At 40.9% G+C, this 232,561-nt stretch overlaps 1 protein-coding gene and 1 long non-coding RNA gene across 5 annotated transcripts; one reads left to right on the top strand and one right to left on the bottom strand.

The window, feature by feature from the left end:
• Nucleotides 1–27,595: 27,595 nt before the first annotated feature.
• LOC137219225 (uncharacterized) lies at nucleotides 27,596–35,867 on the bottom strand. Of its 2 annotated transcripts, none has more exons than XR_010941030.1 (3): nucleotides 35,250–35,867; nucleotides 34,442–34,528; nucleotides 27,596–27,763 (listed from the first exon to the last, which is right to left on the bottom strand). It is a non-coding gene; the product is annotated as an uncharacterized lncRNA (long non-coding RNA). The 2 variants fall into 2 exon arrangements; XR_010941029.1 differs by having other exon boundaries at nucleotides 35,540–35,867.
• Nucleotides 35,868–36,075: 208 nt separating this feature from the next.
• Nucleotides 36,076–214,227, top strand: NOTCH2 (notch receptor 2). Of its 3 annotated transcripts, XM_067727445.1 has the most exons (34): nucleotides 36,076–36,288; nucleotides 90,265–90,346; nucleotides 119,165–119,424; nucleotides 122,901–123,236; nucleotides 133,558–133,680; nucleotides 152,343–152,576; nucleotides 153,892–154,047; nucleotides 154,587–154,775; nucleotides 155,717–155,830; nucleotides 156,638–156,751; nucleotides 158,438–158,671; nucleotides 162,593–162,703; nucleotides 169,458–169,650; nucleotides 171,006–171,151; nucleotides 172,722–172,835; nucleotides 182,350–182,469; nucleotides 182,867–183,019; nucleotides 185,709–185,937; nucleotides 187,191–187,392; nucleotides 189,122–189,275; nucleotides 189,658–189,842; nucleotides 191,462–191,594; nucleotides 195,824–196,060; nucleotides 198,914–199,026; nucleotides 199,981–200,486; nucleotides 201,813–202,160; nucleotides 203,008–203,150; nucleotides 203,353–203,563; nucleotides 204,010–204,106; nucleotides 205,582–205,750; nucleotides 206,346–206,647; nucleotides 207,456–207,603; nucleotides 208,606–208,703; nucleotides 209,636–214,227. In XM_067727445.1, the coding sequence occupies exons 1-34, from the start codon at nucleotides 36,216–36,218 to the stop codon at nucleotides 211,022–211,024; spliced, it is 7,416 nt and encodes a 2,471-aa protein (XP_067583546.1). In that variant the 5' UTR covers nucleotides 36,076–36,215; the 3' UTR covers nucleotides 211,025–214,227. The 3 variants fall into 3 exon arrangements, with proteins under 3 accessions (XP_067583546.1, XP_067583549.1, XP_067583548.1); XM_067727448.1 differs by lacking the exons at nucleotides 36,076–36,288; nucleotides 90,265–90,346 and adding an exon at nucleotides 92,526–92,547; XM_067727447.1 differs by lacking the exons at nucleotides 36,076–36,288; nucleotides 90,265–90,346 and adding an exon at nucleotides 107,800–108,111.
• The last annotated feature ends 18,334 nt before the right edge of the window (nucleotides 214,228–232,561 follow it).

The following is a 232,561-nucleotide window of genomic DNA, read 5'->3' as shown; positions in this document are numbered from 1 at the left end:
TTGGAGTTCGAATCCCGATTCCCCTTCTTGCCAGCCAAGTAATTTAGGAGCTGTGTGATTGTGGATTTGATTTTCTTGAATATTCGCTTCCACGTGTATAAAATGGAGATGATGTTGCTTAAGTTGTGGAGGTTTCTGTAAAGAGTAACACTAAACATCTACTGACTATTTTCCATACCCTCAGCTCAGTTCTAAGCACCTCATGTGCACTGACTCACTGAATTCTCATTAACAACCCTAGGTTAGTTCATATGTGCTATGTTATTTCACTTTATAGATGAGGAAACAATGGCAGAGGTAAAGAGACTTACCTCAGGTCATACAGCAAACAAATAGCAGAGCCAGGATTCTCACTCAGGCTGTCTGACACCAAAGCCAAGTGCTTAATCTCCATGTTATACTGACTATGCAAATTCTGATTACTGCCTACAATAAGGTACTCAATCAATAGCTGTTACTAGGTATGGGGGCAGGTGTAGCTTGATTTATAAGCAAAGTGAAGAGCTAACTGCCTGAACCGATTAGATGAACCAAAGGCCTGTCCACTAGGAAGTATCTTCAGTTTAGTATGCCATGGTTTCTCATTTGCCACCACCAACGTCGTTTCTTCAGAACAAGAAGACACTTCGGGAACATTTGGCAATGTCTAGAGACATTTTTGGTTGTTACAGATGTGGGAGTGCTACTGGCATCTAATGGGTAAGGCCAGGGATGCTGCTAAACATACTATAATGCACACACAACTGTCCCTGCATCAAAGAATTATCTGGCCCCAGTGTCAATATGCTGAGGTTTAGAAACTGCTTTAATATTGAGTATTTATTGTTGACTAAATACTAAATATTGAGTATTTAGTAAGACTACTTTAGTCTTGAAGGGCCCTGTTAATACGCAAATTTGTCACATATAACAACAAAGTCATGTTCTCTTTAACATCTCTTGATATGCTGACACAGTTCAATCTATGCAATATTTGTTACTACTATTGCTGTTGTTACTGTTGTTGTTGCCAAGCAAAGATGTGTGCCCTAGAAATGATCAGGCCGATTTGGGGTTTGTGGTAGAGTTAGAAAACTGAAGCTCTTTTTCTGTCAAATTATGTTACCATCCTCCAAATTGCTGACATTTCTTCCAATATGTTGAAATAGGTCATAAATAAACTCACAGCAATGCCATTTCCTTTTAACATGCACTTCTGTGAATCCCTGTTATCTCTCAGTTCAGTCAGCTCTTCTTTTGTCTCCCTTCCCATTATGCATACACCAAACTGAGTTGTTTTTGTTTTTTGTTTTTTGTTTTGTTTTGTTTTTTTGCGGTATGCGGGCCTCTCACTGTTGTTGCCTCTCCCATTGCGGAGCACAGGCTCCAGACGCGCAGGCTCAGCGGCCATGGCTCACGGGCCCAGCCGCTCCACGGCATGTGGGATCTTCCCGGACCAGGGCATGAACCGTGTCCCCCTGCATCGGCAGGCAGACTCTCAACCACTGCGTCACCAGGGAAGCCCAGAGTTTTTTCTTTAAGTCTGATTTTGTTGGCCTCTTTTGGAAAGTCCTATAGCTACTAACATCTTCAAAATGGTAAAAATTTACTTTGCCAAACAGAACTTTGACCAGAAGAAGAATCTTCATATGTGAAGTATCTGTGATGTTTGGCAGACATCCAGTTTTCTTACTTTGTTGGAGAACACTATGCCTCACATCACTGTGACTCACTGATTTCCATATCATTGTGCAGTAGCTTAAAATACTCAGTAAATAATCCTGAAGGAGTTGTATCAGTCAGTTTAGGCTAGGTTATGATGCAATAACAAATGATCCCAATATCCTAACCACAAAAAAAGATTTATTTCTTGTTCATAATTTGTGTTCATCATGTATTGGTTGCAGCCCTGTTTCATCTGTTCATTCATTGTTTAGACCAAAGGAGCAGGCCCTATTTGGGACGTGATGGTATCATAGCAGGAGGAAAGAATGATGGTGGAACAACATGATAACTCTTATAGCTTCTGCTCAGAATTGCTCAGAAGTGGCACATGTTCCATATGCCAATTTGTTTCTTGCATTGACGTTCCATTGGCCAACGCAAGTCAATAGCCAAGCCAGGTGTCAATGGGGCAGAGACGTATTTTCTTCCTACAGGCCCCACAGGCAGGGGTAGTGAATATTCTGAACAGTAATATAATCTACCACAGGACTCTGTCTTTGTCATCAAAGTCATGAACTTCCTCAGAGCCAGGGCCTTGGCCTTGAATCACTACATTTTCAAGAAGTTTTTAGCAAGAAATGGGGGAAGAACATAAAGTGAAAGAGTTGAAGAGGCAAAATTGTCAGATTCTAGTGATTGATTTGTTGAGGAGCAGAGGTGGATGGCAAATGTCAAGGAAAAGACAAGAGTCAAAGATGACTTCTAGGACTCCAGGACTGATGAGTGATAATGCCAACAACTGAGATAGAGAATAGAGAAGGAGAGGAGGTTTAGAAGGGGAAAGGGCAAGTTTGTTTTTGTTTTAGATTGAGAAGACAACTTTATTGCTCCTTACAGTTGTCCCCTGAAAACCCACTTTATTTTTTCTTTCACCCTCTCCTCCTTTTTTGGGGGGTCAAGTTTTATTTTTGACCCAATGAACATGAGGTGTCTTTGGAACATCCATGTAGAAATATTCAGTAGACAGATGACTATACGAGTGTGACTCCCAAGAGAGTACTGAGCTGGAGGAAAAGATCTGAGATTCAATCACATATAAGTAGTCATAAGTGATAGCTATTATGATTATATTTATTGAGCACTTACTATGTCAGGCACTGTGAGAAGCAATTTACATACATTTTCTTACTTAATTCTCATCATATCCCTGGTCCGTGTTGTTTATCCTTACTGTGTAGATAAGGGTATGAAATCTAAAGAAGCTTTAAAAAGCAAAACAAAACTTCCCCTGTCTCACAGGTAGGAATTTGCAAAAAAGGACTCAAGTGCTTTGCCTCCACAACCCACATTTCAATGAAGTATGCTCTTAGTTGGAACCATGACAGCAAATGAGAACATCCAGGCACTACAGAAAGAGAGAGAAGATAAGAACAGTGGGTCAAGGGTAGGACACTGAGGAATATGAATATTCAAGGATCAGGAAGAAGATCCCTTAAAGACGACAGAGAAGGAACAAGTAGGAGGAAACCAGAAGAGTGCAAAGTCTCAGAAGCCAAGTGTGTAGAGAGTGACAATGAAAACAGAGTGTCTAACAGAGGCAGCGACTGCAGAGTACTTGAAGAGCAGGGCTGGGAAAGGTCCATGGGTGTTGGCAGCTAGGTCTAGTCCCTGAAAATACCTATATCCTTACAGAAGCATCCATAACCAGCTATATTCCCCACCCAGAACCCCAGGAGTAAAATATCAACTGTAGGTGGCTGGTCACATGCTGGCATTGTAAACACCAACCTGTTGCTGGCTCATTCTCTTTGAACTCTGCCTCCAGAGACTGCCTTGACTTTTTGACCTGTTTGAGTAGGTCTATGTTTCTGGGTCTTGGTGACCCGGCTCTTGGACTCTGTACCTGTGTGTACATGTCTGAGGTTCCGGCCTTTTTTCTCTGCTTAGGAAACCCAGCCTTACACCACATGCCTACTCTTGGTTACTACCTACGCCCACCTTGAGGGAGTAAGGTCGGACACTGTCCCTCAATCCACAGGGCTCTGTCTCCTGCTAATTCTCTGCAACTCAGCTTCCAGAATTGAAATGAGGAGTGTGGTTTCAGATGGTGGCTGCTGTATGATGTGGCAAATTACTGACAGTAGGGCTGCTGGCTTTGAGATCACAGGTTGCTGGTCAGACCTTGCCAAGCCTTACAATGCCTTTTGTCAGAGCAGCCTCTCAGTCTTCAGGTGAGCCCTCCCAGCTGCCATGCTTTTTAATCCAGCTCCAGCAGTTTATGGAGCTATGAGAGTTATATTTGGGACAAGAGGACACTAATGTAAATGGGACTTTTCATGTCTGCTGGGAAAGCAGGATGCTGAAGAGCTGTTCAACTACAGCTGGGAAGGCTACACTGTGGGCACCACTGGGACTTTTTCATAGCCCTGACTGACTGGTAAGAGCCCTTTGTCCATGGAGTGCCCAATTTCACAGTTAGAGTGGATGAGTATCCAGATCTCCTCTACTCGCAGCAGCTTGAACTGAATGAAACAGTATTATGGGTTCCCTCTGAGGTAAGGGCTCTAGGATCCTCCAGCATCTCTGCTTTTTGTGTTCAGTTGGATGCTGCACACATCCATTACCTTTCTATGACCACAACCCCCCAGCAAGGGTTACCAGATTTACTGAATAAAAATACAGGACACCCAGTTAACCTTGAACTTCAGATAAACAACAAATACTTTTTTAGTATGTGCTATACAACATTTGGGATATACTTGTATTAAGAAATTATTCATTATTTATCTGAAATTCAAATTCAAGTAGGTGTCCTGTATTTTACTGGACAATCCTATGGGCACCACAACCCCCATGACCTGAGACTCAGTAGGGATTCATAGGCCTTGGGATCCATTGGTCTCCACTTCTCCCAGGAAGGCACTGGGGTACTTTGTGAAGAATGAAAGCGGAGAACTGGGCCTCTGCTATGATCACTGGGGTCTTGATCCTGTCTGGTCCCCTAGGCTCCTAGGGCAGTTCCAGGGGATCCATGAAATTACACCTCCTGAGTGCCTAGAACCTTGTTTGCCTTCCATCAGCTGCGTTTGGAAGACAAAGAGGGAAAGATGGCTTCTTTCCCTAAAGAAGTGTCTAGACAGTTTGTAGAGATCATGATATCCTTGATCTGTGGCAGCACCAAATGATCAGTATCCTGCATGACTGTCCAGGGGATGGTTTTTGCATTTCCTGGACAATGTCTTAACATACCCTTGAACACCTCCACACATACCCTGTCCAACTATGCCTCATATAATTCTCCAGTCCGGCAATCCTGGATTACCTGAAGCATCAGCACCTCCAAAACCATCTCCAGACAACTCCAGTTTGGTGTAGCTAGGTGTCTATGATTCTAGAGTGAGAGGCCCCTGGTCAGTCGACACAGACGTTCCAAATTCGGCTTGATAGCATTTTGTTCTTTTCTGTGCAACTGCCCTAATAATGACCTCCTGAAAAGAGAGGGAAGTTGGCCCAATGTGCTGAGCTGGACAATGTTTTTCATGCAAATCAAGACTCCCTTCACCTTTGCCCCATTATAGCACTAGCTGGCACTTACTATGTGCCAGAAACTCTTCTACGTTGAATTTATTAATACAGGACTTTACCTGTATTAATAAATTCAATGCTTATAATAACCCTATGAGGTATATGCTGTTACCACTGCTGTTTTACAGATGAGGAAACTTAGACAGAGAGATTAAGTAATTCCTCTAAGGTCACACAGATTAAAAAGTTGCTAAGAAATAAAAACTGGGATTCAACTGTGGGCAGTCTAGCTCCAGAGTCTGTCCTCTTAACCTTTGTGTCATCTTTAGGTAGCCTGGACCCAGCTTGGTTCAACCTAACACTGTTGGGACTGGTGCTGCTGACACTGGTGCTCCTGACCAAGGAGGGCCCTGTTCTGTCCTCCATTATCCCCATTTGGGAAGGAGAATGGCTTGCTGTGAAGATGTCTTCAAGGCCTAGAGGGTCTACTGCACGATAGTGAGCTCAGTCTGCAGTAGCCTGAAGCATCCACTACAAACCTGGAAGCTTAGCTCATGCTATGCAAGGTGGCTCGCCTTATTTCATGAGCCTTGGGTGCTCCATCAGCTCCACAGCCAGCAACAGAACCACAGGGCAGATGGTCTAGGTTGTAAGCCTGAATACAATGGGCAGCAGAGGCCATCAACCTTGGAAGAGTCTGACTTGAATATTTCACAGTCCTTCAGCCCAAATTATCTTTCAGTCATCTACATGTGTTCCTAATCCAGATCCATAGCCTTTTGGGTGCAACTCAGAGAGGTAGGAAATACTAGGAAGACGTCTATAAGAGTAGGGTGGTGCACATCCTGCCAGGAAGACCTGAATGTAGCCTCAGCTCAGCCACCCATCTGCTCCTCTACCAAAATACAATCTGTGGCCCTCTTCAACATGATGCGCTCTGGTGCCCTACCACGACACCTGGACCTCAAGCAGATATTACCTGGGTTTCCTAAAGAGTAGCTGTGACCCCTTCGGATCTTCACACACCTCCAGGACTCCACCTATGGGACTCCCATCTCTGGTCTGCCTCTCTTGCCTAATCATTACTCTGTCCTGGCAGTGACAGCTTTATAAAGAAGGCATGCTTCCCTCCCTGCATTGCTCCTTTATCCACTCCAGCCCCTTATGCCCTGATGGGTAAAAGAGAGTTTCTACTTCCATGGTCTGTCAAAGCACTGCTTTCCAACCAGAGCCCTTGGGCCTATCAGGTCCACATCCACCTGCCTCCTACCCCTAAATGGGTGACAAGAGTAGTGCTTAAGGAATACCTGCATTCTTCTACTGCACACACACAATTGACTGATCTGTCTAGTGGCACTCCCACAGAATTTGTTTTCAGAATTTATTGTTTCCCTCTTTTCAGAACTGCTTTTCTGTGCCACAATATTTTGCATCCTTATCATTTTCTTGCACCCCCTCTTCCTTGCACTGTTGATACTCCTGCAGCTAGAGAGTACCTGGGAAGGTATGCACCAACTTGAAGGAATGTTGTTGAGTATACCGAGTTTTTGCTGGCAGCAGCCTTCAGAGAGGAAGATTGAGTATGGGATGCCATCTCATTCTCCCCTAGCACATTCATTCTACCTATCTAATATGAAAGCTAAGGATTGATGATAATAATAACACCACCAGCAAAGAGATTTATCATTTCTTGAGCACTCACTATGGGTCAGGTAGTGTGCTACATGCTTGGCATATATTTTCTCACTTAATCCTCACAACAATGCCGTAAAGAGGAGACTATTTCACCTCTAATTTACAGCTGAGAAAACTGACTTGCCAAAGATCACATAATGAGTAAGTGGTAGAGCCAAATTTCAAACCCCAGTTAATTTAAAGCCTGGGCATTCAGCCACCTTGCTGTAATTGTCATATATCAGCTAACTTCCTCCATGTCCAACCTCCCAGCTCCTTCTATGCTTCTCTCTACTCCTAAATCTCCAGCCACAGCCCCAACGAGGAGGGGGAATAAACATGAACTGTATTCCCAAGAGGAAGTAGACTCATTATGACACTGTGACTGACCTCACCAACTGGACCACGGGAAAGAGTGAGGGCATGAGGAATTGTTTTAATTTGGCCCTTTGAAACAGAGACCCTACTCAAAGTAATGAAGGGTTTCTTATAACTACTACTTCCCTGTTTCATTCACGAATGGATCCCAAACACCTAGAACCATGCCTAGCTAGTAGTAGGAGACTAACAAATATTAGCACAGAATACAGGAATTTGGGGTTGGCCCAATGAAGAACACAGGAACCCTAGTAAATCTGGGTGGCAGGAAAGTGGCTTTTAGTAGAGTAGTAAAGTAGTGGCTTTAGTATGACCCTCCATGGCCACCACTCCATTGTATGGCATCCTTTCAACTCCAGTTTCCATGGCTAACTGCCCCATTATCTCCATGTTTCCCAGTTCAAATCCCAGAAGGAGAGAATCTGATTGACCAAACTCACCTTTTCCATTCAAGCCCTGGTTTTTGGAGGGGCAGCTCTAATGTCAGGGCCCAATTCCTGGTCCAATCAGGAGCCATCCCTGGGTAAAGAACAATCTAACTCTGCTTCTCAGAGCAGGGGGCTGTGTGGGTGGGGCAGTTTCATCTTGAAGAGGAAGTTGGGTGTGGCAGGCACTTTGTTGACATATCCAGTATAGGAGTGCTCCTGGGAGCCCATCTCTCATCTCTGAAAAATGACTTTGTAGGTTAGAACTTTTCACCAGGCATTCCCAGGAATGACCAGGTAAATGCAGCTGGTGACTTGCTGAGTTTGGAATTCCTCTTGGCCTACCATCTCTGCACTCTTTCTTCTGGAACTACCTTGGTTTGTCAGCTTCTTACCTGTTTGCAGTTGGCTCTTCCTGGACTCTCTTCTACTTAGGTGAGTTGGCTTCTAACTAGACTGCTTGACTCTTGGACAAGGTAAGTGTTTGGATTCAGCTTTGGTTCTGGATCATGCTTTCAACTTGGATGAAATGGCCTCACATCTTGCGCCCTTGCCCCCTCCTTTCTACTCAGATTCACCGTGCTTCAAGTTATCATTTGCCTGAGGGTGCCTTCCCTTCCCAGCCCACCAACATATTCCTGAGGGCATGACATTAAGAAATAGTTGGTGGCTTCAGTGAGAGCAATTTTAGAGGAATGATTGGGGTAGAAACCAGATAGAAGCAGGTTGAGGAAGTGGAAATAGTGAGTATAGACTACTCTTCTGAGAAGTTTAGATGAAAAGGAGGGGAAGGAAACATCTACATGTCAAGATTTGTGGGTTTTTTTAACTTTAAGAGTTTGCTCTGATTGTATAATACATAATTTTGTCCAACATTTTGAAAAAATAAAAATTATAAGCAATAAATGTATAATTCCCCATAATTCAACTACCTACATAATTATGATAGTTACTCATTTTTGAGCACCTACTAAACAGAAGAATTGTTCTAGTCACTTTATAAATAGTGTTTCTATTTACTGTGTGATATAAAGTCCCAGCTGGGCCAGAATTAAGACAGATATGTCTGTGACATTGAGTAAGACAATATCCCCTCCCCTCGAGCAATAGTTAGCACCCACTGATTTACAAGGGGGCTAAGAATTTGTTGGGGGAAAACTCAAATTCTGGCTTTAGGAGGGTTTTGCTCGTGCATAGCCATGTCTGGGGGTAGTTCCAGAGGTAGACATGGCTGGCAGGTAGAGTGGGGCTCCCAGGGAAAGCACAGCCTGTTGAGGAAGGAGTCTGCAATGGTAATGCTGGGCTTTAGTCCTGCAAGGCCATGGCCAGTCTGGCTGTTATGTGGCAGGGCCTAACTCAGCTTCCTCATGTGTGTCTTTCCAGAAGAAAACAAAGAATGGCCTCTGTGTAACAGAAAGAGCCATTTTGTGAAACTCTGAAATGCCCTAGGGCCTATCACCCGGTGGGTAACTGAGTGTAGCATCTGGGAAAAGAGCCTTTCCTTTCTCACTTTGAGAGAGGCATCACAGGGGCTATCCAGCCCTAAATTTCCCACAAAACTAGCACCACGGGGCCAGCTGTGGGGTAGCAGACTTCAGTTAGTTCGGTAATATTTTACCTTGAGCATTAATGCTGAAAAAAATGGACTCTCTTACTTCCTGTTTTTCAGAAGCATCGTTGACTAGGGGAACAATGCAAGATTGCAAATGAGGCATGGGTGTGGGCCTCTAGCTCACCGTGGTGCTGTCCGAGCCAACGTCATGGCGTTAGGTGAAGCTAATTGTGACAACAAATGATGGCATACCTGATTCAAGAACACAGGTAAGAGCTGCTCACTAATGATTCAACAGTGTCTTTCCCACCTTTTGTGCTGCACAAACAACACCTTCACACCCTGTATAAAACCAAACACCCTCGCCGCCCCACCTCCCTAGTACCACCCACCCCAACTTTTTCTCCGCAGCATTTATCACCATTTCACGTACCATAGCTTTTCTTATTTCTTCTTCTTTTTTAAAAATTGTCTCTTTCCGACTCTAGAATGTAAACCCATGAAAGTAGCATCCAGGTCTATGTGTTTATTGCTGCGTCCCCAGAGTCTCGCTCAGTGACCGGCACAGAGTATTCAATAAATAGTCACTGAGTTCATCCATTTTGTAAGTTTCCCCCAAATTTGGGTAAGGATGAGAACCATTAAGATTTTAATTAGCATCTGGATTTACAGCCTAGAGGAACCTAGAATATGTGTTTTCATTTATCATAACCCTATAAGGTACATGCTATAATATGCCTATTTTACAGATGAGGAAATTGGGGATTAGAGCAAAAGCAACTTGCCCCAGGCCCCACAGATAATAAGGGCCAAGGTCAGAATAAACTAGTATAGTAAGTATGAAGATCACGTAGGAGGTATTGCTGAAGCTGAGGCAAGAGCTACCAAAAGTCTTAACTGATACGGTAGAAATGGGAACGGAAAAAAAAGAGATGGAAAGGAAAGAAACTGTGAAGGTTGATTAGAAACATGGGAGACAGAATTCAATGAACTGCTAGAAGTAGCCCATCAAAATCAAATGAGGAAAGGGGGATTTCCTCTAAGAGGGAGGTAACTTCAATTTATTTCAGGAAGAAAAAAAGAAAGAAACAGATCAAGTAAATGTAAGTCCTTGCAGCTTTGAGCATATTTATAGTAAAGTTAGTGTGGATTTCATAATTGGATTTTAACTGCAAAACAGATGAGAGTAAAAGACCTTATGGCAAAAAGAGTCAAAGTTGTGTCCTAACATGGAGAAGATTCTGACAAGAGTGTCCAAGGAATGAGTCAGGAAGCAGTGCAAAGCCTTGGGGAGAGGGGAGTCTTAACAGTATGACAAGGGGTTGTTAATCATGAGGTTCCTGGGCAACATAAGAGGCCCTTGAAACAGGCCTTAGTTTAGGGAAAAGGAACTGTAGGACCCAGGTAACAAGGTCAGGCCACTTCACCTTCCCCCTCACCCCTGGTCCATCAGCTGGTGTTGCAGAATACGTTGTGATCCTTCCAGGCGTTTTGGAAGGGGAACCAGGGGCAGATGACTGGATCAGAAGGGCCAGCAAGGATGGTCAGTCACACATGGTGAGAGGCAGGTAGGGAAACTGAGGAATAATATGTACAAGAAGCATCAAAAGGCAAAATCCATCCCAAGTCACACTGGATAGTGGCTCTGGGGGTTGGCAGTGTATTTGTTCAATCAGTCAATATTTACTGAGTGCATTTTATATGCCAGGCGCTGTGCCAGGCCCTGGGCTAGGTGCTGGGAATGAAGCTCCTAATAAACTATTTCCTGATTTCTCCCCTCTCTTCTGGAGAAAGGATTGGAATGACGTCTGGCTCTCACTGGCACAAGGACTGGGCAGGGCTGCATCTGCAAGAGGTAGACAGTGGCTTGGGCAGAGAGATCAGGTTGGGGACCGCACGGTCTGGCTGATATAATCCTTATATTGTCCTGGGAATTTGATATTATTTGATATTATTTATTTAATTTATTTGATAAGCAAGTTAACTACTTTATGCTTTCTTTAAGTAATTTCTAGATATACAGTTATGACATTTTTTGTGGGGGGCAGGGGAGGGACTTTTGATTTTCAGTCCTACATGCAGCAGTGCGCCTAAATTACTGGGCTTAATAATCACTTAAAACAAGTATAATTCAGATCACTCAATAGAAGCAGTAGCAAACAGGGGAAAGGGCATGATTCATCACCCCTTTATTATATGGCCAAACCATAAATCACAGGGGAAAGCCACAGTAGAGTGTAGGGATTTTAAATCACCGCAAGGGTAGAGGTCAGTGCGCAGATAATCTGGAGTGATGATCCCCCCCAAACCCTTTACGTACTACATTTGGTAACCACTTAACTCATAAGGGCAACCTGGCTATGAACTTCCCAAGTTAGGGTGTTTGCCCCCTTTCACTCAGCCTGCAAGTGGGCCAACGAGATTACTCCTATCTTCCATGGTAAGAGTACTCCTCTTAGTTACCAGAAGGGAATTGAAGAAACAGAGCTGGTGTAACCAACAACCCTAGTTTCTTGACTTATTAAATAGAATGGAGATGAATACTCAAACAATTTTTTGTCTTTGTGGAATGTGTTTTCCCTAGTAACAGTGTTGTACATACTTGTAAGATTTCTGTAATAGTCCATTTAAAACTCTCTCTCTGTCTCTCCTATACAGACTGCAGACTCCTACACAGCCTGTAGCCCACTGTCTTTTCTATAACTGGAACTCAGATTATATTAATTGAAAAAAAATTTTATACCAGTAGAAAAAGGGGAAAAGAATAGTAGAAGAAACAAGAGGAGCCAAAATGAAAGTTCCCTTTAAAACCATATTTAATTATGGATATATGATTATAGGTATGATTATAGGTATGGGTTCTAACTGAAAAGATTTTAATGTCTGCTTTTGTAAACAATGAGGATTCCAGGAGACAGATTTTAGGAGCTTCTTCTAAAAGTTTCTAGATCTGTGGTCTGTGTTATTTTAGTCTTAGACCTATACCCCCTTAAAAATTTAGGCCATTCATTCCTGCAAAGAATTTTAAAGCAGAATCAATCAGTGTAATTCAATCTTAACATTTATTAAGGGCCTAATCTATGCCGGGCACTTTTCTAATCATTTTCCATGTATTAACTCATTCGAATCTCATTAAACTCAGTTTTTACCTGGGAGGAAATTGAGGCACAGAGAGTAAGTAACTTGTCCAAGATCTCACAGCTAATGAGTGACAGTCAGGATTCCCGCCCAGTCTGATTCCTGAGGCCACACTGGCAGCCACCATACTACCTTAGCTCTGCAGGTTTAGTTTTCCCAGTACACGTCTCCAAGTAAATGGTTTATTAAAACAGCTCTTAGATGTTTCAATGTTTGGCACCCATTTGTTGGATGATTACCTATTACCCTTTGAAATTTGTTAACTTTGTTTCTAAAAGCAACATGCTTAGTTTTTTTTTTTAATAGAGCTTTATTGGCGTATAACTGCTTCACAATACTGTGTTAGTTTCTGTTGTACAACAAAGAAAATCAGCCATATGCATACACATGTCCCCTTATCCCCTCCCTCTTGAGCCTCCCTCCCACCCTCCCTATCCCACCCCTCTAGGTGGTCACAAAGCACCCAGCTGATCTCCCTGTGCTATGCGGCTGCTTCCCACCAGCCAACTATTTTACATTCGGTAGTGTATACACATCAATGCTACTCTCACTTCGTTCCAACACGCTTAGCTTTTTAAACCATCTTTTGCTGCTTTCTTTTCCACAAGAGGTAGTTGTTTGGATAGTAAACTTTTTTTTTTTGCGGTACGCGGGCCTCTCACTGCTGTGGCCTCTCCCGTTACGGAGCACAGGCTCCAGGCACGCAGGCTCAGCGGCCATGGCTCACAGGCCCAGCCGTTCCGCAGCATGTGGGATCTTCCCAGACCGGGGCACGAACCAGTGTCCCCTGCATCGGCAGGCGGACTCTCAATCACTGCGCCACCAGGGAAGCCCTGGATAGTAAACTTTTAAGAAACAAAATGAGTGTAGAGTTACTTTTGTGAGGACAAATGGTAGAAGGCCATTCTTTCATGAGTTGGGCCAGCATCCCAGAACTTTGTTTTTGTTTTTATTGAAGTATAGTTGATTTACAATATTATATTAGTTTCAGGTGTACAACACAGTGATTCATATTTTTATAGATTAAAAGTTATTATAAAATATTGGCTATATTCCCTGTGCTATAAAATATACCCTTGTAGCTTATTGTATTGTATTGTATTGTATTTTATACATAGTAGTTTGTAGCTCGTAATCCCTTACCCCTATCATGCCCTGTCCCTGCTTCCCTCTCCCCACTGGTAACCACTAGTTTGTTCTCCATAACCAGAACCTTGCTTTGTACAGGTTTCAGTTGCCAGTATGTGAAGGCAATCTACATATTAATGAAAAAGATGATAAATCTGCTTATTTATATGCATTAAAATCTTTCTTTATAACAAAAAGTACCTTTCATTTTTCTTATCTGCTATTTTTCTTGTCAGTACAGAATTCCCTCTCATTTCTCCCAGGTTTGATATAAGACTAGCCTTTTCACATCTGATACCTTTAAGGAAAAACCAGGAAAAAGAAGTGGACGGGGAAGAGTTCAGACTTATTATTTGTTAATTTATGATTTTTAGCATTTTAGTAACTCTTATCATGCTATTTTCTCCAGCTTCTGCTAGGACTGTGATGGGGAGGAGAAACTCATCTGGAGCGACAACACTTCTCCTTCCCATTATTAGTCCTTGCATAGGATATTTTAAAAACTATTTAAAAATCTCATTCTGGTGATAAGGAAAGGAAAAGCAAGTACAGCCTGTATACTGGGGATTTTCCTAGAGAACATTATTTTGAACTTCTTCATGAGATAAAAGAGAAGCTAAAGTTATACTCTAAACTCTTTAAGTTTCAGGCAGTGTGTTTTGGTTCAAAATATGCCGTGAATTTTAGAACTTTCATCGTGGCTTGGTGACCTGGCCAGGAGACGTTTGTGGTTCCTCGAGATTATTAATCCTGTACCCCCAAGTATATTTCATATGTAGTTCAACAAGTGAAAATTAGATGCTCTTCCTGGGTTTAGGGGTAAATGAGCCAATGAAAATAAGCCCTTTCTGAAACGACAGCCTCAGGGAGATGGACCAGTCAGGCACAGTCCTGCTTCTTCCCATGTACAGGAGGGCTGAGGGGGTCAAGAAAGGAGTACTGTAAGAGGGCGAGCCCCTCTCTGGAGATGGAACTGCTGCACCACACATCTTGTTTGTTTGGGTGATATTCTGAGTCCCAAATCCGCTCCGTTGGCTTATTCTCTAAGAACGAGCCAAGCAACTGAAAACATGGTCCACACTCAGCTAAGTCAAAGCCTAAGGGATTACTAGCATCACAGGCCACACTCGCCCACCTGACATGAGAATATCTGTGAGAGAATAGGGAAGGGTGGTGTCACCACTATCTTTCTCTTTGTGTCCACCAGTCTAATAAACAAACCTCCTTTCCTGGTCTAAATGTTTGCTATAAAGGAGGCACAACTCAGTTGAAGCATCTTCAAATTACTGTGGCTGGTTTACAAGCCACACTGTAAAATTATGCCCTGGAACAAATTTATCAGCTGCTTTACAGTAAAAAGAAATCCAGGCACATTGTTTATTATGAGAATGTGGTCAAAGTGAGAATTTTGTTTAATGAATGGATAGTATATTAAGAAATTAGATAATTTATATATTTGAGCTCAGTACTAGAGAGTAAATTATTTCTTAGGAAAAGGCTCATGAGACATTACATTTTAAAATTTAAAAACAATATCTCCAATAAATTAAATTTAAATAATTACATTCCAGTATCAATGGAGGAAGACCACAGTAGAGAAGTACACTGAGGAAGCTTGTTTCAAACTAAGAAAAACCTCTAGGTAAAAGATAGTAAAATCGTATCACCAGCCAAAAAAGAAAGTTGAAGAGAGTTGAAGGTTACAGGCTTGTGAAGATAAAGATCAAATAGTATGAAGGCTAAGAAAAGCCTTTGCTGGTGCAGTCAGTACATATTAGCTTTGTTGCTAGAGATTCTGAAATTTAAATTCTGGTAATCAGGTCAGTATTACACTGATGAAGCAGCAATCTCAGAGGATATTCTACAAAGTTAAAGATGTATTAGAATTATGAAAGGACCATGGAGAACCTGATAGAACTCTGTGTATTCTGCTGAGCTGATAAGTAGAGAACTAACTAATTCAAGATGGATAAAACTGATGGGTCTCTCAAGCTTCTAACATTTTCGAAATGTATTTGTCTTATCACTTAAAGGCTTATAGTAACGGTAACCTAAGTTCTGTGTATCTTCCTTAAAAAAGGAATAAACATTTGAAGAGAAAATTCTATACCCCTTCAGCAGGAAGAACCCATCCTTTTACAGTGTGAATAGTTTAACCAGAATCAGAGCTCCCTATTCAGAGAATGGTTTATATAACCTTTGGGTCAACTTGTGCTTCATGGTGCACTAAGTTCTTGACACTCACCTCTATAAGCTGGAGACAGATTTGTTTTTTGTATTACCAAATATTGACTGCAAACTTTGAAAAAAGGAAACTCCCCTATAGAATTACAGAATGTTAGAGCAAAAGAGAACTGAAAGATGATCTTGAATAAACCACCATTTTATAGATGAAGAAACTGAAGCAGAGAGTGACTTGTTGATGGCTCACGGGGGCTGGGGCAAAGCCTGGTCCAAAGCTCAGTTCCCCTGACTCTTAGACCCACACTCCAGCACAAACATCATGAAGCCTCTCTCTTACTGCTTGATGAATGAGTGTGTTCGGCACCAGGAAGATAAAAATCTAAGCGATATAGTACTTGACATCAAGGAGCTCAAGATCTAATAGGGAAAATAGATATTTTGACAGATTTCCCTCCCCCTGCCAAAAAAGCTTCATGTTATATTCTGCACACTCTTGCTAGAATGATTTTTCTAAAAATACAAATTGGAACATCCTATCTGTTTCTGCTTAAAATCCTGCAGTGGCTCCTCATTGCCCATAAGGTAAATCTTTCTCTTTGTTCTCTGACCTCCTGTCTTACTGCATCTATGCTGATGCCTCAGTTGAGCCATAGAGAACCAGTTGCTTTTCCTGAAACATGACCTGCCGCTTCATCCTGCCAGGCCTTTGCATATGCTCTCCTCTGCCCGGAATGCCCTCTTTTCATCATCTGCTAGGAGGGTTATCTTTTTTTATAACATATTTCATTAGGTTTCTCTCCTCCAATCTCCAGTCTCACAGGTAGAAGTGAACACCCCCTCCTTTGTTTATTGTCCACCGTGTCCTGCCTATACTTCTCCTACAGCACCTGTAGTACTTTGTAATGTTGATTTCTTAAAAATAAATAAACATATTTGCTATTTACACTCATGTCTTTCTCTGTTAATTGAAGGTACGCTCCTTGATGGCAGTACCATCTTCTTTGTACCTTTAGAGTATAACTCAGCAACTTGCTCATAAAACTCCATTGAATGAACTGCCCACAGAGGCCCTTACAAAGTGCTATGGTAACACAATGGAAGGAGCAGTGGTCAGTGCTTGGAGGAGTGCCCCAGAAGATAAAGCATATGCACTAAGTTTTAGACGATTAGTAACCCATCTAGGTAGACGGCAGGCATTGGCTCATACTTGGTGGCAAGAATAGAATGCAGAGGTCTGAGAAATGGTGGCAAGTTTGATAAATGCTGGGTTTTTGTTGTCGTTAAACTAGAAGAGTCTATAAAAGTCAGTCAAGGCCTATGTGTGAAAGTCCTGGTAATCCATTAAAAGAAAAAAAATTTGATTGTATTATAAGAAGTTAAAGAAAGAAGAGTTGTGAAAGTCAGTATTCAAGAGTATGAATGATTGGATTTTCCTGTCAAAAGAAAGGGCAATGCAGCAACTGAGCAGAGGCTGCTCTAGAGATGGACGGGACTGGGAGCTCTGAGTCCTGGGAAGACCCACCCTCCAGCACTGAGGGTTGTGGAGAACTGAGAGTTCAGAGAACTGAGAATGGTCTTAGTGAGAAGTGATGAGAGCATGACGTCAGGCAGTGGAGGTGGAGAAAAAGAGAATGATTGAAGAAACACAGCAGTGGTGGCATGATGAGTGGTGACTGACTGAAGATGAGGAATGAGGAGAAGGGAGGAGTCGTGAATGATTCCAACATTGATCTTGAATGTTTAAGTGGATAGCAGTGTCCTGATATGAAATGCAGGAAGGAGAGATTTTTGAGAAGTAACATTAAGTTGAGCTCGTGATGCTTGTGAGATACTTAGATGAAGATGTTGAGAATGGTTGGAATTATGTGTATCATGCTCAGGAAAGAGTTTAGGTCATGAGAATATCTGGATGATAACTGAGTCCACAGGAGAGGCTGAGAGCATCTGGAGAGTGAGAGCATCATGTGAGAGTGAGGGAAGAAGGTCTAGGATAAGGCCCTTGGCAAAGGAGGAGAGAAAGGAAGATGAGATCACAGAGACTAAATTGGATGAAACAAAAAAGTAGGAACAAATCCAATGTGGAGTCATGGAAGCCATCGAATAAGAGAGTTTATTCACCGAAAAGAAAGAGTTAATGGTGTCAAAAGCAAAGAAAGGACAAGGATGATGAGGATTGAAAAAAAGTTCTAGAAGAACTGTAATATAAGGCTGCAAACATACTCATTGGGGGCTGGAGGAAGTCCTGGATAAGCCAGCCCCAGCGTTGAGCCAATGAATCAGAGACAGAAGGCTCCTTTTATTTCCTAGACCCATCCAGTCCATAAGCCTGAGGTTGACTTAAACTATGGTCTATGCTAAATAGCTTCATCTATTTAGGGCTAGTGAAACTGAGGTTGTTGGATTATCGCTGGCAAGAACTTGATAAAGAATTGAGGGACTCTCACATTAATTTTCTTCTTCATCTGTGTGTATTGGGATTGGGTTAAGGAGGTAGCTGACTAAAGAAGTTTAAAAAACATGAAATAGAGGGGGAAATAGAAGGGTTTACACTTTAAAAATGTGATCTGAGGGCTTCCCTGGTGGCGCAGTGGTTGAGAGTCTGCCTTTATTTTTCTGCCTCCACATAGTGTAGGGTCTATTTATAGAAAAACTCCACATAGTGTAGGGTCTATTTATAGAAAAACTATAAGCTAGCATGGCCGATATAGGCTTCAGTGGGCCAGAAAAAATGAAATCACCATATAATTTGTTTCAAATTCCTCAAAACTGTTTTACTAAGGGACTTGGTAAATGTGGGGATTCAACACGTGTTCTGTGGACAGTGTTGAACTTGAGAGGAAGCACTTAGAAACTTCCAGAGCAAATCAAGAATTCTGTGACATACAAACAGGTCATCAGTGGACTTGTGTCACAGAGCAGGGTATGGATGAGTTTTGGTGTTGTGGAATTCACACAGTGAGTCACATGGGGCATGACCTGTGCACTAGTCTTGTGTAGGAGGACCAGGTAGCAGACAACAGTAGTTTGGAAATTTTTGAAAAACTAAAAAAAACAACAACAAACCACCCATACGACTACCCCACCACCCCGCTCCCAGATAGTTTGAGAAGCACAGATTCAGATCACAACCCATTTGTAAGTTAAGATTTCTAATAGTTTGAGACAAGTTAGTTGACAGAGAGCTTCAGCACATCCCAAAAATGTAGCTATAAAGTGAGAGGAAATTGGAATTCAGTGTAGAAGATGTGAACTGGTGATGGAAATGTCCAAAATTACCTTCTAAGAAGACCTTCTAGATTAAATGTAAACTAGCTTATTTTTTAAGTTATTTTGTTCATTACAATATGCCCAGGGTCTATAACAGTATCGGGCACATGGTAGGCACTAAGTAAGAATCTGTTAAATATGGAGTTAATTGTTCTAATTACAGCATAGAGAATAGATTGAGGAGAGGAAAGGCTAGCAGGAGAATTTAAAGACGGTTTAAATATAGGTTGATGGGACTAATCAGCCTAGTGGACACAGGAATAAAGAAAATATGAATCTAAGAATTATTGGGAGTAACTTCCAGCTTTTCCCTTCTCACCTGGCAGCATGGCCATCCCCTAAGGTCCAGTAGTCTCCCTGCCCCAGGCGCTTTCCCATTCAGCCTTCCTTGCAAATTGAAAATATGGTACTTAGACTTTTTTGTTGAAAACCGTTAAACCCCCTTGATTGACTTTCTAAGCTTAAACTATACCTAAGCTCCTTGGTAGGAGCTTACAAGGCCTTCTGTCATCTGGCACTTGCCTCACACTCCAGCCTTTTCTTCTGCTCCTTACCTGGTGATCCTTGAGCCTCAGCAACACTAAACTACTTGTAAGCCCCGCCCCAGGGTGTGCCATGTGGTTTGTGCCTCTGTGCCTTTGCTGATGCCACTCCTTTTGTCTGGAAGTCTCTCCATCCCACAGCCTGCCTACTGCTCCATATGTATCAGTGTTCTTTCGCTACTGTAACAATTACCACAAACTTAGTGGCTTAAAAATGACACAAATTTATTACCTTGCTTCTTTGCAAATCATAAGTCTGAAGTGAGTCTTGTGGGGCTAAAATCAAAGTGTCAGCAGAGTGGCATACCTTCTGGAGGTTCTAGGAGAGAATCTATTCTTTGTCTTTTCCATCCTCTAGAGACTGCCCATGCTTTTTTGGCTGATGGCCACATCATTCCAACCACTGCTTCCATGGCCACATCTCCTCCTCTGGCTTTGACACTCCCGTCCCCTTTTATATAAGGGCCCTCATGATCACAATGGGCCCATCTGGATAATCTATAATCTTTCTATCATCCCTGGATTTAGTCACATCTTCAAAGTCCCCATTGCTATGATACTTAACATATTCACGGGTTTAGGACATGGACGTCTTCGGGGAGCCATTATTCTGCCTACCACACCATCCAATTCCAGTTGATCCCTTAAAGCTCAGCTCACATATCACTTTTTCTCTGAAGCATCCTCTGCTAATCCTTCCACTCAAAGTCAGCCCCTCTGTATTTTGTGTCATGTACAAGCTACCATCACTGCATGGATTAACTTGTATTGCATATATTAATTTTTTAGACGTGTCTATCTCTCTACTAGGAGCTCCCAAGGGGGCAGCTTATTTATCTTTGTACCACCAGCACCTAGCACAGTACACAGCGTATAGTAAACATGAGCTAAATTTATTTATTTTTTTAACTATGCTGGGCAATGTGATGATCCATTTCATGTTACCTAGAAACGTAAATTTAAATGGTGATTGAAGTGTGTCCCGGACCCTCCAGCCTCATCTCCTATCACTCCTCCCCCAACCCTGCCCACTTTCACACCTACCTCCCCTCAAGTCACAAGGGCTTTCTAACCCTTCTTGATCATGCCAGTGCCTTTCCCATCCTCATCTCTCTATCTGTAATGCCCTTCATCCACCTTTTCTATTTTATGAATCTCTATTCGTTCTTCAAGGCACAAGTCAAAAATTTTCCCTCTGGGAAAATTCATGCCTGTTACAGTCTCTTCAATACATAATTCATCACTTCCTCATTGGGGTGCTAAGATATTTTGTACATATCTGTATTACATACCTCACATTGTGTTTTGCTTGGTTATGTACATATCTGTTACCCCCATAAGAGTGTGCAAGGACCATGTCTTGTTTACACCCATGCTAGGCATATAGCAAGTGCTCAACCATGTTTATTAAATTAAATTGAACATATGAACAGATCAGCATGGTGGAGATGAGCATGGAGGGCAACGGGAAGGAACCAAAGGTAAAGGATGCCCTTGAGGAAGGTAAGGAGGAATAAGGAGACTGAGAAGGTGAGTGTTCAGGGGACCAAGGAAGTAGAGTGTGATGAAGACCCTAGGTAGAGTGCCTGACCATTAACTAAGGAGGAGAGTGTGAGCTGCAGTACCAAATGTCACTGAGACACTGACCTGGGAAATCAGCGAGAATGGCTGATGGAGTTGACCTTTAAGAGATTCTAATGGCTTTAGGAAGCACAGCTTTGGGTGTGCTCAGTCAGGGCCCTGGGTCCACTCCTGTTTTTAGGTCAGGAGAGGAAGGTTCTCCAGAAGGTAGATGACTTGAGGAAGAGGAAAGCCAGACTTCTTATCTGACCAACCTGTTTGGATGCCTGAGGACATGAACGCCACAGCAAAGCTCCAAGTCAGGTTAGAAGGCTTGGTTCTTTCATCTGATACAGAAGGTTCAAAGTACTGGGAGATGTTGGTTCTCGGGGAATGCGGGGACCAACTTGACGTGTTCCCCTATAATAACCAGAGATTTCCATCCATGGGGCATAGTCAGCCTGGTAGTCAAGGGGCTCTTTAGGATCAAAGGCAAATGTCTAATCTGGCTTCAGAGCTGGGAGCAATTTCTATTCCATGGAGTTTTTCTGGATATTGGGATTTCTCTATATGAGGCATTGTCTGACCCAACGGACCCGTATTCTCCACGCCTCTGCCTGCCTTAAACCTTGCTCTCCTGTCTTCCACCAAAGCTGCGTTCTCCAACCTACATCCTGCTTGGCTAACCATTATGGTCAGCTGTCTGTCTTGACCCATTTCAAGCCTAATTTAGACAAACTCTTATGCCTGCCACCTGCCTGGATTTTCCCCCAAATCGATTTCATCCAACGTTTAGTTCTGTGATCTGTTTCTGTTATGTCCTAGATCAGTCTGCTCTGGCTTGGTAGGTCATGCATTCTCAACAGGAGTGTGAGAATAGTTCTTGGGGGATGAAAAATAATTTTTTACTGTATAGTACAGATATAAATACAGAACTTAAACTGATATAACAATATATCTGTGGTATTAAAATATTGTGGGGAGGGCTTCCGTGGTGGCGCAGTGGTTGAGAGTCTGCCTGCTGATGCAGGGGACACGGGTTCGTGCCCCGGTCTGAGAGGATCCCACATGCCGCAGAGCGGCTGGGCCCGTGAGCCATGGCCGCTGAGCCTGCGCGTCCGGAGCCTGTGCTCCGCAATGGGAGAGACCACAACAGTGAGGCCCGCGTACCGCAAAAAAAAAAAAAAAAAAATTGTGGGGGGAGCAATTAAAAATGTCTAAAATGGCTCCTTAGGAGGGCAATCATGGAGAAATGTTGAGGAACAAATTCAAGCGCCAAGAGGAGTACAAGAAGAGTGGATGGTGAGGAAATGGAGGTGACCCTGGTTGGTTACTTGACTGAGAAGTAGATCATGGAGAAGATTCCAATCTAGCAAACACATTTTGAGCATTTAGTATTATGAGCCATGAGCTGTGTGAAACACTTTCACATTTGTTAGCAAAAAGCTTCTCTTTATTTTAGTCTCAATGGACATGTCCCTTGTGGGAACAATAGCAGTGTTTTCCACTGCGACAGTAGCCCACCTCTCTCTTCTCTGCTTGGGTAGCTTTTATGCTAATTACACACTTGGAGGTAACTCCTCGTTCACATTTTGCAACATAATAAAATGAAAAACACAGCCCAGCTTGTGTTTGTAGAAGCTCCTTTCATGGCAGCCTTTCAATGGGTTGGGCAATTTAAAAGATGCAATTGTAATCAAGACTAACTGATTAAGATGCTTGAGGGAAACCTGAACATCCTTAACCTACTTTTGAAAAGAGAGGCAAAGAAAATACAGGAGTGGGAATAATCCAAGGCAAACAATTTCAAGTCTTGGAACAATGGACACAGACTCTGGAACCTCCTTGGCTGGGCTAGAGGAGGCTAGGACAAGAAAACGGAAGGGTGCTTAAAGGAAGCCTAGTAATCGCTGGTGTCTGCTTTGCTCTTCTCGAGCGTGACCTTTATTTGTTTGCTTTGACTTTTAACGTGCCCTTCTTTGTTCTCTTACGGCGTGCGTTAAGAATCTACCACTGAGTCTTCGCCTTTTATCCTAGTCAGGTCATCTCTGCTATGTATTCATCTCATGTACTTGACTCCTGAGCTTTCCTTCTCTCCTGCTTGTTCTGAGTGCTGAAGCAGGGATGATGGTGGTGGTGGAAGGCTGAAGGGGGAGATGAATGAGTCACAGTGTCCGCTGAGAACCCACGGCCAACTCCTGGCAGCTTATCGGGGGTAAATCTTGCCTTCGGCTTCTTGTTGACTTTATCACCCACTCTGTGTGCTTAACTCTGATGGATGTTATCATCAGTTCTGTTTATTCACAATGCCAAGAGCACCAGTTGAACAGGGAAATCTTCAGGAAAACCTACTCGTTAAGTGTCAAGTTGACCAGAAAAGAAGAAACATCATTGTTTTATTGAATTTGGCATTGTTGTAGAAATAAACAATCGTTTATATTTTGTCAAGCTACTTGTGCGTGCAGTCACAGTTTTATTCCTTCTTCCTGGTCAGACTTCGTACTTCAGAGGATGGAAAACAGGAGAAGGGAGATTTTTAAAACACTGCTTTGGGGAGGGGGGCGTTGAGCCACAGAAAAGGGTATCACTTTAGGGGATAGGGAAGCATCTCTGCACGGGTGCACCCAACTGAGAGGGGCCATTGACCGCAGGAGAATAGAGACAAGGGACGCTGGTAAGTAATTAGACAGCTTTTCCCATTCTGGGTCATTTTCACATTGCAGCCTCAATACATTTTTTAAGTTTTGTAAATTCTTGGAACATCATATTTACCCATTCAAACAGTTCTTTCAATAGAGTGGTATTTGTAGGCTGACCTAGAAATCAGGACACCTTGAATTTAATCCCTGCTGTGACGTTGGCTGACTGTAACTTTCAGCCTTTTTGGTTCTCCAAGATATATGACTAAAGGAAAACACACAGGTGTTGGAATTATTACAACATGTGTTCAAATCTTACCCTTACCACTTATTAGCTTGTTGGGTTTGGACAAGTTATTTAAACTCTTTGAGCCTCAGTGTCTTTATCTGTTAAATGCAGATAAAGATATCTGCCTTGCAGGAATGTTGTGAGGATCTGATGAGATCATGTATGTAAAACACCTAGTATATAGGAGTCACTAAATACATGGCTGCTCTCGTAGGAATATCTGTGCCGAGATGAGAAGAGGCTAGGTGACAAAAAGCATGGGTGTTCTGAGCTCATTAGCTGCTCAATGGTTTCCTAACCTTATGGTATCATTAGAGAATGAGGAGAATGCAGCCTGGCCCCTTGGAAATACAGGCCTGTTTTATTTCTGCAGGATCTGGTCACCCCACAATCAGAATGCGCAGGAGTAAGGGAGGGGGTGAGGAAGAGAGAGAGAGACAGAGAGAGAAAACGGGGAATCTGTGCTTTGCAAAGGTAAAGAATCTCTAGCATTCCGTCAGCAGTGGGACAGGAAAGAAAAGAAATGGCTGCCTGCTGGTGCTGTGCTCACCAAGCCAAACAACCAAAGTGTTTCCTGCCCAGTCTCCACAGATGTTGTTCCTTAGTCTGGATAAGTCCCCTGGAGAGCGTTTGGCTGAAAGCAAGAAAGGCAGCTGCATAACCGCCTGGCCCATGGAGCTGACAAACCAGTGTGTCATCAAAGAAAGAGAGAGTCATGGGAAACAAAAGCCTGTGGTTCAACCTCCCGGTCGGGGAGTCAGGTGGCTGTGAAGTGGCACATCTGACTCTTGCTCATTCACAGAGTTTCTCTGTATGTCCTCGTACTCCTCCTATTTGTCTGCCTGCCTACTGCTGGGTTCCACCGGGCAGGCAGTGGGTGTCTACCCCAGTCACTATTTATTCAGTGAGTACTATGTAACCAGCATTCACTCACACAACACAACACATCTACATCGAACACCTTCTATGGGAATGACAAAATAGTAAGATAGCCTCAGACTGTGCACTCAAGTAGGTCCCGATGTAGTAGTCATATAGTCAACTAACTGGTAAGTGGTATGTATAATATACACAAAGCAACTGCAGAGGGGCTTGGGGAAAGGTGCACCAAAGCTGAAGAACGCTTCACAGAGGAGATGACATTTGAGCTAGTCCTTGAGCTAGGATTCCACAGTCAAGGGGAAGATGGGGTGGACGAGGGGAGGGAGGAAGGGCATGTCAGGCAAACGAAAGTGCAGGAGCAGATGTGAGGAGTACATGGGCCCACAGCATGTCTGGGAACTGGCTGGTAGGTTGATGTACCTGGAATATGGGCTGTACCATATGGGCTAACAGCAGGAGAGGAGGTAAGTATAGCCAGACCGCCAGGGTTTTCTGTTCCAGCCTGTGGAGTTTGGGCTCTAACCACAATGAATGGGGAGCCACTGGTGGGTTTTAAGTACAGAGTGATAAGATTTTTTTTTCGGTACACGGGCCTCTCACTGTTGTGGCCTCTCCCGCTGCGGAGCACAGGCTCCGGACGCGCAGGCTCAGAGGCCATGGCTCACGGGCCCAGGCGCTCCACGGCATGTGGGATCTTCCCGGACCTGGGCACGAACCTGTGTCCCCTGCATCGGCAGGCGGACTCTCAACCACTGCGCCACCAGGGAAGCCCCAGAGTGATAAGATTTTACTTGTAGTTTGGATAGTCCTGTGGGCATCAGTGTGGTGAATGGACGGAAAGAAGGTGAGACTGGAAGCTGGGAGACCAATTAAGAAATCAATTGTGTCAAGTGCTGCAGAATGGTCAAGGAGAATGAGACTGAGGAGTTCACTGGATTTGGCAGTTGAAGGTCTCTGGTGACCTCTAAAAGTAATTGCACTGGAACAATTCAAGCAGAAGCCAGGTTACTAAGCCAGGGGTTTTCAAAGTGTGGTCTCCAGACCAACACGTCAACATCACCTTGGAACTTGCTGGACATGCAAATTGCCCAGCCCCACCCAGCCCCCACCCTAAAACTCTGGAGCTGGAGTCCAGAAATTTGTTTTCAAAGGCCCTCTGGGTGATTCTGAACATGCGAAAGCTTGAGAACCAGTGGCCTAAACAAATCTTTCTCCGTCTCTTCTCTAAGCATTCCTTACTAGGAACCCTATCCTTCCAATAACTGAGCTGTCTGCTATTCCCTAAAGAATTGTTAATCTTATGGTTTCTCCGCCCTCTGCATAAGTTGTTTCTTCTGTCAGTTGTGTGCTCTCCCCAATGCAATATATGTACATATATAGTGTCTACCTGGTGATATGGAATTCATTCTGCAAGGCTTAACTCAAGTGTCGCCTCCCTCAGAAGTCTTTCCAATATTCCCCAGGCAGCCTTTCTACAGATACTTTTTTGCACATATTACTATTATGCGACTTGTTTTATTGTATTGTGTTGTTTGCTTTACTATCTGTCTTCCCCACTAGCTGGAAGCCCCTCAGGAGTAGGGACTGCCTTGTTCATCTCTATTTCCCCATTGTTTTCACATAGTAGATGCTCAACAAATGTAGGGAGAGGAAGTTGTCGTGGGTTGAAGAAGTAAGAACAAAAGGGACAAACTACTCTTTGAAGAGGTTGGAAAGTGCAAGGAAAGAGACATGTGCCTGAGCCTACCACAGAAAGTACTTGTGCAAGTGTGAGCTAAGGCTGAAGAAAATTGTTGGTTGAGAGGATTAAGCCAGCAGAGAGGGAGAGATGAATGAGAATGACAGTGGAGGCAGATGGATAACGAATGGCAACATGGTTTTGGAAAAAGCAGAAGGGGATGAAATCAATGGCTAGTGCAGAAAGATATTAGCATTGGAATGGAGGAAAGGACTTTCTCTGAGATACAAGAAAAGGAAGTAAAGGTGGGTGCACAAGAGATAAGCTGTGAGGTTGAAGGGAGAGAGGTTGGGGAGTTTTTAGATGGCCTGCCAGTATAGAAGTGGGGAGGACTAGGGAAGGTTACAGGGGAGGTGATGTTTGAGCTAGGAGATGTCTTTAAGTGAAGTGGGAAGTAAGGCCTTTTGCTGGGAAGGAAACAGGGAACAGAAAGAGGCTAGAGGACAGTGGGAAAGGTTTGTAAAAGCTATGGAGGTGTGGTAAGGGGCTAGGGGGGAAGGACTGAGGTTAGAGAGCAGCAGCAGGGGATTCTTTGGGGCTGATTCATTTCAGCTGCTGAAGGGCCCACCCATTCACCCCACTGGCTTTGGCAATGGAAGCAGTATAGGTGGGTTGTCTGCAGAGGCTGTTTCTGCAATAGGGTGGACAACTCTGGCTACAGATCCCGACACCTGCGTAGAAAGCATTCTAGCTCTCTATGTCATCAATGCTGTCATATACTGCAGACAATAACCATGTTACTTTACATGTGATAACTATGTAGCTTATGTAGCAACACAGGACAAGCTTTATGCTATGTGAATTAGCTGAGAAAGCAGGATTGATTATAACTATTTGAAATGTGCATATGAAGGAACAACTGAATAAAATATACCAAAATGCTATCAGTGGTGGTATTATAGGTGATTTTCCTTTAATTTTTAAATAAATATATATTAAAAAAATATAATATATATACATATATATTGTTTATAATTTAAACAATGATATGGCAATAAATAGAATTGGTTCTTTCTCTACTGGCGTTTTCTTTCATTAGGTACACATAGAAGGCAGTATTTCAGAAGAAAACATTGTAGTGTAGAACCAACCGGCAGAATTGTCTGACCTTCTCTTATCTCGGGGGCAGAAGCAGGGAAATGAAGTCCTCGAGATGTCCCAGGGTTGGAGGCTGACAAGCCTGATTTTGGGCGTCATGCTGTAGGGGAGCACGAAGGAAGTATGTGATCAAGCCCTGTCTCACAAAAAGTTTGGGAGACCAGGCTTAAAACAAATGACAAGAGAACAGCTTATACGGTGCTCAAGTGGATGGTCTGAACAATGGATGGGATTGGATCTCTCAGGCAGAGGCCCGTGGGCAGGCATATATACCACGCAGAGGTCAACTGTGTGCCACTGGAGGTGGTCAGCTACCTGGGCTGTGCCACTGCTTAGCAGGTGTGTGATCCTGGGCAACTTCTCAGGCTTCACTTTCTCTGCAACGGTGGGAATACTAATAGCTACTCATAAACTGGCTGGAGCATTATAAACAATGAAGTGGGTAAAGTGCTTAATACAGTGCCTGACACACAGTAAGCTGTCCATAAAAGTTCTGCCATTATCATTATTAATGATTGTGGTTATTATTACCCATAAATATTTATGATGGAGGGAACTGATTTAGAGTAGGGGCACTCTGAGTTATTTGGAGGGAATTCAGGGAGGTGTCCTGAGTGAGGTTCTCTTTTACCTCTACAATAGTGCTGTGGGTTCACCCCAAGCCTTCAGGAGGGAAGAAGGAGCTGTGCAAGGAGGAACTCCACATTGGTTCTTCTTTTGCTAGTGTTCATGCTACTTCCCCACTTCTAAACAGGTGCATATTACTCCAGAGCACCCTTTCACCTTCCTCTCCCACTCTTCTGTTTTTCTTGTCTTCAACTCTTCTTACTTCCCTTTTCTTCTCAAAACCCCAAGTGGTGGATGAGCAAGGAACTATACTATATTTTGCATGTTCCAAGTTGGCCTTTTCAAAACTTGAAGTTTGTCTACTGATCTCAGCACTTGGAGTTTACAGAAATCAGTCTGTGTTCACCCTATCCACTCCTTCACTTACCTACAAATATATCTATACCCCTAACCATTGTCTTGAGTAAATACTCTTAAATGACAGTCATCAGTAGACAGGCAGGTATTCCAGACCATAAGAGTTCAATTAAGGAAGGCTCTTTTGAGGTAACTGTTATCTTGCAAAAGAAACCAATGGAGATGTGAACTGTCCACAGGGCTCTTCTCAGCGATGAGGTGTACTTTTCTGGACTCAGATGTAGATCGTAACGGGGGGAACATTCTCTGTCTTGCTAGCATCTGTTCTTCTTTTCTCGCTTAGACTTTCAGGAAGTGTGATACGAGGGAGGGAGTCAACGGTTTGAAAGAAAAACGACCAGGTCTTTGGTCTGAGCAAGAGAACAAGTATTCATCTTATACTGTTCTCAACAGAAATCAGAATAATTAAAAACAAAAACAAGTTGGTATCCAGCAGATTCACCTGCTAAACTCCAAGTTCACATTCCTGTCCACATTGGCAAATAATAATGATATACTCTCAGCTTTGTTGGAAACTCTATTGGTATATTTACAAGGTCATTATCTTCAGCAACAGATACCTGCTCTGAGCCCAGCAATTACCACCTCTGTCTCTGTACACATTAGCATGCATACACACCACTGATTTGTACTTTCCTACAAAATTACTCTTTCCCTTTTTAATTAGAATGTCTTCAGAGCAAACCCCATTGTTAAGGCCATGTACACTTCCATTGTAAATACCTGTTGCCACCCATTAATTATCTCCTGATGAATTACTTTAGAAGTTTTATTTTTATTCTTACTTTTAAAAGTGGGATTTCTTTTGCTTACTCTCGATGCCCCCGTCCTCACACTTAGCTAACTATTTTGAATTCCACATAAGTGGACTTAGATGTGATCTGCACTCAGTTTAAACATTTTGCCAAACTTTAAGGTGGAAACTTTCTGTATGCCTGGACCTCACTGCTCAAGAATTTCTTGGCTAATTGTGAGGGAAGAAAATAAGAATGTTGGGTGGAAACAACTGAATACTTTCTGAGAACAAAAACCTTAACACTTGACAAATATCTGGAGTTACATAACCATTTTAGTGACTGAAATGCTGCAACTCATCCAATAATATCGTGGTTCGATAATTACACAGTTGTGGATTTATGCTGCTCTTGAGTTGGGGTGACATCCTGGTACATACAGGTCAATTCTCTTTTACATCATTATGTATAAAAAGTATACACCCACTTAGGAATTGAAGCATAAAATACTTAAAAGAAAATTTTAAGTCAGGTAGTACTAAAGTGAGCATTCCTATACTAACCTTCCTGCTTATCTCATGGATAGCAGAGAATTTTGGATTCCTAGTTAAGTTTCATAGGTGACATTGCCATATAGTACACAGAGCGCATGCATATGACGAAGATTTAATTATAAAAGGACAATCTTAAATTTCCCTCTCCTTGACATCAATTAAATTGAGATAATCACATTCCTAAAGGGGCAAACATATGCCAAGAAGCTCACATGAAGATTTCTTATATTACTCATCTGGGTCTATGTTTGGTTGAAGGGTCTGACTGGCTCCTAATTCTCAGAGCTAGTTTGAATCTTGAGATCAACTCCTGCCTTCTGGAACTTGTCCTCTGTTTGGCTGAACTTGCAGACCTCTCAGAATGTGTCTTTATTGGACACTTATTCCATGCAAGACATAGAACTAACTACTGTGGGATTATAAATATGAATAAGAAATAGTTCTTGTGTTTATACTGCTTACACTCCAGTTGTATAGGCCACCTCAGGTCATTTATATATTGCTGGCTGGAGACAGGGCGAAATGAAAGTGGCCTTAAAATTAATCACAGTGCTCTCTACTTTCCCATAGTCCTGTGCTTTATCACTGTTGTAGTTATGCTGTTTGTATGTTGGCCTCCCACACTGCACTGTGATCTCTGGAGAACAGGGGCTGGGTCTGATTCCTGTCTGTACTGCCACAGAGTCAAGGACATGCTTTGCAAAAGGTAGGCTCTCAAAAAATGCTTTTAAATAAAAGAATCCATTCGCTTGCTTAGGTTTCCTAGTTACAAGTGGGTCAGCTTGTCCTGTACCAAAATGGAAGTGATGAGAATCTGTGCCCAGACCTCTGCCCAGAGGTCCCTGCACTAAATATCGTCTTGGATATGCTTCACAGTTGTGCAGGAAGGGACAGTGGAATGTGACTGAATAAGAAATCGGAAATATTGGGGTTTTGTCTCAGCTCTATCACCAATTACTTATTTAACCTTAGGCAAGACACATGCTCTATCTCAGTTTCTTCATCTGTGAAATGGGGATAATAATGACTGGCTTGGCTATTCCCCACAACTGCTTTGAGGATCAAATGAGATAATACACTTTAAAGTGTTTTGGAAAGCCTAAAGTACTGCACAAATGCAAGGCATTATTTTGCAAAGAAATCTTTTTTTTTTTTTTTTTTGCTGTACGCGGGCCTCTCACTGTTGTGGCCTTGCAGAGCACAGGCTCCGGACGCACAGGCTCAGCGGCCATGGCTTACGGGCCCAGCCGCTCCGCGGCATGTGGGATCCTCCTGGACCGGGGCACGAACCTGTGTCCCCTTGCATCGGCAGGTGGACTCTCAACCACTGCGCCAAGAAATCTTCCTTTTAATTCCTGTTCCACAAACATTTCATTACGCATCCCTGGGTTATATGGTGAGATGTATGGAGTAGCTTTATATGTCAAGCTATGAAGTGCCTTGATACATCAACCTATGCTTGATAAGAACTCCAGAATCTCTTCTTCAACATATATAGTGTTTAGCTGATTTAGCACTGGATTTTCCAAAACACCGAAACTTTCTGTTAATATTGCACCTCTCGCCAATTCATATAGATATATATGCTCCTCATTCCACATTTATTTAAAACATGTATTGTTGAGTATGTTTGTGCACTAACTACTGTGCTACAACTGGGGCAAAATAGACAACACAGGATCTCTGCTACTGAGGGTTTTTTCAGCTTATTGGGTTTGAGAGAATAGACATGAGAACAAGTAGGTGCCTAATTCTGATTTGTCTTGGGAGGCAATTTTATGTGTGAGTTATAATTAGTAAAGACATATATGTATATTTTTAGTTTTGACAAAACCAAAACTAGTGGTGGCTTTTTTTTTTTTTTTTAGATGTTTGGGGTAGGAGTTTATTAATTAATTAATTTATTTTTGCTGTGTTGGGTCTTCGTTTCTGTGCGAGGGCTTTCTCTAGTTGTGGCAAGCGGGGGCCACTCTTCATCGCGGTGCGCGGGCCTCTCACTATCGCGGACTCTCGTGTTGCGGAGCACAGGCTCCAGACGCGCAGGCTCAGTAGTTGTGGCTCACGGGCCTAGTTGCTCCGCGGTATGTGGGATCCTCCCAGACCAGGGCTGGAACCCGTGTCCCCTGCATATAGCAATAGCTCTGCTTAGTTATAGGATCACCTGAATGTTTTCCTGCCAATTTCTCCTATACACTAGAATTTGCTTTGACTAGAAGTACTGTTCTTGGGGAAGGTCATCCCCCAATCTAGTTGAGTAATTAACCTGCTGAGTACATTTTGGGTTGACATCGCCAGGTACATCCTGGCATCTTATGTCCTCAGATGCTACTCATGTTTTGAGACACCACCACTAGACCCCCGGCTTCTGATAGGAATCAGGGAAACAGTCATCTAAATGCACGCAGTGGAATTTGGGTTTAGCTAAATTTCTACTTTCTACTATGGGAGAGACCCATAGTAGAAGGCATATTTCAGTGCAATTCCATCCTGCTAATCAGTCAGGCTCCGCCCAGCTCTCCTTAAAGCAGTCAACAGCCCAAGTTGCTACTGCTAAACACAGTTTTTCCACTTCAGCTACACTGCTCCTTTGCCTGCTTATCTATTCCACCAAACCTCCTTTTCCTTCTGTATTTCCTGTATACAGGAATAGCTCATAATACCTCAAGATACTGAGGTCATTGCTGACTCCTTGGTCTACCTTTCCTCTCTCACCTAAGCAATTACGAGTCTTAGGAGCCAATGCCTATCTTTTCTGCACGCCCACAGCCCCTGCCTAACTTCTTATCTTCCCACTGTAGGGAACAATCTCTCATCTCTATTGTTAACCTACCTCTACACTCATTCCCTGTGCTTGAGACACCTTAGAACTCTAACCATGTGAAATCACCTCTTCTTTACCTCATTAATCTTCTGGTCCTCCAATTCTTAGTCCAGCTGTTGAGGTCTTCCAGGAAGCCTTCCCTGACCACCCCTGGGCTGGGACATGACACACAGTCCCTCAGCTGTGAATGTTCAGCTGTGAACATTCTACTTGTCGCACTGGATATTAATTGTCTGTTACTTCTCTCTCTCTTTCTTTATCCCTCAACTCCTCACACAGGATCTGGACCATGGTAAATATTCACCAGAATGCCAGTTGATGGGTTGGACTTACTTGCTCTCATCTCTCAGTCTTTGCTGATTCCAATTTCTTCCCTTGATTTTCAGCTCCCTTTTTGTTTCATTTTTACCAATTTATATGCATAACTTCCTTCAAAACACGTCCCTTCAAATAGCTCTTCCGTCATAGCCTTCCCTGACTTCCATTCATGACATTTATTCTTTATTACTTTTGTCCTTATGGGGATGTACGCCATAAATTTAACTTAATAACAAATCCAACAAAACTTACATGTGAACAAAGTAATTGCTTTCCTTGAGACAGTCACCTTGAGAAATCACATACATATTTTAATAATGTTGTCGTAGCTACAGTCATTTCTGGAGCTGCTCTTTGGGGGTGATTACTTTTACATTCTTCTGGATCTATTAATAACGACAAATCAAATCTTTGCAGGTGATTTCAAAAATCTGTATACAGCCAGGTCATTATGAACTCTATTTAGTGAGTAAGGTGAATGATCAAGCTGGTAACCCCACGGGTCAACACCTAAAAAGTAATTTAATCATCTTTTTACTGAACATATTTGTACAAGGGAAATTCCAAAACTATTTTGACTAATTATGTTATTTTTGAAAAGAGTTTTTAGCATCCCAAGCTGACTACTTTCAATAATAGTACTTGCTTCTCTATTATAAAGTGCTTATTAAAATCCAGTTTGGAAAATCATAGGCCTATGATCATACTGACTTGCACTTGTTTGGTGTTGTTTTACATTCTAGTTCTTATGTGATAGATACTGGGAATGAATAAGGCCATGGTCCTTGCCCATACGGCCCTCTTAATCTGGTTGAGAAGATAGAAATACAAACGGTCCTGTGTGAAAAAATAGATAACAGTGTAAGATAAAGAAGCAGTACAGTGGAGGGACTGTCCGTGAGGGATGGAAATTCGTTACAGTCTCCGTAGAGCCTTCTCAGGACTGAAGGGTGAGTGATTAGAAGTTCACCAAGAGGAAGAGGGAAGGGGACTACAAGAGTCATTCCAAATCAGGGGACAGAAGGTGCAGAGACTGAAGCAAGACGATATGTTCAGGGGAGTCTCAAGTCATTCAATACTGTTATTGTGTAAAGTTCACAGTGCGGGCAGAGAGGACAAGATCTGGAGCCCAGTGAAGTAAAGGCCTTATGTTTACCATTTGTAGAAGTTTGGATTTTATCCTGCAGGAGCCAGGGAGAGGCTCTGTGGGTAGGATTCCCCTTCCCAATAGGATCATAAACTCCCACATTCAACTAGTCACATAGGTTTGCCTCCCCTCCCACCTCCCACCTCCCACCTCCCACCCCCCTTTTTTTTTCTCCAAGATTGCCTCAGATCCATTCCCTCCTTTCCATTCTGGAATTTACCTCATTACTGCAGGCCTTCATCGCCCCATGCCTGGATTGTCTCACAAGCTCCTGACTGGTCCTTGGACTCCGGTTCACCTTTTGCTCCTGACAATCAATTTTGCAGAGGATTATCAGAGCAACTTTCCTTTCCATCAAGTCTCACTCCTGTTCAAAAACCTTCAATGGTTTTCTATGACCTGAGAGATAACTGTACCCCCCATCCCCTGCTTGTCATTCAAGGTCCTGCATAATCTTCTGCCAACCTCCTTTCCCGCCTTGACTCTGGTGGGTCGTTGCTAATAGTGCCGGAACTCATCTACTGACTTCCTTATCTTATTTGCTTTTAATGATGGCTTTCCCCTGGAATGTTATGCTCACACAAACTTTTTGATTATTTCAGCTCTTTTCTTACAAATAGCAAGCCCATTTGTACCCATACCTGATCACATTCCCCACTCTCCTGCTGAGGAAGTAACCATTATTCTGGTTATAGTCTTCTACCATATACTGTGTATTATGTATTCATAAATAATATATAGTATTGTTTGGAAAACATTTAAATATACAGAAATGGTATACTTTATAGTTCCTTCTGAAATTAGTTTTTTTTACTATCTTTTTATTTTTAAGACTTATCTCTATTGACATATATGAATACAGTCTTTTCAATTGCTGTATTGTGTTTCATTTTACAAATATACCATACATTATTCATCCATTCCTCTATGGGTGGGCATTTAGGTTGTTTCTGATTTTTAGCTATTATCAACATCTTACAATGGGATATCCTTAGCTGATCTCCTTGTCCTATACCAATTTTACTAACCTTTCAAGATCCTGCTCTCATTCCAGCTCCTTCACGAAAGCCTTCCCTGAATCCTGCAGCCCGCAGCAGCAATGTCTCAGCCCTCAAAGCTAGCTTGTGCATCATGCGTCTTTAGTAACAGTCCATTGTGCCGGGCACACCGCTACGCAAAATAAGACGCCTAAGAAATATTTGCTAAACGACTGACTGACTGACTGACTGACTGCATGAATGAATGAATGAATGAAGGGTGCAACCCCAGTTTATGGCTCTGTTCATTTTAAATGGACTTTGGCGTCTTGGCCCGTTACCTTCTTTGACAGCACTGGTCCCTCTCTACCGCATTCCTCCTGCTGGCCCGGGAGTGTGTGGATGGATGTGTGGGGTGTGTGGGCGAAACCTATCTCACTGGATGATGTCTGTCGCTCCGGCAAGTTCAGGATCTCGACAACCCTAGTGATTCAAGTTCAGGGTCCTAACACCCACCCCGTCGGCTGAGGTCGGGCCCCGAGAGACGCTCCAGCGCCGATCGAGTTAAGGCGCGTCGGCAGCCGACGCGGGTTGGCGAGGCTGGAAGGGGTGTCTAAGACTCATAGTAGATCCCTCCGCGCGCAGCCCGGGCCGGCGCTTCTTCCTGCGGGAAACCCCTGGGTGCTGAAGGCGGCGGGGCCTGGCCGCGGCGACAGCGGGGCGGGGTTTGCGGTGGGAGGAGGAGGCCGAGGCGGAAGGACACACGAGGTTGCTTCGCTGCACACCCAAGAAAGTTTCAGCCAAACTTCGGGCGGCGGCTGAGGCGGCGGCCCAGGAGCGGCGGACTTGGGGTGCAGGGAGTGGAGGCACGGAAGCCCGAGCTTCGGGGCGCAGCGCTAGGCCGTGAGCGGCAGAAGCAGGAGGAGAGGAGGAAAAAGTGGGGGCTCCTCTGTCGGGACCCCCTCCCCATGTGGATCTGCCCAGGCGGCGGCGGCGGAGGAGGAGGCGACCGAGAAGATGCCCGCCCTGCGCCCCGCTCCGCTGTGGGCGCTGCTGGCACTGTGGCTGTGCCGCGCGACCCCCGCGCTTGGTGAGTATCGGGGCGTGGGGTGCTGTCCCCTGCGCCCCGTTCCATGCCCCTCCGGCCCGGCCCGGCCGGCCACCTGGGGCGACCCTTCCCACCCTTCAGTCCTCCACTCTGCGAGAAGGCCGGGCTCGCCGTCGGCGTGGAGTGAGGCCACTTAGTTCCTAAAGTTTGGACATCATCGCCCCCCCTCCCTGGGCGCGCCCCCTCCCCCGCGCTCCTCGCCGCCTCCTGCTCCCCTCTGCCGGTGGCCGCACGCACGCCTCCTCGGCCGGAGGCGGGCAGCAAGTCTCAGAAACTCCCTTTCTGGAGCACTTGAGTTCGGGGAGTTGGGCAGTTTTGCCCACTTTGCTCCGCGTTTCCTGGGGTCGAGGGAGAGCCAAGGGCGGGCTGCCCGGGACAGCCATCGCCGGCCGCGGAGCGCAGATGGGCTGAGCGGAGGAATGCCAGATCCTGGCGTGGAGGGAGCGGGGGCAGGGCCTCCAAGGCCAACGGCTTACACCTTCACAGCCAGACTTAGCTTTGCTAAGAGGAGGCCCACAGTCTGAGTGGGTGGGTTTGGTTTGGATGGGGACAGGGTTCTGCGGCGCGCCTGAGTTCTGACACTCTGAATCCACGGTCCCCATGAATCCGGTGTAAAGTTTTGCTCGAGTCTTTGAAAGGTGGAGGCAGGAGCAGTAGGAAAACTGGTGTGGCTGCTTGCTGAGCCACATGATTTAAAAATCTCCACTGCTGTTATTCTTACCGAGGCGCAGAGCTCGGGCGCTGTTTCAGAGTCTGTGTCCAGCCCCAGGAATGTGGTGTGACGATCACCAACTCCTCCAACCTGGCAGCAGCTTTTGCTGTTCTTTTGGCATGGTTGGAGGTGGGGCGGGGGCGGGTGAGGACCAGTGGATACGTTAATTCAAAGTGGTGCCTTCGAAAGCTTCTTTATGGTTGGATATTTGCAACAGTCTTTCTGAACACGGTTGGATCAAGGAAAGGAAATCGAATCATATCTTACCCATCTCACCCACACTCTTAGATTGCAGATTTCTTCAGACTGTTTAGTGGAAAGAGCTTGGGCTTTGGAGCTCTGCTCTTTAATCCTGGGTTCAAATCCAGCTCTGTTGTATGAACTCACCAATAAAATGGGAATGAAATTACCCAGCTAATAGGATTAATTAAGAGAATGTATATTAAACCCATGACAGTCAAAAGGTATTCAGAAAGTCCTTTCAGGGCAGGGCTGTGTTTTTTTTTTTTTTGAACTCTCTGATTCCAGTGGGATGGTGGCTTGTGCATGTTTGTTGAACCGAAAGGGGCCCCTTCTTTTCCTAGCCTAATCTGAAGGAAGATTTTTTACCCTTACCAAGAAGACTAGTACATGATCTATGTCTCTTTGCAAAGAGAAAGTTATGAAGATGAGCTTCAGAAAACTTTGCTTTTTGTTCATTGTTAACAGACAGTCGACATGCCAATCACAGATGTTTAAAAGACATCAAGGTTATTTATCACAGTGCTGGGTTGTTCAACACCAACCAGATCCTTCTTGGAAAGTTCAAATTCCATACACTTCTGGGTCCCTCAGAATTTCAGAAGTGGGCTAGGATGCTGTGTGATGATGAACCAAAGCTTTTGTTTCAGAAGCGTTTAACAAAACACATATGATAGTATTTTTGCCTTTCCTTTTTCTTTGAGTGAAAGTTCTAGTATAAGTGTAAATTTAGGATAGAGAGGAGTATAAACAATGGGCTAGTCCGGGGTTATAATCCTTGGTCTACCATTAGCTTGTTTTAGTAAATAATTTAATCTTCATGGTCTGTTGTCTCATCTATGGAAGAGAACCAAAGAGATCACTTACTTTAGAGAGTTGGAGGGAATAATATGTTTGCAAAGCGATTTGCTAAATTAAGTGTTTAATGATGAGACTGATGTCAGAAATAGGATTACTCTGACACACAAGGTTTCTCTCATTCTAGGACCTATACTTCTGCACTGATGAGGTATTGCTCTTACTAGCCAGCTTTTAGGTGGACAAGTCGAGTGTTAGTGTTAGCTCAAAGGATAGGATTTAGGTATTTTGATTTTTAGGTGTTCTTCAGATGCTAAACTACACAAAAATAGAAGAGATTAAAAAACCTGTTTATTGGTACAAATCTTGAATCTTTTCAGAGTCTAGCAGTGAAAGCTGCTTGAATCTTCTCAATTTATTATCATTGTGTTTTGCCAAGGTACCAATTATAACACACCCTTCCAAACTTTTGAGTGTTCCTGTATTTGGCTAGTGGCCAATTGTTAATTTAAACATCGCTGAGTTCCTAAGGCAAGGAGCTGTCAACCCATCTGTCTGATTGTCTAAACAGCTATCAAGACCACCCCTTGCTCCTTGTTTTCTTTTGCTTTGCAATGGGAAGTGACTCCCTGGTTTTGCTGCCTGCTAGATGATTTCTCAGTTGAATTCTTCGCTTGCTTTTAAAAAAATCACCGATTGTTTTTTCCTTCAGATGGAGATAAAACTTACCCTAAAACTGTTTTCCTTTTTCTTCTTGTTCTCTCTGTATTGTTATTATTTCTTGTTGGGGAAGAGGGATGAAGGAGAGTGATTTTTTTTTTTTTTTTAGTCTCTCTTTTCTTTTTCCTGATTTTTTGATTCTAAAAAATATTTGCCACATCTTTTTGGCATCTCCCTGTGCCATTCCCACTCTATTGCCTCTCCTGTGGGCTTCTTATAGCATAGAGGAGTAACTTTTGGTTCACCTGAACTATAGTTGCTGACTTCAGGAGCCTTAGAAAATGTTTAAGTTCAGTGGGATATGCTTGGATGCTTCAGACCAGCCTTACAATACATTTTAAAAATATCACACCCGCAGAAATTCTATTTTGCCCACAAAATTTGCATTGATCTAGTTCCCACTCTCCGATGCCATTCCTAGTGGTCTTCCTCCTTACCCTGTCCACGGCAGTAGAGCAAAGCTCCACATCCTGGCTGCTTCAAAATCAGCTGGGGTGCTTTTGGTGCAGTAGATCTGAGATTCTGTATTTTTCAAGGTTTACAGGTGATTCTAATACAGTAACTTGGTTGGAACTCAATGATATTTCATTATTCTGCCTTCAGGTGAGTATATGGGGTCTTTCCTTTTTAATTTTAATAATTTCCAGAATGGGCTGAACCTTAATCAGCCGTTACAGTATTTAACCCTTCTGACTCCCAAAGGTTTTGAAAATTGCCAGCATAAAAGCTATAGAGTATAATACTATTTCTTCTTGTTCATCTGGGCACAATGGGTCCACATTGTCTCTTTAGAAGGGCTTCATATATTTGCAGGATATTATTATAAATGGCCTCCTCCCTTTCTTCTCTCTTTTTCTTCAAGCTTCATTCATATGTATCATTTTTGGACAGTTTGTCTGTTGGTCCTTAACGGTTTTAGAGCGAAAAATTCTAAGCAATGGTTTGCATGAGAATATACTCCGAGGTTTTACATTATACTGTGTGTACGGTGCTTATTTAAGTGCTTCTTTTCTTGACATCTCTGGATGCCGCAACTTGAACCTTTTATTTTACTTCCACCCTTTCCTTATTCTCCTTCTCTCTTCTTTCCTTTCTCTGCAAATGACTTGAAACCAAAGGATTTTCTTTTCCTCTACTTTTCTTTCTTATCGGGCTACCATATGCATTGTATTTTGGGCAGATCACTGGACTAGAAGCCAGAAGACCAGAATTCTCCTCCAGGTCAGTTATTAATTAGTCTTGTGCTGTTGCTGGAGGGGCACTGCTTTGGTCCTCCGTTTGCTCGGGCACTTTGTTCATAATCACTGAGCCAAGACTAGAGTCGAGACTAGAATTTCTCTCTTCTGGTCCTCAGTCTAGTGCCTCGTCCATTCTCCACACCACTTCCATCTCTTGTACAAATGAGCTCATGTACACAAAAGTACTTAGCACTTCCTCAAGTGCTTATTGTTAATGTGTGCCTCTTGAGGAAAAGAACTGTGTCTTTTCAGTTGTGTTTATTCTGATGCCCCCCCTTGTACCTAGTATGGTGCCTTGGCATCTAATTGGCACTCAATAAATATTTGTTTAATTGACAATTACTTTTAGTCATTTTCTTATTCTGGACTACTGTGGTACTCAAGTCAGTTTTTTAAAAGACAGTATTTGCAAGAGTTATTGTTTACCTTACATTTGGGGGAAGAACCAAATTTTTCCCTTCCCCAGATGTTTTATTTAAACTTGCCATTTTGAATTTCCCTCTCTCTGTGTGTGTGTGTGTGTGTGTGTGTGTGTGTGTAGTTTCTTCTCTCTTTCTTTTTTTTTTTCTGATCACTTCTGACCTTCATAAAGGTCACTTTTACTTTGGAATTTAACCTCAGAGGTGCTGGCACCCACCCCCAGCCACTCACTTGAGTTGCTCCTACTGCTTCCCGTATTTACTATATTACTGTGGCAACAATTTTTATTATTTTGTCCAGAGTTGCCACACCTGACTGTAATTTGGACATTTTGGGGACTCTCGGAATATAGTGTTTTTAAAGTTAGAATTAAGAAAAATTTTTTTATTTTACATTGGAGTGTAGTTGATTAACAATGATGTGTTAGTTGCAGGTGTACAGCGAAGTGATTCAGTTATACCCATCCAAGTATCCTTTCTTTTTCAGATTCTTTTCCCATTTAGGTTATTACAGAATATTGAGCTGAGTTCCCTGTGCTCTACAGTAGGCCCTTGTGGGTTATCTGTTTTAAATATAGCAGTGTGTACATGTCAATCCCAAACTTAGAATTAACTAAGTTTGTTTAGATGATTCTTTTGAGTTTTTTTTCATCCTGAGCTGGATATTGCAAACTTGTACTAGACTGAGAGGATATTTACATTAAGTGTATTTGTTTTTTCCCACCAAGAGGGTTCCCTTGAAAACCACCACCACTGACAAGCAACTCTAACAGTGAGACATGATAAATAAATTTTTGAGAGAATCATAGAGTGTGAGCTATCTCCAAAATGAAATTTGTTCCTTGAGGGCAGGGACCATGTCACACACATCCCTTCTCCGACCTGTGCCCAGCATGCAGAGTCAGCTGGGCAGCAGGTCCTGGTTAGAGCACCTGTGACTCCTGCTCTGTCCTCCCCAGCTTTGAGACATTCTGAAAGAGCAATGGTGAGTCAGGGGTGTGTCCTTATACTCCTTTCTCCTTTGAAGAGGAAAGATCAGTTGAAGGCTGACCCCACCTACAGACTTGTATGCTGTCTCTTTTTATTAATTAACGGGTAGCTGAAATTTTCCTCTTTATTGGCTTATGTATTGGGAGGAACTTTAAAAAGTTCACCTAGTCCTATCTTTCCCGTGCTGATTCTGATCCTCTCACAACATCCTGGTTAAGATGTAGCCTGCCTTTTTTCTCCTTGAACACCTTTTGTGATAGACAGCTCCCTGCCTTTGGAGGCAGATGAGTCTAGATTTGGACAGCTGTAATTCTTAGAAAGATCTTTTCATATTCAGCTGTAATCTGCCTCCTTATGACTTGCCCCCATTGGCATTCTTCTCAGGCATTTGTCTCAAAGAGTCCTGAGCCCTTTGTGGGTGACAGGGATCCAAAGGTACCCTTTACTGAACTGACACCCACCGCTCCGTAGAAGGAGTTAAACTCAGTGAGGAGCATGAAGATGATCCTGTCTGGGGTGATTGTTTGGGTTAATCACCTTAGCCCTATGTGTTTTATACTTCCCTGCCCAGAGGGGCACTTGTGGGAGAGAAGCATTTGTTGAGCAGTGTTTCCCTAACCTCTCTTATGATAGGAATACCTGGGGTCTTCTCCTGGAGATTCTGATCCAGTGAGTATGGAATAGTGTCTGGGAATTTGTATATTTAAGAAATAGCCAGGTAATTCTTACACTAGGGAAGTTTTGGAATCACTGCAGAGTGAATCTAGGGAAGCCAAGGGCTTTTTGTTTTGTTTTTGTTTGTTTGTTTATTCTTTGATAGTGCTAGAGGTGGGTTGCTTTGACTGCGTTCTGTGGTCATTTTCTTCCCCTGCTTCTTACGGAATGCCTAGCTCACCAGGGAGAAGGAAGCTGCTCTGGTGTCCCCATAAGGCTAGTAAAGTTGTTTTGTTGTTAAAAAAAAAAAAAAAAAAAAAAGTTTTTTTTGTCATCTGTCCAAAGTCTTAGGACTGCCATGTGTGTGTCATGTATGACTTTGGTGGAAGCCTCCTTATCCCTCCATCAGAATGTTACCTGAGATACCAGAATACTTAAAAGTTCCACAGACTTTTTGGTGTCCATTAAGGAATTCTGTCCTCAGCCCTTGTGAATGATGCTGTCTTTGAGGATGTCTGCTTTGTTAACCTATGAACACATGTCTGGTGCAGGGATTTCCCTCAGATATGTTAGTGCCAAAAAATATAAAGGTCACTCATTTCAGGCAGTCCTGCTTTGGTGTGGTGTCTGGGCTGCTGCAGCGAATGGAAGAAGGAAGGGAGAATAAAGGAGGAATGGAGGACCTCTTGAGCAGAACTGAGCAGTCTGCAAGAACGGGCCCAGGAGTGCTCCACTGACAAAGACACTTGGTCTTGCTGTTCTTCTTTTTTTTTTTTTTCTTTTTTTGCGGTACGCGGGCCTCTCACTGTTGTGGCCTCTCCCATTGTGGAGCAACAGGCTCCGGACGCGCAGGCTCAGCGGCCATGGCTCACGGGCCCAGCCGCTCTGCGGCATGTGGGATCTTCCCGGACCGGGGCACGAACCCGTGTCCCCTGCATCGGCAGGTGGACTCTCAACCACTGCGCCACCAGGGAAGCCCTGGTCTTGCTGTTCTTGATAAGAAGAAGGAAGTGGCTTCAGATCTGAAAGGATATGCTCATGACCTCTGGATGGGACAAACAGCAGTGTTCGTTGGCAGTGGTAGGAAGTTGGCTGTAGGTCTGTTCTTTCTTTTCTCCGCTCCCTTTTGAAGGGAGGACCAGCTTTGTGGCAGAAAATACATTGTGACTTTAAAAAGAATAGTAAAGCCAAGAAGGTGGGATGAAAAGCCATAGCTAGGAATGAGCAAAGCAAAGCAATTATTGTATTAATTTACTTATATATGTAAATATATGTTTCTATATAATACTCTAGTAGGAGCCCTAGCTATATTGGCTCTAAGATTTATTGCCTGTGTAGCTCTTCTCTCTTAGTGGTGTGTTAGGGAGGACTGTGGTGTGTTGTCATCCTTAATTTGTGTGTTTTCCTTAGTATCATGTGGTAGGGAGTACAGGGTATTTTACTTTTCTAGCTGTGTGGGAATCACTGACCAAATGGAAGATAGAGTCCTGCCCCCAAGGAGCTGACATCATCAGGGAGACAAGACAGATGAGCACACAAAATTAGGAACATGAAGTACAGTTATTTAGTAACTTATCTACACTCTCTGAGAGCAGTTTCCTGTAGTCAGGGTGACTAAGAGCTGTAGGGTCTGAGGGAGGAAACTCTAGGACCACCAGGGAACGGCGACCCCCAGCTCACCCCTGCTGGGCTTGTCTGCTGTTCTCCTCTTTCTCTGTTGGAATTCAGAAGTATCAAAACTTGACTTGACTGGGAAAAGACAAAGACCCCTTGTTTGGTGGGGGTGTAAATATAAATTTGGCACCTGCTGTGGTGTCTTAGTGGGTTTGTGGCAAGAGAGAGGGCTGTGTTCTCAGTCCTGGATGCTGACTGAGCCTGATCTAGGACAAGTTAAGGTGGAAGGGGCTCCTTTGGAAGATCGAGTTCTCAGTGGCAGTAGCTGAAGGAACTTCTCATCACAGTCAGGCAATGACTGAGGTGTAGCGTGGACACACCCCGAGTTGCTGCCTCAGGTGGCATTGATTAATCATGCTGACGTCTCCCTCACCCTCTTGTGCTTGTCTTGGCAAAACCCTGTCCTACTAGCCCCTCAAAGTTTGGGGTTTACTAGATGATTGGACAAACTCCTGGGAGGTCATTTTACTGTCCCTTGCCACTCTTGAACTGCAGGCGGGTTACCATGTTCCAGTTCCGGTGCCCTTGCTCTCCTAGTCATGCGGTGAGGGGCCTGTGTCTCTCTTCCCAGTGGACTGGAGCACCTTCCCCAGAGGCCTCTAGGGCAGTTTCTGGTCTTCAAGTCATTTCCTTCTGCAGGATATTGGCAGTGACTCTGGTTCTTTGAATGCCTCAGCCAAATATCGTGCCAAGGTGGACTCATCATCTCGCAAAGACAGGTTGGATCTGTGGGTGTTGCAGAACCTGTTTCTGGGTTAAGGGTAGTGCTCCCACCCTCATATATTTATTCATATGAAGAAAGCGTGTGTGTATTTTGTGAGGTAAGGAAAACATGATGATAATATTTTGACTGGAGTCAGATATTGTCTCCCTAATAGTCTGTTGTCTTTTAACAAATAGTATCCCTTTAAAATACAGTTTTGCTTGCTGACTAAAGTGTTGTACAAGAAGCTGTGGTTACGTTCTAAAGTATACTACCTTGTTCAGAGGCAGGTGCCTTTTTAAATTGTTTGCTTCTTTTTCATCTCTTTTTACTCTCTCTCTTTTGTGAGGAGATTCTGGGAGGCTTTTAAACCTCAAAGATTAAATAGCCTATTTTAACTAGTACCTAACAGGGAGAGGTTGCTGTGTTGGCATACTTATCCAACATTCAAATAAGAAAAATTGAGAACTATTTATACACTAATATGTTCTGTTGAGTTTATGAATATGAATAATAAGAAAACTAGATAGTGCTAATTTGTTAACTTCTCTGAATGGTTAATGTGGTATGCTGCAAAGAAACTTTTGTTTAATTCTCTGCTTTCACATGCTTTTGTTTGTCTCTAAAGTGTGGAGAGTCATTGAAGTTTGAGGACATCTATGTTTTGATTATTACTTTTTACTATGTTTTCTTTGCATAGAATATGCCTTTACTTATTTGCTGTATCTTTTTAAATTGGAAACATGAAGGGTATTTACTTTATTACAACATCTAAAGCACTTTCTAATCTTTATGAGGATTATTAGAGAAAAAAACATATTTGTAAATCATGCAAGTTTTGGATGTTACTACATAAAGTAAGTAACAATATGTCATGGCTCCTGTGACATAAACTTTCTAAGACATTTAAGGAAAATGGTTGTAACTGAAAACAAACATTGTTACATTTTAAGGTAGGGTTGCATCGCAACAGAATTATTCCTTATGTTTACATGTAATTAACTCATATTTACACTTTGTTGATTTTCTATGGCACCTTTATAAGATTTTTTGGGGGGAGGGGGTTTTAAAGTAATTACATTTAAAGATAGTTAAGGACCTTTGAAAAGTCTAGAAAAGTGTAAGAAAAATCCACAGTCTTAACCACTGTTAATATTTTGGTGTACATCATTTGGTCTTTTTATCTACTCTTAGTTTTAAAAATTGTATATTTATAATGTATATACAGTTTTCTGTTCTGCCTTTCTTTGGTGATTTCTCCTTTGCTTTGGTTGCATATTTGGCTCCATCTTTTTTTTTTCTCTATATAAATGGCACTGATCTTCTTTATACAAAAATTTCCCTCTTTAGGATTTTTCCATTAAGCTAGATTTCCAGAAGAGAAATTACTATCTCAAAGAGAGTGATTTTTAAAAATTGGGAAATAGAATTTTTTAAACAGAAAAACGTAAGAGAAAATTAAAATCTCCAATAATCCTATCACCTCCAATCAAAACCCACACTTGCTATTTTGTTACATTTCATACAGTTTTGTTTCTGTGTCTCTTACTATAATTAGGACTTTAACATATTACAGTTTTACCAAATACTTCTGCACCACTTAAAATATTGTGAACATTTTCCCATATATAAATATTTCTTTCTTTCTTTTATTTTTTTCTTTCTTCCTTTTCATTGAGTATAGTTGATTTACAATATTGTGTTAGTTTCTGGTGTATAGCAAAGTGATTCAAAAAGAATATATATATATATATATATATATATATATAAAATCTTTTTTCAGATTCTTTTCCATGATAGTTTATTACAAGATATTGAATATACTTCTTGTGTATAAATATTTTTTAAGAACATGGTTTTAAAGGCTGCCTATTGTTCTATCTGAAGATTCTATTATATTTTATTTAAACTGAAATCTATTCTTAGTTCCCAATTTTCATAATTTGTAAATAATGCTGTGATGAACATTCTTACATATAAATCTTGATAGGAATATTTATTTTCTTAACATAAATTCCAAGAAGTCAAACTATTGTATTAAAGAGTGTGGATCTTTGTGTGGCTTTTGATATACACTGCCAAATTTCCTTCCATATAGTTTGACCAAGTTATACTTCTATCAGCAGAATATGAGACTCTCAGTGTTTCCAGCCATTGTCAACACTAGTTTTTATTTTTACAACTCTTTACCAATTGCGTAAGTGGTAAATGCTACCTCATCTTAATCGGTCTCTCTGCTTACAGTGATGTTGAATGTTTTTCATATGGTCAGTAGCCATTTGTATTGCCTTTTCTTTTTATTTCTTTATTTTGGTATATTGTGTCTTTTATTCATCAAGGTATTTAGTTTTTGGTTACTGATTTAAAATATTTCTTTAAATATTAAAGGTATTATCTCTTTGTCTATCTTAAATGTGTCAAAACATGTATGGACACGTTAAACTACATAATATCAAATTGCTACCAATGTTGATATCAAAAATTTGATAGTTTTTTAAAAAATCCTTTGATTTCTAATGTGCTTGGTCAATTTTCTATGTATTTGTTAACTGGTATTTTCTGTAATTACTTTAAAATTCTAATCTGACTGTATCATAAATCAACAAGCTGTCAGTTTTATGTGCCCAGAAAATGCACATTTACTTTAATACCTTATAAAAAGATGCTGGAAAAAAAACAGTGTATTCTGGAGCCTGATAAGTGATTTTGGTGGGTAGAGGTTAATCTGCTTCTGTGTTGTCTTCTGAGATATCCAAGATCTTGGAAGTGTGTAACATCCCATTAGGCAGGGCTAATATGCACTATTAAATCTGATATTTTGGCCTAATTGATAATTGTGCAATGGTCTAGCCAGTCAGTTTGGTCGGCCAACAGGATGACTAAGATTCCTTCCCCTCTCCGTTCACTAAATTGATTAGTTGTGGGACAGAACTGACTGAATCAACCTGTTGTTTTGGCACCCCACGAACACCACCTGTTTCTTAGCTTTCTCCCTCCAGCCTCCCACTGCCCTAGTGCAGTGCTGTGTGCACAGTGGGTAGGAGATCAGTGTTGTTGCTGAAGAATGTTGCAATAAAGAAGAGTAGATTTGCTTTTTTTTTCAAGCTTGTATGTTCTTAAGGCATCCTGCTGCTTTTGGCATAAGAGTTCCAGCTGAACTGCTCTATGTGGCAGCCCTGTAGGTCTTAAGTATTTGATTCAGAGTAATTTCAGGCAATATTAATGCTTTCTTAAGTATCATTGGAATTTACTGGGCTGTTTGTTTGCCAGCTATTACCGTATTTAGCATGAGGAGACCTGGGGAACAACGACATTTCTGACCAACCAAAGAAGGAGACCTCTCTGTAAGATTGCAACTTTTTTTTTTTTTTAAGGTGTGGTTAAGAGAAAGCCAGTTAGATTCCAGTTTGTGTCCCCTGGTCTTTGCCCCAGCCACAAAATTAACTTACGGATGGGAAAAGAGGCTTGATAGTGAAGCTCTTTCTCATCCTGAAGTCTAATGCTGTTTCTGGGAGGAAATTAGAGAATTCTTACGCCTGGACTGTGCACGGAGAGGCTTAATCAGCAGGTGAAGTTGCTGATTAAAAACATACGTTAATGGACGTTTATTCTCATCTTTCCTCTTGAAGGCTTATTACTTTTCTGCTTTGTCACGATCTGAATTTATTTTGGCCCAATCCTTTTCTCCATCCTACTTTTGGGATTAGCAGCCTTCCCTCTATGGCTTAAAATTTCTCTGCCTCAGTTTTTCCATTTTAAAGATGAAGATAGTATTTGAAAGGACCACTCGATACAATTAACATAAAACGTGAAACAACCCTAACATTTACATAGCAATGCAGAGTTTACAGAACACTCTTACACAATTGCCTCCTTTAATCTTTACAAAATCTCGGTTGAAACTGAGCCTGTGAGGGGTTAGTTGGCTTGTATACCATTGTTTAGCCCTAGATAATAAGTAACAGAGCTGGGACTTAAATTTGTGGTTTGACTTTTAAAACCTCAGCTTTTTAAAAAAAATTGCTTACTTCTTACTATGTGTCCGTCCTTCTCCTAGGGGCTTTACATATATCTCCTCATTTAATTCGCGTGGCTATCCTTTGGGGTAGACAGTAATTAGCTATATTACAGGTAAGGAAATCGGAGCTTAGATTCGTAGCTTTGGGTGTTGGGGCCAATCATGTTGTTAGTGAGGGATGGAGCGAGGATTCAGACCTCTGGCTCTAGGGCCTCTGCAGTCAGCCATGGCACTTTCTGTACATTCACACGATTACCCTGCACAACAACCCTTTGAGATGGGGAGTAGGGGAAACTGAGACCTGTAACATGCTCAGGATAATGCAGTTAGTAAGTGGCAGGTTTGGAATTGACTGATTGATTGACTGATTGTTTTGGTCTATTTGTCTCCCTAACCTTTACTCATTCTAGTACACTGAAAATGCATGTTTTTCATCATAGGTTCTCTGAATGTAAGAGCCAGCTGTTAGGAATCATTTGTACCTTCTGAATAAATGGGTTGATTTTAGTTGACTAATGGCCCTGGGCTTCTCTCAGTTGATTTCTATCATCAGGACAAGCAGACTGAATTTGGGTTGAGAAGAGGGGAGTTTCCATTAAGGATGTCTTTAAGCCAGAATGGGCCACAGCTATGAGCTCCTCAGAAACCTGCTCTCAAGAGCAATGGCCCAACTCCTAAGGGCTCTGCTTGGGGACATTTCTCTTTGTGTTTTGAGAGACTTCTCTTTGAGAAGGAGTTGTCAGCTTAGAGGGAGAAAGGGCGGGGATACACAGGGCTCTTAACTGACTAGCCCTGTGTCCCTGTTTCTTAAGCACTCTATGCTTAAATTTCATTATTTATAAAATGAAGGTAATAGCAGCGTGTAATTGCTAGGGTTGTTATGAGGATTAAATAAGTTAATCAGTGTTATATTTGTAGTATGGTGCCTGGCACATAGTAAGAGTGCAGTGAATAGTAGTTATTGTTGGTGGTGTATTTTATGTTGCAGTTTAGACTGGCTTTTTGTTGCTTTCACTTTTCTTTAATCAAAAGTGGATGAGTTATTCAGATCCTTGGTGAGAAATAGGAGCTTCATGTTTGCAGCATATAGACTGTTCACTGGTTTCCCATGAACCTGTAAATATTTAAGGGTATTATATTTGAGTCTGTTCCCTTAATGGGGTGTATCTTCAATTTGGAGAATTTGTCTACTATACAAATTGTATTGATACGTATTCAATCATTTCCCCCTTATTTATTCACCAGACATTTGTGGTTGGATTATGTTTAGTACAGAAACTATGATTTTTCTGAGGTGTAGCTTTGAGGACAATATCAGGTCCAACACTCTTGTTCCCCCCTTCCCTATGATATGATAAACATCGTCATGTGCCATCTGGTGTCACCATGCATTTGATGTTTTAATTAGCCTTATAGCACTTAATGGAATCTCTTTGGAATAATAGAAATACCTCATGATCTGTTATTACACCTTTAGGGGCTCCTGGAGATTTTGGGCTCTCGGGCTGGGAACCACCCATCTAGTCCCTTGTTGTTTTACAGATGAGGAAAGCAAAGCCCAAGTGACTGGCCAGAGGGCCCAGAGCCAGGTCAAGGTTGGGGCCAGAATCCAGGCTCTCGTTTTCTAGTCAAGTGATCTCTCCTCTATACTCCTTAGTTGAATGATGTATCAGTATGTTGACCCTCTGATTTTTGAAACCTGAAAAGGGAACAGTGAAGGAGTGAGAAGGGTGGGGGAGGAGAGAAGTGTGACTATATTGTAAATGTCAGTGACAGCAGAGAAAATATTTGCCTGTGAGACCCTGCCTGTCCCTTTGGACTTCTTTGTAGTTAAGACAACCCAGCAGGACTGGAGTCATTAGTGATTCAGAATTGGATTAGCCAGGACTGGTGGAGTAACTTTCTCAGAAAAGGGTTTCATATTTTAACATTTGTTTCCCATGACAGTTTACTTATTCTCAAGTTTTGGCAGCCTTGAACAAATGGTTGTCAGGTTTTTTGTTTTGTTTTGTTTTAAGACAAAACTCCAAATTTTATTTTGCCAATTTAGTAAACTGTATTCTACCTACCACTCCCTTCTGCTCCCTCTGTAATTATTTCTAAGACTTTGTTTTTCAGTTGTGGGAGTATTATGAAAGGTTTTCTTTTATGGTCTGAGATATTTATAATTATGTATAATAAGCACACTGAAAATGTAAGTGGTGCATATGTTAACTCAGATACCCTTAAAACACTTAAAATATTTCCCAGTAATTTAAATCATCCTGCAAAGGCAGCTGCAGCCACTTACAGTAAAAGAGAGGAGGTATATACTAAGGGTAGCAGCATTTGAATGTAATTAATGTAGATAAATGTGAATGTCACTTTGGAGGAACTGTATTTGCATGAAAGCTGACCGGGGCATGCTTCTTTATTAATAGAGTGAACGAAACAGACAAAAAACTCTATCCTCGTGGAGCTTATAAGAAGTAACAATAGCTTCCATATACTGAGGGTTTATTACGTGACAGATGCCTGGGGAAAAAGTGCTTTATGTGTTTGCTTTAGTCCTCACAGTCGGTGTTATAATTCTTACTTACTGAAAGATTAAGGCATGGTCATCCAGGTCACCCAGTTAGTGATAAAGACCAGGAGCTGGTATAGACCAGGAGCTGGAACCCCCCTTGCCCGACTCCAGAGCTCACACATTTACCCACTATTAAGTGATGCCTTTGTCATTTGGTAGAGTCCTGTAGCCCTACAGATAGTGTAACTTTGGATTTAGTAATATTTTCTGTATTAAATTGACTTAAGTTTTACTCTTCTTAACATCTTACTTCTGAATGAACATTTACATAATGTGAAAATTATTTAAATGTCAAAATTCCATTTTGACGAGTTGCAGTTCTTTCTAAATCGCTTTGAAAATGGGAGGGATGGATTTATATTTGTTGTAATCCAAGGAAAGTTGTCTAGCATTTCTCTATTACTTCTTGATCTTAAAAGAAATTCTTTAGTAGATTAAGACTAGGAATGAATGTGTAGCTTTTTTAAAAGAATAAAAAACATTTTGAAAGTCTGAAAATGGCAATCCAGAGTCCTATTTGTGCCAGCGTTTTAAATTGCAGATAGCTTTTCTTGACTGTGTGCTTGTATTCTTATTGTATCTTTCTGAAAGGGATATAAAAGACCATGTAAAATGATTGGAATGCATATGAAAGTGGACATGGCCAATACTAAAACTGCCCAGTACTAACCTATCTAGGCCTGGGAACTTTGAAATTAACTGTGTGTAGCATTTCTACACATAGTGTTACAGAAAAAGCATGAGGATAACCTTGTCTTTTCTTCTTTTCTGTGAACATTTTCCTTATTATCTCCTTTGTCACTGAAAATTGATGGTCATCAATACTAATAGATGAGAGAAGTATGTTTGACATCAACAGAATCCCAGATAATCCCTTCTGTTTTAAAATACAGTCTAAACATGCATGATCAGACATGTGGGTCCTTTCAGACATACTGGACTTTCTCCTTCAGGTTTAGTTGTGTTCAGCTGCCAGTTGAATGGTGAAGGAGAGAATGCCCAGGGATATGAAGCATAATGAGAGGTAAATGACGGTAAAGGCTGATTATTTATGACTTTTAGATACCCTTCCAAATACATTTTGATGTTTACTTTAGCGTAGCTGGTGAGTTTTGGAACCAGCTAGGCCTGGCTCCGATTCTTGGCTAAGGGTATTGGGCAAGCCACTTAGCTTCTCTAAGTCTCAATTCCCTGATTTATATAATTGTAATAATAGTAATACCTAACTTGCAGGATTGTTTGTAAATATTGGAAACTGCATACTTAACTGCATGGTTCTGGGCACAGAATAGGTGCTCAAGTGCAGGGGGCCCCAAAGTTTAAACTTCATTAGTCTCATGGCAATTCCTCCTTTGGAAGATGTAGTCTGGGAATACTTGTCTCTGGACTTCTTGTTTTAATATCTTTTAATGATTCCCTTTAGGCTCTGCTCCATTGCCAAGGCAGGATTATGGATCACCTAAAGAACAGACTAAAGCACTGTCATTTTAGTAATTTAAAGTTTGCAGGATTAATTGTGTGTAAGTCAAAAGCCTTTCTGACACTTTTGTCTGCTCAGTTTGCAGCAACTTGCACCTATCACCTCAGAAGCAATTAGGTGCATAGAAAAAAATTATTTAGTATTTCAACTCAAAGCTGGAGAACTCTTTCAATAAGGAGGATCTACTTGGTTGGCTTATTTGTTTCCATCTTTCACCCCTGAGTCTTCATGGAAATCAGGTTTGAAATGTTAGAAGCAGTTGGCTTTCAGCATTGGGAAAGCTTATCTAATCAGGCATGTGAAGTGGCCTATGTCAGATTTCTGTGCCAGAGAAGGCGAGGGGAGGGTGAGGAGATTATCGCTCTTGCTTGTAATTCCTGAGCATTTTTGAGACACTAGGAGAGCAGTGGGGAAATATTTTAAAAAATGGTTGAAGTTGGTTACACCAGCCTAACACACATAATACCTCCCATCCCCATTTAGGCTGGTCTCATCATATAGATGTATGTGATCTAATTTGAGTCATGTAATAGTTTATCATTTGGGGGCTAGATGGTGAAGTTTTTCTGTTTCACAGAATTTTGGATTGGGAATTTTACATACAATAATATTTTACATTAAATAGTGCGTCCTGGTTTATAATCACTTTTATCAACATGATCTTACTTGAGCCACAAATGAAATCTGCTAAGGAAGGAGGGCTGGTGATATTTTAGTTTTACAGGTGAGAACAGTAAGTCTCAAATAGCTTAAGGGAATTCCTCTAGATTGCATGATGAGTATATGGCAAAGCCATGATTAGAATCCAGGTCTAATTTCTGGGGCAGTTCTTGTTTCATTATATCACATTGCTTGCTCCATAATGTCCCTAAATCTGAGTTCTGTTCCTCATGATTTGAAAGGATTCTCTTTCCTTTTGTTTGATTAGTTGTGTCAGTTAGAGCATGACAGTAATGAAGCAGAGGTTGAGGAGTCTTTCTCTAGATGGGTAAGTTAGCTTTTCTTAAAGCTGTTCTGTGCCTGCAGTAACCAGTTGTCCCTGCTGCTGTTGATCCAAAGTGAAATAGGCTGGAGAGTGTGGCTGACTCACCTTAACCCATCACAGCTTCCACATGTTCTGCCAGTGGGTCCATAATGTTGTGTTCATTTACAAGCATTTTATGTGTTCTGGTGTCTGTTTCTTAGTATTTTTCCCCAGCTGTTTTTTACTGTCTCAAGCCTTAGTTCTTCCGGAGTGGCCTGAAGTGACTTTGCTATTCCTTAAAGTTTCTCTTAAGTCTCTCAAGAGCATGCAGCATGGGCTACCCCTTAATGTAATTTTATTTCATAGCTCTTGGCATGTCTCTCCTTAATCATCATAACCTCAAATTTAAACAGAATATAAATTGTTTATACAGATAGGCATGTCAGTTTTGCACTGTCACTTATGTAAGTGCACTTTAGCATTTCTTCTTTCCTTTTGATCAAAATGAGGAAATAGAAAATATTTTGTTATGGTAGTTTACGCATACACCCACAAGGAAATGCATAGCTAGCTTCTGTGGGAACTGTAACTGATACATTTTAGGGAAGAAAATGCATGATAGCTAAAATTTTAACTCTGCCAAATGGTCATGGGGAAAGAAAGAAAAATGATGAAATTCACATATTGCACTTCAGTTTAGCTTACTAATTCTGAGGCTAAAAACATATGAGCTTGTGGCTTGTTACATCTATTTGTACATGGAAGTATGCTGGCCTTTCCACAGAGTGCATTTCAAAAGTTGTGCTTCTCATTCAACGGAGCCATCTCAACAAGTGTTCTTTCAGGTGTACAGTGTAGGAAAGCTTACTGCAAAGGGTGGCCAATTAGTTAGTTGAAGGTTTGACACCTCAGTATCAACAGACTGCCAAATGGACCATTTTGTCTCCTCTAGCAGTCCAGTTGGACATTTGGCCATGCCCTGTGGTCAGCTGAGAGCTTCCTTGATAAAGGTCACTGTCCTCTAGGCGCATCGGGGGTGGGGCTGCACCTCTCTCACTAGGAAGAATTCGGTGATTCTATGTCATGAGAGCTGGGATTCCCCGTGTTCCATCAACCTGAGGGGAGCTTTGATAGCAGGATTGTTATTGTTCCTGAGGCACATAGATTATCCAAAATGCATATCATTTGTCGATAGAAGATTGGGAATTGATTATATATTTTTTATTCATGCCAGGTGGAAATTAATAGACTTGTTATAGTCACTCTAGTAAAGAAGTATTTATGGTATTTAAATTTCAAATTTGATAATTTGGATTTTTGAATTAAACAAACATCCCAACTTTAAGAGTGTGCGTGTGTGCATGCGCGTGTTTGTGTCTTGGGAGGAGGACGGATAAACCTTGAAACTGTTTTAAAAAAAAATTTTATGATAGTGCCTATTCTCAGTTGGCACCAGAGAATAACTATCCAGAGTGTTGTTCACTTCTAGTGAAAAGATTTAGGGAAGTTGTAACTGGTTTAATAACCATCTGTGGAGTGACATAGATCGACACACCCAATTACACAAGACCTGAGTCTGAGAACAGTTGATGTGCAATCATCCCATCAGCATCTGCTCATCATTATCAACAACAATAATGGCTCAGCTATTTCTTTGGGGCCACATGAAAAGACAGTGCACCCATAGCTGAGGGCAAGTCAGACCTAACAAAAACATAGCCCTCCCTGACCCCTTGCTCTCAAACTACGGTTTTCTGAGGTTTTGAAATAGTTCACTTTATTTCTTGTTTGTCATTAGTTTTACTTTTTAGATACCGTGTCTTTCCAGCTCAAATTTTTGCCGGAACCAGGAAGGGCAATGTACTATGGGTCATTTTTCTAACCCATTTCTTTGTCATAACTGTTCATGTCCATGGCTTCATGCTGCTGTATGTGTATGAAAGTGTTCAGTATCATTTTTAGCTTACACCTTTGTTACACCTGCTGTCAAACCACTTATGAGCACTTTCTAAAATAAATCATTTTGGTCACTGTGAGTTGGAGGGAAGGAATCAGTTCACAGGAATAAATTGACATGTTGAGAAGATAATATTTAATAGATGGCAAAGCACTTTCATGTGCATTATATCTTTTATAAGATCATGTGTTCATTTGTGGAGACTGAGGCAGACACCCTGTGAGACCAAATCCAAAGTCACCCTGTAGGTACCAGGGATAGTTGGAGAACTGAAGCCAGGTCTTCTGTCTGTTCCTTGGTGTATAACTGGATCATCATTTTATTGACAGAAACTTGGGATCTTTCTGTTTGTAAAAGGTACCCTTTTGCCTTTGGAAGCTACGTTAGCAGTTCTTTCCAGAGTGGAAAGACAGCAGTTATATTTTTCTGCTTTTGGATATTTTTCTGCTTTTGATAAAAATCATTGTTTTTTCTCTAAATTTTTTTGTTTCTAACTAGAATCTTGTAGCACTGCAGGGCTTCTGACTAAGGTGCCTTTTGGAAAAGTAAGGTTTTACAGAAATTTAAAAAATTTTTATGTATTTATTTATTTATTTTCTTATTAGTCATCAATTTTATACACATCAGTGTATACATGTCAATCCCAATCTCCCAATTCATCACACCACCACCCCTAGCCCCCGCCGCTTTCCCCCGCTTGGTGTCCATATGTTTGTTCTCTACTTCTGTGTCTCAATTTATGCTCTGCAAACCGGTTCATCTGTACCATTTTCTAGGTTCCACATATATGTGTTAATATACGATACTTGTTTTTCTCTTTCTGGCTTACTTCACTCTGTATGACAGTCTCTAGATGCATCCACGTCTCTACAAATGACCCAATTTCGTTCCTTTTTATGGCTGAGTAATATTCCATTGTATATATGTACCACATCTTCTTTAACCATTTGTCTGTCGATGGGCATTTAGGCTGCTTCCATGGCCTGGCTATTGTAAATAGTGTTGCAGTGAACACTGGGGTGCATGTATCTTTTTGAATTATGGTTTTTTCTGGGTATATGCCCAGTAGTGGGATTGCTGGGTCATATGGTAATTCTATTTTTAGTTCTTTAATGAACCTCCATACTGTTCTCCATAGTGGCTGTATCAATTTACATTCCCACCAACAGTGCAAGAGGGTTCCCTTTTGTCCAAACCCTCTCTAATATTTGTTGTTTGTAGATTTTCTGACAATGCCCATTCTAACTGGTGTGAGGTGATACCTCATTGTAGTTTTGATTTGCATTTCTCTAATAATTAGTAATGTTGAGCAGCTTTTCATGTGCTTCTTGGCCATCTGTATGTCTTCTTTGGAGAAATGTCTATTTAGGTCTTCTGCCCATTTTTGGATTGGGTTGTTTGTTTTTTTTAATATTGAGCTGCATGAGCTGCTTGTAAATTTTGGAGATTAATCCTTTGTCAGTTGCTTCATTTGCAAATATTTTTTCCCGTTCTGAGGGTTGTCTTTTGGTCTTATGGCTTCCTTTGCTGTGCAAAAGCTTTTAAGTTTCATTAGGTCCCATTTGTTCATTTTTGTTTTTATTTCCATTACTCTAGGAGGTGGATCAAAAAAGATCTTGCTGTGATTTATGTCAAAGAGTGTTCTTCCTATGTTTTCCTCTAAGACTTTTATAGTGCCCGGTCTTACATTTAAGTCTCTAATCCATTTTGAGTTTATTTTTGTGTATGGTGTTAGGGAGTGTTCTAATTTCTTTTACATGTAGCTGTCCAGTTTTCCCAGCACCACTTATTGAAAAGACTGTCTTTTCTCCATTATATATCCTTGCCTCCTTTGTCATAGATTTGTTGACCATAGTTGTGTGGGTTTATCTCTGGGCTTTCTATTCTGTTCCATTGATCTATATTTCTGTTTTTGTGCCAGTACCATATTGTCTTGATTACTGTAGCTTTGTAGTATAGTCTGAAGTCAGGGAATCGGATTCCTCCAGCTCCGTTTTTTTCCCTCAAGACTGCTTTGGCTATTTGGGGTCTTTTGTATCTCCATACAAATTTTAAGATTTTTTGTTCTAGTTCTGTAAAAAATGCCATTGGTAATTTGATAGGGATTGCATTGAATCTGTAGATTGCCTTGGGTAGTATAGTCATTTTCACAATATTGACTCTTCCAGTCCAAGGACATGGTATATCTCTCCATCTGTTTGTATCATCTTTAATTTCTTTCATCAGTGTCTTATAGTTTTCTGCATGCAGGTCTTTTGTCTCCCTAGGTAGGTTTATTCCTAGGTTTTTTATTCTTTTTGTTACAATGGTAAATGGGAGTGTTTCCTTACTTTCTCTTTTTCATCATTAGTGTATAGGAATGCAAGAGATTTCTGTTCATTAAATTTGTGTCCTGCAACTTTACCAGATTCACTGATGAGCTCTAGTAGTTTTCTGGTGGCATCTTTAGGATTCTCTATGTATAGTATCATGTCATCTGCAAAGAGTGAAAGTTTTACTTCTTCTTTAACAATTTGTATTCCTTTTATTTCTTTTTCTTCTCTGATTGCTGTGGCTAGGACTTCCAAAACTATGTTGAATAATAGTGACGAGAGTGGACATCCTTGTCTTGTTCCTGATCTTAGAGGAAATGCTTTCAGTTTTTCACCATTGAGAATGGTGTTTGCTGTGGGTTTGTGGTATATGGTCTTTATTTTGTTGAAGTAGGTTCCCTCTATGCCCACTTTCTGGAGAGTTTTTATCATAAATAGGTGTTGAATTTTCTCAAAATATTTTTCTGCATCTATTGAGATGATCATATGGTTTTTCTTTTTAATTTATTTTATTTATTTATTTTTGGCTATGTTGGATCTTTGTTGCTCTGAGTGGGCTTTCTCTAGTTGCGGCAAGTGGGGGCTACTCTTCGTTGTGGTGCGCGGGTTTCTCATTGCAGTGGCTTCTCTTTTTGTGGAGCATGGGCTCTAGGTGCGTGGGCTTCAGTAGTTGTGGCTCGTGGGCATCAGTAGTTGTGGCTCATGGGCTCTAGAGCGCAGGCTCAGTAGTTGTGGTGCACAGGCTTAGTTGCTCCGCGGCATGTGGGATCTTCCTGGACCAGGGCTCGAACCCGTGTCCCCTGCATTGGCAGGCGGATTCTTAACCACTGTGCCACCAGGGAAGTCCGATCACATGGTTTTTCTTATTCAGTTTGTTAATATGGTGTATCACATTGATTGATTTGCGTATATTGAAGAATCCTTGCATCTCTGGGATAAATCCCACTTGATCATGGTGTATGATCCGTTTAATGTGTTGTTGGATTCTATTTGCTAGTATTTTGTTGAGGACGTTTTCATCTATATTCATCAGTTATGTTGGTCTGTAATTTTCTTTTTTGGTGATATCTTTGTCTGGTTTTGGTATCAGGGTGATGATGGCCTCATAGAATGAGTGTGGGTGTTTTCCTTTCTCTGCAACGTTTTGGAAGAGTTTGAGAAGGCTGGGTGTTAGCTCTTCTCTAAATGTGTGATAGAATTCACCTGTGAAGCCATCTGGTCCTGGACTTTTGTTTGTTGGAAGATTTTTAATCACGGTTTCAATTTCATTACTTGTGATTAGTCTGTTCATATTTTCTATTTCTTCCTGGTCCAGTCTTGGGAGGTCATACCTTTCTAAGAATTTGTCCATTTCTTCCAGGTTGTCCATTTTATTGGCATAGAGTTGCTTGTAGTAGTCTCTTAGGATGCTTTGTATTTCTGCGGTGTCTGTTGTAACTTCTCCTTTTTCATTTCTAATTTTATTGATTTGAGTCCTCTCCCTCTTCTTCTTGATGAGTCTGGCTAATGGTTTATCAATTTTGTTTATCTTCTCAAAGAACCAGCCTTTAGTTTCTTGATCTTTGCTATTATTTTCTTTGTTTCTATTTCATTTTTTTCTGCTCTGATCTTTATGATTTCTTTCCTTCTGCTAACTTTGGGTTTTGCTTGTTCTTCTTTCTCTAGTTCCTTTAGGTTTAACAGTAGATTGTTTATTTGAGATTTTTCTTGTTTCTTGAGGTAAGCTTGTATAGCTATAAACTTCTCTCTTAGAACTGCTTTTGCTGCATCCCATAGGTTTCGGATCATCGTGTTTTCATTTTCATTTGTCTCTAGGTAATTTTTGATTTCCTCTTTGATTTCTATAGTGATCTCTTGGTTATTTAGTAACGTATTGTTTAGCCTCCATGTGTTTGTGTTTTTTACATTTTTTCCCCTGTAATTGATTTCTAATCTCATAGCATTGTGGTCAGAAAAGATGCTTGATATGATTTCAGTTTTTTAAAATTTACTGAGGCTTGATATGTGACCCAAGATGTGATCTATCCTGGAGAATGTTCTGTGCGCACTTGAAAAGAAAGTGTAATCTGCTGTTTTGGGATGGAATGTCCTATAAATATCAATTAAACCTATCTGGTCTATTGTGTCATTTAAAACTTGTGTTTCCTTATTACTTTTCTGTTTGGATGATCTGTCCATTGGTGTAAGTGAGGTGTTAAAGTCCCCCACTATTATTGTGTTACTGTTGATTTCCTCTTTTATAGCTGTTAGCGGTTGCCTTATGTATTGAGGTGCTCCTATGTTGGGTGCATATATATTTATAATTGTTTTATCTTCTTCTTGGATTGATCCCTTTATCATTACATAGTGTCCTTCCTTGTCTCTTGTAACATTCTTTATTTTAACATCTATTTTATCTGTGTATTGCTACTCCAGCTTTCTTTTGATTTCCATTTGCATGGAATATCTTTTTCCATCCCCTCACTTTCAGTCTTTATGTGTCCCTAGGTCTGAAGTGGGTCTCTTGTAGACAGCATATATATGGGTCTTGTTTTTGTATCCATTCAGCAAGCCTGTGCTTTTTGGTTGGTGCATTTAATCCATTCACATTTAAGGTAATTATTGATATGTATGTTCCCTTACCATTTTCTTAATTTTTGGGGGTTTGTGTTTCTAGGTCTTTTTCTTCTCTTGTGTTTCCCACTTAGAGAAGTTGCTTTAGCATTTGTTATGGAGCTGGTTTGGTGGTGCTGAATTCTCTTAGGTTTTGCTTGTCTGTAAAGCTTTTGATTTCTCCATCAAATCTGAATGAGATCCTTGCTGGGTAGAGTAATCTTGGTTGTAGGTTCTTCCCTTTCATCACTTTAAGTATATCATGCCACTCCCTTCTGGCTTGTAGAGTTTCTGCTGAGAAATCAGCTGTTAACCTTATGGGGGTTCCCTTGTATGTTATTTGTCGTTTTTCCCTTGCTGCTTTCAATAACTTTTCTTTGTCTTTAATTTTTGCCAATTTGATTACTATGTCTCGGCGTGTTTCTCCTTGGGTTTATCCTGTATGGGACTCTCTGCACTTCCTGGACTTGGGTGGCTATTTCCTTTCCCATGTTAGGGAAGTTTTCAACTATAATCTCTTCAAATATTTTCTTGGGTCCTTTCTCCATCTCTCCTCCTTCTGGGACCCCTATAATGCAAATGTTGTTGAGTTTAATGTTGTCCCAGAGGTCTCTTAGGCTGTCTTCATTTCTTTTCATTCTTTTTTCTGTATTTTTTCCACAGCAGTGAATTCCACCATTCTTTCTTCCAGGTCACTTATCCGTTCTTTTGCCTCAGTTATTCTTCTATTTATTCCTTCTCGTGTATTTTTCATTTCAGTTATTGTATTGTTCATCTCTATTTGTTTGTCCTCTAATTCTTCTAGATTTTTGTTAAATATTTTTGCATCTTATTGATCTTTGCCTCCATTCTTTTTCCAAGGTCCTGGATCATCTTCACTATCATTATTCTGAATTCTTTTTCTGGAAGGTTGCCTATCTCCATTTCATTTAGCTGTTTTTCTGGGGTTTTATCTTGTGCCTTCATCTGGTACATAGCCCTCTGCCTTTTCATCTTGTCTGTCTTTCTGTGAATGTGGTTTTTGTTCCACAGGATGCAGGATTGTAGTTCTTCTTGCTTCTGCTGTCTGCCCTCTCTAGGTTTTATAGAAATTAACGAACTTTTCCATGACTTTCTAAAGGAGTAGACTAAATCTAGTGATACAAATGTATTCTTTGATTTAGGAACAGATTACAGACTTTGATTTTGGAGTTTTAATATTTGATTACCTTCTTTTTGGAGCATATATATACCTGTAAACACAATGGATGCTTAATAAGTTCTCATTAATTTGGCAAGCAGTAAAATGCAAGGTGAGTATGGGTAGAGCAGTGCTGTGTAACTTCAGTGCCAGGGTTGCTGTGTGCTTACTGGTTGTGAGACCCAGCTCGTTATTTGAGAGCTGATGCAGAGTTTCAGGAAGCACTCTGAGCTGTGGTACCGAAGTCCTGGTGTGGGACAGTTTGAGCCCAGGGAATGTGCTTAGGTAAGAGACCATTAAGAAATAAGCTTTGCATTCCTTCTAAGAATGAGGCCTTGTGCTTCTTTGTCTAGTTTAGGCTTCTATTGGTGTGCTAAGGAGAAGAAGAAGAGGAGAAGCAATTCTTGAGAACTTCCTTAGAGGTTATACCTGGCTCTAAAGAGTCTTGGTTGAGCTAGCCGAGTAACTAGTCCTAGGACAAGCAAACTTTGCAGGAGTCCCTTTGCTTGTATGTATAGCTCCCTGGGATTGCTATAGGGTTCCAAGTCATCACTGTTTGGAATAGTAGTATTCCAGCTTGAATGTGCATCAAGTTTTGGAGGGTTTGTTAGAACACAGATTGCTGAGCCCACCCCCAGAGTTTCTGATTCTGTAGGCCTGGCATGGGACCAGATCATTCACGTTTCTGACAAGTTCTCAGGTGATGCTGCTAATGTTTGGGGAACAACACTTTAAGAACCATTGGCTTAGAGCATCCTCAGGTGTTTAAGTTTGGGGAGCTACGTAAGCTTAGTTGGTGTCTTCTTATAGTTCCTGCAGTGTGTAGAGGTGAGTTTCCAGGTGTATTAATTCATTCAGCAAACACATGAGTGTTTCAGTTGTTAGGGGATACTGTGAAGAAAGCATGCAAAAATGCCTCCATTTGTGAAACTTCCATGGGCATAGGCCAGGATTAACCTGATTATCAGTCCTTCTTTTTTTAAAAAATTTATTTATTTGTTTTTATATTTGGCTGCGTTGGGTCTTCGTTGCTGCACGTGAGCTTTCTCTAGTTGCGGTGATCGGGGCTATTCCTCACTGTGGTGTGCAGGCCTCTCACTGCGGTGGCTTCTCCTGTTGCGGAGCACAGGCTCTAGGCACGCAGGCTTCAGTAGTTGTGGCTCGCGGGCTCCAGAGCGCAGGCTCAGCAGTTGTGGCACATGGGCCTACTTGCTCCGTGGCATGTGGGATCCTCCCGGACCAGGGCTCGAACCCGTGTCCCCCGCATTGGCAGGCGGACTCTTAACCACTGCGCCACCAGGGAGGCCCCCAGTCCTTCTGGTTATCAGTGCTTGCAAAGGTGAGCCTGTTTGTTTTCCTAGCTTCCTTCTACTTATTTTTACTTTCTTTTGGAATCTTTGGATTTAGTAATAATGACATTGATATTATTAATCATCACCATAACTTTTTATTGAGTGTTTGTTCTGTGTCACATACTGTGCAGTTAAGTGCTTTACAATCATTATCGCATTTAATCTTTAGAACAACCCTGGTGTTTTCATCTCCATTTAAAAGATGAACTTAAAAAGGTTGGTAACTTACCCAGGATGATGCAGCTAGTTGACAGTGGTGCTAGGTCTGTTTGACTGCAAGACCACACTCTTTACTACCATGCTTTTTAAACTGCGGATTGTGACCACTAGTGGGTCATGAAACCAATTTGGTAGGTCTCAAACTGCACTTTTTGGGGAAAAAATCGAATCGAATAGAAAAGTCACAAGGTAGGGGTAAGCATTGTTTCTTGAAATGTTTGTTTTGGCTGTGTACATATATATGTGACTATTTGTTACCGTAGATCACAGTAAAAATGTTTGTAAGCTACTGCCTTCTTGATTATGGGACTTTAGGTCACCTAATCATTTTAAAAGACAGATTAGAAAATTTAGGCCTTAGGAAAGTAAGTAATTTTTCAAGAGCACAAAAATTAGTGGCAGTACAAAGACAAGATGTCTGACTTTTCAGCCCCTGGCCCACTGCTTTATCCCTCACACCATGCTGCTTCCTTAAAAGTGCACTGTATTGCCTGGGAATTGAGTCTTATCTTTTCATGTGATAGGAGATATGCCATGGAACCTTTACAGATGTTGACAAAACCTGAAAAGGGAAGTTGAATCAGCCTGCTCTGGGTAGGTGAAAATTCTGCCATGGAGCCCCCAAAGTCTACAGATAAAGCTGTAACATTTCTTCTGCTAATGCTGGTGTACTCGATGGAATGAGGGTAATATTAACTAACAGTGCCAGGCTGTAAGCATGTTTCATATACTAACTCATTTAAGTACCAATTATTTTGACAGGGTGGCCATGGCTGGGTCGTGAACGGCTGTTTTGAGTGAGAGGGGGCGTCCTACCAGCATGCGCTCACACTCCTCTGTGCTGTCTCCAGTTCCTCATTTTGTTCCTGCTGAGTTCAGAGCTATTTTTTCTCATAGCCTGGCTTACCTGAACATGGTCTCAGCTTTATTTTCTTGTTTCAGAACATCCACCTTTGTTAGGTGGGTAATTTAGGTTCCTGTTACCTTTCCCCTTAAATAAGTACATTGCTGATCTGCGTCAGGGCCAGGGCTGTAGATCGCCAGCATGAATAGGTGATGGTGTACGTTGGTTCCCTCATGCAGAATGCTGCCCCAACCCTATACACGAAGGAGCTTACTACAGTCTGTCCAAGAGTACTGGGGGGACACTTGGAAATAACTTGAGAGTACTTACAAACCCTTCCAGCAAGTGTCCTTTAGCATTATGCGAATAATGCACGGAAGCTGAGGGAATGAAAAGTCAAGGCCTCCCCTTGTGGGGAGGGGAGGCTTGCACGTTCCAGTTAGAAGAATACGTAGAAGCAGGTAAGGATGGGGAGAAAACTTTCAATTGTGAATCATAAAATTTGAATTAGAAGGAGCCTAAAAGGCCTGAAAGAGTGAAGTGATTGGCCTTGGGTCAGGTGGCGGCTAGGTGCTAGAGAGCCAGGCATGGAACCTAGGTCATCATTCTGTGGCCCCTTTCATCCTAAGACATGTTTACTGGAGTTGTCTTCCAAAGCACCTGATTACAGAAAAGAGTGACTCTCCCTTACCCTAGCATGAATGAAACAGAGGCACCAGGAACATGTACCAGGTTTATTCAATTTCTTTGCATTTTCCCCCAAATGCTGTGACCCGCCCCCCGCCCCCCGGCTCCCCAGGGCTATGTGTGTCCTAGTTTGTGAAATGCTGGGGTAAAGGAACCTGCAAACTTTAAACAAATGTATGCCCCAAGAAAAACTTTTTTTTGAGCATGGACCCTCTCCTCCAAGTAAGTAAATAAATATTTATAAATTATGTACCTGTACAACTATTATACCATATGTGCATATGTTAACTCTTAGTAAAGTTCAATTATATGTTTTTTAGACTGTAAATATGTAGACATTCTAAAAGTTCTTCTGGCTCCCCAGTGGATGGCATTGCACCCCTCCACCTCTGGAATACACACATCTGATTTTGCAGACCACTGGTCCAGACTGAAAATTGAACAGTTTAATGTCAAAGCTATTGCTTCTTTCATTAGATAGATTACTTTTTAATCCCAGTAATTTGAATGTCCCTCTGCAAAGTAGTTTTTGAGGTTTTGAATTAAAAAGCTGTCTTTCCAGAGTGGAAGAGATAAGGATGGAGGATGTATATGAATTAGGTTGAATTTCTTCTAAAGAAAGAATGCTGTTTTTTTTTTTTTTTTTTTTTTTTTTTTGAGGTACGCGGGCCTCTCACTGTTGTGGCCTCTCCCGTTGCGGAGCACAGGCTCCAGACGCGCAGGCTCAGCGGCCATGGCTCACGGGCCCAGCCGCTCTGCCGCGTGTGGGATCTTCCCGGACCGGGGCACGAATCCCCGTCCCCTGCATTGGTAGGAGGACTCTCAACCACTGCGCCACCAGGGAAGCCCTGTTTTTGATGTAAGGAGAATGAACAACTTTCCCTTTTATGGTCTGTGTTGGTGCAAAACCCTTGTTTGATATCATTAAGTTTTCCCTACCCCCTGCTATAGTGATTAACCTGCTTCATAATCCATATTAGGGCTTGGTAAATGTTCGCTGATTTTTAAAAAAATACTTTCAGCCTTAACTAGAGAGCAAATTAGAGATGACAGAAGCAGGATGGAGAATATACCATGCTTTCCTATGGAATGCTGTTGAATGCTGCTGGTAGTTTGAAAGGGTTGTTAATTTGTTTTAGGCCTTCTGCAATATTACCCAAAGTTGGGCAAGACTTGTAATCAGAAGTAATGAAAATAAATTCGTTCGTTTCATCTCAGGGTTTGGAAGCTCAGGACTTTGAGGATTAGCTAAGACAAAGATACACTGAGTAAATGCAATGAAAATTAATTTTGGTAATAATAAATTCCATTTTTGTAGTAAAATAAAAAGGAATAACACGGCCGTCATTTGTGGAGAGACTCTGGAGGGCAAATTAAAGAGAGGGATAAAAGTCACTGGCTATGCAGCAGAGCCAGAGAAACTCAGGGACATGTATTATGTATATACATGTTTATTATATATGTGTGAAATAGAGTATATAAATATACTCTATTTTAGTATATTTATAGAGTATATTATATATGTTATATATGTAGTGTATATCATAGAGTATATAAATATACTCTATGATATATATACATAATACATATATATTATGTATTATGAAATATATGAAATATACATAATAGAAATGTATATTATATATATACACATATTACGTATATGTATTTCCCAATACTTTTGTCATTTGTGAGGATGCAAATCATTTCAATATTAGAGCAGCTCAGTTCACTACTGTTACTGGAAAAACGAGTTAAACCAAGCACATATCCTACTGAGGGTGAGTCAACAGTGTCATTTTAACGTAAGGAGGGACAGTATATTAAGTGACTTATTCCAAGTCCTGTGGTTTTCCTCCAGCTGAGCAAAGAGCTGTTGTTTCAGAAGTGGGGCTTAGATGCCAAAAAAAAAAAACAAGCTTGCCCATATCTTTTCTCAATTATAGCCATTTAGTTTTCTTTTTGTCTGAGCCTTTTCAAAAACCCATTTTCTTCTTACATTTCTGTCATCAGATTTCCTGAATTTTGATGGAATACTTATTTATAGAGAATATATTATGTGTTATAAACCAATTATAATTTGAAACTTTATTTTGAATTTCTCCACCAATTTATGGACCCAGGTTGGTATATGGTGTCAGAGATCCTTTAAAAAATGTTGTAAGGGAAACAGAACAGTAATCTATTTTAACAAGTCATTATTTTCTACAGTTCTTTAGTGGTGTGGACATGAAGTAAGGTAGTATTTTATGGAACAATGTACCAAAATGTAGTAATGAAATTTATCCTTTTGACTTTGGAAGAGACGAGTCTTGTATTCTCAGCCTGTGGAAAAACAGTGTTCTGAGCTGTCTGAGGTTTTCTTGAGTGGCATCCAGTATCATTATGGGTATGTGTCTGGAGAGTTTATTTCTAGGTTTGGGAAGGTGAGTTTTTGTCTTTTTTCCCTCTCGGTGGATTCCTTCAATTGGAGAGAAGCAGACCAGATGAGGAAAATATTCTTTTATGGATTCTCGGTTTACCACATTAGTTATTACCCACCTTCTCTGAGTAGCAGACCACACTTTTCCTGTTTTCCTGTTCAGTGGTTCAGTTTTCATTAACTTAACTGCAGATGTGTTCTTTGAAGGGATTTATTTCTAATGAATTGAATTGTGGGTAGCTTAATCAAATGATGATAGATTGCCTGCTTTTAATAGGGTCATCATTTGTAAGAGTAAAATCTTGTCAAGATAAGGTGTAATCATTCTTGTGATCTGGTTCCATAATTTCCTTTTGCTTCTGTGATGCTACTCTATTGTTGAGAAGAAATGGTATCTAGTTACAATTTCACAAAGGAAAAACTCTATACAATTTCACCTGGTCTTTTATCTCATAGAGCAGTTTGTTTTTGTCTTTTCCCTAAGAAATATTGATAATACATAGTAGTGTATTGAATCCTAGGGTTGGCAAGTTTTCAAAAGTGGGGTTCTTTTGATGTAGAGGTAGGAGTGATATTAATGAATGGATGTCAGTCCTTGTTAGGGCATGTGCATGAAGAGTGGTTCTTATCCTGGGAACTCAGTATTACCTTTGTTTTTGAGAAGAGTGTGGTCATTAGCTGATCTTTGGCATAGGTGTTTTTTTTTGTGTGTGTACACAGCTGGTATGTGGGTGCTTAGCTACATGAAAATGTTAAGAGTCACAAATGTATATTAAAGAGGTTTGCAGGTTTTGGTGGATATCAGATTGTTCTGACTGCATCGCAGCAGGTGTAGTGAGTGAAAGGACGCTGGACTAGTAGGTCAAAGAATTGTGTTTTAAGACTTCCCTGGTGGCGTAGTGGTTGGGAGTCCGCCTGCTGATGCAGGGGACGCGGGTTCGTGCCCCGATCCGGGAGGATCCCACATGCCGCGGAGCGGCTGGGCCCGTGAGCCATGGCCACTGAGCCTGCGCGTCCGTAGCCTGTGCTCCGCAACGGGAGAGGCCACAGCAGTGAGAGGCCCGCGTACCACAAAAAAAAAAAAAAAAAAAGAATTGTGTTTTAGTCCTAGTTTGGCCATCTTGACTTGAATAACTTTGGACAAGTCCCTTATTTCTTTGAATTGCAGTTTCCTCTTCTGTAAAATGGTGCTAATACCAATTTGCATGCTTACAAGATTGTTGTGGGGATCAAATGAGATCGTTTGTATGAAAATGTTTTGTAAAGTACGGAGGTACTTTTATCATAGTGTTATGTTTGGCCAGTTGACCTGGGTATTTCAGCCTTTTCAGGGCTGAGAAATTGAGGGTGTGAACGGACTTTTCTGATTTGCTTGGCCACAGTGTTCACATTGGCCTTAGAATGCTTATAGGTTTGGGTGGGGGAACATAGGTAGAAATAAGCTGAAACTTCCTGCCCTTTAGAAGCTGGGATGTTAATCCTGGGTACATGTTGCCGAGTCAGTACCAACTCCATCTGTAGGTGCTTATTACTCTCATTTTACTGGGACGACACTGACCAGACAACTAACTTAGGATATGACTGGCCAATTTCTGAAATTCTCATCTTTAGAGTTACCCCTTGAGGGGTAAGGTACTGTGTCTTTGGAAGGTTGATGCTTTGGGGTTATTTTCTGTGGAGATGGAAGCTCACTGTGCTTAAATTTATAAACATGTTCTACTTAGCTATTCTAAAGCCAGATTACATTGAGGGAGAGAATACTTGATTCACTTGATGTTTTTAATATAAAACTTAGAGTATTTGAGACTTTCTATGGTAACTTATATTCAGGCTTAGTGCCAAAGTGATGACAATGCCTTGGTTTTAATGTTTTTGATGAGGTGATGTGTGCTTTGGTGGGGAGGAGGAGAGATGTTATTTAATCACCAGCAAACACTAATACACTAATAACCACATTCACTGAATCCTTTGTCCCTTTGCTTGAACTGAGGGTTACTTGCTTTAATACCAATTTTCCAGAGGGCTTAATCCTGTTAATGTGATGAAGTGATGGTGAGAAGGACATTCCCACTGGGCCTGGAGTGGTATAACTGGTAAAACTCCCTTTGTAAATCCCTCTTGTTCAACATGAGTGTCACTCCCATTTCCCCAAAGTGCAATGAATTTTTATTGAGGAGAGTATTTTAAGAGTGATAAACAAAAGAGATTAAAATATCTCCTCTGTCAGGTCACTGTGACCTTAGAAAGCTAGAATAAACTATCATTTTGCAGATTTTATTTTTGTCTTCTTTTGTGGGAAATTAAGGACTTGTTTATGTTCTCTTCAAAAGAGATAGAAAACGACTGGCCTGCTCCTTCAACAGTTTGGCTTGGCAAACATTTTCCAAGCATTTCCCCTGTGTCTGGCCTCTTAGCTGGGTTGAAGCTAGGTAGAGCAGACATGGTGTAGGTGTTGCCCAGTCCAGAGTCTCTCTTTTGCTGGAACTCCCTTGGGCTGTCAGGCAGGAGGAGTGGCAGCAAAGCAGATGAAATGAGTGGTAGGCCAGGGCATCTGCTTAAAAAATTTTTTTCTAGGAATTTATGACTCATTTATGAGAGTAGGGGAAGCACTGAGCTCCAGAAAGTCAACACCTCTTACTGGATTTACCCCCCAAATTTTATTCTAATATATTGGAGTTTAGATCATTGCTTTTGCTCTTTCTGAGAACTTTGGACTGAAACTGGGACAAGGGAAGTCTTTTGGCCTCTCTAGAACCAAAAAAACCTTTGTGAAAGGCAATGTAACTTTTGCCAGATCAGGTGTTGCTGCAAATAGAGAAACCTAGATTTCCTTCCCTTGTTTGAAGACACAAACATGGAAGAGAAATTTCAATATGGTCACTTATTATTATTATTTTTAACATCTTTATTGGAGTATAATTGCTTTACAATGGTGTGCTAGTTTCTGCTTTACAACAAAGTAAATCAGTTATACATATACATATGTTCCCGATATGGTCACTTATTGACGTATAGGTGTACCTTGGAGATATTGTGGGTTCAGTACCAGACCACTGCAATAAAGTGAATGTCACAATAAAGCAAGTTACATGAATTTTTTTGGTTTCTCAGTGCATATAAAAGTTATGTTTACACTGTATTGTAGTCTATTACATGTATAATAGCATTATATGTAAAAAAACAATGTACATATCTTAATTAAAAATACTTTGTTGCTAAAAATGCTGACCATCATTTGAGCCTTCATCAAATGGTAATGTTTTTGCTGGTGGAGGGTCTTGCCTCGTTATTGGTGGCTGCTGACTGATCAGGTGGTGGTTGCTGAAGATTGGGGGGGCTGTGGCACTTTCTTAAAATAAGACAACAGTGAAGTTTTCTGCATCGATTGACTCTTACTTTTGTGAATGATTTCTCTGTAGTGTGCAATGCTGTTTGATAGCATTTTACCTACAGTAGAACTTTTTTCAAAATTGGAGTCAGTCTTCTCAGCCTCTGCTGCTGCTTTGTCAACTAAGTTTAATAAAATATTCGAAATCCTATGTTGTCATTTCAGCAGTCTTCACTAGGAGTAGATTCCATCTCAAGAAACCACTTTCTTTGCTCATCCATAAGAAGTGTATCCTTATCCATTAAAGTTTTATCATGAGATTGAGCAATTCAGTGCCATCTTCAGGGTCTGCTTCTAATTAAAGTTCTCTTGCTATTTCCACCACATCTGCAGTTATTTTGTCCACTAAGAGGTCTTTTTTTAAAAATTGAAATATAGTAGATGTACAATATTATGTTAGATTCAGGTGTACCACATAGAGATTTGACATTTGCATACATTATGAAATGTTCACCATGATAAGTCTAGTAACCATCTGCCCCATACAAAGTTATTACAGTATTATTGACCGTATTCCTTATATTACATTCCTGTGCCTTATTTATTCTATAACTGGATGTTCGTACGTCTTAATCCCCTTCACCTATTTTGCCTCACCCCACCCTCTCCCCTCTGGCAACCACCCATTTGTTCTCTGTATCTGTGAGTCTGTTTTCATTTTGGCTTTTTTTGTTTTGTGTTTTAGATTCCACATATAAAGTGAGATCATATGGTATTTGTCTCTCTCTGTCTGACTTATTTCACTTAGCATAATGCTCTCTGGATTCATCCATGTTGTTGCAAATGGAAAGATTTTTGTTTTTATGGCTGAGTAATATTCTGTTATATGTTTATATATACCACATCTTCTTTATCCATTCTTCTATTGATGGATACTTAGGTTGCTTCCATATCTTGGCTATTGTTAATAATGCTATGAACATTGGGGTGCATGTATCTTTTCAAATTAGTGTTTTTGTTTTCTTTGGGTAGATACCCAGAAATTACTGAATCATGTGGCAATTCTATTTTTAGTCTTTTTGAGGAGCCACCATATTATTTTCCATAGTGGCTGCACCAATTTATATTCCCATCAACATTTTAAGAGGGTTCCCTTTTCTAAACATGCTCACCAGCACTTGTTATTTGTTGTCTTTTTGATGATAGCCATTCTGACAGGTGTGAGGAGACATCTCGTTGTTTAGATTTGCATTTCCCTAATGATTAGTGATGTTGGGCATCTTTTCATGTGTCTATTGGCCATATGTATGTCTTCTTCAGAAAAATGTCTATTCAGATTCTCGGCCCAATTTTTTTTTTTTTTTTTTTTTGTGGTACGCGGGGCTCTCACCGTTGTGGCCTCTCCCGTTGCAGAGCACAGGCTCCAGACACGCAGGCTCAGCGGCCATGGCTCACGGGCCTAGCTGCTCCGCGGCATGTGGGATCTTCCCGGACCGGGGCACGAACCTGTGTCCCCTGCATCGGCAGGCGGACTCTCAACCACTGCTCCACCAGGGAAGCCCTCGACCCAGTTTTTGATAGGGTTGTTTGTTTTTTTGATGTTGATTTATATGAGTTCTTTGTACATTTTGGATATTTACTCCTTATCAGATATATCATTTGCAAATATCTTCTCCCATTCAGTAGGCTGCCTTTTTGTTTTGTTGATAGTTTCCTTTGCTGTGCAAAAGCTTTTTAGTTTGATGTAGTCCCATTTGTTTATTTTTGCTTTTGTTTCCCTTGCCTGAAGAGATAGATCCAAAAAAAAAATTGCTAAGATCAGTATCAAAGATCGTACTGCCTATGTTTTCTTCCAGGAGTTTCATGGTTTCAGGTCTTGCATTTAAGTCTTTAATCCATTTTGAATTTATTTTTGTATATGGTGTGAGAAAGTGGCCCAGGTTGATTCTTTTGCCTGCAGCTGTCTAGTTTTTCCCAGCACCATTTATTGAAGAGGCTGTCTTTCCCCCATTGTATATTCTTGCCTCCTTTGTTGTAGATTAATTGGCCACATAAACCTGGGTTTACTTCTGGGCTCTCTATTCTGTTCCGTTGATCAATGTCTCTGTTTTTGTGCCATGTCATACTGTTTTGATTACTATAGCTTTGTAGTATAGTTTCAGTTTGGGAGCATGATACCTCCCGCTTTGTTCTTTCTCAAGATTGCTTTGGCTGTTGAGGGTCTTTTGAGGTTTCATACAAATTTTAGGATTATTTGTTCTCGTTCTGTGAAAAATACCACTGATATTTTGATAGGGATTGTCTTGAATCTTAGACTGCTTTGTGTAGTTAGGACATTTAAACAGTATTGCTGCTTCTAATCCATGAGCATGGTATATCTGTTCATTTGTTTGTGTCATCTTTAGTTCCTTTCATTAATGTCATATAGTTTTCCCAGAAGAGGTCTTTTACCTTTTAGATTTATTCCTTGGTATTTTATTCTTTTTGATACAATTGTAAATGAGATAGTTTTCTTAATTTCTCTTTCTGATTATTATTAGTGTATAGAAATGCAACAGTTTTCTGTATTTTGCATCCTGCAACTTTACTGAATTTATTTATTCTAATAGTTTTTTTTAATAGCATCTTTAGATTTTCTACAGATAGTATCATGTCATCTGCAAACAGTGACAGTTTTACTTCTTCCTTTCCAATTTGAATTCCTTTTATTTCTTTTTCTTGTCCGATTGCTGTGGCTAGAACTGCTGCTACTATGTTGAATAAAAGTGGCAAGAGTGGGCATCCTTGTCTTGTTCCTAGTCTTGGAGTAAATACTTTCAGCTTTTCACCATTAAGCTGAGGGTTTGTCATATATGGCCTTTATTATGTTGAGGTGTGTTCCTTCTGTACTCACTTATTGAGAGTTTTTATCATAAATGGATGTTGAATTTTGTCTAAAGCTTTTTCTGCATCTATTGAGATGATCATATGATTTCTATTCTTCAATTTTGTTTGTTGGGAGTTTTAAAATTACTGATTCAGTTTCAATTCTGATAATGAGTCTGTTCATATTTTCTACTTCTTTCTGATTCAATCTTGGGAAATTGTCCATTTCTAAGGATTTATCCATTTTTTTTCTAGGTTGTCCATTTTACTGACATAACTGTTTGTAGTAATCTCTTATGATTCTTTGTATTTCTGTGGTGTTTGTTGTAAGTTCTCTTTCTTTTCTGATTTTATTGATTTCAGTACTCTCTCTTTTTTTCTTGATAACTCTGGCTAAAGATTTATCCATTTTGTTTATCTTTTCAAAGAACCAGCTCTTAGTTTCATTGATCTTTTCTATTGTTTTTAGTCTCTGTTTCATTTATTTCCACTCTGATCTTTTTTATTTCTTTCCTTCAGCTAACTTTGTGTTTTGTTTATTCTTCTTTTTCTAGTTCCTTTCAGTGTAAGGTTAGATTGTTTATTTGAGATTTTTCTTGTTTTCTGAGGTAGACTTGTATTGCTATAAACTTCCCTTTTAGAACTGCTTTTGCTGTATCCCATAGATTTTGGTCGTTGTGTTTCCATTTTCATTTGTCTCTAGGTTTTTTTTTTTTTTTTTTTTTGCGGTACGTGGGCCTCTCACTGCTGTGGCCTCTCCCATTGCGGAGCACAGGCTCCGCGTGCGCAGGCTCAGCGGCCATGGCTCACGGGCCTAGCCGCTCCGCGGCATGTGGGATCTTCCCAGACCGGGACACAAACCTGTGTCCCCTGCATCGGCAGGCGGAGTCTCAACCACTGTGCCACCAGGGAAGCCCTCTAGGTATTTTTTGTTTTTTTCAATTGATTATTTAGTAGCTCGTTGTTTAGACTCCATGTGTGTATGGGGATTTTTTTGCAGTTTTTTTCTTGTAATTGATCTCTAGTCTCATACTGTTGTGGTCGGAAAAGATGCTTGATATGATTTCAGTCTTCTTAAATTTACTGAGACTTGTTTTGTGGCCTAGCATGTGATCTATCTTGGAGAATGTTCCATGGGCACTTGAAAAGAATGAGTAGTCTCCTGTTTTTTGGATGAAGTGTTCTGTATATATCTATTAAATCCATTTGATCTAATGTGTCATTTAAGGCCAGTGTTTCCTAATTGATTTTCTCTCTCAGTGATCTGTGCATTGATGTAAGTGGGATGTTCAAAGTCCCCTATTATTGTGTTACTGTCAATTTCTCCCTTTACGTTTGTTACTGTTTGCTTTATGTATTTAGGTGCTCCTATGCTGGGTGCATATAAATTTACAATTGTTATACCTTCTTCTTAGATCAATCCTTTTGTCATCATGTAATGTCCTTCTTAGACTTTAAAACAAAGACTGTAATGAGACAATTTTGTCTGATATAAGTATTGCTACCCTAGCTTTCTTTTCATTTATATTTGTATGGAATACCTTTTTCCATTCTCTCACCTTCAGTCTCTGTATGTCTTTAGATCTGAAGTGAATCTCTTGTAGGCAGCATATATATGGGTCTTGTTTTTGGTCCATTCAGCCACTCTCTGCCTTTTGATTAGAATATTTAGTCTATTTACATTTAAAGTAATTATTGATAGATATGTACTTATTGCCATTTTGTTAATTGTTTTCTGTTTTTTTTTATTTCTTTGTTGTTTTTTTTTCTTCTTTTGCTCTCTTCGCTTGTGATTTGATGGCTATCTCTTGTGTTGTATTTGGATTCCTTTCTCTTTTGTTTGTGTATCACAGATTTTTGGTTTGTGGTTACCCTGAGTCTCATATATAACAACATAAACATCTATATATTTCACTACTTTTGTCTTTTAAACTTCCTATTAGCTTTATAAGTGGTTGATCTACTACCTTCACTGTATTTTTACCTTTACCAGTGAGATTTTTTCTTACATAATTTTCATATATTTCTAGTTGTGGCCTTTTTTCTGCTTAAAGAAGTCCCTTTAACATTTCTTGTAAAGCCTGTTTAGTGGTGCTGAACTCTTTCAGCTTTTGCTTGTCTGTAAAACTCTTTTTATCTCTCCTTCAACTCTGAGTGATAAACTTTTTGGATAGACTGTTCTTTGTTGTAGGTTTTCCCCTTTTATCACTTTGAATATATTGTGCCACTCTCTTCTGGCCTGTAAAGTTTCTGATGAAAAGTCAGCTGATAGTATTATGGGAGTTTCCTTGTACTTGTTGCTTTTTTCTTCCTGCTTTTAAGATTCTGTCTTTATTTTTAATTTTTGCCATTTTAATTATAGTGTCCCTTGGTGTGGACCTCTTTGGGTTCATTTTGTTTGGGACTCTCTTTGCTTCCTGGACTTGGATGTCTGTTTCCACCCCCAGTTTAGGGAAGTTTTCAGCTATTAATCTTCAAATAAGTTCTCTGCTCCTTTCTCTCCCTCTGTTTCTTCTGGGACCCCTGTCATGCAAAATCAGTATTCTTGATATTGTCCCAGAGGTCTCTTAAATGGTCCTCATTTTTAAAAGTTGTTTTCCTTTTTTTCTGTTTAGCTTCAGTGATTTCCACTACTCTGTCTTTCAGATTGTTGATCTGTTCTTCCGTATCATCTAATCCACTGTTGATTCCTTCTATTGTATTTTTTAATTTCAGTTACTGTATTCTTCAGTTCTGTTTGGTTCTTCTTTATATTTTGTAACTCTTTGGTAAAATTCTCGCTGTGTTCATCCATTCTTCTCCTGAGCTTGTTGAGCATCTTTATGGTCATTACCTTGAACTCTTTATTGGGCAGATTGCTTATCTCCACTTTGTTTAGTTCTTTTACTGAGATTTTGTCTTGTTCCATCCTTTGGAACATATCCTTCATCTCCTCATTTTGCCCAATTCTCCGTGTTTATTTCTATGTGGTAGGTAAGTCAGTTATGTTTCCTGTTATTGGAGAAGTGGCCTTATGTAGGGGATGTGTGATAAGGCCCAGCAACATGCTTCACTCTGATTACCAGAGCTATATGTTCTGGGGGTATCTCCTATGTGGGCTCTGTGCACCCTACTGTTGTGGCAGGGATAACTCCTGTGTGCATGCTGATAAGTGGGGCTGGTCCTTGGCCTGGTTGACTGCAAGGCCATGTCTCATGCAGTAGCTGTGGGCCAGCTGGAGGGAAGGGTAGGCTTCCCATGCAATTGACTGTTTGGCTTGAGGGGGCCTTGGGGCTGGTGCTAGCCTCCTGGAGTGCAGGACTTCCACTGAAGTCTTGAACCCCTCAAAGTCATCCAAGAGGGTTTGAATCAACTTCTTCCAAGCTCCTTTTAATGCTGATACTTTGACCTCTTACCACGAATCACAAATGAGCTCAATAATATTTAGAATGGTGAATCCTTTCTAGGAGGTTTTCAATTTCCTTGCCCAGATCCATCAGAGAAATCTCTATCTATGGCAGCTATAGCCTTACAAAATGTATTTTTTAAATAATAAGACTTGAAAGTCAAAATTACTTATTGATCCATGGGCTGCAGAAAGGATGTTGTGTTAGTAGCAATGAAAACAACATTAATCTCATAGCACATGTCCATCAGAGCTCTTGGGTAACTAGGTGCACTGTTATTGAGCAGTAATATTTTGAAAGGACTCTATTTTTCTGAGTAGTAGGTCTCAACGGTGGGCTTAGAACATTCAGTAAGCCATGCTGTAAATGGGTGTACTCTTACCTAGGCTGTGTCGGTCCATTTATGGAACACAGGCAGAGTAGATTTAGCATAATTCTTAAGGGCTCTAGGATTTTTGGAGTAGTATTCAGTAAATAAGCATTGGTTTCAACTTAAAGTTACCAGCTATATTAACCCCTAACAAAAGAGCCTGTTTTTTGAAGCTCTGAAGCCAGGCGTTGACTTCTCTCTAGCTATGAAAGTCCTAGATGGCATCTTCTTCCAATACAGGGATGTTTCATCTATACTGAAAACCTGTTGTTTAGTGTAGCACCTTCATTAATTATCTTAGCTAAGTCTTCTGGATAAGTTGCTGCAACTTCTGCTCAGCACTTGCTGTTTCACCTTCTGCTTTTATGTTAAGGAGATGACTTCTTTCCTTAAACCTTTCCTTAAACCAGCCTCTGCTAGCTTCAAACTTTTCTTCTGCAGCTTCATCACTTCTCTCAGCCTTCATAGAAATGCAGAGAGTTGGAGCCTTGCTCTGGATTAGGTTTGACTTAAGGGAATATTGTGGCTGGTTTGTTCTTCTATCCAGACCACTAAAACTTTCTCCATATCAGCAATAAGGCTGTTACACTTTCTTATTATTTGTGTGTTCACTGGAGAAGCACTTTTAATTTCCTTCAAGAACTTTTCTTTTGCATTCACAACTTGGCTAAGTGTTTGGTGCAGGAGGCCCAGCTTTCAGCCTATCTTGGCTTTCAACATGCCTTCCTCACTAAGCTTAATCATTTTTAGCTTTTGATATAAAGTGAGAGACGTGTGACTCTTCCTTTCACTTGAACACTTAGAGGTCATTGCAGAGTTATTAACTGACCTAATTTCACTTTTGTTGTGTCTCAGGGACTATAGAAGCCTGAGGAGAGGGAGGAAGATAGAGTAGCTGGTTGGGGAAGTGGTCAGAACACACACATTTATTAAGTTCACTGTCTTACACGGACACAGTTCATGGCACCCCAAAACAATTAAAGTAGAAACATCAACAATCACTGATCACAGCTTATCATAACAAATACAATGATAATGAAAAAATTTGAAATTTTGTGAAAATTACCAAAATGTGACACAGAGACATGAAGTGAGGAATAGCCATTAGAAAAATGGCATGACAGATTGGTTCCATGCATGGTTACCACAAACCTTTAATTTGTAAAAATGCAATAAAGCAAAATGCCGTAAAATGAGATAAGCCTGTATACAAGATTTTCTGTTTGCTGTCTTTCTTGGCTCATCCAGCAACAGTTAGATGAGCAAGAATGGACATGAGCATTTGCAGGCCAAATTGTGACCGTTAGTGTGCTGGGCTGTTGTCATTCAAATGACTGGTGTTAACTCCACAGAAGTCTAAGTAGTCTTAGAGATAAATTCTTGCTTACATGCACAGTAAAGAAAGAATGTGAGTAGTTGAAAGTTTTATGGAGTTAGAGGACTAGGGTTTTTCAGAGGGATTGATTGAACATTGAAATCATCAGCTCTTCATCAAATATTTTTAAACGTGCATTATTATTATTCTTTTCTGTTGACCATGGGGCCAAAGTTTTGTTTGCATGAGTTGGCATAGATTTGTGTTTGAAGAAACAAAAGAAGGGAGGGATTGAAAACAAAACTACATAAAAATGGAAGTTTGGGGCTGTATTTCATGTTTTCTTTTACCCTTGATATTTAATAAAGATTATTTTCCTTCTGTTACCTTCTCCTGTTCCAAGGTTGTTGCCCCAGGCATGTTCTCTGGAAATGGGAACGATATGCATTTACCATCTCCAGATTTAGGTATTTTCCTCACAGTGCTGGTTTCTCTGCTTATCTGGGATATTCTGGGTATGAGCCTACAGTTTAGAACCTTTTGAGCTCTTGGGTTTAGACAGTTCTCAGTGATGTGTGAAGGAAGTTTGAATTGAATATTGTCCACAGGTGAATAGGGTTTACTTTTGGCTGAAGATATAGAACCTCAGTGACCCAGATAATAATATAGAAATGACCCAAATGTTAGGAACTTAGCCTGTGCAAGCCCTGACTTCAGAACATTTAGTGCGACTTTGTATAAATATTCAGAACGGGCTTCCCTGGTGGCGCAGTGGTTGCGGGTCTGCCTGCTGATGCAGGGGACACGGGTTCGTGCCCCGGTCCGGGAAGATCCCACATGCCTCGGAGTGGCTGGGCCCGTGAGCCATGGCCGCTGAGCCTGCGCGTCCAGAGCCTGTGCTCTGCAGCGGGAGAGGCCACAACAGTGAGAGGCCAGCGTACTGCAAAAAAAAAAAAAAAAAAAAAAAAAAGATTCAGACCTTCTATCATCCATTAGCGTAATACACTGATTATGGTGTTCCAGTGACTTGATTCTTGGGAGTAACATTTACTGTTACCAGCCAACGATTTTAAAAAATCCTTCCTGTAGGGAAGGATGCCTATGGGGAAATCTGAAGTTGTTCCCTGGGTTTTCCCCATTTGGTTTTGGGAAGTTTCCATGATTTTATATAACATATAACAATTTAGATTTTTCCATTTTCACTTTCGACATAATTTTGTCCCTTATTCTTTCTTTTTAGGGTCTACCTCTAAATTAACAAACCGTAGAAATTGTCTACTCCATTTAAAAAGCATTCTGAACAATTTAAGCTAAAAGAACACTTTGTTTCTTTTGGGTGGGTGTCAAGAAAATTATATATATTTATAAAATTCTTTCCCAGCAAGGGTACTGAAAAGCATGTATTTGAAATTAAGGGTTTTTTGAAAAATGGAGCTGTGCTTAACAATATAGTCTTTTAAAAATTTTACAAAGGGAGTGTTTACTAAAAGCACAGGAAATTGGTGACAGGCAGAGTTTGTCTCTGATAATAGAACAGATAGAGACCATAGAACAGAACAGATAATAGAAGATATAAGACAATGGAATAATACTTCAGACTGGCCTTTTATGACCACTAAGTAGTACAGAAATATATAGTCCTTTGTGTGGAGAATAATTTAACTCCAAATATGATATAACTTCTTACCCTCTGTTGGGTTTTATTACACTAAGATCCTGACCCTTTTGGACATGAAAACCTTGTAACTATTTTGGTCAGTGTCATTTTACAAAGGGTTAGATACTTACAGTGAAGAAATACATTGGAGCTATTTTGGACCATATTGGTGCTTATTGTTTTGTGGATGTGTGTCAGTGTATCTACCCATGGGGAAAATGGTACTGTAGAATAAAAGCATACTATTCACTCTAAGACACTGATGAAAGAAATTAAAGATGATACAAACAGATGGAGAGATATATCATGTTCTTGGATTGGAAGAATCAACATTGTGAAAATGACTATACTATCCAAAGCAATCTACAGATTCAGTGCAATCCCTATCAAACTACCAATGGCATTTTTCCCAGAACTAGAACCAAAGAATTTCACAATTTGTATGGAAACAAAGACCCTGAATAGCCAAAGCAATCTTGAGAAAGAAAAACAGAGCTGGAGGAATCAGGCTCACTGACTTCAGACTATACTACAAAGCTACAGTAATCAAGACAGTATGGTACTGGCACAAAAAACAGAAATATAGATCAATGGAACAGGATAGAAAGCCCAGAGATAAACCCATGCACATATGGTCACCTTATTTTTGATGAAAGAGGCAAGAATATACAATGGAGAAAAGACAGCCTCTTAAATAAGTGGTGCTGGGAAAACTGGACAGCTACATGTAAAAGAATGAAATGAGAACACTCCCTAACACCATACACAAAAATAAACTCAAAATGGATTAAAGACCTAAATGTTAGGCCAGTCACTATCAAACTCTTAGAAGAAAACATAAGCAGAACACTCTATGACATAAATCACAGCAAGATCCTTTTTGACCCACCTCCTAGAGAAATGGAAATAAAAACAAAAATGAACAAATGGGACTAATGAAACTTCAAAGCTTTTGCACAGCAAAGGAAACCATAAACAAGACAAAAAGACAACCCTCAGAATGGGAGAAAATTTTGCAAATGAAGCGATTGACAAAAGATTAATCTCCAAAATTTACAAGCAACTCATGCAGCTCAATATCAATAAAACAAATAACCCAATCTAAAAATGGGCAGAAGACCTAAATAGACATTTCTCCAAAGAAGATATACAGATTGCCAACAAACACAAAGAATGCTCAACATCATTAATCATTAGAGAAACACAAATCAAAACTTCAATGAAGTATCACCTCACACCAGTCAGAATAACCATCATCAAAAAATCTACAAACAATAAATGCTGGAGAGGATGTGGAGAAAAGGGAACCCTGTTGCACTGTTGATGGGAATGTAAATTGTTACAGCCACTATGGAGAACAGTATGGAGGTTCCTTAAAAAACTACAAATAGAACTACCATATGACCCAGCAATCCCACTACTGAGCATATACCCAGAGAAAACCATAATTGGAAAAGAGTCATGTACCACAATGTTCATTGAGGCTCTATTTACAATAGCCAGGACATGGAACCAACCTAAGTGTCCATCAACAGATGAATGGATAAAGAAGATGTGGCACGTATATATAATGGAATATTACTCAGCCATAAAAAGAAACAAAATTGCGTTATGTGTAGTGAGGTGGTTGGACCTAGAGTCTGTCATACAGAGTGAAGTAAAGTCAGAAAGAGAAAAACAAATACTGTATGCTAACACATATATATGGAATCTAAAAAAAATAAGAAAAAAAAGGTCATGAAGAACCTAGGGGCAGGATGGGAATAAAGATGCAGGCGTAGAGAATGGACTTGAGGACACGGGGAGGGGGAAGGGTAAGCTGGGACAAAGTGAGAGAGTGGCATGGACATATATACACTACCAAACGTAAAATAGATAGCTAGTGGGAAGCAGCCGCATAGCACAAGGAGATCAGCTCTGTGCTTTGTGACCACCTAGAGGGGTGGGATAGGGAGGGTGGGAGGGAGGGAGACGCAAGAGGGAAAAGATATGGGGGATATATGTATGTGTATAGCTGATTCACTTTGTTATAAAGCAGAAACTAACACACCGTTGTAAAGCAATTATACTCCAATAAAGATGTTTTAAAAAAAAAAAGCATACTATCTTAGCTTAGCATTCACTTGGAATTTTTATGCCTGGTTTCTGCATTTGCCATTTAGAAGTAAATTATTTGGCTTCCGTTCAAACCATTTAAATCAATTCTTACCATAATACACATGGCTTAAGATTCACGGGGGAGGGTGTTTCTTTATTCATGCAAATTTTAAGATAGGAACTTCCAAAGATGTTTTAGGTTTGTGAAGATTAAAAAGTATGGTTCCACTTTCTCAACTTTTCATCCCTGTTAAAGGCCAGGAAATTTGCACCATTTTTTCCTCCATATTTTACTTTTCTACTCCTTACACAGTATGAAATCAGAATTATTAGGCACAGTCACATTTGGGTATCCCCATGCTTATTAAAATTGGAGCCTTGGAATATTTTAAACACATAAACCGATTGTTGAGTTTGTTAAAGAGTTTTGTCAAAATTAGAGATAGTTAGTTCATTGAATATTTTATGAATATTGAGTATACCTGCTGCGTTCCAGGCACTGTTCTAGGTCCTGGTTATACAAAGATGAGCCAATCATGGTCACTGCCTTTAGGGAATTTGCTCAGAGGTAGAGAGAAATTGGTGAGCCTGTATTTATAATGCATCTGCCCAAGATGTAAGGGGAGTACAAGGAGGGACATGTAAATCAGACTGGAGGGTCTCTGAGGGCTTCTTAAGGAAGGTAATGCTTTATTCGTGAATTGAAATATAAGTAGGAGTTAGCAAGATGGAGAAGGAAGAAAGGGAGGGGAAGTATTTTCCAGGTGGAAGAATGTGTGTGTAGAGATGATTATTAACAAATTGGTCACGTGATTTATAAGTATATGTGTATTTTTCATATCTTGCATTTCATATGGAAGAGGAAGTCCATTTTCATCCCCAAACTAAGAAATTAAAATTTAACTCATAAGTAAATTTTTTCTGCAGTCTTTAAAAATACAGCAAAATAAAAGAAAAAGAAAAAAACACAGTGCATAATATATGTTAACATAGTACAGCAAATGTGCCAAATTTTGTTTTTTGCAATAAATCCAACATTATAAAATAGGACAAAAATTGGAATTTTTAAAATGAAAGATTACTATGGATTCACCAACTCACTGGGATGAATATCTTTATAAAACTAAAAATGCTATTAATAATTAAAAAAATACCCTTATGTTATTTGTAAATTCAGTTTTTTGTTGGTTATATTTTCTTAAATCAAGGCATTCCTGCTTTTGAAAAGTAGTAATATTTTGCTATGAATCTTATAGCTTAAGCCTTAATTTCTGTGGATCTGGTATTATCATCTCTTAAGTAGAAAACAAATGTTCTATTAGATGATACCTTTAAGGGGCATAGAAATCCTCGGAACGCTATCAGGAAAATAAAATTAATATCTCCCTTGTTTCATTTATGTGCCTTTTAATCAAGGCAGATTTCAAGGAGGAAGACAGATGTTTCTCCATTTTGTTTTTCTTTAAATGTACTACTTGGGATTTGAAGCTTCTGCACTTCTTCTGTTTGTTTGGATTTTTTTTTTTTTCCATGGCTTAATCCCAAAAAATGGAATAAAAAATTTAGCGAGAGCTTTGTTGTTTGAAATTGCAGGGTGCTGCGAGACTTATTGCAAATCCCTGATGTCTCCCTGTCTGCCCTCAATTCTCCTATTTTTGGTAATAATGCAAGCAGTCATTTTAGAAAACTTTGCTTTGTTCATTTTACTGAGCCTCTTCCAGCACCATGTGCCTGAAGCAATAGCAGCGGGCCACAGCCAAGGTCCTAGGGCATAAACTCAGACTTCATCTTTCTCAAATGCTGCTACTTGAAATTTGCATAAACGTTGAAAAGAAGATTAAAGGGGCCCTCTATGCCTCCTCTTCACATATTTTAGGAACCCCAGCCATTCAAGGCATTAAAATGTCTTTTGAGTCATCAGGGGACGTAAAAGCGCAAACAGATGCCATCCTGCAGACAGAGGGAGCAGGATATGAAAAAAATCATGTGAGATAGACAACAGAGGCTTATTTGAAGAGGCTGCAAAGCGACAAGTAATGCCAATTTAAAACGATTACATGTTAATGCAACAAGTGAAACACGTTTGAAGGCTGCTCAGATTACACCGGCTGGGGTGCAGACTTAATTACTCATGTTAGAGATTCCTAAAACAAAGGGAGTCTTTTAAACCAGTGATATGTAGCTGGCATGATACTGAAAAGCCCTGGAAAACCTAGGTAAATGCGTAGAGGAAGTTTTAAGGACAATTCCATTAAGTCTGGAGATCTTGGGCCTGTCCCTAAATGGGCAAATTCCTTAGGCACTGGAACTGGTAAAAATCAATGACGGTTTATTCTGTTGTCTGCAGTATTTATATACAAATGAGGCTGATAAACTTTACTAGAACCTTGTCTGGACTGAGTTATACTCACTGCTCAACAACAAAGGTTTGTGTTGTATTTCTTAAAGGTTTTTTCTGGAGTGATTCTGAAATTGATATTGAGAGGGTCTGCTAAAGGTATACAGTAAAAACAATTTTTATTTTACTCCTATTTATCTTAGAGTCATTTGGGTTGGTCATTTTCTGTCTGTCCCTGTTCCTAACATCCCTAGATTGTGTGCACCATGAGAATAGGAATCGTTTGTTTTGTCCCTGTTTGCTTTTCATGCAGTGCTAGGTAGAGGGCCATACTCAGAGTAGTCGTTCCACAAGTAGCAAAAGCACCATGTTAACACTGAATGACATTTTTGCTCATATATAGTGTTACTTTACCTTTCATGAATCACTTCTCCCTATGCTTGCAGTGCTATACCTTTTTTTTTTTTTTTGAGCACTGAGTGACTTTTTTTGTAGTAGTTCAGGATATCTTTTACTAGACCTTTATTGGTGGCAACTGGGAAGAATTTATTCCATTTATTGATATGTCCTAAATTGCTTAGGGCTCTTCTATTTTTCCAGATTTCTCAGTTTGTTAAACTGGGGTTTGATTGATATAACAAGTTCCTCTAAAGCCACCATTTATCATGGAATCAATTACAAAGAATTTAAGTACCTACTATGTGAGCAGTCCTTTTTTGAGCTCTTACTATGTGTCAGGCATTGTTCTAGGCTCTTTAAATGTATTAATTTGGTTCATTCTTGCCAGGGCTCTGAGAGAGATTATTTTGTACATGAAGAAATGAAAGTACAAAGAGGATACAGAGATAGACAGTAAACGGTGGGGCTGGAATTCCAACTGAGATCCTGATTTCAGCATTTATGCTTTCAATCACTAAACTATATTGCCTCAAATATACAGAAGAGAAAAAATGGTTTCTATCATCTAGGAACTTAAAAGTGTAAAAGCAGAGAGAGTTAGGAGACAGCACAGAATTAAATGCTAAATTGTGAGTTATGAGTGTTACAAGGGTAGGGGTTGGCCTGTGAGGACAGAACCATCCAGGGGAAGCTTTGTGGGCCAGGCAGAAGGTGAGCTGGGCCTGGGAGGAAGGAGCAGAATTTAGATAGTAAAGGGGAAGTGGCAATCAGAGGAAGCTGAGATACTAGTGGAGGCAAGGAACTGAGTTCACAATGGTCTGTTCAAGCAAGAGGCTGCATTCAAAGCGGTTCGAGGTGAAGTGCTGGGTGCATAATGTAGGCTGCGATCTTGAAGGCCAGGGTGAGGGCTTCGACTGGAAGAAGGAAGGAATGACTCGTCCCTGGAAGAAAAAGTGCCAAGCTTGGCTCTGTACCTACCGAAGGTACTGCATCCACCTCTCAACTGATTCTTCTGAAGCCAAGCTGAGAATAAGTTCTGAAAACTGAGTAAGAACTGAAAGCCACTGCAGATTAGCGAGTGGTGGACTGACCCTTGTAACATTGTCATTCTGGGAGGTTAGATGGGATTAGAATAAAGTCCTTACCATTTGCGGGGGAGCTGAGAAAATGAGTGGCTTTGGCCTAGTCTAAAATGGGGTGACTTTCATAAGCTTATATAAGAAAGGAAGAAAAGCCTCCACACACTGGAACATTTAACAGTCTTGACTTTTTTCAAACACAGATCTGGTTGTGTTGCCTTCCTTGCTTAGAGCAGCCCAGTAGTTCATGCTCACCTTTAGAGTAGAAGCCGTAATCTGACCCCTGCCTGCCTTCCTTGCTGTTTCCTATTACCCTGCCTGTTGTTTAATAATTTCTAGCCATACAGACATGGAATACCAGTCTCATTCCCTCTCCAGGCCTTTACGCTTGCTGTTTCCTCTGCTTGGGATCACTGTTTCCCTATATCTTCATGATTCTTGTTCGTTTAAGTCTTAGCTCAAAGGAAACCACCTGAGAGAGGCCTTTCCTAGTCACTTTATCTAAAGTAGGTCCCTACACCTCCAGCCTTCCTGATTACGTTGTATCCCATAACTGGGTTTTGTTTCCAATAGAATCTATCACTTACCGCTGTGAGATAATAAATAAATTTACTTATTCATTATCTGTCTTTCCCTAGTAGAAATAAGGTTCATGAGGACAGGGACTTTATTATGTTAACCATGGTTTCCCTGACATCAGGGCCTGCACCTCACATAGTAGATGCTCTGTAAGTACTTTTTTTTTTAATGAATTTGGCTGCTCCCTGAGGCTTGTGGAATCTTAGTTCCCCGACCAGGGATTGAACCCGTGCCCTCGGCAGTGAAAGTGTGGAGTGCTAACCCCTGAACCTCTGGGGAATTCCATCTGTAAGTATATTTCTGAGTATTGGAAGACTAGTCCCCAAATATGCAGTAGAGAAAATGTGTGAAAATTGGAAATATTCTAGATATTGTGTCACATTGCCAAGTGATGGAGTGATGAAATTGGAATCCACTGCTTCTTTTTGTTTTTGCCCTTTTTGGGGGCAGGGGGCACGTACATATATGAGACTGATATTCGTCAGCCAGCATTTATTGAGTAACCTCTGTAGCTTAGATGAAAATTTGGGAAAAAGTCACTCCTTTTGTGAGTGACCGGTTTCTCTGAGTCTATTAAAACATCAGTTTAATGTCTAACTGATATGATGGAACTTTTTTTACTTTACAAATATAAAGCTGCTTTTAATTTTATTGTTAAATTGAAGTGTTTTACGTTGGGAAAAAAGTAAATTGAATTTTGAAATGAGATCTTTCCCAGCCTCACTGTCATGGTTTTTAGTTATCAAAGTTTTAACTTCTATATTTATGACAAATAATTACAGTATTCATTTAGAAATAGCCTCTGAGCAAAATTGTGAGTCTCAAATTTTACTTGGTTGTCGTTGCTGTTATCCATCCAGGCAATACATTGTCGTCTCCATCATCCAGGACTTCTGGTGGATTATGTAGTCTCAGGGGATTCCTTAAAGTGGACCACCATGCCTTAGTACAGGAGTTGTGTCCAAGTGTGGCTCCTCAGAGTCACAGCGTCAGCATCACCTGGGAACTTGTTAGGCATGCACATTCCCAGGCCCCCTTTAGACTGACTCACTCAGAAACCGGGGTGGTGGGGGGTGGAGTCCAGCAATCTGTGTTTTAACAAGCCCTCCAGATGATTCTGATACACACTAAAGTTTGAGAACCGTGGCTTAGTAAATGTTAAAGGTTCAAGGTAGCATGATCCTACGGATTAGCCAAATGGCATTAATTATTAGCCTTGCGAGCCTACCTCCTTTTTGGTCCCTGAATTTGATTGGTTCACGAAGGCTAGGCTGTGAAGTTATTTTCTAGATTGATTGCCACATATTGACTTTAGGTTGTTTGTATTTCTCTGCACCTGTCACTGTAATGATTTTCCGAGATGCTTAATAGGAACAGACTGTGATTTTTTTTTTTTTTTTTTTGCACCCATGGCTTTCTGAGTCATGGGTGGCTGGCTTCTTTTGTCTTTCTGGATAGATTTCTCTAGGTACCAGGCATGCCATTCATCTACTTTTAATGAGGGAGTTGTCACTGTTGGATCACAGGGGATCCTTCAGCAGCATTTAGTTTACCCCAGTTTGGTTTACAGGTTGGGAAATTGAGCCCCCATGAGGTTGTGCTTTTCTTGCAGTAGTGCAGCTAGTTTGTGGTAAATCCAGGGTTTCAGGACTCCTGACTCCCTCCACTGCCCCAGGATTCCTGCAGGGGGAGGCCAGAGCTGTGGCTTGCTCTGGGCCTGCGGGACATTCCTTTCCTATTTAAAGAAAAAAGCAAATAGAAAAAAAGTCAGGAAGTTCTCATTGAAACTAATAAAAGTGTCTAAAGAGAATAAAAAAATCAGTTTGAGAACTTTGGTATGGAGGAAATAACCTGACATTAACTGTTTTAATTATAGTTGTTGCATTGGGCTTATCAGTGTGGGAAGAGGGAGCATTTGAGCCCTACAGGGAAGTGGGATATGGACAACAAGATGACCCTCTTCCTGAATATGCCTGCGCAGGCTGCAGCCTAGTGACTGCTTGTGTGATACCAATAGCTGTCATGGAGACGGGGCTGGACTCAGTAAGGCCCAGCAGTGTCACAGCTAGTGCTATGGAGGAATGCCCCATGAGGAGGCCTCTTAACCTCCTTGGCCTTCGCTTTCTAATATGTGGGTATAATAATACCTATTTTGCCCCTCTTGAGAAGAAAAATGTCAGATGGTGGGAAGTAGTGTATTACTGTAGTTAAGAGCACAGACTCTCTCGTGAGATCCAGACTCCCTAGGTTCAAATTCTGGTTCTTTCACTCACTGTTGTGACCATAGGCGGGTCACTTATCCTTTCTGTAGGATGGGTTTAATGAAATTAACTACTTCATAGGGTTGTTGGGAAGACTGAATTAGTCTGTGTAAAGGGCTTAGAACAATACCTGGTATTTAGTAAGTGCTATGTGTTAGCTGCTATTGTTATCACTAGTTTTTAAAAATATTATTATCTTAAGAGCTGAGATTTTTGTAAACATTCTCAAAGGGTTTCATCACTTGATAACAGTACTGGGCAAATAGAAGGCTCTTATGCAGTAATTGTTAATGGAGGAGCTGTTCTAACATCCAGCTTGTGCCTGGGCCCTGCTGTGAGAAGAAGCTGGTTTTAATGCCCCGGAAGGGCAGACCTAGAGCCTCTGATATTGCAGTTTATTCATAGAGTGGTACTCACAGAGGAAACTCAGAAGTGGAGACTTCTCGGTTTTGCTTTCAGGTATTTATACACGAACCATCCTAGGAGATGAAGATCTTAATAATCTTCCAGAAAAAGTTCATGGACTTCAATTTTGATTTTTATTGTTTGACAAGTTTTCTTTCTGTCTTGCCCTTCCACTTGTTATTAGTATTCTTGATAAGCATTTTGGTGATGAAAATGCCAACTCTAAAAGCTAAACAATCAAGGTACTGTAATTATCCAGCAAACGAGGCTTTGGGTGGCCCTCCTCCTCTTCTGGCTGAAATCAGTGAAAGTTTCTACTATTGCTGTTTATTTCTGGGTAGTCTGCTTTTGGGAGGGATTAAGATGATGAAGTACCTTTTTATTAAAGGGACTAGGGTTCAAGAATTTGAGAATTATTGTTTTATTTATAGATATAAAATTAACTTCTCATTTTTTTGCTTTAATCCCCCCTCCTCTACAATCTCTATTTATAGTCTACTCCCCATCTTTGTGTGAGCCCCTTAAAGTTAGAGATTATGTTTTATTCATTTCTCTATGAATTCCATTTCCCCTTTTTCCTCTGGATCCTAATGTAGTGTCTGGTACACACTAGACTCTCAAATACAGTTTGTTGAATGAATATTATTGATGTTTCTGATTATTTCTTGAAGTGGCCTGTTTTGAAACTTCACCTGAGACTTAAGTAATTCATTAATATCATGGTGACCTAGTATCTACCCAGGTCTTCCTAAATATTCGTTGATGAATCCTTACATTGCTCATCTGAAGTATCCAAATCCCAAGATGCTCATGGCATATCATGGATAGTATAGCTTTAATTTTCTTAGTATCATTGGGAAATAGGGATGTAACAGCCAGAGAGATAGAGGCACAGAGAATTAAGAGTATCATTCCGGACCACAGAACAGTTATCATGGGAAGAGACTCTTGGGATGAGCTTCTGTACTTCTATGACTGCAGGAGCCAAAAGATAAAAAGATGATTAAAACTCTAAAGGGAAACCTAAATCAAGTTGGATATGGGAATGAATGTTGACCCAGATTGGATGCTGTTTCTCTGATGTCTGAGGGTTATGACTAGTGACTTATTTCTAACGTGTATTTGTTTTTGTTTTTAGCATTGCAATGTCGGGACGGCTATGAGCCCTGTGTAAATGAAGGAATATGTGTTACCTACCACAATGGTACAGGATACTGCAAGTAAGTTTTTCTCTGTTTTTTCCTTCTTTATGTATTTTATTTTTCCTCAATAGGAAATTGGACAAGATTTGGTAATACTGCTCTGTTTTTAATACTTCTGTGAAATGTTACTGGTTCTCTAACTTTTCTGATGTAGTTTTTGTGGGGGATGAGGATGTGGATGTCAGATAAATGGTTAATAAGAACTTACTGTCTTATCTTTTTCATCATGAAAAAGACTTTCAGTGAGTAGCTAGTTAAATATAGTGAGTAGATTCGTTTACATTTTCAGTTTAAGGCAAAGCCTCAGAATCGCTTCTCAACGTGTTAGCTGTGATCTTGTTTTAAAGTCAAACCAAATAGATGTTAACTTTAATTCTGCCTACTGTAAGTAAATACTATGTGAAATACTAAGTAAAGCCATGTGAAACTTTTATCTAATATAAAAAATCAATTCTGAGAGAGAGACTGTGAGAGAAGATGCACACATGCTTGTAGGGATGGGGTGGGGAGGAGGGGCTGTGGCTGAACGTCATTATATAGGTTTAAAAGAATAAGGATGAGGAGTAGATAGGACTGGGGGTTTAGACTAGTCCTCAGGAGCATTTCTTTTCTTTCTCTCTGATCATCCTCTAGTGTAGCCATACTTTTTGTTTGAGGAAACCTGTGAGGTAATCTCATAAATTGCTTCTCTAGGTTGCCTATGGATAATTTTTTTCCCTCTTCAACCTCAATTGAAAATTTTTGATAGGAACATGTTTCCATTCTATTTCTTTAATGGAAAATAAGATTTGGCAATATAACATTTATCTTCTTTAACACTTTTATGGGATATATTTGTTCTTTGCTTTGGTAGAAGTATTTGCTTGCTAAGCATTTTTTAAAAAATTAATTAATTAATTTATTTATTTTGGGCTGCATTGGGTCTTTGTTGCTGTGCACAGGCTTTCTCTAGTTGCGGCGAGCGGGCGCTACTCTTCGTTGCGGTGTGGGGGCTTCTCTTGTGGAGCACAGGCTCTAGGCACGTGGGCTTCAGTAGTTGTAGCACGTGGGCTTCAGTAGTTGTAGCATGTAGGCTCAGTAGTTGTGACTCGCGGGCTCTAGAGCGCAGGCTCAGTAGTTGTGGCGCACGGGCTTAGGTGCTCCGCGGAATGTGTGATCTTCCTGGACACAGGGCTCAAACCTGTGTCCCCTGCATTGGCAGGCAGATTCTTAACCACTGTGCCACCAGGGAAGCCCTTGATAAGCATTTGAAGTGAGTTTATCCAACATGGGTTTGTTTCTTTTCTGGATATTTAACTGAAAAACATAACTATGATAATGACATTTTTCCAATCAAGTCTATTCTGACAACAGGATCTAAGTTCTTTAATGTTATGAACAAGAATTTTCCAAGTCAGAAAAAATTTTCTTCACCAAAGTGAAAATATTTTAAGCTGTGATGACAGTAAAGCTTAACAATAGGTTGTTTGGATTGGAATAAATATAACACTGGAAGTGAAATTTTTTATGTAACTGATTATGGGCTGTTCACTTAGTTTTTCTAGCTGGGAAAAAAAATCCAACCAAAAACATGTGATGTAGTCTCCTCTAAGAATGGAAACACAACTGGAGATAATAAGGAAAGGAACTTGGTACCTTAGAATTGGCCACTGAAATCTTGTTAATCTCTTTGGCATCTGGTGTCTTAGTTGCCTGCTTTATTCTATTATTTATCTCTCTCGTGGTAGTTAACCCATTATACTATGATCATTTGTTGATGTGTTGGTTTCTCCCACTAGAGTGTGAAGTCCTGGTCTTGTGTGCTTTTGCACAGTTAATGCCTAGTACAGTGCCTGGTATGTAGCTAGCGCTCAACGATATGTTTCTTGAACCAAAAGTGCTCAGTAGATATCACTCACATGTCTTTAAATCTGTTTGTCTTAAATAAGTAGAAACTGTCCTTTCCTCTGAGAATTTTGTTGGCTTCATGTAGCATTCAGGATGGTAGTACTACACAGAGAGGCAATTTAGTTCTATTTAGAGATAATTCAACTTGGTGACTTATGCAGGGAGAATTTCAAATACGTTCTAAGTGTTGGCCTACATATTTGTGGTCTGACATGGGGAACGAGGGCTGTAGAGGAGACCAATCTCTGAGCACTTACCAGGAATGGACACTAAGGGACATTTCGGGGAGAAAACAGATTTGTGAGCTGTTAGTCTCAGACTCTGCAACCAAGGTGAGAGAGACAAAGTTGACCCTAGTTTTTGGAAGAAGCATTGCTAGGAAACAGGGAACTCACTTTGTGATTGACAAAAATGGAGCTGCCTGAATTCTGTCCCTGGATACTTGTTAATTATTGATGGGGTGGGTTGCTTATGGATATAGTTCTGGATTTAGTCCTGGACATCCCTCAGATGTCTTCCAACCCTGTTGTGAGGGAAACAAGCTTCTAGAGAAAAGGAGAGTAAGGGAATAAAATGGGCAAGGCCATCTTTTCGGGAGACCGATGTGAACAACAAACCTTGTAAAAAGAGAACGTTTCTCTACTTCAATAAAAGTAATGTTAGCATCTTCAGGAGTATCAGTGTCTACATAAGTGGACACAGGAAAAGCAAGAACAATATCAGGGAAGCCAAATCAGTCGTCCTACAGTGCCATGCCAGCTAACCTCCACAGAACGTTAAGAAAAATTTAAGTAAAAGTACCATTTATTTAGCAGACCTTTCAGTATATCTTCACCAGCTTTGCTTTTTTTCCCTGGGGAAAGAAGTTACTCCAGCTTGCTCAGTAAATACTGTTTTCACAAAATGGTAATAAATATTAGAACACTTAGAAGGTTTATAAAAATTACATCAGATATGCAGGACATATGATTGTCTTTTTATCCGTGAGATTGCTTAGTGGATTAGGAAAAGAAAGCTGAGGCCAAATTTTTTTTACTGGGGTGGGTGGGTAGGAGTTAATGGAAAATGTTTTAAAGTAGAAGGTATCTGACTGTCTCTTTAAAGAGCATAATGTTATTGATTCAGCTAAATTATAATGGTTGTTTATGGAAGTTATAGAAATCCTTGATAAGATCACATTGACAGATGAGGATAAGTACTTTTAAAGGTTAGTTTTGTACACAGCTCAACTGTTTTTTCTAACTGTTAAGAGTCTAAGTACTCTATCAGTCTGTGATTAGATTGGGAGCCAGACAAGGAGAAACGGTGTAATCTTGCATAAAACTCAATTATTGCTCCTAAATAGTTGTTGTCATATCTTAATAAAGCCCTCTCACTACAGAGAGGTAAAGCATTTCATTCTCTCGCTTGTCCTACTGGGAGGTGTAAATATATAATTAAATTTGGCTGTCATTAATCACTTTCAAGTTGTTTTCTCAGGCTTCCAAATATAAACCATTCCAAATCCCACTTTGATTAAAAATCGTGGGCAACTCAAGTTCACTAGAATGTTGGGGGTGGGTGAGGTTATGATTTGTAAAATTCACAAAATGTGTATTTTTAAGGACGCATTTATCATAGTTATTTAAAATCCTTGTTTGCCAGTTCTTTAACATCTGGGTTGTCTTTGGACATGTTTCCATAAACAGCTCTTTAACTCGACTGTGGGTACAGTTTCCCTTTACTTCATGTTTATGGTAGTTTTTATTGTTTTCTGGACATTGTGAGTGATGCATTTTAAACTTTATCTTCTACTAAAGAATGTTACTGGAAGATCACCTTGATGCTATTTGGGCTGTGCTATGGGAGGTCTGTTTTGCTCTTAGTCTGGTGGTGCGTCTTGGTCTAGACTTGGGCTTTAGATATAATCCTTACTCCCAAGGTATGACCCCTCAGTGGGTTCAGTGAAAAGCGTGAGGTTTTTACCATATTCTGGGGTGTATCCCAAGCCCCTCTAATTTGGTAGGATTTAAAGTAAAACCTCTGACTCCCCGGAACCATGCTCAGCTTTTCAGCCTTCCAGCTCTTGCTTTCCATTGTGTTCCTAAATATCATCTTGTTGTGGAGTTATATTACATATTTTCGGGCTACCTCCTCTGTGGTTCTGTTTTTTCCAGGATTTCTCCTCCTCAAATTTCAGCTACTTTGACAATTCTAGACACCTTTGACTCTTTAGCTCAGTAAGACTTGCATTCTCTGCTTGCTTTCTGTTTCTCTTGTGCTTCACGAACTGGGGAATACTCTTCAGGGAAAAAGGTGTATAAATGCATGTTTCATATACGTAGTTTGTTTTTTCCTTCGAGGCTCATATCCCTTGTAATTTCTGCCCGCTTTGATTGCTCTCTGGTACCTTTAATATTTTGTCTGGAGTTTATAATTATTATGAACGGGTGAGTTGATCTAAGTTACTCTGCCATTACTTTTAATGGTAAGAATTATAATCTTAAAGGAGTCTTTCAAAGTTTTCTACATACCACTTAGGAGGTAACTAGCACAATATTTGTTAAACAATGGCAAGTCATCGTGAGCTATATAGGCTCCTGTGCATAGGTGATTGCATTTGAGAATCTGTACTTTTTGCCAAAGTATCTAACTAGAAACTACATTTTTTTTTTTTTTTTTTTTTTTTGCGGTACGCGGGCCTCTCACTGTTGTGGCCTCTCTCTCCCACTGCGGAGCACAGGCTCCGGACGCACAGGCCCAACGGCCATGGCTCACTGGCCCAGCCGCTCCGCGGCATGTGGGATCCTCCCGGACAGGGGCATGAACCCGTGTCCCCTGCATCGGCAGGCGGACTCTCAACCAGTGTGCCACCAGGGAGGCCCTTAAAGTAAATTATTATAAATAGAAAATGTTATAAAATATAACTGTGTCACATTTTACCTAAAATTTATCTATTAGGTATAAGAAACGTTAAACTTTAACAACTAACAATTTTCCTTGCCAGGATTAGAGAGTAGTGTTGGTGGTCCAGGCCTCCAAAAGCCATCCAAGAAAACTGGAGCCATCGCCTTCTTTGTCCTCTTGATAAGTTTCTGTATAGTTGCGAGAGAACAGAGATACTCAGAATCTTCCAGAGCCTTGCTTATAGTAGAGGATGCGGTATCAATGTTTGTGTTGTGGCCATACTGCCCTAGAAAGGCATTTTCAAAAGTCATGACTGACTCAGCATTTTCCCCTTTCACTCACCTTGTTGGTGAGTGCTGTTCAGGGGCAGTATCAGATCAAAGAAATGCACTGGGAAGAATATCAACTGTTAAACCACTTTCTCTTTTTCTGCTGAAACTGGTTCTGCCAGCAAGGTTCCTTCAGTTGAGGTGAATAATACTTTAAGGCAATAGTTCAAAAATCAAAATGAATGCAAAAATTATGATTAAAAATATCCAAATTTTTAAAAAAGATAAAATCAGTACTGCTGATTTTTTTTTTTTTTTTTGTGCCACACTCCTGTATGGTTCAGTCTGGCACTGGTGAGTGGATTAAAGCATCTGGAAGAGCCCTGCTTGGTGACATGGAGAGGACAGGTTTCTATGCCAGATAGACTTGAATTTGAGCCCTAAATCCTGTCAGTAATTGGATCTTTGGCAAGCTGAAGAATATTATGCTAGCTAATATTTATTAATCACTTATTACATACTAGGCTGTGTGCTCAGTTAAGCTCTTTACAGGTATTATTTTAGTCCTCATGTAAGGTAGAGAGTCTTGATATCCCTGTTTTACCAATGAGTGTATGGAAACTCAGAGAGGTTAAATAATTTGCCCAAGATCACGTAACTCTTAAGTATCTGACCTGAGATGTGCTCTTTGAAAATCTGCTTTTGCTCTGAGTCTCAGTTTGCTTATTAGTAAAATGGGACAAAATTACCTATTTTAAAGTGGTATTTCAAACAGGACCTTCTGAAAAGGAAGTGTGGAACATTAAAAAGTGTATAAAAGGTAGATTTTCAGATCAGGATTATGATTAAAACTCTATATATAGTTCCTGATTTTAAAGTAGAGACATAGGTAGGCCTGGGCAGCTCATAATACTACATAATACTAGTTCAATACTATTGAACTTGCTTGTAGCTACATGAGTGTACGTGGGCCAGGCTTGGCTAATGCTGCAATTCTGAGAAGTGGCCTTGCACTTGAAAGTTCAGTGCAATTAATGCAGATGAAATATAAGAAGAGAGCAGTGAAGGTGGGGGTAGAGGATATTGTGTACTAAAATGCTTTTTAGTAGAGAAAACTAAACTTAAAAACTTGAAACATCTCCCTTCTTTTTCCTAATGGAAGATGAGCAAGTCCAGGCAGATTTTATGCACCTGTGAAACTGAGACAGACAGGTTAAATTCTACAACTTCTGATAAACGGTGCTGCCAGCACAGAAGCCACAGGTTGTTAAACATAGTGCCTTATACTTGCATTGCGAGTTATAGATGTATAGATACATGTATGTCCTGTGAGGCTTTCCTTGTTTAGGACTTGGGGTCTGGACCCTTTAACAGTACTAAGCTATTCTTCTTATTAACACTTATATCCTTGAAAGCTCCTTTAACAAATATGTTGTGTCCCTGAGGAATTTTTCATAAAAGAAGTCTTGATGAATAGCTCCTTATCAATATATAACAACAGAATTCTCATGTTCTTTTCAGCTGATTTTTATTCTTAGGTTGGAAGCTTTATAAACTTCAGTGTTAGGTAGAGAAGTAGGAGGAGGTGGTTCTTAGGCTCTGCCTGTATCCTTTTGCCTGTCTTGGGTCACTGCCAGTAAGTTAAAGCAACTAATTTTGGCCCGCAAACCTGGCATGAATAGATAGGAGTTTAGCGAGGCTTCTTTCAACACCATCCCCAGGTTAACCATAATCCTAAGTGAAGTTTCTTTCTCATTGTTCCATTGTGGCATGTCAGCACCATTAATTTCGTATAGTAATTCCTTTATCCCCTTTTTTCTTGTGACTAAGCAGGATGAGAAACATTTCTCTTTCTCGATTTGGAGTAATTAATTAAATCCTTCATTTAAAATTTGGCTATCTGTCTTTCATCAGGGCTAGCAAGATTGAATACAAAGGGGTTGAAGAAGTCAGAATGTGATAAAAATGTAATTATCTAAAAATTTCCAAGTGCTTTTTTCTCTGTTAAGCTAGCATAAATGTGTGGGCATGATGGGGGTTTTCATTAAGTCCTCTTCTCAGCATCCTGTTGCTAGGAATTTTGTAGGTAGAAATGAAGTTTAGTGTTTCTTTCACCCCATCATGTGAGAGAGTGTGTGTGTGTGTGTGTGTGTGTGTGTGTGTTTGTGTGTGTTTGTGTTATGTGAGTGTTTTGTTTTCATATTTGTCTTAGTTGTGTTTTATTTTACATCTCGATGTAAGGTAATTTACAATTTGTCTGGGGCTTCCCAAAGTTTTCTATGTCCTATTTATCCATCATCAATAATCTTCACTAGCACTTCATCCTCTGTGTCCAAAAATATATTACTGACTCTTATACTGGTGCCTTCAGCCTTCCCTTATTAATGCAGTTATCTTCTGTTTAAAATGTTCTTCTCCTAAACAGTCTCCTACTTGGACGTTTATGAAAAGGTCTTTATGAAAAGAAAGTGAAAGCAAAGACTAATAAAGGCATTATTTAAGTAACAGGTGGTATTACTCAGGAAACACATCCAAATGGAACATTATATCCATTTCTTTTCTTCATATAAGTATGAGGAGAAGGTAGGGGTTAATAAGAAAAGAGGCTGATTAGACCTTATGTAGAATAGTAGCATTTAGGGCACTTGAGTCTGTATAGATTCAGTAAATTTCCTGCAGTTACTATATGTATAGTCCTTTATCCTGAACTCTGAAAGTAAGACTCTGAGGCACTTTAGGATCCTCACTCTTTGTCTCAGTCTGCACAGACCAGGTGGCTTAACCAACAGACATTTATTTTCACAGTTCTGGAGGTTGGGAAGTCCAAGATCAAGGAGCTGGCTTACTTGGTTCCCTGTGAGGACTTGCTTTCTGCTTTGTAGATGGCCACCTTCTCACTATATCCTCACATGGTAGGGAAAGAAAGCTCTGGTCCCTTGTCTCCTTTTAAGGGCACTAATCCCATCATGAGGACCCCACCCTCATGATTTCATCTACCTAATTATTTCCCAAAGGCCTCAGCTCCAAATGTCATCACATTGGGGATGTTGGTTTCAACGTAAGAATTTTGAGAGGGCACACTCAGTCCATAGCACTCTTCAAAGGAAAGTTTAATATTCATCAAACTGCTGTTTATTGAGCTGGCTACTATGATTGAGCACTGTGCTGGGTGTCGTGAACAGACATAAAGGCCAAGAGGAGGCCTGTGCTGTCTGACTTTCTTATTCACAAGTACCTGTACTGGGAGTGTCTGCTAATGAATGTTGTGTTTTTCCTGCGTAAGACATGGTGGCAGTCCTCTGATGTCTTGCCATCTTGTTGGGGAGATGAGGCATATATATGTGTGGGTGTGTATGTATATGTGTGTGTATATATATATATATATATATATATATATATATATATATATACACACACACACATATATATACATATATACACACACACATAGTCTATAACTGCCCAATGGAGCAGCACAGGTGATAAGAACTATGGAGATTCAGACAAGGGGATGACTATGGGACAGAAGACTACAGTCAGGGGATTTTTTTGTGTTTCACTTAGAATCTGAGAATATTGACTGTGTCTTAGGAGATGGATAGGTGGAAGGCCGGAAGTAGAGAGACTGAGGGGACTAGAGAGATATTATTAACTGGAATAATTGTTACCAATATCTTCATCATTTTTTTCCTTAATGACACAGTTTTAAAACTTTTCTACATCTTGGGTGTTCCCTTCTGTCTATACTTCAGTTTGTGTGAGGTTTTACTAAACTGGTATGTGGATTAATCTGTTTCACAGTGATAGCTCATTAAAAAAAATCATTCCTTTAGCACATGCTGGCTTGAATGCTTGAAGATAGACTGTCTAGAGTTAGGGGTGAGTGGGGAGACCGGGGACAAGAAGAGAGGGCAGCTGGGAGCAGTCATCTGTCCTCCCCTCCCTTTTTTGGCCTTGACTGTTGAGTCTTGTGCTGCTTCCAGAGCAGAGTGACCAGGTAGGCTTGTGGACACCATTTGCAGGGAAACTCAGAATTCAAGAATCTCTGAGGCAGCAGAAACAATGGGTTGGGATAGGAGGAGTGATGGAAAAACAGAGACACCAGGAACAGGATTGGTCTTCATGTAAGGCATAGCGCATTCTCGTAGCTGAGAATTTAGGTGTTCCCACCTCAGATATCTTCTGTCCAGCATATCATTGGCCTGATCCAGTTCAGTTCAGGCATCCAGAGTAAGCAAGCATCTGTTCGCCACATCTCTGGTTACCCCAAATTAGCTCATGTCCTTTACTGCTTGTTTCCTCTGATTATATAGTACATATCCAAACCCTCAATTATCCAGAATAAACCAGGGATGCCTATTCTATGTGGAAAACATTTGACAGTGGTTATGATTTTTTACCTTGACCATGGTAGTGCCTTGGCCATTTAACCACCTGTCCCTTTAAAGTTTTGAAATGCTGGGGTTCTTATTGTGTAAGCCAGAGACATCTCCTTGCGTAGTTATTTTACTGGGTAACTTGCCCCTTCTGAAACCTCACTCAGCCTGAAAAGTACCTCAGGAGCCTCTTTGACTTTAATTTTTCTGTCTTAGTCCCATTTGTATATAATATTTGTGGTGTCTGATTTTCTGTCTCATGTTAAAATTCATGGTCTTGAATTTCTGGGTCACTCTTAAAAAAGTGGACAGAGCTTGATTACTAATGAAAAGTTGACTCATTTCCTTCCAGGCAAAGGTTGACACTGACAGTCAGAGTTTATAATTAGTCTTCAGAGAAGCATACTCTCTAATTATGACATATTACCCATTCTTTCCTAAATTTTATAAGAATTAATGAGAGCATCTTGAGCTGGGGAAATGAGTAAGACAGGTACTTACGCTGTGCTGAGAGGATATATAAAAATTGTATCTGGAAAAAGGTCCTACATGAATTTAATTAAGTGATTGATTCCCTGCAAGTTTAAATTTGGTGCATCTCTTCCCAGACACACACATCAGTCATTTTTAGTCTTGTGAAATTTTTCAGTAGATCAGATTCCATAAAGGGACTGCAATGTCTACCACCATTCTGTGCTGAAGAAAACAGGCTCTCATGTTGGCCAGATGTCTTGGGGAAGATGGTAAGGACTTTCCCTTTTAGGCTCAGGGTTCCTTGTTATTCTCCATATCTTGTTTAAATACATCACTCTTTCTCTTTTGCTTATTCTTTGCTTCCTTATGCTTCCTGTGAGGGATTAGCTGAAAGTGTGAGTTGTACAACAGTTCATTTACACAAGTATGTATTGAACTGTCTGTGTACTTAGAAGGTTGATAGTTGGGCAGTGTGAAGGATATAAAAGAAGAAACACAGGCACAATTCTTTCCCCAGGGAGCCCCTGCTTGGAGTGGGTTGATGGTTGAGACATACTCAACCACTGACCTCAAGCATTACCGTCAGCAAGCATCATTACATTCTCGGGCAGTATTGCTGAGGGAATTCAACAGCCAAAATTGTAGAGTCATCATACTTAGGAGGTGGAAGGGATTTTGTCGAGCACCTTTCCCACTGATCTTGTTTTATATGTGAGGAACCCAAGGCTTAATATAGCCAAGTGACTTATCCTGTATTACATAAGTGATTAGAATGTAGAGTGGGACTAAAAGCTGTTTCTCAGTCCCCATTAGGTGACCTAAAGATTCAGTGCTATTTCTTTTCATTTTTGGTACCAACCCTCAAGGAACAGGGTGAATATATAGGGAGAAGGGGAGGAGAGAAGGAGAGAGAAAAGCAGAATTAAAAACAAACAGTTCAGGGCTTTTATGAGGCAGTTTGAAAGACCAAGAATTTTAACTCTAGCTGTACATTTTATTTTTTAACATTCCATGAAACAAAAACAATGTGGAAATTCTTTTGCATTCCTTCTAAAGGAGGTCTTTAATCCTCCTAAAGGATATTAGTATCCAAGGGGGCTGTAGAACATACCTAATGGAATCGTACAATTTTAGAGTTGAAGGGAATATTAGAGATTATTTGGCCTAGCATCTTGTTTTAATACATGAGGAGGCTGAGGCTCAGAGAAGTAAGGTGGCCAATTCAAGGTTCACATCTGGTGGAAGAGCCAGGGCTGATCTAGAGGAAAGGTCTGTGGGGAACCACTCAATCAAAACCTCTGAGAACATGCTAAAGTCTTGGGTGAGAGTTTTTGTAAAACAATATACTAGTTATATTTTTATTCTTTTTTTAAAAATAAATTTATTTACTTATTTATTTATTTATGGCTGTGTTGGGTCTTTGTTGTTGCACGTGGGCTTCTCATGGCAGTGGCTTCTCTTGTTGCGGAGCACGGGCTTCAGGCGCGCAGGCTTGGCTCCGTAGTTGTGGCTCGCGGGCTCTAGAGTGCAGGCTCAGTAGTTGTGGCACATGGGCTTAGTTATTCCGTGGCACGTGGGATCTTCCCAGACCAGGGCTCAAACCTGTGTCCCCTGCATTGGCAGGCGGATTCCCAACCACTGTACCACCAGAGAAGCCCAATATATTTTTCTTCTTATTCAGATAAAAAGCAAACTCATAACTACATATCTATCTATCTATCTATCTATCCATCCATCCATCCATCCTTAGGTATGCCGTAAGTACATCTCACTTACCAGTAGACATGGGTTTTTTAAGCAGAATGGTGCAGGAGAATGTAGCTACATCAGGCATGGCTTTGCCTTGACTCAGTTTAGTAAGTGAAGTGCCTCTCAGGATGAATTTATCTTCACTTTGTATGAACTTGAGTGCATACTTTCAGGATTCTTGCTTGATATTCAGTTTCTTTGGTTTGGAAGGCCACAAATCATTGTAATATCTTAGATTTTTTGGGGCCATGGTCCCATCTTTTAAAGGAAGTAGCGGCCCATCTTTTAAAGGAAGTAGTGGTTTTTGTCTTGAGTCACCACATGAAGGTTATACACCATAATTTTTTTCCTTGATGTTCGTTATTTTTATTATCTTTGGTTCAAATTATGCAGAGGTACGACAATTGACAATGATGATTCTTTGACCATTGGATTGCCTTTCTGAAATTAAACGCAGTTCATAACAAGTGCTCCTAAAGTGCCCTGACTTCTAGTAAACAAAAAAAGTTACCTAAATTGTAAGCACATGTTTTGAAGGTGTTTTTAGCCTATGTGTACTTTAATGCTGTCCTGGCCTTAGAGCAGGGATCAGCAGACTTTTTTCTTAAAGTGCCAGATGGTAAAGGTTTTAAGCTTTGCTGGCTAAGAAGCAAATTGAGGATATAATGTAGGCACTTATATACCTCTTTAAAGCATGACCATTAAAAAAATGTAAAAGCCAGCTTTAGCTCCTGGACTGGAGGTATAAAAACAGGTGGCCCATGGATTTTGCCCAGGGCAATATTTGTTGACCTTTACCTTAGAGCATAATAACCACTTGAAATGCTTCATGTCCTTGGAGGGCATGCGGTATAGACTGGAAGAGCCATTTTTGGGCTAAGCTTTTTTTTTTTTAATATACAAAAGAAATTCTTAAAGCAGATGTTGCTGAAATTAGAACCAAGAATTATATCTGAATCTTCCTGTATCAGTTTTTGGTTGATGCCACTTTTCTAGTTGAGATGACCCATGCTGGAGATATGCACTAAAGCCGAGATCCTGTTAAATTAATGAGTGTTTTCAATAAAATGAATAAAAACATTACATTTTTTTCTTTGATGGTAACTGTTCCCTTATTGTCATAAAAGTAATGAATGTTGTGAGATGTCATTAACTTCATCAAAGTTATCCTTTGTGTGGAAAAGTTTTTTGGGTGATTATTGTGATGGTGATGATTTTAATAATTATGTTTGTTCTCAAAAGCTTATAATCTAGAGGGAAACAGATAAACAAAACAAATCCAGTCCCAGCCGTGTAGTTGATGATAGAGCATGCTTCCAAGTATAGATACCAGTAGGCTAAGACTTTCAAGTGCACTGCAAGCATTGTCCATGCAGTGAGGGTTTGAAGGTTTTGCTGTTTTTGTTATAAGAATGCAAGAGTACATAAAATAATGATAGCATTGTATTTTTAAAAGAAATAATCTGTATGGTATCTGCATGTATGTTAGATAAATTTTCTCGTTAGACCACTGTTTAGCTTTGCAAGATCTTCACTTTGACCCTACGGAGGCATAGAATTTGATTTCATACAGCAGATCAGGCATAGGTAAAGGAATTTCCAAAGCTGAGGAACACTTTTTTGAAGACATGTGAGTTTGAATATATACGAATATAGGCAACATTTGTAGGAAACTTTTCTGTTTAATTCAGCTAACATTTATGAGTGTTATGAGTGCCAGATACTAAGCTAAAAATTACCTTATTTGGATATGCAATATCATTGTTTCTCAACCTTTTTATCATTATCACCCCTTGCCCCAAAGGAGCCTTTTTAGAGTTTTTTCCTAATCTCGCCACCCCTGCCCCATGCAACTTTAATACCATAGATATATTGTATATCAGTTTATCTACTGTGGCCCTTTGGAAGTTCACAAACCATTGTAATATCTAAGATCTTTTTTTACCCTCAAGAACCATTTTTTTAACCCTTTGGGCCATTGTCCTATCTTTTATGGGAAGTAGTGGTTTTTGTCTTGAAATAGGGTTCAAGGCACTGTTATTTATTTTTCCCATGATGCCCACTATTTTTATTATCTCTGGTTCTAATTAAGGCCATTTAAATGGGATTTTGTAGTGTTTCAGGGCATTTTGAAATTGTATTTTCCAATTATTCATTGAATGTTTTTGCATACCTATATGTGTGATTATTACTTTTTCAAGAATGATGTATTCAGAATCTACAAAGAAATATTTTTTACCCTCTTAAAGTTTGGAGAAATGCAGGTTTTTCTCCAAGCCTACTCTCACATTCAGGTTTGGTTTGATATGATTTGAGTACAATTATTTTTGAACTAGGAATCCTTTCAGACCAAACCATAAGCTTTTGGAACTTTCTGTTTTCATATATTTTTTAGACTTCAGAATTTTACAGGTGGTCACCTACTCATGTTGGCGAACAGAAAGCAAGCACCCACACTCAATTTTTTTCTCTGAAATTTTGTTTAATTTTTACTGCTAAGTTTCTAAAAAGAGTGTAGCAGTTTATGTTACTGAGGCCACTTTGCAGGATGTTCTGTCACTCAGGATCCTGGTGCTTCATGTAGTCAGTGTTTTATCAAAGATTAATGAAAGTATAAAAGAAAATGCAGACTCTGTGTGTGTGTGTGTGTGTGTGTGTGTGTGTGTTCATATTTTGGGGGAATATGTGATTTAAAAAATCTACTCCATATAGATTTGGCTTGCCCACTTTAAATGATTTAGGGGTAAGTGAAGGGTAAGAAGTCCTCTATATATGAGGAATCTTAATTAGTATTGATAATCCTTTGGGTAAATAGCTCAACCTAGTGGTTCCCAAACTTTGAGTATAATTAAAGTTTTTTGAAGGTGTAAAGACTCCATGGACCCTTGCATTTTGCCTTTTGGCTTCTGTTAAGAATGTAAGCACTAAAAAAAAAAAAAAAAAGAAAAAAAAAAGAATATAAGCACTGAATAGTTGAATGCCTTCTATATACCAGTTACTGTATTATGCACTGGGAGTATGGTGATGAATAATTCTTAGTCTGTTGGGCAGACAAATAATCATAATACAAGGTAATGAGTGATATATGTTAGGGTTATGGGAATATACAGCAGGGGGCATCAAGCCTGTTTCTCAAAAGAAATAAAATTTGAGCTGAAGCTTAAAGGAATTTTAGGGCTTAAGAAGAGGGAGGGGAAAAGTGTTTTGGGCTGAGTGAACAGCATGTACAGAGGTCTGGAGGCACACTGTAACATGTTCTAGGAGCTAAAGAAGCTGAGCCTTGCGAGAGTGTGAGGCATAAAGGAGAGATGATCTTGGGTTGAAGCCACTTCATGGTCTCTTGTTTGAATACAATGCATAATGTCAAAATCTACTCAGAATTCAGTAACCCTTCATAATACCTCAAAATTTTAATAATTGTAACAGCATTTACAGTCCATTTAATATGGATAGGACATTATCTGGTAGTCTAGAGAGTGTTTTATAAGCGTTTACAGACTCCTTGCAGCAACTGTACAGTGCATAGCTTGGGAACAACTGGCTTAACTCATTCATTTTTGCCTATTACTGTGAAGGGTGCTTTTTGTAAACTTATGTGTTTAGAGTATGTTTGCCGTGTTTTAATCACAAATAGATATTTTCTCAGGGTCCAGTGCAGTGAAATATGGTAAGGTACTGATCGTGTGCTAGAAGACAGAGGAAAGACCATCTTCTGTTATAGCAGCAACAGAGCTCTTTCAGTGCTGTTTGTATGCCCTTGCCCAATCTTTCAAGTGATGATTGAAGAGGCTAGGCACTCAGTTCAGCTTTTGAGTTCTGATAAATGAGCCCAGACTATAAACTGGAAGATAAGGGTGTTTGCAAATTCTTACGTAAATAAAACATGGTTTCCCATTGCAGTGGTTAACCATGATTTCATAGTCTCTGATGAAGATGAACAATGCTATGAACTAAGTTTTAAAGCATATACCACGGCAGCTTCTGGTTGATTTGGATTTATTAAAATCAGTGTGTGTTTATTGCTTTATTCAGATGGGTGGGGGGTGGTTGAAAAAGCTGAACACGTGGAAACCCAGCGAGGTGGAGTTTCAGAAGACAATTCCCAGCCTCACAACTCCCCATGAAATCCTTTTCCTGTGGGAAACTTTTAATTTGGAAGCGTTCAGCCTAATGTGGGAACCAAGATTAACATTTTCTGAACTACTTCTACAAGAAAAGCAGAAATGTTCTGTTCAGGAAGCTGAATTTACATAGTAGAAAAATGGGCTGTCCTGCAGTATTTGGTAGTCTTTGTTTATTAGTTGTGGTAAAAGAAAAAGGTGTGTGTGTGTTTGTGTGTGTGTGTGTGTGTGTGTGAGAGAGAGAGAGAGAGAGAGAGAGAGAGAGAGAGAGAGAGAAATTGATTGTATGTTTGTCTTTGTTTCCTTTACATCAAACCAGCAAAGCCCTAGAAAATGTGTTTTACCACAAACAGCCCAGCACTGGGCCCTAACTCTATACATGAATACTTTTTTAAAAAAATTTTTTGAATTTTATTTTATTTTTTATACAGCAGGTTCTTATTAGTTATCTATTTTATACATATCAGTGTATACATGTCAATCCCAATCTCCCAATTCATCCCACCCCCACCCCCCTGCCGCTTTCCCCCTTGGTGTCCATACGTTTGTTCTGTACATCTGTGTCTCTATTTCTGCCCTGCAAACTGGTTCATCTGTACCATTTCATGATTGCTTTTTTTAGTTCTTTTTCTTTTTCCTTCTTGCTAAGTAAGCTATAGTATTTCCTTTTTTTTTTTTCCTTTCTTTTTTGTGGGGAGGGGAGGTGACAGTGGGAGTGGGAATGGCAAGAAGAAGTTAGCCTCACAGAGTTCTTCCCTTTTCCCCTCTTTACCAGGAAGTTAACAAGAAGTCTTCATGTACTATTTTGTTTTGTTTTGTTCTTTTGTTGTTGTTTTTTTTAAAACAAAGTCAGTAATTAGCATAACCCAGTTGGTTACCTTTATGCAGAGTTATAGAATTAAAAAGTTGACAGTCTGATGAGATGTCAAACTGGTGGTACTGAGAGGAGGGGAACGGTGAGGTTGGATTAGTAGGTTGGGCCTCTTGAATGCCAACCAAGAGTTTAGACTTGACTCTGTAGACTCTGGGGCATCTAGGAGTTTGTAAGCCAGAGCCTTGGGAATTAAGTGTTATATAGGAACTTTAACTGGTTACAGTTAGCCTTGGCTGTTAGCAATTATTTTTTATCTACTTTAACGGGGGCCTGGGGGAGGGGGCAGGAAACTAAGCTGGCATTATGGTCACAGGAAAGAACAGACTGATTTGGGGCCTTTTCAAACTGCAGACCTTTGTTACTGACCAATGCTTAATTTGGTTTCTTATTTTTTCCCTCTGCCCTTACCTCATTTCCCTTAACGACAGCTCCCCCTCTAGAGCTCAGCTAGGGCAGGCTGCCACTGTGGGTTGGGGGGCCGAGAGGCCCAGAGCAAGAAGAAAGTGGGTTGAAAGCGGAGTTCTGTTTAAAGAATTTTCTGCTGGAAACCAGCCCAGAGGGAGTAAAGAGGAGCTTTAATGAGGAGCAGCTGCAGGGCCGACACAACCCACATGAGACATTTTTTCCCCCCTCCATTCCACATTCTGTATAGTTTTTTAAAAATCATGATTTTGAAATAGCTGTTTTGTAAAGCACGCCTCTTTTTTCCTCCTTCTTGTATGTGGTGGGGTTTTGCGTTGTTGTTTTATTTTTTTAATGACCAAATCCTCGCTAAAAAAAGCTAAAGGCAGAGCTGCAGCGAAGCCGTGCATGCCATTTGGGCTCACCCTGCTGATACAGAACATTCGGTGGAGAAAACAAGGAGAGAGAACACTGGCTTTTATTTGGAAAAGGGGCTTATTTCCTGCTCAAACTACAGTCATCTTGGAGCTGACACAAGCTGCTGCAGTGTTTTAAGCTTTTCTCTAGACGAGTGGCTATTCACTTAGGAAACTTGAAAGAACAAATTTTTCTGTCCTGTATTACTAGGGAGACTGATCCTGAACTGCAGCCATTGCCAGATAGATTGGAATTGCTATTCAAATACCAGCTTCGTTGAAGTCTGTAAAGTGGCTACATGTAAACCAATCCAGGCTGCTGGTGACATGTGAGAGTTGGGGTCTGGTTTTCATCTGTTTTATTGAGGGGGGACTGTATGGGCATCCATTCAGTTGGAATGTTTTCTAGTTCCATTTGGAGGAATCCCTTGTTTTCCTCTCTCTTTTCTTTCCTCCATCCCTCCCCTTCACCTCATTCGCCATGTGTGTGTGTTTGAACAGTAACAATGAAAGAGTGGACCTCTTTGTGTCAGAAATGGCAGACTTTTTCCGAAAAAGGCATGAATATATCTGTATGGAGCTGATAAGTATTCAGATTAGTTTGTGAAATTATTTTACAGGGAAAAAGCCCCCCAAAACTTTCCCTGTACTCACAGCCTCCTCTGTGAACTATATTCTTTCAGAGAATATAGTTCCAGAGAGAGGAAGAGATTAGGAGGAAGTCACTGAGAATACTACTTAAATAAGTGATAAATTCCCTGCTGAGAGGCGGGCATTCATATTGTTTTGGGAACAAAAGGCAGCTGTTAGAGTTTTTTGGTTATCTTTTAGAAATTTTTTATATACACCTTTAGTTCAAGATTTAGGCTATTTTCCAAAAATTGTACTTAATAGAACTTAATAGAAGTTCTAATAAACTAATAGAACTAAAGATTTATAAGGGAACTTGGATAATAAACTCAACTTGAGCCATCTCAAGAAAAGGGCTATTTAAGCTCCTGTTTTCAGTGGAGAGCCTTAATTCCCACTCAGACTAACAGGGTATATGGTGTACTTGTATTACAGTTGAACAGGGATTTGCAAAGTTGAAAGGTCTCCTGCTTTAGGAAACAGGGGCCCTTTATTTCTGGCTGTCTCACCCGTTTCTCCCCTTTCTTCCCATGTTCATAATTCTGCTTAGCCTCCTGGGGTGTGAGAGATAATCTTATACCTCAGGATGATTCTTAAGGTGGCCTTGGCCTGTGTTCTACCAGGCAGAGCATAGTGTGAGGTTGGGAGGGGTTTTTGCAACACAGGTGTTCATGGTATTCAAGGCACCTGTGCCAAGGTCTGAAGATATGCCCTTTCTCACAAAAAAATATCAAATAGGAGTTTGAGAGAGGCACAGGAAAGACCTAATTATGGCATAAATGAAGAAGAGCCACACTGTTAGAAATTATGTAGCATGTAACATAGAATGCAACTACTGTTAGATCAGAGATGATCTGATCAGTGAGATGGTGAGATGGTGTGGAGAAAGCTTAATAATTGGACATAGGTTTTGAGCAGGTCTCTGAAGCAAGGATCGACGAAAGGAAAATTAATTAGAGACATTATCAGATGGGAAAATGTGATGATGAAAATGGAGATTAGAAAGAAGATATTTATATAGGGAAGAGTAGACACGAATGTGGAAATAATCTGGAGTGCTTAAGTTATGGATCTCTGAGGAGTAAGACGGGTGGTAGGAGTGGGGCAGACAAGTAGGCCATAGATTCTAAGGATTTGAGGGGCTGGGCCCTAAAGCTAGTTTCTGAGCAGAAGAGTGACATGATCAAAATTATACTTGAGAAGGATCATTCTTTCAGTGAGCAATTTTCTGGCTACCCTTAATGGAGAGGTGTGGACAGGATGCTGGGGTAATTGAGATGATAGAGCTGACTGAATGGCTACCGGTCTTGGGGCAAGACTTCGTAGAATACTTTCAGTTAAGTGATAGTCTATGTTTTGATAAAGGATCTAGGTAAAGATAGAAATACAGTTGTAGATGATGCAAAACTCGGGGAAATTTCTATATTTGCAGACAAACTTGGGGCAGGTCAGTTAGCTTTGGTGTCCTTATCAGTGCAATAGGGGTTCAGACCAGTTGACTTCTGAGGTTTGGTGCAGTGCTGAAATTCTGTAATTATATGAATAAAGTGTAAAAGTTATCTCAATCAAGGAAACTTGGGGTAAAGATTCAACATGGTGAATTTAAAAGAAAGAAATTACAGGTCCAATTATTGGATTCAAAAAACAAGTTGTACTAACATAGGATGGGAGGAATATGGCATAAAAATAGTTCATGTGAAAAAAAATATGGACTTTTTAACTGACTGGATTTTGTGACCTCTAAAAAAGTGAACACCACTTTAGGCTGCAATATTAGAAACAACGGTGTCCAGATCACAGGAGGTGATGGTCCAGCTCTGTGCCATAGTGGTAAGAACATATGTATCAGGTGTTTTTTTTCCATTTGGGGCCCTACCTTTTAAAGAGGTTTTTGATGAACTAGAATCATCTAGTTGGGGCTAGGCAGGATAGCCCAGTTTTGAAGTAGGTGGGCTCTGGAGTCATACCTGGATTTGAATCCTGCTTCTGATATATTGTAGCTCTGAAATCTTAATCTTTCTAAGCTTCAAGGTCCTCATATACAGAATGGAGATCATAATATAACATAACTGTTATAGGGAGTAATAAAAATAAAATGCTTAGCAAATACATAATACATAGTAAGTGCTTCAAAAATGTTGGTCACTGTTATTATTATTACTATTGTTATCTTAAGCATCAGAAAGCTACTAAAATGGTGAGGAAGTCTGGAATAGTCCAAAGCATTGAATCCTGGAAAAAAGAAAATGAAGAGTCGACATAGCTATCTTTAAATTCTTTTTTTTTTTTAATATATAAAAATTTATTTATTTTTGGCTGCATTGGGTCTTTGTTGCTGTGCACGGGCTTTCTCTAGTTGCGGCGAGCGGGGGCTACTCTTCGTTGTGGTGCGTGGGCTTCTCATTGTGGTGGCTTCTCTTGTTGCGGAGCACGGGCTCTAGGTGCGCGGGATTCAGTAGTTGTGGCACGTGGCCTCAGTAGTTGTGGCTCACGGCCTCTAGAGCACAGTCTCAGTAGTTGTGGCTCACGGGCTTAGTTGCCCCGTAGCATGTGGGATCTTCCCAGACCAGGGCTCGAACCCGTGTCCCCTGCATTGGCAGGCGGATTCTTAACCACTGCGCCACCAGGGAAGTCCAATCTTTAAATTCTTGAAGGGCCACGTGTAATAGAAGCGGAAGGCTTGTTCCGTTTTGTTCTAGAAGACAGGCATAGCCAGCAGGTGGAAATTATAGGGAGGCAGAATTATTTTTTTTAAATAAGATATAACTCACATACTATTTAAAAATTTTTTAATTAAAAAATTTTTATTGAAGTATAGTTGACTTGCAATGTTGTGTTAGTTTCTGGTGTACAGCAAAGTGATTCAGTTTTTTATACACACACACACACACACACACACATATATATATACTTTTACATTATGGTTTATTACAGGATATTGAATATAGTTCCCTGTGCTACACAGTAGGACCTTACTGTTTATCTATTTTATATACAGTAGTTTGTATCTGTTAATCCTATACTCCTAATTTGTCCTTTGCCCATTCTCTTTCCCCTTTGATAACCATAAGTTTGTTTTCTATGTCTGTGAGTCTGTTTCTGTTTTGTAAATAAGTTCATTTGTGTCATATTTTAGATTCCACATATAAGTGATATCATATGGTATTTGTCTTTCTCTTTCTGACTTACTTCACTTAGTAGGATAATCTCTAGGTCCTTCCATGTTGCTGCAAAATGGCATTATTTCATTCTTTTTTATGGCTGAGTAATATTCCAGTGTGTGTGTGTGTGTGTGTGTGTGTGTGTGTGTGTGTGTGTGTGTGTGTATGGGTATATACATATATATCACATCTTCTTTATCCATTCATCTGTTGATGGGCATGGACAGGTTGCTTCCATGTCTTGGCTGTTGTAAACAGTGCTGCTGTGAACATTGGGGTGTATGTATCTTTTCAAATTAAAGAGTTTTGTCTAGATATTGATATATGCCCAGGAGTGGGATTGCTGTATCATATGGTAACTCTATTTTTAGTTTTTTTAGGGAACTTCCATACTGTTTTCCATAGTGGCTGCACCCATTTACATTCCCACCAACAGTAATTCACATACTATTAAATTCACCCTTTTGAAGTGTACAATTCAGTGGTTTTTAGTATATTCACAGTTAAGTGTAACCATCAGCATTATCTAATTTTCAAACATTTTCATTACCTTCCAAAGGAACTCTCTACTCCTTAGTAGTCCCTCTTCAGTTCCCCCTCCTCCCAGCCCCTGGCAACACTAATCTACTTTCTATCTGTATAGATTTGCCTATTCTTGACATTTCACAAAAATGAAATCACACAATACGTGGCCTTTTGTGTCTAGCCTCTTTCACTTAGCATGGTATTTTCAAGGTTCATCTGTGTCACAGCATGTATCAAATCTTCATTCCTTTTTATGGCAAATGATATTTCATTGTATGGATATACCACATGTTATTTATCCATTCATCAGCTATGGACATTTGGGTTGTTTCTACTTTTCGTTATTATGAATAATACTGCTCTGAACATTCTTTACAGATTTTTGGTGGACTTATGTTTTATCCCTCTTGGTATATACATACCTAGGAAGGAAGGTAGAATTTGAAGACATCAGAAAGAAAGAGCTTCCTGACATGGGTATCCACCCACACTGAAGAGAGTTCTATTGTTAAAGCAGTGAGCCAGTAATTTTATTTTACTTAACAAATACATGGCATTTACTATGTGCTACCTACTGTTCTAAGTGCTTTACAATTATTTAAAACGCTACAAGGTAGGCACTGTTATGAAATTTATTTTACAACAAGGAGGCTTAGTAGCTTGCTCAGGATCACTCATAGAGTACATGGGATTGAAATCCAGGTGATCTGGTTCTAGTATCTGTGCTTTTAATAATAGGAACAAAATAACTTCAAGTATTTATTAAATTCTATTACTCAGACACCATGCTTAACTACTTTTATTCAAGTAGAGGCTGTGGTCATCTTTTAGGGTTATTTTAGAAAGAATTATCTCTTTGGGTAGAAATTACCTTAGGGTATCTTTAATCCCAAGGTTCTGTTATTACAAGGATGGATGGAAGTGGGGAAAAAGACAGCAACAAGATGTCTGGCCTGAGGCTTTTAAGATGATCAGAATTTTTTATCAGAAAGGGAACAGTGCGTGGGAATGATGAGTACTGTAGGAATTCAGTTAACAAGACATGAGAACATGTTCATAAGTTGTATATAATGTAAAAGGATTAACCGAAAATGACTTTTGAGATTGTAAATGGAAGCCTTAGGAAAATGGAGGCATTAAAGTTTCATGGAAATATAATCCTACTTTTGAAATGTTTAGTGTCAAGTATTGGCAGGATATATTAGGGTAAGTAGATGACTTTTAGTAAACTGAACATATGGAACTGGAGCTGTATACATGAAGATAGTTGCTTAAAACAAAATGAACAATAACAAAAATAACAAATGCCTAAGAGAGAAAAGAGTAGTCCAGCCCAGACTTAAGCCTCAAGTGGCCGTAAATTGATGGGGAAGAAGGAGAAGAGGATTCAGCAAATCTAGACTAAGAATTTACCAAGCTTTGAGATACAGAGGGAGTCGTAAAAGCCAAATGTAAAACCAGTGGGGTGATGGAGGCATGGTCAGCAGTACCTCCTATAAGAGGGAGAATTTCCTTATGAAGAAATCTCAGATGAGACCATTGAACTTGACAAGGGGAAAGTCATTGCTCTTAGGACAGAGTTTCTGGGCAATAAGTAGAATGAAAGTTTTACTGCAAAGGAACAAATAAAAAAGTGGAAAAGAAAGGGAAAATAGCTGTAAAATTAGGCTACAGTTATAGAAGTTTATTTGTGAAGGAAGAATTTGGAAAGGGAGATGAGGCTTAGTGAAAAATGTAGGTTGAAAGAGACTTGTAGGGCTTCCCTGGTGGCGCAGTGGTTGAGAGTCCGCCTGCCGATGCAGGGGATACGGGTTCATGCCTCGGTCCGGGAAGATCCCACATGCCGCAGAGTGGCTGGGCCCGTGAGCCATGGCTGCTGAGCCTGTGCATCCGGAGCCTGTGCTCCGCAACGGGAGAGGCCACAACAGTGAGAGGCCCGCGTACCGCAAAAAAAAAAAAAAAAAAAAAAGAGACTTGTACATGTTTTAAGGTAAAGGAATAGGTTGATGTCTAGCCCTCTAGAACATTTTAAATAAGAAGGTCTTTATTATTATACCAACAATGGGTCTAGTTTCCCATAAAAATAAGACGTGTTTTCTGTACATGGACTTCAGAAGAATAAATCAGTTGTACATCATATCTAAGTATTATCTCATTTAGAGTAAAACCCTAAATCCTTCTTTGCAGTGGCCTGACGACCCCTCATGATCTGCCTCCCAGTTATAGCTGTAATCTATTTTCTGCTACTTTTTTTTCTTAATCCCTTTGGTGGAGCCACAGAGGTCTCCTGGCTATTCCTCAAACATGCCAGGACTGTTTCCTATTTAAGGGCCTTTGCGTTTGCTGTTCTCTCTGCCTTGAACATGCTTTCCCTAGATACCTGCATGGCTAGTCCCTCACCTCATTCACGTTCTGACTCAAATGTGCCTTTCAGTGAGGCCTTTTCTGCTTTTCCTATTTGTAACTGAAATACCTCACTTATCCACCTCCATTATCCCCAGTTCATTCCCTTCCTGTGCCCCTTTCTTGTTTTACATAGCACTTAATGTCACATAACAAATTATGTATTTTACTTATTAATTTTGCTTTTTGTCTTCTCCTACTAGAATTTAAACTCCACGAGTTCAAGGATTTTCCTAGCATTAGAACAATGCCTGGCACTTAGTAAATGCTTGTTGCATGAATGAATGAGTGTAACATTCTTTGTGGAAACTGATATGAGAATGTTCTTCTTCATCATCAACATCATTATTAATAAGCATGTTGGATGCTATACATAGAATTAGGCTTCAGATATTCTGTCAGTCAGGAGTTGGCAAACTTTTTCTGTAAAGCACCGGATAGTAAACACTTTTTCGAGCCATATCGTTTCATCACAACTACTCAACCCTGTTATTGTAGTGCGAACGTAGCCATAGACAATCCCTCCATGCACGAGTATGGTTGCGTTCCAATAAGACTTTATGTATGGACCCTGAAATTTGAATTTTACATAATTTTCAAATGTCGTAAAATATTATTTTTTTAAAAAAATTTTTTTCCCTCAACCATTTAAAAATGTAAGAACCGTTCTTAGCTTTCCTGCCATAAAAAGTAAGCAGTGGGTCAGAGTAGACCGACAAGCTGTAGTCACCACCTCTATTTTTACTGGTTTCTTAAACATACCTTAGTTGAAACTTATTTTTTCATACTGGTAGGAAGCAACAATGTAGATTAAACCTTAGTAATAGATAATTCAGGAATACGTTTGTTTGGCTTCAGAATCTTGCATATTGTTTTCATCTTTGTTTTCCTGGGAACCTTACGTTTTCATTACATGTTTATGAAGCTCATTTTTGAATGAGTTTGCATTCTCCGAGCAGACGCCATATGATAGTGTTGGGGAGGTGGTGGAAGCAAAGCTGGGCAAAGCCCACCCAGGTTTAAAAGTTTGCCATTATTTACAAGGCAAAGAATTCCTGTGTGGGAGAATCGAGAGGTGTTAGCCAGGCTTAATGCCCAGAGGACTGTCACTGTGAATGAGAATTGTGTCGCAGTTTCTAACGTCATCCATAACAGATACCTTGAATAAGTTGCAAATGCTTTTAATAATATAGCTCAGGGTTAATTTTACCTATGCTACGTTGGCAATTTTTGCTCCTTTACTTAAAAAATAATCAGCAAATAACCTATTCTGTTATAAAATCAAGCTGTGATTTGAATAAAGCATTATATTTTTCCTCAATAAGTACAAAGAGAGAAAAAATGTTTTTCATCTGCAAAACTTTTACATATTTATAAAGTTTTTCACATACTTGATTTTGTTCAGTTCTTAAAACAGCTTCATGATGCAGGTAGCTTTATTAACTATTTAAAATGTGAGAGAGCTGATAGTGCAGTTAAGTATTGGATTGGTCAGAAAGTTCCTTCGGTTTTTTAAGTAAAAATAAAAGACACATTTTTTATTTTCACCAAGAACTTTATTGAACAGCATATTCACCCTTTTGTTCCACTACCTTCTGTCATTTTTCAGGCAACTTCATAATTCCATCTTCCCAAAACTTTTTATCTTTTTGAGCAAAGAACTGTGCCAGGTGCCTTTTACAGTCTTCCAGGGAATTGAAATTTTTTCAATTAAGAGAATTTTGTAAAGACGGAAATAATTGGAAATCCAAAGGTGCAAAGTCTGGTGAACACAGCGGATGAATCAGAACTTCCCAGCCAAGCTGTAACAGTTTTTGCCTGGTCATCAAAGAAGCAGGCAGTGTTGTGTTATCCTGATGGAAGATTATGCATTTTCTGTTGACTAATTCGGGATGCTTTTTTTTTCTTTTTTTTTCCCCCCCGGTACGCGGGCCTCTCACTGTTGTGGCCTCTCTCGTTGCGGAGCCCAGGCTCCGGACGCGCAGGCTCAGCGGCCATGGCTCACGGGCCCAGCCGCACCGCGGCATGTGAGATCTTCCCGGACCGGGGCACGAACCCGTGTCCCCTGCATCGGCAGGCGGAGTCTCAACCACTGTGCCACCAGGGAAGCCCCTCGGGATGCTTTTTGTTGAGTGCTGCTTTCAGTTGGTCTGATTGAGAGCAGTACTTGGAATTAATCATTTGGTTTTCTGGAAGGAGCTCATAATAGAGGACTTCCTTCCAATCCCACCATATACACAACATCACCTTCTTTGGATGAAGACCGGCCTTTGGTGTGGTTGGTGGTGGTTCCTTTCACTTGCCCCGTGATCTCTCCCATCCCACGTTATTGTACAGTATCCACTTTTCATCGCCCATCACAATTTGTTTTAAAAATGGAATGTTTTCATTACGTTTAAGTAGAGAATCACATGTGGAAATACTGTCAAGAAGGTTTTTTTCCACTTAACTTACGTGGAACCCAAACATCAAAGCGATTCACATAACCAAGCTGGTGCAAATGATTTTCAGTGCTTGATTTGGATACTTTGAGTATGTCGGCTGTCTCCTGCGTGGTAGAACGTTGATTGTTCTCAGTTAATGTCTCTGTTTGATCACTATCAACTTCAACTAGTCTGCCTGACCATGGGGCATCGTCTAGCGAGAAATCTCCAATACGAAACTTTGCAAACCACTTTTGACATGTTCAGTCAGTCACAGCACCTTCTCCATACACTGCACAAATCTTCTTTTTCTTTTGCGTTTCTGTTGTGTTTTTACCTTTCTTGAAATAATAAAGCATAATATGCCAAAAATGTTGCCTTTTTCTTCCATCTTCAGTATTCAAATGGCTACACAAAAATTCACCAATTTTGATAAGTTTTTTAAAAAATGTACACTGATATGACAGCTGTCACAATATAGTCTAACAAAATTGTTTTGAATGAAGTTAAAGACAACTAAGTGCTACTAGAGCCATCTTATGGAAAAAAACTGAATGAACCTTTTGGCCAACCCAATAACTTGTGCAAGGTCATAGCACCAGGACTCCAAATGGGCCTCCTCACCGTATGAGGTGCAGACTCCTCACTGGAAACTTCAGCCAGTCTTTGCTTTCACTGCTGTGCCCTCTCCTCACTGCCTCTTATTCTCTAGCTTCATCTGTTCATGAGGATGCTCAGAGCTCCAGCTGCTCCTGGCTCTGCCACTCTTACTGTTCAGAGCTCTGGGAAAAGGTGAGGAGGCTGGGGTCAGTTACATCACTGCCACTGTAGCTACTTACTAGCTCTGTTTCCTCCTCCAGCCATTTTAGTTACTGTGTAATTCATCTGGGCATGTACTGTCTTAGTTCCCAAATATCTGGTTCTCCTTTTCTCAAAACTGTGACCTCTGAAGACCTCACGTGGTCAACCAGTGGCTAATAAAACATCATGGATATGGTTGGCAAAGACAAGAAGGAGTGAGACGGGACCCCAGTGCTTCAAGTCTGGGTGATTGGGAGGGTCAGAACATAGTGACTGAGCATCGAAAGATGTGATAGGATTTAAACACATTGGTTTAAATGTGTTATCTTCGAGGTAACGGTGGAACAGCCTTGCAGTTAGTTTTCTATCCTCCAAAAAGTTAAATGGAGAAAGAGGTTGAACCAGAATATCTGGGTTACAGCCAAATGGCAAGATGTATAGTTAGAATCAAAGACTTTGTGTTCCATTTAAATGCTTCTTAGAGGTCCCATTTGAACAACCTCTTCATTATGAAAATGGAGACTTTCCATGCCTTTTTATGGTGTTTAGAGAAAACTGTCGTAAATATTACACACAATTTGGGATGGTTGTGCATCTTAGGAATCAATGGATGGCATATAAAAAGATTCCTCAACACAGTGTGTGGAAAATGGTATAGAATGTTATTCTTGAATTGTTTTCCCTTCTTCACTTTGGTGTTTGTATGGTACCTTAGATATTTTAAATGTTATTTTAATTATATTCTGTGCTTTTTTTTTTTGGTTAGGAAAGCTGCCTGCTACTAATATCTTAACGGATTTAAGTTTCTGAAAAGCCCCTTTGAACCCTTCCCCATTCCTGTACCTCCTTTTTCTTTATCACAGTCTCAACCCCTTGAACATAACCCAGAAGTCTAGGTATAGGCCAACTGATGTCTCAGTGGAAACAACAAAAATAGAACTTATTATTTCTCAATGCTTGAGAGAGATTTTATATATTTTAAATTGGAGAGGATAAGAGGCTCAGTCCATACATTATCATGTGAATGTCTTAATTCTATCAATTGACTTAGTCAAAACGAGAAAGTTAATGAATTTAAAGACAAGTATCAACAATGCTGCACAAAAAGGTGCTGTTACAGCATACCAGCCTGCATCTACATGAAAAAAGCTATAGCTGTATTTTGCCTCTGAATAAGGGTCATGTTGACTGGCCATGGCAGACCATGCTGGGTCACCCACCTGATATTCTGTCACCTGCCAAAACTCAAAAAGACATGAGAGTATGCAGTTAAGTACTCTAAACACTTCTCCTCCCAAAGTGAGTCAGTTTTACCGTTGTACCTTTGGGTTTCTCCATTTACAGTCTCGTGTTTTCTTGAATGGACTGCGTTATCTTGTAAGTTTGGGGAACTTATAAGAAGTCAGGAGTTTTCATGGACTCCTCTCTTTTCCATACAGATGCCCAGAGGGATTCTTGGGAGAATATTGTCAACATCGAGACCCCTGTGAGAAGAACCGCTGCCAGAATGGTGGGACGTGTGTGGCCCAGGCTATGTTGGGGAAAGCCACATGCCGATGTGCCCCGGGCTTCATAGGCGAGGACTGCCAGTACTCGACCACTCACCCCTGCTTTGGGTCTCACCCTTGCCTGAATGGAGGCAAGTGCCACGTGCTTAGCCGGGATACCTATGAGTGCACCTGCCAAGTCGGTTTTACAGGTAACAAATGGGACTCACGGCCATACTTTCCCATTCTCAGCAGGTACTCTTATTTAGCATCTTTTAGATAACTGTCATCTGGTTCTTTAGGGTCCCCCCAACTCTGGTACATGTTTAACATTATGGTAAGGACCAGAATGTTCCAATCAACTATCCTTCAGTTCCTTTTGAAAGGGGAGAAAGAGAAAGAAAAAGGGTCAGATACTCAGAAGTAGTTGACTGCCTGAAGAATATATATCAGGATTGGGGATCAGAATTACTTAACTATCACCAGAAGAAAAGTTGTTCGTGTTACCGATAACTTATTCCTTGAAATCTCCTCTCCCCAGACATTCAGGGCATTGGCTTTTCGGGCTTTCTAAACTGATTGTTCCATTTGCTTCTACATTGCCTTATCCTTGTCCTCATACATTTAATTTTTGTGTTCTTTGGAATTCTGTTTTGAGCCCTGTTTTGAGTCATAGCACAGCTTTCCCCAGGGAATCTCGCTATCTCCAGTTGCTTCAACTCTCAGCATCTTCATCCCTTGCTGATGCCTCTCGTGGTCATCCTTTTAGCTCCACCCCAACCCTGACATTCAGGCTCATATTTCTAACTATCCGTTGCATATTATCCTTAGAAATTCGACAGGTACCTCAAACTCAACATGTTGATATCATAGTGGCACCAATGTACACTCCAAATACTCCAAACTAGAAACTCCCTCTCACTTCTCTGTACCCCACTTAGACTCAGTCACCCCGTCTAATCTCTGAGATACGTCTCACCTGTCTACTCCTCTCCATTTTCTCTTCTGCTCTGTGACCTCTAAAGACCTCTGTAGGTGAGGTCCAGGTCATCTCTCACCTGGACTCCTGCAGTTGCTTCTTACCTGGTTTCCTTGCCTTTACTTTCTCCCCCTCTTGTCCACCTGTCACATTACCATGGATCTTTAACATGAGTGCAGATCTTCTCACAAACTCACCTGCTTACCACCCTAGTGACTTTTCATCGTCTGCAGAGTACAAACTCTTTTACATGGCTCGCGTAGCCCTTACAGTCTAGGCCTTACATCTTCTTATAGCCTCAGTTCCTCACACGCATCTAGCTCTAGTGACGCCAGCGTTCTCATCATTTCCTGAAAATGTCATGCTTCCTGTTGCCTCCATGCTTTTGCACACCCCTTTGCCTGGAACGCCCTTTCCTACAGTTGGGGATTGCCCAATGTTATTGTAAACTCTTAGTGACCCTTTCATGATTCCTTTACACAGTTAGTCTCTATGTTCTGTTAGTTTATGTGTCACATTTTATTGTAATTAATTTTTACATGTCTCTCATCTGACTATATTGTGGGTTCTTCAAAGCTGGGTCTGAGCTTTATTCAGAATGAACCACACGTGTTTATGAAGGTAGACGAGAAAAGGAGAACAAGCCATCATTTTGTCCCCCACTATATCAACAATTCCGTAAATCTAATAAAAAATGAAAGACATATTCAGAAAACTAGACTGGACCATTTAGTTTGGAATACTTGTTCTACTGGTTTTTCATTAAAAGGTGTTGTTACGGGTAGAAGATATATAGGATGATCCGTTATCTCCATCATGACTATGACAGCATTGATACTGTGAGTCACTGAAGAGATTTGGTGGTTAAGAGAATAATTTTTTCCTGATTGTCAGTTTCGAGTTGTTTGGCTCCACAAGGCAAAGGGAAGGCATATCTATTTAACACATTTTAATCCTGACTGGTGGAAATGACAGTAGTGCCTTCTTCAGAACTAAAATGTTACTCTGAAATAACCCTCAAATTAAAATGTGTTCCTTTGCCATTAAAACAAACTCTTCTTGGTGGTCTGCAGGGTTCTGATCATCCTTACACATCTGCCACTCTTGTCTGTCACTTTAGGAACTACCACAGGTCAAGCTCACCCTTTTGGTTTTGGGATAGCTCACTATACCACCTCGTCAGACTGTATGAGCTCACCTCACTCATAGATAAAGAAACAGAGGCAGGAAGTTAGTGCTTGTACAAAACATATATGGGAAACCAAGGTCAGAGACCTTCTTGTTTCAGTTGTAGGCAAATACTCTGATATACACAGTTGTCAGAAGTAACCATTTTTATCTGTTCTCCATTGTAGGTAAGTACCTCTCAGAAGAAAAAATAGGAAGAAAGATTGAGGTTCCTTCATTTTCTCTAGGCTTAGCACTGTGAGATATACATGCTGTACCCAGATTTTTATTGCACCCTTTCCCTTTGATTTGATATTCTTGATAGGCAGAGAGCGCTTCTGTGTGCTCAAATGTCACCTCTCTCTCCCTTTTAGAGAAGCTGTCATGACTGTTATTTGCTTTTCTCTGGGGTCAAAGATTTGGGTGTTTATCTAGACAACCAATTGGAGTACTAACAAATTCAGGGGGTTCTCATATCTTTAGTTTTGAAAAAAGGTTACACTAATGAAAACAAAAAACCACGTGAATACCAAATTTACTAGTAACATGGGAGTATTTTTTTTCTCTCTCTTTCTACCTCAAAGAATCTGCTTTGATTCCTTTGAGTTATGCCTTGAGATTCAGTACTTTCTTCCTGCTGCTTTCTAGTACTTTCCTACCTGAGAGAGTCCACAAGATTTACCTTTCTAGACCTTTATTCTCATGACAGCTTCTAGTTATTTCCATATATAAGAAGCCAGAGAGTCTGTATCTCCTTCAAACACACCCAGCAATATTTTTGTCAAGACTGCAATCAACAAAATGTTTCCCAGAATACGTGTGCATGTGTGTTGTGTTTAAGGGAGATAGAAGTCATATTGACTTGTTTCTATCATCTAAGAGGTCTATTTAGTCATAATTTATTTTGGAAAATATCGATACATTTTATTCATTCAAAAGACATGATTTGAGAGCCTACTACAGGGATCTGACCCCTGCCAGTGTGACAGGTGATATAAAAGGAAACAACAAACTTGGGGTATATGTTTGCATGTGCAGGGGTGTGTGTGTGTGAGGGAGAGGGTGTGGGGATTTGGGGAGCTGAGGGGAGCATTAAGGATGACTTTACAGCAGTGGTGACTTATGAGTAGAGCTGTCAAGATAAGTTGAAGCCCATTAGGTAACCACAAAGGAAGATGGCCTTCCAAACAGAGGAGCAGCTTATGCAAAGACAAGGAGGTGTGAGACAGTAGGTGGATCCAGACCCTTCTGGATCCTGTGCTGCAGGGACTGATGTAGGCTTCCTGCGACTAACCTACAGTCCCTCCCCCTCCCATGTGACCCACTGAGTGTTTGTGTGTCAGCTGAGGGCCCTGGAGAGTGCCCCTGTCAGGTGAACTTGAGGAAGCTCTGATATGGGCTTCCTGTAAAATTCAAAGAGCTTAGGGATTCTCCATGCAGTGGCTCCCTTATGTCACCCTTTGGGTGGGAGATGTGGGGTGGTGGGATGGGGCTGACCCTCATTTCTGTGGGCAGTACTGAGTTCTGTTACCTTTCCTCTAGGTAAACTGTGCCAATGGACTGATACCTGTCTGTCTCAGCCCTGTGCAAATGGAAGTACCTGTACCACTGTGGCCAACCAGTTCTCCTGCACATGCCTCGCAGGCTTCACAGGGCAGAAGTGTGCAAGTGATGTCAATGAGTGTGATGTTCCAGGACAATGCCAGCACGGTGGCACCTGCCTCAACCTCCCGGGTTCCTATCAGTGCCAGTGCCCCCAGGGCTTCACAGGCCAGCACTGTGACAGTCCCTACGTGCCCTGTGCACCCTCCCCCTGTGTCAACGGAGGCACCTGCCGGCAGACTGGTGACTTCGCCTTTGAGTGCAACTGCCTTCCAGGTAAGGAGTCCCCCTAGTGTCCTGGGTTGGGGGATGCACCTCCAGCAGGAAGGAAGGGGATGGGTGTGGTTCAATTGTTCCTTTAAGAAGTATCCCTCCCAGGAGGGAAAAGGGGAAGTGAGAATTTTGTGTGGGGTGGTTTGCTGGTGAGAGAGGAGTTTTATGGGCCCATGTGGTCCGTAAACTGAGCAGGGGGTAATTTAACATGTCAGGGTTTATGATGATGAGTGGCTTGGAAATTGTTTATTGTCCTTTTTGGAGGAACAGTGAGAAATAAGGGACACAGAGCTCTGGGAAAACGATAGACAAGTCTATGGAATGGAAAGGAACACAATGAGAATTACACATTGAAAAATGTGTATGTATGATTAATAAAATGCTTTAAACGGAATTGACAATAATAATAGATGATCAACTTTCCTATATGTTTCTACCTCTGATAGAATAATGGATTATTTTACTATAGCTGCCTAATTGTACCCACCTACCCTTCTGTGACTTTCACTGAGCTTCCGATCTTTAGAACCCTCTCCACGTAGTCTCTCTGACTTTGGGGTAGCCCTGCCCAGACTTGAAGTTGGAGAATTTGGGAACTGGGGTGGCAGCGGTGCTCTGCTAATCAGTGGACACTTTTTGATGAGCGCTGATAGATTATGTGTGGCACAGCCATACATAACCCCAAGGTAGAAGCAAAAAGAGGAGCAGTGTATGGGAGCTTGGGGCCCAGTGTTCTGTAGGACGGAAAAAGGAGCCAGGCTGGCGGATTCACGGAACTCCTTATAAAAATGATGAGGAGGCTGAAAACCGAGAATTTTGATTGGGAACAGAACACAAGCAGCTGGAGCAGATGAATTACTAGGCAACAAAGATTCTGCTTTTTATACAAATAACCTTAGTGCAAAAACAAAAGAAGGAAAACTGTAGGGGGGAATAATGTGCTAAGTAAGCAGAATTGCCTCGAAAAGAAGTTGTTTTAGCCACTCTTTTGGAGTAGGAATCTTAGATTCTGGTGTTGTGGATGTGGTTCACATATAATGGGCTCGTTTGTTTTATCTTTTGGGGATTAAAGGTCATATGTTGGTCCTCGGGATAAAAGCAAATGGTAATTTATTCATTTCATTCAGTTAAAATTTACTGGCCGCCAGCTATGGTCTAGGCACGGTGCTATGCTTGAGATACAGCAATACAAGACTGCCACATAATAGAAAAGGATACCATTTAACTCTGAGCCGCAAGAACAAGCTACTTAATTGCACTGCTTTCAGTTTCTCTTTCAATGAAGAATAGATAATGCTGTCATTTTAGACACTAAATATTTATTTACCTAATATTACTGTCACCCACATTCTCTTGTAGAAGGAATAACTAAAAGATATCTTTCTTCACTCCTGTTTTTGTTTGCATTTTAAGGGTTAAAAGGAGGAAGTAGAAATGTAAACAATTTAATTTTGCAAATTTTCTAATAGTCTAATATTCTGATAGCCTAAGTGGCTAGTAATTGAGGTTAGTGCAAGTTATTGTTGAAGACTAAATGTGTTTTTTAGTTTCAAGAAAATTGCTTTTAATAGTTGCCTAGAACAAGAGGTTGATTTGGCAGCAAAGTACTAACGGGAAGTTAGAGAAGTCAATAAAGGAAGTTTTTAGCAGGGAGAGAGTGATTATTCACTCCCATAGCCTCTGCATTGTTATCCATTAGCCACGATAACAACCTTAGGGAATTCTGAGAGTGTGTCCAGGAAAGGATCTGTCAAACCAGAATAGTATCTCCTCCTTGAGAAAGGAAATAACCAAGGATTCCACAGCTGAGAGGTTGCCAGGGCTAGTGGGATGGAGTAAGGAGATCCTGGCTGTCTCTTACACTCTCCTTATAGTTTAAAGCAAGACATTTTTTTACACACTGACGAAGTGTGTGCATGTATGTGTGTGTTTGGGATCAGGATGGGGGGTGCAGCGTTGGGGGCAGAAGATTTGGCAAAGAGGTTACTAACATGTATTTCATGCCTTTTATGAGTCAGGCACTGTGCCAGGTACTTCTGCTTCCATTAGCTCCATTACACAAAAACCTTGGGGTTAGGTATTGTTTTTCTGGTTTCCCAGGTGAAGCAACTCAAGTTTGGAGATGTTAATTGATTTACTCCAAGTTGCACAGCTGACATGTGGTTAGGCTGAGTCCTGAAATCCAAGCAGGTTATTTCCGAAGCCTGTGCTTTGTACACCTTGTTCCGTGACACTGTACTACTTGTCTTCCCCTGAAGGTGCTTTGAAATGTGTAAGACTTTTTGTTAAATGCTTAGAGGTGTTTGGGTTAAAAAAATGTAGGTTTATGTTAAAAGAAAAAGGAGATACTTCTAATTATGTTCAGTCAGTACTTGTTACACACATACATATCATGCAGGTATTTAGAAACAGTTAAGTAGGCTGGTTCTTGCCTTTCAGGGTTGCATGATCTAAAACGGATGACGTCAGCTTGGACCATGTATAGAAGGAAACCAAAAAAGAATTCAAAACAATACATAATGCAGTAACACTGTGAATAAATATATATATTTATACATTGTATAAGATTTTATGCTCATTGCTTTTATGTACCAGGTGGAGTTTGCAAAGTATTAACTTTATTTCCACATGGGGAAATAATGCCTGGAGATGATTTTCTTTTACAGAGTCCTTTTCATGATGCACTACCATTGTCCTTGTCCCTCCCCCATTGCCCTCCACACTGTCCAAGAGACTAAAATGTTACTTAAAATAATAATTACTCTCTAGGGCTTCCCTGGTGGCGCAGTGGTTGAGAGTCCGCCTGCCGATGCGGGGGACATGGGTTCGTGCATTATTATTATTATTATTATTTTTTGCTGTATGTGGGCCTCTCACTGTTGTGGCCTCTCCCGTTGCGGAGCACAGGCTCCAGACGCGCAGGCTCAGCGGCCATGGCTCACGGGCCCAGCCGCTCCGCGGCATGTGGGATCCTCCCGGACCGGGGCACGAACCCGTGTCCCCCGCATTGGCAGGCGGACTCTCAACCACTGCGCCACCAGGGAAGCCCACAACACCATTATTTGAAGAGAATCATTATTTCAGTTCTAAAGGTGGGGAAACCAAGTCAGCAAGAGGCAAAGTAGCTTTTGTCCAGGTTCTGCAATTCTCAGATGGCTGCTTCCCACCACATTTCAAGTCTTTGCAGTTTTAACTGAGGCCTACCCTGATCACCCTATTTCAGGTTGTAACCATTCCCTTCCCCCTCCATTACTGACCCTAGTCTACTTTTTTTCTTTTCTTTTCTTCTCTTTTTTTGTTAACACTTGTCATCGTCTTACTATATAATTTGTGCTATATAATTTACCTCATTATGTCTATTGTTTATTGTCTGTCTTTTCTAAATTCTGCTGCCTCTTCGCCTCTCCAGAGTGGAAGCTAGGATCTTTGTTTTTATTTAGTGATACGTCCCAAGCACCTAGAAACCATGCCAGGTATATAATAGGCACATACCTATCGATTGACAGATTGAGTTTAGTATAATATGGTAGTATTGAGAACATAACTTTGGTCTTTTCATTTTCTTCCTGGTAACATGCACCCTAGACTTAGTCTAGCTTCTCCTTCTGTACTTGTTTATACTAGTACTGCGTAAAAAGAATTGGAGTTCTTTTCAACTCTGAAAGCCAGTGAACCCCACATAAGTTAGTGATTATTTTTGAATGGTTAAAATATAGTTCTTTTCCTGCAAAGGGCACCGTAGTTACTGAGTTGATTTTAGAATTATTTTAAGACTGATGGGGAGGGAATTAAAACTGCAAGAATGACTCATCCTGTGTAATAAAGAAAGAAGTGTTTCTCCATAGAGGGAAGAAAAAAAGGAATATATTCAAGAGGGAACTGATAGAGTCAAACCAAGGAACTGTATTTCATCTTCTTGGAGCAGCAACTGTTAATAATCCAGATCCTTATGAACTACCATTAGGTAAAGTTTTTAGCAGAAGCCCCGAGGAGGAGCACTCAACCAGAGTAATTTTAACAAAAGAACAAAATAGAAAATAAATTCTTGAATCACTGATTCCCAGTTTTGGGGGGTTAGTGGGGGGGAGAATGAGTTAAACTGGTTTTATGTTTGTGATATTTTAAGAAGTAGCACAGGTCATCAGAAAGCAGTGGGTTGTTTGTATCTCCTGGCTGTACCTGTGAGTCCACAGTTGGATAGGGCAGTCCCTGATGGACTTTCCCTTTTTCTTTCTCTTCTGTACCTCCTTATTCCTTTATGATTTTTAAACTTCATAAAAAGCTGTCTGATCCATCCTGTCCAAACAAGGAAGGTTTATCCTTTGTAAGTCACCTCTGTACACTACAGGCTGATGATATGTTATATCCCTATATCATTAAAATAAAGCTTAACCACATTTTGTGGCTTTTGTGTCTGCTCTGCAGTTGCTGAGCTTAAAAACTGTTAGAAAGAGTTCCCTCTTGCATTCTCATATGCACGGGCATGTGATGTTCTCTTGGGTATTATACTAATCATATTCTGGCAGGTTTCACTGGAGCAGACGCAGAAGTTGTCGTACCATTTTGCAGGGCGCATTATTTTAGCTCCTCTAACCTGGGCCCTGCGTCTAGTTGTACTTGATGTTCCTGGAAGTTTTTCCTGTTCTGTCATGCTTGGCAGTTTTGCCCGTGCTACCTCCTCAGCCTTCTGTCACTTACCTCCCCCACCCACCCTGCCTTTTTATATAGAACTTATTCCTTATGATGTGTCAAAGGCACCTACTTCACTGAAATGCCTTCCATATTCCCTACCCTGCGGGGACTAGAGACCTGAGGTCTTTCGCAACCTGTATACATCTAGCACAGCACTTATCAAACTGACTGTTCATCCTTGCCAGTAGACACCCTCATTTAAATTCCCCAGTATCCAGCTTACTGCCTGGAACAAAATTGAGACGTAATGAATATTTGACAAATGAATGAATTGAATGTGATAGAGAAGAGAATTCCTATATTCTATAATTTTAAAAAATGCTCTGAATTTATTTCTTTTGAACCCCTTTATTCATTTCTCTGACTTCTTTGGAGGTAAAGTTAGAAAGGGAAGTGGAGATGATTTGGGAGCTACAGAGGGAGGCAGGTAGGAGCAGCCACCTGGGTGGGTGGTGGGGCAGGCATCCAGGGGCCAGTCATGGGGTCGGTGAGCTCATTGGGGCCCATTCAGAGGACGGATGCAGTGTGCCGAGGAAACCAGTGGGGCAGAGGTGGGGTCCGCTTGCTCTTGTGACAGGTTTCTTCCCAGAGGCGGGGGAGAAGGTAGCACGTAGCTGTTTACTTTTGTGCCTTTGTCCAGTTCCAGGCATCCCTGGGTTTTCCTCACTCTTTCATCCCTGTGCACAGAAGCTCTTCCTGAGGACCTTCAGCCTGGCCTGGGAGAATCCTGGTTGTGTCATCTCAGCTTCCCCTTTCTGTTGTCTTCTTTGTGCCTCTGTACCCAGCCTTTCCACCCTCACACCTCCCGGGGGCTGAAAATGGAAAGATGTGGACGCTCTCTTGAGAGATGCTGTTCTCTGTGTGGGATGACAAGTTCAAAAGACACTTTTCTGCTCCCCACCCTCACTGTCATCATTTATCAGTTACGTGGCCCATGGTTTTATAACAGCACAGTCTTAAAATGTTCCTTCTGAGTTTAATTTCTTTCTTTTTGGCCTTTTAAGGATGTGAATTGGCTTTAAGCAGTGGACTCCTTTTAGTACAGTCATGTGAGCCTTTCTGTAAGTCTTTTACACCCATCCCACCCACAGGTCTGGAGACTTGTCTGTTTCCCTTTCCCTTAAAACATTTTTAAGAAGTGATTCCACTATAACTTATTCATTTAAGCCTTACCCTCCCTCCCTACTCCCCTCGCCCTTAGGTAGACTTTCTTATAAGAATTTGCTAGCTCTTTCCACAAAGAGTACTGTAACTCTATTTTTTTTTTTTTTTTGCAGTACGCGGGCCTCTCACTGCTGTGGCCTCTCCCGTTGCGGAGCACAGGCTCCGGACGCGCAGGCTCAGTCGCCATGGCTCACGGGCCCAGCCGCTCCGCGGCATGTGGGATCTTCCCGGACTGGGGCACGAACCCGTGTCCCCTGCATCGGCAGGCGGACTCTCAACCACTGCGCCACCAGGGAAGCCCTCTGTAACTCTATTTTTAAAGCATAAATCCTGTCTTAACTTTGGAGGAGAACTGATTTGGTTAGGGTTTTCTCAGACATGGGAACTTTTGACCCAAGATCAGTTTTTCAGATTAATGAAAGGGAACTCTGGGGTCCCAGAGATCATACTGATTGAAATTGAATAAAATTTCTGGTTGAGAGCTTTCCTGGTGGCGCAGTGGTTGAGAGTCCGCCTGCCGTTGCAGGGGACACGGGTTCGTGCCCCGGTCTGGGAGGATCCCACATGCCGCGGAGCGGCTGGGCCCGTGAGCCGTGGCCGCTGAGCCTGCACGTCCGGAGCCTGTGCTCCCCAACGGGAGAGGCCACAGCAGTGAGAGGCCCACGTACTGCAAAAAAAAAAAAAAAAAAAAAAATTTCTGGTTGAGTACTGACTACTAGGCATTTAAACTTGCATAGGTCAGCCACGTGGCCTTTACCTTCTTCATCTGTAACTTAGAAGGATCAGAGTAGATAATCTCTCAGGGTTGCTTTGATCCCATTGATATATAATATTGGGTTGGCCAGAAGGTTTGTTTGGGTTTTTCTGTAACATCTTATGGCAAAACCCAAGCAAACTTTTTGGCCAAGCCAATAGTATTAGCTAATATGTGTAAAACACTTCCTGTGCATCAGGCATTGTTTTAAGTGCTTTTCCTTCTAATATAACAGCTTTATTGAGATATAATTTGCATACCATGTAATTTTCTCTTTTAAAGTGTACAATTCAGTGGTTTTTAGTATATTTACAGATATATGTAACCATCACCACAATAAATCTTAGCTCATTTTTATCACTTCAGAAGAAGCTTAGTATTCATTAGCAGTCATTCCCTAACCTCCCCCTAACTCCCTCCCAGCACTAGGCAACTCCTAATCTACTTTCTTATAGAGATGCCTATTCTGGACATTTCATATAAATGGGAACACACAGTATGTGGTCATTCGTGATTGGCTTCTTTCACTTAATGTTTTCAAAATTCATCTGTGTTGCAGGAGGTATCAGTACTTCATTCCTTTTTGTGGCTGAATCATATTCCATTGTATGGATTTACCACTTTGTATCAATATTTATCCACTCACCAGGGAATTGACATTTGGGCTGCTTCCACTTTTTTTGGCTATTTTGAATAATGCTGCTGTGAACATTCTTGTACAAGTTTTTGAGTGGACATACGTTTTCATTTTTTGGGGTATATACTTATAAGAGGAATTGCTGGGTGATATGGTAACTCTAATCTCTTCGTGACTGCCACACTATATCCCATAGTGGCTGCACTATCTTACATTACAACCAGCAGTGTATGAGGATTCCCAATTTCTCCATATCCTTGCCAACACTTGTTGTTATCTGTCTTTTTAATTATAGCCATCCTAGTGAGTGTGAAGTGATAGCTTATCATGGTTGTGGTTTGCATTTCCTTCATGGCTGGCGTTGAGCATCGTTTCATGTGCTTATTGGCCATTTATATATCTTCTTTGGAGAAATGTCTATTTAGATTTTTTATCCATTTTATAACTGGGCTATTTGTATTATTATATTATATATATTGTATTTTAATTTTTGTTGTAAGAATTCTTTCTATAACCTAGATATAAGTCTCCTAACAGATACATGATTTGCAAGTATTTTCTCCCATTCTGTGGGCTGTCTTTTTACTTTCTTTATGGTATCCTTTGAAGCCCAAATGTTTTTAATTTTGAGGAACTCCAAACTATCAATTTTTTCTTTTGTTGCTTGTGCTTTTGGTCATATTTAAGAAATCTCTGCTTAGCCCACATCACAGAGATTTACTCCTATGTTTTATTCTAAGGGTCTTGTAATTTTAACTCTTACATTTTGAGTTCATTTTTGTGTATGGGATGAGGAAGGGGTCCAACTTTATTCTTTTGCATCTAGATATTCAGTTGTTCCAACACAACTTACTGAATTAAGTGTTTTTTATATCTGACTCATTTAATCCTTAAAACAACCTTTCAGGTAGGTCCTGTTAATTACCCCAGAGAGGAAAGAAAGTTTAAGTATCTTGCCCGTGTTCACTCAGCTACTGCATGGCAAGGGTGAGAATTGAATCTAGGCAGTTTGGCCCCAGAGGCCATGCTTCAACCATGAATTAACTCTTTCACCTACTTGTCTTCTTACCTACCTACATAGTGACAGGTAAGAACTAAAACAGTCATAAAAAGAAGGCATTTTATTTCTTATGTATTGTGGTTATGTTGAAATGCTTCTGCTTTCTTAATTTGTCTGTGGTTGGTGAATTCAGTTAGCTGTAGCACTGGCAAATATAAATTCAAGGTCACAGTTTCAGGTCCTTATAGTTTGGCTACAAAGTCTTCATCACCTCCTTGACACCCTAGTCAACCATATTTAGTCACCAGGGAGATCAAGTTGGGGGAGGATGACCAATAGCAGTTCTGGAACACCACCAGACCACACAGGTTCTAACAGCGGTGGACCAGGACCCCGTATTTCCCTCCTACACTCTAAAACTATCTTTAACTTTTCTGAAGAATGTTTCCATTTAAGAGCACTAGGCTAGAAATGAGACCTCAGTTATTGTTCAGGGACTGTACTTTCTGGACCTGTAGATTTGCCCTCACCTTAGCATAATTATGGGTGGGCTTAAACAATTCAACATTTACTGACTCATTAGTCCATTTGTAAGACTTACATGTGATTAAACAGATATAGGAGTAATATTAATTTTTTTAAAAATCTGAGTCTATAAAATTTTTCATAGTCTTTCTCAAGCTTACTTAATGACTCATCTGCTTGAATGGACTGAGTACCAAACACCTAGAGAAACAGAATTCTCTTCAGTCAAGCTCTCAATTATCTCCGTCTTCTACAAAATGATTTCCTTTGCTCTCTGGGTAATTTTTTTGGTTGCTTGGTTCATACTCATTTATATGACTGCTACTGTATTCAGAGAAACCAGCCATGTTCCAGTGTAACAGAGCAGATGTAGAATACTGCAGTAGCTTGTGGTAAGGAATGAATAAAGCCAGGTGTGATTGATGTCTGTCCCACTCACCAGACTGTAATGCCCCCAAAGCAGGGACTCTTTCTTTTACTCACCTATACCAGTGCCTCGTATAAGACCCAATAAGTGTTTTGAGTAAGAGAGAGAAACTTAAGGGACATTTTGAAGAGGGCAAATACTTAGTCACATGTATTTCAAATAAGAGGATGATCAGTGAACTTTCTCTCTTGTTTTAAAGCTGGTAGTCTTCTATTTTAATAGCTAAGAGATTTGGTAGCAAGGAGAGAGAAAGAAGAAGCCCAATGTATAAATTACAGAGGAACATTCTATGGGCAGTTAGGGTGAAGTTTGGTGTGCTAGTTTCATTTTTCATGGAAGAGAGAAATCAAGTGGAAGGAAGCAATGCTGTTAATGTGAAGAGGAGGATGAAGAATTTGAAGGGTTGGTTAGTTAGTAATAATAGTTAGCAAGTTTAGTTAGTAATAATGCCACCCGATATTCAGATAGCTTTTTATATTTATTTCTACCTTACTCATGATGTGGCACTTATAACAACCTAGAAAGGCAGGCTGGGCAGGTGCAGTCAGCCTCATTTTACAGATGAGAAAGCTACTTCAGAGTTTGTAATTTACCATGTATTAAATAGCTTATAAGCAGTGAGGTTGGAACTTGACCCGTATCTTCAGACTTTTAAGTTCAATATTTTTTCTTATGTCCCCCCCACCACGCTGATTTTCCCAAGGGGAAAAAAAAAGGAATTTAAATTTAATTAGGTAGTCTTTTATCTGTTCTTCCCATTAATCTAGCATGGAGCTGGGGAAAATCTAATACCTTTTTTTTTTTAGAACGAGTAAATAGCTGTTCTGAGTAGACATTTATCTTCACTGGGATTTTATTTCATGAAAACACTTTGAAATACTTGTGAGGTAACTATGAAGGCATGTCATTGGCATAATGAGTCATTTTAAGTGTCTAACTATGCTTGAGGCAAGAGAAGACAGAAGATTGGGGGATTTTTATATGGTGAGTCTTGGGTTGACCAGCTGCTGCCTATTGAATTGAAATAATGAAGTCAGTCTGTTCTGATGACCATGCCCTGTGGAGAAGAGCAGATCACACCATCTGTGTGAGAATTTATCATTTTCTCTGTTCTTGTCTTACTAGGTTTTGAAGGGGTCACCTGTGAGCGGAATATTGATGACTGTCCTAATCACAAGTGTCAGAATGGAGGGGTTTGTGTGGATGGGGTCAACACTTACAACTGCCGCTGCCCCCCTCAGTGGACAGGTATGTACGGTGTGACAGATCAGTCAGAATGGGGCATAGGTTGGTAACCAGTGGCAGTCTGTTATTGAAGTGGGCGTCTTTTACAAGGGTCTCTGTGCTACATCATTGGGTATAGTGCTAACCCCATATGTTCCCCCATGTTCACTTAAAGGAAGAAATATTTTCATGGGTATTTATTGGGCGGCTGATGTGAACTCAGCACCACTCCAGGTGCTGTGGGAGATACGAGAAAGAACGTTATTGAAAGACTCTGACGTTATTATCTGGTAGAACAGCACATTGCCTGGAACATAGTAGATGCTTATTAAATATTTGAGAGGAAAGGAACATACTTAAATGCAAAAATATAAATGTTCTTACCATATACACACAAAAAATGGTAACTGTGAAGTAATGGATGTGTTAACTGATTTTATCGTGGTAATCATTTCACAATACATATGTATATCAAATCATCATGTTGTACTCCTTAAACTTACACAAATGTTATGTTAAATACAGCTCAATAAAGCTGGAAAAGAAGAAGCAGCTACAACTTGTCAAGTTTTGGTGTAGTATCAAAGAATATTCATAATTACATGAGAAGGTTATTAAAACGCTCTTCCTTCTTCCAACTAAAAAAAAAATGAAAATAAATTATGCAGGCTGCGAGAGTTCAGAGCTTATTGTTTGTTCACAGACAGAAATCTATCTCATCTTATTGTCATGTCCTATAATTATGCAAAGGGTTGGGCAGGTCCTCTTGCCCATCTTGCCCATCTCCATTGCTATTTTTTCCTTTTTTGTATCCCTTTTTGCACACAGATTTTTCTGCCTCTGACATTAGAAGAGTAGTCTTGCTTAAATTTACAACCTCTTGGAAGCTTCTAATGTTGTCTTAAGCAGATTTTCCTCTTATTTTTGAAATTGAGTTTCTGCAGACATTTGGTTCCAATTTCTGTTTATATCTATTTATCTAACTGAAAGTGGAGACAAGTAAGAACTGATTAAGTGATTAAAACTGAGCCTTTTTGAGAGAAGTTGATTGATTTAATGTGGAAACCCAAGAATAAGTTAACGTTATAAGGAAGAAACTCCAGTACCAGTGAAGGATTGTGCCCAGCAAAGGAGTCTTGAAATTGGATTGCTGTTGTTACTACCTGGTATTCCTTAGAGTCTCCGAATTGCCTTCCCTCATCTGCAGCAGCTAATTATTTAGAGTACTCTTTAGAGCCGTAGACTTAGGAATAGAAAAAGATTAAAAGGGTTTAAAACTTCAATAATACGATTTCCTGGAAGGGCACACATTTCTGCTTTTAATCCCCAAACTGTCTTTTTTTTTTTTTTTTTAAGATACTTTCCCACTGGGTTTCCCTAAAATTGGACTTCCCCTAGAATTTCTTCTTGATTTCTTGATCCTAGGACTTTACTCCCAACCCTCTGCTCTTTCTGTCATAGTCTCGCTTCTCTTTAGCTTTTGCCATTTCTCTGGTGATTTTTTTCATAGGCCATTTTTTTTTCCAACTTAAAAAGATTACTGTAAAGTTAATTATGTGACAAATAGTAACTGGAAAGATTTGAATTTTTCTCTTTTTAATGATCCTCACAGTGGTATTGGGCAGGATGAGATGCTTGTTAGGAACTTGACCCCATTCTAATCTCTCCCTTGCCCTGTGGGAGAGAGTGGCTCTGTGTGGTACCAAGGCTCCTGATGCCAATGAAGATTAAATGATAATTGTGATTTCACTGCTGACTTTTCTTTGATAGCACACTCAGTTTCCTGCTTTGATATTAATTAGGAAGGTCCAATCTTGGGGGAAAGTTTCCCAGTGAAATGATATTTTACCAAAATTTCTTGCCCCAGGGTGTTTAGTAAATACCTTTTTCCTATGAAAGCCCTTTGAAGATGTTTCTTTTTCCATGTGCTTTTGTATTTTTTCTAGAGGGGATGGCAGAATCGATAATTCAGTGTGTCAATGTGTCAGTATTTATTTCTTTTGATCTGCTGTCATTGAAAATACCCTCAGTCTTTGGTTTCCCACCACAGGTTTCCTTCTTCTTTTTCACCGATGCCAATCTTTGACTTCCAGTGACAGCCTTGTTTTTTTTTTTTAACTGTCCCGATGACCAACAGGGTAAAGTCCAAGGTCCTTCCTTCATTATGTGAAGTCCTCCCTGGCCTCAGCCCCATCTGCTTCTTCGGTGATAAGAACAGCATCCTATATCAGCCACGCCCTATGTCCTTGTTCACACCGTTTCTTTTCTCTGGATTTCCCTTCTCCTCTCCTCTCCCTATAGTCCTCACCATTTTTGCCTGCCTGGCTCAGATCAAGTGGGTACCACCTTCAGGAAGCACCCCCCCATGCCCTCTCTCTAGGCTGAGCTAAGTGTTACCCTCTGGGCTCCCTTACTACCCCATACATTCCTCTGTGATAATGCTCACCACATTAATATTAGCATTATTATGTGCTTGAGGTGAGGGAATGGGGTCACTGAACTGTTGATGACGTCAGTTACCAGAGCGCTTTACAGACCTTTGTTGTCAGTAGCATATAGCTGAGCTGTTCCTGATCCCAGCCCCAACCTCATTCTGAGAAGAATAGAAAGAAAATTTTGGGTTGTAGTGTTCCTGTTGATATTGACATTAGAGCTGTAAATAAAGTCACATTAGTATTTTCTGCCTTATACAAATTAAGGAAATGAATGGGGCTGGGAGCTGAGAGTTAACCAATGTTTATTAGCACCCAAATAATGAGCTAATTACAGTGTTTTATTTTATGTAATCTTCACAATAACTGTATGAGGAGTAGAGTTTTTTTTGTTTTTTTGTTTTTTTTTTTTTGCGGTACGCGGGCCTCTCACTGTTGTGGCCTCTCCCGTTGCGGAGCACAGGCTCCGGACGCGCAGGCTCAGCGGCCATGGCTCATGGGCCCAGCCGCTCCGCGGCATGTGGGATCTTCCCGGACCGGGGCACGAACCCGTGTCCCCTGCGTCGGCAGGCGGACTCTCAACCACTGCACCACCAGGGAAGCTCTGATTACTGTTTTTGACATCATATTTTACATCTTTCTGTGTTTCCATTAACTACTTCTTGTGGCTCTAGATGATTTTACTACTTTTGTCTTTTAACCTTCCTACTAGGCTTTATAAGTAGTTGATCTACTACCTAGCCCAGTGCAGAGTGGTTTTACCTGACATGGTTGTCTAAAATAGTACTGATTTGTGCCTTCAAAGGCTACCACTCTTCTGGACAAACTAAAGCCCAGGGGGAAGAAAGAAATTGGTGTTGGGAGTTGGGCAAATGGTTTACTTTTTTTTTTTTTTTAAATAGGAATCTTGTTATAGAGATAAGTCAGTAGTTGGATGTTCCTTTAGGATATGTATGTATACCTAAGGATTTGAGGAAGCCTGAGCACAAATGTCTTGACTATTACTGTCTTTGGCTCCAAGCCATCTTATGAGAGAAGGTCTGCTCTGGCAGATATCCACTTAAGAAAAAAAGTTACAAAAGGTCCCCAAATTAATTGAAGCCGTGTAGATTAATGTTTTGTCTACATAGGTTGTTATTTGAATTTTCCTTTTAAAGGTTCATTTCCTTCAGAATTAAAGTTGACTCTAAACTCAACTCACAAATTCCTCTCTGGCTGCTTTTGGTTTTGGGTTCACTCCTAGGGCAGACATGATTTATTTTCCTGTGCAGACCCCAGAAATGTAATTTCAGCTTGGGCTTGGAATAGTGCTTTGGGACACTAAGCAGAAGTGAACAATGGAAGTTAGGTGGACATGAGTCAAATGAAACCAATCACATTTTCTCTCAGCTCTCCTTTATAGCATGATGAACCTAACGTGTTAGTTAAGATTTCCTTTGCTGTCAATTGCTCCAACTTCAGCAAAAATTTTTGGCACAAATCACCAAGTACATACTGCCAGAGGTGCTCTCTGGGAATGGAGTCTTTTCATGGTGGTATTTTGATTTTGAACTCAGTGCTCCTATTTCAGACTTGCCTCTAGTTGGTGCAAGTTGTTCTCTAGAATGAGGCTTTTCTCAAAATCACTTTTCTGTATTTTTAATACTATAGAAATGGAGCGTTTTGGTGAGAGTGGAAACTAAGTATATCTGGGACTGCAAAAGTTTTTTCATCTGTAGTCTGCATGGAGGAATGGAAAAATGCATCTCCCGTTTCAATTTCTCTGCTGTCAACTTGATTGTGGGGATTTGAAAATAAGCCTGTTTTTTTGAATTCTGCTCCATCCCCCCAACCCAACCTCAGTTTGCTATCATTTGAGCAGACTGCCGGAGTGCTAACCTAAAGCACTGTCATCCCAGAGGTCTCAGAGCTAATTAGTGGTTGTGTTGGTGGGAACAGGGGTGAGTGGTTAGTGTGGCCCAATAAATGCAGGAGGTGAGACTGAAGGATCTTTTCTGCCCTCGTGGTCCATGACTCAATGTCTGGCTTTTGCTGCATCCCAGGAAAGATCCAGTTTCATTTCATGACTTTTCAAGCCCTCAGAGAATGGTTGTAAGGTAGCTTCAATAACAGATATTTACTGATTAACTTACAGTTACATACTATGCTAGATGCTATAAGAGACACAGAAAAGATATATATCAATTCCTAATCTTTGAAGAATGGTCAAATTCACTAGGAAGAAATAAGGAAGTCAACACATAACCACAATAGGAGTTAAAAAGTAGGAATGATCATGAGTTTGAAAGAAGCATGGATAGGAATTGGGGACCATCTAAGTCAGGGGTACCCAACCCCCAGGCCATGGACTGGTAGCAGTCCGTGGCCCGTTAGGAACTGGGCCGCACAGCAGGAGGTGAGTGTCGGGTGAGCGAGCGAAGCTTCATCTGTATTTACAGCCGCTCCCCATCACTCTAGTTACCACCTGAGTTCCGCCTCCTGTCAGATCAGCAGCCGCATTAGATTTTCATAGGAGCGCGAACCCTACTGTGAACTGCGCATGCGAGGGATCTAGGTTGCCCCTCCTTATGAGAATCTAATGCCTGATGATCGGAGGGGGAGCCGAGGCGGTGATACTAACGCTGGGGAGCGGCTGCAAATACAGATTATCATTAGCAGAGAGGTGTGACTGTACAGAGCCCATAATAAATCAATCGCTTGTAGACTCATATCAAAACCCTATCAGTAAGTGGCAAGTGACAGTGAAGCTGCATCTTATGGAGTAGACTGGACATAAGCAACACACTTTGGGTGTCACTGTCTCCCATCATCCCCAGATGGGACCATCTAGTTGCAGGAAAACAAGTTCAGGACTCCCACTGATTCTGCATTATGGTGAGTTGTATAATTATTTCATTATATATTGCAATGCAATAATAATAGAAATAAAGTGCACAATAAATGTAATGTGCTTGAAACATCCCAAAACCATTGCCCCGCCCTCTGATCCTTGGAAAATTTGTATTTCAAGAAACCAGTCCCTGGGGCCAAGAAGTTTGGGGACCACTGATCTAAGCACTCGTTTGGGTGAGAGGGGAGATTGAGAAGAGTTAACTTCTATTTTAAAATCTGAGTAGTGGGAGAATGTGGGGACTGTTGACAGAGATAAAGAAATAGGCTAGAGATGGTGGTGAGTTTGAGGTGAGTTTTCCAAGTGAAAACATTCAGCAGTAAGACCTAGGAGGTCAAAATGGAGGTAGGGGCTAGAGACTCAGATTTTGAGTCTTATTTTTGGTTTCCTTGGAAATGTTCAAGTCTGTAAGGAAAGTGTGAGAACTGAGAAGGCCAGAGGGTCTGGATCTTAAGTCTACACTTAAAAAAATTGATGAGGAAAGGGATCCAAAGAATGAAGGTGAGAGAAGGGGATGTGTAAGAGTTCAGAAGAAGCTCTGCCATTATAGCATCACTGAGTCGGGGTGCATTTTAAGATTGTACCTTTGACTCAACTCTACATGCCTCTGTTATAGCGCCTGCAATATTATACTGCTCTTACTGTTTTGTATGCTTATTACCTCACCTAATACACTCTCAGCCTCTGGGGAATTGGGAACTGGCCTTACTTATTTTGGCATTCCCAGGACCAATTTTAACAAATGATGGTTATTGAATGAATGACAACCTGGAGACTCAAATCCAAATGATAATTGCAGAGAGTTAGTCAGAATTTTTGAGGTCACTGGAAATCTTCTAAAATGGAGTTTGTCCATAAAGGAGAGAAGAAAGCCAGATTGCAAGAGGTTAAAGAGAAAAGTGGATATTGAGGGAGGAGTAAAAGGAGGAGTGGGAATAAATCACTTATTCAAGATTTTGTACAGGTAAAAAATGGGGGGACAGAAAGAGAGAGACGGGGCAGCAGGGCAGTAGCTTTAGGGACAGAAACTTCATTCATGTGACTAACCATAGAACCTTGGCTAGACAAAGAGTTAAGGCAGCTGGAAAGGCGTTGGTTAGTGAACTGGGTTATTTAGGAGTGGTTTACTCTTTCAAGTTGTAGTGGGGAAAAATTAAGTGAAATGGTTGTTGGGAATGGGAGAGAAGGGAGATTGGAAGTTATATTCAGAGAGTGGAAGTACCAGTTTGAGATCTTGGAGTTGGAACAATGAGTGTCTTATAATGAGATCCAGAATGTGAGTCTGTTTGTGATAATGAGTGGATGTGGAGGTCTGTTGAGTTGAGAAAAGTAAGAACTCTTGGCTCAGATGACCTTATTGGTCCTCAACCCAGATGTTGATTTCATGGGAGATGGGAGAGCACAGAATGAAAGGAACATAAACCATGTGCTTAAGTAATTCAAGGAAGTGGAAGTTGGTCCACGAGGACAATAGAGGTGAAATGATTTAAATTATATTTAGTGTTTAGTGTTTTTTTAATTTTAAAAGATATACATGTTTAGAATAATTTGGATTTGCATTCATCTCTCTACTTTTTTCTGTCAAAAATGAAAGTATATCCTTTTCTGTAAGGTAAGGAATGAACATATTTCTCTTAATCTTCTCCTCACTCTCCAGGTTTTGTTCATGTGATCTGGGATTTTAAAATTTATATTATAGTAGTATTATTACTGAAATTTAAAGTCTTACCCATGTTCTTTAAAAATTATTGCTATGTATACTGTTTTAAAATCCAATTTATAACACTTTAGGCTTAGTTCTCTGTATAAGTTGTTCTATGCTAACTACCAGTACATTTATATCACAACCTTCTCATTCCTGAGTTTTTTATTTTCATTTACTTTTTCAGTCAAATAAGTATATCTTTGAGAATTTTTTTACAGAAAAGTGACATGTTGGCATATCCTCAGAGCTCTTGTATATTTGAAAAATATTTTTTTAATTTAGTTGCCTTCATACACAAATGGCATTTTGTATAGATACTGAATTCTTGGGTCACAAATTACATTGTTATGAAGTTCCTAGATATTGTTCCTTTGCTTCTTGTAATGAGTCTTATAGGGAAGTCCAGTGTCTGCTCAGTCATTCTCTCTCTCCCTCTCTGTCTTTCTGTCTCTCCTTTCACCTCTCTCCTCCCTCTTTAAAATCAGAACTTTAACCAATATTGGTATAGGTATATTTCCTATTATTTTTTCCTAGTCTTTTCGAGCCCTTTGGATCTGCAGACTTAGTTCTAGTCTCACCTCAGAAAAGATTATGTTTCTCATTTGTTTTTGTGTCTTCAGGAACACCTATTACCTTTACACTAGGTCTTCATTCTTCCTCATAGCTAAAATCTTTTCTCTGTATATTTTAATCTGCTTGTTTTTTTCTTTGCATTTCACAAGAGCTTCCTAAGTTTTGCCTTCATAAATGATTTTTCTTCATTGTCAGTTCTGTCCTTTATCATTTTCAATTCTGATTCATATTTGAACGACATTCTTATATTTGAAAAAAAAATTTTTTATTGGAGTATAGTTGATTTACATTCTTATATTCTTATAGTATTTACTCATTGCATCTAGGTCCTCTCTATTTCTGCCTTTGTCTCAGCCCACCCCATTTCATCAGAGTATGATGCCCTATATTTTCATTTCTTCTGAAAACCTACATGTGTATAAAATTCTTTAGAATACAGAACCAATTCTTTCTATAATGTACTAGTTTCTGGAAGTGCACATTTTTCACAAGTATGCTTTTCATCTACATTTTAAGTGGTACCTCTACATCTTTTATATTGAAAAATGTTCTAATGGACTCCAGGTTGTTTTTTGTTTTACTCATTCTGCTCATTAGTAATGGCTTGCCCATAAATAGAGTAGATTGATTGTCTTTGGAACCCCTGCTACAGTTAGTTTCTTCTTCCAGGGAAGTGAGGGGCTCTTTATGTAAACTGTTTAACAGCCCAGCAGCCCAAGGAAGTGCAAGAGCCAGAGTGTGGACCTCCTGGCAGGGAGACAGAAGTGTGGTACCATTTCCTCTGTGTGGAGAAGCCTCTGTGCCAGCATCAGCTGTCTGAATACCCGGCATTGACACGACCTCCATCCCCTCTAGTGGCTGAGGCTGGATGCTCTTTAGTGCTGTTGCATCCGGAATTTGCCCCAGAAGCACCACAGACTTTCTTGTTGCTCTAGCGGCCACAGGAGCCCTGGGACTCCTCAGTGCTTTAAATTACTGTTGACCTGGAAGGATGGGGTGGAGTTCAGTCCATTCTCCCCGTAGCAGCATGGTGGGCTTTCTGAAACACAAATTGGGTTGTGTTGTTTCTTTGCCTAGAGTGATTCGGTAGGTCCCCCTTGTCTTTGGATAGAGTTCCAAGGCTCTGAGTATAACTCCCTCTCCAGCCTTATCTCCACGGATGCATGCCTTGTAATTGAACCACAGTGTTTTTTTTCATTGCCTCAAATAAGTCACATTTTGCCTTCTGTTCAAACCTGTACACATACACCTCCTTCTGCCTGAAGTACCCTCCCCACCATCCCCCTTTGTACACATCCTCTCACATATGTACACATTCTTACACAACCTGGTTAACATACAAAGTCTCTCTCTTTCTCTCTCTCTCTCTCTCTCTCTCTCTCTTTCTTAACAGTAATTTACAATTTATTCAGCTGTAATGCACTTATTCTGACTTTAAAGTAGCATCACGTGGCATACTTTGGAGTCCGTTCATGAGATTTCCGTTGTACTTATCTCCGTCTGTTTTATAGATTTGTGCACTCTCTGGCACGAGGGCATCATTCTGGGTTTGGAACACACAGCAGTGAACACATGGATAAAAGAACCTCAGAAATAGTTAAAGCAGGAGACGATTGTGATCTTAGAATATCAAGACATATGCTGCCATTACTGTTAATATTTGTATGATAAATTTTTGTTGTAAATGCAACCTTAGGTGGTTTGAAGGTGTAGTCTGTAGGAAAGTGAATTGTCAAAAAAACCCACACTGCCTTGCTACAGGCTGCCTTTAGGCCATAATCTTGGCTTGCCAGTGAAACATAGCATCCCCCACTGGACCTGCAGAACATAGTTCTTCTCTGTTCTGCCCTGTGTTCCTAAGGCAATACGTATCTATTAGAGCACTTCTTACCCACTATTATAACTATTTATTTGGTTGTAAAACCCTTACTTGTCTGTACGTTCTGGGTACAATCCACAACTCTTTTGTTTACCATTTTAGTCTCAGGTCAAGCCTGGCATGTAGTATATACATATTTGTTGAATGAATGAATGAATGAATGGAGCATTAAATTTTCCAGTTTGTTCCTGGCCCAATTTCATGCCTCCAAATTCAGGGCTATTATTGGGTGCTGTCAGGGTCTCTTCTCCTTACTTCCCTGAGACACTTTAGTATCTTTCTTCAGTGTGGACCGGGTCTGTACTATGTCTGTAAATCTGGACTAATTTTGTATGATAGTATTACGTTTGACAATCAGTGTAAGCACTCATCACAGTGTCTAGTACCTAGAAACAGCTGAATAAGTCTATTTTTACTATTTGAAGTCAGTAGCACCATTAGGAAATAAAGGAAAGAGTGATTCTTTGCCTATTTACCTTCATGCAGATGGAGGCAACTGGAAGAGGAGGACCTCTACTGAGGAGGGCTGCCCGCTGATGGGATGTAGTCTTTAGGGCAATCTTGGGTTTCAATTGAAGAAGTAAGGTACCCCACAATATAGAGTCACCCTTGAGACACAGTTGAAGGATTCAGGTCAAAAGGCAGGGTGAATTTGGTGTGGAATAAATGAGATGGAGTTCAGCAGCTAAGGAAGAGGGTGGAATGAGAGGCACGTGTATTGATGGGGGGATGTAAATAAGGGGGTGATGGAAAGTTTGGGAGTATGAATAGGATAGAGACACCCTAAAAGTGTGAGGGAGATGAGTTGAAAGATGATTATTATTTTGAGGTTAGAATGACTTAAGTGAGAGAAGACAAGAGCAGATCAAATTTGTTTAACAAATATTTTTGATTACTTCTCAAGAAATATTATTAGCTGGGCATGTGCTAAGTGCTAGGGATTCACTGATGAAGTAAATGGTACCACCCATTTCTCCATGGAACTTACAGACTAGTAACACAGACATAAAGCATATTATCTGTAAGATTTTGAACTATAATAAATACCTAGTGGGAAAAGTAGAGGTTATTAGCATATTAACAGGTAGAACTAGTTGAGTTTGGGGTAGGTATGTACTGTCTCTTTCAGCTGTGGACGGTGGGTATGAATTATTAGGGGATGGTTGAGCCTAAGAGTGCTCCAGGTACAGGGAACAGCTTGTGCAGAGACCTGTATGGGGGAAAGATTGTGATCATGTTGAGAAGGGATAAAAATAAAAAGCCAGAGTGCCTGGCACGAGTGGTATTTCAAGGGGAGAGACTGGAGAGGTAGGCAGAAAATGTAGATAGGACTTAGAATTTTATCCTGAGTGTAATGGAAGGCATCAGAGGGCTTGAACAGGCAAATGGCAGAATCCACTGTACACGATGAGATTAAGTTGGTGACTCTTTAGAAAAAAATAATTGATCAGGGTGCAGGGAAACCAGGCTTTTGAGGAGGCCTGAAAAAGGTGATGGTGTCTAGGATTCATGGGAACGTTCACTGAGATTCTTGCGTTTATCTGCATGTGTATCCCGCACACCTACAGGATCCCCTTAGACACTTGTAACCCTAGCCTCATATATACATGTGTGTGCTTGTACGTTAGTGCATGCACACAGCCCCTCATTAGGCAGACCCTGTAGACTCCAGTGTTTGTGCAAAATGTTTCAACCATCTTTCGTCCTGGGAAGTTGTAGAATAGTCAAGCTTGTCCTCTGCCCTTTCACTTCAGGAGCGGAATGGAAACTCTCCTGTGTGTAGAGGAGAAGGTTTGTAGGACAGAGGTTACAAGAATACCCTGCTATGATATGAAAAGATGAAACTCCCCAACTCAGGAGCCCAGGTGACTGCTGGCTGGAAGCGTATATTGGAGACCGAATTCTCTTGACTTAACCAAAGAAGAGGAGGTAGCAGGGTCAGGGCAGGGGTCAGCCAAGCTCATTTTTACATGTTCCTCACGTGGTGATTGTTGTTGCTAATGAGAGTTGCCCCTTAGCAGGGCCGTTGATGTGGTGAAAGGTTCTCCCCGCCCAAGTTGAGAGGTGACTAGGAGGGGAGGGCTTCTTCCAGAAGTGCTAAGGCTCAGCGACCATTTCTTTTCTTTCCTTTTTCCCCTTCCTCCTCTTGTTTCCCAGTCACTTGTAACTCCAAGTCAGAATGATGATTTGTTTGTGGTGTGCTGAGAAAACCATAATGAACTGTTTGTATCCCGATGTCTTGCAGCTCATAAAATGGTGTCTGTTTAGTGGTCCTAAGCTCACATGGCTAGAACTTGATGCTCGTGAGGCCCAGGTCATAGTTCCCATTTCAGTACAGTCCTATTGGGTTCACTCTGTTATATTTTGTGACACAGGCACTGCCCGTAGTCTTACTCATTCATCCTTTGCTTTTAAGACCATAGGACGGTGCAATAAGAAAAGATCATTATGAAAGTGACCCCACTCCTACAAAATCAATACCACGTACTTATTTTTCTTTTTTTAATAAATTTATTTTTTTATTGAAGTATAGTAGATTGTGTTGTGTTAATTTCTGCTGTACAGCAAAGTGATTCAGTTATACATATGTATACATTCTTTTTAACTTTTTTTTTTTCCTCTGCGGCACGCGGGCCTCTCACCGCCATGGCTTCCCCCGCCACAGAGCACAGGCTCCGGACGCGCAGGCCCAGCGGTCATGGCCCACGGGCCCAGCCGCTCCGCGGCATGCGGGATCTTCCTAGACCGGGGCACGAACCCGCGTCCCCTGCATCGGCAGGCGGACCCCCAACCACTGCGCCACCAGGGAAGCCCTGTATACATTCTTTTTTAAATTCTTTTCCATTATGGTTTATCATAGGATAATTGAGTATAGTTCCCTGTGCTATACAGTAGGACCTTTTTGTTTATCCATCCTATATATAATAGTTTGCATCTGCTAACCGCAGACTCCCTTCCCCACCCCCATCCCCCTTGGCAACCACAAGTCTGTTCTCTGTGTGTGAGTGTGTTTCTGTTTTGTAGATAGGTTCATTTGTGTCATATTTTATTTATTTATTTTTAATCAAAGTATAGTTGATTTGCAATATTGTTTTAGTTTCAGGCGTACAGCACAGATTCAGTTTTTTATATATATATATTCTTCTTCAGATTCTCTTCCCTTATCGGTTATTACAAAATATTGAGTACAGTTCTTTGTGCCATACAGTAGGTCCTTGACATCACTAATTATTAGAGGAATGCAAGTCAAAACAACAGTGAGCTACCACCTCACACCAGTCAGAATGGCTGTCATCAAAAACTCTACATATAATAAATGCTGGGGAGGGTATGGAGAAAAGGGAACCCTCCTACACTGTTGGTGGGAACGTAAATTGGTACAGCCACTGTGGAGAACAGTATGTAGGTTCCGTAAAAAACTAAAAATAGAGCTACCATATGATCCTGTAATCCCACTCCTAGCCATATATCCAGAGAAAACCGTAATTCGAAAAGACACATGCACCCCAATGTTCATTGCAGCACTATTTACAATAGCCGAGACATGGAAGCAACCTAAGTGTCCATCGACAGATGAATGGATAAAGAAGATGTGGTACGTATATACAATGGGATATTACTCAACCATAGGAAAGAATGAAATAATGCCATTTGCAGCAACATGGATGGAACTAGAGATTATCATACTAAGATTATCATACTAAGACAGAGAAGGACAAATATCATATGATATAAATTATATGTAGGATCTAAAAAAACATAGAAATGAACTTATTTACAAAACAGACATAGAAAACAAACTTAAGGTTACCAAAGGGAAAGGGGGGTGGGGGGAGGGATAAACTAGGAGGCTGGATTAACATATATACACTACTATATATAAAATAGCATACTTGTTCTTAGTTGTATTATCTTCATTTGTAGCACTGCTTAGGCATCTTGCTCTTCCCATACGTTTCTCAACCCTGCCCTTTCCCTCAACAGTCATTTTGAAGACTAACTTGAAGTGTTGTGATCTCACACCCCAATGTCCTTTTCAGCACTTGATTTCCGTTTTTAATTTTGTCTATTTCTAATTCTTCTTCCAACTAGCTGTGTAAATGTGGACAAGTCACTGTGCCTCTCTGGTCCTAGTTTTGTCTGTAAAATGAGCACATTAGGTTGAATCTAAGGTCTGTTTCACCACTGACGCTAAGTGTCTGGTACAGTGCCTGACATGTAAACCGAGGTGAATGGCCAACAAAGTCCTTGCTGTCATGGAGCTTATAGTCTAACAGAGACAGAAACTGCAAAACACAAATGAATATAAAATTACACCATTTGATAAATGATAAGACAGACTGAATGGAGTAGGTGTAATGAAGGAGAAAAATGAGGAGTGTGAGCTTGGAGGTCTACTTACATTATAAGGAAGGTCAAGGTATGAAATATTAATTAGCCATACGAATAAGAGGAAGAAGGATATATGAGGTGAAGAGAACAGGTTATGCAGAGGCTCTGAGGTAGGAAAGGAGCCAACAGGAAGCCATTGTGGCTATAGAGTAAAATATATGAAGGAAAGACAGAGATTTGAGATAGATTTATGAAACAAAAGCTGTCACCCAGAGAATTATCAGTATATGCAGGTGGCTCTAAGTGTTTAAGGTGTCAGCCAGGGATTCGGTAGTGTAGCATTTCATACCAAGTTAGTACAGACTCATAGTGGCAATAGAGAAAGTAGTTTCTAGAAACAAGTGGTTTCCTTTCTAATAGGAGATGGGAAAAGCCTACTAGCCCCCTGCTTTAGTCCCAATGTCAGATGCCAGTAGCCTGCAGTACCTGGCAGGTGAAATTAGTAAGAGGGATCATTGATGCCCTCAAAAACTTGCCTCACCGAGCTTTGTGCAACATATTTTGGGAGTCCACCAGCAGAGTTTGTGTGCCGACACAGGCTGAGACTTGTTTGGGTTGGAGGTGTAGTAGCTAGGCAGGGCATGGAAAGAACGCAGCTCTCGCTTTTCACCAGAGGCTTTTATGTGCTAGGTAGCTCCTCACTTAGTGCTTTCTCCTTCCCTCCCTACGAAAAGAAAGTCATTTGCTTTTAGTCCCTCCTGTACTCTACTGGCAGACGAATGTTCACATGCAACTTTGATCATACCTTCCCCCACCTGAGAGCCTGCAATAACTTCCCTTTGCTTGCTGTATCAAGTTCAGAATTCATGTTAGAATTCAAAGCCTCACATGGTCTCCAGCCTTTTCTCATTTCAAACCCCAACTAAGAATAGACTCCAGTCATTTTGACGTCTTCAAGGCCTAACCCTACCAACCTGAGTAAGCCTTCTTCCTCCAGCCGAGGCTGACGCTTCCTTGCCATGGAGTAGTGGGGAAAGCTGAATGACCTCAGGCAATGGACTCAGCCCTTCTAGTAGATCTCCAAGAAACTTTCCTATTTCAGTACTTAGTGACTTTTTGTCTTTATTCATTTCTACCAACGGTCTTCTTTTATTGTCTCATGCTTCCATGCCTTCTCTGTGTGCTTTAAGAGCCTAGGATCGGGGACTTAGTCTGTAGATCTTGTGGACCAAACCCAGGGCTGGATAGTTAACTGTGCTGCAGTAGAAAGAACAGTAGTTTTGGAGTCAAATTGATCTGAGTTTGAATGATAGTGCTCTGACTTACCAGTGTATGACTCTGGGTGGGGATGGTGGGGTTGGTGGTTACCTAACCTTTCTGAGCCTCACGTTTCTTATTTTTAGGCTTCTGCATTGGTTTCCTCCTTTGCCAAGAGGGGTGGTGACATGAAGGAAGTACAGTATGTTGGCGGACTTTCCACTGGGAATTTTGGAACAAGCAATTTAGTGGCACCCTGGTTACTGTTTTTATATTCTGAATGTAATGACTGGTTGCTAGAATTGGAATGAGGAAAAAATTCTGGTATAAATATGCCTGGGAAGGGTTTTGTTCTGGAGAAATGTGCCTGAACCTTAGAGAAAAATGATCCATTCTAGAAAAGATTATTTATAAGCCAGTATTCTCCTGACTCTGTAGATTTGATTTCTCTAACAGTATCTAACACCAAACACCTAAGGTATTTGATGAAGGTATCTAACCTTCAAAAATCAACCTCATTAGAAAAACAGTCAACTGTACTCAAAAAATACATTTGATTTTTTGGACAGTAATTTGAAGTCATAATTTTCCCCAGTAATTTGATGGTGTGAGTCGTGATTTTAATCTTCACCTTTCCTGTCCTGTCTCCTTCCCCATGCCTTTGTGTGCTTGGGAAGACTGAGATGCACAGAGATTGTTTTGATATGGTGAGATTCACACCTCAAGTCTTTGCTACGAATTTAAGAGTCAGCGGCTCTAGTTTAAATCCCAGCTCTCCCTGCCTCACAACGGGCAAGTTATTTTACTTCTCTGAGCCCGTTTCCTTAACTATAAATGAGATAATGATTGTGACAACTCAAGCACAATGCCTGGTTCATAGTACGCAATCAGTGACTCTTGGTTTCCTTTCCCAAGAGAACAAAACTTTCATTCCAAGCATTGTTTCATTAACCTAGTCTGTCTTACTACAATATTTAAGTGTCTGGGTATTATAATGCATATGAAATACATATGAGATGTTTTAAAATCACAGTGTCTCATACTCAGAATTATCACAGAGCCAATAAGAAAGAAAAATAACATCCAAATTTCTCACATTCAGCAAGTCAGTTTGGTTTGATGATAGCATGGTACTTGAGTCATAAGTGTAAGAGACAAGACTCTCAGTAATTTCCAGGTTACAGAAACTCTTCACCTGCTTCTTGGTTATGTTTTCATTTCTAAATCCCACCTGCATCTTAATTACACACCTGTCTTTAATCTGAGGTAGCATTTCTGCCAGTAAGGTAGGGGAGCAAAGCTTTCTATACTAAATGACATCGTCTCCCCTGGGGAAGTGATTGCTCCTGCACTCACTCACTCGCTCACTCACTTTGTATTAGTTAATACTGCAGGTTGCAATTGACAGATCCCCATCTGAAATTAGGGAAACCTGTTGGAAGGGACATCTCTCAGAATGGCTGTGCTCTTGAATGGACTTATGAAGAGTCGGTCTTTGGGAACAATTGGAACCAGTAACTTGAATGCCCCCAGATTCTGTTTTTCTTTTCTTGTGTACTTCTGATTCACTGTTATCATTTTGTGTGTAGACTGGTCATGTTATTCTTTTGGTCCATGTGGTAGAGGGCCTCTAGTCCAAAAGTTTGGAAAAGAGACACAGTGACAGTTTGTATAAGATGCCCACCCTGGATCAGTCAGCTGTGACCAGGAAGGCATATGCATGATCATGTAAAGACATGGCGGCTCCTTCAAGAATTATGTGGATGAAGTGGGGTGAGGAGAGCAGCACAGAAGAGGGTCCTGAGCGCAGAGTTCCAGAGATGCCCACACACCCATTCTGCCATCTTAGGTAGAGGAATCTTAGCTGGGAATACAAAAAATATCCCTGAACTGAGGTTGCCTGCAGCCAAGTGATGGGAGATTGCTGTGCGATCAAAGAAGTGCAATAGAATGATGTTGGTTCTGTAATAATGGATGTATAGGTTAGATAGGAGTAAAGAATAGGTTGTCAGTTAGGTTGGATCAGACACAGCTAGCTTCTGTTAGCAGTGATGGCTACACAGTTGGGCACTTTGCAGACTCTGGAAATACTTGAGCCAAGTTGAATTGTTGTCTGGGGACTAGGTATAGCCTTGGCATTTTCTGAGTATAAAAGTCCTGTGCTTTGTCATTAAGAGGCCTCTTCATCAGAGTGCCTTTTTGAGTTATCCAGTGAGTTTTTTTACAGAGAAAGAATTAAGGACACCTTGAGGTTTTTTGGGTTTTAGCCACTTGTCATGTTCTGTTTTAGAGAATTCATATGACCTGAATATTCATTCCCTTTGGTAGCTCCCTAAACTGGTATTAAAAGACCTCTGATAAGAAAGATTCATCAGTTTGTTTTACAACTCAGGTGGCCTGGCACTAAATGCTTGCTAATCACAACTTCCTTGCTTATAAGTCGATTGTCACTGGGCCTAAGAGCCTTTGCCATAGTCCCCCATCCTTGCTCTCATAGTGACCTGCAGTCCATTCAGAAGTGGTCTTATTATCATCCTTCAGTTTGCTTTTTTAGGCAGAACAAACTAATCCTTTTCCATCTTCTACTACATTAGGTCAGCTTCCCACATCTTATTCCACTAATCCAGTATTTGCTCCAGTCTCATCATCTTGGCTTTGCCTTTCACATTCATATTCACATATTCATACATTCACACATTCATATTCACATATTCACGTGGCTCTTATTGTCCTTAGTTCCTTAATTTCTTCTCTCTACCCTTGCTTGCCCTTACCATTATTATTATTTTTTTTTAATTATTCTTTCTTTCTTTTTTTTTTTTTTTCTGCGGTACGCGGGCCTCTCACTGTTGTGGCCTCTCCCGTTGCGGAGCACAGGCTCCGGACGCGCAGGCTCAGTGGCCATGGCTCACGGGCCCAGCCGCTCTGCGGCATGTGGGATCCTCCCGGACCGGGGCACGAACCCGTGTCCCCTGCATCGGCAGGTGGACTCCCAACCACTGCGCCACCAGGGAAACCCTACTGTTATTTTTAATTAAACCTTTTATTTTGAGATAATTATAGTTTCACACAAAGTTGTAAGAATTAACAGAGAGATACTGTTTACCCTTAACCAAGTCTTCCCCAATGGTAACATCGCCCTGCAGAACTACTATCCAGCATCATAAACAGGATATTGACATTGATACGGTCAAGATATAGAACAGTAGCCCTAAAGCTTTGATTTTTAGGTTGCTTCTCATTATTCTTGTCCTTACTCATCTCTTAGACTCTTCTCTCCTTGCTCTTCTCACTTATGTATTCATTGTCCCAGGGATTTAACCAAATCAGACTTAAGGATCTTAGAAGACTCAATTTTCTCTTTGATAGGTTGGCTAGATTTCATGGTGTCAGAGTTTCTAGGGATGGCAACTTGCATTCTGTAAATTATTTGCCTGGAATAACTATATGGATGTCTCAAGGTGGCCTTAAAATTCATGTGAGGACCTGGTCTGCTGTGAGTTAATTTTGCCTCAATTTCAGGCAGGTCACATGAGGGTGAAGAGTGTGTCGGGGCTGGTATGGTACTAATCCTCTGAGACTTAAGAACCCTAATCAAAGGCGCTTTCCCCCCCAAAGGACAGTTCTGCACAGAGGATGTGGATGAGTGCCTGCTGCAACCCAATGCCTGTCAGAATGGGGGCACCTGTACCAACCGCAATGGGGGCTATGGCTGTGTGTGTGTTAATGGCTGGAGTGGAGATGACTGCAGTGAGAACATTGATGACTGCGCCTTCGCCTCCTGCACTCCAGGCTCCACCTGCATTGATCGTGTGGCCTCCTTCTCTTGCATGTGCCCAGAAGGAAAGGCAGGTAAGGCCCGTGGAAGAACAGAGCTGGAAATGAGGGAAAGGGCTGGTGAGCAGTCGGGATTTCTGCCGCCTTCTCTTTCATCCCTTTTGGGGTATGTCCTTTTAATTTCCATCTGTAGGAACATGCCTCTCAAAGCTGTTCTTCTGGAAATGTAATTAGCCAAAGTGCTGTGAAATTAGTTTTCTTCCTTAGGACTTTTGGCTCTCAACTCTGTGTACCTCAGTTTTTCATCCCTCCAAAATGAAAGTTAGCAACTATTGCCTTGGGAACATCTATAGCCCTCCTTAAGATTTTAAGCTGAAAGGCAACTCCGAAATTAAGATGAATTTCTCAGAAATTAAGACAAAATTACTCACAAATGGATGTAGGCAGTTAATTTTAAGAAGAAATAATCCATTTACTCAGAAAAAGCTGGCAAGAGGGAAACAAGTGCATTCCAGCTCTCCATATTGTCCTCTAAGGGAAGGTTTTTACCGACTGCAAAGTTAACCTTGCTCTAGCCTTTCAGTTTAACAGCTTCTGGTTCTAGGAATAGAGCAGTGAAGGGAGGAATGTGATGGAAGGAGATTGCTTAGTGAGAGAACTTGGTGCCTAGCAGTTTTGAAATGTTCTTATATCTATGCCTTTCCGAAAGCCCCACCTCCAGCTTTGTAGAAGAAGCCTTAGTCACCTCTTCTTAAGCTAATTTCAGACTGGAAAATCCAGTTCCCATGTGAACTCTGCAGAACATGGGGCCTAGTAATATCTTCAGAGTCTTGAGGGCACTTGAGCCAGGAATGTTGACACTATTAAAAAGCTGGTTTTTTCTTCTGAGGCTCGTGAAATGCAGGTGGCCCCAAGATGATCAGGTAGCATGATCTTGGGAAAGAAAGTAGGTTGCCTAATGAAATATAGGATGTATGTATTGTTTGGGACATATAGTAAATAATTATTTGTTGTTTCTCTGAAATTCAAATTGAACTGGGAGTCCTCTATTTTTATTTGTTAACTAAACATGACAGCACAATGGGAAGTATATCTCCCTTTTCCTGTCTCCATCATCTAACCATCTCACTTTATGGCCTCACTTTATCTACCCTTGGGGAGGGGTCCAGCTAAGGGCTCAGGGTCAGGCTATCAGGGTTGTCTGCAGAAGCTCCTTGCTTTGCTGCTGCCTGCAGCATGTCCCTAAGATTGGGTCAGGAAATTGCCTCTAAATCTTCGTATTGGATTTTGATGTGCCAGTCATAAGGTTTTCCCTCCTCCATGAAAGAGAAAACTGTTCCCCAAGTAAGGGACATTTTCTCTGTCTTCTCCTTACCCCACCCTGTGATAGGTCTCTTATGTCATCTGGACGATGCATGCATCAGCAACCCCTGCCACAAGGGGGCACTGTGTGACACCAACCCTCTGAACGGGCAGTATATTTGCACCTGTCCACAAGGCTACAAAGGGGGTGACTGTACAGAAGATGTGGATGAGTGTGCCATGGGTGAGTACACAGAACCTTTCCGATTCCTCATGGTGTCTGTCGAGCTCAGCAAGCATTTAAGCTGAAGCGCATTTTACTCTACGAGCATGTTTCACCCAAACCTCGGATCTCACCTGTTACATGCCCACTGTTCACAGCTAACCTTTCAGTATAACCATATATTCTATTCTGGGAACTGAAATATATAGAAGGTTTGTACTTGACTCTTAACATAAAGCCCTACCTTTGTGACAGTTTGGGCATAAGAACAGTAGAGACTCACAAGAGTTGAGGTTGTCCTGATTTGTCTTTCTTTCCTTATTTCCTCCCTTCCTCCCTTCCTTCCCTCCCTCCCTCCCTCCCTCCTTCCTTCCTTCATCTTGTTTATTTATTTACTTACTTGCTTATTGATTGATTGATTAGAAGAAAATAGGAAATTGAGAACCCGATTATTAAAGACCTGGCCCTAATGCTAATAATCTGACCCACTTCTGTAGTCCACGTTTGTGGAAGCCCCATCAAGTGCTCTGATCCTGGTGATTGGTGCTTGTGTCTTCCAGCCAATAGCAATCCTTGTGAGCATGCGGGAAAATGTGTGAACACAGATGGTGCCTTCCACTGTGAGTGTCTGAAGGGCTATGCAGGGCCTCGTTGCGAGATGGACATCAACGAGTGCCATTCAGACCCCTGCAAGAATGATGCCACCTGTCTGGATAAGATTGGAGGCTTCACATGTCTGTGCATGCCAGGTACATGGGCCATCAGTGTGTGGGATCTAGACAGGAGGCACTGCCCTGTGCTTCTCTTAGGCAGAGCACTCAGTATAGTGTGGCAATTCCATAAGCTCTGTTACCATTTAATCCCCCGCCAAGGGGACCCTTAAGGAGTAAGGCCATCTTAGAATTCTTAGAGCTATGAAAAGCAATCCCATTATGTCAAAACCCAGATACATGTGAGAGAAAAATTCAGAAGATTTTTAAAATGCAAGTATACTTTGATTTAATAAAGGATTTATCATAAAAATTCTTTAAATAGCAAGCTTTCCTTACCCCCTGATATGTTACAAATAGCATACCATTCCATTTATAGAAAATAACTTTACCCATAATTGTATAGGCTCTTGCCATTTACCTCATAGTGAGATACACATGCTTTGTTATACTCTGGAACTCTTCTGCAGAGACCATTGCTTGAATCCTCAGACAGCACCGCTAAACCCAGCTTAAAAATGACGGCTGTCAGTGGCTGCTTTGCCTGATTGAGGGTGCTGGCCTCTCTAGCCTTGGCAGGCCTTCCTGACCTTTACTTGCACCCTGAGAGCAACAGCGTCTCTGACTCAGCTGGTCTTTAGGAACTTGGACTGGGGACCCTGTGGGCCTGGCACTGTCCTGAAAGCAAAGCCTGGACTGATCAGAGAATGTGGTTCGGTCTTTGTTGGCATGCTAGGTCTTAGCAAGGTCTTTGGAGGTGACCTCTTCCCCCTCTCCACAGAGGCATGGATATCCCAGAATATTCCCCTGTCTGGCTGTTGCTTACAGTGACTGTTTCCAATCATAGCAGAGTCCTCTTTTCCCTCTGCAGAAATGTTCATACTCATAGAGGATATAGTCATCTTTGCAACTTTGTGCTTTCTTGGCTAGAACATGCCTTTGTCTTTTTCTAAGCCACTTGTGTGGTCCATTTTGTCCAGGTTTCAAAGGTGTGCATTGTGAATTGGAGATAAATGAATGTCAGAGCAACCCTTGCGTGAACAATGGACAGTGTGTGGATAAAGTCAATCGCTTCCAGTGTCTGTGTCCGCCTGGTAAATGCCCACCACCTGCCCCCGTTTTCTTTGAAAGCATAAAGCTGGCTGACCACAGGGACGGGAGGAGGGAGAGAACGTGTGTGGGCTGTACATGAGGAAGTCATTAAAGTGAGTGCTTCAGGATAGGAGTGTGTGTGTACAGAAATGGGGGATTTGTTTCAGCCAGTGTATCTTCCAAATCCTTTGTGGCCAGAAGTCCAAGTCTATTCTGAATGACCCATGACCTCTCTGTCTGTGTGTACATTTGGGAAAGTTCATACCTCACGGAAGCCTTAGTTCTAGGTTATTCAGGATTTTATTTTTTCCTGTGGGTCATATTCTTGAAACCTTTCTGTGAGATGATTATTTTTAGACATTTCACCCATGGGTACAGAAACAGCACAAGGCGATTCTTTGCAGAGAATGCTGTGTCTCTCCTTTGGCTCCCCAAAGCTGTTGTTGAAGACGTGCTAAATTTTCTGCCAGAGTCTATAGCCTCTCTTGTTTCTTTAGAGAGGAGGTCCCAGTTCTTCTGAAGCTACATTCACTTGTTAGGGGGCTCTGCCTATAACCATTCAGTCCCTACTTTAACTAGAAGTGAACTCTGTGGTGGGAAGAAAAAGGTAGAGAGACACACAGGTACCTCTGATGCCCTGAGCCTAACCCAGTTATCCTAGTTACCTGTTGGGTAGAATAATTCTACATTTGCTGACCCATGGGTATAAACCCTGCCAATAGCAACCCAGTTCTCTTTGGGCATCATTCTCATAGTAAGGAAGGCATAGGATAACCCTTTGACTTGTGTCATCGCTGTACCCTTTTCAGGTTTCACTGGGCCAGTTTGCCAGATCGATATTGACGACTGTTCCAGTACTCCATGTCTGAATGGGGCAAAGTGTATAGATCACCCAAATGGTTATGAATGCCAGTGCGCCACAGGTAAGAATTTTTCACTTCTTATTCCCCTGGTAGGTCTGCCTGAACAAAACAGGAGACCGTCCTCTTCTAGCTGCCCTGCCAGGCCAGTCCACTAACATGGGCTGCTCTGGGTTTAGAAAGAGCTTCTTCCAAGCCTCTTTCTTGCTGCTCTCTCACTGTTTCCTCTACAACACCTGCCTCCTTCACCACAATCGTGGCCTGGCCTGGACATTTCCATTTGGTGCCCCTGTCTTTCTTGGGCAGATTTTGGCAACGGTGAGTTTCCAGCTGGCTTGACCTACTCCTTTGGAAAAGGGAAGAGTTCCAGGTGAAAGCTATTTTTCACTGGGGCTTCTCAGCAGGAGACCTGTCTCTGTGTTTCTTGAGGCAAGTGATCGAACAAAGGCCCAGAAATCTGGGGGCAGTGGTGTGCAAGTGCAGAGGTTTTCTGCATAAAAGATGACTGATGCTTTGAGAGTTGGATGTGTATTTGAACGGGGGAGGGAGCCCTGTCTGGGAAAGTTTGGGTCCTCTTTCCTGACTTCTGCTACTAGGGTCAAAAAGAATGTTTACAAATATTCTACATTTCTGATCTGTGGTGACATTTCTAATTTGGGAGTAGATTTGAATAAGCCAAATGTCCCTTATTACACATTTGCTTCTGCACAGACCATCATTGTGTAGAAAAGGACTAGAAATTAGTAGCAAACATGAATTCCCAGTTTCTTTTTTCATCTGACTGTTTAAGAAAGGAGTTATGAATATAATTCAAGATATTTTTTCTTCTTTTAGAAGATGGAGTCTTAAAGGATTTTAAGCATCATGTGCATGATTTTTTTTGTGATCACAGAAAAGCAAACTAAGTCATAACAATAAACACAGAGAATTACTATTTCAGTAGTATTGGAACATTACCACTTGTTAGGCCTACTTAGAGAGGGCCCTGTCAGATGGTCCACTTAATTTTCTTCTCTTTTCACAAACGTTTGTTTCTGGTTGGAGAGGTTTCAGGTTTTGTCTTCCTCTGGCCAGATTATGCTTGTGGAGAATAACCTTCACTGGAGAGAATTTACAAAGCTTGAACTCATGTTTAAACGGGAGGAGAGCCCTCCTAGAGTCTTTTAAAAGGATTTAATGTTGAATAAAGGAACTTTTATTTGTCCCTTTTCTTTTAACTGTCATAACTTGTTCATTCATTTTATTTAACAAGTATTTATTAAAAGATTACTGTATATGCATAGATCCCTGGGAGGTTGAGAGGAACAGAGAAAAGTTCTCTGTCCTCTCAGGTCAGAATTGGGAAGATAAGGTACATGAAACCATTAATATAGTACCTGTATATGCAGTTGGGTTTGGGAGGAAAGGAATATAGAGGTAAATATATTAAGGAAAAATATTGAGAGCTATTCCCCACTGAAGTCCAATATTAAATGAAGATGCAGTTAAAGCATCTCTGCAATGAAATTATTATTTAGAAAAAGCTATTTGAATTCTACAAATTTGACTTGAAAAACTTTATTTTAAGCAAAACTCTCTAGGCTTGCCTTATAAATCAATGCAGATAGTCAGTTCCAACTGCTCATTTCCTGCAGTATGAATTGTTTAAGACTTGGGATGTGTAGGATAAGTGGATGCCGGCTACATTTATGTTCAGGTATGCAACGTCTGCCTTGGTTTTTAAGCATCTTTGGTACAATTTCTTCCAAGGATTCACTGGTGTGTTGTGTGAGGAGAACATTGACAACTGTGACCCCGATCCTTGCCACCATGGCCAGTGTCAGGATGGGATTGATTCCTACACCTGCGTCTGCAATCCAGGGTACATGGGCGCCATCTGCAGCGACCAGATAGATGAATGTTACAGCAGTCCTTGCTTGAATGAGGGTCGCTGCATCGACCTGGTAAATGGTTACCAGTGCAACTGCCAGCCAGGCACATCAGGTAAGCCCACGCCGTATTTCCTTTGGAGTTTTCACTGTTTTTCAGAAACAATTTATGCAGATGTCTCAGACTTTCTTGGCATATGCGTAGATATCTAAAAAAGAGTCTTGATTCTGAGAAGCTCAGCCAGAGCCATGGCCAGAAGTGTCTCAGAGGCAGATGGCTCTCGCCAGTAGAGGAAGGAGAGACAATAGCTTTGCAAAGCTGATGGCTTTATGTATGTGCTTTTCATTAAAAGGAGGCACACCACTTCAAAAAATTGAAATTATTATTTAAAATTGAAAGCCATCTTGCCTTTGTGGCTTGATTTGATCGTCTTTGTTTCTTCAACCTCCACCTCAATCAGATTAATGAAGTTGGTCCTCCCTCCCTGCCTCCAGTTCTTCCAATAGTTTTTCCTCTGTTTCAGAGTCCAGTATTTTTTTTTTTTTTTGCGGTACGCGGGCCTCTCACTGCCGCGGCCTCTCCCGTTGCGGAGCACAGGCTCCAGACGCGCAGGCCCAGCGGCCAGGGCTCACGGGCCCAGCCACTTTGCGGCACGTGGGATCTTCCCGGGCCGGGGCACAAACCCGCGTCCCCTGCATCGGCAGGCGGACTCTCAACCACTGCGCCACCAGGGAAGCCCAGAGTCCAGTATTTTTAATGTGACACTTTTCTCCTGGTATTTTTCTCTGGTGGGCCTTGGCCATCTGGGGGGCGGGGAATCTAAAGGAGAGGAGAGACTTTGCAACACGTTCCATTGTCAGTTAGAATGCAGAGCTGCCATTTCCCATCCCAAGTTCCTTGCTGTTTCCTGACTCCAGTTGAATGACTGTTCGTTAGTCGTGAGGGCATGCTGCTCCTTGCTGGGGAAATGTTGAATTGTTTTCTCAGGCAGCAGCATTTCACAGGTTTCAGTAGATCCTGTTTTATTTATTCGAGGAATAATTATGGTCACAACTGTGGTTAATGGACAGAGAAGTTCTGTGCCTCCGATCAAAGGAAAATGTATTAGTGGAAGATTAACTAGTGTGTGCCTTTGTTAGAAGGGAACCTGCCAATACGAGGAGTGATTTATTGAGAACTCATTTTCCATTTAAGGAAAATGGCCTATGTAGGGGGCAGAGGTGGGGGAGGAGGTTAGCTGCCCTCATTTCATCTTGTTATTTCCAAATCCATTTCTTCAAACTTGTCAAAGACCTGGTCTTCATCCAGGAACCCGTACATGCCAAGTTTGAAAACAAAGTCCTTTTTGAGTTGCTCAAGCATACGAGAAACATCCCATGCCTTCCCAGTTGAAAATGCCTTCCCCCTCCCCACGTTTAGATAACTCAGTAAAAGAGCTGAATAGATCTTTGTGAAACCTTCCAAAAGCAATTTGCTTCCGGGCTGGTCCCCCGACATGAGAAATTGCAGTACGGAAAGAAATTTGAGAGATTTACAAGCGATTGAATGGATGCCTTTAGAATGGTGGGGCTGTTTTAGGCTTTGCTGTTGTTCCCGTTACAACAAATGTACTGGACACCTGGGTGAGTGGTGGGCTGGCAAGCACTTTGTTTTCTCCGGGATTATATAATAATGCCAGGTTGGGTCAGGTGTGTTCCCTGGGGAGGAGAGAGAAGTCAAGGTGAAAGTAGCTGTCAGTGAGAAAGGCAAGCAGTGAATAACAGTGGTGTGCAGGCAGCATAGAGAGGGAAGGCCCTGGTTCTCTCAGAAAACGGCCAGATCCATTCCTGTGGCTGTTTGGAGTATTAAAGCAAAGAGATGCAGGCAACATAAAGAGATCTTGGCCTGTAATGGGTGGAGAAAGACCTGGCATGTACCAGGAGCCTGGGTGAAAGGATTCATTCAATCCATCATTATGAATAGACTCTCGAGTTCTAGAATAAGAATCCACAACCCATTCATAATATAGTCTGAGTTGGTAGGTTGGAGTTTGGATGCGTGTGTGGATAGAGGGATGCTTTACAACTTGCTGGTTATAATTGTGGTTTCTCACTCAGTAAGTACTTAAAGTGCAATACACTACCCAGAATCACTTTTGATGCTTTTGATACCTGTGATCTTCAGTGAGTTTTTTTGGGTTTCAAGTCACAGAAACCACCTTGACTAGCTAAAAGAATCATCAACAAACAAGCAAACAACAACTACAAAACAGACAAGCAGAAAGAATTTTGTGAAAGCACACAGAAGTATCTTACAGATGCCAAGTGAGAATTGAACAATGTGGCTTTGGGGGGATGAGCAGGAAGTAAGGGCCACATGCAGACCATAGGTCACACAGTTCATGTTCCAATGTCTCAGTGAGATAATCTCATTGGCCCAGCTTGAGCTGGGTGTCTCTTCCTGCTAGAATGAAACATGGATTTGGGGGCAGAGTCACATTGGACCTCCATGGCTGTTTGGGGCCTGCCTTGGTCCATTGCGAGTAAACGGGGGTTGTCAAACAAGGGCTAGACACATCTCCTAAAGGTATCCATTTGTAATCAAAGAATATTGAAGCCTTGCCTCATCTGTGGCCAGTAGGGCAGTATAGCCTCATCAATCACAGAATGACCAGTATGGTATGGTGAAGTGTATGGAATCCAGAGAGCTGGGTTCACGTCCTAACTGTGCTGACGCAATTGTGCAAGTTCATGATAAAATGGGTGTAACACAGCTTGATTTGCCAGTGGAGTGAGGAGAATAAAGTTATGGAATGTAGGAGGCAGAGTACTTGGCTCATGATAATGGCTCAACAGATTGTTAATATAGTAATTATTATCAATAAATATTAATATAAAGTGTGAGTGAATAAAAACTATGGCATTTTGTTGTGGAAGTTTCGTTTATTAGTTTATATCCTAACTATCAGGCTTTATTTTTAGACTTTTTAAACTACCAAGATATTCTTCTACTATGATACCCAACCACATCACTAAATTCATGTTAAATAAATAATGAAATGTCATGAGTAGTTTTAGAGAATAATGGTAACAATAATGATTGGTGTATCTCTACCATTTAGTTACCCATATCTACAATTAAACCTTCCTAAATAGAGCCAAACTCTACCATTCATCTGAGGAACAGACCAGGAGGAAGGCGGCATACCCCAGAACGAAGTTACCAGACTCTTTATCCTGAACTTTAGCCCATCATAGGGACAGTCAGTATCAAGCTTGTAGTAGTAGATACAAGTTCCAAAATTCTAATTTTCATGTGAAAGCTTAAATTTTATCTTTGGAGCACAGTACTGTCACAGTTGTTTTCCTTGAAATGGCAGGTTTATTTCTGTCACTTAATGTTTGCTACATACTTAAGTCTGAATAGCCCTGGTTTGTCCGTCAGTTGTTCTTTCAATTAAAATGGGATTCTTTGAACAAAGCAACTGTTTCAGTTCAGTACTCAAACAATCACACAACTGCTTTTCCTGGAGACAGCTCTGAAGGTTGGCATGCCACAGAATTGCTTTATGTATATTTTCCATTTCATCACACAGAACAGTAGAGGTATACTCAAGGGTCAAGGTATAATCAAATTATAAAGTTAAGAATTTTGACAGCTTGACCAAAGTCATTCTTAAGTGAAGCTATCTTTTTGTTTTGTGTTAACCGAGTACATGGAGGTGAAGAATAAAAAGACCACTAGTACAATTTGGTGCCACTGCCTTGATTCCTGTTAAGATGCCGGCAGTCCTGCCCCCATTGCTTTTGCATCATTAGTGCAAATTCCAACACAATGAAAACAACGAATAGTGGCTTAGTATGGTTAATATAATCATTTTGACCTCGTGATGCCCCGATGGGGCCTGGAGGACTGCACTTTGAGAACTGCTCCTTTCCTGCATCCAGGGTTGGCTGGATACTCTTTAGATTCCTTAACACCTAGCACCACAAGCAGAGATCATTGGTATTTTCTGTGCTGATATTGCGTGGCTTCTCTTTGCTTTCATCTCTGCAGGTGTTAACTGTGAGATCAATTTTGATGACTGTGCAAGTAGCCCTTGTGTCCATGGGGTCTGCATGGATGGCGTTAATCGTTACAGCTGCGTCTGCTCACCAGGATTCACAGGTAACGCTCCTTTTTGTTGGGTGCCTCCTCCTTCAGCCCCATCACTTTGGGAAAAGGGCATCTAAAGAAAAAGTACTTTTCAAATATTTCCTATTTCTTTGTCTCTTGGAAAGTTAGAAGTTTGATTCTGTGCTTCTCTGGCCCAGTTTTCTACTTACAGGGCTTCCCTAAACTGTAACATGAAACTTTTCATTAGTTCGGGTTTTTAGGCCATGTGTTTATAACTACCTGAAAAGAATTTCTTTTCAGACTTGAATTATATAGCTTTCAAAGCCACCCTTATTTTTCTGCACTTAGTAGTGAATACCTTCTGTAAAGGCATGGCCAAGGTAAAATTCTATGAAAACACTAAATGCTTTCTTCTGACTACTTCCTCTTATGGGGGATTGTTGGGTAAGGCCAAAACTTGGGAGGATCAAACTATTTTTGGCTAGCACAGAGAGGTTTTTTTTCTCTCTAGGAGGAAGAAGGTAAGTGACTAAGATAAAATTGGTTATAATTCTTCCTAAATTATAAGCAGCTAGAACATTTATACACACACCATGTGTGCACACACGCAAACTCACATGCATCTTCTCTTTGACCTCTTTTGTTGCTAATAAGATTACCCTCCTGATGAAAACGTGCTAGAGGTTACTGAGCCTCTACTGAAGGCTTTTACTGACACATCCGTTTGTTAATGGCACCATCAGAGAGCATATAATGTGCCTGTCGCATTCTCTCTAGACAGTGCCACATAGAAGCAGGCACTTACATAATGATGTTACCATTTAATAAATACCATGTGTTCATTTGCAACCAATGTGAGAAACTTCCCATGGAGTTCTTTAAACTATGATGTCAAAAGGCCATCAGAGCCAAGTGAAGAGATACCTCTTGCTTGCCAGAAACTTACCCCTCTCTGTACTTCACAAGCCTTTGCACTGCTTGGTGTGATTGTGGACATGAGAGAGGAATGCTTATGGCCCACATGGGTCACCGTAATATCTGCTCAGTGGAAGATAACTCAGAAGACAGGTGTGATGAAACCTCTTATATCTAGTGCCCAGCACTGCTGGTATAGCCAGACGTACTTCTGTGTTCTGAAACGTGTTACTCCAACAGTAAGTGACAGCCAACTGAATACACAAAAATTCCTGCTAGGTAGAATGACATATGCATTTTTCAAGGCCTTATTTTGAGCTAGGCATTAAATTAAGTGCCTAACCTCATTGAATTGTCACTGCTATTATTATTTCTGCAGTATTGATGAGAAACCCAGAGCTCAAGAGAGCTTAAGTAACAGTACTAGTGCACTGCGGCCAGCATTCCACCCCAGGGGGTCCTACTCTAGAGTCCATACTCATTCCCACTTCACTGGACAGCCTAAGTAGGTCCCTGCTGTGGTTTCTTTTTACATATGTAAGCCTCAGACTCATCTTAAATTTTTTGGAAATGTCAGTGAATCATATGTTCTCTCTTTTTAACATTTAGCAAATCAGGAAGGTCAAAGAGGGAGGACATAGGCTAAAAATATTCTAAAATAAACTTAAGGTGTAGCATGAAACTGCATAACCAAGAAATGGAATGTTTTGGTTACTGGGTGGTACCCTGTTCTTGGAACAGTTTTCTACAGCTGTTTTTCCTATTTGTTTTTTTAAGTCAGTTGCTGAAAATATCAGAGACAACTGTGATATATACTCATGACTTGTAAATATGAGTCTTGCCTTTGTTTTATTTTAATACTACTATTTTTTAATTACAATTTTAATAACAGCTTGAGCAGATTTAAGGGAGGTTTTTTTTTCTAAGACTAAATTCTCTGTTCTCTGCAGACCTCTTTATACTAAATGATTCAATAGGAAAAGTAAGAAATCATGTGGTACTTCTATAGAATACTTCCCAGTTTTATAAACTACTTTTCAGTTTCACCTTGATGTCCATTATTTTGCTGATTTCTTATAACAGTCCATGAAAGTACATAGGTTGGATATGAAACCAAAAGCACAGGTAACAAAAACTAAAATAAACAAGTGGGACTACATTAAGCTAATGAACTTCTGCACAGCAAAGGAAACAATAAGTTGAAAAGGCAACTTACAGAGTGGGAGAAAATATATGCAAACAATATATCTGATAAGGGGTTAATATCCAAAATGTACAAAGAACTCATACAACTCAATAGTAAAGAAGCAATAATCCAATTAAAAATTGGGCAAATAACAAGAAAAAGAATTCTGTAACTATGTATGGTGACAGATGTTAACTAGACTAATTGTGATGATCATTTTTCAATATATGCAAATATCAAATCATTATGTTGTACACCTGAAACTAATATAATGTTCTATGTCAATTATACCTCAATTAAAAATGAAAACACATTAGTCAGGAGTAGCTATACCCAGTTTTGGAAAATACTATTGGAAAATACCCAGTAATTTCCAGATAGAGGACATTGGCAATGTTCACTCTAATTCTCAGAGTTACATGATTTAGCCACAGACTGATTGTATTTTTAACTTGTAAATCATGATTTGTATTTTGAAATCCAGTATCATCTGAAACAGGTGAGGTTCTGAAAGCTTTACAATCTACCAAACCCTAGTGTTTTTCAAATAGCATTTGAAAGGCTAATCATGAGTAGCTACCAATAGAGCTAATCCTCATTACAATGTCATTATACAAATATATAAAATCACCAAAATACAATTTAAAAAGTAGATACGAGGTTTACAGTCTTGTCTCTCTCTAAATCTCTTACAGTATTTTCTAATCAGGAGTAAGGTGTGTAAATGTTTATAAATTTATAAATGTTGAACATGCAGTTGCTTTTGGTTCTCCAGCCCGTAGTCAAGCGAATAATGGCATATCCTGAACAGGCACGCTGCTAAGCACAAGGGGAGTGAGGAGCACTGAGTGTGGCAAAGGTGGTAGAAAATGAGATCATGCCTTTAAAAAGATTTAGAGTGTGATCCGGAACCCAGACTGCATTCATCAGAAACATTCAAAAAATGTATAAATGATGAAGGAAAACAAATGTTTAGAATCAGGGGGAAGAAAGGGGAAAGGACCTTCTGTTTCCAAAGAAGACATACAGATGGCCAACAGGTACATGAAAAGATGCTCAACATCACTAATCATCAGGGAAATGAAAAAACCATAGTGAGATAATCACGTCACACCTGAAAGAATGGCTGTTCTCAAAAAGATAAGAGAGAACAAGTGTTGGCAAGGATGTGGAAAAAAGGGAATTCTTATACACTGTTGATGGAAATGTAAAATGGTACAGTTATTATGGAAAAACAATATGGCAGTTATCAAAAAATTAAAAATTGAATTATCCTATGATCCAGGAATCCCACACTTGAGTATATATCTGAAGGAACTTATTTCGAAGCGGTATCTGCACACTCGTGTTCATAGCAACATTATTCACAGTAGCCAAGATAGCGAAACAACTTAAGTGTAAATCAGTGGATGAACGGATAAAGAAGATATCTTGTGTATATACAATGCGATATCATTCAGCCGTGAGAGAGAAGGAAATCCTGACATTTGCGACATGAATGGAATTTGAGGACATTATGTTAAGTGAGATAAGTCAGACAGAGAAAGACAAATACTATATGATATCTCTTATGTGCAGAATATAAAAAAGCCAAACTCATAAAACCAGAGAGTAGAATGGTGTTTACCGGGGTCTGGACTGGGGGGTAGGGGATTGAGGAGATACTGTTTAAGGGTACAAATTTGCAACTAGATAAATAAGTTATAGGGATAGAATGCATAGCATAGTGATTATAGTCAACAGTGCTGCATTATAAACTTCAAAATTGCTAAGAGAGTAGATATTAATTGTTTTCACCCCAAAAAGAAATGATAGTTATGTGAAGTGATAGAGGTGTTAGCTAACTCTGTGGTGGTAATCATACTGCAATATATAAAATATATCAAACTAGCACATTGTATACCTTAAACTTACACAATGTTATATGTCAGTTATGTCTTAATTTAAAAATTAACAAAACAAAAAAAGCAGATAGGGAAGTTTTATTATTCTCATTTAACAAATAAGGCAACTGAAAGATAGAGCTTGATGTGTCCATGGTCTTAGCTAGTGAGTCACACTGCTAGGACTGTGAGTTCCCAGAAGGCAGGGACCTCCCTAATTATCTTTTTAGCCAGCATTTTGTAAAACAGTGTCTAGCACAGAGGGAACACTTAGAAAATGTTGCTGAATGAATGACCAGAATCACACATGGAACTTCTGACATCCAACGCCAGACTCTCGAGTCTGGACTATACCGTGCTTTCATTCATTAAATACTAATTTTTTGGGCACCTACCTACAAGATAAGAAACATTGGTTAATTTCTCATTCAGTAGTTACTGAGCCCAGCAAGGCACATAGCCTTGTGCTGGGTGTTTCTGATGCTGGGGTTTCTAATGCTACTTTAAGCGTGGGACCTTGCTAGTGAAGCAGCTGTCAGTCCATCAAGTAGACTGCACAAAGAGGCACTCAACCCTCTCAGCTAAAGATGACTTGAAAATTCATTCTGCAAAGAGCTTTTAAAAGCAAATGAAGGAAATGTGAGAGGAGTGGCTTCTGAGAAGATTCTTCCCAAAAAAAGGACAGAAAATGAAAAGGCTTTTTCCTCTCATTCTCCACTGGATTGCAGGCTGAGGATAGTGCTACAGTTGAAGAGTTCTGGCTCTTATCTTGGTGCCAGTGGCAAACACCAAAAAAAAAATCAGAGGTTGAAGCTAAGAAAGTAGTATTTTAAAATAAGTTATTAATAAAACACTTAAGAGGAAAATAGCAACTACTACCAGATTATGGGTTTTTACCTCAAGAACCACCAATAATGGTTTAGAGAGCAGTGGAGGGTGAAAAAATGTTAATACCCGTACTTTAAAGGGGTGTGTATCTATTTCATTTGGAATTTCCTGTTCTAAATGCAGGGTTGCTCTTTCTTAAATGAAAATGCCTGTTTTTATCTAAATCAGAAAATTGGCTTCTTAGAAATTTATAAATTCCTTCCTAGCAGTTGCTTGTTGCCACTCATTTACAGAATTATGGGTTATTTTAAAATTTTATATCATTTTGGAATATACAGTTAAATCATTTATTCAAAACTTAACAAAGCAAAACTCTTACGTAACTGGCATACATTATTCCACTTAAAGAAATAAATGTGAAGGTTATAGCAGGCATCTTTTCAAAGTGCAGTCTTGGATATGTTTTAGAGGAAGAACATATTCAGTTCAGTTTCATATATTCTGAACATTTACATTATTATTTGATGGTAAACTACTAATAATTGTCTACATCAGAGTTTCTCAAAATGTAGTATTTGAATCACTTACATTATTTATTTATTTATTCTTTTTTTTTTAACATCTTTATTGGGGTATAATTGCTTTACAATGGTGTGTTAGTTTCTGCTTTATAACGAAGTGAATCAGCTATACATATACATATATCCCCATATCTCTTCCCTCTTGCGTCTCCCTCCCTCCCACCCTCCCTATCCCACCCCTCTAGGCGGTCACAAAGCACCGAGCTGATCTCCCCGTGCTATGCGGCTGCTTCCCACTAGCTATCTACCTTACATTTGGTAGTGTATATATGTCCATGCCTCTCTCTCGCTTTGTCACAGCTCACCCTTCCCCCTCCCCATATCCTCAAGTCCATTCTCTAGTAGGTCTGTGTCTTTATTCCCGTCTTACCCCTAGGTGCTTCATGACATTTTTTTTTCTTAAATTCCATATATATGTGTTAGCATACGGTATTTGTCTTTCTGTTTTACCTACATTATTTAAAATGTGGTTTTGGGGCTTCCCTGGTGGCACAGTGGTTGAGAGTCCGCCTGCCGATGCAGGGGACACGGGTTTGTGCCCCGGTCCGGGAAGATCCCACATGCCGTGGAGCGGCTGGGCCCGTGAGCCATGGCCGCTGAGCCTGCGCATCCGGAGCCTGTTGCTCCGCAACGGGAGAGGCCACAACAGTGAGAGGCCTGCATACCGCAAAAAAAAATAAAAATAAAATGTGGTTTTGGGGCTCTAAGGATCTCCTTTTAAAACAAGTACTTTTAGCAACTCTTTTTGCACATTAAAGTTTGAGAACCACTGGTCTAGATTGAGAGACCCTGGATGGTTTTCTCAGTGATCAGAGAACAATAAAATTATGCTTAGAATACTCTTCTTCCTGCGGCAGAAGATGGATTAATACAACTCTAAAAGTGAAAGTAAAATAGCTTTTCTTTTCAATCAGTTTAATCATTAAATTAATAGTCTACTCACGAAACATTCCTGTTAATTGAGATTTACCATATATGGAAATGTAAGAGATTGACTAACTGAAAAAAATGAATGCAGTAAACCAGCTGAAAGCAGTGATAAGGAAAGCTTCTTGGAGAGTACTCCAAACAGCAACAAGAAGAGCAGCCAGCTTTGGTAACATTTGATGTTCTCTTTTTGAATCCTTGTAAAGTTTCCCCATCTCTAAGATGGAGTGAAGAAATACATGTCAAAACACTACAACACTGTTCCAGCATTTTGTTAACTTTATTATCAAAGCACAGTGCCCTTTGCCCCTTCCTTGCATGGCACTAAGGGCCGTTGGATGTCTTATTCCTTAAGTCTTGACATGCGGTGCCCAAGGCATCTTATAGCCTATGAAGATGAAGGTATCAACACAATAGATCTCATAGTTCTGTGTCTATTCCCTAAGCATTTTGTATTTGACAAAAACTGTCTCCCTTCTCTACAGGGCAGAGATGTAACATTGACATTGATGAGTGTGCCTCCAATCCCTGTCGCAAGGGTGCGACATGTATCAACGATGTGAACGGTTTCCGCTGTATATGCCCTGAGGGGCCCCATCATCCCAGCTGCTACTCACAGGTGAACGAGTGCCTGAGCAATCCTTGTGTCCACGGAAACTGTACTGGGGGCCTCAGTGGGTGAGTAGCTGTCATGTATTAATAGTTTCTTATTGACTTGTGTCAAGCCAGTTGAGTTTTAGTATTGGCCATACCCTGTAGAAGTCAGTCAGGACTTGAGCTGAGACCTCGCTGAAGATTTCGGTAGTCTGCGGCATAGTCTACCAAATCGCCACTTCTTCTCTACCTTCTGTGACTGAGTAGGTGGAAAATAAGGAGGAATGTCTCTTTCCTCATGTGGGTAGTCAGCACATGGGAGGAATCCAGGGTAATTTTATGAGTCTTTGGCAATTGCACTTTTAGTACTCATTGCAAGATTGAGTTCTGAGGGATGTTCTATTTGATTTTCCCCCCTGCTTAAAAAAAAAGCCCAACTCTGTTCCATCATGGTACCAGTGGGTGCCACTGAAGTAGATCTAGTCTCAGCTAACTTTAGACATGGCCCTGATGAAATGTTCACAGTTTGCAAGCCCCTGAGAGTTGTGTAATGTGTTGGTAAGTAATTTTCTAGAATCACAAAGTGTGATGTTAGGTTCCATGAGATAGTCGTGTACTCTTGCTGTGCTTGCCAGAGGACAGGACTCTGGGCATTACCATTTGCCATGCTTACGACAGGTGAAAGAACGAAGAGTGTATTAAGAGGTAAATAGGAAATCAAGTTATTTCCAAGATGAATTAACTCAGTATTCCTGTTTCAGAGTATAGCAGCCTGCAAAGAATCCCAACCCACCTACTTTTTTTTAAAGGATCTCCAGACTAGGAGGCTGTTATCTCCTGATACCACATTCTAAGTGCTAATGATGTTCAGATTGTGAACAATGTGCATATATTTCAAATACCTTCATTTTTGTTCCTTTTCCTGCTCAGTACCCTCAGTGCTTTCTGGGGGCAGGGATTCAGGTCAGAGCAAAGCATGTCTCAGAAGTCAGACATCCCAGGAGCTCTTCAGAGTGGCTTAGTGTCTCTGATAACTACACTACTTCCTGGGTGTCTGTTTTATACCAGAAACAAGTGATCCTAAGGCTTGCGTTACTTTTAGTTTATATAGAAGAAAAGAAACTGCAGATTTATCTGTGTTAACGTGTCTTTCAGATTGTCCTGATTTGTTGTACCAACCACTGTTTACATATGAAAACTCACTATACTTACTTAGTTTCTCTAGCATCTTTGTGGGCCAGGAAGGTGTGTTTACTGAATACTCCAGATGGGCCCACATGATTCACATGGTGACCCAAGTATAGGTCCATAGAGGATCAGAAATGAGATTAGCTTACCCAAGAGTTCCTTGGTCCTTCAGTTTTTCAGAATGGTGTATTTCAACTATGACTCAATTGTACATTCATCCCCCAACAGTAAATAACTCTGTCTTCTTTCAGATACAAGTGCCTCTGTGATGCAGGCTGGGTTGGCATCAACTGTGAAGTGGACAGAAATGAATGTCTTTCTAATCCATGCCAGAACGGAGGAACTTGTGACAATCTGGTGAATGGATACAGGTGCACTTGCAAGAAGGGCTTTAAAGGTGAAAGCAAAAGTGCCTATTTTTATCTCCCTTCTCTCTCTGCCTTTCTGTTGGTGCATATGGCTTGACTCACTTCTTCCTTTCCCTTTTTTCCTTCTCACTCATACAGCAAATATAATTTGAGTACTTAATATTTATAGGGCAGTTGGGGAATAAAAACATAGATAGATTTATACATGGATTCTATTTTCAGACTAGCAGAGAGGTGAGTTATTGAAACAGTACCATTTAAGGTGAGCAACTAGAACTCCACTTACACAACTTTGGACAGGTGTTCTAATTGTAAGCTCCAGTGTAGGCTTGATTCTATGTTAATTCGCAAGAGATATTGGTAGTAGAATGAAAATTTTGTTTTACTGTAATTGTAGCAATAATATCATGGAAGAATCCATGTATTTAAAACCTTTCCAACAAATTCTCTTACACATTAAGATATTCTTAGATGATACCTAGTCACCTATGGCCTTCTGGAAAAATGCATAATAGTGGGTATTGTGTAAAATCACGTTTTGAGTTGTCTCTGTTGTATTTCTCCCGTTGCTTTTGTCTTAGATACTCAAGAGAGAGAACCCTGTGGGTAAATCATTCACATTTGTACTTCGCTATCCATGTAGTCACTGATTTCACCACTCAGAATTGTGCCAGGCTACTGTAATACATCAGTATGTTTCAGTGTCACTTGGATTACTTGAAAATTTTCTGAGACCACATTTTAGTCAGTAATTTTCTGACATTCAGATATATTACATCTGCAAAGAAACTTATAGATTTAAAAACACGTTTATTTCTTTGTCTCATTGAGACTTGCTGATCAACAAAATAAAAATCAAAACGTAAAGTCCAGAGTTGTACGGCTGTCGAGTAGCAGAGTACAGTTTGAACCCAGACCTCTGTACTCCTAGACCATCATTTTCTTTTGTACAGTGCTGTAGTTCCTCAGTCTTAAGGCTCTGTGTCAGGCCCTACTGAAGGGACAAAGGCGTGTGGCATTTAGTACAGTCCTGTCCCCATGGATGCTTCCTTCCTTTTCTCTTTTTCATAGTGGGAGTAGATTTCGTGTCTTGGATCAGGGGAAACAGCTTCGTGACTTCCGGAAGCCCTACCACATCGATGGTAGAGACTGTGCATTTGAAAGAGTGGGCATAAATCGCAGGCTTTGATTAAGTATTCGAATATTTTATCCCTTGATAACTTACAGGCTGTTTTTAAGCCCTGACCAGATACTCTGTATAGAAAGAGCTTCTATTTAGATATAGCAGTAGGTCTTCACCCTAATGAACTTCATGGTCCATAATGGAGAAATTACTTACGTTTGGAGGTGCATTAGACTTTCAAGCTATTAGAATATACTGTTCTTCCATTCATTTTTTGATGGATTAAGCACTTTTTACTGACTGTGTCAGGGACTTGACACTGAAATGAATGAACAGGTGTTCCAGTGGCCTGAAGAAGTTAATGCAGTTTCTGAGGTGTTTAACGTTTACCACTGAGAGGATTGCTTAGTAAATGAGATAATGAGGAGGCTAACGAAGTTTCACTGTCTTTGGTTTTTCCCCTTTTCTGTCTACAGGCTATAACTGTCTGGTGAATATTGATGAATGTGCTTCGAATCCGTGTCTGAACCAAGGAACCTGCTTTGATGATATAAGTGGTTATACCTGCCACTGTGTGCTGCCATACACAGGTGAGTCCTGCAAGTGCAAGGACCAGAAGGGTTGCTTGGTCTTGCCTTGTCATTCCAAACCTCTGAGTCTCAGAGACGGGATCTGTGGGGCATTGATGCCGCTCTGAGGAATCACTGCCTCGTCACCCTTCCTGCCCTCACTGACTGGGTCTTCAGCTCTGAGAAAACACTGTGGCCTCTCTAGATGCAAGTGGTGGGGAAACTCATTTGCTGCCTTTATTTTTTAGGGTTTGAAAATTTTTAAAAATTATATATGGCTGGAATTGACACATAGCTGATGGTTTAGTCATTATTTGAATGGACCCAGAGTCTCTATGGCCTGTGCTCTTAGTCTGAGTTTTGCTAACACAACAACTACCACTTATTGGTCATTTACTATGTGCCGGACACTTGACATACTCGGGATTATTTGATCTAGTGCTCACAATAATTCTACAAAGTATTTAGAAGTTCCTATCACCATTTTATACATGTGGAAGCTGAGGCAAAGAGAGGTTACTTGCTGAAGGTCACATAGGTAAGTGGTAGATCTAGGATTTGTCCCTAAGTCTCTCTGAATCCAAAGCTTGTCCTCTTGTCATTCTTCTCCTCACGTTCATTGCCACTGCATCTTATTCAGAGAGGTACGACCCCTGGGATGGCGATCACACACACGCAAGACGTGGGTGTGACTTCGTTGCACATCAGGTGTGCTTTGTTTCGGGTGGTATTACAGGAGTGTGCCTGGACGTTTCTTTGTAGTCTTCTGCCTCATTACTGCCATCTTGTGATTGGTTGTATTTGTGTAGCTCGTTTACCTCTTCGTCAGCCATTTTCTTCATCTGTGGGGAACAAAACAGAAACATGAACAGTGACTTTGCATGTTTCTCCAGTGCATAGCATGCAGGCAGGAGCATGGCTGAGTTCTTACTCCCCTGGAGCCGTAGGCTGTTCATTATAGCTGTTGCTAGTGACTCTAGGCTGTTTGGAGTGGCAGAGTGGCCAGAAGCATGCCTCTGTTACCTGAAAGACTTGATACTACATTGTTATCTTTGTCACCTCTTTAGAAGAAACATTCATGCAGGGAAAGTGCATTTAGCCAGCCTGACTGATAAAATCAGTTATCGGAGATCCCTAGCTATCCCCAGACGGACAGTCTATTTTTTTTTTTTTTTTTTTTTTTTTTTGCGGTACGCAGGCCTCTCAGTGTTGTGGCCTCTCCCGTTACGGAGCACAGGCTCCGGACACGCAGGCTCAGCGGCCATGGCTCACGGGCCCAGCTGCTCCACGGTATGTGGGATCTTCCCAGACCGGGGCATGAACCCGTGTCCCCTGCATCAGCAGGCGGACTCTCAACCGCTGTGCCACCAGGGAAGCCCACAGACAGACAGTCTAAATAACGCCATTTCACAGTGATAGTGCTGATCACATTTGTTGGTACTGAGCAGATGATCTCACTCACAGCCATAAAGACTGAGAATTGATGGCTGTAGGGAGATACAAGCAGGTGTCACTATGTTCAGGCACATTAGAGACTTACCTGAATATGACTAAGGTGCACAGGTCATCTTGAAAATATTTGTCTTCTTGCTATTCAGATACTATAAGAATATTTGACTAAATGCTGGCTGTTGGTTTTTCTGTGTATTAGGATCTTATTAAAAGAATTTACTACTTGTGAATTTTGAGAAATTATATGAGACTGGAAATCTATGCAGATTAAAATTTCAGTGCTGAGTTGTCACTAAGTGTTTTAAGTGTCATTGAATTTGGCCAGCATGAAGGGAACTAGGAAACGTTGCCTTTTCTTGTGAGCCATTATTCTGACCAGACACATTAAAAACTTGTTAGGGATATTGATGAAAATTTGTGGTAATACTGTTTTCTTTCTGAATACAAAATTTTAGGATAAAATTTTAAATTGAGTTAGTTGTAATTTGACTTTATTTTGTTGAAGTATAATTGATTTACATTATATTCATTTCAGGTGTACACTATAGTGATTCAGTATATTTAAAGATTATACTCCATTTAAAGTTACTGCAAAATAATGGCTATATTCCTTGTGCTGTACCTTATATATATGTAGCTTATCTATTTTATATGTAGTAGTATGTATCTCTTAATCCCCTACCCCTATCTTGCCCTACTCCCCTTCCCTCTCCCCACTAGTAACCATTAGTTTGTTCTCTATATCTGTGAGTCTGTTTCGATTTTGTTATATTCATTTGTTTGTCTTGTTTTTTAGATTCCACATATAAGTGATAACATACAGTATTTGTCTTTCTCTGTCTGACTCATTTCACTAAGCATAATATCTTCTAAATCCATCCATGTTGTTGCAAATGGTAGAATTTAATTCTTTTTTATGGCTGAGTAATATTCCTCTGTGTGTGTGTGTGTGTGTGTGTGTGTGTGTGTGTGTGTGTGTATGTGTGTGTGTATCACATATCACATCTTCTTTATCCATTCATCTATTGATGGATACCTAGGTTGCTTCCATATCTTGGCTATTATAAATAAGGCTGCTTTGAACATTGAGGTGCATGTAACTTTTTGAATTAGTGTATTTATTTTCTTCAGATATATGCCCAGGAGTGGGATTGCTGGATCATATGGTAGTTCTATTTGTAGTTTTTTAAGGAACCTCCATACTGTTCTCCATAGTGGCTGTACCAATTCACATTCCCACCAGCAGTGCAGGAGGGTTCCCTTTTCTCCACACCCCCTCTAGCATTTATTGTTTGTCGAGTTTTTGATGATGGCCCTTCTGACGGGTGTGAGGTGATATCTCATTGTAGTTTTGACTTGCATTTCTCTAATAATTAGTGATGCTGTGCATCTTTTCACGTGCTTTTTTAGCCATCTGTATGTCTTCTTTGGAGAAATGTCTATTTAGATCTTCAGCCCATTTTTTGATTGGATTGTTTTTGGTTTTCTTTTAATTGAGCTGCATGAGCTATTTGTATATTTTGGAGGTTAATCCCTTGTCAGTTGCTTCATTTGCAAATATTCTCTCCCATTCTGAGGGTTGTTTTTTTATCTTGTTTATGGTTTCTTTTGCTGTGCAAAAGCTTTTAAGTTTCATTAGGTCCCATTTGTTTATTTTTGTTTTTATTTCCATTACTCTAGGACGTTGATTGAAAAAGATCTTGCTGTGATATATGTCAAAGAGCATTTTGCCCATGTTTTCCTCTAAGAGTTTTATAGTATCCAGCCTTACACTTAGGTCTTTAACCCATTTAGAGTTTATTTTTGTGTATGGTATTAGAGAGTGTTCTGATTTCACTCATTTACATGTAGCTGTCCAGTTTTCCCAGTACCACTTATTGCAGAGACTGTCTTTTTCTCCGTTGTATATTCTTGCCTCCTTTGTCATAGATTAGGTGACCATAGGTGCGTGGGTTTGTCTCTGGGCTTTCTATCCTGTTCCATTGATCTATATTTCTGTTTTTGTGCCAGTGCCATACTGTCTTGATTACTGTAGCTTTGTAGTATAGTCTGAAGTCAGGGAGCCTGATTTCTCCAGCTCTGTTTTTCTTTTTCAAGATTTCTTTGGCTTTTTAGGGTCTCTTGTGTTTCCATACAAATTGTAAACTTTTCTGTTCTAATTCTGTGAAAAATGCCATTGGTAATTTGATAGTATTTCATTGATTTTGTAGATTGTTTTGGGTAGTATAGTCATTTTCACAATATTGATTCTTCCAATCCAAGAACATGGTGTCACCTTTCCATCTGTTTGTGTCATCTTTGATTTCTTTCCTCAGTGTCTTATAGTTTTCTGAGTACAGGTCTTTTGCCTCCTTAGGTAGGTTTATTCCTAGGTATTTTATTCTTTTCGATGTGATGGTAAATGAGACTGTTTCCTCGATTTCTCTTTCTGATCTTTCGTTGTTAGTGTATAGAAATGCAAGAGATTTCTGTGTATTAATTTTGTGTCCTGCAACTTTACCAAATCCATTGATGAGCTCTAGTAGTTTTTCAGTAGCGTTTTTAGGGTTTTCTCTGTATAGTGTCATGTCATCTGCAAACAGTGACAGTTTTACTTCTTCTTTTCCAATTTGGATTCCTCTAATTTCTTTTTCTTCTCTGATTGCCATGGCTAGGACTTCCAAAACCATGTTGAATAATAGTGGTGAGAGTTGACATCCTTTTCTTTTTCCTGATCTTAGAGGAAATGCTTTCAGTTTTTCACCATTGAAATGATGTTTTCTGTTGGTTTGTCATATATAGCTTTTATTATGTTGAGGTGGGTTCGCTGTATGCCCACTTTCTGGAGAGTTTTTATCATACATGGGTGTTGAATTTTGTCAAAAGCTTTTTATGTATCTATTGAGATGATCATATGGTTTTTATTCTTCAATTTGTTGATGTGGTGTATCACATTGATTTGCGGATCCTGAAAAATCTTTGCATCCCTGGAATATATCCCACTTGATCATGGTGTATGAGCCTTTTAATGTGTTTTTGAATTTGGTTTGCTAGTATTTTGTTGAGGATTTTTACATCTATGTTCATCAGTGATATTGGCCTGTAATTTTCTTTTTTTGTGATATCTTTGCCTGTGTTTGGTATCAGGGGGATGGTGGCCTCGTAGAATGTACTTGGGAGTGTTCCACCCTCTGCAATTTTTTGGAAGAGTTTCAGAAGGGCAGGTGTTAACTCTTCTCTAAATGTTTGATAGAATTTGCCTGTGAAGCCATCTGGTCCTGGACTTCCGTTTGTTGGAAGAATTTTAATCCCAGTTTCAATTTCAGTACTTGTGATTGGTCTGTTCATATTCTCTATTTCTTCCTGGTTCAGTCTTGGGAGATTGTACCTTTCTAAGAATTTGTCCACTTCTTCCAGGTTGTCCGTTTTATTGGCATACAGCTGCTTGTAGTAGTCTCTTATGATCCTTTGTATTTCTGTGGTGTTCATTGTAACTTCTTTTTCATTTCAATTTTATTGATTTGAGTCCTCTCCCTCTTTTTCTTGAGGAGTCTGGCTAAAGGTTTATCAGTTTTGTTTATTTTCTCAAAGAACGAGCTTTTAGTTTCATTGATCTTTGCTATTGTTTTCTTTGTCTCTATTTCATTTATTTCTGCTCTGATCTATATGATTTCTTTCCTTCTACTAACTTTGGGTTTTGTTTGTTCTTCTTTCTCTAGTTGCTTTAGGTGTATTAGTTTGTTTATTTGAGACTTTTCTTGTTTCCTGAGGTAGGATTGTATTGCTATAAAATTCCCTCTTAGAACTGCTTTTACTGCATCCCATAGGTTTTAGATGATCGTGTTTTCGTGGTCTCTAGGTATTTTTTGATTTTCTCTTTGATTTCTTCAGTGATCTCTTGGTTATTTAGTAACATATTGTTTAGCCTCCATGTGTTTGTGTTTTTTACAGGTTTTTTTCCTGTAATTGATTTCTAATCTCATAATGTTGTGGTAAAAAAAATGCTTGATATGATTTCAGTTTTCTTAAATTTACCGAGGCTTGATTTGTGACCCAAGATGTGATCTATCCTGGAGAATGTTCCATGTGCACTTGAGAAGAAAGTGTATTCTGCTGCTTTCGGATGGAATGTGCTATAAGTGTCAATTAAGTCTATCTAAGTCTAATGTGTCATTTAAGGCTTATGTTTCTTATTAATTTTCTGTCTGGATGATCTGTCCATTTGTGTAAGTGAGGTGTTAAAGTCCCCCACTATTACTGTGTTAACTGTCAATTTCCCCTTTTATGATTGTTAGCATTTGCCTTGTATATTGAGGTGCTCCTATGTTGGGTGCATATATATTTACAATTGTTGTATCTTTTTCTTGCACTGATCCCTTGATCATTATGTAGTGCCCTTCCTTGTCTCCTGTAACAGTATTTATTTTAAAGTCTATTTTGTCTGATATGAGTATTGCTACTCCAGCTTTCTTTTGATTTCCATTTGCATGGAATATCTTTCTCCATCCCCTCACTTTCAGTCTGTATGTGTACCTAGGTCTGAAGTGGGTCTCTTGTAGGCAGCATATATATGGATCTTATTTTTGTATCCATTTGGCCAGTCTGTGTCTTTTGGTTGAAACATTTAATCCATTTATATTTAAGGTAAGTATTGATACGTGTGTGCCTGTTGGCATTTTCTTAATTGTTTTGGGTTTGTTTTTGTAGATCCTTTTTTCTTCCTTTCCTCTTTTGTTCTTTTCTCTTGTGTTTCCCGCCTAGAGAAGTTCCTTTAGCATTTGTTGTACAGCTGGTTTGGTGGTGCTGAATTCTCTTAGCTTTTGCTTCTCTGTAAAGCTTTTACTTCTCTGTAAAGCTTTTGATTTCTCCATCAACTCTGAATGAGAGCTTTGCTGGGTAGAGTATTCTTGGTTGTAGGTTTTTTCCTTTCATCACTTAAAATATATCATGCCACTCCCTTCTGGCCTGCAGAACTTCTGCTGAAAAATCAGCTGATTACCTTATGGGGGATTCCCTTGTATGTTACTTCTTGCTTTTCCCTTGTTGCTTTTAATATTTTTTCTTTGTATTTAATTTTTGTTAGTTTGATTATTGTGTGTCTGGGCATGTTCCTCCTTGGGTTTATCCTGTATGGGACTCTCTGTACTTCCTGGACTTGGGTGACTGTTTCCTTTCCCATGTTAGGGAAGTTTTTGACTGTAATCTCTTCAAATATTTTCTCAGGCCCTTTCTCTTTTTTTTCTGGGACTCCTATAATTCGAATGTTGGTGCATTTGATGTTATCCCAGAGGTTTCTGAGATGGTCTGCATTTCTTTTCATTATTTTTTCTTTATTCTGTTCCACCACAGAGATTTCTACCATTCTGTCTTCCAGGTCACTTATCTGTTCTTCTGCCTCAGTTATTCTGCCATTGATTCCTTCTAGTGTATTTTTAATTTCAGTTACTGTATTGTTCATCTCTGTTTGTTTGTTTTTTAGTTCTTCTAGGTCTTTGTTAAACATTTCCTATATCTTCTCGAGCCATGCCTCCATTCTTTTTCCGAGATCTTGGATCATCTTTACTATTATTACTCTGAATTCTTTTTCAGGTAGATTGCCTATCTCCTCTTCATTTAGTTGTTCTTATAGGTTTCTATCTCGCTCCTTCGTCTGCAATATATTTCTTTTACTTCTCATTTTGTCACTCTTACTGTGTTTATGTTCTCCTTTCCACAGGCTGCAGGATTGTAGTTCCTCTTGCTTCTTGTGTCTGCCCCGCTGGTGGGTGAGGTTGGTCCAGAGGCTTGTACCATTATCCCCTTGATAGGGAGTTTGATTGGTGTTGTGGTGACCAGAGCCTGGTCCTGGATATTGAACAGGGCCTCCTTTTTGCTCTGTGGTTGTCACTGTCCTGTCAGGGGCAGGGCCTGATCCCTAGTTGTTGGAGTAGAGGCCCCTAGATCTGTTTATTAACTGTGTTTCTGATCTGCAGTGCAAGGAAGGTGGGATTGGAGTGCTCCCACTGGGAGAGGAGTCACTGAGTTTTCCTCCTTTGGAGCTGTTCACCCGTGAATGTGCTCTATTGTGTCCCCTTTTGCCCATTGTGCAGGCTCACAAAGTACACTGTTGTTGGCACTGCTCTTGGTCCCACTGTAACTGTGGGTATGCTGGCAGTTGGCCCTGGTGACTCTCGGGCATTGTTTTCACCAGGCCACTGGCGCAGATCCACTGAAGTCAGGTCCCAGGACTGCAGTAGTAATGAACCTGGACCCGCTGTGGGAGCTGTGGTGGCAGCTCAGATTCTGACCTGGCCCAGCCTCTGTGTATGTGCCCACAGAGCCTACAGCTGCTAAAGCCAGACCCGTCCCAGCTGCAAGAGCACTTGTCCTTTGGGATGTCTCGCAGGCGCTGAATTTAGGAAGCCATCAGAGGAGGTGTAACTCTGGGTTCGTGTAGCTGTGAGGAGAGGCTTAAGGTCTTCTTCCTTAGTCACACGGGCCCTGGGGCTCAGCTGTGGTTTCAGCCCCACCTCTGTGTGTGTTCCTCTCACCGGAGTCTGCTCCAGAGGTGGCCGGAGCACACGAGCTCGTCAGGCTGGAAGGAGCCCAGGTGGCGACGGGGGCCAGCGTGCTGTCCAGGCTGGGGTGGGGGGGATGGAGGCAGAGGAAGCGATGGAAGCGGGGGCACAAACGGCCTCCAGCCGGAGCCCTCCCTCGTGCCCGTGGAGGCAGGGCCTGCCTCACGAGGAGAGAGGCTGCACAATGGCGACCCTGCCCTTTACACGGGGCGCTTCACTTCTGTGGCGGTCCGGGCTTCCTCCACAAGCATTCCTGGTTGCAGAGCTCCTCACTCCCGTCCCTTCAGGCTGTCTCCTCACAGCCAACAGCAGTCCCCTCCCCAGGTCTGCTCTCCAAACCCCACGTCTGGCACCCAGCCCCCGTGTGCACCTGCAGGCACCCGTCTCAGGCTGGGTGGCACAGGACTGTGGCACGGACCATCTGCATAGGTCTCACTGTGTCCTGCCTGCCACAGACCAGTTGCCGGGCTCTCCTCTGAGTCTCCAAGTCTCCCCTTCTGTCCCAGCTGATCTCCCTGCCGGTGAGGAAGCTTCCCCAGGTGTGGCAACCTCTCCTCACCTTCATCTCCCTGCCAGGGGTACAGGTCCCATCCTGCTTCCTCTCCTCTTCCTTTTCCCTTCTTCTATCTTTCATGCTACTTGGTTATGTGGGGATCTTTCTTGTCCTTTTAGGTGTCCAAGGTCCTCTGCTAGTGTTCAGCAGGTGCTCTGGGAGAATTGTTCCACTTGTAGATGTATTCCCAGTGCATTTGTGGGGAGAGGGCAACTCCACGTCCTCCTACTCCTCTGCCGTCTTGGAAAAAGCCTATCTCCCCTTTAATAAAAGCATTCTTTTAATTTTTTTCTGGAGTCTTATATTCAGTATACTAAGATAGGAAATGTTGATGGGCAACTATCAATGCCATGTTGTTGATATAAGGAGAGATGTTACTAGGCATTCAGAATTACTTCACTGTTTTCCACCTCTGGTGGCCTTCTCATCAACCCCATTGCCTTCTGGAACAGGCCGGCAGAGGTTTTGAGGAGTAGGTGGCTGTGTTACTTCTTTCCTGCTCATGTGAAGGTAGATCTGTGTGGCTAAGCATCTGAGTAGCTGAATCTTAGCTATGAAGATGCAGAAATTGTCACCCCTGATTGATGCAGGATTCCAAATCCATGTAACCCCTTGTGATAATAATATGAAGATGACAGCAGCCCAACAGTTGTTGAGTACTTACTCTAGGTACTGGGCCCTATGCTAATAAGGACTTTGTAAGCATTTTATCATTTAATCCACAAAAAGCCTCTATGAGTTATATACCATCCTAATTCCCATCTTATTTATGTGGAAGCTCAGAGAAGATAACTTGCCTGAGATCACACTGTTAGTAATCACATCAGAGCCAAGACACAAAAGTCCATAGGTCTCTCAGATTCCAAAGCTCTTATCCATTACGTTAGACCTGAATTCAGAGATCATCCTTCAGTATAGAATTTGGTGGGGTGGGGGGGAGTTTCAGTTTCCTTGGAATTTTTCTCTATAATGAACTCTGTCATTTGATTTACAGGAAAGAACTGTCAGACTGTATTGGCTCCCTGTTCCCCAAACCCTTGTGAGAATGCTGGTGTTTGCAAAGAGGCACCAGATTTTGAGAGTTACACCTGCCTGTGTGCTCCTGGCTGGCAAGGTAACAACATGGGAATGGGGAAACCAAGAGCCTTAAACAAGGTGGTCAGGTTATCTGATGACACGGAGGACCTGGTCTTTTGAGGCTTGCCCTCTTTTGTTAAGAACGGAGGCCATGTATAGAAGCTGCTAACTGGAATGTTTTAGAAAGCCTTTCCGTTTTGCATGTCTCTGGGGCTAGAGGACTCCCACCAGAGTCTAAACCATGATGCTCTACAGGGCATTGTAGCATCAACTGCTAGGGGCACAGAAGCCTTCAGGGACTTCCAAAAGCAGGAGACCAACCGGAATATCCTTGGGGTAGCCCCACCTACCCCAGCTGAAGCTCAGGCCCCACATAAATTTCTGTGGGAATCGACTTCCAAAGACTGGACCGTTCATTGCCCCTGTGTTTCCAGGTCAGCGGTGTACAGTTGACATTGACGAGTGTGTCTCCAAGCCCTGCATGAACCACGGTCTCTGCCATAACACCCAGGGCAGCTACATGTGCGAGTGTCCTCCAGGCTTCAGTGGTATGGACTGTGAGGAGGACATCGATGACTGCCTTGCCAGTGAGTATGCCAGCCTGCTCCTCAGCCCCCGAGGGAGAGGAGAGCATAGGGAGCAGAGCAGAACTCAGCGGAGGCGCTCGCCTCTCAGTGCCGAGACGGGCCGTCCAATAGTTTACCATGTGTCTTTAGTCTTTGTACTTTAAAAATCTTCATTTTGAAGCCAGTGGCTTTAGGAGTTAAGGCAGGGTAGTCCCTTCTAAGTATTGCCTTACTGATTTTTGTACATTGACGAAGTGGGAACAATGCTATGACAGCTTTTTTAGAAAAGCACATCTCTTGAAGTATCATTAACATACAGCACACTGCCAGTATTTAAATGTACCAGTCAATAAGTCTTGCCGTACGACAACTGAAACCAATACTCAAGATACTGAACATGTCCACCCCCCTGAAAGTATTCTCATCTCTTTTGTAACTTAACTCTCCTTTCCACTTTCCTGTCCCAGGCAACCAGGGATCTATCTCTGTCACTATGGATTTGTGTGAATTTTTTTACAGTTTTATATAAATAGAATCATATAATGAAAACTCTTTTCTGAAGAGAGGGAATATGAGTTCTAAAGGTTTTACTGAGTAATTCTGTTTTGTAATCTTGCTAAACTCACTTATCATTAATTCCAGATTAGTATAGCTTCTGGTTTAGTTTAGATTCCTAGGATTTTTTTATAGAGATAATACACTATGTTATTTCTGAATAAATACAACTGCTATACCTTTTATTTCTTTTCTGTATTCGTTTATTTCTAAATCTGTACGCATTTTATTTATTTTTCTTGCATTATTGCACTGACTTCAGTAAATGCAGAATAGAAGTGGTGAGAGAAGCCGGTCCTGCCTTGTTCTTGATTCTAAGGGAAAAGCATCAAATTGAGGAATTTACCTCAGTTTACCTCAATTTGGTGAGAATTTTGCAATTTACCTTCAGTTGGCTGAGAATTTTCTTCCTTTTAATAATGAATGAGGGTTACTTTTCTTTCAGATGATTTTTCAGTATCTCTTGAGGTGGTAATACTGTTTTTTAAGGTCTTTTGATGTAAGTGAATTATGTTAATTGATTTTCAAATGTTGAACTGACCTTAAATTTCTGGGATAAATTCTACTTGGTCATGATGTGTTATCTCTCTCATATATTGTTGGATATTATTTACTCAAATTTTGCTAAGGATTTTTGTATCTGTGTTCATGGGGCATGTTGTTCTCTAATTTTCTTATACTGTATTTGTATAGTTTTGATAAGAGGGTGATGCTGGCCTCATAGAACAAATCAGAAAGTGTTCCCTTTCTATTTTCTGGAAGACTTTGAGTAGAATTAGTATCATTTCTTCTAAACATCTAGGCCTGGAATTTTCTTTCTGGGAAGGTTTTTAATTATAAATTTAATTCCTTTAATAGGTGTTCAGGGTATCTATTTCTGTTTCATTGAGCTTTGGTGATTTGCATCTTTCAAGGAATGAGTTTTACTTTATCTAAGTTGTCAGAATTGTTGGCATTGAGTCTTTCATGATATTCCTTTATTGTACTTTTAATGTTTATTTTAAAATGGGGTTATTTCCCTTCTCTTATTTCAGATATTGGTTATTTATGTCTTCTCTCTTTTTTCATCTGGTTGCTCTTGGTAGAGCATTATTGGTTTTAGTAATCTATCTATCTGTTTATGTATTATGTGTACTTATGTATGTAGGTATGTATTTATTTATAATCTTTTAAATGAACCTAGTTTTAGTTTCATGATTTTTCTCAGTTGTTTTACTGTTTCCTATTTCATTGATTTCTGCTCTTTAGTCTTTTCATTGCCTACTTTAGTTTTAGTTTGCCCTTCTTTTTCTAGTTTCTTAAGATGGAAGTTTAGATTTTGTTTCATTCTACTTCTTCTAAAATAAGCATTTAATGCTATCCATTTTCCCTCAAAACACTGCTTTAGCTGTATTTCACAAATTTTGACGTGTCATGTTCTTTTCGTTCAGCTCAAAATACTTCCAGGTTTCCATTTGGATTTGTTCTGTGACTCATAAGTTATTTAGAAGTGTGTTCTTTAGTTTCCAAATATCTTTTGTTGCTGATTCCTTCCAGGTAGGTTTTGTTACTGATTTCTAGTTTAATTCCATTGTGATCAGTGAACATTCTTCACATGATTTGATTACTTTAAATTTATTAACGCATGTCATATGGCCCAGTGTATGGTCTGTCTTGGTAAATGTTCTGTGTGCATTTGAAAAATGAAATGAGGGAAGAAAGGAAGAGAGGGAGGGAAAAGAAAGCAAAGATAGATTAGCGCAGGGGGCTGATTACTATCTATTCCATCCTACCCAACCCACTCCACCACCACATACACCTTTTGAAAATCTTTATTGATACTTCTGAGATTCTGTGTATTGGGGCATATATTTGATTTACAAATGGAAGTTTGTGGGACAAATACAAGTTTTATGACTATTAAGTTTGCAAAACTGTTAGTGGTGTATGGAGAGTTCATTCCAGGTATTAAACAGATTCTTATTATTAAGAATCTCAGGGAAGTGTTACTGCATTCATTTTCATAAATGGAGGAGTCAGGGCAAAATAGATGCAAAGAAAAGTCAGAATTGTTTCTGTTCTCTGTGTGACTCAGTGCAGGGTACTCACCTTTATGAGTCTAAGGTTAACTTGATGCTGCTGTTCAGAGTTCTAATTCTTGTGTGCGATGGCTTAGATCCTTGCCAGAATGGAGGTTCCTGTGTAGACGGAGTGAATACTTTCTCCTGCCTATGCCTTCCGGGCTTCACTGGGGACAGGTGTCAGACAGACATGGATGAGTGTCTGAGTGAACCCTGTAAGAACGGAGGGACCTGCTCTGACTATGTCAACAGTTACACCTGCAAGTGCCAGGCGGGATTTGATGGAGTCCACTGTGAGGACAACATTGACGAGTGCACTGAGAGGTGAGCAGCCCGTGTCCTCAGGCACCAGTGTCTTAGGGGCAAAGGGAGAAACAGGAGGAAACTACAGAGCACAGTACTGGGATCAAGGGACAGGCATAAGGCATCCACTTGGATCCCACCCCATAATCACCTCTTATTTCCTGGTTCCTGAGTCCTTGTAGACATCTAGTTACAAGCTCAAAGGTTAGAGGTTGAAAAACTTAGTGAGAGGGCTTCCCTGGTGGCACAGTGGTTGAGAGTCTGCCTGCTGATGCAGGGGACATGGGTTTGTGCCCCGGTCCGGGAATATCCCACATGCCACGGAGCGGCTGGGCCCGTGAGCCATGGCCGCTGAGCCTGCGCGTCCGGAGGCTGTGCTCTGCAACAGGAGAGGCCACAGCAGTGAGAGGCCCACGTACCGCAAAAAAAAAAAAAAAAAAAAAAAACAACTTAGTGAGATGGATCATCATTTGTTGCTTGCATAGGGAACAGAAAGAGCTATAATTCTATTCCATATCCTTTTGATCTCTTGTTCATTTTAGTTGACAATTAAGAAATGCCTATTTCTTTGCAGATTTGTCATCCCTTTTTTTTTTTTTTTTTTTAATTTGTGGTACGCGGGCCTCTCACTGTTGTGGCCTCTCCCGTTGCGGAGCACAGGCTCCGGATGCGCAGGCTCAGCGGCCATGGCTCACGGGCCCAGCCGCTCCGCAGCATGTGGGATCTTCCCAGACCAGGGTACGAACTTGTGTCCCCTGCATTGGCAGGCGGACTCTCAACCACTGCGCCACCAGGGAAGCCCTGTCATCCCTCTTTAAGTAATTTCTGGGAGGTTTGTTTCTTTTTTTATTATCAACAAATTTGTTCTGTTTCTCTTCCATAAAGAAATCTAGAGTCAAGAGCTATTTATTTAACACTTCCCTTATAAATTAAATTGACTTAGGGATAAAATGAAATTTGAGACATGGAAAGCTACAGAAGCACGGGGTAAAACTTGGAAACCTTCACTTTCTTTGGGAACCTCAGCCTCTAATAAGCTCAGACTTTTAAATACTCCTCTAATCTTTTTGGCTGTGCAAAGGAAGCTGAGATTCAGGCTGACTGGTGCCCATTCTAGTTTGGAAAAAGGTAAAGTTTACTGGATATAGGAGTTTTGGGTGCTCAGGAGTATTTGCCTCTGTAATATCTTAGATTCCAGGAACCTTAGTTTTTAAATAGCAGGTCAGAGGAACCAGATTGCATAGCTAATGTTGTTCTCCCTGTTTGCTTGTTAGCTCCTGTTTCAACGGTGGCACATGTATCGATGGGATTAACTCCTTCTCTTGCTTGTGCCCTGTGGGCTTCACTGGCCCCTTCTGCCTCCATGAGATCAATGAATGCAACTCTCATCCATGCCTGAATGAAGGAGTATGTGTTGATGGCCTGGGTACCTACCGCTGCATCTGCCCATTGGGCTACACTGGGAAAAACTGTCAGGTAATTAGACTCCATCCCATTCATTCAGCTCCCTCAGAATAGTTGAATATTACACCTATTCCTTTTCTAGGCAGAATAAGCCCCACCCAAAAGAGAAAGTTCTGGGTCTTAGGGATGTCCCTGAGATAAATCTGGACAGCTTCTTAATAGCTGGTAGATTCCAAAATGGTGACACTGGCAAGATTACGTGGATTAACAAATATAAAATTGTTATAACAGGCTAACCAAGAACTGCAGAAAATGCATGTGGGAAATAAGCACATAGATATCATTTAGGAAATACAAAAAGGGAAATAAAGAACAATCAAAATACGATTTAAAAAATTCAGGTACAACATCTAAGGGGATAATGAGAACTATCATGTCTTGCAATATTGTAACAGTCTCAAAACCAAGCTATTCACATGTCTTTTAAATTCAACTATTTATAATAATATACGTTTTCATAGACTCTTATAAGGGAAGGATCCCTCAGAGCTGACTGGTCTAGCCTTTCATTTCGTGGAAGAAGAAACTGAGCCCCAGAGGGGCAAAGTAACTTTTCCAAGGTTGCGTACCAAACAGCATTGTGTTTAATTTTATGTAGCTTTACCTCTCAAACAATGGTACATGATAGAATAACAGCAGTCCAAAGAACTTAGGAATAAATGGCCACGTTTAACTAGACTTACAGAGTACACTCCAATAAGGCTTTGCTGTAAGCAAAGGTGCTATAAGCTCCTCTGCCTGTTAAACAGCTTGTTGCTGATTCTGTGGATCAGGAGGGTATTTTTTTTTTTTTACATCTTTATTGGAGTATAATTGCTTTACAATGGTGTGTTCGTTTCTTCTTTATAACAAAGTGAATCAGCTATACATATACATATATCCCCATATCTCCTCCCTCTTGCGTCTCCCTCCCACCCTCCCTATCCCACCCCTCTAGGTGGTCACAAAGCACAAGCTGATCTCCCCGTGCTATGCGGCTGCTTCCCACTAGCTATCTACCTTACGTTTGGTAGTGTGTACATGTCCATGCCTCTCTCTCGCTTAGTCCCAGCTCACCCTTCAGGAGGGTGTTCTTCACAGGGCTCCTGCTTGTTCTCACAGTGCAGACTACAGGTGCTCGTGGAGCGCTCTGCCCTTCCCCCTTTCTTTCACAAAAGGTCTGTACTGTTGAGTATGGCCTTCCTCTCCCCGGGGGCCAGGCCACCCCATGTGAGTTTTGGAGAAGGTGCTAGTTCACTTACAGTCTTTGTCTCATGCTTCTCATAAGCCTGAGTTTCTCCCATCAAATAAGCTCTTTGACAGTTTTTAGGTTTATTAACAGGCTTTAAGTCCTTTCACTCTATTCACCGCAGACAGACTTGATCAAGCCCCACGTGGATTTCTCACTCAGGAGCAGCACGTAGGAGCTGTCTGACAGCTTTAACTCTCTCTTTCTTTCTAGCCCCATACGGTGGCCATGTTTCTAGACGTAAGTGTGGCATAGGGGATAACTTAACCTCTTGGGCTTCCTCAAATTCTTAAACTTGTGTGGTAAGAATTTTTAAATAGCAGAGCTAAAAGGAATTAGACTGTATAAAATGATTGGATTATCTGGGGACAGTGGATCTAAGGCTTGGGTGAGGGCTCTTTTTTTAAATTATTAATTAGTATGCTTTCCTTTGATTTCTTAAAATGCAGTGTAACTTTTTTTTTTTCGTTTCTGGTGTCTGAATGTTGATGTATGTGTATGCCCCTGTTTCAGACCCTGGTGAACCTCTGCAGTCGGTCTCCATGTAAAAACAAAGGTACTTGCATTCAGGAAAAAGCACAGTCCCGGTGCCTGTGTCCGTCTGGATGGGCTGGTGCTTACTGTGACGTGCCCAATGTCTCCTGTGAGGTTGCGGCCTCCCACAGAGGTGAGCTGTGCCCCCTCAGACTCAAGGGTCCGTCCACAAAGTATTGACTGACCAGCAGCGTTTTAGGGCAACTATTGTTATCATGGGAGGAGAGGGAAGGGAAGACAGGAGTGGATGGAGAAGACTCTGGAGAAAGGGTCTGAAACAGAAGGTGAAAGGGCAGAGAAACGGCTCTAGAGATTCCAAAAAGAAAGGTATTTGAAGTGAAAGGAAGGCATATTCCACTTTCAGGGCTTGTTTATTTTTAATATAAAGCTGGTACCGAGGATTGTGAACTAGACAATAATAAAGTTTGATGTGTCAACCGGCTTAGATTAGTTGGTCTGAACCTGACGTGTTGTATCCCCTTCTGTGATGTTTCTTCCTCCACTGGGTTTCCCAGGGGTGCCCGTTGACCGCCTGTGCCAGCACTCAGGCATCTGTATCAGTGCTGGCAACTCGCATCACTGCCAGTGCCCCCTGGGCTACACCGGGAGCTACTGTGAGGATCAGCTGGATGAGTGCTCGTCCAATCCTTGCCAGCACGGAGCCACCTGCAGGGACTTCATTGGTGGATACAGATGTGAGGTGAGTAAGATGAGCAGGGAGAGGTCAGAGACCTCCCAGAGGACGGCACAACTCCTAGAACATTAGCATATTGAGTTTAGCTGCTTATGTCTTATTTTCACAATTTATAGATTTTTTTTTCCAGTTACAATTACAGTGTTTACTAATGACTGTTTTTTTTTCAGTCCCCCTGTGCAATAAGTTAAAATAGCTCTGGTAAGATAATTTTACAGAGCTCTGGAACCATCTTCCACAGGGCTGCTTCCAGGATTCAAAGCCAACCTTCGCCCGCTGTGCATTTCACAGTCCCACCCAGCCCTGCGGCTCCTGGTATTTCCCTGAATAGCAGTTGAGATAGGAGAAGCCACTTTGAGGCGTGTCCCTTTGACCCATGTCATCTTTGTATACAGTCATTGATCAACCAACTAATAATTCTCTCAAAAAAATGTTGCTTAGCCTGTTCTGTGTAGTGTCATACTGTTACATGTGTATACTTGAGGATGTGTGTGTCTTTTAAGGGACAGGTCATGTCTTCTTAATGTCTGGGCTGATAATGGTTAGATCAAGATTTTAACAAAAGACCAGAGACATGGATTTGATCCCAATTTAGACCACCAAGCAACACTGAGAAAAGCTTTGCTTGTCTACTTATCATAAATGAGCCAAAGATGGCATCTGTATATTGGTCCCTAAGTTGTTTATTTCTTCACAGCAGGCTGAGACCTGGTAGCTCAAAAACCACTGGAACCAAACTCAAATTTTGACACATCCAGTTGTTTTAAACATAGCCTTAATAAGTAGAATTTAGCCACTTAGAGCCTGCCTGCTTTGTATATTCTGCAAACCTGCACCAGACACTGCTAGCCATAGGTAAGATAAGCCCCAGGACATGAAGATACCAAGCCACAGCTGCCCTTCAGAGCTCTCTGATGCACAGACCTTGGCCTGGCTGCTGAGTGATATCACCAAACACGTCAGCCCCATCTCTGTAACCCCCTTCCCTCCAAGTTCATCTGCCCTCCTCTCCTTACCCTCTTTCTCCCTCTGGATGATCTTATGCTGTGAGGGACTCAAAGCATTTCCCAAATAGAGCCACTTTGTGGTCGGTATCTTCTTTCTTGATGAGCCCTAAAAGCCCTGGAACCCCTACCTCTAGCCCAGCTAGCTAGCCCACCTCTCTGGGCCCTCACCCCATACCAGTCAGTTTCTCACACTTAAACATGTAGTTTCCTGAACCTGGAGATCAATACATGTGATATCTTTACTACCATCCACACATACCGTTAGAGTGAGTCACAGGGTCCTCATCACATACAAAGGAATGCATATTTTAGGGGAAGCCTGCACACAGGAGGGACGAAAGTTTTGCACAGGCATCATCGGAACTATCGCTCAGACTATTCAGTCCTTGCCTTCCCCTTCAAGTGGCTTTTTGTCACTTTCGGCTGGAAGTGATAAATGCCAGTAAGATGTGAGCTAACTCTGCACGAGATTGTTAGTAGAGAGTGTGATGATGCCAGAGAAGGGTACAAGGGCTGGGGGAAGAGGGTCACAGGTAACTTACCAGATCTCATTTGCTCTCAAGGTCTGTGTCCTACAATGGGCCAATATTTCTTGTTCGTTTTGCTTGCTCTTGGCAGTGTGTCCCAGGATATCAGGGTGTCAACTGCGAGTATGAAGTGGATGAGTGCCAGAACCAGCCATGCCAGAACGGAGGCACCTGTATCGACCTTGTGAACCATTTCAAGTGCTCCTGCCCACCAGGCACTCGGGGTATGAAATCAGCCTTACCTGTCTTCCATCCAGGGAATTCTCTAAGTTATAAATGCATTTTTAGTGTTGAGTGGGTTTTTAAAAATCAAGCATTATCTGAATCCTGGTAATTCAAGCCATTTCATTCATCTCTTGCCTAGCTCTGATGTTCTGACTCCAATTCTGTCTGGTTGTTGTTGAGATCCGTGAAACACAGAACGTGAAAATGACATAAGGTTGCAACAAAGTTAATCTGGTTAGCAAGATTTCTTGGTGCTTCTCGGGAAGACAGCTAGTGGCCTCTTGCAAAAATAATTCATATTTACCAGCTCATGTTATTTTTTTAAACTTGCCAAGTTTTGCCTCCATAAAGTGGGGAAATGAATGACATGAAAACATTTGCCTGTTTTCATAAGGCCAGGGGAGAACACTGATGGCCCAAGACTGTAGCTAAGAATTGCAGTAAGACCTAATGAGATACAACCCTAGGTGGTGGGTGATGGAGCCATCATTTTGCCAGGGGCATTCCCCTGCCTCCAAACAATCTCTTGGAAAGAGCTTAGAGTATTGTTTTTTGGAAGAAATGTAGTTATAATGGTACCTGCTCTGAGCAGCTTGTGAAAAAAAGAAAAAGTAAGAGCCATCCACAATGGTGGGAAATCGATTCTCATTGTCAAAGAGAATAGAATGTTAGAGAAATATTTATACTGTCTTAGACCTTTGTGTCAGTGAATTTTGGTAATTTACCCTTCTTGAGTTCAGACTTTGGCTAAATTAAAATGGAAGAGTACCCCACTAGTAGGCTAGTTATTGAGCAATGAGGTTAATGGGGAAGAAAAAATTAGGGAGAAACAGCCTTTGAATATTTGAAGATTTGTCCTGTAAAAGTACTGAGTTCTCTGCTCAGTACCTGAAAGAGAAGTAGAAGTTAATTTTGACTTGCTGTTAGCTTGGTCCTTTGAATACTTGTACTGTATGGGACAAGCTGTGATTCTGGTAGTAGCAAATTAAACCTCAAATCTCAGTGGCTTAACACAACAATTTTTTTTTTTGTCACTCAGATCAAGTCTGAGTGTGTTGGGCTACCTCTCTTTATATTTTAGAAATGTGGCTTGCAGCACGGGGCCTCCAAGACCTCCACAGCAGGGGAAGAGGGACAGACTTACAGGGTCATGCAGCAGCTTTCAATACCTCAGTCTGGAAGTGACATCCATCACTACTGCTCACAGTATACTGGCCAGAAGTAGTAAAATGGTCTCAACCTGGCTTCAAGGGAGACTGGGAAACGTAGGCAAGCACATGGATATTCATCTACACTAAAATCTCTGCTATACCATTAACTTTTTTTTTTTTTTTTACCGTTAACTTTTTATTAATTAGAGGTATCAGTCCTAGAATGGATCGTTTCATAAGGCAACGAAATTTCTCTCTTCTAACCATTTGTTAAGGATGGCTGAAATGATAGTTTTGCTATTATTATTAACAGTCTTTTTCTTCTGGTACTTTGAGTGTGTCATCCCATCCCATGTGATTTGACCTCCATTTTTTTAATGAGAAATTAGCTGCTAACCTTATTGAGGATCCCTGTACATGATGAGTCTCTTCTCTCTTGATGCTTTCAAAATTCTCTGTCTTTTGTGATGTGTGTAGGTATGGATCTCTTTGAGTTTGTCATACTTAGAACTCATTGAGTTATTATACTGTTGTGTTTGGTTAGATATGTGGAGTGGTATTTATTTCTCTCTGGCCCTTGGTGAACATTCCAGAGGACTCTCAAGTCCCACAGCCTCATTGCTAGAGTTAACCACTATTGCTTTTCTTTCTATACTCCTGAGCTTTGGATCTTGGCCTGGGTTGCCTCCAGTCCCCCACGTCAAGAACTAACTGTAATAGTTCTCCTGCCTCAGGCTGAGGTTGACCTCTCTTTTACTTGATAGGTCTGTTCATGACTGCTGGTTCTATTCTGATGGGAGGATAAGCATCTGTGTTCATTTTACTAGCAGTCCATAGAATACCATATATTCTATGAGAGTGGGAGCACATACCGGTTTGCTTTTACTTTGCAATTTTTGATTTTGTTTGTTAATAGGTAATGTATGCACATGGTCCACAATTTTATACAACCCCCCGCCCCAACACACACACACACACACACACACACACACACACACACGTGGAAAGAGCATACAGTGAAAAATCTCTTTCCCATATACCTAGTTCTCCTTCTCTCACAAACAAGTAAACACCACTTTTCTTTAGTTTTCTGTGTATCTTTCTTGAGTTTTTTTTTAATGTATCCTTCAGAGTTTCTTTATGTATATAGAAGCCAAGGACAAAGATATTTTTAATACCCACTTCTTACTCCGAAGATAGATTAGACACAGTATTTTGCACTTGTTTTTTTTTTTTTTAACTTAATTGGAGATGTTTCTATATCAAAATATAGAACCTCCTTAATCTTTTTTATTCTGCAGAAATCCCTTTTATGGGCATACCATATTTTACTTAACCAGTGCCCTAATGATAGAAATGTGAATTGTCTAGCATGTGTGTAAGTGTATTTGTAGAATAAATTTTCAGAAATGGAATAGCTGGATTAGAGAATAGGTGCATTTGTAATTTTGGTTGATATTACTGAATTGCAATGTATGAGCAAACCTGTGGGCTTCTCCTCAATGTGAATGGACATACTCTCATTTAAGAGTCATTTGGTTTTCTTTTTTCTATGGTTTCTGTGTTCATATCTGTATCCTTTTTTCCTGTTATGTTGTTTATCTTAATATTTTACAGAGAACAGATGTCTATGAAACAAAATATAAGTATATTCCCGATGTATTGCTTTTTGTTTTTTAATTTTCTTTATGGGAATTTTTCATGCAGAGATTTTTATTTTTAATCAGGTTGAATTTATCAGGGTTTTTTTTATGGTTTCTGTGTTTTGAATCCTAGTCAGCAACACTGTTCACATTCTAAGATTATAAAGGAATTCTCACATATTTTCTGCAAGTACTAGAATACTGGAGAACTTTTTCCATATGGCTACTGATTTGTCCCAACACAATTTACTGAATATTTGATCTTTCGTACAGTGATTTGAGATGGCACCTTTATCAAATTCTAAATTCCCATGTGTATTTGGGTGTTTTTCTGGGCTTTCCTTTTTGTTCTGTTATTCTATTAATTTATCAATGCCTCTCTGCTTTAAATATTAAGGGTCTTCTTTTTCACAGTTTTCCAGGCTGTGGTTATAGTTTGTTTTTCTATATAATTTTAGAATCAGATTGTCTATTAAAAATCCTGTTAGTATTTTTATCGGAGTCACATTAAATTTATGAATTTGTGTAAAGAAGACTGACATCTTTATGATGAGGAGTCTTCCTAACCAAACCATAGTGTCTTTCCATTTATTCAAGTTTCCTTTTGAGCCTTTCAGGTCTATTTTAAAGCCTTCACGTAGGTGTAGCACATTTCTTGTTAAGATTATTCTTAGGTATTTTATCTTTTGCTACTGCTATTGAAAATGAGGCCTTTTCTTACATTTTTCTTTTCTTTCCAATAGTCTTGCTATTACAAGTGGTAGGAATACAGAACTGCTTTCCTTTCTTTTGCAATTTTTTGAATTAATCATGAAATCATTTCTAGAATAGTCATTGATTTCTTTTGTTTCTTTCTCAAAAATATTTACGGATACTCATGCTTGATGGCTCATTTACAACTACAGCACATTGAATGAGTTCTGTTTTAAATGGAATAACCTTTGAGCTCTCCACAGGATACTTCCCCTCTGTTTTTTCAATACAAGATATTAGTGCACTTATACTATTTTACAGGAAAAGTCAATTATGTCACTCAAAATTTACTTCCAATTCTTACCAAGAATTCTTCCAATTCTTACTTGTAATCTATTTATTTATTTATTGCTATTTTTTAACTGTTTTTATATTTTGAATCAAAATGAATAAATTAATGGAAATAATGCTAGCTACTACCTAGTGAGCTGCTTCTTTCGGTTGTGTGGGAGAAAACGTGTGAAGCCCTGAGTACATTCTTTCCTTACTGCTGACCAAGAGGATAGCAGCTGCCCTTGATCAAGAGTGTGTTTTGCCCTGCCTGACCTAAAAGTTCCCACCGCAGACTGAGGAATGTAGCCTGACTAATTGTGAAAGTGCCAACAAGGGTGCTTCTCCCTTGCTGGAAAGCAGCGTTCCAAGGATTGTCATGATTTTCTCTCTCTCCTCTCTTTCGTCCAGGCCTGCTTTGTGAAGAGAACATCGATGACTGTGCCAGGGGTCCCCACTGCCTTAATGGCGGTCAGTGTGTGGATAGGATTGGGGGCTACAGTTGTCGCTGCTTGCCTGGCTTTGCTGGAGAGCGGTGTGAGGGGGACATCAACGAGTGCCTCTCCAACCCCTGCAGCTCTGAGGGCAGCCTAGACTGCATACAGCTTACCAACGACTACCTGTGTGTCTGCCGCAGTGCCTTTACCGGTGAGCGACTTTCCAGCCTCCCCAGCCACTCTGCCTCGGAGGGGGAGTTTAGTGAGGAAATTGGGTCCTGTATGACACATCCCAGACCCGAGTGAAGCTTTTCTCATATGTGAAAAACTAGACTGGCTTAATTCAAGGGCCCAATTTTTTCTTAGGTCTGTGCTCCATCGATGTTTGCTATTCCTGAGAGATGCTGTCTCTTTTGTTATACATTCATTATATCATATTGTAGCAGAAATATTAAAAAAAAGAAATAGAATGTTGGAAGTAGTTGAGCAAAATAACATTTTTAAATTGAGGTAAAACACACATAACTTAGTTTACCATCTTTACCATTTTTAAGTATACAGTTCAGTGGTGTTTAGGACATTCACACTGTTACGCTACCATCCCCACCATCCATCTCCAGAACTCTTCATCTGAGCAAAATAACATCTTGTTTTCAGGAACCTTACATCTAACTCTGGTTTCATCACCCTGCCTCCTTTGGCATGTAGTGACTTGAGTTACTGGGTAGTTGCTGCCACTGTGACCTTTCCACCTCTGTGGGAATCCAGAGAGGCTTAGGGTCTTCTAGGACACTTAAAGGAAGTAGATCCAAATTGGGGTGTGTTTAACCAGAATTGGTTGATGAGGGTTTGAAAAGGAAAACTTCAGAAGTCACAAGTATGACCTGCTGTCTTAAGACTTGGCTGTGTTCATCACAGATTATAAAGATGACCAAGTCCTGCCTCAGCATAGGGACTTTATCATAGACACTTGCTAATTATTTCTGGAGGAGGGCAGCTTGATGACTTTGGGGAGCTAAAATAGTTGTTTATGTCTAAATATGGCAATATCATCAGATACTCAGAAATCTGTTTTGCACTTCTGGGGTCCATCCGAATCTTATGCTGTAGAAGTAAGTATTCCTTGGGAGTCAGATGAGAGTCTGCAGTAGTCTACTCACTAATAGTTTGGCAAGTTGGACTCTGCTACATTCTGAGCCTATTATATCCAGACATTCTTCCTTCCAATGTTGAAGATGTGCTACCTTTAAGAACTTGGGAATTTTATTAAAAATGGGATGGATTTTGAAATACAGAAGGTGCCTAGGTACATTATCAAAAGAGAAACAATCCGTTATGAACATCATGCCTTCGAGGCAACCCTGGACAGAAAGAATATGAACAATCGGTCTGTAGTCTCATATCGGTCATGATGTGCTTGAGAAGCCAGAAGAGCAGAACTGACTCCTGTTCCTTTCATTACCTCTGAGGCTTCCTTTATTTGGAAACGATGATAAGCTCTTACAAAGAAAGAAGGAAATAGATGAAGGAAGGAATGGAGGACACCTTGAATTGGGGTCCCCTAGTCAGGAAGTGGTGTTTCTACATTTTCTACCCTTGTGAATAAAAAACCCTTTGACTCATTGATGGCGATTATGGTGGGGTGCTGATGCTGAGATGAACATCAAGGGACCATCAGTCCCTGAGCCCTGTGCAAACGGGGTGACTGCTCTTGCTTATTGTCTGCTGCTGTGATTTGAAGAAACAAACATCTGTAACTCCTGCCTCATTATTCTGGTTGGCCAAAATTACTGCTATTTTAGTTGCATTTTAATTTTTAAAGCCATCTCTTCCCTTCCAAGTGCCTGAAGGCCAGATGGGGCCTGAATCCTTGCCCCATGTCCCCGCCCCCCCATGATTTCATTTGCTTAGTTCAGTTTGTCATGGAACAGTGGGCTCAGGATACCTTCTGTTTTAGAACTGAACTGTGCCTAGAGATCATTAACTCTGGGAATATTAAGCTGTGTTTTGAAACAGTGCCAATCAGGTTACAGAAAGGCTAGAAAATGATTGAAAAGAGACGTCACTGATGAAAATTCGCTATAAACTGCAAATCACCCTTTTTCTTAGTTTTTTTCTTTTAATTTTTATCGTAGTATAGTTGATTTACAACGTTGTGTTACTTTCTGCTGTACAGCAAAGTGAATCAGTTATACATGTATACACTCTTTTTTAGATTCTTTTCCCATATAGGTCATTACAGAGTATTGAGCAGAGAGTGTCCTGTGCTATACAGTAGGGTCCTTATTAGTTATCTATTTTATATATAGTAGTGTGTATATGTTAATCACCATTTAGATGTATTGGTCTGGTGTAGCCTCTCTTATGGAATAGACGGTGTTAAAATGCAGTGAACACTTTTGCTGAATGTTTCTTTTGACTCATGAAAGCTAAAGTGCCTTCAAAAAAAGCTTAGATGTCATTTTCGTTTTTGTTTTTGGAGGGATTAGTCATTTTTAAAAAAAAAAAATCTTGTTTTGTGAGTCTTGTTTTGTGAGTTGATTCTTGTTTTGTGAGTCGATTCAGGCACGTATGTGTGCCATTTGTGCTTATTACTGTAGATAAGACAGATGAGGGAACTGCCCTGAGTCGGTGATGGGCCACGCATGTTAAGATCCAATGAGTGCCTTCCTCATCCTCTTTTGTTCCCTTAGGATTAGACCTTAATTCTCATACCTCTCCCTCCTTCTCTAATCCTTTGACTGGCCCACATCCCAGGAGTGTTCTGTTCTGTTGTTTTTTTTTTGTTTGTTTTTTTTTGTGGTACGTGGGCCTCTCACTGTTGTGGCCTCTCCCGCTGCGGAGCACAGGCTCCGGACGCGCAGGCTCAGCGGCCATGGCTCACGGGCCCAGCCACTCCGCGGCATGTGGGATCCTCCCGGACCGGGGCACGAACCCGCATCCCCTGCATTGGCAGGCAGACTCTCAACCACTGCGCCACCAGGGAAGCCCCCGAGTGTTCTGTTCTGTAACTTGCAGTTACTACTTCTGCCTTTTAAAACACCCTTTCATTTTCTACTCTGAGGTCGTCACTGTGAAACGTTCGTCGATGTGTGTCCCCAGATGCCTTGCCTGAACGGAGGGACTTGTGCTGTGGCCAGCAACATGCCTGATGGTTTCATTTGTCGTTGTCCCCCGGTGAGTGCCCTGTTGCCTATTGAAGGAGGATGCTCTCTTCCACACAGTCTGTGACGAAGCTAAGATTAAACCTGGTGTTTCCGAGCTCTGTGGGGAGCTACCTTGGTGGGGAAATTTCTTAATTTTAGCCTCTTTAGGAGAAAGTGCTTCAGTTTTCCATTTAGAACTGTTAAAATACTTCCAGAAACAGTGAGCTCCCTGATCTGTGACTGTCAATCTTCAGAAGCACCAAGGGCAATAGAATGTTCCCTTGAAATCAGGGCTGGTGTCTCTGGCTTCTGGGTCTTGTGCTGGAGGGTAGTCTTACTGCCCAGATGGGGAGAGACTTGGCTGGAAATGCCACCCTGCTCACATTCCTTGGCGGGGACTATTTGAGAGCAGGCTGCTTCTTCAACTAGAAGGAAGCCTAACGTTAGCCATTTGCTGTGCAAACACTTTTGCTACTGCCAGAGGCTAACACCTCTCTAACACAGATCACTATGTGTGGAGAGGTACCAAAAGGAAACCTGTCCAGTAACCTTGGCCTGGACTGAGCAAGAAGGCCAGGAACGAAATGGCATAGGAAAGTTTTTTAGACACCTAATACTCTGAAGTGAGGTTTTTCCCCTATAAAGTCACTGTATGAGTGATCTAATGACGCTTAGGAAAGGTGCTAATAGATACGGTGTCACCTGACTCTTATCTTACCATGAACTGTTGACTTCATTTCTAGAACTGAGCTCTTAGAGCGGGAAAATTCTATGTTCATCCTATGGAACCGCCAGCCCTAACCTATAGGTTGACTTGAAGAGGTCTCTTCCTAGAACTTGGTCCAGAAGGCTACACGGAGGGATCTTAGCCAAGGGTCTAGTCTTTACCTCCCTAGAGGTGTGGCAGAGAGGGGGTTGGGAGGGAAAATGGGGCATGCCCTCAAGAGTCAGCCTGCCATTCTCATTTGTTCACTAATTTCCACAGGGATTCTCTGGGGCGAGATGCCAGAGCAGCTGTGGACAAGTGAAGTGTAGGAGAGGGGAGCAGTGTGTGCACACAGCCTCAGGACCCCGCTGCTTCTGCCCCAACCCCCAGGACTGCGACTCAGGCTGTGCCAGTAGCCCCTGCCAGCACGGGGGCAGCTGCTACCCTCAGCGCCAGCCTCCTTATTACTCTTGCAAGTGTTCTCCGCCGTTCTGGGGCAGCCACTGTGAATTCTACACAGCTCCCACCAGCACCCCTCCTGCCACCTGTCTGAGCCAGTATTGTGCCGACAAAGCTCGGGATGGCGTCTGCGATGAGGCCTGCAACAGCCATGCCTGCCAGTGGGATGGGGGTGACTGTTCCCTCACCATGGAGAACCCCTGGGCCAACTGCTCCTCCCCGCTTCCCTGCTGGGATTACATCAACAACCAGTGTGATGAGCTGTGCAACACGGCTGAGTGCCTGTTTGACAACTTTGAATGCCAGAGGAATAGCAAGACGTGCAAGTAAGCATCCAGGGTCCCCAGAACTGAGGGACACTGTCACTAACATACCTCGGTTTCTTGTTGTTGCTCCTAACCACTCCAGTGCTTCAGCCCAAGCTGCCTCTGCTTTTCGGACTGGTGCCCTGGGGCCCTCTCCTTCCTGGTGTCAGCCTTGTCCCAGCGCACGCTGCCCTGTGCTCTCCCTTGCTGACAGAGGGGCAGGAATGCTCACTGCACAGCCGCCCTCTCTCTGCCTGTCTCTGCTTCCTCGCCTGCTGCTCTCACAACCTCCTGGGGGAAATAACTTTTGGAAGTGTTGTTACCCACTCTCAGGCAGCCTCTCACATAACCTGCCTGCAGGATGGATGGAAAGGTCTGTACCTCTCTCTATTTGCCCCATTCCTTTCCCTAAGACAGGGTTTCCCCATCAGGTTTATCAGGAAGCACAAGCTAGCTTAGGCAACTTAACCCTCCAGGTCTTCATTGTTGCAGTTATAGGGGGCTTTGTGGGTTACATAATGACTTTCCATTTAGTCATCCCATTTAGTTTAACTCTGATTAATTTTCACCAACCTTGTGAGGCATAGGTATTGTTAATGGCCTTTCACAGGTGAGGGAACTGAGACCTAGGAGGTTCAAGAACTTGCCAAAGCACATACAGCTACTCCTGACCTGAGCTAGAGTGGCACAAGTTGTACTAGGTGGTGGAACCATCAATGGATGGGAGTGGGGGAGGAGAGGAGAGTGGAAATAAAATGATTTTTGCATCACCGGGCTTTGGGATTCAATTTCCTTTCCCCAGTGTTTGAAAGATACTGTACAAATTAGATCTGGTATCCTGTGTGGGACACACTGCTCCCCATCTATACCTTCCAGAGCTGGGATTCAATCTTGATTAGAAAAGAATTGGGCCATATCAACATGGTCCACTGTACAGCATCTCTTGATGGTACAGGGCTACTATCCAGTTTCTGGAAGCACTCTGTAGAGTCATGTTTTACTTCTGAAAGCCTAGAGGCAATGGATAAAAAAAAAAATAAAGGAAGCATGAACCAAGTAGATTTAACAAGATTGTGAGTTGTCTGGGGACCCATGAGTGTAGTGAGTACAGTTTTGTTTCTCATTCAGAGAGCACTCACTGACACTAAGGGGTGTAGACTATATATACTCTAAGAAGACAGGGATAGGAGAGTCACAGAAGGCTTCATGGGACATTCGGGATCTAATCTGAGCCATAGAAGATGGGTAGGAAAATCCACATTAGTTCCAAGGGGAAATCAAATAGAGCTCCGGTCTGGTCTGAGACCCTTACCTTGTTCTCTTCCTCCTCTGACTCCCCCTACCTAGATATGACAAATACTGTGCAGACCACTTCAAAGACAACCATTGTGACCAGGGATGCAACAGTGAGGAGTGTGGCTGGGATGGGCTGGACTGTGCTGCTGACCGGCCAGAAAACCTGGCAGAGGGTACCCTGGTCATTGTGGTGCTGATGCCACCTGAACAGCTGCTCCAGGATGCTCGCAGCTTCTTGCGTGCACTGGGCACCCTGCTCCACACCAACCTACGCATCAAACGGGATGCCCAGGGGGACCTCATGGTCTACCCCTATTATGGTGAAAAGTCAGCTGCCATGAAGAAGCAGAGATTGGCGCGCAGGTCCCTTCCAGGTGATCAAGAACAGGAAGTGGCTGGGTAAGTTTGTAATTTCTGAACTTCTTAAAGCTTAATTTTATCAAGCTGAGCACTTTGATACACAGAAGTCGTAACTGCAGCTATAAAAATGAAAGGTCAGAAAAAGAACAGCCAGACCAAGTAACACAAGCCCATGATCCCAGTATTTACCGTTAGTGCTAAAGGTTTGCCTTGATTTGGGGATCCTGAAAAGTGGGCTGGAGCAAGTGGGGGGCAGGATGTCAGGATGGCCCCTCAAGTGCTAGAATCTCTAACCGTTTGCCAGAGTTACCTTAAATCCCTCTAGTAATAACTCCTCTTTGTATTAATCCTGGCCGCCCTTTCAAGGCCCTTCATTTATGTCTCTTTGACAGCGGTGATGTTCTGCAGATGTTCTGTCATTCACACATCACATTGTTAGTGTATCTCACAGTGTTCAATTCAATAGCTAGCTGAAGTAAAGATGCACAGACAAAGGAGAGTAAGGAACAAAAACAAGGGGCAGGGGTGTATTTTTAGAGTGGCTCTATGTACCTTTGAGTACGTTGGAACGGGTAGGAGAAGCCCACCAAAGACAGCTTCACCCCATTTTCTCACTTTGTCTTATGTTGCCTAAGTCGGAACGCTTAGACTGAGCCAAACCAAGGATAGCGAGACATCTCCCGAGTGAGAATTAGTGTTTGGGATCTAGATGGACAGCATCTTAATTTCTGAGATCTTTCTGGAGGCAGCGTCCAGAGGTGGAGAGCCTGAGGCTGAGCGTGAGGAAGAAGGCTCATGTCACCCTCTCCAACTCGGATTCCTGGACTGACACCCTTCCATTTTCTCCCCATTTCCCTTCTACCTCTTTCCCCTCGGCTTCCCACAGCTCCCAGGTATTCCTGGAAATCGACAACCGCCAGTGTGTCCAAGACTCAGACCAGTGCTTCAAGAATACGGATGCAGCAGCAGCTCTTCTGGCATCTCACGCCATCCAGGGGACCCTGTCGTACCCCCTTGTGTCTGTTGTCAGTGAGTAGCACTGGAATTAAGGGGAAAGTATGGGGAGAAAGGTGTCACTTGCGGGCAGAAAGAACAAGGCATAGTTTACAATGTGCGACTCTCTATCTCTCAGGGCTGGTGAGGTCAGAGTTGTTCTCTGAAGGAGTGTAGGGGGAATACTGAGAGTTGGATGTTTCATTCATCACTTTTCTCTGTCTCTCTGCACTTTCAGGTGAATCCCTGACCCCAAAACGCACCCAGCTTATCTATCTACTTGCTGTTGCTGTTGTGATTGTCTTGTTTATTATCCTGCTGGGGGTGATCATGGCAAAACGAAAGCGTAAGCATGGCTCCCTCTGGCTGCCTGAAGGCTTCACCCTTCGCCGTGACTCCAGCAATCACAAACGTCGTGAGCCAGTGGGACAGGATGCCGTGGGGCTGAAGTAAGGGAGTCTGCCAACAAGCTACCCTTCACAGTAATAATGAGCATGGATAAGAGGAGAATCAGATCTTATTGAATCATGATTTTATATTCTGAGCTCTGGCCATGCTGTGTTATTACGCTTGACCATGATTCGCGATGCCTACTGAGTGGCTATAAAATACGTGTCTGGATGCTTCAATTCTGTACATATAATCACAGTGGTCCTCAGCTTCTGTGATGAGGCAGGCACACTTTTGTTGTCAGCTCTTGATTAGTGGGAAAGGAAAGGATATTTCCTCAGGCGATGGGATGTAATATTACCCATTTTTCCTGGGCCAAAGGCCCTGAAAGTCTGACTATAGCCATGAGAGTGTGTGATGGTAGAAAAAGTATTGAAAACTTCTATGTTCGTTTATGATATAACATCTGCCCTTATTTTACACCTTCATAATTCCGTCACATCAGAAATCTCTCAGTGCAAGTCTCAGAGGCTAACCTAATTGGTTCTGGAACGAGTGAACATTGGGTCGACGATGAAGGGCCCCAGCCAAAGAAAGCCAAGGTAAGCTAGCCATGGGAGAACCACCATTGTTATCCATTATCTGCTCACTTTTCGTATTTCTGTCCTTTGCTATCTAGAGTCTCATGAATGGGAGAAAAGGGTGATATTCTTTACATGTTGCCCAGGCAGAGGCTATCCTAGGTTGTCTGAAAAAGCAGGAATCTTTAGGTCACTGATGGCCTTGGGTTAGCTGTGTAAGTTTTTCAAAAAGAACTCTTTAAAAATAATAAAACAAACATGCTTCCTTCCTCGAGTGTCATGCTGATGGTACTTGAATAAGGACTACTGTGTGTAAATAGCAATTTCATTCATGGCTAGATCTCTCCCTTATCCTCTCTGGGTACTTCTCCTTCTGGAAGGGAAGGTGGAACTAATCAGTGGAAGAGAGCCAATGACCCCTGAGTTCGGAGGCTTCAAAGCTTGAGCCCTGGAAACTGAAGCCATATAGAAGTAAGAGGTAAACATTGGCCTGAGTCTGACATGAAAAAGGAGACCATTCACCCATAGATATACATGGCTGGGATGTGCATGTATCCAAGGGTAGTCTAAATCAGCTTGAGGAGATAAATGCTTGAGGAGTACGGGCATGAAGTACACCATGATGGTTAAGAACATTGCTTTAGCTCTAGTCAGAACTGGATTCAAGTCCAAAACTCTGGCACATTACTTAACCTCTTTGTATTTAATTACCTTAATCCATAAGATAGGGAAAATAATAATACTTCTTTCCTCTGTGAGTTGTGTGGATTAAATACAGCAATACGTGTAAATTGCCTTCCCTATTTTCTGTCACATACTAAATACTTCATAAAGGGCAGCTGGTTTTAAAATTATAATAATAATAATATTATTCAATAAATACTTCCTGAATGCTTGCTCTGTGCTGAGCTCTGGGTTAAATACAGGGTGTACAAGGAGAGAGCCGTGAGCAAGGCTTGTTCCCTGTTGTGAGGAACCTTTCAGGGAGCGGTAGAAACTGCCGTGTAGTGCCATGTAAATACTTAACACATGCTCAGTTAAGAGTGAGCAGAGGGTGCTCTGGAGGACCAACAAGAGGAATTAGAGTCTGCTTTCTACTTGAAGGGTAGACAGGAGTTAGTCAGACAAAGAATTGGGAGAGACCATGGCAGGCTGAAGGAACAACATAGGCAAAAGCCCAGAAGCAGGAAAATGGTGCTTTGGGGATCTGTAGATGGCACGTTAGGTAGGTAATATAGGTGACGTAGTAAGGCTGAAGCCTAGAGTATGGGATTGGGGAGGTTAGGAGAGTGGTACAGATGATGCAGGAGAGGTAAACAGGAACCACATCGTGAGAGCAGTGGGAAGCCAACGTGGATAATAATCTGGAAGGTTCGATAGGAGGACAGAGAATACTGGGTGGGAGATTAGAAGTGATGGGAGACTCTGGACTGGCTCCTTGTCTGCAGCTCCTGGCGTGGGCCAGATTGATAGGGAGAGTTGTCTTCTCCTTTCAGGCTGAAGATGAGGCTTTACTCTCAGAAGAAGACGATCCCATCGATCGACGGCCGTGGACACAGCAGCACCTTGAAGCTGCAGATATCCGTAGGACACCATCGTTGGCTCTCACTCCTCCGCAGGCAGAGCAGGAGGTGGATGTGCTGGATGTGAACGTCCGCGGCCCAGGTCAGCACCTGCAAGCCTCCCCTTTCTCGTTGCGCATGCCTGCCCTGGCTTGCACCTTATCCCTGTGTTTGTCCCACTTGGTGACATGCTCCCTTCTGACTTCACAGATTGGAAATCAGCTTGAGGAAATGAATGTTTAAGGAACGCAGGCTTGCAGAAATTATGAATTTATATGAGAAAAGAGGGAAGGATTTCACATTGCTTCACATACAGCATGCTCGACAGCAAACAGACTGATGATTTGGGATAGATTTTAGTAGGACAAAAAAATAATATTCCAAAGCAGAGGGATAGAGAATTTGTTTAGTTCGTACCTTCGTGCACATCGTTTATTAATACTGGCTATTTTAAAAAGTTGTCCAATTTAAAATAACATAGCACTTAGGAACTTGAACAGGAAAGCTTATTTAACGTAGAGAAGCTGCTCTTTACAGAAAGGATGTTATCCAGGAAAAGTCAATTGCCAATTACCACAAGAATCAGAGAGTTTTTTCACAAAAGAATAATTTTCTTCACATTGAACGACAATAGGGTTAATGGACCATTAATGTCCTTCCCCTCCTCGAATACTTTCTGGAATTTTCCCTTCCTCTAGATGGGTGCACCCCACTGATGCTGGCTTCTCTCCGAGGAGGCAGTTCAGATATGAGTGATGAAGATGAAGATGCAGAGGACTCTTCCGCCAACATCATCACAGACTTGGTCTACCAGGGTGCCAGCCTCCAAGCCCAGACAGACCGGACTGGTGAGATGGCCCTGCATCTTGCAGCCCGCTACTCGAGGGCCGATGCCGCCAAGCGCCTCCTGGATGCAGGTGCAGATGCCAACGCCCAGGACAACATGGGCCGCTGCCCTCTCCATGCTGCCGTGGCAGCTGATGCCCAGGGTGTCTTCCAGGTAAAGAACATGTAAAGAGCTGGTTCCTTATGGATCTAGTATATTTTCCCTTTATTAAGGCACTTAACATCCCATTACATTTGTTCGATGATTCTTTGAGAGAATAAGGCAGATGATAGAGTCCTGCTTGCTGGAAAGGAAAAGGGAAAGCAGGAAAAGGGAGGCAGGCAAACAGACTTGACCATTTACAGCCAGGAAACCATAGAGCCAACAGCAGATAACACCAGTCTTCTGATTGTTAATCCCTGCTTAGCGTTGTTTTGTTTCTGACGTGGCAAAATGCCTCCCATATGAAAAGGTCAGATGGGAGTGATACCTGTTATGAAGCCTCTGACTAGTGTCAGCTTCTCCCTCTAGATATATCTGACCATATGGGCTTCCAGCTGCTCCTTGGCGGGTTTCTTGACATGAGTTCATAATGTATACCTGATGCCCTATTATTCTACCCTGATGGGGAAATTGGAGGCATGCTGTATCATCTTAACCTATACACCATAACTGAGGTTGTGGTATTTTCCCACATCCCTCTTTTTGCTTTAGAAAGTAGAAGTACATGAGTTTACATAGCCATTGTAAAGCTCGAGCACCTACTTGTATTTTCGTTCATCCGTTTACTCCTTCATTCATGCATTCAACAAATATTTATTGACTGACCATGGTAGAACCGTGGGCACAAAGATAACAAGACATTCCCTGTACTCCAGGGACTTACAGTATAGCCTCAGCTCTGATGCTGTTATTTCTTATCTTAGCTTCATTATTTTTTGTATCCAGGTGACTCTCTTTTCTGTGCTTTCTCGTGTTCTAGATACTGATCCGCAACCGAGTAACTGATCTAGATGCCAGGATGAATGATGGCACGACACCCCTGATCCTGGCTGCCCGCCTAGCTGTGGAGGGGATGGTGGCAGAGTTGATCAACTGCCAAGCCGATGTGAATGCAGTGGACGACCACGGTAGGGATGAGAAGCAGGGGTTCAGATTCCTACCTGCAAAGCAAGCCTCTGAGGAGGAAGATTGTTGCACGATCCTTAATGAGCTGTCCCAGATCCAAATCCACTGAAGATTCATTCAGTCATTCATTCTTCCTTTTACCATATTGAGTTCAGAGATCTGAGACAGTGGGAGGTCCGTAGATGAAGCTGGGAAGGGATTTTTGGTGAGGGTTCTCAGATCTCAAAGCAGGTCTATGGAAGGTTTCCCTGTGTACGTTCCCAGGCATACCACTCTTGATATGAGGATGTGAGAGCCAACTTCATTGTGGAGGTGAGGGTTGTGAGATATTCTAACTATGCGTTCTGGCCTGTAATAAATAAGTAGGTTATTGCCTTCAGTGTGTGACAGGGTAGATTCTGCCATGTGAGGGATGTGGTACCACAGACAGATGATCCTTTTACTTAGAGGTCTTCTGGAGGCAAGGCAGCCTGTACTGAAGTATTTCTAGAATAGGGGAAAATTAATAGAATACTTGGGTTTTTCCTATGGGCCCCCAGAGAGAACTGGCTTCCTACTGCCGTCTGAGAAGTTCAAGGTTTCCTTGTATAAATCCTGATGCTTCCCAATAGTGGGAGTAGGCCGTGTCCTTCTGCTCTGTCTGCTTATAAAAATGTTTTGTTTGTTTTGTTTTATTTTTAATTTATTTTGTTTTTAATTTTGGCTGCGTTGGGTCTTTGTTGCTGCACGCGGGCTTTCTCTAGTTGCAGCGAGCGGGTGCGCGGGCTTCTCATTGCGGTGGCTTCTCTTGTTGCAGAGCACGGGCTCTAGACGTGCGGGCTTCAGTAGTTGTGGCTCGCGAGCTCTAGAGCGCAGGCTCAGTAGTTGTGGCACACGGACTTAGTTGCTCTGCGGCGTGTGGGATCTTCCCGGACCAGGGCTCGAACCCGTGTCTCCTGCGTTGGCAGGCAGATTCTTAACCACTGCACCACCAGGGAAGCCCTAAAAATGTTTTCTTCCTGCAGGAAAATCTGCTCTTCACTGGGCAGCTGCTGTGAATAATGTGGAGGCAACCCTTTTGCTGTTGAAAAATGGGGCCAACCGAGACATGCAGGACAACAAGGTACGGTCTGGGCTCTGAGCTGGAGGGCAGGCACAGCAGTGCCTCAGATTATAAGGCCTTCGCTTTTCTCCTGTAGCTCCTCTTGTGATAAGGATAGACAAAGATGGAAGCAGATTGGAACTTGGTCCAGAGAGCTGGAGTGCTTGTATTGGGCTTAACCAGGGAAGTGTCAGGATTGACCCTCTGCCTACTCAGTACTCAGTCTGCATCAGGCTCTCCTGTCAATAACTTTGGTGTAGCCCTTTCTGCCTTTCTCTTCTTTGACATTTCCCTTTCTCCTGGTTTTCATTCTGTTCACACTCACTTCCTTTTCACTTGTTTGTTCTTATTTGTTTTCTTGATACTTTTTTCCCCCCTGTTCTTGGGCACCATGATGCTTTCCTGTTTGCTTTTCTTCCTCTGAGTTTTATGTCATGTTTCCCCTCTCTTGCTCATCTTATCTTCTCTCATTCATTTCCTCTTTTCCCTTCTGTTAGTTCTTTCTCTCAGATGTTTTGTCTCTTCTTTCTTTTACTTTCCCTTATTTTTCCCAGCTCTATAAATGCTTTAGGTTCTTCCCCTCATACCTTTCTTATTTCTACCTGTTATTCCTTTTAGAACCCTATTTTGATAAGCTCAGTGCTCTTTTAAGTGAATTTCTGGCTTGGGGACATGCTTTATCTCACATGTTCCCCACTAAGGAGATGTAGCACTCAATGGGGCAAAATTGCTTCTTGTGGAGGGATAAAATAATCTTAACTTTCTTTATGTATAAAGTCCAGATATCCCTTCAGTATGTAGGTAGTTATACACTTTATCTGTGATATTAAAATTTCATGCGGGAAGGAAGTTAGGAAAAAATGTCTAAAGGGATGATGACAGACAGATTGAGAGACACTGCTGTATTCTCAAGAGTGTTATTAAAATGTGCTCTGTGTGGGCCTTTTCTGTAGGAAGAGACCCCTCTGTTTCTCGCTGCCCGGGAGGGGAGCTATGAAGCAGCCAAGATCCTGTTAGACCATTTTGCCAATCGGGACATCACAGACCACATGGATCGTCTTCCCCGGGACGTGGCTCGGGACCGCATGCACCATGACATTGTGCGCCTGCTGGATGAGTACAACGTGACCCCGAGCCCTCCAGGCACCGTGCTGACTTCTGCTCTCTCACCTGTCATCTGTGGACCCAACAGATCTTTTCTCAGTCTGAAGCACACCCCGATGGGCAAGAAGTCCAGACGGCCCAATGCCAAGAGTGTTGTGCCCTGTAGCCTCCCTAACCTTGCCAAGGAGGCCAAGGATGCCAAGGGGAGTAGGAGGAAGAAGTCTCTGAGTGACAAGGGCCAGTTGTCTGAGAGCTCAGTGACTCTGTCCCCCGTTGATTCCCTAGAATCTCCTCACACATATGTTTCTGATACCACATCCTCTCCGATGATTACATCCCCCGGAATCTTACAGGCCTCACCCAACCCTGTGTTGGCTACTGCTGCCCCCCCTGCCCCAGTCCATGCACAGCATGCACTGTCTTTCTCTAACCTTCATGAGATGCAGCCCTTGGCTCACGGGGCCAACACTGTGCTTCCCTCAGTGAGCCAGCTGCTGTCACACCACCACATTGTTCCCCCAGGCAGTGGCAGTGCGGGGAGCTTGGGTAGGCTACATCCAGTCACTGTCCCAGCGGACTGGATGAACCGTGTGGAGGTGAATGAGAGCCAGTACAACGAGATGTTTGGTATGGTCCTGGCTCCAGCTGAGGGCACTCACCCTGGCATAACTCCCCAGAGCAGGCCGCCTGAAGGGAAGCATTTACCTGCCCCTCGAGAGCCCTTGCCCCCCATCGTGACTTTCCAGCTAATCCCCAAAGGCAGCATTGCCCAACCAGCCGGGGCTGCCCAGCCTCCATCCAGCTGCCCTCCAGCTGTTGCAGGCACCCTGCCCACCATGTATCAGATTCCAGAAATGGCTCGTTTGCCCAGTATGGCTTTTCCCACTGCCATGATGCCCCAGCAGGAAGGGCAGGTTGCTCAGACCATTCTCCCAGCCTACCATCCCTTTCCAGCCTCTGTGGGCAAGTATCCCACACCCCCTTCACAGCATAGCTATGCTTCCTCCAATGCTGCTGAGAGAACGCCCAGTCACAGTGGTCACCTCCAGGGTGAGCATCCCTACCTGACACCATCCCCAGAGTCTCCTGACCAGTGGTCAAGTTCATCCCCCCACTCTGCTTCTGACTGGTCAGATGTGACCACCAGCCCCACTCCTGGGGGTGCTGGAGGAGGTCAGCGGGGACCTGGGGCACACATGTCTGAGCCACCACGCAGCAACATGCAGGTCTATGCATGAAACACTCTGCCTCCAGCGTAGGGACAGAACTCCTATCGTAAATGCTGCTGAGGAGCAAATGAAGGTCGTCCGGGAGAGAAATGAAGAAATCTCTGGAACCAGCTTCCGGAGGCAGGGGAGAGGAGATGCGCTTATCTTGTAGATGATGCAAAGGAAGCAATTTTATTAGCTTCACTGTGTATCTGCAGGGTTTTGGGAGCCGGGAAAGGACAAGGCTCCTTGTAATCTCTTGCCCATCAAGCCCAGGTTCATGGAATTGCAAGATGAATACAAGACTTGGGACCGTGTTTCCTCTCTTCAGCGTGGGCAGCAAAATTGATGCCTGTTGTAGACATTCTTGCAGCTTGGACTGTATTTTCAGCCTTGGGGGCTATTGTTATATCCATGAGAAGATTCTATAGTAGAGTCCTATTGGGAATTGTGCCCTGGAATTCTGCCGGAGTTGACCTATCTTCTATTCTCATCCTTGGAAAGTCTTTCGGCTTCACTTGGTGCTGTAATTGTTGCACCTCTCTGTGGCTGGAACCCCACCTGCATGTTATGGGGCAGGACCTTTGTGCTTTTAATCATTCCTGCTCTGGAAAGCACCTGCAGCCTTCTTTTCCCAGTGTCCCTAGGAGTCTCACGGGGTTTACTTTTATGGTTCTCAGCAGAAAACTTTCAAGTATGTTTCTTTAGAAAATGGACATAGTGCATTCTCCTACATAATATCATTCCTAAAATAAGAAGGGGAGCAAAATATTTTTCTTTGAACCCATTTAGGGGACCAGGACCCCATTCAAGAGGCTGCCCCTGAATTCTCTTGCCTGCATACAGGATTCCTACAAACCTTACCAGGAAGAAGAGTAAGAATCTGTTGTTTTTTCCATTTGTGGGCCTAGTAATTGTGAAGGTTTATCCTTGGCAGTGTAGGTAATATGAGCCCTTCAAAAACCCAAACAGACAAAGGTTTGGAATGTTGGAATGACCAAGAGATAAGGTAACTCATGCAAGGAGTGGTTACCCACTGACCCGTCCCTGCCAAGCATTCCATCGACTGCCAGTGTGAAACACATTTGTTCCCTGATATTAGAACGCTCGGCCTGCTTCACTCACACATCCAGCAGATGAAGATCATCTTAGCTGTTGAGCCTTCCCCTCCACATATCTCCAAGAAGAAAATGTCTCAAACAATGTTCCCTCGCTGTTTAGAAGTGAAATTTCCTCCGCACAAGGGCCCCCCGTGACAGTCGTCTTCCGCTAGTCAGATGGCTGTAGTCTCTACTTCCTGACATTCCTTCTGATCCCAGGCCCCTTCACCCAGCTTCCCTCCATACTGTGGGGTCTGATTACTGGTGCACCCAGTAGGTTCTCACTGAACACGTGGGTTTTCTGAGTGTGGGAAATAGAATGTTGGCTTACAAGAAGGTTGGAAGGGGAGGAACTATGAGGTAGCCTTTGCTATTTTTTGCTACCATTTCTTTTCCTTTCAAGCAATCATGAGATTCTCTGTTAGGGAACTAATGTGGACACTTATCAGGGACCTTTTCCTTTCATAGAGTCACCTTCTAGATGATAATGGACAGTTACAGACTCACTGTCTTGTCATCCTCCTGTTCAGATTGTGATTGTATCTCACCTGAGTCTGCTTCCTGTATTTGTGGTCTTGGCGACTTTTTTGACCCTCTGTCAAGGACGAAGCATTCTAGCCAAAGCTAGAAAGAGGAGAAAAATACTTTTCTTCCTCTTCTGCCTGAGTCAGCTAACAACTGGTCCTGTCTCCACACTGTTACTTCCGCCCGGTGCTATGATGTCATGACACATGGAAAATTAGTTCTTCTGGGGACGTTTTGTAGATATTAATAGGTGGTCTGCCTACTCCGTGTTGGTTTCGATAGTTTTCATTCCTGCCTTGCCTGGGAGTATTCATCAGTTCTTCCCATTTACCTGATTTATCTGTCTGTGACTTCGTATGGAAACCCTGTGTGTCTGTTCACATGGAATTGTACAAAGGATTTTGCCAGTCCTGCCCCAGTTCATTGAATTAAAAAAAATTTTTGTTTTTCCCTGATATAAGCAGATTGTTTGTTCATTTGTATTTTATTCTCTCACACGGCAACTCTACCAGCCCCTTTCATAGTATGTAGTATTTTATCATTCTAAATGGTGACTCTTTATCCTTGGACGCATTTGTTGATTCACAGGTGGGGAGAACCTATCTACATGGATCACTGTGGACCCCACACATCTGCACTTCTCCGTCATCCCGTTCCAGCCCCTCTTCCTCAGAGTGTCAGCCTCTGATCCAGTAGCTTGATCCCTTGTAGCCTTCTCCATCTGCAAGCACACTGTAGGCCTAACTTGCTTGTTCCTCTTTGGGTTTTGGGGAAATGAATGTGAAAGCTGCCATTACAGACAACAGGCTTCAGTGATGAGGAGGAAGACACTGCCTTTCCAGAATTTATCAATTGCTTAGATTGTGAGAACACTTGAGTTGTATAGTACCTAGTAAAAGAGAAGGTAAGATGGAGAATCACTTTCTCACATGGGTGCTGAATTGGAGACTAAGTTTGTATGGGATACAACTTTTATGCCAGGTATAGGTCACCCTCTGTGCCCCGCACATTCTTGTTTTATCTTTATGAATTCTTCCTTTGATTCCTCTTCTGTCTGCCTTTGGGGATATGTTTTTTATTTGTTTGTTTCTTTTGTATTAAGTGTCATTTTCTGACTTACATATTGGTAAGGGAGGGAGAGGTTTGAGGGAAAGAAAGACTGAGAGCTAAAGATTTTATGTAAGCAGTCAGCTATGATGCACAAGTCCATTATATCATCTTATTAAATTTGCTAGTTCATAATTCTTGCATAAAAAAGAACCAAAGGTGTAATGTTCTGTTGGCAGGTGGTTTTGGGATTTTTGGCCTTAACTAATATACTGAATGTATAATGACTGTTTGAGAGGACAAGTTTATATGCCCTGAGGCTCCCATTCATAACTGCTTGGTACTGTGGCTTCTTCCTTGTGTACATTTCTCATAAAAGTGATACGATATCTGTTTGTATGAGAAACCCATAACCAGTAAAATGACTGCATATTCCTGACTATACATAGTAAGGAAAATGCACAATTTGTTTTTAATTTTCAAAGTTTCGTTCTAAAAGTAGTTAAGACGAAATTTATATGGAAGCATTTTTATCACAAAATAAAAAATGTTACATGTCAAGCTCAATGGGCACTGCAGTTTTTATTTTCCATTCTTGCATCGCTGATCTTGCAGTGATTTACCTTATGATGTCATAATTGCTGAGAGAGAAAACATGTTCTTTTCATTCTGAATCCCACGGAGCCTAGCACTAGTCTTTTTTCCTTTCACCAGGCAGAGAATAAATAAATGCTTTTGAGGAGAAAGCTTCTGCCAGATAGGAAGTATCACAAGATTGAGTTACTTCACTGTGCACTAACTGGTGACAAATGGACAATGTCTCAGGACAAAGTGCCTTCCAGTGGAAATGTAGAATATTTGCTAAAGCCAGAATTGGGATTTGGGATATAACTAATAAAACCAATGGTGCTATTAACTAAACCATTAGTTTCCAATATTATTCCTCTTTAAATTTTGTATAGAGTTAAAATATACAGCTATATCATATTATTTTGCATAATAAATGTTACCAAGTTCATTCATACATTTACTTGTCATCAGTAAGATGTTTGAACACAAATACTTGACATTGATGGTATATATGGCATTTTAAACACAATTGATATCATATACTGGTTATCCTGAGTGTTATCATTTTATATAAAACACACTTGAGTCCTCATGTTGGGTTTTGACATGGTGTAAAGAGAAAATGAATTTGAGAGCTAAGGAATGTCTCGCCCAAGTCTGGTTCTCTACAGGCTGGCTTCTCAGAGCCTCTCAGATTCTGTGGCAACAAAAATTTGCTCCATGGAAACCTACTTCAGTGGATCTGGGCTGTCCATCACATCCTATTCCTGCAACTGCAAGTGTAGAAACCTAGTGCTTGATCGTGCAGGGACTATGCAGGGCTTTCCTAGGCATGAAATGCAAGAAGGGAGAGCAGGGCTGGAGGCCGAGGGCTGCCATATCACACAGCTGGAACAATAGACTTGGACCCCAGGCCATGGTCACACCAGGGGAGGGACTGGGCTTCCCTGTCATGCAACTAAAAGGCCTCACAGCTCAAGAAGAGGGGGTGAATTCTTTTCTCAGAACATGATAATAGACCAACCATCTTTAATGTCTGCACACTGTGATGGTGTGATGGGCAATAGGCAAACTACAAGCCTGTTACTGCCTCTGCTTCCAAGTTCTCACAATAAACACTGCCTCAGGCTTGCTGCACGATATTGAGGTCATTCACCTCGTTTGGTGACAGTATTGTTTTTCTCTTTACACTGTGCCACGCGGCTTGTGGGATCTTAGTTCCCCGACAAGGGATCAAACCTGGGCCTGCGGCAGTGAACGCGCGGAGTCCTAACACTGGACTGCCAGGGAATTCCCTGGTGATAGTATTTCTAAAATGAAATATGAATCAGGTGCTTGCAAAAGCCCCGAAGAGAGAGATGGTGCGTGTGAAGTGTGTGTGTGTGTGTGTATGTGTGTTTGTAGGTGTGTGAATGTGTGTGAAACAGTGAATACAACTTTTCCTTCTTTTGAAACGGACCTTAAGAAAACACATTTAAAACATCTGCACCGGTCAAGTCCTGACTGCAAAGTGTGGGCAAATTCAAATGAGGATAATTCAAGAAGGGCTTATTTATCAAAACTAATTATGAAATGCGTGTGGGGTGTAGGGGAAACCTAAGGGGTAGTGCAGAAAGTCCTCATTAGCATCAGCATCTATTACCACTTCCCGGTCCAAAGGCGTGAAGGCTGGGAGGGGTTACTGGAAACTGAAAGGAGGAAGTCCTTTGGAACAAGTTAACTCAAGGAGAGCTGTGACTTCTGCCAGGGGCATGGTGAGCCCCAGGCCCTCTCACTGCAAGGAAGCCAAGAAATGAACACCCTGATCTCATTTTCCACCACACTTCCACCCTGGACTTTGTATTTGCTGAATCCAAGTTGAAGTCTGAAAATAAAGGAGTCTGTTGGAATTGAACCATTGATACAGGTCAGCTTCCTGGAGGAGAAATCTTGGTGGAGAAAGGAAGAGAGTGGATCTGGAAGGTGCAAACACAACATTATCCAAAACATTTTCCCTCCAATGATAATATTTCTAAAAAACTTCTGTTGACAGCCTGCCATTGATATGTGAAGGCAGGGAAATTATGTACTGATAATCCTGACTTAACTTCTTTTCCTGATCAACTAGTGTGTTTCTTCTCCACCTTGTCTTTGAGCACCCAGACTGAAAATAGTCATCAGCAGGAGGATGGATAAATTATGGTGCTGTCACTCTATGGAATACTACCCAGAAATGAAAAAGAATAATATGCAGCAATATAAAGAGGTGTCATTGACATAATGTTGAGCAAAATAAGCTGGACACTAAAAAATACATTCTGTGTGATTCCATTATATAAGTCAGAAAAGCAAACAGCTGATAAATAAAGATCTGAATAGTGGGTACTTTGGGGGGAGAGGGGTCTTGACTGAGAAGACTGCAAGAAAAATCTGTTTGGAGACAGCAAATACCTTGACTTTGGTGGTGATTTCATGAATGTATACATAAAATTTCATGTAAAATTTACTTAAGATTTGTGAATTTTACTAATGTGAGTTATACTTCAATAAAATGTATCTATAATACTGACAGAAATGTATAAACACCTAATATAAATACTGTAGTATATAACTATAATTTTATATTTTAAAATTATAATACATTAATATTTTTTCATATTTGTTTCAGATGTTCAAAAATGAGGTAATATAGGTGAGACTCCTATATCCTCCATTCCCCTCCCTTCCTTCCTCCCTCCTTCCTTTTCCAGTTATTTGCTTTCATAAATTTAATTGGTGGAGATTATTTTATGCTTAACAACATTGCTATTTGCAATAGGTGATCCATGAAGCAAATATATTTTCAAATTCAGTTGTATAAATTGTGAGACCACAGAATTGCCAAATTACTTAAAAGAGCAAGGCAAGCCCGCTATTGGCTAGCCGGGTAGGAGTTCTGGAGTCCAGCAGGAGCATCCCTACCTGTCTGGGGGCTGCTATTTGGTACTACCTGGTGGCACTTAGCTGCTTCAGCATAAACATATTAGAATTGAGTCTGGGTTCTGTAATGAGACAGGGATCGGCAAGCTCTTCATTGTAAACATCACCTGCTTCTTATGCCTATTTCAGACCATTTAGGCCAGCAAATACTGGGATGTAAGAACCCAGCTTGTGTCTTTCTGTAGTGGAATTGTCTCATTTTTCTCTCTCCCTCTCCTCAGTCACCCCTTTCCCTTCACTCCGGGAAAAGATTTAAGAATAAGGATCTGGCAGACGAGGGTCACCAACCAGTAATCATGTTACATCAGAATCTTGTTACTATGGTTATTGCAGGATTTTACATATAAGAATTGGAAAGGAGGAAGAGAAGATATCTTCATCTGAGATTAATAAGACTATATACCTGGACAACCCAAGAAAATATACTAAAAACCTACCCTAGGTTTCAGTAAATAAAACAATGTAAAATTACTTTATAGAAAAACTTTGTTATAAACAAAATCCAGTTTGGGGATGTAATGAAAGAGAAGAGCACATTTCATCTGATCATGCCTGCAACTTTGATAATATTCATTAAGATACTCAATTTTTTAAACCTCTCTCGGTATCAACTAACACAAGTACAATCCCATAATAAGCCCTTCCTAACACTCACTTACTGAGATACCACATTTCCCCTTAGTGTGTAATTTTCCCTGCAGCAAAAAGCATCAGTGACTCCATTTTTGTTTGACTCACCAGGGTGCTCCTTGTGGTTTGACTAAAGGACATCAAGAGGCCTCCAAGACAGGAAGAATACCTTCTCAACACCCCGTTATATACAGAGCACTGACTTCACAATAACAGTTAATGAATTTTCCAAGAATATCTGGAACATTCATAAAAATTATACCTAGGTAAGGCCATCTTAAAATCTTAGTGTAGTTTCAAAGAATCAGTATCATATAGACAGTAATCTCTGAACATGGCACTATCAAATTAGAAACAAAAAATCTAACCAACACCCCTATATCTATGAAAAAATTTAATGTATAAATGTCAGTTATTAATAAAATATGTTAGAAGATATTTAGTAACTATACAAAAATTCTTATCAAATATTACCACTATTTTTGAAATAGTAATTATTAGAACTATGGAAAGCAACCAAAGTTTTTAAGTAGAAAAATTCTCATCTAAATATTTATGCCACAGCAGACTGAATCAATAACATAAGCATTTTAAAATTTTTAATTGACATATAGTTAATTTACAATGTGTTAGTTTCAGGTATACAGCAAAGTGATTCAGTTATACATATATATATTCTTTTTCAGATTCTTTCCAATTATAGGTTATTATAAGGTATTGAATATAGTTCCCTGTGCTATACAGTAGGTCCTTGTTGTTTATCTATTTTATATTTAGTAGTGTGTATATGTTAATCCCACACTCCTAATTTATCCTCCCCCACCCTTCTATCCTCCTTGGTAACCTTAAGTTTGTTTTCTATGTCTGTGAGTCTATTTCTACTTTGTAAATAAGTTCATCTGTATCATTTTCTTAGATTCCACATATAAGCCATATCATACGAGATTTGTCTTTCTCTGGCCTACTTCACTTAGTATGATAACCTCTAGGTCCATCCATGATGCTGCAAGTGGCATTATTTCATTCTTTCTTACGGCTGAGTAAAATTCCATTGTATATATATACCACATCTTCTGTATCCATTCAACAGTCAATGGGCATTTAGGTTGCTTCCATGTCTTGGGTATTATAAATGATGCTGCTATGAACATTTCAGTGCATTATCTTTTAGAGTTTTCTCCAGATATATACCCAGGAGTGGGATTGCAGGATCATATGGTAACTACTTTTTAGTTTTTTAAGGAACCTCCATACTGTTCTCAATAGTGGCTGTAACAATTTACATTCCCACCATCAGTGTAGGAGGGTTCCTATTTCTCAACACCCTATCCAGCATTTATTATTATTATTTTTTAAACATCTTTATTGGAGTATAATTGCTTTACAATGGTGTGTTAGTTTCTGCTTTATGACAAAGTGAATCAGTTATACATATATATATGTCCCCATATCTCTTCCCTCTTGCGTCTCCCTCCTTCCCACCCTCCCTATCCCACCCCTCTAGGTGGTCACAAAGCACCGAGCTGATCTCCCTGTGCTATGCAGCTGCTTCCCACTAGCTATCTATTTTACATTTGGTAGTGTATATATGTCCATGCCACTCTCTCACTTTGTCACAGCTTACCCTTCCCCCTCCCCGTATCCTCAAGTCCATTCTGTAGTAGGTCTGCATCCTTATTCCCGTCTTGCCCCTAGGTTCTTTGTGATCATTTTTTGTTTTTTAGATTCCATATATATGTGTTACCACACAGTATTTCTTTTTCTCTTTCTGACTTACTTCACTCTGTATGACAGTCTCTAGGTCCACGCACCTCACTACAAATAACTCAGTTTTGTTCCTTTTTATGGCTGAGTAATATTCCATTGTATATATGTGCCACATCTTCTTTATCCATTCATCTGTTGATGGACACTGAGGTTGCTTCCAAGTACTGGCTATTGTAAATTGAGCTGCAATGAATATATTGGTACATGACTCTTTTTTAATTATGGTTTTCTCAGGGTATATGCCCAGTAGTATTGGTGGGTCATATGGTAGTTCTAGTTTTAGTTTTTTAAGGAACCTCCATACTGTTCTCCATAGTGGCTGTATCAATTTACACTCCCACCAACAATGCAAGACGGTTCCCTTTTCTCCACACCCTCTGCAGCATTTATTGTTTGTAGATTTTTTGATGCTGGCCATTCTGACTGGTGTGAGGTAATTGTAGTTTTGATTTGCATTGCAGTTTTGATTTTCATTTCTCTAATGATTAACGATGTTGAACATTCTTTCATGTGTTTGTTGGCAATCTGTATATGTTCTTTGGAGAAATGTCTATTTAGGTCTTCTGCCCATTTTTGGATTGTGTTGTTTGTTTTTTTGATATTGAGCTGCATGAGTTGCTTGTAATTTTGGAGATTAATCCTTTGTCAGTTGCTTCATTTGCAAATATTTTCTCCCATTCTGAGGGCTGTCTTTTCGTCTTGTTTATGGTTTCCTTTGCCATGCAAAAGATTTTAAGTTTCATTAGGTCCTATTTGTTTATTTTTGTTTTTATTTCCATTTCTCTAGGAGGTGGGTCAAAAAGGACCTTGCTGTGATTTATGTCATAGAGTGTTCTGCCTGTGTTTTCCTCTAAGAGTTTGATGGTGTCTGGCCTTACATTTAGGTCTTTAATCCACTTTGAGTTTATTTTGGTGTATGGTGTTAGGGAGTGTTCTAATTTCAGTCTTTTACATTTAGCTCTCCAGTTTTCCCAGCACCACTTAATGAAGAGGCTGTCTTTTCTCCACTGTATATTCTTGCCTACTTTACCAAAGATAAGGTGACCATATGTGCGTGGGTTTATCTCTGGGCTTTCTATCCTGTTGCATTGATCTATATTTCTGTTTTTGTGCCAGTACCATACTGTCTTGATAACTGTAGCTTTGTAGTATAATCTGAAGTCAGGGAGCCTGATTCCTCCAGCTCCGTTTTTCTTTCTCAAGATTGCTTTGGCTATTCGGGGTCTTTTGTGTTTCCATACAAATTGTGAAATTTTTTGTTCTAGTTCTGGGAAAAATGCCAGTGGTAGTTTGATAGGGATTGCATTGAATCTGTAGATTGATTTGGGTAGTAGAGTCATTTTCACAATGTTGATTCTTCCAATCCAAGAACATGGTATATCTCTCCATCTATTTGTATCATCTTTAATTTCTTTCATCAGTGTCTTATAATTTTCTGCATACAGGTCTTTTGTCTCCTTAGGTAGGTTTATTCCTAGGTATTTTATTCTTTTTGTTGCAATGGTAAATGGGAGTGTTTTATTAATTTCACTTTCAGATTTTTCATCATTAGTGCATAGGAATGCCAGAGATTTCTGTGCATTAATTTTGTATCCTGCTACTTTACCAAATTCATTGTTTAGCTCTAGTAGTTTTCTGGTAGTATCTTTAGGATTCTCTATGTATAGTATCATGTCATCTGCAAACAGTGACAGCTTTACTTCTTTTCCAATGTGGATTCCTTTTATTTCTTTTTCTTCTCTGATTGCTGTGGCTGAAACTTCCACAACTATGTTGAATAAGAGTGGTGAGAGTGGGCAACCTTGTCTTGTTCCTGATCTTAGTGGAAATGCTTTCAGTTTTTCACAATTGAGGACAACGTTGGCTGTGGGTTTGTCATATATGGCCTTTATTATGTTGAGGAAAGTTTCCTCTATGCCTACTTTCTGGAGGGTTTTTATCATAAATGGGTGTTGAATTTTTTCGAAAACTTTCTCTGCATCTTTTGAGATGATCATATGGTTTTTCTCCTTCAGTTTGTTAATATGGTTTATCACATGGATTGATTTGCATATATTAAAGAATCCTTGCATTCCTGGAATAAACCCCACTTGATCATGGTGTATGATCCTTTTAATGTGCTGTTGGATTCTGTTTGCTAGTATTTTGTTGAGGATTTTTGCATCTATGTTCATCAGTGATATTGGCCTGTAGTTTTCTTTCTTTGTGACATCCTTGTCTGGTTTTGGTATCAAGGTGATGGTGGCCTCGTAGAATGAATTTGGGAGTGTTCCTCCCTCTGCTATATTTTGGAAGAGTTTGAGAAGGATAGGTCTTAGCCCTTCTCTAAATGTTTGATGGAATTCACCTGTGAAGCCATCTGTTCCTGGGCTTTTGTTTGTTGGAAGATTTTTAATCACAGTTTCAATTTCAGTGCTTGTGATTGTTATGTTCATATTTTCTATTTCTTCCTGGTTCAGTCTCGGAAAGTTGTGCATTTCTAAGAATTTGTCCATTTCTTCCAGGTTGTCCATTTCATTGGCATATAGTTGCCTGTAGTAATCTCTTATGATCCTTTGTATTTCTGCAGTGTCAGTTGTTACTTCTTCTTTTTCATTTCTAATTCTATTGATTTGAGTCTTCTCCCGTTTTTTCATGATGATTCTGGCTAATAGTTTATCAATTTTGTTTATCTTCTCAAAGAATCAGCTTTTAGTTTTATTGATCCTTACTATCGTTTCCTTCATTTCTTTTTCGTTTATTTCTGATCTGATCTTTATGATTTCTTTCCATCTGCTAACTTTGGGGTTTTTTTGTTCTTCTTTCTCTAATTGCTTTAGGTGTAAGGTTATGTTTTTTACTTGAGATGTTTCTTGCTTCTTAAGGTAGGATTGTATTGCTATAAAATTCCCTCTTAGAACTGCTTCTTCTGCATCCCATAGGTTTTGCGTCGTTGTGTTTTCATTGTCATTTGTTTATAGTTTTGTTTTTTTTTTTTTTGCAGTACGTGGGCCTCTCACTGTTGTGGCCTCCCCCATTGCAGAGCACAGGCTCCAGACGTGCAGGCTCAGTGGCCATGGCTCACGGGCCTAGCCGCTCTGCGGCATGTGGGATCTTCCTGGACCGGGGCATGACCCCGTGTCCCCTGCACTCAACCACTGTGCCACCAGGGAAGCCCATGTTTCTAGGTATTTTTTAATTTCCTCTTTGATTTCTTCAGTGATCTCTTGGTTATTAAGTAGTGTGTTGTTCAGCCTCCATATGTTTGTATTTCTTACAGATTTTTTCCTGTAATTGATATCTAGTCTCATAGCGTTGTGGTCGGAAAAGATACTTGATATGATTTCGATTTTCTTACATTTACCAAGGCTTGATGTGTGACCCAAGATATGATCCATCCTGGAGAATGTTCCATGAGCACTTGAGAAGAATGTGTATTTTGTGTTTTTTTGGCTGGAAAGTCCTATAAATATCAATTAAGTCCATCATGTTTAATATATCATTTAAAGTTTGTGTTTCCTTATTTATTTTCATTTTGGATGATCTGTCCTTTGGTGAAAGTGGGGTGTTAAAGTCTCCTACTATGATTGTGTTACTGTCGATTTCCCCTTTTATGGCTGTTAGTATTTTCCTTATGTATTGAGGTGCTCCTATGTTGGGTGCGTAAATATTTACAATTGTTACATCTTCTTCTTGGATTGATCCCTTGATCATTATGTAGTGTCCTTCTTTGTCTCTTGTAATAGTCTTTATTTTAAAGTCTATTCTGTCTGATATGAGAATTGCTACTCCAGCTTTCTTTTGATTTCCATTTGCGTGGAATATATTTTTCCATCCCCTCACTTTCAGTCTGTATGTGTCTCTAGGTCTGAAGTGGGTCTCTTGTAGACAGCATACATACGGGTCTTGTTTTTGTATCCATCCAGCCAGTCTATGTCTTTTGGTTGGAGCATTTAATTCATTTACATTTAAGGTAATTATTGATATGTATGTTCCTATTACCATTTTCTTAATTGTTTTGGGTTTATTATAGTAGGTCTTTTCTTTCTCTTGTGTTTCCTGCCTAGAGAAGTTCCTGTAGCATTTGTTGTAAAGCTGGTTTTGTGGTGCTGAATTCTCTTTGCTTTTGCTTGTCTGTAGAGCTTTTAATTTCTCCATCAAATCTGAATGAGATCCTTGCTGGGTAGAGTAATCTTGGTTGTAGGTTTTTCTCCTTCATCACTTTAAATATGTCCTGTCACTCCCTTCTGGCTTGCAGAGTTTCTGCTGAAAGATCAGCTGTTAACCTTATGGGGATTCCTTATGTGTTATTTGTTGTCTTTCCCTTGCTGATTTTAATATTTGTTCTTTGTATTTAATTTTTGATAGTTTGAGTAATATGTGTCTTGGCGTATTTCTCCTTGGATTTATCCTGTATGGGACTCTCTGTGCTTCCTGTACTTGATTAACTATTTCCTTTTCCATATTAAGGAAGTTTTCAACTATAATCTCTTCAAATATTTTCTCAATCCCTTTCTTTTTCTCTTCTTCCTCTGGGACCTCTATAATTTGAATGTTGGTGCGTTTAATGTTGTCCCAGAAGTCTCTGAGACGGTTCTCAGTTCTTTTCATTCTTTTTTCTTTATTCTGCTCTGCAATAGTTATTTCCACTATTATCTTACAGGTCACTTATCCATTCTTCTGCCTCAGTTATTCTGCTATTGATCCCTTCTAGAGAATTTTATATTTCATTTATTATGTTGTTCATCACTGTTTGTTTCCTCTTTAGTTCTTCTAGGTCCTTGTTAAACGTTTCTTGTATTTTGTCCATTCTATTTCCAAGATTTTGGATCATCTTTAGTGTCGTTATTCTGAATTCTTTTGCAGGTAGACTGCTTATTTCCTCTTCATTTGTTAGGTCTGGTGGGGTTTTGCCTTGCTCCTTCATCTGCTGTGTGTTTCTCTGTCTTCTCATTTTGCTTAACTTACTGTGTTTGGGGTCTCCTTTTCACAGGCTGCAGGTTCGTAGTTCCCGTTGTTTTTGGTGTCTGTCCCCAGTGGCTAAGATTTGTTCAGTGGGTTGTATAGGCTTCCTGGTGGAGGGGACTAGTGCCTGTGTTCTGGTGGATGAGGCTGGATCTTGTCTTTCTGTTGGGCAGGTCCACGTCAGGTGGTGTTTTGGGGTGTCTGTGGCCTTATTATGATTTTAGGCAGCCTCTGTGCTCATGGATGGGGTTGTGTTCCTGTTTTGCTAGTTGTTTGGCATAGGGTGTCCAGCACTGTAGCTTGCTGGTCGTTGAGTGGAGCTGGATCTTGGCGTTGAGGTGGAGATCTTTGGGAGATTTTCGCCGTTTGATATTACGTGGAGCTGGGAGGTTTCTTGTGGACCAGTGTCCTGAACTTGGCTCTCCCACCTCAGTGGCACAGCCCTGACGCCTGGCTGGAGCACAAAGAGCCTGTCCTCCACACAGCTCAGAATAAAAGGGAGAAGGAAAAGAAAGAGAGAAAGAGAGAAAGAAAGAAAGAAAGAAGAAAGAAAGAAAGAAAGAAAGAAAGAAAGAAAGAAAGAAAGAAAGAAAAGAAAAAATAAAACAATTAAAGTAAAAATAATTATTAAAAAAAATTTTTTTTAAGTAATGAAAAAAGAAAATGGACTGACAGAACCCTAGGACAAATGGTAAAAGCAAAGCTATACAGACAAAATCACACACAGAAGCATACACATACACACTCACAAAAAGAGGAAAAGGGAAAAAATATATATATATCATTGCTCCCAAAGTCCACCTCCTCAATTTGGGATGATTCGTTGTCTATTCAGGTATTCCACAGATGCAGGGTACATCAAGTTGACTGTGGAGGTTTAATCCGCTGCTTCTGAGGCTGCTGGGAGATATTTCCCTTTCTCTTCTTTGTTCGCACAGCTCCCGGGGTTCAGCTTTGGATTTGGCCACGCCTCTGCGTCTAGGTCGCCTGAGGGCGTCTGTTCTTTGCTCAGACAGGATGGGGTTAAAGGAGCCGCTGATTCGGGGGCTGTGGCTCGCTCAGGCCGTGGGGAGGGAGGGGTACGGAGTGCGGGGCGGGCCTGAGGCTGCAGAGGCCGGCGTGACGTTGCACCAGCTTGAGGCATGCCATGCGTTCTCCCCGGGAAGTTGTCCCTGGATCCCGGGACCCTGGCAGTGGCGGGCTGTACAGGCTCCCGGGTGGGGAGGTGTGGATAGTGACCTGTGCTTGCACACAGGCTTCTTGGTGGCGGCAGCAGCAGCCTTAGCGTCTCATGCCCGTCTCTGGGGTCCACGCTGATAGCTGCGGCTCACGCCCGTCTCTGGAGCTCCTTTAAGCGGCGTTCTTAATCCCCTCTCCTCGTGCACCAGGAAACAAAGAGGCAAGAAAAAGTCTCTTGTCTCTTCGGCAGCTCCAGACTTTTTCCCGGACTCCCTCCCGGCTAATCGTGGTGCACTAACCCCTTCAGGCTGTGTTCACGCAGCCAACCCCAGTCCTCTCTCTGGGGTCTGACCTCCGAAGCCCGAGCCTCAGCTCCCAGCCCCCGCCCGTCCCGGCAAGTGAGCAGACAAGCCTCTTGGGCTGGTGAGCGCTGGTCAGCACCGATCCTCTGTGCGGGAATCTCTCTGCTTTGCCCTCTGCACCCCTGTGGCTGCGCTCTCCTCCGTGGCTCCGAAGCTTCCGCCCCCCGCAGTTTCCGCCTGAGAAGGGGCTTCCTACTGTGTGGAAACCTTTCCTCCTTGACAGCTCCCTCCCACTGGTGCAGGTCCTGTCCCTATTCTTTTGTCTCTGTTTTTTCTTTTTTTTTTTTTGCCCTACCCAGGTATGTGGGAAGTTTCTTGCCTTTTGGGAGGTCTGAGGTCTTCTGCCAGCGTTCAGTAGGTGTTCTGTAGGAGTAGTTCCACATGTAGATGTATTTCTGATGTATTTGTGGGGAGGAAGGTGATCTCCATGTCTTACTCTTCTGCCATCTTGAAGCTCCTCCCAGCATTTATTATTTGTAGACTTTTTAATGATGGCCATTCTGACTGGTGTGAAGTGAACCTCATTGCAGTTTTGATTTTCATTTCTCTAATAATTAGCGATATTGAGCATCTTTTCATGTGCCTGTTGGCCATCTGAATGCCTTCTTTGGAGAAATGTATCCTGCCCATTTTTTTATTGGATTGCTTGTTTTTATATATATATTAAGCTGTATGAGCTGTCTGTATATTTTGAAGTTTAATCCCTTGTCCATAGCATCGTTTGTAAATATTTTGTCCCATCCCACAGGTTTTCTTTGGTTTATGTTTTTCTTTGCTGTGCAAGAGCTTTTAAGTTTAATCAGGTCCCATTTGTGTATTTTTGTTTTTATTTCCATTACTCTAGGAGATGGATCCAAAAGCATACTGCCGTGATTTATGTCACAGTGTTCTGCCTATGTTTTCCTCTAGGAGTTTTATAGTATCTGGTCTTACATTTAGGTCTTTAATCCATTTTGAGTTTATTTTTGTATATGGTGTTAGAGAATGTTCTAATTTCACTCTTTCACATGTAACTGTCCAGTTTTCCCAGCACCACTTATTGAAGAGACTGTCTTTTCTCCATTGAACTTTCTTGCCTCCTTTGTCATAGATTAATTGACCATAAGTGCATGGGTATACTCCTGGGTTTTCTATCCTGTTCCATTGGTCTATATGTCTGTTTTTGTGCCAGTACCACACTGTTTTGATTACTGTAGCTTCACGGTATAGTCTGAAGTCAGGGAGCGTGATTCCTCCAGCTCCCTTCTTCTTTCTCAAGATTGTTTTGGCATAGCATTTTGTTTAAGAAATTAGACAAAGAACCACAGAATAAATCCAAAGAAATAGAAAGTAGGAAATAACCAAGACAAGCAGAAATTAATGAAATAACTAAAAGAAGGTAATAAATATAGTTAAATTAAATAAAAATATAAAGAAGGCACAACTAACAAGTATTAGGGAAATAAAAGTAGGATGTTTTGGCAGATACAGTAGATAAAAAATTATGAATGTAAACGAATTTATTCTAATATGTTTGGGAAAAATCAGGCCTAGCTGCTATAATAATACACTGAAATTTAAAAGAGCAGCCTATCATAAACCTTCCAGAGAATGAAAAATAAAACACTCCTCAACTCAATATATGCATCTAATTTGACTCTGATAGAAAAACCCTACAAGGATAATACAAGTAAGGAAAATTATAGATCTAACTTACCTAGAAACATAGAGGCAAAAATTGTAAATCAATTATTACCAAACTGAAACTAGAAGCAAGTTCATAATGATGAATACAAATACACTATGACTAATAATTTTCTTCTCATAAAAGAAAAGATGGTTAACACTTAGTAAATCAATTACTAGATATCACACCTTAAGAAGACTCATACAATCATTTCAGTAGAATCAACAAAGTATTTGGGAAAATTACATCTTCATGATAAAAATTATGAACTATAACAGCAGTTAGAAATAGAAAATTCCTAAAACTAATAAAGGGTATCTAATCTATAGAAAACATCATACTTAATAATAAACGTATAAATTTGTTTCCTTTAAAGTTAGGAATAATGCAGATGCCAGCTCTCATATATTCTCAATCTGAAGTTGATCTGGAAGTCCTAGTTCTAGCAAGGAAAGAAAAAAAAAAATAGAAACACACAGTCATTGCTTGTAGACCAACTAATTATATGCATAAAATGTCCAGAGGCTAATATAAACTTTTAGAGCTTGTTGCAATTAAAGAGGACAAGAGAACATTTTAAAGAAATTGGAAACTTTTCTATTAGTGATTAGTTGAATTCAACCAAATTGTGAAGGAAATTATATGTATTCTTGTCATAGGGTTCAGAAGTGTAGCTACCCAAATCAATTGAGAAAAACTGGATAACTGAGGGGTATGGGTTGGAAGACCTCTGTTGACCAAATGGAGAACATTGTTGGGGGAAATAAAATGGGTTTGCCTATTCCATCTGTGCCTCAGGAAGAATCATCCTTTAAGGGTGCCATCCTCACACCTTGCTCCAGCCTCAAACATCTGGGTGAGAGAAAATAGAGCTCTAACTAGAATTCTTTGATCTTGCCTGTCCTGACTGGCAAATCTAGTCCCTCATAGCGGACTTAGTAGATTATCAATTTATGACCAGTTAGCTCTAAAATCTCCCTTTGTGCCTGTGCAAATGGGTCTGGGCCCTTAAGCGTCTTAGCTTTGTTAGCTGGCACTAAGTTAAGCTTTATCAGTAGAGGGTGCTGGAGAGAAATTGTAGGAGTAAGAGATTTGCTTTTCTTGTTCCAGTGACTCCCTAGACAGGCTTCTCCTGCAGTTGAAGTAGCTTTCCCAGGCCAAACTTCTGAAGTGCAGGCAGCCTCTCTAGGGCCCCACATCTGCAGTGTAGGCAGCCAGAGGCACCCAGCAACCAGTAGCAATCCCAGGCACCCACTTTTCCCCAGGTGGTTCTGTAGTAGAGTGTATTAGAGTGCCCCGGTGACATACCTCCCTATGAACAACTTTCTCCAGTGCCCTGCAGTGCCTCAGTGAGACATATTCCTGGGAACAGTTTTCCCCAGGACATGAGAGGTTGGATTTCTGGCAAGACATACCAGAGTGTACCTCAGTGATTTCTCTGCCATTCAGTGATCTAAGGCTGTGCCCTCCAACGAGATCTGGATCTCAGCCCTAGGAGGAGGTTAACTCTTCCTGCCACAGATGCTCTAATTCACCCCTGGGAGTGGTGGCTATATCATATATCATATCATATTGTATCATATATATCATGTCATGTATCATATCATATCTGCTTTATTATATATCCACTGTTTCAATATTCTTTAGAGTTCTCTTTATACATGTTAATAGCCAATCTCTAGTTATTCCATTCTCTGTTACAGTTAATATTTGTTTTATATTACATTTTCCTGTTTCAATTACTGTAGGGTTTCTTTCTACTGACTGAACCCAAATGGATAGATTCAGAAGGTAGCGTTAAAGAGAAATAAGTGCTGTTCTTTGTTGTGCTTAGCTTTATCTTCATATGAATAATGCAGAGGCATTTTAGAATCCATATAATAACCATTTCATTAATTCACTAGCAAAAGGGATGTAATGAATCATAATGGCCATCTCAAAAAATTGAAACTATTTTTTTATCTTTTAGGAGAAAAAAATGGGAGGGACACAGTGCACCCGTGATAGTTTTTTCAATGTAAGTAAAAATACCAGCCATATTTAATCTACCAGCACTATCCCTTCAATGATATCTTTATGAGTCTATGCTAATCTGTCAACCTAAAGATTAATGATAAAAAAGCACATGTAATTGTCACATCTCAGAAAGAGACAAAAAATTTACAAAAAATTTTTTTTCACCATGAAATATAATATATACACAAAAGAGCTTGAAATTTCAGGAATGTTTTAACAAATATGTACAGCAAACAGTAGTACTGAAGAAATGTATTACCAACACCAGAGCTCCCTGGAAGCTACATGAACCATATCCTGCCCCTATCCCATTATTTCCTGATTAGAGCCCTTTCCCTTCACCCCAGAAGTAACAACTTTCCTGACAGTTCTGCTCATAATGTCCTTGATTTATTTTTATCAATTATGCATGTACACTAAAATTAAAGTTCAGTTTTGCCTGATTTTGACTTATATGTTCATTTGTGTTTTGTTTGTAATATCCATGTTGTTGCATATAACTCAGATTCATTAGCTCCATTGCTGCAGTCACCACTGATGGAAATTAGGCTTCTTTTCAGTTTTGGGGAGTACTGTTACATCCATGTATCCTAGTGTACATATGTACACATTTCTGTAGGGTAGAGATGGAATTTCTGGATCATAGAGACTATTTTCAACTATATGAGATAATGTCAAACAGGTATCTAAAGTTGTTTTATTGATTTATTGCCACTGAAGTGTAAGAGAGGTCTTATCATTCTATATCCTCACCAAAGCTTCATATTATTAATTTCTTGACTCATTGCTAAACCTGATGGGTGTAGCATCAGATAGCAGCTTTAATTTGCAGTATTCTGTTTACTAATATGATTGAAACCTTTCCATCTGTTTATTGGCTACCTGAATTTTCTCTTATGTGATGTGCCTGCAGAAACCTTTTGCTCATTTTTCTATTAGATTTCTATTAGATTATTTCTGTCTTTTTCTAATTGATGTGTTAAAAACATTTAGAGTGCCCTTTGTCAGTTATAGGATTATTCAGTACTTGATCCAATAATAAGACAGAACAGAATCATACCACACCTGGAAGACAGTATTGGGTTTCATACCAAAAAAAAAAAAAATCAAGAGATGTACTAAGAGAAATTTTTTAAAGCACATATTAGACAGACATTTTTACAATCATAGGATGAGGAAGAACAAAAGAATGGCATGACACCCAGAAGGCAGAAGATCTTTAAATATTTCGTATGGTGAAAGACACTGTATAGGTTAATGACAAATAACACATTGGCCAAATTAATTTGCAATATATTAGTAGCGCCAACAAATCAAAAAGCAGAGCAAAGCATGTAAGAGAAGAATGGGCAAAGGATACAAAGAGGCAAATGTAAGAATAATTTAATCGTGTATTGTACATTTGAAAGTGGCTAAGACAGTAAATCTTATAAGTTTTCATCATAGGAAAAAAAGTATAACTATGTGTAGACATGAATGTTAGTTTGACTTATTGTGGTGATCATTTAGCAATACATAAATACAGTAGTCTTCCATTATTCACAGTTTCACTTCCCATATTATTAGTTGCCTGCAGCCTACTGTAGTCCAAAAATATTACAGTTGTCCCTTGGTATCCACGGGGGGTTGTTTCCAGGATCCACCACAGACACCCAAAGCCTTGGATGCTCAAGTCCGTTAGTCTGCTCTCTGGATCCTCGGTTCTGCACCTGTGGATTCAACCGACCACAGGTCATGTAGTACTGTATTTATTTTGCAGCAATCTTGTATTAGCCAATAGTTCAAACACGTGCTGTTCAAGGGTCAACTGTAAAGGAGAATTCCCTTCAGAGTGCCTACATCATTCACCTCACTTCGTCTCATTGCATTGGTATTGCATCATCTCAGAGGTTCACGAGATGAAGTAGGGTGAGAACAGGACAGTAAGATATTTTTATTTATTTATTTATTTATTTTTTGCGGTACGCGGGCCTCTCACTGTTGTGGCCTCTCCCGTTGCGGAGCACAGGCTCCAGACGCGCAGGCTCAGCGGCCATGGCTCACGGGCCCAGCCGCTCCGCGGCATGTGGGATCTTCCCGGACCGGGGCACGAACCCGCGTCCCCTGCATCTGCAGGCGGACTCTCAACCACTGCGCCACCAGGGAAGCCCGACAGTAAGATATTTTGAAAGAGAGAGAGGACCACATTCACATAACTTTCATAACAGTATATTCTTGTAATTATTGCATTTTAATATTAGTTGTTTTGGTTAATCTTTTATTGTGCCTAATTCATGACTTAAAATTTATCATAGGTATGTTTGTATAGGGAAAAGCATAGTATATATAGGGCTTGGTACTATCTCTGGTTTCAGGCAGCCACTGCTGGTCTTGGAATCTATCCCCCACAGGTAAGGGGAGACTACTGCATAGAGAATCATCAGGTGGTGCACCTACAACTTATATAACGTTATAGGTCAGTTTATCTCAATTTAGAAATAATTTAAAGAGTAGATTGGCATTAAGCTGCTATAAAGTTCAGTCTCACTAATAATCAGAGAAGGTCGTTTTAAATAATGAGCTATGTCTTCTTTTTCTAATAAGCCTATATTAAAGAGTTGAATATTAAATACTTCTAGAAACATAGGAAATTGGACCTTCTATAGCTGTGCTGGCTAATATGGCAGCTAGTAGCAACACGTGGCTACTTAAATTTAAATTAACTGTAATTAAAATAAGTTTGAGAATCAGTTGCCTTGTCACAATAGCCACATTTAATAGGTCAATAAATGCAGAATGTTAGTGGCTGTAGTATTGGTCTGTA

The sequence above is a fragment of the Pseudorca crassidens genome, chromosome 2 (genome assembly GCF_039906515.1).
Source record: "Pseudorca crassidens isolate mPseCra1 chromosome 2, mPseCra1.hap1, whole genome shotgun sequence".
NCBI classification, from domain to species: domain Eukaryota; kingdom Metazoa; phylum Chordata; class Mammalia; order Artiodactyla; family Delphinidae; genus Pseudorca; species Pseudorca crassidens.
Note: the sequence above shows the minus strand (reverse complement) of the source record. Positions and strands in the feature narration are given on the sequence as shown.

Coding starts and splice junctions, on each gene's coding strand:
- NOTCH2 (XM_067727445.1), top strand. CDS start 36,216: ATGCCCGCCCTGCGCCCCGCTCCGCTGTGGGCGCTGCTGGCACTGTGG. Junction 183,020..185,708: donor CATCGATGACTGCCTTGCCA/GTGAGTATGCCA, acceptor GCGATGGCTTAG/ATCCTTGCCAGAATGGAGGT. Junction 187,393..189,121: donor ACACTGGGAAAAACTGTCAG/GTAATTAGACTC, acceptor CCCCTGTTTCAG/ACCCTGGTGAACCTCTGCAG.